The 258,461-nt window shown below is 47.9% G+C and overlaps 1 protein-coding gene, 3 long non-coding RNA genes and 1 pseudogene across 17 annotated transcripts; 3 read left to right on the top strand and 2 right to left on the bottom strand.

Moving 5' to 3' along the window:
- Nucleotides 1-17,943: 17,943 nt before the first annotated feature.
- On the bottom strand, nucleotides 17,944-215,259 carry PTK2 (protein tyrosine kinase 2). 14 transcript variants are annotated; one of them, XM_070476928.1, is made up of 37 exons: nucleotides 215,242-215,259; nucleotides 188,091-188,187; nucleotides 167,959-168,207; nucleotides 162,846-163,164; nucleotides 149,488-149,714; nucleotides 138,661-138,827; nucleotides 125,034-125,121; nucleotides 112,423-112,502; nucleotides 111,366-111,428; nucleotides 104,228-104,282; nucleotides 97,832-97,972; nucleotides 97,013-97,090; nucleotides 96,161-96,268; nucleotides 93,866-93,983; nucleotides 90,741-90,771; nucleotides 87,339-87,391; nucleotides 77,363-77,446; nucleotides 76,385-76,402; nucleotides 70,503-70,559; nucleotides 69,131-69,151; nucleotides 68,048-68,145; nucleotides 65,910-65,994; nucleotides 62,496-62,596; nucleotides 59,683-59,798; nucleotides 58,807-58,907; nucleotides 57,313-57,402; nucleotides 54,832-55,036; nucleotides 41,679-41,790; nucleotides 38,974-39,060; nucleotides 37,407-37,544; nucleotides 36,604-36,735; nucleotides 30,351-30,413; nucleotides 27,690-27,729; nucleotides 27,260-27,366; nucleotides 23,303-23,458; nucleotides 21,909-21,989; nucleotides 17,944-19,169 (listed from the first exon to the last, which is right to left on the bottom strand). In XM_070476928.1, the coding sequence occupies exons 4-37, from the start codon at nucleotides 162,943-162,945 to the stop codon at nucleotides 18,957-18,959; spliced, it is 3,414 nt and encodes a 1,137-aa protein (XP_070333029.1). In that variant the 5' UTR covers nucleotides 162,946-163,164; nucleotides 167,959-168,207; nucleotides 188,091-188,187; nucleotides 215,242-215,259; the 3' UTR covers nucleotides 17,944-18,956. The 14 variants fall into 14 exon arrangements, 13 of the variants coding, with proteins under 13 accessions (XP_070333029.1, XP_070333028.1, XP_070333039.1 ...); XM_070476927.1 differs by lacking the exon at nucleotides 215,242-215,259 and adding an exon at nucleotides 214,432-214,518; XM_070476938.1 differs by lacking the exons at nucleotides 37,407-37,544; nucleotides 215,242-215,259 and adding an exon at nucleotides 214,432-214,518.
- LOC139038431 (uncharacterized) lies at nucleotides 40,344-44,778 on the top strand. Its single transcript, XR_011491387.1, has 2 exons — nucleotides 40,344-40,431; nucleotides 44,304-44,778. It is a non-coding gene; the product is annotated as an uncharacterized lncRNA (long non-coding RNA).
- LOC139038430 (uncharacterized) lies at nucleotides 214,768-216,952 on the top strand. The gene is made up of 2 exons (XR_011491386.1): nucleotides 214,768-215,381; nucleotides 216,407-216,952. It is a non-coding gene; the product is annotated as an uncharacterized lncRNA (long non-coding RNA).
- Nucleotides 216,953-236,547: 19,595 nt separating this feature from the next.
- Nucleotides 236,548-237,145, bottom strand: LOC139038429 (cytochrome c oxidase subunit 7A2, mitochondrial pseudogene; annotated as a pseudogene).
- An 8,249-nt stretch (nucleotides 237,146-245,394) lies between these two features.
- LOC139038373 (uncharacterized) lies at nucleotides 245,395-250,179 on the top strand. Its single transcript, XR_011491341.1, has 3 exons — nucleotides 245,395-245,611; nucleotides 249,726-249,848; nucleotides 249,966-250,179. It is a non-coding gene; the product is annotated as an uncharacterized lncRNA (long non-coding RNA).
- Nucleotides 250,180-258,461: the final 8,282 nt, after the last annotated feature.

Below are 258,461 nucleotides of genomic sequence, written 5' to 3'. Positions count from 1 at the left end.
TGTTTTTGGTTTTCGGAGCCATTTCCAGGGAGGCCAGCCAGAGGTCAACACCTTTCTCCTCTACTTGATGAGGGGGTTAGAAACCGGAAGGTGAAATACAGTCCAAAATTGCTTGTCATCTTTTTAACATATTTGCCTGCTCCTTTCTTCCTCCGGTAAGCAAGTATTATCTGACACCGGGTGCTTGTGACTGTGTGTTCCACTGGCTTAGGGTGGTACAAAGAGGAACGGGAGTTCTGCCAGCAAGTGTCCAATAGGTTTGTTTCTCTCTCTGCAGTTCTCAAGGAATTCTTAAATAAAAGCAAGAGAATCCACCTGTCCTCCAGAAAGAAACATAAAAGGACTTCCATCTTCATCGAGTGATTGATATAAATGAGGGGGTCCCATGGCATCAGCCTCAGAGATGTCCATTCTTCCCCATCTAGTCCTCTACCCACCACCCCCACCCTCACAGGGGTCCAGACCACCTCTCCACCTGACCCTCATGCTGTGGAAACACAAATCCACAGGTGACCCTAGGCCGCTACTCAGCTGAAAGTGTGTTTAGGGGCCCAGGTATAGCCTGGGTAAGAAGGCATGCCAGGGTGGGACTGGGCACCACCCAGATGTGTGCCATCAGCCTTAGAACAGGTGATGAGAAGAATGTTTGCTCACCGGGTGGAATCTAGCAATGGAAATGAACACCCTTCATTGAAGTATGACAACGTGGATGAATCTCTCCAGGTTGAGTGAAAGAAGCCAGAAACCATACTGCATGAGTGCATTTATAAAAGTTCTAAAACTAGGCAAATCGAACTACATTGTTCCAGGAAGCCTCATTGAGCAGTAAAACGCTGAAGAAAGGAAAAGGTGGTTACCTAAGCATCAGGACGGGGCTCCTACTGGGGGTAGGGGTGCTGAGACCACCAGAGGCCTGGGGCTGTGGGCTGAGGCCGTCCTGCCCCTGACGGCACCAGTCATTATGCGAGTCTCTTAAGCTGCCCATTCACTTTTATATGCTTTTCTGTACCTTTGCTATATTTCACCATAAAGACATTTAAAGTCATAATCATAAATGCTGTCACTCTGGTTAGGAGCCCTCCACGCCCAGCGCTGCTCCGTCCTGCCTGGCTCCCTGGTGCTCCCGCCGCACTATTTTCACCGTTCATAGGCCGCCCACTCTGCTGCAATCGCCACCGCCCTTCCTTTCAGCCTCCGCTCCTTTGATTGCTTGTGTTGGGTAACTTTGTTGCAAGGGTTCCTCTGAAGGTCCGGCCAGACCAGGTCTCCTGAGCACTTCTCTGCAGAGAGCCCGCGCAAGCCTGCCCACGGCTCCTGCTCCCCCATGAGGGGACCCCCTCGCCCACCTCTCCCAGTGGTGGGAATCCGGCTGCTTTCTCTCCCTCGTCTCCCACTAGCTCCAGGCCTACCTCGTGAAGCCATGCTCCTCTCCTATCCCCTCCTCCCAGCTCTTTCTCCTGTGTCCCCAGTACGCCAATATTCACCATCCAGGGGAAAAAAAAAACCCAGGCCCCTCTGCCTTCTGCCTCTCCCCTGAGGAGTGAGTTCACTTAACCCATTTAGTCCAGTCCACTCATCTGTGTGTGAAATGCCTCTAGGCTCATCTCTGTTCCTCCAGGTCTGTTCCTCCAACACTTGGGTGTTGACCACATGGGGTGGATTCGCGGGTCTTCTGGAGCCCAATCTTTCTCCCTGATGTAATTCACTGCTCTGTACATACTTGAATCCCATATGGATCCCTCTGCCTGGCTAGACCTGCAGGGCTGTAGTCACAGCCAGGGATCCCCCAGGTCTGCACATGGGAGTCACTGGTTCTGGAGCAGTAACTCCGCAGGAAAGCAAAAGACACTCAGAAAACACCCAGCTTGCTGCTGTGGTCATCAGGCCCATAGGCGATCAATGCAGGGTTCCTTTGTCTCTTCAAGAATAAAGTGTGGGCACTGAAATAAAACAGTTTCCAAAAACATGTTCTGCATGTGATAAATGAGGTGTTAGGAAGTTACATAAACTGGGATGCACTGAGTTAAACAACACTGAATAGATGCATTGACTGCAGCCCTTCTCAGAGCATTTAACACAATACTGAGTTTTGATTCTAGGGATTTCCCTGGATCCTATCATTTCAGGAACAACTGAAACACATTTGTTTCATGTTGGGAAAAATGAACAAATGAAACATTTCAGGAACAAATGAAACACATTTTTTCATTTCAGGAAAAATGTGCTTACACTCCTAAGCAATTTCCTCATACTAATGCAACATTAAATGGAAACCAGTTAGTTTGAATACGTAAATCACTTTTGTCATTTATGCACCCAACAGAGGCTAAGTCAAGAATCCTGAATACACAAGCAGGGCCACCTCCTTGCAGCACCCACTGTCAGCTGTCATCCCCTGGAACCTGGAAGCCTGGGGTTCCTAATCTATGACCTAAATCTATGTACAGGAGACACAGCTTACTCTGGAGTGTGTCTGCTCCTCCATGTAATGAGGAAAGAGCAGCCAGGATGCCACTGACATGAAAAAACTCACTCAAAGTAAGAGGAAGGATTTAAATGTAAACATAAAGCTATAAAACTTTAAAAATAATGGAGAGAGAAAAATCTTTGGGTTCTATGGCTAGGCAAGCAGTTCTTAGGGACAATCCATAAAAATAAAAGTGTATACCCTAGACTTCATCAAAATTAAAGCTCTCTGAAAGCCTCTGTTAAAAGCATAAAAAGAGAAGCTATAGAGTAGGAGGGAATATTTGCATGGATCACATCTGACAAAGGACCAGGATCTAGAAATAGAAAGAACTCTCAAAATCCCACTGTAGAAGAGCAAACAGTCCTCGAACATGGGCAATAGAAACAGAGAGACGTTCACGACAGAGGAGATGCCCATGCAAACAGTCACGTGAAAAGAAGTTCAACATCACTGACCACTAGAAAAATTTGAATTCAAACCACAATAAGATAACATCATGCACCTATCAGAATGGCTGGAATTAAAAAACAGTGACGGCAACAAAGCTAAGGAGAACTTGGAGAAACTGGATCAGTCCTGCTTTGCTGGTGGGAACATCCAATGGTAGAGTCTTCAGGGAAAGCAGTTTGGCAGTTTCTCAAAAATCAAACGTACGGCTACCACATGACCCAGGAAGTCAAACTCCTGGGCATTTCTCCCAGAGATGTGACCACTCATGTTTACAACATAAACCTGTATATGAATATTTATAGCAGCTTTATTTGTATAACCTAAAACTGGAAACAACCCAAATGTCCTTCAATGGATGAATGGCTAAACTAACTGTGGTTGGTCCACACCATGGAACACTCTTGAGCAGTAAAAAGGAGCAAATGATACACAACCACTTGGATGAATCTCAAGAATTATGCAGAGGGAGAAAAAGCCAATTCCAAAAGCTTACATTTTGTATGATTGCTTTTATATGCCACTCCTGAAATGACAAAATAATAGAAAGGAAGAACAGATTAGTGGTTCCTAGGAGCTGAAAAGGGGCGGGTGGTAGGGAAGATGGTGGGTTATGATAGGGTGCCATGAAGGACCCTTCTGGTGGTCGAAAAGTTCTGTATCTTGACTTTGTCAAGGTTAATATGCTGACTGTGATATTGTATGGTAGTTTTGCAAGCTGTTACCCTTGGGGAGATGGATAAAGGGTACCTGGGATCTCTCCATTTTATTTCTTACTTAACTGCACATGAATCTACAATAATCTCAAAGCAAAAAGGTTAATAATAAAAAACACTCTGTGTGCTAGAAGCCCACCCCTGCAAACACACACAGATACCATAGGACAGAATTATTAGATTAATGCCAATGCATCTTGCAAGAAACATCTCTTTCCTGCCTGGAGAAGTCAGGTCCTAGACTTAAACCTCTAAAAAAACAGTTTCTAAGATGTCTGAAAGTACTTTCTGGGGAGTTACAATACAAGCCAAACTCCCAAGCAAGGTCATTTTCCCGAAGCTGTGTGAGTGAGTCACCTGCGTGGTCCCCCTCGGGTTCAAGGATGGGGGCTGTAGGCCAACTACCAACCCTGTAACGCCCTTTCTCTGTAACCCCCATTCCCCACTGCTCAAGTAGCCGGTTCCATCCCTACCATCAAGGACTGTCAAAAAAAAAAAAAAAATACCAGGAACATATGTGTACTGGCAGAGCTTTACCTGTTTATTTGTTGGTTTCCTCCATCTGTCATTGAAATACTAAACATACACATTGGGTGTCATGGGATTATCCATTGAGTGCAAATTATTGATCATCTCTAGAGTTGAAATGCCACAGAGATGCCATGCTGTCCTGGAAGAACTAAGTGAGTAGTTGAGTCGCTCAGCAATTCTGGTGATGTTTGGCACATGTCTTTATACGTGACATCCCAGAGTGTCGTGTGGCTACTCAGTATACTGTGCAGGCTGTATTGTCCTGACTGCCACCTTTACTGGGGGGGGGGGGGGGGGGGGGCGGGGGGTAACAGAAGCGGCCAAAAGACAGCCTCGTTGTCCAACCAGAGACAAGAGGGTTGGCGGTGGAACAGAAGCCTTCCAGACCCCTCAGCTCTGTCCACCCCACAGAGCCTGGAGGTGAGCCACCAGGAAGGCCATGGAGGTGACCACATGGTGTCGTGGTGACATGATGAGAGCCTCTTTCAGATCTGCCACCACCACCCTCTAGGGGTCTGATGGCCTGGCGCCTAGCGGGGCTTGCATGTCACGTTCTGCCATCTGTGAGCTCACATTCTGCTTCCCCAGACAGGATGAGTCCTTTTGGTTTTATGAACAGCCTCTCCTTAAGCTGCTGCATTTTTTACATGGGCACTGATCTTCGTTGATGTCCATTGACCTTCACCTTCCAGCGGGCACACTTACTTGATGCCCCTTCAACTTAACGCAAGATCCAGGTCCTCTTTGAAGGACCCCGGGTCCCACGTGCCAGGTGTGGGTGGCCTTGCCTCCCTTGGTCCCAGCCTGAGGACAGCCCAGGTGTCCGGAGAGGACCACCGCCTCCCCCACCAAGCCACTGACTCGTTCCTGCTGTAACTTCTCCTGCTGCACGTTCTCCAGAGACCTTGGGGGTGAATGCAGATGTGGTGTATACAACCTGTAGCGTTTCCTGGAGTCAAAAGAAACAAATACAAACTATTTTTCCCATAGGGAGAAACCATTAAGCAAACATTAAAGCATATAAAGTGCTAGCAAGTATTCATTTTTAACTCAACACAACGATAGCTTTATACTGTCATTCTTATCATTTAGTGTGATGTTTCTTTGAAATAATCTATTGATAAACTATCATTCACCAAGGTTTTTGGATGTAAGGTCAGTATTTTTAGATTAACCATAATTCTATGTACTGGGGACAATTTTTAAAATTAAATGTAAACAGAATGAAATATAAAAAAATCTAAGAATCCATGTAATAAAAGATGTGCAAAACACATCAGAAATCTATAAAACGTTACTGAGACATTTAGTAAGACCTAAATAGAGAAAGAGAGCATTTCCTAGACTCACTAATGTAAAGATGTCACTTGTCCACAAACTGATCTATACATTCAATCCCAATAGGTTGTTTCTGTTGCTGTTGTAGAGGTAGTGGCAGGGGACAGACCTTGATAAGCTTGTTTTGCAATTTGTATGGAAACACTAAGGGCAAAGCAGCCACATCACTCTTGAGAAGAAGAACCAGGTGGCAGGGTTTGCTCTCCCAGGTCAGGACTTCCTATGAAGTCTTCCTTCCTATGAAGGACTTCCTATGAAGTGATGAAGACAGAGTGGCACTGCCCTGTCAATAGACAGAGACAGGTGGGAGAAGATAGAGCCCAGAGAGCAACCACACATGTGCGGGCTTGACTGATGAGGACACGCACACACCAGAGCACTGGGCAGCGCTGGGACAGTCAGGGATCCACAAGGAAAAATGCATCTCAGTTCCAGGGAGATTCTAGACTCACATGAAATGTGAACCAGTAACAACTTTGTAAGACAGTACAGTGATGTTGGATGGCCTCACCGACTCGATGGATATGAGTCTGAGCAAACTCAGGACAGGGAAGCCTGGTGTGCTGCAGGCCATGGGGTTGCAAAGAGTCAGACATGACGCCAACACAGGAGGCTGTTTTCATGGGATAGATAAAGATTTTCTTTTTCTTTTTTTTTTTTTGGCCACACCGCATGGCTTGTGGGATCTGTTCCCAGACTAGGGATCGAATCCAGGTCCCCAGCAGTGACTGAGTTCTAACCACTAGACCGCTAGGGAATTCCCCTAATGTTTCATATTAGACATTCCTCTCCATCACCGGCCAACCCATCTCCATGACTGAGGGTCACCTCTTCAACACCAGAGAACTCCTGGCCTACCTGTTGACATCAGTCCCCGAGGCCCCTGGGCCTGCCCTCATCCAGTCACCATACTTTTGAAAGTGTGAAAAGCCTCACACGCCATCCCGTTGCTGGTGGGGGTAAAGACACAGTCGGGTGTGGCCTACCTCCTCAGGAACAGCCCTCAACCCTCCACCCTGCTCTGTGTGGGGCCATCCTGACCGCCTTCATCACTTGTCCTCATGCTGCTCTGAGCTGGGTTTGAGGGAGTTAGGAAAAGCAAGCCTAGAGATAAACCTGGGTGTTCACACTGGAGGAAGTCACAGGCCCACACACTTGCCTTCTGCCCACATCTAGAATCTCACCTCCGCTTCTGACTAGAACCAGGCTCTTTGTCAATGTAAAGAATTGGTAAAGAATCTGCCTGCCAATGTAAGAGACCCAGGTTTAATCCCTGTGTTGGGAAATTCCCCTGGAGAAGGGAATGGCAACCCACTCCAGTATCCTTGCCTGGAGAACTCCATGGACAGAGGAGCCTGGCGGGCCACAGTCCATGGGGTCGCAGAGAGTCAGACAGGACTGGGCGACTCACACCTTCACTTTCAAGCTGTGCTCAGGTTTCTCTCATGGAGTTCATCCTGGTGAAGCTAGGTGGCCTGTCTTCTCTGAAGCGGCCGTGGGTGGAGCCTCCTGGACCCTGAGCTGCTGGGATCAGCGTGGCATCCCCGCTGGGACCTCCTGGGGTGGTGTGGTCAGCGGCGAGAGGACACAGATCCTGTTCCTACTGCGGGGCCTGGAGTGCCAGTGGACGCTCTGTAATGGCCCCCAGCACCCGCCAGAGGGCCCCTGTGTCCTTCTCTCCACGGCCGGGCACACCAGAGACCAGAACTGGGACGCGTCTGGATGCAGTAGTCAGCAGAGGACGAGGGGACTCGATCCACCTTCTTGAGAAGAGTCTCGTTCTGCCTTTCCTGAGAAAGCAGAGCTGAGCGCGGCTGTTATTCACCTCCCGGCATTGCGAGCTTCCTCCGGCCCCAGGGTCTGTTCTTGGCACCACATGTATCTCCTCCTTCAGTCCTCAGGCCAGGCTTGAACGAAGCGGCTCCATCCGATCCTGACACCAGCTGCCTCCCGATCGGGCATAGAGGGGCTGTTCCGCCGAGGGGCCTGCAGCCCGTCTCCTAGTTTCCTCCGACGGTGAGGTTCACTGACGCACTGGCATCACTGGTCCCCAGTTTTGTTCACATACTCCCTAAAGTAATTTAAAATATGTTTTATCCCCCTCACACATTGAGTTGACACCTAAAAGATTGCGTAAGTTTAAACAGCTACAAAGAATACAATTTCTGGCATACTGTAAATATTGACACTTAAAAATAAAACTGTCATATCACTTTTAAATGTAACCAGATGGGATATGAATACCACATCGATTTGACATTCACCACAATACGTTACAAACAGCACACGAGGAACCTCTTCATCGCCGAGACCCGCCATGTCTTTGTTACCCGCAGAAACCATCTCTACCATTTGAGTCACATGGCTCACCCTATGACATACTTCTCTACAACACAAACATGTATATTAATTGAAATGTTGAATATTTTTTAGTTCCTGTGAGGCCGTGTTAAAAAAAAATTCTTCTGGATTTATTGATCATTACAATTATCAGTTCACAACTGATCAAAATACAAGTATATCATACATTTGGAGGAATAATTCTTAGCCATGAAAACTGCACTCTTGGTGGAAACACGTCTTTTAAAGCAAAGAATGGGGCTTTCCTTTGGGAATAGCTCAGGGACCCGGGAAGGACTGCTGGCCCAATTGAGACAAGGCTCGTTTCTGGAGAGATCAGTGACGGCCCTGTTCGTGTCAGCAGCATGGCAGCTCTGACCCCTCACGGGTGACATGCTGAAGTCGAGCAGTGACCTCCCTGTGACAGTTCTGCGTGACGGTCCACGGCTGGCCCTTCCATGAGCTCTGCTCTCAGGGTGAGGAAAGCCCCGGCCTGGAAAGCACCTGGCTTTCACAGGGGCCTTTACGACTCTGTCAGCAGGGGCTGCACGAAAGGCCTGGCGGGTCCGGACACCGACCGGAAGTCAGCACGCCTTGGCCTTCTCCCACGGGAACGGCGTGTTTCTCACTCCGGTGAGGCCAGGCTCAACCATGTGACTTGCCTGGGCCACCAGGATGTCAGCAGACCTGCCCTGAGAGGCCTGAGGTGCGGCTGTGGGGGTCGGCCGGCGGTCAGCCCCCGCCCCACCACACACCCAGGTCACTGAGAGCCTCGCTCCTCGTCCTGCCCCTGGGCGGCCGAGGCGCCTTCGGGCCCAGCGGAGCCAGGTCAGGGGCTGCCAGCTGGTGCGGAGATGTGAGCTGAGTGAGCGAGCGCGCGTCCACCGTGAAAGCTGACTCAGAACCCAGGGGGCTTTTCAGAAACGGGAAACTGACAATCGGAGTCCATTTTTTTTTTTTGACCACACCATGCAGCTTGCTGGATCCTAGTTCCCTGACCAGGGACTGAACCTGGGCTCTCAGCAGTGAAAGCCCAGAGTCCTAACCACTGCCCTCAGATTTTATATTTAACTGAAAATGAGTTAGAAGAGCCAGAAGGGAAATATCCTGAAAAAAGAAGGAGGTTGGATGACTCACGCTAGTAACGTCAACACTGGTTACAAAGTGACGGTCACTCAGCTGACATGGCCCGGGCAGGACAGGACTGTCCCCAGGAGAGGTCGGCTGTTCTTTCTCTTAGAGGCACCAACTTCGGCTCAAGGCTTGAGGGGCATAAAGTATTGTTCATTCACTTATACTTTTGACAATTTTTTTTTTAATGGAACAATTTTTGTCACTTCTTTAAACAAATTTTTTTTGTCAAACTCAGAGCTGGAGATTTAGTGTATTCAATTTATGCAAAAACATGGCATAGAATCTGATTCGTAGAGCCCATCCTCCTTGTTACATCCACTGGCCGAAGAGACAGGCTTCTGTCAGAAGGTGACTTCATTTCACAATTCAGTTGCTAATATGTATTTCCAGGAATATTACAGAACCCACTGAGAATGAAATTAAGGAATGCTTTTTGTAAGACAGATTACTAAAAGCAGTCAAAATTAAATTGATAAAGGTCTAATATAATTAATGTATTTATGTGTTTCCGAAGCAAGAAAATGGATCAATATGTTGTGTGCTAGAATGCTGGAGTGGGTTGCCATGCCTTTCTCCCGGCTCAGGGAGCAAACCTGTGTCTCTTACATCTCCTTCATTGGCTGTGGCTTCTTTACCACTAGCACCACGTGGGAAGCCCAATATGCTCTTTAGTAGTATTTATAATAATACCATGTGGCGTGTACCTAGTGCGAGAAGGCACTTATGAGGCAAGGAGCTTGACAGGAAGCATGGCATTCTTTAGGTAAATATGTGTGAATGTGTGTTTTTTTGGCTTTTGAGATTGAGGATAGAGTATAAAAACCAGAAATAAACCCATTTATTTTGTCAAACGTCACGAGCAGATTTTCTTATGAATGTAAGGAAAGAGAAAGGCATGTACTGCTTGAAAACAATCCGTCTAGCAGCTCACCTGCTGTTTTCTTTTTCCTGTTGGAACTGGGAAATAGGAAGGTTGGAGATAATGAAGCGAGATGAGGATTGATCAAAATTAGAGCAGTTCTTGAAACGATGTAATGAATTGGTTTCAGCTGCCTCACTGACTAATGCTTATTCACGATGAAAGGGACTGTGCAGACATCTTATGTGGGTTTTGTCCAGTGGATCTTGACAACTGGGATAGTTTCAGAAAACAGTCCAGCTTAATTCCACAGACTGTCCCAGTTCTGTGAAGGGGCTTCTCTTTTCCCCTAAGGACATGCCAACTTGGATAAACAATTGCTAACATACATGTGCAGAGGTATTTTTGGCATTTATACTCCTTATCAATGTCTTTCTTTGCTTTCATTAGATGCTCCTCATGGCATGTTGGGGACACTAGGGGAACAGTCCAGGTCACCCCTTCCCCAGCCCCACTCCACCACCACCCTGGATTCAGAGCACTTGGACATAGCAGAGCCTGGATCCCAGGGCCCCCAGTCCTGGCCTGGTGGTGAACGGTCTCCTGAGCTCAGGTCCGGGCCCGGAGTGGACCAGGGCTGGTGAGGGGCCTTCCTTCTTCACAGGCAGAAGCGTCTGGGGAAGTGGAGCCTCGGGAAGGGGCCCTCAGAGCGCTCCTCCCCAGCTCGGAGACCGTGGTTCATCCAGGTTCCAGAATACAGACTAATGATGCCCTGGAGACACTGGACGGGGCTCCCCGGGTCAGGAAACATGGGAGCCACATGCAGAAGACACAGGCTTCTGAGCCATTCCCGCGTCACTGATGGAAGGGACTGTGGTCCGTGTCTCCCACACAAGATGTGAAGAGGGCACTTCTGTTACGATGACCTGCACCCGGGAAATTTAACTGGTAGGTTTCTGCCTCCAACTTTATCCACAGGACCAGACAGGGCTGGGACAGCTGTGTCGAGTGCTTCCAAGATGGTAGTGGACAGAGAAGGGGCATGGTCTGGGCCACACAGATGGGTCAGTTCTCTGGTGAATCCCTATGGGACACCCGAGATCGTAAGCCTTAGTCCCCTGCACTTGCTCTCTTTTTCTTATTGTGATAAAGTGCACGGAACACACAAGGCACATAATATAAAAGCTACCGCTATTTTTTGTAGTTCAGTGGCATTAAGTACATTCATCACGTTGAGCTGCCATCTCTCTGTCCAGGTCCAGCACTCCGTCAGCGCCCCAGACGGGAACCTGTGCTCAGCAGCACCCGCTCCAGCCCTGCTGCCCTCTGGGTCTGGCCTCGCGGAGCAGGCGTACAGACGGAGTCTCGGAGCGTGTGGCCTTGTGTCTGCCTCCTTGCACAGACCGTAACTTGAACCTTGGCATCCTGAGGGTCCTTTATATCTCAGGGTGACGTGCCCATCGTGGGTTTCCAGGTGCGACTGTGACGGAGGTGAAGGTGGGTCCAGCACCTGGTGCCCCTCACCTGTCATGCACCCAGGACCTCCAGCAAGGGCACCATCCAGGGGCTGGTAGCAGCTTGGCCCCAGCTCTGGAGTCTCTGGCCTTCGTGAGGGAAAACGATATTGAATGAACCAGCCTGAGTGCTTGGGTCTCTTTCAGCCTAAGGAGCCAGGGATTCCCATCACTTCTTATTCAGGGTCTGTGACTAATAAGACCCGGTGTGGCAAGTGTCAAGAACATTCCTGCTTGTATGTGGGTCAAGCAGCTGCAAAGCAGAGCTTCCATCCCTGAGAGTGGAACCTGGGCCCGGTGAACTTGGGGGCAGGGCTCTCCCGGGTGCACAGCCTTGGTAAGGCCGGGCCTGGCTTGCTCTTGCCCGGAGGTACAGGGACCTAAGTCTGGTCGCGTCTGACCTGTGCTGGGGTCAGCAGGTGGCAAAGCCCCCCCACCTTTGAGCAGGGTGCACTGGATATGACACTGCCCTCTCCAGACCCACGCCCAACCCCAAGGGACCCCAACAACCAGGCTGGGATGGAGCCCCACAGGCTCTGGGATGGCCCTTGTCCCCCGAGACACCTGCCCCTGAGGGCTGTCTTAGAGAAAGACCCCTCAGAGCTGGGCAGCTGGGTCCATCAGGCAGAGGCAAGGCGGGCCAGGTAGAGGGGAGAGGGAGGCAGCGGCAGTCTCCCTGGTCTTGAAAGACAGCATCTCAGGACCACCAGAAGGGAAGGTCCTGGGAAGTCATTCATAGCAAGACAGGGAAAGACTTGACATGGAGTTCAAAAATCTAAGATTCCAAGTAGGAATTTTGAAGCTGAGTAATATCTGGAAGTAATGGAAGAATAAGTAAACAGAAAAATTACTGCTTTTTGACCTTAAAGAGCTTAAAAAAAAAAAAGATTTGGGACTTTGAATTCCAATAAAACGTTCCATCAGGAGCAGAGAAGAAAGCGCAGAAGACAGCACGGCAGAAGGAACAGGCACTGCTCACGTGTGCACGATGACCCGCCTGTGCCCTCACAGCTGGCACTGGGTTTGCAGTGACCCCCCAATTCCCCCCACCCTGTTTCCGGTGACTCATCCTGGCAGAAGACTTGCCATAATTTCCTGGGAAGTGACTCATTAGCTGTCTTCTCCAGATTACTTCCCAAGATTGGGAAACCGACGAGCCAGGGTCCAAGCGGGAAGCCGGACAGAAGAGGTGGTCTGGCTGAGACCCAGGGATGGTGACTTATTCTTCCATTACCGAGGCTTCCTGCAGGAGGGGCGACTTGTGGCTCTCCCTTGTCGGGGCAAGTGGTTGGAGAGCTGTGACTCCAGGTGCAACAGGAAGATGGACGGAAGTAAGGTCTCTTTTCAGAGTATCTGAGTGTCCCAGGGATCCCCGGACAGGTGAGGGCTTGTGGGTAGGGAGGTTTGGTCCTTTGGGGTCCGGGCCTGGAGAAGGCGCAATAGGCAGGGGCTGGGCTGCACTCTCCCCACCAAGGGTGAGGCTGGTCCAAGGGCAACTCTATTCATCACCTCCACTGTACAGTCATAAAGGATTTGATTTAGGTCATACCTGAATGGTCTAGTGTTTTTCCCTACTTTTTTCAATTTAAGCCTGAATTTTCCAAGAAGGAGCTTATGATCTGAGCCACAGTTAGCTCCAGATCTTGCTTTTGCTGACTGTATAGAGCTTCTTCATCTTCGGCTGCCAAGAATATAATCAATCTGATTTTGATATTGACCACCTAGTGATGTCCACGTGTAGAGTCTTGAGAGTCCCTTGAACTGCAAGGAGATCAAACCAGTCAATCCTAAAGGAAATCAACCCTGAACACTCATTGGAAGGACTGATGCTGAAGCTACCTGTTGGGAAGAGCCAACTCATTGGAAAAGACACTGATGCTGGGAAAGATTGAAGGCAGGAGGACAAGGGGATGACAGAGGATGAGATGGTTGGATGGCATCACTGACTCGATGGACATGAGTTTGAGCAAGCTCCAGGAGATAGTGAAGGACACGGAAGCCTGGCATGCTTCCCTGGTGTCCATGGGGTTGCAGACACAACCTAGTGACCGAACAACAGCCCATGTGTCTTAGACTCCAAGTGCCACTGGCTTAGATCACTACAAGCTTTCTCCAGCAGTGAACGCCAGCAGTCTGCGCTTGGTCCTGTGGGAACACAGGCCAGGCCAGCAGGGCCCCTTCGGGAGGCTCAGGGGAGAGTTAGCTCCTCAACTCCTCCAGCTCCCAGGGCTGCCCATATTCCTTGGCTTGTGGGTGCATCACTCCAGTTCCTGCTTTCACTGTCACACTGCCTTCGCTGCTTCTGTAGACAAACCCTCCCTCTTCTAAGGGCCCCTGAATTACACCAGGTCCAACCCCACAGTCCAAGGTAATAGACCTGTATCAATACCTTTAACTTAATCATAGCAGGAGTCCCAAATTTCTTCCTTACGAATCACAAAATCACATGGAATCTCTGTGGCCTCCTGCTGCCTGGCTTCTTTCACAACCTGATGTGTCCTAGGTCCGCCCATGTTGTGTTTCTTCTCTTTCTGTGGCTGAGTAACACTCCGCTGTGTGGATATGCCACATTTAGATTATCCATTTACTGAATTTACTGTTTTCAACAGTCCTTGTGGGCCTTTCAGGATGGTCTGTGTCTAAATCACCTGTGAGCAGAAGTGGCTTCCCCTCTCTCCAGCCTGGATGACTTTTATTTCTTTTCTTGCCCAACCACTCTGGCTGGAACTTTTAGCCCCAGGTTGACCACAGTCATGAAAGTGGTATTTTTGTTTTGTTCCTGACCTTGAGGCAACTAAACATTTTTTGATTTGGCTGAATTTTCTCACTTTCTTCAGTGTATATGCACTACTCATACACTTGTGTAATAAAAAAACAAAAAAGAGATGAATTTCTAAAAAGAAGTCAATGCCTAAAAATGTTTGGGTAAATTCAAAGACCGTTCTTCCCCCAGAGGGGAAAAGAACCCAAAAAATGACTGTCCGTTTTTGTCGTCAAATTCAGCAAAATAACAAATTAATGTCAAGTATGATTTAAAAGTTTTAACAGATATACAGCCCTCATCAGTGGTACACAAATCTGGTCAGACCTGGGCTCCCCGCCGAGGGGACCCTGAATAGAGAGGCAGAGCTGAGCCTGCCTCCTCTGAGGGTGCCCTGTTCTCTGGTGCTTGGGGGGCAGCACCATTCCAGGTGGGGGCAGGTGCATGGCATCAAGAAAGAGCTGGCCCACCAGGGATACAGGGTGAGTGACTGCGAATCTGTGAGCCGAGCCACCTACAACTGAAAGTCCCATCTTCCGCGACGTGGATGGAACTGGAAATGATCACACCAAGTGAGGTGAGTCAGACACGGGGAGACAAACACCCTGTGATGTCACTTACATGTGTGTTCCCAAAACGACACAAGCGGACTTGATTTACAAAGCAGAAACAGACTCACCGACTCAGAAGACAGATGCATGGTGACCAAAGGAGAGATGAACCAGGAGTTTGGGATCAATAGACACACACTACTGTATATAAAATAGACAGACAACAAGGACCCACTGTTACCTGTTAGTGTTAGCTCCCACTGCACAGGGGACTCAGTATCTTGTAATAACCTGTGATGAAAAAGAATCTGAAAAAGAACACATACATAGGATAAAGAATCTGCCTGCCAATGCAGGAGATGTGGGTTTGATCCCCGGGTCAGAAGGATCCCCTGGAGGAGGAAGTGGCAAACTTCTGCAGGATTCTTGCCTGGAAAATCCCATGGACAGAGAAGCCTGACAGCTCATGGGGTCAAAAAAGAGTCACATAACTTACTGACTAAACAATAACCACCTGTGTGCATATACTGAATTTGCTGTATACCTGAAACAATGTAAATCAACTATACTTCAATTTAAAAAGGTAGAAGAGAAAATACTATGTGTCACACCCATGTTAAATAAGAATATTTTAAAACAATAGCATCAGAAACATAGAACAGGAATACACTAACAAAAGATATATAAGACCATTATTCACACTGAAAACAGCAACACATTACTGAGACAAAAGATTTAAAGAAACAGAGATATATTAAGCTCACATTTTTGAAGACAAAATTTTCCTCAAACTGACCTATAAAGTCAATGAAGTTCCAATGACAACAATCCTTTCACCAAATTTTCAGGTAAGATGACACTGGGGTATAGTTAGGAAAGTAAACAGCCGTGCCCCAGACTGGGAGAAAATGTGTGGAAAACGAGGATCTAACAGAGGTGTGCATCCAGGACACCCATGAATCCCTACTGCCCAGGGTCAGAATGACAAATGACCTGATGGTAAATAGGGCAAAGTATCTGAGCAGAGACTTCCCAGGGAAGATATGTAAACGGGCAGTAAGTATAGGAAGAGACTGCTTGACGTCATCATACATGAACACAAATTAAAATGAGCTGGAACACATACTCACTAGAAAGTCTAACAGTGTAAAGGACTGACAACGCCAAATGCTGGTGAGGAGGTGGAGCAGCAAGAAGCCTTGCATGTATCTGGCTGGAGTATAAAATGGTTTCTACACGGGTAAACAGACTGGCAGTTCTTAACATTAAGTTCACACTTAGAATAAGTTCCAGAAATTTCACTCATAGTTGTCTGCCCATGAGAAGTGAAAACACGTGTGTTTGTACGTAAACATAGTAACCAGGGACTGGGACTTCCCTGGTGGTCCAGAGGTTAGGACTCCACGCTCCCGATGCAGGGGGCACGGGTTCCATCCTGGTTGGGGAACTCAGACCTCACATGCCGCCTGGTGCAGCCAAAACAAGAACTGGGAACTGAAAACAACTCAGATGTCTCCTCCACCAATAGGTGAACCGGTGAACTAGCTGTGAGGCTGTCAGAACATGAAGCATCATCAGAGACAGAACGGACCCTGATGAGCAGCAACAGGAGTGTCCTCCATCACTGTTCTGAGGAAAGAAGTGATCGAAGGGTGTGAGCAGCAGATCCAGAAGCGACGTGGAGGGCAAGACCAGCTCTTGGGTGCAAGAGACCCGGCCAGCCGCTGCCTCGGGAGCATGGGGGCCAGCTGCACTCGGGGCTGGACGTGCTCATCTGAAGACAGCGCCCCAGCCATCCCCTCAGTGGGCTGACAGTGCGTGGTTATGTCTCAGTAGAGTCGAGAAGGAAAACGGGGGGCTGTAACCACCCTGTAGAGGCAGTGGCTGGGGGGGGGGCCTGGGACTTCGGGGTGCTGTCCTGCTCCCAAGTCTGGGTGTCAGAGACCCCAGCATGCTCCTTTGTGAAGAATTCAATAACCTCAATGTATTTGTGCCTTTTTCTCCGTCTAAATTACTCTTTAATTAAAACTGTTAAAACACATGCATTTGGAGAAAGACAGAGGGTGAGGTTGTGAGTAGGCGTGTATTCACCTCCTTCACTGCTTCTCCTGCCCAGGGCGGACCAGCATCAAACTGACTGGTCAGGTAGCCGATGCCTGCAGCACACTGAGGCTGAGTCCCAGGACGGGCCTTCCGACCCCAGGGACCTGAGCCAGCGCCCAACACATCCACTCTGTCTCCACCCACTCTCACAAACAAGATGGATCTCCTTCTGACTGACAGGACCTCTCGAGACTCACCTGCAGCTCGTGGTACCGGAGGGACGGACAGTCAGGCCAGGAGGCGGAGGACACATGATGAAGCTGGGCCCACAGCCCCGCAGCCAAACCCGAGACACAGGCAGGGTAGCTCACCGACCACCCCAGCGTGTTGTATCCAACCTCACAATCACCAGCTTAAAGATGAGGACGCGGGGACTCAAGATCCCGAGAGAGACTCGGGCGGGCAACATCCCCACCCTTCCTTCCAGGTGCGGAGGACGCCCTGCAGCCCAGAGGGGCTGCGCCCCGGGGACCTGTGTCCGCCTGCCAGCCAAGCCCTCAACTCCCTGCACTGGGCGCTGGCTTCTCCCTTGGGGTCCCCAGCACTACAAACCCCAGTCTGGCGGCCCAGAGACTCCAGGAGATGAGGCTGGGCCTGGGGCCTGCCATGCTGATGGTCCCCTTAAGAGAACGAGACTCTAGACACTGCTGCTGCTGCTAAGTCGCTTCAGTCGTTTCCGACTCTGTGCGACCCCATAAACGGCAGCCCACCAGGCTCCGCTGTTCCTGAGATTCTCCAGGCAAGAACACTGGAGTGGGTTGCCATTTCCTTCGCCAATGCATGAAAGTGAAAAGTGAAAGTGAAGTTGCTCAGTCGTGTCTGACTCTTAGCGACCTCATGGACTGCAGCCTACCAGGCTCCTCCACCCATGGGGTTTTCCAGGCAAGAGTACTGGAGTGGGTCGCCAGTGCCTTCTCCGCCAGACATTGCTAGACAGGTGGCAATCACAGCAAGCGTGCAGAGCTTGGTTTCTTGTTTCACCATGAAGATGGAGGAAAAGGTTAACTTACGTTGGGCCGTTCTTCTGAGTGGTGTTCTTGACTTGTCAAAAAGACAGAGTAAAGGAAATGAATAACTTTTGGGAGCTTGCCTGTATATTACTTGATCTGACAAATTATCTGAGAAATGTCAAATGATCTGAAGGAACAGAGCCAGAAGAAAGGATATTACACCAAGAACTTTACTGGCAACACCTTTTTAATAGGTCAAAGTAACTGTACAGTTCATTATATTCTTCCTGAGAATAATTTATATCCCCCAACAAACTAAAGGGAGGGTGTATTTTTCAAAATTATTTAACAGAATGGATGGTAAAACTGGACATCAAAGGGAAACCAAATCTCCGTTTCGCCCAATTCTCTCCTGGGAAGACAGACACAATGAAGGGTTAGTGAACTCCAGTGGCTGTAAAATAGTCAACATGGCTTTAATTTTTCTTTATAAATTATATAAAAATGGAAAACAGGGATGGTTCCAGAACTTCTTCTCAATGCAGTTTGGAGGTGCTCTGGTACAAAGCATTTCTGCTTCCAAGAGAAATAACATCGCTACAAAAAACTGGCACATTATTCTGGTGAAAAAAGACAAAAGTTTTTAGTGTGTTCTACAGCTAGTTTCCAACCAAATGTTTCACACACCCACATGAAAGTAAAAGGCAGGAAGGAGGAGAGAGTTGTAGTTTTTTTTTTTTTTTCTGAAATGACTCAAGTCTTCAAAATATAGCTTTTATATTCTTCCTCTGTAAAGTGGTATTAGCATATTGCAACTGTAGAGTGTTCTGACGACAAAAATTCCAGTCTGGATCGCAAGTCCGCGGTTGGCAAAGGGCTTCTCAGCCCCATGGTTCCTGGAACCCTCTGCTTCCTCCTCTTCTTCCAAAGCGAGGTCTGGCCAGTTCAGGAATCAGCGTGTCACCACCTTGGCCGTTTCCACGAAAGCATATCCTGACACGAGCACAGCCTGTCCTTCATCATTCTTTAAGAGCTTCTCACATACAACTTTTACTCTCAGAAGAACGCCACGCTGTGGATCCCGGACTTTTCTGAACACCATGATTAAAGAGCCGAAACAAAAACAACCCAAATCAGAACACAGTTAAACTTATGTGAGATTTTCAAGCAGCCGTCAGTCAAATGCTGTCGGCGCCGGCCGGGCAGGGCCTCGCTGCTGGTGGGGGTGGGGCAGGCCCGCGCTCAGTGCGGCCTCGGCTGCCCCAGGCCCTTCAGTCTGGCCTGGTCGATGACATCAAGCAGGTTCTTGGCATCCACGGCCAGCGCGTGTGCGGCCGTCAGCATCTGCTTCTTGTACTCCTGCTGCAGGCTGGTCATGACGTACTGCTGGGCCAGTTTCATCTTGTTGATGAGCTCCCCCAGGTCAGAGTTCAGCAGCTTCTGGGCCATCTCGATCTGCAAGGACAAGAGGGTCAGGAGAGCTGCCTGTGGCCACTGCCCAGGGGGTCCTGGGCGCTCTTCTTAGGTGCCTCTGGGAGAAGAAACGCTCTTTCTTCCCTGGAAACAAGACGGAAGCGGGTCTCCCCTTCCAGGCCTGCACGCCTCTGGTGCACCTGCCGCGGGACCTTCCTTTGCTACATGGGAGGCAGTTCAAGGACGTCAGCAGGCCCCGCCCCAACTGGATGCCAACTCCAGACCCTTCCAAACAGATCAGAGGGCGAAGTGGGGGCCGCAGGGATGGAAGAGGCCCTGGGCGAGACAGTGATCTATCCACCTGCTCTTTAAACAGTCAGCAAGCACTTACTGTGTACAAGGCCCTTGGAGCTGTGGACACAAGAGATGATCAGAGAAATCGCCCCACACAGATGGACCCGGAGAAGAGCAGGTCACAGCTCTGAAGAGCAACAGAGACGCCACAGAGGGGCGCGCCCCCGCAGCTGGCCGAGACGGTACCCGCTTGCTGGCTTCCACCGTGAAGGGCCTCACGGCCCCCGGCTCATTATGCTCCTGTGGAACGCAGCAGCAGGGCTGCCCAAGGGATTTCAGGAAGGGGAATGACAACCCAGAGCGGGCACTGGTGCGTGAAGGGGCTGAACGGACAGTGGGGAGAGCCTGGAGGCAGCGACAACAGCTGAGAGGGGCTGTGGTCCTTCAGGGAAGAGGAGCGAGGCCGTGCGGATGGAGAAGCAAGGCCTGACCTGAGACATGTGGCCGACAGCAGGCTGCCGGTGTGTGTGCGTGCACGTGTGGTTCGTGCTGGGCAGGGTGGTGGGTACACACTGGTCCCACTGACGCCACAGGAAGAATGTGTGGTAGGGGCAGACTCCCACAGAGAGCCAGCGCCCAGGGCATAGAGGGAGGCCCACTGATAGCCTGGGGGGTGGCCCCCAAACATCGGGATCTGTGGGTGTCAGGAGGACTGCCACGGAGAAAAGGTGTCTATGAACACACACTGGGGGGCACCTTGGGATGGTCACACTCAGGGCAGCAGAGAAGAACTGGGGGGGCGGGTGGCGAGCAAAGTCGGAGGGAGGGAGGTTCTGAAATCTGGGGGTCTCACCAGGGAGTTAGGACTGAGGGCAGGAGGTGGGGGGTGGCCTCTGGAACTCCTGGCAGGAGAAGTAGAGAAATGCTAATACTGGGTCCAGAGGGACCTGGCCAGGTAAACAGGTGGGAAGGCAGGAGAGGAAGCAGGAGAGCCAGCGACAGGGAGGGGCCATGGCAGGCCCGGCAGCCACGGATGCAGTCAGACCTGGTCATGTGGGGCCTCCCCGGGGGCTCAGGCAGTAAAGAATCTGCCTGCAATGCAGGAGACCTGGGTTTGATCCCTGGGTGGGGAAGATCCCCAGGAGAAGGGAATGGCTACCCAGTCCAATATTCTTGCCTAGAGAATTCCCATGGACAGAGGAGTCTGGCGGGCTACTGTTTCCTCGCTTCTGGTACCTGGACTTTCCTCATTCTGGTGCAAAATTCTTGCTCATTGTAGAAAACCAACTAAAGGTCTAATAAAGCAGACAAAGGAGCTAATCTCCTAATTGGAGAGAAACATAAAGCTACATGGGGACAGCCGATCAGAGCCATTTTCCAAAATGATGTTAAGTGGTGTCATGCAGGGAAGTTGATGTCACGTACAGAAGACCCGCACAGGAGCTGCACCCCGCCGTCCCACACATCCCGACACTGGCTGGGCGGGCTGCCCGGGACACGGCCTCCCAAGGGGATGCAGCAGGGAGTGGGGATCTAGAGCCCCACGGCCTGGTCCCATCATGGGGAACAGCGAGCACCCGAGCAGCTGGCCCAGGAGAAGCACACAGACACGCTGGTGTCAGGGGCCCCGTGAGCCCCAGGCTGTCACCCACCAAAGGGAGAAGCTGGAACACGGACTGCTGAGCAGACGAGCCTGCCAGTCGGCGTGAAACCCTGGTCGTGGTGACCGTGCGGAGCAAGAAAACAGCCCCACTGTCAGCAAAGGTGAGCAGAAACACCACAGGTGGGGGGCGGGGGGCATGACAAGCGCAGCCCCTCCCAGGGGGCCCCAGAGACGCAGACGCCGAGTGAGCAGACACACAGAGACTGCAAACGTGGTCCAGCAGGGCAGGCGGCGGACTGGGGCGGGGGGACCTGAAAACTCGTGGTGCTATTCTGGAAACTTTCTCTAAGTCTGAAATCATTTCAAAATAAAAAGTAAAGAAACACAAAAAACTAAAAAAACCAAAACAAACAGGGCCCGCTGGGCTGAAGGACAGACCATGGGCCCCAAGAGAGAAAGCAGAAAAGTGAACGCAGGAGACAGGAGTGGCGAGGCGAGGGAAGTGAGCAGGGCCAGGTGCAGACCCCAGACGTTAAACTTATTTATTGGTCACAGGTTTTTATATCGCTGCTTTCAGTGGGAATCCAGGGTCACTCACAGAGGAACTCGAGGAAGCAGGCAGGAGGCCTCTCCCGGCCCAGCCTGCTGCTCCATCCGTGCTCCCGAGGACTCCACAGTGCCTGCGGTCCCGCACCCGCGCTCCCACCCGCCCTCAGGACGTCCTGTTCTTCACAGTACGGGCGCCAGTCACCCCACAGGGCCCTCAGGATGGACGGCTGGTCCTCAAGAGTCCCCATCTGGGGCACTGGCCGGAAGGTCATGCCCCGCAGAGCGGTCACCACAGCCCCGAGGGCCCACACACTGCCCCCTGGATGAGGCCCTACCTCTCGGTGGGTGCTGGCAGGCAGGACAGGGATGGTCTCATCCACCGTGGCCAACAGCGTCCTCAGGGCCAGGCCGACTTCCTAACAGACAAGAGACCACACCAGCATTAGGACGCACGCCAGGCAGCTCCATGCCAGCCGTGCTGGTGTCTCCTTCCAGTGACAGGACTTTCATTTCCTTTCCACTACTTTGGGGGAAATTTCTGTATTTCTTTTCCACAGTCCTGAGCCTGATCTCGTTATGAGGCAGATTCAGATCTCTGAACACTCACTGCTCTTCTGTCCGGGGAACAGGGGCTCAGGTAGGGAAAGTAGGCTGCCTGTGCAAAGAGACTCTTTCTCTCCCCGGTGCTCTCCGCAGCCTTGAGGGGTGGCCGGGAAGGGTGTGGCCACTGCCACACATGGGCGCAAAGGCCAGGTGGCACCAGCTCTGAGGGCCACGCTGACCCTGGGGCTTCATCCCCTATGCACATGGGGCACAACAGCCCTCCCCTGGCCACTTGGGGTTTAAGGGACCAAGGGTAGTTAAAAACGTTATGACGCCATAGGGATCAACTATGTAAGGACTCAAGTGCTAAGTTATGCCTGCAGCATGGATAAGACCAGTAAGGACAGGCTGGTTATTACCACTTGATCAATATAAAAAAGTATCATTTTGCCAGAATAATACAGTTAAAAAAGGAGCTTCTACAAAATCACCCCAACAAGTTTTATTATGTACAAAATCCTGATTGCTTTTGTATCTAGTTGCGTTTATTAGTATTTTTTAAAAAATGCCTGTGGTTCCTGCAAGTTGACCCTTAAGAACTTTGGTTACAACTGCCAAGGGAATAGGCTGCAAGCTCAATCAGAATGGAGTAACTGGGCCGTCCACAAAACAGCATGACTTCCAAGCAGCTGTTCCACAGTGGGGTTTAAAAACAGCTGTTCCAGAGATGGCTCATTGGTACACTAAAAAGGTTGTTCAATCCTGTAACTCTACACAAAAAGGAACAATCCTGTTAAAAAATGAGCAAAGGACTTGAACAGACATTTCTCCAAAGAAGATAAATTGGGAACAGAATGACCACAAGATCCAGCAATTCCACTTCTGGGTGAACGCCCTACAGAGCTGAAAGCAGGGTCTCCCTAGGTTACCTGTCTGGCCCTTTAACAACGTAACCACCTCTCCTGCCGTGGCGGCACCAAACCGTCTGCGTTCTCCTGCAGCTGTTCTCACCCAAGACCACCTGAACCAGCAGCCGCTGTTGACGACTCTTCTGCACAGGACACTCTGGGACCGAGGTCGGGAACGGCAGTGGTCACCGGGCAGTGCAGACCTTCTGAAGCGGTGGGGTGGATGGACTGAGGGGCACAGGGACCCGCTGCCATGCACGTGACAGGGCTCAGCTCACCTTCACCATAGGGACGTACTCCTCTGGCGGGGCGGGCTGGATCTTGCTGGACATCTCGATGACCGCTCTCACCAGGCCCGTCACGTTCTCGTACACCCTGTCATTGGACCGGTCCAGGTTGGCGGTGGGAGGGGGGCTGATCTCCTGGGGCTGAAGCTGCCAATACAGAAGCTGGTTATCTTTCCTTCGTCCAGCAGATGGCGCCATATCACCGCAACAAGGCTAGGAAGGGTCTTTAAGAGAGATCAGAGCCGATCACTTAAGAGGTCTTGTCTTAGGGGACACGCTTCAGTCTGAGGATGATGGAAAGCAGTTCATCCAAGTGACAAATGACTAAGGCACAACTTTTTCTAACTTTGAGCTCAGTTAAAGGAAATGACAGGGAATCGCACGCATTGCACTCGAAGCCCTGGTTCATTCAGAGAGGTGATTCACCGCCCTAACCCCCCCAGAATCATTCACCAGGAGAGGAAGAACCCGGGAACCCCACGCCTCTCTGAGGACTTAGGGTTATAACAAGTGGACAAGTGCAAGCCTTCTTTAAACGGACACCATCTGCGTGCTGAGCGCTGCTGCAGTGGAAGCCATGCGGGTGCTGCTCTGTGGGCCGGTGGGCCAGGGCAGGGGGGGCCCTGCTCCCTCACCCACAGTCGAGATGGGTGTGAAACAAGGCATAGACATGAAGGTGCCCGCCACAGGGCCTGGGCACACAGGCTTCAGCAAGGCTGTCCAAGAGAACCTGAGCCCTGAAGGCTGCGCCAAGGCCTCGGAGGAACCGCCAGTGCGTTAAAAGTCAAACTGGCCGCCCAGGCACGAAAGGACAGCACGTGTCTATCCTGACAAGACCGAGGGACAGCCGCAGCACTTGTCCTTTATGGCCAGTGCTCAGCCTCAAGCTCTGGGGGCCATGTCTGAGCCCCGGGACAGGAAGCGACAGGAGTGCTCCACCACTGCAGAGAGGCTCGTGGCTCACTCTGCGGCAAATACACGTGCTGCTTTGGGGAGAAACCAAGCGAACGCGTCCTCCCCAGGCTTTCTGCCTCCTGGTCCAGATTTGCATGAAGAGCAGGGTGTGACAGAGAGCTGGACAGACACACAGACACCATGTGCTTACCCTCCATGGCTATTGTCGAACGGAAGGTGAGGACAAGTTAAAGAAATTTGTCAGAGGAAGGGAAAAAAGAAAAACAGTATTAATAAAGGCAGCAGACAAAACCCCCGTAAAAACACATGAGCAGAACAAGAGAAGCAGGTTTCCACCTGTCGACTTGGCTCGCTGGTCAGTAAAGCGCAGCCACCAGGCAGTCTGTTCAGGGCACCCACGTATTCAGTAGGGGTCTGCCATGCACCATGCTTGTTTTCATGAATAAATGAAGAAAACCACATGCAAAGCCCGAGCGTGACAATCTGGCAGCCGTGCAAGGATCCACAGAATTGGGGGTCTTTTACAAAGCAGGGAGGCGTATCTATGCTGTGTTCACACAACACTGCCCCTTGGACTCCTGAGGTTCAGGAGCAGCAGCACACCCTCAGTCCCTGAGCTCCCTCCGACATCCGACATCCCCGGAAATGGGCTTCGACCCAGCCGTCCCGCTGGGGCAGAGATGCCTGGCTGGGGGCTGTGTTTAAAGACACCAGGAGCTTCATTTAAAAACAAACAAACAAAAAATACCCCTCATTTGAACCAATTCTAATGGTTGGGTTCTTCCTTTATTTTAAGCCTAGAAATTTTATTTAATGTTTTCTTTTCTCTATAGCTTTAAAACTATTCTACTGTAATATGACCGACAAAGTGGTAATTGAGAGAAATATGGTTTTCTTGACCTTTTTTTAGAGTTGTCTGAATTCTATTCCCTTTGGTATAGAAATTTAGCAGAATCCTAGATTCTGAGGTCCAACCCTCCACGCTGTGTGCACTGGAAAGAGGGAGGCTGCTCACAACAGCATCACTTCTGAGAGCCCGGGCGCTGGCACTGAGATGCCGAACGTGGCAGGAAAGCTGGCTCAAAGGGCATCAGTCAGTGTGCAGAGGGCAGGCTTCCTCAGGTGTGGCGACCGGGGCTCTGACAAGGAACCACGACTCTGGACTCTGGAGGAGAGGACGGTCCTACTCTGTTCAAAGCTTGTTCTTTTGTGTTTATCCTCTGCCCAGCTCTTGTGAGGGTAGCCTGGTCACCATGCTGCCAGGGGCCAGTCCTGAGGACCCTCCCAAAGCACCAGCTTGCTTTGCAGACATCTGCACTGGCCTCCTATTTTTTTGGAGCCTGATCACCTGGAGGCCCTCGGCAGAAGGTTAGGACACACCACCGATCCGCATAGACACAGGCAATCCAACCACTCGTGGTGAGAGGGGTCGTCCTGGAAGACTTTGGTAATTCAGAGCCAAAATGTAAACCCACCAAGCAGAAACCGACACTGGTTTCTGGCTATTATTTGGATGAATACCAGTTATACCAGGTAAAGGTAAACATTTCTGTATTATAATAAAGAGAGCACTTCTTTCAGACTGGATTTAATAATAGAGATAAATACTTCACACTTATCAGAGTGTATTTTAAGTAAGCACACTCTTTCCACAAAGACTTCTACTTGTTCAGTACCCTATATATATCCTGTAACAAGGGTATTTCCCCATTATATTCATTCATATGTTAGTCCACATGTTAAAAATGAACACAGGTCAGAGGTCTAAGCTGGTATCTGATCTACTTTTAAAGTTGGCTTTTCATCACAATACAAGCCATTTTGAAAATTTCTTTTGCTTATGAAAATGAAAAAATTTCACTAACCCTGTTTCTCTCTTCATTTTTAAAATTTATGTCAAGAAACCACATTAGGAAAGGGTTTGTCCTCTCTGCTCCTCTGTGTTGCTAGCAGAGTTACAGGCCTGGAGGCCTAGCAGCTGTGGAAGCCAAGCCCCGGGCTGTCCCCAGGACCAGCACTCTGGCTTCTGGTTGCTGGTGACCTGCCCTTGGACAAGGGTGCCTCTGGGCACGTGCTAACCTCCACACTGCCCCTGCAGGGGTCAGGCTCGTCCCAGAGCGTGGCCTCTGGGCTACAGGCTGACTCGCGCCTGGAGAGGATGTTTTCTCTGCCTGGGCAACCTCTCTGACTCTCCTGCTTCTGTGAGCAATCAGCCCCTTGGCTTCCGGTGTGAACCTGGAGTGGCAGCACACAGCGTGTGGACGGAAAGCCAGGCCTGCGGCTAAATGCTGGGTCAGCTGCAGGGAAGCGGTACCCTTGAAATGCCCTTTAGCCTCTGGGAACTGGAGCGCCGCACGTGAAAGGTGAAAGAAATGGTCAGGCCACCAGTCCTGTGAGGCTGATGTCAGGTTAACATACATGGGGCAGGCTCTGCCCCAGCAGCGGGCACTCAGTGAACGGTGGCTGCTGGTGAGACACAGCTTAGCAAGGCTGATCCCACAGCTACTGGGTTCTAACCTGTACCTTTTTCTAGGTGCCATGAAGAAGGAAAAAATGACAACCAAATCAACACACCCTCTTGATTTCAGAGATATATTCTGAGAGATAACTGACCTAACGGGGAGTGAAGGTGCCCCTACCCTCGAGTGGGCACACAGCGGGGGCAGCTGCAGCCCCAGCACATGCTGCTGGGCACACACAGTTGCAGCCTCCATCAAAACCACCCCCCCAGGCCACGCGGATGAACCTGGGGAGACTGTGCCGCTCAAGGTTGTGCATCCCCCAGGAGTTGGGCTCAACTCATCTGTACCATCAGAAGGTATCCTAGCACTTTACCTCAAAGCAACATCCTGTCTGGTAAGAAAACAACCTTTAGACAGGATCTGACTGAGGCCCTATCACGTGAGAGAACACAGGAAGAGCTTCCCAGCAAACCTGGTCCTGACTCCGAGCGGGGTCTGGAGCTGACGGAGGAGCCCACCCGCCCCGCCGCATAGCATTGCAGGGTCGTCACCGGGGATGGAAGGCGCTCACCTTGACGCCCTCGTTGTAACTGTCCCCGGGGCTGCCGAGGCTGGCCAGGCTGCCCAGGTGCCCAGGGGCTCCGGGACGCGGCGGCTTCTTTGGTGGCGCTGCAGGATCTGGTAAAGGAATGAGCCCCATTGAGTAATGTCCATTAATGGAAAGGATGGAAATGACTCCCAAATAAACGGAGTTATTACAACAGGTTCTAGTCTCAGAGAGGGCACCCTGCGGGGGTGGGGGAGGGCATTTCTGACGCATTAGATGGTAACTCCTGTTTTCCAGTACTCCAGGCGTGGGCTGGATTTGGTAAACATCACATGTGCAGCGGGTGAAGCATGAATACATCACGAGGCATTCCACAGCTAAGAAACTACACATAAAAACCCACTTCCTCCAAATTACACAAACTGTGTGACGCGCAATCCATTTCTTAACTTACCTGGTTTGCCCACAGGCTGATATATGTGCTGGTTGCCAGTCTGTGGGGAAAAAAAGATGCGGGGTCAGTGCAGTAGGGTGCACCACAAGGCAACGGCTGCCCCGCCCACCCTCTGCACGCCACCCTGGACACCTCTGCTGAACACTGCGGTCAAAGACCAATGAGACGGGGGAGGGGCCTGCCTGCACGGTGGGGGTGGGTGGTTAGGCTGATAAGCAGATAACAGCCACAGGGTGTGGGGTCAGGGCGGTCACAATTTCAGAATTTCTTTAAAGACATCATGTCCACAGACGTCTCCAGTGGGCCTACAGGAGTGTGAAATCTGTTCTGGATGCCCCCCCCATTACAAGAAGGGGTGCCACTGGGGACAACAGTGATGAGAAGAGGTTTCACAGCACTGGGACATCTATGTTTTCACGAACACCTGAAGGACCTGGGGTGACACCCCCATCTCCTCTGCACTAGCCACAGGCCAAGTCAGGAAGCCAGACCACCCCAGGGACAGGACAAACAGGCAGGCACACAGATGACCAGTCCTCATCCAGGCTGTCGTGCCCACAGCTGCGATCAGAGCCACCTATCCTAGGCTGACTGAATGAAAAGAAGTATGTTTAGAATCCTACCCTACTTTTGAAGAGACTTGCCTTGCTGACTCTAAAACAATAAACTGGTTAAAACACATGTATTTTAAGGTGATTTACTTTTTACTGAGCAGAGACCCACTTCTTTAAAACACAAGGAGCATGAGACAGCACATGCAGCCACAACTGCTCCTCACCCAGGACCACAGCAGCTTCCACCAGGTCACTGAACACTCCGTTTGAAGACTGCTTGATCATAGTGTGGGGGCTGATTTCAGGGTACTCTGCTCTGCCCCACTGACCTATGTGCCTGTTTTTGTGCCAAGACCTTGCTGTTTTGATTACTGCAGCTTTGCAGTATAGTCTGAAGCCAAGAAGGGTGGTTCCTTCAGCTCTGTTCTTTCCCAAGATTGTTTTGGCTATTCAGGGTCGTTTGTATTTCCATATATATTTTACATGTATTTGTCCTGGTTCTGTTAAAAATGTCATTAGTATTTTGATAGGGGTTGCACTGGTCATTTTAACAATGCTCCTTCTTCCAGTCCAAAAACCAGTTTATCTTCTCGGCCATTTGTGTTGTCCTCACTTTCTCCCACCAGCATCCTACAGTTCTCAAAGTACAGGTCTTTTGTCTCCTTACGTGAAGCTTATCCCTAGGTATCTTATTCTTTTTAATGTGGGGGTAAATGGGATTATTTCCCTAATTTCTCTTTCTGATAGTTCTTTCTTAGTGTATAGAAATGCAACAGATTTCTGTATGTTATTTGTATCCTATAACTTTACGGAATTCACTGATGAGTTCTAATAGTTTTCTGGTGGCATTTTTAGGATTTTCAATGTACAGTATCATGTCATCTGCAAACAGTGACAGTTTTACTAATTTGAATTCCTTTTATTCCTTTTTCCTGTCTGATTGCTGTGGCTAGGACTTCCAATACTATGTTGAATAAATGTGAGGAAAGTCAGCATCTTTGTTGTGTTCCTGATCTTAGAGGAAAATGCTTTCAGGTGTATGTTATCTTTTCAACATAAGGAAGGAGCACTGTGTGGAGATGTTAAATGGGGGACCGTGTGATTTTGCACATGTGGACTAAAGAACCCCAACACTGTGTCCGCAGAGCCCACTGTGTGTGTGTGCGCGCGCACGTGTGTGTCCGTGTGTGTGTGTGAACACCCAACACCCTGTAGAGCCGTGTGTGTGTGTGTGTGTGTGTGTGTGTGTGTGTGTGTGTGTGTGTGTGTGTGTGATGGGAAAGGCCAAACCTTCACGTGCTGGTGACTGGACACATCTTCCAGGGGCCAGGTCTTAGGAGAGCTGGATCTTATAGCACAGACTAGGGAAAACTATGCATCCTGAAGCTGGTTGACAACCTGGTTTCATGTATGTATGCTTTTACGTATGTCTGTACATATGTACGTATGTAGGCAGGCATGTGTGTCTAGAAATGAAGTGGTTTATATCTATCCGGAAGCCTTACCAGGGTGGAAATTTATCTCGTTAAGTCCATTACCCAGCAAGTGGCAGTCTCCTTTTTTTACTGGGAATTTCTTTAAGTTTTTCTTTTTTTCTATTATTTTTTTCTTAATTTATTTTAACCAGATATACGCTGATCGAAATCCTAATAAAATAATTTTAACTACTCTCCCCTAAAGAATAGGGAATATTTCTAGCAGGCTTTAAATATATTTAGAATAATAATAAGCTAGGTCTTCAAAGAGAATATCAGGCATTTTCTCCTACAACACCCAGGAGAAAAATCTCCTGCTTGAACAAATTTTCTGTGACTGTGGAAACTTTATAAAACGTGAAACAAGAGCATACAAATTTGGCCAGATGACAACTTGTTGTAGTAACAGTTAATGTGTGTACGTGTTTCAATATTTCAGCTTACTACTGAAAAGACCGTATTAGTAATGAGGGAGAAATTTTGTGTATAGTGTATTTTAATAACCTTGGCTGGAATGCCGGTTTCAGTTATGCAATGAGTTACTGTGTTCCGTATGACAAATACTAAAATGCGTGAACATCCCACGACACAAAGAGGTCCAGGTCCTGACGAGGATGCGGGCAGCTGCTTACCGGGCCCTGAGGACCTCCATCCTCTCTGTCAATGCTGCCTCGAGAGAGCCGCACGTCAGGTTTCTGGAGAAACAAAAGCAAAGTAAACAGTTTCATTCTTGGCTTGAAAACCGCTGATGTATTTCTGTACTAAGCATCTTGAAGGGTTGAAAGTCCCAGTTTCAGAAAAACTCTCAAAGCCCAGAGGTGACAAGTGCAGGTCAGCGGGCCCAGCAGAGCCCCTTCTCCGCATGCGTGCACAGCTAACAGAACTGGCCTGTGCCCTGCCCCACGTGGCACATGAAGATGTGGGCCTCACCTCTCTTCCTAGCAATGCGCTCTCTTTCCTGAGAAACCCCTGCCCTGGGAGCAGGCACCAATGCCGTCTTCCTGGCAGGTGGAGGCTTACTCCTACTTGGCTGTCTCGCCAAACCAGCAAATGGTCCAATGATGGTACCCCCCATGGTGCACCCAGAATTCAAAGTCAAACAGAGGAATCTCAACTTAATAGTAGGTGAATTTCACTAACAGAAGACTAAACAAAGTAGGCCACATGCTGTCAGGGCATGGCGCTTGGTGGGTTTCCTCCTCATAAAAACAACGCCGCTCAGTGGCCCCAGCCTGCCCCACAACGGTGCGGACTTCACGGAGCCCACAGGCAGCCACAGCGACACCTGCCCCTCCATGCCAGACACACTGGCCAAAGCCCATCTCAGGGTACGTTTCCCTTGCCCTCTCCAGGCTGACCACTCATTTCTTGGTCTCCACCAGTCCACCGTCTCTTTCAGAAACCCTGCATTTGGCAGAGACCACGCAGGAAAAACTATCCTTGTTAGGGAAAGAACGTCCTGATGAGGGTCTGGCACAGGACACTAGCCACAAGCACCTGTTAGAGGTGGTGACGGAGAAATGAGCTTTGTGTCTCGCTTTGCTTACATGTGCTTTCAAGTGAGACCATGTCATAATTCCGTAGCCTACATATGACATTACACAGTGGAAGCCGGCAAACATGGGATAATGTTGCACAGCACTGCAGAGTCTGAATGCTGTCACAGAACAAGGTGGAAGCAGCCTGGGTGCTGGTACCAGCCATCTGATGTACGAGTTCATTCTCAAAGGGATAAAAGCACTCAACCTCCACTGTTCGCAGAGTAGAAAATGCCACCAAAGCAGAGCAATGTATGTACGTAGGGTGTGGGACTCGGGTCAGGCCCCTGTCCTCTCGAGCTGTGTGGCCTGGGCCTCAACCTCTTCATCTGTAACACGGGTGGGAGGTGACACCACTCAGCAGGTACTACCCCAATCCTTGTCAGGATTAAGCGAGGTAATGCTGGCAAAGCACTGAGACCGCCATGTACGTGTGGAGCACAATAAACGGCTCACCTGCTGCCATCTGCTGAACATTTGGGCTATTTTCAAAATTTCACCTGCATGAACAGGCTCTGGGTGAACAGCTCTGTGTACAAACCTTTGACTAAATTCCTGAGCAGTTCCCCAAAAAGCTGAGCGCGTCAGCCGCCAGGCTGCCTCTGTCCCGTGTTTGCCTTTACCCGTGAGGCCCCGTGCCCCAGCACCGCTAACATCACTGAAAACCCGCGGCCAGCCAACAAGCGACGTGCCACCTGCTGGGCCTCTGCGCCCCTTCCCTAAGCGGCACGTCTGTTTCCTCCCACTGCACGGATGCTAAGCTGCCATGGACAAGGGGCTTCACCTCTCCTGATCCAGGGACTCACCCGAATGACTGTTGTAAGGATTAAGTAAGTGCCTGGCACAGAAATGGTTTCCCCAGTAGTCATGTATGGATGTGAGAGTTGGCCTATAATGAAAGTTGAGTGCTAAAGAATTGATGCTTTTGAACTGTGGTGTTGGAAAAGACTCTTGAGAGTCCCTTGGACTGCAAGGAGATCCAACCAGTCAATCTTAAAGGAAATCAGTTCTGAATATTCATTGAAGGACTAATGTTGAAGCTAAAACTCCAATACTTTAGCCACCTGATGTGAAGAACTGACCCCTTGGAAGAGACCCTGATGCTGTGAAAGACTGAAGGCGGGAGGAGAAGAGGATGAGATGGTTGGATGGCATCACCAACTTGATGGACATGAGTCTGAGCAAGCTCTGGGAGTTGGTGATGCACAGGGAAGCCTGGAGTGCTGCAGTCCATGGGGTGGCAAAGAGTTGGACACGACTGAACTGAACTGGCACAGAAATGGGCACATACGAGATGTTTAGCAAATATATGCTGAAGGAAGACTTCCAACTTGAAGTCCTCTTCCCGTACACCACCTTGTCTTCAGACCTGGACCATGGAGCAAACACGGCGGGCTGTGGCCTGGCTGGGAGCAGAGTCCCGTCTGGGACCCTCTGACCCGATCCTGACGCTCATCTTTCACTCCTGCTAGCTTGGCACTGCCACGAGGGGGAAAACAGCTCCAACGTTCATTTCCTTTCTCAGAACACAAAGCAGCCTTTGTATACTCAAAACATTCTCATTTTAAAGTTAAAACCCTGCCTTCAGCACAGCCCTGCATGAGAGAATGACTGTGCCCACAGCAACCAAAATAAACAAAGCTTCTCTCCTTGAAAGCAGCACCCAAGAGCAAAGCAGGTCTGCCCGGCGCACTGAGATTCTAGTCAAGCCTGCTGGCTCTCTCTGGCTGGTTTGCAGGACAGCTTTTGCCACCGTGGAGCCACCTCAGAAACTGCATGGGCTGCATGACATCAGAGAAGGAGGTGGGACATACCACCAAGATCCCACTGTAGGTCGCGGCCCTGTGCTCTAGGCAAGAGCCTGCCACCCTGACAAAGGTGTGCCAAAGAGGGGAGGGACCTGAGGGATGCGCGACTCTCCAAAATGCTCGATAGCAAGTCACCTCACACAACGAGGTAGGGCCTAAAACTGGGTGTTTCGCTAAATAGCTGCTGACTCTGATCTATTAGAAAAAAATCTGGGAATTACTACTGACAAAATAACGTTAAGTTTTCAAAGAAGAAGGTGACTCCTCCAGCAGGATGCAAGCTGACCAAGGGTGTGGCAGGTCTGTGCCCAAGCACAGCCTGAGGACCAGGGCAGGTCAGGAAGGACTTGTTGGTACCAGGGCATGATCAGACAGAAGCAGAGGACGAAATTTCTAGAGCAATCTAAATAGTAATTTTTAGGTCTGTTGGAGCTCATAATAAAAGTTTCTATATCTTTTAAAAAATTTTCCTTCTTTCTAGTAATTGCTTTTTATTTTACTAGAGTATCAGGTCTAAAATGGTTTAGGAAAAAGAAAAAGAAAAACGGCTGGGAGCGGCCCACAGGTACCCTGGCTGAGGCGCATGGTCTAAGAGTCCTAGACTCTCAGCTGCACCGCCTCCCGGCTGATAGAGAGACAGAAGCCCTTGGAGAAATTCACGGTGTGCTCCTTCCCCCTCCACTGTTCACAGGTTACACACTCAGTTCTCAACTCCACCCGACAGGGAGGTGCTCTCGCCCTTTACAGAGGACAGTATAGTTACTTCACAGATGAATACATGAAGCATAAAGCGACAGACAGTTATGTGGGTCACGACGACGAGGACTTTACACCCTCACCCAGCTGGCCCAGAGTCCAGGCTCGTGCACTTGCTGTGCCCTCGTCCTGGAATGCTCTTCGGCTGCTAGGCTGGCCTTGCACACCTCCCTGGGCTCTGTCTTCTCCACCACAATCAGGGGCTGACCTGGGGGGTGGGCCCAGAGGGCAGGATGGATGGAGAGCCCCAGGCGGTCACCTGGTGGTGGCCACTGGCAGATTCTGAGTCAGAGAAGGACAGGATCAGAGTCGAGTTTTAGAAATGTCACCATGGCTGGGGCAGGAGATGCAGCTGGGAGGAGACAGGGCTGCAGAAAGGCCAGGTGTGGCATTCACTCCCCCACCTCCTCGCCTTGCTCCCCGGTCGGTGGGGCTGCGCCTCGTCCACCAGTCACCCAGGCTGATGGCTCGCTTGCTCTCAGCTCCCCCGCCCCCACCTTGGCTACCTGACCCAGAGCTGATGTGGCGGCGGTTAGTCAACTTGTCTCATAGCACCAACACTGTTTTGATCTTGAAACTATAACAATGACAATGATAAACCATTCTTGCTTATGAAGATCAACAGGAATCTCTAATGAAACAGCACAAACAAGATAAACCAGGACCTTAAAAGGATGTCAACCATGACTTACTGGGGACTCCTCTCTGGAATGTGATTCCAGAATAAAACCAAGCAAAATGCTTCACACACTTCATCATGTTAAACCTTTTAAAAGGTTTTAAAAAGTTATTCTTTAAAATATAACGCCAACATTATACTTAATAAACTATTATAGACGTTAACTTTAAAAATTAAAGCAAGAAAAGCAGGCAAGAACTTATTTAATACAAAAGGTGGCAAGAGATGCTTCAGGGGCAATATGAGATACGTAACTGAGAATGAAGGGGAAAAATGTTTTTAAAAATGACAACAGATAGCCCAAGGAAATCAGTGAAAAAGATTTCATGTGATAAATACTGTTATATACAAGGTAATTTCCTAAAACTCAATGCACATTCATATACAAAAATAATAACTAAGAATGACTCAGATGGTAAAGAATCTGCCTGCAATGCGGGAAACCCAGGTTCGATCCCTGGGTCGGGAAGATCCCCTGGAAAAGGAAATGGAAGATCCCCCGGAAAAGGAAATGGCAACCACTCCAGTATTCTCACCTGGGGAATCCCACGGACAGAGGAGCCTGGCAGGCTACAGTCCACGGGGTCACAAGGAGCCGGACATGACTGAGTGACTGAGACAGCAACAGTCAATGGGAATGAGAGCCCGAGCAGTCAGTGAGGGAAGCTCTGAATGAACAGCAGAGACTTAAAGAGGGAAGAGGTGAACTTACAGGAGATCACAAAGCTCGGAACAAACGGCGGGAATGTCGTGAGCTCAGAGCACAGGGACACCACGCCTGTGACAGGACATGGCACGGCCTAGGACCCCGTGGCGTAGGTTACACGACTCATCAATGTATCTTGAATACGAGTTGGAGGCTACTGGAGTGACAGAAAAGTTCTATGTACAGAGAGTAGGTTATATGGACTTACACATTTATCAAAACTCATCAAACTCTACACCTAGGATCTGTGTGTCTGTGGTACGTAAGTTATCTCAGTTAGAAGGAACAAACCTAACAGCTGACAGCTGGCAGTCTCCAGACTTGATTCCAGACACCTGCCATCACCCAGACGGTGGAGATGGGCTTAGGCTGGTCAGCTCCCCCACAGACCAGCTCTTCCGGAGGCTGAGTGCGCCTCCTGGGCCTGTCCACCGTGAAACCCCAATCTGTGTGCACCTGGGCACCGCAGGCACCCCAGCTCCACAGAGCGCCCCCAGCTCCCCCCGCTCAGAACAGCTCACAGCCTTGGCCTTCCTCATCCCAGGAGCAACCACAGACCAGACACTGGCACTGCAATATAGTCAGCCTAATCTGGAGAGTCTGTGACACTCACTTTTAAAATACAAACCAATGAGGGAAAACAGGGTGTCTGTCTTATACACCACTGGCTGTTGGTTTAAGTGTTTCTGCGCCTGAAGGACTGCCAGAGTCATGGACACAGCTGTATCCCCCTCACCGACGGTGTCTGGTCCCTCAGCACAGAGGCTGAGGAGAGGCCCCAGGGACCAGCTCTGGACCCCCGGGTGTGGCGCTGTGTGAGGGCTCCCCGAGTCCTGGTTCCATCCAGCCATCCTTCTCTTCCACTACTTCAGGAAGGAGGGCTGACGGAGAGGGCTCGGGAGACTGAGGACCTCGTGACACGCAGAGACCGCTATCACCATTCCTCTGTCCCCAGGGACTTCTGAGGGGCTGTTGGCAAGAGCTGTCCCAAGAAGACGCTTCCTGCCAGGAACCCAGAGGCATATGGGGGGAGGGCTGTGCCCCTCAGACCGTGAACTCGAGGACCCAGGAAGGCAAGCCCGGGGCCTGCCTGTCTAGTCACCGGCCTGCAGAGGTGAGAGGCAGTGTCTTGTGTGCAAGCAGCCACTTGAGCGGGAGTCGTTTCTGCGTGAGCATGGTAGTCATGCGAAGCCACAGAAATGGTTCTACGTCTGAGCCCGCAATGCCACTGCTGACGTCCTAGAAATTTATCCAGAAAAAGTCAGTTGAGAAAAGCAAACCACCCACTGCTACAAGCCTGAGGGAGCAGACGCTCCTGCTCTGGATAAGGTGAACTCTGGCGGGACAGCGGGCGCCCCAGGGCTCGAGGAGCGAGAGCACCCAGCACGCCTCAGTTACCAGAAACCTCTCCTCCTTCTCCAGCCAGCGCTGGTCCTCCTCCATCTCCTGCTGCTGCCGCATCAGCCGCTCCTCCATCAGGTGTGTGGGCAGCGCCTGCCCGAGGCCACGCAGGTCCAGCGCCGCTGAGTCCTGGAGGGGAGTTAGAGAGTCACTCTCAGGCGTCCACATACAGTGCTCTTACTTGTTTCTGTGTGTCTTTCCAAGAAAAATTAAGCAGAGCAGCTTTTCCTTGGGCTTTAAGTTAACGTGGGTGACACAGCTTTAAGAGGTATACAACTGTTCTCTTGCAGGGATCTATTTTAAAGAAGTAATCCAAGATGTGTGCAAAGAATGCATCATTAAATAGAGCAAAAAAAAGTGGAAACAATCTGGAAGTAAAACAATGGGAGGAGGGTTAAATGTGACACATGCATGTTATGAAGTGTAAAGCATGTTTACCCCAAGGAAAAGAGCATGAATAGCAGACAACTACAGACGTTCTTGGATTGAAAGAAGTGTTTTTTAATATTACAGGAGTGGTTCTTGGTTTCACCAGGAAAACTTAGTAAAAATTAACATGGGCGGCTGAGCTGGAGGTTCTGTATGTCCACTGGCCTCATGTAGGGCTCTGTTTTTCAAATGAATGGACTAATGATGGTAGCATCTCTTCATCTTTTAGTTAAAAAGATTCACAGACCCAGAGAGCATCTGATCTTAGAATCAGGTCATCTAAACTGAGAAATCTTAGGATTCAGAATGAAAGGTGCCTTGGGTACAGCCTCATCAATTAACAAGGCAAAGCCCAAGGACATCCAATTTACCTCCATGCTGGGCTGCCACATGGGTATCTCCTGTGGTCTGTGATTCCACGAATCTGTTTGGTCCAAGAGAGATGCCTGACCTGGGTAGATGCTGCCAGCCATGGCTGTGACTCCATGCGGGCCAGGGTAGCCAGAGACCTGCGGATGAGCGAAGCGGCCAGGTCACGCTCTGACACAGTGGCTTCTGCACAGTCCTGCTTCCAGGTGATAGGAAGTGACTAAGACTGCAGAGGACGGAGTGGCAGCAGAGAAACGGCTCCCCAGAGAAGTCCAAGGCCTAAGCCCTGGGACCTGTGAGCACCTCACTCGGCAAAGGGGTCGCACAGACATGATTCTAAGTCAGACTCCTGGGACAGGGAGGTTGCTCTGGACTGTCCCAGTGGACCCAAGGAGATCGTAAGGTCCCTAAAATGCAACTGGGAAGCAGCAGGGGAAAGAAAAGGGGGTGTGACTACTGAAGAAGGCTCAGAGAGATACTGGGGTTTGGAAGATGGAAGAAGTGGGGTCAGGAGTGCAGGTACCTCTAGGAGCCAGTAAAGCGAGGAAATGGACTCTCAACTATGGCCTCGAGAAAGGTCATCTGTTAGCTTAGAGAGCCAACACAAATGTACACTAGGAAAGCACACATTCTCTACTCCGCACACTTATTACAATGCTGAGCCCAGACCATCCTCCGATGTAAAAGCAACAGGAGGCCAGACACACGGCTAAGCTGTCGCTCTATAGGTCCCTTCCTGCTGGCTCACCATGACGCCCCCAGCGAAGGAGAAACAGGGCCCCTGTAGGCGTGTCTGCTAATGAACTGGGGCAGGTGGTGGGAGAGGCATGGCTGCACAGTCTGACGGTGATGGCGCAGGCAGAGTAAGAGCGTTTAGGTGAATGTGGGAAAAAGTGGCAAGCAGAAGGGGAGTAGGAGGCGTTTCTCTGTACGGTTTGCGCTGAGTCAAAAGAAGGACAGAGTAAGGAATCAGAATTTGCTTCCCTAACTCATCAGGCTGCTGGATGGCAGGACTGTCAGCTACTTTTTAAGGAGATAAAGTGCAGTCAAGTCTGTATTTCCAAACATCAACACACCCTTCAGTGAAGATCTCTAGGCGCTGATTTATACCAAAATTCCATACTAATGACACACAGTAAACTTTTAAATAACTTATATAAACAGCTCTCACAGTTTATTTAAATATTTTAATCAAAAAATATTTTACTAAACATGAAATGCTATTATCAGTTACTATGTTTCAGTCAGAAGGGATATATTACTGCCAGATAACTTTTAGGAATTTTCACAACGAAGAGATTTCAAACCATCTAAGGCAGTTTTTTTCTATATAACTCCCAACCACGTGAAAGGATCAATTGAGCCTTTCAAGGCAAAAAGGCCTGCGGGAAATGCCCTATCGCTGTTCTTATCAAGGTGAGGAAACCTGGCGCTTGGGAAAGAATTGTTCATTTGTTTGATACAAAGATATATGTGTTAATTTATCAATATCAGTATGTTTAACGTTACTTCCCCACTCTGAATGTGAAGAACAAAAGAACACACCTTATACCTGGAATGGATGCATACCTGGTAGTGATTGGTCTGTACCATGTGCTGTGGGCTGGGATAAAATCCTTCACTGGACCTCGGACTGGGATAACCAGGTCTGCTGGGCTGTGGGCAGATCAAGAGAGCATCATGTGAATAGTGTTTTGACTGTTTTGGTGAATCTGCCTTTTGTTAAAAAGAACAGAAAAAAACAATTTTCTGTAAGAGCTTAGTTGGAAAGAATGATGTAGGGTGTGAAGACATTTCATTGGGGGTAACAGTCTTCTCAACAAATAATGCTGGACATCAGGATACCACATGTGAACATGAAGCCGGACCCTGTCCACACAACACACACAGAAATTCATTCTAATGGATCATATCTCTAAACCTAAGAGCTAAAACGGTAAAACTCTTCGAAGGTGGCGGCTCAGGAGTAAATCTTTGTGACGCTAAAGTGAAAGTCGCTTAATCATGTCCGACTCTTTGTGACCCCATGGACTAAGTAGTCCATGGAATTCTCCAGGCCAGAATACTGGAGTGAGTAGCCTTTCCCTTCCCCAGGGGATCTTCCCGACCCAGGAATTGAACCCAGGTCTCCTGTGTTGCAGGTGGATTCTTTACCAACTGAGTCACAAGGGAAGCCCTTTGTGATCCTGGGTTAGGCAATGATTTCTTCTACAGGATACCAAAAGCTAGTCAACAAATGAAAAAAAGATAAATTGAACTTGGTCAGAATTAAAACTTTCACATCATAAATAACGAGGTCAAGAAAGTGAAAAGACAACTCATGAATGGAAGAAAGCTGTGGGATCTTAGTTCTCTGACCAGGGATTGAACACACCAGGTCCTAACCACTGGACTGCCAGGGAATTCCCACAGAGTAAATTTTTTAATCTTTTTGAGCCACACAGTAACTGGACCACTTACGTTCAACTGTGTAGTGGGACGCAGCCATGAACAAACACAAGGGAACGGGTAAGCTCACACAATAAAATAAATGTTCATCAACAGAAAACAGGCAGTGGGGTAGTCTGCTGGCCCATATTAAAGACTAGAACAATCACTTTGAAAATGTCCTAGAGAAAGAAATGTGAAGCTATTTAAAATTTTAAGCTGGCTTCACCTTTATTCTGTAAAAAAGGAATCCCAACTACCTCCACCTCCGCCCAAGAACTTATTTAATAGCAGAGCTTTCAAAACTCAGTCACATGAAAATTATTAAAAATCATAGAGACTGAGATACAAAATCACATTTAGATGGAAAAGGTTCTTCAATTCTGTGAGTTTTAGGGGACTGCTGTATCATTTGTGTTCTTCACCAGCCACACAGAGGTCCTCACACTTCTGGAACCAAAACACATGCTGTGAACACACAATCTCATCTGGTCGTCACGACACCCCTAAGAGGCAGGGAACACTAGTACCCCCACTTCACAGACAAGGAGAGTGAGGCCGGGAACAAGCAGGGAACCTGCTCGGTCATCTGAGCCACTTGTGAGTATGTCCACTTGATTTCTGGACCTGAGAAATGAACTCCAAGGCTCTCCAGTGTCGAACCATTCCACAGTTGTGGCTGAGAAAACAGGCAAACCTGTATACACGAGGTGGAGATCGCAGGAGCTGGGGTTCATAGCTTTCTGGTGGGTACCTAGGGATTCGGTTGTTGCCAAAGGAGGAGAGATAGAGAAATATTCTGGTCTCATCACTAACTGGCTCAGAGTGACCCCTTGGAATCAAGCATGTGGCCCTCCTTCCCTGGGCCTCAGTTCTTCCGTTGGTGGAGGAAGCCAGACTACAGAACCCTTCACCTCTAAAGTTCTGAAAAACTTGGTCAATAACCTGTATTCACTCTAAATGTGTAACAATACTTCCTGTTACACATTTTAAAACAATGACCAAGAAAAAAATGGGTACAATATTTAATAGCACTTTGTGTTAAAACAGATTTCTGAACACTTTTCAAAACGGGAATGAACTATCAGGGTTCTTTAAATATATTTTTAGCTCATCAAACGTCAAATAGCAGTTAGCCATTAACTGCAAAATAGCCTTTTATGTATATTGTCCAGAAAATGATCTGAACTGGATTATTCTCTGCAAGCAAACTGGTGTGTGAAAACACCACCCTGTCCATGGCAAAAGGAGGACAAAGAATCCTGACCTGAGGGGAGTGATCAAGGGCCTTCCGGCCCCAGCATGGCTGTGCAGTGTGGAGGCCTGGTGACCGGCTGCAGGCCAGGAGGATGGAGGACAGGGCTGGGATGCTACCGACAGACCTCAACAAGCGGATACAATGCGCTGCCTGCTTCACAGACAACCCAGCTGCCGGCCACAGGCGAGAAAAGGGCAGAAAATGTGCTCCAGGTTCTCAGCAGAAGAGAACCAAACACCAAGGGACAGGGTCAGGTGGAAGCAGACTCCTCTCAAAACAAACTATGAAGCGTTAATGGCTTTGGTCCCCGACTTCTGCGGGGGGGGGGCAGGTGGTCAGGGAGTTGGGAAGTCATATCTAATCCAATCATCCATGGCTTCAAACAGCTGGAGGCTGCAACACAGATTAGGAAAATGAGTGCACAGGAGGGTGGTACACAGAGAAGCAAATAAGAAACCAAAGTTGCAGTGCTGATTCTTAGAATAACCTGCCATTTGGTTTTCTCTGCACAGATAGCATGCAGCTGCCTAAACCAAACCCTCGAGAGTCAGCAGGAGGAATGCCATGGTGGGGTGGGGGCCTCTGCTACCTTGGGCGGCGCTTCATCGGACCCTCCGGAGTCCCAGGATGCGGTGACCTGCCTTCTGGACTCCATCCTCATGCGCTCTTCTTGCTGGACCTTCTCTTCCTCCAGGATTGTGCTGGGGAGATAATACAGGGTGTGAGGGAGCTGCTGCCAGGAGCTGGAACACTCGGGACCCGCCCTGCCGCCAGGAGCCCCAATGAGAAAGGAAGAGGGGATCGGGTTTCCAGCTTCCCAGAAGGACTCCAGAGAAGCCTGGATGCAAAGGGCAGGTCCGCTTACAGCCACAGCCCAGGTAAGGAAGGACAGCTGGCCGGGAAGGGAGAAGCTGAAAAACCAGAGAGGAGCCAGGACGGACGGTCTGGACGCCCGGCTCCCTTCAGCAGGACCGTTTCCCCAAGCAAGCCCCACGGAGGCACCACATCAGCGCTGTAGGAGACACGCCCCAAACAGCCCAGACGACCTTCCTGCCAGCTTTCACTTTAACCAGCACTTTGTCTCATCAGGAAGAAAGGAAACTTCTGAAATTCCTGCTGCCTTCGCACACGCAGCTCAGCACCAGGTCTCACCGCTGCTCACCCGCCAGGTAGCTCAGGGCTCTGTTCCCAGGCGCCAGGCCGCCCACTACTTGGGCTGGCAGGGACCTCGGTCCTCCGGGCGCAGACAGCGGCCCCCACCCGCCGCCCCGCAGCTGCATACAGAGGCTGCTTCAGCCCCAGCCTCCCGGGGAGGCGTCCGTGAGAGAGTGAGGTCAGCTGCCCCAGAGCCTCCCTTTCTAATCTGGGAACCACTCGCCTGTTTGCAGAAGACACTCCGGCTGCCGGAGGCGAGGGCAGGCTGCTTCTCACGCAGCTACGGCAGGAGAAGATGCACAATCCATTTCACGACTGCCCTGAGTCAGCAAGCCCTCACTACACATGGGAGACCTTTTTTTTTTTTTTTTAAAGGGAAGGGAATGTTTTCTTCAATGGTCACATCAGCACTTAGAGAAAAGTGAAATTTAGTCAAAAGAGCCCATCCCCTCTTCAAAATACGATTTCAGTTTCCCTCCCACTCCATGTAGACGATTGTGGCTGAGAAAACAACACAAAACGTTTAAATGACAGGGCAGGACCGGTGGTGCCCTCGAGGCCGCTGTGCCCGAGAGCCAGCATCGTGGGGACATGGCTCAGATCCCACGATTCACAGGTCAAAATGCGCCATGTATGCCTGTCTGAGAGGCTGTGGCCCCTGCTGCACCGAGAACTGCCCATTCCCATGCGCCCAGCATGAGCATGGAACCTGGATCACACTGCTGCAGTGACCACGGGATGGTGGGCCCTGAAGCCGGCATGGGCCGAGCATCTGCTTGGCCTGCCGAGGAAGACGGCTCGCCTCAGGCCCCCGCCTCACAGGGGACATGGGCAGGCCAACGGGAGCAGGAGTCCACTGGCCTGAGAGAGGGGCCCCCTCTGATTACAAGCACCCTGCTCTCAATCACCTGACCCTCAAAATAAGTAACAGACTCCAAATCAGAATTTCCAAAATTTCTGTAGTTTTAAACAACTGAAAATTCCCAAAAACCAAGACAAAAAAAATCAAGCAAAAAACAAAAGTAAACCAAACTGTCCTTATTTCTAACTTCCTCAAATTGTTAAAATACAGGCAAGCTGTGAGAACGCCAAGTGTGACTTATTCTTAAAGGCAATGGGATACATGTAACTCCATGGCTGATTTATGTCAATGTATGACAAAACCCACTGCAATGTTGTGAAGTAATTACCCTCCAACTAAAATAAATGAAAAAAAAAAATGAAGGCAATGGGAACTCTACTTCAAACAGCCCCCATGAAGGCACTTTAACTCACATGGCCTGTCTTCTGAACTGGGTCACCCTGACCTGAAGGTGACTGCCCCCCACAAACACCTCCAAATGGATCACGGGAGGCCCTTGCCGTCGGGAGACCCCTCAGACTCCCCCTACCCCGACCCTTGCACCCACAGTCATGGACCCCTCTTCTCTGACCCACTGACTCCCTTCTGAATCCTCCTCCTCAATCCTTCATCATCTGCTACACTGAACACGAACACAGGGGTAGCCAGGTAGCGCCGTTCCTTCAGCCTCATACCCAAGATAACATGTCAAAATGTTTCTGAGAAAAAGTAATTTGTTGCTTAGAGCAGCTCAGAATATAAATAACTCATAAAGAATCTGGTTTTACAGGGGGAAGACTCTTCCATAGATGGAGTAAGAGTGCCCATGGAGACATTTCTGAGCTTTTCTTTTTACAGTCGCTGCGGAACCCAGAGCAAAAAACTGGAATGTGCAGAGTGTCAAGGAGGTCAAATTTAAACATATTTTCCCAAACTACAAATATTTTTAGTAGCAATACATTCCATTTGAGAGCTTTTAGCTGCCTAAATGTGAACTGGCAACGAGCCCGCATGCTTCTTCCTGGGACGGTCGTTTCTAAGTCTGAAACCCGCCGAGAGATGAAGCAATAGAAGATAGTAAGACTTCTCATTTAACAAACATCAGGGCATGTGGTAATCATTCTTTGTTTTATCCACGAGCCCTATCTAGGAAGAGGATTGAGAAGAGGGGGAAAAAACTGTTTAACGTGAGTTTTGTTTTTACTTTCCTCACTTTAGGAGAAAAAGTCAAACAAGTCGTCAGCTCGGAGTAAAAGGACATAAACATGTGAAAGCACATTCTGACTCCGGCGGCAGCACCCCTGTGAACCTGGCGTCCCAGGTTCTGCAAGCTGCCGGGGAGAGGTTTCACAGGATGTGACTTCACGTCTAAGGTATTTTCATGGAGAGCAAGAAAGAGGTCTGACAGCTTCTTCGTTTCCATCATAAAGCGGACATACTAAAGCAAATCTCCAGCGCAAGCTTTTGGGTGGACGGGGCGACCGGTCCTGAGGAGCTGACCAGCTGCTCCCACTGTCCCAGCAGAAGGGACAGAGCTGGGAGCTGGGTAACCACAGGCAGCCGGGCCGTCTCAACCTGTGTCCTTGTGCATAAGGCACAATGACACACTGCCCGTCCCGTTCACTGTTAGGACGGAGAAACAAAGTAGGGGAGGGAACCAGTAGGACATTTCAGTAAATGCTAACTAGTTCTGTACTTTTACATGTCTTGGGTTTTTTTTTTAATCTATTTCATTTCTGCAGCGTTTTTCCTGATAGCAATTATACTGCTATTCTTTCCTTTGAAACCATATTTCTTCTCTGCTTAAATAACTTAAAAAAAAAAAAGATTGGACTTTGATCACCTAACATAATGATTTTGTGATGACATCACAAAATTTGCTTTGGATAGAAAATCAGTCTGGATTCATAGCTACTTAGGCTAATCTGGAAAATACCCAGAGAAAGAGCAGCAAGAAAGAAACTGGATGAAGGAAAAAGAAAAAATAATAATAAAAGCCAAGAGGGAAATGGCTTGTTTTAGCAAGTTCATGGGAATACCAGTTTTGAAACATGATCTCTTATAATTACCCAACACTGCCTCACCACAAAGGAATGGAATTGACCTTTCAACAAGCACTCCCCCCCACCCCCGCCCAGGGATCTTTGCAGAAAACAAGTCTGGAGGCCTGAGATGAGGCTGGGATGGTGTCTCTGCAGCCGCAGTAACCTCGGTGCTGCAGCACGGGGTTCTCCCCTCCTCTTATAAACACACACAGCAGACCCGGCATCTCGTTTCACGGACACAAAATCTGCATTTCTCTCTACTTACTATGTGTCTCAAACTTCAGGAAGTTATGCACTTCTGCTGGGCTACGGTGTCACACATCTCAAAATTATTTTTAAAAGTTATTTCTACTAAAATCTTACTTTCAAAGGGTGACCTCTTTGGTATTTTGGGCAAGTTGGAGAAGCTCCTATGTGACCCCCCCTCTTGCAGAGACTAGGACAGAAGAGACAGCCTAGACAACAACGAGGACCTGAGGCAGCACTGAGCAGTCAGGCTCTGGGGGGGAGGGACGCTAGGATGAAAGAATGGCACTGGGCGAGGTCCCACTTTAATGGCCACTGGCCAAAAAGCTGGCCGCCATCCTACTGGTTTGAAGAACTAGAGGACTGAGTCTGGGTCACCACAGCTGGTGGAAAATGAACGGGGAAATGCCAGGAAGAAGAGAGCCAGGGAGGGGGTACTTCAAATTCTAAGAATAAATTCTGCCTGAATCACGTGCTGACCCCTGTATCATGCACATATAGGGCAGGCTCCAGGCGGCCCAGCTGAGACTGAACTCAGCTGAATCGAGACAGGAACTCATAGAATGGAGAGAGCTTGCAATTGAGACCTGCGTAGTTAGCTGCCTGCTAAGTCAACCAACCAAGCAGTCTTCAGAGGAATGACATTGAATCCAGAGTTGCCACAATTTGTCAGCCACAAGTCTAGGGCATAATCTAAAACCACCTGATACACAAACACTAAAATGTAATCCAGTCTCAAGAGGAAAAGAAATCTAAAGGAAGCTGACTCCAATGGTGACTCAGAAATTGGAATTAGCAAGCAAGGACTTCAAAGAGCTGTTATTTTCAAGGACATATAGGAAAATTCATTCATAGTTAATGAAAAGATAGGAAATGTCAACAGATAAATAGAACTATAAGAAAGAGTCAAATGAGAATTCCATAACTAAAACCAGAATATCTGAAATAAAATCTCCATGGGACTGGGTGATCAGTAGGATGGAGATGAGAGAATAGTCAGGGAGACTAAGGACAAAACTTCTCCAGTCTGAGGAACCTAGAGAAAAAAGATTGGGAAAGAGAGAAAGAACAGAGTCTCTGGACTCTGTTTTGAAGGACGCTATCAAAAGATTTAACATGCAGAGAATGGGAGTTTTAAAAGTAGAGAGAAAACAGAGCTGAAAAAAACAGCTGCAGAAATGACACACATTCACAGACTCAAGAGACTCAGTGAAGCTGAACACAGTGAACAAACCACAGCCAAGCACATCCCAGTTACACACTGCTGAAAGCCAAAGATAAACAGCAGGCCACGGAAGCAGCCAGAAAAAATGACACACGACACAAGATGAAGAATAATTTGAAAGGCCAGTGACTTCTCCTTGGAAGATAGTGAAAGAAAGCTTTAAGGTGCTGAAAGGAAAAAAAAAGGAAAAATGCCATTGATTCAGAGTTTTGTATACAGTGAAATGACGCTCAATTCATTTTCAGATTAAAAAAAAAAAAACAACACCCCAAACTAATCAACAGGTTCACACCACAAGAAATGCTAAAGAAGTTCTTTGATAGATAATTCAAGAAAGGTCTTTAGGAAAGAAGAAAGAGCACTGTTTGGGGTTAAATATAAGATCTCCCCCTTACTTTCCTTAAAATGCTATTTAAAACACAAAGTGGAATCTTATGAGATTACTAACATATATGAATATATATGACATCTAGAGCAGAAAGGATTGAGGTGGTAATTTAAAGTGAAATACAAAGATTAAGTCTAAGTAGACAGCATCACCAGCTCAACAGAGTTTGAGACAAGAGTTTGAGCAAGCTCCAGGAGATGGCGAAAGGCAGGGAAACCCGGCGTGCTGCAGACCATGAGGTCACAAAGAGTTGGACACGACTGAGCGACTGAACAACAAGACGTTGAAAAGTTAAAGATGTACAGTGTAATACTCAGAGCAATCACTAAAAGTATGACACAAAAGGTGTTTCTAAATTGCAAGTTTGGGGGGGGGAGGTTAAACAAGAGGAAGAGGTGCAGAAGGTAAGCCCATGGCTTCGCAGCACCAGCCCCCCTCACCGAGAACCGGCTGGGTGCCCCAGGGGCTGCTGCGTCCTCCAGTCTAGGTGAGGTGCCCAGGGACCCGGGACCCACACAGAGCCAGCGCTGCTCCCATCGGTTTCGGTGCTCCCGCACCCACCTCACCTGCCCACCCCCTTAACCTGCGGCCACTGGTCCTCCACGGTCCAGACGGGAGGACAGATGTTCATGCCTGCTCCACTCTTTCTCCACGTTTTCAGGGATAACCCTGAAGACGACATTCGGGGAAAGGGAATTAGGAACAGAGAGAAGGAGAACTGTGCCAGAGACAGGTGAAGGGAGGGGTGACGGCAGCTGCCCGGCGAGCCTGAGGATTTCGCTGTGGCTGCTAGGGGAGGCCTTCGGATGCTAACAGAAAAACGAGTGGATTCCAGCTGCAGGGGAGCTTCATCCAAAGTTCTCTTACAAACAAGACAAGGCAGGGAAGCCCAGAGAGTGAGGAGGAGTGTAGGGGTGGAGCAGCCAGCGACCCCCCCCCAAGTGGGGAGGGGCCACCCCAGGGTAGAAACCAGGACACTGGTCCTGGACTGGGGAGAAGAGGGCTGGGGTCCTGTACCCACCCTTTGTTGGGTGCAAAATCCAGGCAAGTCACAGGGTGTTCTGAGACTTGAGTGAAAAGGGCAATGGTATCTCATCCTTGAGAATTATTGTGAGATCAGCAAGGTAAATGGTCTGTGAAGCCACATAAGTACAAAGGGTTCAGTTCAGTTCAGTCGCTCAGTCATGTCTGACTCTGTGCAACCCCATGAACCGCAGCACGCCAGGCCTCTCTGTCCATCACCAACTCTAGGAATCTACCCAAACCCATGTCCATTGAGTCAGTGATGCCATCTAGCCATCTCATCCTCTGTTGTCCCCTTCTCCTCCTGCCCTCAATCTTTGCCAGCATCAGGGTCTTTTCAAATGAGTCAATTCTTCGCATCAGGTGGCCAAAGTATTGGAGTTTCAGCTTCAACATCAGTCCTTCCAATAAACACCCAGGACTGATCCCCTTTAGGATGGACTGGTTGGATCTCCTTGCAGTCCAAGGGACTCTCAAGAGTCTTCTCCAACACCACAGTTCTAAAGCATCAATTCTTTGGCGCTTGTACAAAGGGTTAACTTTTATGAAATTTAAGTTTAAATCTCCCCAGAAATTTGTTTACTTCACACAAAACCAAGCTGCGGATCTGAAGGTAAAGCAGAGCCGCACCTGTAAAGGTCTGAACATCATCAGGGTGTGGGGTCCCCACAGGGAAGGAACAGGTTTGATGTAATTTTTCATAGAAAACAGTTTAAATTGTACATTAAGTTTCTATTAAATTTACTATTTATTTTTTATTACTGGGAAGGCAAAGGCCCCAAACATTTTACACTGTAAATACAGGAATAATTGAAAAACAGGCTACTCTTCTAGATAAGATGGAGACCAGCAAGATGGCAACAAGAAGGAAGATGCTGATATGATGACTAAGGGGGAATTCAGACACCACCTTTGAGAGGAATTTGGGGAGCAGATTCAAAACCACCTGAAAAATACAGCAAAGAAGCACAAGTAATCTCACGTTATTAGTCAAACCTAGAGTTTTTAATCTAGAGTTCACATTTTAAGATAAATGAAGAATCAGAAAGGATTAAAAAAAAAAAAAGCCTGTAGAAGACATCCATAAGACATCTACAAAATGTCAAAAAGATGTGCCTTGCATTTTGGTATCTGAACAATAATAGCTACCACTTTTTTTTTTTCTTTTTTCCTCTTTGCAGAAGCCTTTATTGAAATATTCTTCTTTCGTAGTTTTAAGATTAGTGAGAGTTCCTATTTATTCTTTTTTTTTTAGCTACCACTTTTAAACGTGAATAATTAGCTTTTTTTAAAAACAGCAACTGATCATTTTCTGTGCCCAAGACTTCCAGGTCCCCTGTGGATCTTCAGATGAAACTTTGTTTTTGCTTTGTTTCAGATGAAACAAGTATGCCCACCAAGTATGTGCCTACCACAAGCATGAAAACTAAACGCATTTCAGATGACTTTACTTAGTTCTGGAGTATAGGTAGGACTCGTGACCCCGCTCTTCCAGGGAGGCTAGGTCACTCACCCAAGACCATGCATGTGTGCTCAGTCGCTTAGTCATGTCTGACTCTTTGTGACCCTATGGACTGTAGACATAGGGTCAGGCTCCTCTGTCCATGGGGATTCTCTAGGCAAGAATACTGGAGTGGGTTGCCATGCCCTCTTCCAGGTCAAATAGATTTCTCGAAGGCCAGTTTTGTATGATAAAGTCAAGAAGCAAACACGACAATATCAAGTTATAACAACGTACATGCAAAAAAAAAACACAACAACAACAAACACGCAACATTCAGCACTCCCCCTAGACCCAAGCTGAAGATAAGGCTATGCATTACGGACACAGGATGAGGACTTGGCAGGCAAGTACAGGCTCTGGCTAACGCACACTGGGTGGCCTGCCTCTAGCTGCCACCAAGTGCCCCTGGAGGGACTCGCGCTCATGGAAAACTGACAGAACTGCTCCCACGGACGCTGCGATCACAGAGGGCCACAGTGGCCAGACGCAGCACATTCCAGATGTAACAGCACAACAGTGATAAGCCATGGAAACTATGCCACCCTTCAAAGTCCTTGAGTGGGGGCCCCTGTGCCTAAGCCAGAGATGCTGCCTTTGTTCTGGGGGACTTTCTCTGCCTGACACTCAAGCAAATATAAGAAAACCGGCTGCGGGAATTCCATGTAACAGTGGTTTTCTTTCTTTCTTTCTTTTTCTTTTTAAACTAAACAGTGTTAAGAGTTTGCCCACCAGTCATAATCATAGCCTGGGAGCTTACTGACTTTCGCTGGGTCTCAGATCAAAGCGCAGAGCGTGACAACTGACAGCCTGTGCCCTGGACTCAGGCGGACTTGCCTTGAATCCCAGGTCGTGACCCGCGGTCACGTGACCTGGCCTGTTTCCATTTCCTCACCTGTAAACTGATGATGACAACATCACCTACGCCTCCAAGGACCGTGAGGGTTCAGGTGAGGTACTGTGTGCGGGTTCGGGGCACTCAGTCCACACTGGTTTTCAACGCGGTGATTTCTACAGGTGACTGCAGAGGATGGAGACCTGCTTCTGGTGAGCAGTGTCCATTTGCTGGGCTTCCTGAAGCGCCCAGGGCCGGGGGGCCTTCCAGGCAGACACTTACTAGGTCAGTGTTCTTTAGGATCGAAAAGATCAGGTCAACTGTGTGCATACCACTTATGTTTGTTTGTTTAACCTACCCTTCACATGTGAAAACGACAGCTTAGAAACAAGGATCAATTCCCAAAGGTTTAAAAAACCATGGCTGAAGCAACAGGAGCTTTCATCACTGCTGGGGATGCTGCACGGGCACATCCACGTAGAAAAACAGGCGCTGTCGGCAAATATAGCTACAGCCTGCACGCACGTAGATGCGTGAACATGCACCCACCAGGCGTTTGTGCACACATGCTCCCCAAAGACACATCTAGTATGCCCACACAGCAGCAGTCTTGATGCTGTCTGTGTCTCAAAGCCCCAAGATGGAGAGTAGTAGAAGAGATAAACTACGGTCGAGTCTTAAGTGGAGCACATACAGCAATGAGAATGAGGTACAACTAGCTGAGTAACACAGTGATCTCAAACTAAATCTTGGGCAAAAGTAAGTCATAAACAAAAAAGCAACACTGAATGGGGGCGTTTACGTAAAGCTCAAAAACAGGCAGAACCGACCTGTGGTGAGCGGTTACCCTTGCGGGGGAGCACTGACTGCAAAGAGGTCTCCAGTGAGTTTCTGGGGTACAGGCAATGCTGTTTTCTTGTTCTGGTTACTTTGCCCTTTATGAAAATTCAATGAGTTTACTTCTTGGCATGTCTTCAAGTTTACATCTTTGCATGTCAACAAAAAATTTTTTTAAATAACAAAAATTAAGGTACAAAATTTAAATGGATAACTTTATTTATTGCATTCGTCTAAAAGGGATTTAAGAAGCCACATGTTAAATGCTTTCCTGAGATAAAGCTGACAATTTCTTCCTATAAGGAAGCACAGATGTCTTAGTCACACAGAGCACTGCTCAGCAACACTAACTTTGAACATAACCTCCAAAGGGGACAATACACCTGTGGTTTATGTGGTCTCCTTGGCACAGTATCTGCCACACAATGAACTGAACCAGCAAGAGACTAAATGATTCCTTCACTCAAAGAATATTCAGTGCACTCTTGTAACTTGTCAGGAACACAGTACGAAATGCTAGGGCACACACTATGAGAAATTTCCTACTGAGGGGTTTCTTACACTTGCCAACAGGCTGCTGAGAGTTGGACCTCATTCTCCTCAGTGAGGCACACGTACGAACAAGGACCCGGGACAGGAGGAGGACCAGCCTTTCGGTCAGAGCTGATCCATCCCAGTAGGACGCTCTGCCAACGAGAGTCTCTGAGAGCCACTGTTCCTAACTTAGGACACAGTGAAAACAGGCGGTGGTCCCATCCCAGAGAGGAGCCCATGAGAACCTGAGTCTGTCTGCAGTGTTTCTCTTATGGCAGACAAGGAGAATGGGATTGGGGAACATTTTTAAGTGACCTGGGGTAAGGATTACCCAAAATTTATTATTTTCTTTGAATCTTGCATATAATAAAACTTTTGGAAAAGTCACTAAAAGATTCTACTTTCTTGTTTGTGATTCATTGTTACATATAGCTATCCAGGAAAGCTATTTTTTTTTCAGGTAAGCTATTATGTTGCAACGTTATATTTTATTTGGTTTATTTGGTAGCCATATTCTACATGTTCCAAATACAAAGTTAAGCTTCATTTCTGACTAATAGAAAACAAACAGGATAAACTAATACTTAATGACCTGTGCTACCTGTTCACAAGAAAACATCTATAAACTGGGACCTGATGTTTTTATACATGCGCGCGCGCGCGCGCGTGTGTGTGTGTGTATAAAATACTTGCACTTAGCCCTAAACCCTCGCCCGGGGACGCTCTGGGGAGCTACTCCACCTTCACGCCGCCATCCTCCAGCCACGTCAGCACTGCCGTGTGCCGAGCACGGGCTCGGCGGCTGTGTGGTCCTCACTGGGTCCCGGAGCCTGGCCTGAGGGTCGGGCGACACCGAGGTGAGTATGACGATCCCTGTCCTCAAGGAGCTCCAGTCTAGTAGGGGATGAGACGTACTAGACTGTGAGCTCCTCGAGGGCAGGAAAAGTGTCTGGTCCTCCTGCCCACTGACCAGCACCGGCCCAGCCACGCGGTGCCCAGTGCTGGGGCAGCCGACTGGACCGGGCCACGGCCGCCTGTGGCTGCGCAGGGTGAGCATGGCCAGAAGCAGCCAAAGCTCCGGGCAGCCTGCAGGCAGAGCAGGGAGGAGGCCGAGGAGGATGCCAGGGCCCATCTTGGCAGGCGCAGGCGGGCGCCTTCCAGGCCGAGGCGCAGGCTAGCGTGGCCACAGTGTGAGAAAGGGCAGGAGGGTCCCGGCCAAGACTGGAGAAGCCCCAGCTGCTACTCTGGAAGCCTCTACTTGACAGGGGGTGGCAGGAACCCACTGAAAGCTGCCCTGAGCAGGGAGTTCGGAGAAGACTGATGGGTGAGGAGTGCGGGGCGGGGGGAGCAGGTCTGCAGACACGGAGGTGAGGATTCCCTAGCTGGTCAGCTGGAGCGGGCAGGCAGGCAGGGAATTACTGACGGCTTCCTGATGTCGGTGGAGACAAAGGCCCCACCATGACCCACAGAAGGCGAGGGCAAGAGCCAGGCAGGAGAAGCCACAGCAGCTCTGCTCCAGGACACACAGTGTCCTGCAGCAGGGAGCGCAGGACAGAAAAGGGGCCGGTGAGAAAAGGCAGAACCGGAGCTAACGGCAGATGGAGCTGGGAGCAAAGCCACAGCGGGTTAGGAAACTGAACCCAGAAGGGGCTGAGGGGATAAGCACAAGTTGGTCGATACCCCGAGTGACAGGGAAGGACGCACGCGGAGCCCGGCATCAAAGCGGAGCGGTTCAGGGACAGAAGCTGTCAGACTCCGAGGAAAGGTCCACAAGGAGGCGAACCACGGAAGGAAGCGCGTCTGAGAGCGAGCCCGACAGAGGCAGCGGGCGCAGCTCAACTGTACGGAGGCCCTCAGCCCGCAGAGAGCCCTCTCAAGAGGCCCCAGGGGCCATCACAGAGAGGCCCTGCAGCAGGACGGAGGTGGGCGGGCTGCTGGGCGTCGCAGCAGTCACAGTGCGGCCAAGGACGTCAACCCCCGCCTCCTCCGCCAGACTTCAAGATCCGGGGTCAGGACTGTGCATGCTCCCTCTGGGCCCACAGAGCCTAACCTAGAACGAGGAGACGCAGCAAAACAACTGCTGACCAGACGACTGGCTCCCAGCTCGCACCCGGGCCCTGCTCCCTCCTGGCATCATTTTCTGTGCTAAGCCAGGCTGGAGAGGGTTCAAGCCCTGGGAGTGAGGGTGGGCTACAGGAGCTGCCTGGGGTTCTGCACCCACATTCACTGATTTTTATGAAAAAAGACTAAAACACAGCAAGTAAAGAAACTTACCTAAGATCAGGGAGTACCCCAAATAGGAGCCAGGTGATTTGGCACATTAAACCATGGTGCTGGCTGGCTGGGTTATGTATATTAAAGTGTCCTGCTGATTCAAGTATTAAGCCTCAATCTAGACTTAATGCAACAACTGCTTACTGAGCATGGATGAGGTACTGGTCCTAAGCTCTGCCCCAGGGCTACAGGAATGCGTAAGTGGCCGGTCAGCTCTGTGCAGCCCCTCTGGACACAGCACACTGAGGAGCCCCGTGTGCTCCCCCAGGGGATGTGGCTGCTGCAGGCTTGGGTCTAACGGCGCCTGGCACAGACAGAGCAGGAGTCACAGAAGGCAGCTGAGCGGGTAAGGTGGATGTCTGAACTGTGATAACATAAGCACTCAGAAGGTACCACAGGACTGGGTGTGTCTCTTTTGGGGTGGGTGGGATTAAGGTGGCGACACCTGAGCTGGGCTGTGAAGACTGAAGAGGGGCACCCTGGGGGCAAACGGGGGCAGGGGTGGAAGGAAAGGCAATGAGCAGTGCAGGTGGTCAGGGGCTGGGTGCAGCTGGAGCAGAAGGCGGAGTGTGTGCAGAGAGATGGAGAGCTGAGCCGGGACCAGGTCTGGAAGGACCTGGGAGCAGCGCCAAGCAATCAGGCCAGGGAGATCTGATCACCTTCTCAACTTTAGGAAGACTCTAAGACACATGCTTCTGAAGACTAACGGGGTGTAAAGAAACACCGTCAGTAAGGTGACTGTGCTTGCCCGAGATGTACTGACAGGAGGCTCTGCAGGGGGAAGGCGGCCGAGGCCCGTGCCCACCCCTGCCCGGCCCGGCCGCCCCCCCACTCCTACCTGAGCTGAGCCTTGAGCTCAGTGAAGCGGGGCCGCCGGCTGGGGTCGTACGCCCAGCACTTGGTCATGAGGCTGTAGAGGGTGGGGGGGCAGTTGGGAGGCATGGGCAGCCTCTCCCCATTCTCGATGCGCCCGATCACGTCATTGTTCTTCACGCCTTGAAAGGGCTTCACGCCATGCATCAGGATTTCCCACATACACACACCTGCGGGGTGGGAGCAAAAACACAGCCGTGAACTTCACAGGAGGAGGGCAGTTCCCACGTTTCAGGGGTGACTTCAGAGCTGGCACATGGGCCAAGTAAAGCAACGCTCAGTTAGCTCTGCTACCAAACAGAAACAGGACCGCTAGTTTAGTAGGATGGGAATAATGACACAGTATTATCAACAACAAAAAAACGTTTGTCTAAGAGGTTTATCTCATTAAAAAATCCACACTGGAAAACGCACTGCCCCCCAGCTATAGTGATACTTCACAGAATAGCTCAGTGAACTGATTTTAAAAACGCTGAATGCATTTCAGATTCCCCTTCCACTTTAGTCCAACCTGCTCACGATCACAGCAGCTGGCCTGAGGCCTGACAGAGAAAATCCTACAGTTCAAGTCTGACCATGCAGATGTGCCCAAGAACACGCTCCTTAGAGCTTCTGCTGGTGCTGAACTCTCTAGATTCAATACCGCTCATCATCTTCGTCACAGCTCTCCTCTTGCAGGTCCCTTTGTGAGTTCCTTGCCCTGCCCACCACCCCCGACCCTGGAAGCTCCCGTCTGCCCCATCGCAAGCGTGCCCCATACACATGGTGCCGGGGCAGGGGCAGAGGGGCTATGACTGTCTTTTGGCATCTTCAGCACCTAAGCTGGTGTGTGCCTCAGACAGGGAGGCACAACTTCACATCAATGTGAATTAGATCTGAAATTAGCCAAAAGCCAACGATTTTGAGGGGTGTATGACCATCTCCCCCCCCCCAAAATTGCCTTCTGTTTTTTTTTCTCACCAGTAATTATGACAATATCACTAGTAATGACAAAACCAGGTGTCATTTCTTGAAACTTCAATGTGTGTCTGGAACTCTTCCTTGAAATTTACATCATCCTTAATCCTCACACCTTACATCTTTTTAAAAACTGTTGTTTATGATATCTAAGATGCTATGGATTTTAAGATGCATTATTATTTTATATTACCAGAAAAGGAGGGAATATGCTGCCAACTAAATTAATAACCGGATCCTTTGTTACCTCTTACAATTATTTTATTCTTACCAAAGAGCTCTTTTAAACTCATTCAGACAAGAAAGAAGCACTGATATGAACAAAACAAAGTCTACACAAGGGCATGCAAGTAACCACATAAAACACCTGGAATGACACCAACTTTGAGATACCACTGATTTGTCACAAATCCTAGTTCTAGAAATGTGAAGAAAAAAACAAATAGGCATCTCAGACCCTGAAATGTGGAATTCCCTTGAGAGGTTAAGCAACCTGCTTAACCTGAGTCGCAAAGCAGACAGTGAGGTCTTAGGATCTGAAGCCAGCTGAACTGTAGCCCCTTCTCCAATCGTAGGGCACCGTTTCCTGTCTTACTGAATTCCTTCTTTCACCTAATATGGGTTAAGGCACTAAATGGCTGCTGAAAGTCAACAGCAAGGAAGCAGAAGAAAAAATGAGAACACATACTTGAGGAACATCAAGCTGCTTTTATTTACAGGAAGAAGGTGCATAAACATGACAGAGCATCTCCTGGGAAGCTGTCTGAAGTCCAGCAGAACAAATACGCACACAGGGCCACGCACAGGGTGGATGTGTGAGTGCTGTGACTGAGACAGCATGTGCAGGGGTGTGGCGGGGCGGCACACCTGCTGCACATGCGCCAAGGGGACATTTCAACAGGGGGAAAGGGTGTCAGGATGAGCTGTCTGGAAAGCAGGGCGGAGACGGAGCATCACCCACACCAAAAAGGTGAGTCATTTACAAGTGCGGGTGGGGAGAGGGAAGAGGCACTGCAGGATGAACGTCAGCCATGCGCACGCACACCTGGGGGCTCTGCGGGGACACAGAGGGCAAGAAGGAGACGGCGGGGGGACATCGGAGCAGCAGCGCTACACGACGCGACGGGACAAGCTTTCAAGCCTCGAGACAAGCTGGGAAGGAGGTCAGACTCCAGAGAGAGGTGAAAGGCAGTCAGTCTCAGACACACTGGATTTGGGGACCATCAAGTCACCCAATGTGCAGGTCGACCGCTGACATCACTCACATAAAAGTAAGGCCACACAGAAGACGGCAGAGAGGAAGGAAGGGAGCAAAAAGCTTACCCCGCAAAGGAGGAGGAGGCCTGCGTCAGAGGAGTGAGGATGGCGTGTGATGAGGGGGGTTGGGCAGGGGAGGGCAGACCAACTTCCAACTGACCAGACAGCGCCAAGTTTATTCTGGAGAACATACAAACTGTAACTTTAACCAAAGAAGTTCTCAAATACTCACCAAACATCCACACGTCACTAGCTGAGGTAAAACGTCGAAAATTGATTGACTCAGGAGCCATCCATTTAATAGGCAATTTTCCTTTGGAAGCTGGAAGATTAATTTTAGAAAGTAAAACCTCCCTGTTATCTGCTTAGGGACCTCACCGTTAGAACCAGCTGAGATTTCCACTATGGGGTCTTTGGGAGAACCACTTTTCCCTTCCTTTTGGTGCTGGTCACTTGGGGTGATGTGGGGAGGTGGGGAGCAGGGCAGGATGCGGCCATGAGCTCACAGCCAACAGACTTAACAGCCTAACCCTTAGCTCGAGTACTAAGAATATGAAAATTAATAATAACTTGAAGAACCAAGTCAATCTGATTCTGAGATTGGCAAAATTAAAGAAAAAAATCGCATCAGCTAGATTTCAGCTCCAAAACTAAAGGACAGAAGTCTCTGGAGTCAGCAGATTGGAGCTCTGAGGGAAGTTCGGGGGAGACTGTGTTCACTGATCCAGGGTGCCCACCCCTCCGCTGGGAGGTGGTGAGCTGTGTCTACCAGGTAGAGGGTCAGGGGCTGGACGTCTGAGTTGATCCCAGCAACTAGAGATAAAGCTGCAATGAACAAACACCAGTTTTGTGTAAATGTGAGCTTTCATTTCTCTGCGTGAGATGACTAGGTGTCTATTTCTAGGTCATAAGATAGTGCATGTTTAGTTTTTTAAGAATCTGCAAAACTCTTTTCCAGAGTGGCTTATCATTTTACATTTAATATCCTCACAAACAACTCACAAAGTAATTTGCCTTGCCTTCTGCATGTCTGCCAGCATTCCGTGCTATCACTGCTGTGACCATGGCCACCCCGACAGGTGTGCCCGACACCTCTCAGTGGCTCACTCTGCACTTCCCCAGGGGTAATGTGCCCTGTGCTGCCCGAACAGCCGGTGGAGGAATCTCTCTTCCTATCTTTTACCCCTTTTCTACCTGTGTACTTTCCCTTTTCACCTGTGAGTTTTGAGAGTTCCTTCTGTAGCCCAGATAAGAGTCTTGGTTGAGGATGTGATTAACAAATATCTCCTCCCACTCTGTAACTGGTCTTTCCATCCATCTGCCCAGGTCTTTTGCAGAACAAAAGGTTTTAACTTCTGATGAGGAACAAGTTATTACTTTTTCCCTTTTATGCATGTTTTTAGTGTCAAATCCAAGGACTCTTCCTCGCCTAGCCTTAGATTCAAAAGATTGGCCTCTATTTTTCTTCCTAAAAGTCTCACAGTCTTAGGTCTTGAAACTAAGTCTATGATGGGTCTGAGTTAACGGGGAGTGAGTGTAGGTTGCGGGCTGTTTCTTGCCCAGGGATGACCAATTGTTCTAGCGCCTTCACCGGGAAGGCTGTCCTTGCTCCATGGACCTGACTACACACCTACGTCAAAGCTCAGCCGAGCACATTAAAATGTACTTTTTTTAAGAGCTAAAAAATCACTGAGCTTATTTCCTACTTGTCGCTCTGATTTCTTACCTTTGTAGTAAGTACTATCTTCCATATATCGGGATAATCCAAAGTCTCCTAATTTTACGCAATCATTTGAGGACACCAGAACGTTCCGAGCAGCAATGTCCCTAATAAGGAAGAATGTGGAACAATAAATTTTAATACGAGGGAAAAACCCCACAAATTGATCTATATTATATAAAGACATACAAGTACTTTGAAAGACAGCTTATATACAAATAGGAACTTTATTATACACTGAAAAAGAGAGATGCTTTTATTGTTTTACTTCAAATACATTCCTTTTGGCAGATATTTACTCACTCAATAATATGGTGATTAGTATCCTGAATGATGGCAAAGAAAATTCTTAAATAATGAAATCACTTATTACTTTTCATACAATCACATTGCCCACTGCAATAACTGATGGACAGCACAGGGCCAGGGTGTGTAACCCTACTGTTACTAACAAATTTCATTAGATACAATTAAAACGATCTTCAGAACACTTGCAACACCAAATACTAGGCAAACGAACTGTAAGGGCTTTCACTTGTACTCAAAGTAGAGACCCAGATTAAGAACGGAAATTCTGCAGAAGGCCAACAGATGTTACTCATGATGCTATGGTGTCCTAGAAAGTTCCATGACAATATGTTTTAGGTCCACAGTGCCACATAGAGGCTGTCAACAGTATCTGTGGAAGGAACCAGTGATCTGCTTCAAACTCCATGTGAGGAAAACCCCTCAATTCCATGAGTTCCCATGCCATGGCACTACACAGCAGGACTTTCAGCACCGTCTGTATAGGAGTCAAGAGGGGCACTCAGGTACCATGAGAACCTCCTTCCATCCACCCCCCACTCAGAGGCAGCTCACCAGCTTCATGACCGGTCTCACCTGTGTACAAATCTTTTACTCTCCAGATATGCAAGGGCTGTACTAAGCTGATAGGCATATAGGATCAAAGACGCTAGATCCAAACTGTATTTCCTTACTTGCAGAAACGACCGCAGCTTTTTCAACAGTGACCAAAAGGAACAAGAAAAATAATTAGTGTCACAGACTAAAAATCAATAGCAGAAGAGTTACATTCAACAACGATCTGATCCTTTCCAAATGCATTTTTATGAGAATGCCTTCAATTCTATCCTAAAAAACAAAAAAACAAAACAGGCATAATGAAAGAGACACATCATCACAGAAGTCATGCTTAATTATTCTTCATTTGAGATCCAATTGCAAAAATTAGAGTCCTCATGATTATAGACACATTTCTGAAAAAATACAGAAAGATGGTTCCAGGGAATGAATAAAGGTGTGGTATAAAATACCACCAGATAATAAGAGCCAGAGAACAACAACAAAAAATCTAGTTACAAAGCAAGCCTCCTCCACAGCCACGGTCAGCCCACCTCCCCAGACCACCCTGTGCCCCAGGCCGACCTGAGCACAAGGGGATGAAGACAAAGCAGGGGCAAGAAGTCCCCCTCTGCCGCCAGGGAATCTTGGGTGAAGAAGGGTAAAATGGTTACGTGTTTACGGGTGTTTACGCCCTAGGCTTACTATGGTCCATACTATGACTATCAAGACTAATTCGGCAAAATGCTAATATAGCAAAGAAGGCAGATGAACTCCAATCCTACACAATCTCCCTACACATAAAGGAGAAGCATTATTAATGATCTAACCCAGAACAATTAACAAATTCTCCAAAAACAAAAGCAGAAAAATTATGTGAAGAAAACAATTTATGTAAACACTCCATTTTATTTGGAAAAGTGTGGGAGAGGAAGAAGAGAAATCCTGGAGGCCTTAAAATAATTCCTTCACCAGAAAGCTTTGTTAGGACTGGAAGTGGCCAGTGACCAAGTGGTTATTTTTTCCCCTCTCTCTTGCTGTTGCCTACAGAAAACGCCCAGTGACTTGAGAGTGAAAGAAGCAATGTCAGAGAGGTTTGGGTAAATGAATGCTGAATTTAAGTAAATCAGAACCATTGTTTCACCTCTGGGGGACTTCACTTTGCAGTGTCTTTTAGACCATCTAATATTACCCACGGTTTCTTAGAGCCTCACAGAGCTGTCATCAGAGCTGGGGAGGAGATCAGGGAGGCCACGGGCAGCGCCCTGTCCCCGGAAGGCAGGGCCAACACCATCGTGAGAGGACGACGGACCCAGGCCATCTTTGATTCCCAGAAACTAAAACCTCAATTCTCACTAAAAGCAAAACTGCTTGGTGTCCTTCCAGAAACAACTAATATGTATAATGTGTTAGACGGTTAAACTACTAGATTTCAGCACCAACGCCACATGCACACATCTGGAAGGTTTACCCCAAGCAGGGCGCAGGGAGCTGCCTGGAGACAGAAAGAGGGTGGGGCCCAGCCGGCCCGCCCTCCCATGACTCAGCGGCCTGGGTGGGGACTCGCCCAGGTGGTGGTGACACACCTACCTGGGAGCTTCTGGGAGAGTCAAATAAGGACATCGCCCACACTCTGCTAGCTTTAAGAGGAAACTGTGACTCACATTAGTTGGTCTGAAAGACACTGCAAAGTCAGTTCCCCCAAAGATGAAGCAGTAGTTCTGATGTACCTAAATTCAGCACATTTACCCAAACTCCACTAACATTGCTTCTTTCACACTCAAATCAGTGGGCAAGTTCTTTAGGCAACAGCAAGAAAGAGGGAAAGAAGAGAATCACTTAGTCACCTGCTGCTTCCAGTCCTGACAAAGCTTTGGGGTGGGAAGACCCTGCCACCTGCACTGAGCTAGGGGACTACTTGGGAATTTAATGAGGATGCTATACTACTATAGTATGTATATGTACATACATACACACTCTCCTATGTATACTATAAGAGCGTATGTCACACACTTCCCTGCGGGTGCAAGCGCAGTGGATGGGGGGCAGATACCTCTCTGAGTCTGCACTATATATATGCACACATATAGACACTCTCCTATGTATACTACAAGAGTGTATGTCACACACTTCCCTGCGGGTGCAGGTGCGGTGGATGGGGGGTGGGTACCTCTCTGAGTCTGCACTATACATGCACACATATAGACACCCTCCTATGTATACTACAAGAGTGTATGTCACACACTTCCCTGCAGGTGCAGGCGCAGTGGATGGGGGGCAGGTACCTCTCTGAGTGTGCACTATATATATGCACACAAATACACACTCTATGTATACTATGAGAGTGTATGTCACACACTTCTCTGCGGGTGCAGGGGTGGTGGATGGGGGGCGGGTACCTCTCTGAGTGTGCACTATGTATACGCACACATATACACACTCATATACTACGAGAGTGTATGTCATGCACTCCCCTGCGGGTGCAGGCATGGTGGATGGGGGGTGAGTACCTCTCTTAGTGTGTGCTATGTATATGCACACATATACACACTCTATGTATACTACGAGAGTGTATGTCACCCACTCCCCTGAGGGTGCAGGCGTGGCGGATGGGGGGTGAGTACCTCTCCGAGTGTGTGCTATGTATATGCACACATATACACACTCTATGTATACTATGAGAGTGTATGTCACGCACTTCCCTGCGGGTACAGCCACGTCAGATGGGGGGTGGGTACCTCTCTGAGTGTGCACTATGTATATGCACACATATACACACCCTATGTATACTATGAGAGTGTATGTCACCCACTCCCCTGCGGGTGCAGGTGCAGTAGGTGGGGGGTGGATACCTCTCCAAGTGTGCACAGCTCCATGATGATCCAGACGGGGTTCTCTGTGATGACTCCGATCAGCTTCACAATGTGAGGGTGGTCAAACTGACGCATCGTTACTGCGGAGAAACAGGTGTCCAAAACCATCATTCCTTTGAAGATCTTTCAGTTTCCTGAAGACAAGCTCAGTTAAGACTCGGGGCTAACGGGAGTTCCCCGGCGTTCCGGTGGTTAGGATTTAGTGCTTTTCACTGGCTGAGAAAACCTCCTCTTCTTTTTCAGGGACAAATCTGACCTGAGGCTAACTTTCCAGGTTTTCCTCTGGAAACCTGACCAAGCTGGAATGTGTGATTCATTGTCTAAGAAATACCCTTCATGGTAAAACCACCTGATTGGTAAATTGCTGGTGGGGCAGCAGGCACGTTCCTGAGTGTGAATGCAGCTGGGCGTTCCCTGCAGGGCCCCAGAGCCCATGCCGGTGGCTTTGAGAGGATTTCTCCTTGACCCAAGAGGCTCCGGCATCCACCACTGTGGCCGCATCACCTCCCAGCGCTATCAGGGCTAAGAAAGCAGTTCCTGGACCACTGTGAGGACTTCCCTATGGGGAAATGCCAGCATGTGGCTTCCAGGCCTGAACTCCTTTCAGAAAGTCTGACGCCAGATGTGGCCTGTGGCTGTCACTTGAGTGTGACTGCTTTGCTGAGCCTAAGATGACCAAGAGGGCCCTGCACATGTACACACATACCTAGATGTGGGGACCTATTTTTAAGCATGTACACATTTCTAATATCAGGCTAAGGAATCACTCGCACAGTACACTAGGATGACTGAGACGCAAGACAACATTCCTAGAACTGTCAAACCTCAAACCTGGAAGCAACTTTACAGGCAACCTAGCGCAGTGGTCCCCCCAAAGCACCTGGATTTCACAGACTACTGGTACGAAAAAAACATTTTTTTTAAATTTTGGGGACCAATTCAGGTTGATTTTATGCTGCCAAGCAAAGACACAAGCAACACAACAGGAGAAAATGCCTCATCATACCCACTTTAGTACGGAGCCCAATGTGGACTGCAGCTCAGTGCTGGGTCCATCTGGGGAGGACAGGCCTCTCTGCTTTCACTCTGGGCACCGCACAGCTGACCCTCCATATCCACAGGGGACGGGGCCCAGGACCCCCGGGGGGGAAACCAACATCTGTGGATGCTCAAGTGCTTCTGACAACAGCGGAGTGCTTGCATGGAGCACGTGCACAGCCTCCGTATACTTTGCTTGTCTCCTGTAATACCTAGTACAATGTAAAAGCCATGTACGCAGATGCCAGAGCATAGCAAAGTCAAGTTTTGCTTTCTGGGACTTTCTGGAACTCTTCTTCTCAGTATTTTCAACCCACAGTTGGCTGAACCTATGGATCTAAAGCTTGCAGATATGGAAGACTGTATATGCTACCATCGCACCCAAGGACCACACTGGCTCTTCTTGCAGACTGACTACACCCTCACTTGAGAGAACTCAAACCTTCAAGGTAGTCTCCCCTCAATTTTTCCCACACATTCCAAAAACAGGACCTGATAGTTTAAAGCAAAGAAACAAACAAAAAACACAACACACAACAATACCTGGAGCAAAATCCAAAAGGTACCACTGGGTGTCATCTGGTCAGTACAGTTCATCACTTCAGTACAGTGTGATGGCTTGGGACAGACATTCAGGAACCCAGTACATCTACTCTTATTTTCAATTGACTTACCATCACTTTCGGTTTTATGTCACCCTTAACATACAGTTAACAAGCTTTTACATCTCCTCTGGAGTAATTATTAAAAACACCACACAGCGGAGGGCTAAGAGACTCGTGCGGTCACTAGGAGAGTCCATCCTCACTGGGCTGAAGCCCATCAGCTGCAGCAGTTTGACTCATTCACCCAGGGCCAGAAGCACGGGCCAGGGTGGCTGCTGGCTTCCACAAATCAGTCACTGGAACACATCTTGCTGGCTCCTTTTTGAGCTGTCTGTGGCTCTTCCACACTCTGACAGCAGAGCTGAGCATCCGTGACAGGGACCACCTGGCCTTCAGAGCCCAGGATATTTACTACGTGGTCCTTCAGAGAAAGTTTAATGACCCCTGATCTAAGCCATACTGCCACTCTTACACATAGAGCCTGTCAAAGCCCTACAGGATTTTAGGTATACTGCCTGTAGCATGTTTCTCTGAAATAACAGCCTTTCAAAAAAGAAAACAAGGTTAGTTTGACCTGACTACTACAAAATGCTAAAATTGATTTTTGTAATGATGATTACAAAGTCTTACAAAAATTACAAGATAATACCTACTCGCAAAAATTTTAGAGAAAGGTAAGCAATTTTTAAAAATGTGCTTTTTTGAAAACATATAATGCATTTTACCACCAAAGGAAAAACACAGAGGCTGTTAGGTAATGCCGGCTGATTTTCAGCCTCTGTTTCCTCAGCCTCGACGCCCCGAAACAGCACACTAGTTCAGACGGAAGTCATCACCAGGCCCTGTCTCGTACTCCAGTTAAAGACCCGAGAACAGGATCAGGACTTGCTCTGACTCAACTGATGAACTGACCATCTGGTTTACTCCATGACTTATCACTTATTGGACTGCTGGGTGGTAAATATTTATTGAAATTCCATGTACATATAATGAAAGATACCAAGATTCATTCAGGCGACCAACGGCTACAACCACCTTCTGTGAGTTAAGCCCTGTGCTTGGCTCTGGGTCTGAGTCACAAGTAGAACAGACACGGTCCCTGTGCCCACCGGGACTTATACTCTAGAGGAAGAGAGAGGCATCGTGTATTTAATTACGGACACTTGGGAAGGGAAAGACGGGCTCCCGTGACAAAGCCTCTGAAGGAGAGATCCTTTAACTCTGCTGGTCGGGAGGGACAAGCTGAGTGGAAGCAGGATTAAGGACCCAGCCTGAGGCAGGCGGGAAGGAGCCGACATGTGCACACAGGCAGGACCAGGGCCTGCTCTTCGCGGGTCTGTCCTCAGGACAGGACCCGCCACACACGACTCTACAGCAGCACCTCGGGATGGTCTGGGCCCTGCTCCCCACTCATCCTAGGGTTCCATACTACAGGGACTGTGTCTGTCCTGCTCACCGCCCAACTCCATGGCCTGCGGGCATCACTACATCCACCCAAGCCTAGTGTGGAGATGGTTACGGTACAAAGTGCCAGGGGATAAAGGCAGTAAGTTAATCTGTCTTCACATCCCAAAAATGTGACAGTCGGCCTGGAGAACTCTGTACCCATGAGCCTCAACAAAAACAGATATTAACTGCATGGCAAGAGCATAAAAGTCAAAACATTGTTCTTCTTACTTCTTTAGAGACTGTTTGGATTTCACAGACAGAAAGTCAAAATGGAGTCCCACAGAAATGTCTAGAAACTTACAGGCTTCTTGAAGGAATTTCTCTCTCACGCTGTCCGAAGTACAGTTTTTACATGTTTTAATTGCAACTGCCAAAGCTGGATTCTCCTGTGATGGGGACACATGGAAAAAGAGGTCTCTGTGTTAATCAGTGGGCATGTTCAGGAAAAGCAGTTTATTCTGCAACCCTGTGGATTCTGGATCAGACAGAATCAGAACCATACAACCTTAACAGTGGGAGGAACACTTAAAGTCCTCTGTAGAAAATCCCCAGAAAGCAGACATGCAGGTAAAATGCTGCAGGTGACTCGTGTCCCACAAACACCTGGTGGGGGTGCCTCCAGGGCTCCTGCAGGGGCTCAGGCTGCACCAGGAACAAGGGCTGGCAGCCCTGAGCACCGCCAGCCGATGTCCCAGCAGAGGACACAGACAGACGCCGCGAACAAGACACTGAGACGTCACCTAACAGGTTAGAAGGTAAGCTCCCAGAGACAGGGGAGAGGGGACGAGAGCAAAGACCTGCAGGAGGGGAGGGGAGCCCTGTGGCTTCTACCCTGAGTGAGAGCCCCCGTCCCGGGACAGGGTCTGGGCAGAGGAGGGCCTTGCTGACCTTGGCCAGGAAGGAACGCTCCAGGGAGGTGAGGGGAGGTGCAGGAGCTGTGGAGGGCTGGGGGGTGACGGGGGAAAGGATGCCAGGCTGGGCGGGAGAGGGCAAGCTGGGGGTCTCTGAAGCTGACCAGAAGCCCAACTCTGAATGTGACGGGCTTGAGATGTTGGTGGGACAGCGAGTCACACTGGAGAGTGGACGTCAGCGCTGAATGGGGTGGGGAGGGGTCCTGGAAGCGGCCGCAGTTCAGACAGTGGTGGAAGCAGGGGCTAGACAAACCTCACAGGGAGATAGAGGTGTTAAGATGGAACCTCCCAGCCCCTCCACACCAAGAGGTCAGGGAGAGGGGCGACACGCCAACGTTGGGGGTGGCAAGAAACCACGAAAACATGTCACCCTGGGAGCCAAAGAAGCTGAACTTCCTAGTCCAAGTTCAAAAGAAAAGTAAGAAATAAGCAAATCAATTAAAAAAAACACCAGGGAAGATTTTAACTGGAAATGTATGTGCTTATCCTATCCTTGGCTTTGGGTGGTCCCTTCCAGAACCACCCATTTCTCTTACTTCGGGTGCCCTGTTCGCAAAAAAAAAACTCATTAGAACAGCACCTGATTCATAGATTGTGTTCAATAAATATTTGTGGAATTAATGAATGCTTTAAATATTGTTCTTTTAAATGGAAATGCTCACCTACAAGTCATGGTCATGGTGCATCTTTTTTTTGCATATCTTAAAAGTATCCTCAATTGCATTAATTTGTTTTAGATTTCATGCTAACTGTACACTGTGATTCTAAAGGAAATGCTCTCAAACAAGAGTGATACAACAGGCCACAAGACTGTAACACACACTCGTGGGACTGCAGTCCCTCTCCGACCCTGTGGGAGGTGTGCCCAGGTGGCAGGACCACTCAGGAGGGAGTGGTCACCAGGCCCCCGGAGGAGAGCAGCCGGCTGGTACAGAGGTCTGTCTGCTGAAAGTCTGAGCTCGGGGCCTTCTGAGAGTCACCAGCAACACAGCACAGTGCTCTGAACTGTAGAGAGCAAACTTCTAGGACTAGCACCATGACTTCTATCTCTGTGTGAACCTAAGGCTGACTGATATATTTTAGAAATGACACAAAATGCCCATTTTTACAAGAGAACTGAATAACAACAGAAACTTCCGTAAGACCATAAATCAGTCAATCCTGTCAGTTGGTGCTTTATGACAGTAAAAAAAAATGCAAAAGAAGCACTGCTCTCTAAAGATGCATGTCTTCAGATAGATGCTAAGCCTGAGATTTCGGGGCAGCACGTGGGCAAAGGGCTATAGGACTGTTACTGATGACAGAGGCTGAATGAAAGATTAGAACAAATAAAAGACAGAACCAGCTCTCAGGAGCTAATTTTGCCAGTTTGGGTTTCTGAACATAGCAAGTGAATGGACATATATGATAAGCCTTGCAGAGGACAACAGCAAATACCCTGAAGAAGCAGGGCCTCATGAGGACAGACAGGAGTGGGCCATGCGGGGGGCAGCGCAGGCACGGTGGGGGGCCGCCCGACAGGACCTACCGGGCTCGTGTAGGTGCCCTGGTGCACGTCTCCAAACTGGCCCTCTCCGATGCACCGGCCGAGTTCTATTCTTTCTCTCTGAATCTCATAGTCCCTGGCTGCAAAACACGATCCACACACCAGAAGACACTTCAGTGCAACATCCCCAGTGCAGAAAACACAGGACACATTTCATTTCATCATCATCGATGAGTAAGAATTTCATCGGTGGCACATCATTCTATGAAAATGCTTTAAACAGAGTGGAATTCTCTTAAACGAGTATTTTAAAAGGAATTTATGTAGCTGTTATGGCACTGCTTAAATTATCAAAATGATGAGTTTTATACAAGGTAGATTTTTTTTTTTCATATTTTTCAATGTCTGATTCAGTTGATTAATTCGATAGTCTGCTAAATAATTGCTCCAAGTTTATATATGTTTAATTAATACATACTATTAGTTCAGGTATTAATATATGAAGTCTAAAAAATGGTTATTTAAAGCAATTATTTCACAAGTAACTAAAGTCTGTAGACATGGAGAGAAAAAATTGTGGCATGAGTAATTTTGTGTTTTAAAAGTTCAAGAGTGTTCCACTTCATTATAATCCTATCTATATTATTCATGGAGCTAAACGAGTTTAAAGAGGTAGCTTCTAGGACCAGCTTTAAGTCAGAAGATTTGGGAACAAGGTTGAATGTAATCACATAATAGATTACGAGTATTTTATATTTTTGAGAGCATCAGCCTCAAATTAATGTATTCAATTGTCATGATTTATACAAACCCAATTATTTGGAGGCACATGGAAAGAAACTACCCACTGGGAACCTAGGAGATGATTCTAATCCAATGACCTGCTTGGTATTTTGATTTCTTCTAATCTGTCAAATTAGAAATCACATGGAAAATTCAACCCAAATTTTAGATGGTCATTTTCCTCTTTAAAATCACTTTAGCTGGTCGTTCCATTGATTTAACAGCATGAGTAAACCAATGAAAAAGTTTAAAAGTAAAAGTTAACTGGAAACTGAGACATCCCGTATCATTCCATGGGTTGCAATTGCAAGCAAACGCAGTTATTTTAAAGGATCCTGTTACCTTCATCTATTCCATAGCTTTCTGCATCGCAATTAAGAGAGAGAAAAAGTGAAGACCTTGCTTAGAAATGACTAACAGCAATCAGGTTAACAACAAACTCGGAGAGCACATTTCAATATTTACTTTGTTAAATATTTTGACTACAAATATGAGTCAAAAAAAGAGGACCAAACACAAGTAACAACACAATATCCTCAAGTTAACGCAATGTGATATACAATGCTTCACATTTCTATCCCATAAACTCCTTATATGATAACCCATTTTTCTTGGGTTTAGATAAAAGTTAGCATGTTGGACATTTACTACTCAACTATGAATAATATACAAGTAAAAATTTGGATAGTCTGCAAGAATGTACAAAAGACTAAGTGGCTAACCAAACCTTGAAACCAAAATTTAAACATTCTTCTGAATTGCTACCGCAAGTCAGAGTAAACCCATTTAATTCTCAACTCTTGCCTCTGTTTCAAATCACCAACCCAGGAGCCGTTAGAATGAAGTTCAGCCCCTCCACCCTCATCTTTTACCCCACAGAATAACGCACAGGGTTGAGCTGGACTGGGCTATTTCCCTTTATTTTGGTAAATCTACTCAACATGTATAGGAAATCTATTGAAAACAACTTTCAAAATATTTATACAACAGGGTAAAGCACCTGAAACATTTCACAAACACACAGAGCTTTACTGAAACCAGGATATTAGATGCTGAAATATTAGGCCTTGAAGGCTTAAGGTGGACTCCTAATCAGGCCTCTATAAGAGGTAGGGTTAACTTTTTTTAAATTGAGACACGCCCTTGAAATTTTCCAGAGCTGGGACTATATACACCCCACCTGGAGAGCTGGGGCTCCCAGGCTCTCCTCACCAGCAGAGGGTGACACTGCTGGGCTGCTGGGGTGCGGGGGACGGTGAGGAGTCCTGCTCTCCCCACACTTCCCACCCTAAGCTGGAAGGACCGGACACAGGAAGCTCTTTGTAACTGCTTAGTCAAGGGCAAAAAGAAATGAAACCTCAGAGGGGAAATGTGATTCATTAAAAGGTGTGCATTCAAAGAACTGTATGTGTGTGTGTGCGCGCGTGTGTTTAAATACTAATTTCCTACAGACAGGAAATGTTTTAATCATTAAAGGTTATATATTATCCCAGAGCAAGAGCACAAGATTACAAAATCCCCATAACTGAACTGACTTACAATAGATATTTGAGTTTCAGGTTTCCGAGCTGGCAGTGGGCATGGAAGGCTGCAGAGAGTATTCCTACTATGAACTCAATAAGGTATTAAATGGACAATAAACACCTAAAACATTTAAACACAAGATATTTAAACTCTGTCAAATCTGAACAGGAGCGAAACCAGAGCTACTCACTGGAGGGCATGGTGTAAGTGTCCTCTTCGTCGATGATCTCAGCATAATCATCCGTTTCTGCAGGAGAGGAAACATGTACGTTAGAAGAGGTTAAATCTCAGACCCCCTGGCTTTGAACTAATTTGAAAAGGCAAAATGATCTGCCTGCATCCCCTGCAATGCTGACATATTCTTAAAACACTATTACTCAATTTTTGTTCAGACATGAGTCATTTATGGAAATAAAGGTGACATCATGGTCCACCATGTCATAATACACAGACTTGTTCCTCAGAGAACACACAGACTGCCACAGAAAACTCTGTGGAATACAGAAGACAGCCATGGCTGTGTGCATGAGTCAAACGCACCAAGCAGTCGGGCTGACCGTGAAGCCCGCCTCACTACACCCAGCACACGCGTGAAGCCGCACCGCCATCCACTGGGGCTTCTCCAAGCACAGCTCAGACTTCATTTGCAGTCAGACCTCACAGCATATTCTGCATGTTCTTCAGAAAACAAAATGGCTAACTTATTTTATCTGTTCAGGGTGAAAGCAACCCAGGAATTGCCCTTGTAACTTTTCACTCAGATATTTGAACAGTGTATATTCATGTCAAAAGGGTAAAAGAAAAAAAAAAAAAGGGTAAAAGATGTGTCAAAAATAATAAAATCAGAATAGCATAGAAATCGAGTTCTTCTCTGGTGTAATGTCAAGGAGTTCCAATGCTTCCACTAATTCCTCTCAGTAATGCAGGAACTTAACGACCCACCTCCATATTAATGGGGGGAAACTCGTTTTGAGGAAGCCACGCACTCACTTGGATAATAATTACACTGAAAATCACTCAGGTCTTCTCTGTTTTTCTCATACTGGAAAGAGGAAAACTTTAAGTAGCTCTGTGCACAGGGTTTAAGCTCCTGGGCCAGCACAGGAGGCGATAAGTTCTAAAGAATTAAAAGTTGTCTCTTCTGTGCTGCCATTATTACTTCACTCAGATATTAAAATTATAGAAACCAAAGACAACAGAGACTATATACTGTTTACAGTCACTAGGATGTCAACTGTTCTGCATACTGCTATGCTAACAACTGAGATCAAATGGAAGAGTAGTTGGAAGAATTCATTTCTTAATTTGTCATCATTAAAAGTAATTCAAGTAACAACAAATTCAACTGGCAGAACATAAAGTCCATAAACAGGTATTCCTTTAGGCATTTAGGAAATGTAACCTAAGTCCTGTATGACAGGTGGATAATTTATGTTATTCTTACATGTTTATAAATATTACTACTTTCAGGATTAAAGAAAAAAATTATTTAATCTATCCCACACCTTACATTCCTACATTTCTCCCTCCCATCCTGTTCTCAGCGGATACCAGGAGTGGGTGGTGGTTTCCAGCCTTGCTTTTGTGTAAGGTGGCTGAGTGGAAACTGTGAGATGAAACTGGGGACAGAGTGTGCCGCTAAGGCCGCGGTGAGGAAGAGGACTAAGTGGGGGACTGTGTCAGGCTAAGGCCACACAGGCGGACCCTCAGCTGTCCACACTGTCTGCAGTGTGGCAACTCCATTTCCTGAAACCACAGGCCCACCCCCACAGTCCGCTTTCACATAAACCACACACCCCCTTAGAGGCAAAGCACACTGGCTGAGCCTGAGGAGGCCAGATCCTGCTGCAACACTGCCCAGAGCACTAGCTGTGCCTCCCTCTCCCAGCCGCCCTGGAGTCAGCATCGGCCCCTGACCTGGGCTCTCGGCTCCACTCAGATGGCAGGGGCCCAGGGCTCAGCGGGCTTCCCCGGGCCGCCAGGGTCACCGTCTGCCTGTCCTTCCGTCTCCCTGAGTAACAATGTCTGCCGCCTGGCTGCCACCTGCTGAGACCCCTCCTGGCCCCCAGTCACTCTCGATCATGCTGCCCGATGTGCTTTGCTCAGGGCCCGACACTACCAACTCTCTGAGGGTCCTCTGGTTCTTGGACAACTGTCTGCCCCATCGGGAGCAGCCCCCGGGGCAGCAGGCCCTGCTATATCTCATCTACTGCCATGTTCTCAGCCTGCAAACCAGAGCTGGCACAGGGGAGGCACCTGGTGAGCACTCACTGAACAGAAAGCAGGCATGCACTCCAGTCATGCGGGGGGGGGGGGGGGGGGGGGGCGCACGCGGGGCGCGCGACCCTGAGGCGGGGGAGCCAAGCCAGGCAGAGCTGCACGTGGGCGCCCACAGCCCCGTCTGGGCACCTGTCTGCGCTTCGGTGGCACCCTCACGTGTCCGATGAGAACACGTCCACCTGCGGGGGTTGTCACGAAGACTACAGAGGCGCACATCAAGCTGCGGTGGGCCCTGCAAACGACAGGTGACTGAGGGGGGCGGTCTCCCTGGTGCCCTCCACTTCTGAGGCCTCCCTGGCAGGAGCCCGCCGGGCGGGGCTGCAGCGGCTCCCAGGACTGCCTCTTTTTATGAAACCCTTGGCAGAGAGAACCTCTGAACTGGTTCTCAGGGAGAAAGAAGATGGCTCATACATGTCAGGCTGGCACGCAAAGCTGATGTGGGAAAAAACCAAGCTGCATACACTTTAGTTTACACCATCACAAGAGTCTGCAGTTCTTGTCTTTTGGTGCTATGTGAATGCTGCAAAAAAAAGCTTTGGGGATTATTCAAAACACCCAGGCATCACTCTGATGAATATGGGTGTGGATACTGTGACGCCAGGTGAACAGGGAGTTCTTGCTGCTGTGTTCTTCACAAGCTGGTTCTCATGTGGCAGGGTCAACACTGGTGAAGGCACGTGCACCTACAAAGGTTTACCGTGACCTTCTACATAGGGCTTTTGAAGTGAGAATACCTGGCGTATTTTTCCAAGAACTCTTGATACGGATTTGGTTCTATTTTCCATTTTTCTTTCCTGGTTTTTAGGATGATGGGCTAGTACGACTCTGATATGAGAGGTACTTTTACATAATCAACGGTCCCTGAACAACTGGAGTCCACCCTGAAACCTGGCCCCCAAATAAACTCATTGTAGGAGGAAAACCTAAGGGAAAAGGAGGCAGGTTGAAAGATCTCGGCACAAAATGAAGGGAAGAGCTGTGTGTGTTCCACTTAATCATGGGGTCACGACTAAAGAAGACCTGGGCACCTGCCAGACACCATCACAAACAACTGCACGCACCACTGCTTAACCTCAGGGAAATCATACATGGTGGGTCCCACTCTCATCATCCTGTTTCCCAGGCTGGAACCTGAGGCCCCTAGAGGCACTGGAGGGCCCTCCAGGAGGGCGCCCGGGCCACCGCGCTCCACTCTGCTCTTTGTCACCTTCCGTGTTTCTGGGCTTCAACTTGTGAGACCAGACCCCCTGTGCCTTGAGACCTCAGCACGCTCCCCTATGCGTGCTTGGGGCTTCACCCCCAGTGTGGGTGCAGCTTTGCTCCAGGGCTGTGCCCAGGTAGGATTTTGTGGGTCTGTGCACTTGGGAGACAATTTCAGACCATGAGCTGAACATTTCAAAATGAACACTCTGAAAAATGGAGGCCTCTGAAACCCTGGGTAACACTGCAATCGGAAAGGTTTTTTAGACCATGAGCTGAACATTTCGAAATGAACACTCTGGAAAATAGAGGCCTCTGAGACCATGGGTAACACTGCAATCGGAAAGGTTTTTCAGACCATGAGGTGGACATTTCAAAATGAACACTCTGGAGAATGGAGGCCTCTGAGACCACGGGTAACACTGCAATTTACAGTGTTTGGTGTCACAGAATGTGGTAAAATAAAAATGATGGGAAGACATGTTAAAAGGACAGAAACTGACAACTCAAATGAGGAGAGAAAAGTATCAAGTTCTCATTCTCAAAGAAAGTGAACGAGATCTAGTAAAGTCGCCCCGAAAACCATGGGTGTGCACGTCCCCCAAGGGCCTGACACCTCTGGAGGCCCTGTGAAGGGTCAGTCTGGAGAGCGGGAGGGACAGGGCAGCAGACGCTTGGCTGTAATGCCACCACTGGACCAGGATCTGCAGCCCAGCCACATCCTGGGTACCCTCAGTCCCCTCGTGGGGAAGGGGGCGGGCGGTGCGACCCTGTGCCCACCTCCACCGGCCAGGCCTGCTGCCCTCGGGGGGCCTGAGGACGCACTGCCCCCAGAGTAGTGTGTGTGCGGGGACTCCACTGCCCAGCAGAGCAGTGGGACCAAGCCGTCACAGCTCCTCACGCCACCTGGACAGAACCCGCCACCAGCCTTGGAGGCTGTGGGGACGGCAGGTGGAGGGGAAGGGGGCCTTCAGGAAGCCAGGAAGGGTGATGCTTTGCTCTGCGACCTGCACCAGGGTCAGCACACTTGTCCTGTACAAGGTCACAGGGTAGGTATTTGAGACTCGCTGCTCAAAGTCTCCACTGCAACCACTTAACTCTGCCGCTTAAATTGCAGGAGTGAGCAGACTGGTCATGACCAAAGGTATGACTGTGTTCCAATGAAACTTAATGATGGACACAGAAATCTGAATTTCACAGAGTTTTGTGCCACAGATACTATTCTTTGATTTTCCTCTCAACCATTTAAAAAAATCTAATAATCCTTCTTAGCTCAAGGATCAATACAAAAACAGGGGTGGGCTATAATTGGACTTTGGGCCTTAGTTTGTGGATCCCTGCCTTAGACTCGGGGATTAGACCTTTAGGGCTCAGCATATTCACCTGTAAAATGAGGATAATAACACTCACCCTGATTCATAGTACCAGGAAATCCAAATGTGGGGAAATTCACAAAAAAAAAGTTTTCTTTAGATAAACAACGTGGTAATAACCACTTGCTTGTACTCATCTGTTTAAATTTCTATGCTTTCACAGTAATCCTCACAACCACCACCAAGGCCTTCTTCACGTGCAGACTCCAGGGGGCGAGCGTGTCGCTGCAGGTCACCCAACGAGGCTGCAGCCTAGGCCCTGGCCACTCACCCAGCAGCCCAGGACAGTCAGGCTCTTGCCCCTCTGCTCACCAGTGAAGACAACACGCTCAGAGTCCCTGCTGGGGGCCTCGCAGACACACAGGGAGCCTGCCATGGAGGAGCTGCCCAGCAGCTGCCACCAAGCTGTCCCGGAGCCCAGAGCTTCTGGCTTCGCGTCCCGGGAGGCAGACACACTCAGTTCAGACCTTTCACCGCAGGCGCTTTGCTCATAAGGATCACGTCACCAACCCCACAGACAGGAGCACAGATGGAATCTTCAGGGAAAGTATTTTTCATTGAATAGTGAGGAAAAGTGTAACCCCTCTTAATTTTAGTTTATAAAATCTCACTCCTTATGATAAAAGAGTACAAAGCTTCATGCAGGTAGCACCCAAAGGAAATGGAAAACAAGACACTGCATGTGACTTTTAAATTTCTAGTTTATGAAGGGGTGTCCTCAACTGCCTGAAAAATAACAACTGCTGGCAGTTCCTTAATGCTTTAGTCTCTGTGACTCTTAGAAACCGCTTTTCCTTCTTTCCTTCCCGCCACGCCGCTGCCGACTAAACACCACCACACACACGAATGTGGGAAGGCATGTGATTCTCTCCCACCTACTGAGGAACGAAACAGTTTTGACAATTTCCCTTTACCTCTAGTTCTAATAATGAGATCTCTCAAATTCTCTATGAATATACATGACTCAAGTTTACCACTGAGACGTGGTAAAGAAACGGATGGTGACCCTTCTTGGGTTAAAGCCCTGAACAACTCTAAAGAGATCACCGGTTCACACCATCACTGTTTCATACTTGGATCACCGGTTCACACCACCATTTTTTCATACATATTCTGTTGGATCTAAGCCACATTTTGCCTTTCATTAAAAACTGAGTGGTATTTATATCTATATATAATCATCTCACATTAGTAACACAAACGTGAAAATAAATATTACCGTCCCCACTAATTTCATCTGTGGATCCGGGTGGCATGCAAAGAAAGGGAGAGGAAGGGAAAGGGGAGGGGAAGAGAGAGAGGAAGGGAGGGGGAGAGAAGGGAAAACACTATTAAAATGACAAGCAAATCAAAGTGTAAGGAAAACACAAAAACCACCCCCCCACCCCAGTCTAATTCAGAAGGTAAAAGAAAGACTGTAGGATGGAGGAGTAAGCATGTTTACTTGACTTGAAGGCATTAATGCAAGTTTGAAGCCTCCTCACGTTACCCCAGGTAAACAGCAGTTTAGGTGCATTTCTGCCACATTAAGCAAAGCTAGTCTGGTTGCTTCTCACCGTTAAATGTTAAAGACAAGTCTACTACTCTCACAAGGAACGTGCATCCTCCTGGACAGAAATGAGAACTGCAGGTCATTAGTGCGCACGCAGGGACAGCCCTCAGAAGGCCTCCTCAGGGAGCCCCCGGGCTCCCGCCGCTCCTCCTGGGGCTCTGCTGACTGATGCACTTTCACTCACATCCACACAGCATCTGCAGGAGGACCGTCCCGGTCGCTACACCCTCATCATCTCCCGCTCCTAGATAACGCTTCCGGAGCCTTGGCCCGTCCTCTGCAGCATCCCTGAGTATGTGCCCACGAAGCAGGCGAGGAGACCCCGGGGCTCACTGGGACCATCCTCTTCCATCACTCACATGCCGTGTTAGGAAACCCACGAGGCAGAGGTGTGGTACCTGCCGGCCCCTTTGGGAAAACACTGACATCACACAGGAAGAGACTTCTCGTCCTGTCATGCATGTAAACGCCAGCGAACAGGCAAACAAAGAGTCTTCCATCAGGAGGGCGGCCCACAGGCCCCTGCCAGGCAGCTCTGCGCTGACCCCGGGGCAGGCACCACCTACGAGCATCGTTAGACTGCTGCCTGGCCGCTGGGGTCAGCGGCGGTTAAGAGGAGAGCCTTGCAAAAGCTGAGTGCAGTACCCGCAGAAGGAGGTTCGTGGGCACAGAAGACCAAGGGGAGGAAGCGCCTAGCCTTCTTAACCTTAGGTTGGCAGTGACTGACTCCTTATACAGAGGCAGGAGGAGGGAAGAGAAAAACAGAAACACATTATTTCAATACCAGAGAAAACTTATGTTACATTGTAAGGCATAGCTATAAAGACAAGTACAAAGTTGCAATGCTTTTATGTGACTACTGGTACACTTAATTTCTTAATATAATTGACTTGAGAAATACATTAATATTTTAAAATGCAGCTTTCCCTCTTAGGAAAGAGTAGCACTAGATACTGAAACTTTAAGCAAGACATGATGAGGTCGGCCAGCTCCACAAAGCCAGCTGAGCAAGCAAAGGTACAGATGCCTTTACGAAGAACAAAACTGACACATAATGACACAAACAACAAAGACTGATAAACACAAGGTTCTTATGAACATCTAACATTCAACCACAAAGAAAATAAGTGCGGAAAACTAGCAGTTATTGATTTGTTAAAGAACTTTATCAGCAATTTCCCCCAAACCATCAACAAAGACACAGACCTTAAGTGTACACCTCAAATAAACTGCTTTCACATAAAAAACTGGAGGCCAGGGTATCTGAACACAAGGCTTCGAAGCCTCCATCTACAAGCATCCGCTCCTCATTCACTGCCATTCATGTACTGAAAACTCCCTTGAAAGTCAACTCTCTATTAGGCACTTTCTAGATGAACAAGACACACGCCAGCCCTCCCGGAGCAGCCAGGACAGTGGAACAGAGACGCGACGCCCGTAGTACAGTGACAGCAGCAGCAGGCACGTCACCATGGAGTCAGTACCAGGGCGGCACAAGCCTCTAATGTGCAGGGGCGACACCACATGAGAGGGAAGACGCCGCTGGCGCACACAGCTTAACTGCAGATGCACAGGGTCTCGTCAACAAAGGTGAGGACCCCAGGGGTGGGCCCAGGGGGGCAAGGGTCAGGATGAAGATGCCTGCAGCTTACTGCCATCAGTCCACCTTAGCAGTGGAAACAAGAAGAATGGAAACAATGTGGTCACATTTCCACTGGGTGTGCTGTGATCTCAACAACGTTAAGACATTGAGATCTGCCCACCTGCCTCTCTCAGCCCACACCCAACTCCCTGACCAAACTCCACTCAACCTTAACAACCAGCATACAGGAAATTCAGGAATACGGGGGCCAGAGGGGACCCACTCAGCACAGCGTCACGAAACTGCAATCGGCCAGACTCAGGGCGCGGGGTGCGGTGTAAGGGACGTGATTTCCTCCACAGATAAATACAGACAGTGCAGAGACTGGAGGGGCACATGCCCAAGCTCACCCAGCGCCGCTTGTCTGACCCGATTGGACGACACCAAGTATAACAACGCCTTAACCAAGGAATCTCAACACGGACTGCACAGCTGGCATTAATGAATTACTGCTAACTTTCTTATAGTATAATAAAATTGCTTTTAGAAAGTCTTCATCTTCTAGAAACATTTATACGTGGCTATGCCTGAGAGGTGCTTTAAGACAATCAGAGGTGGTGGTGTAGCCACTAAGTTGTGTCCAACTCTTTGCAAGCCCATGGACTATAGCCTGTCAGGCTCCTCTGTCCATGGGGCTCTCCAGGCAAGAATACTGGAGTGGGCTGCCATTTTCTTCTCCAGGGCATCTTCCTGTCCCAGGGATCAAACCCTGGTCTCCTGCGTTGTAGGCAGACTCTTTACAAACTGAGCTACGAGGGAAGACAATCAATGAGGAGTAAGTGGGTAGAGGCAGGGATGAAACGACTGGATTTTAGTTACTGAATCTGGGCGATAAGTATCTGGAGACTCACTACATAGTTCTACTCTCTCTACTTCTGTATTATATTTGGAAATTCCCAGGATAAAGAGTTAAAAGCTAAAAATTCAAAAGCACAACAATATCCATTCATTCACATGATCCCTTGCTTGTAAAAATATCAAATATATTCTTATGTCATTCAGTTTGATTTTTAATAAATTCCACAATTATAATGCAGCCATGACACGCGACTAGAAAGTCATAAGATCAAATTCCAGAATTTATATTTTAAAAGTTTCAAGCCTTCTGTTAAAATTTTTCTCTATGAAGGAAAAAAAACAAACAACTCCCAAAATTGGGTCTTTGGACAATATCTGTTTTTATATTTAATACAATGATACTTGGCTTCTTGTATTAATAATAATAAATTTTAAGATTATCAAAGTTTATTCATTCAGTTCAGTTCAGTTGTTCAGTCGTGCCTGACTCTTTGCAACCCAATGGCTTGCAGCAGGCCAGGCTTCCCTGTCCATCGCCAACTCCCAGAGTTTGCCCAAATTCAAATCCATCACATCGGTGATGCTATCCAACCATCTCATCCTCTGTTGTCCCCTTCTCCTCCTGCCTTCAATCCTTCCCAGCATCAGGATCTTTTCAAATGAGTTAGTTCTTCACCATCAGGTGGCCCAAGTACTGGAGTTTCAGCTTCAGCATCAGTCCTTCCAATGAATATTCAGGACTGATCTCCTTTAGAATGGACTGGTTGGATCTCCTTGCAGTCCAAGGACTCTCACAAGTCTTCTCCAACACCACAGTTCAAAAGCATCAATTCTTTGGTGCTCAGCTTTCTTTATAGTCTAACTCTCAACATCCATACAAGACTACTGGAAAAACCATAGCCTTGACTATATGGACCTTTGTTGTCAAAGTAATGTCTCTGTTTTTTAATATGCTGTCTAGGTTGGTCATAACTTTTCTTCCAAGGAGTAAATGTCTTTTAATTTCACGGCTGCAGTCACCATCTGCAGTGATTTTGGAGCCCCCAAAAATAAAGTCTCTCATTGTTTTAATTGTTTTCCCATCTATTTGCCATGAAGTGATGGGACTGGATGCCATGATCTTAGTTTTCTGAATGTTGAGTTTTAAGCCAACTTTTTCACTCTCCTCTTTTACTTTCATCAACAGGCTCTTTAGTCCTTCTTCACTTTCTGCCATAAAGGTGGTATCATCTGCGTATCTGAGGTTATTGATATTTCTCCCGGCAATCTTGATTCCAGCTTGTGCTTCATCCAGCCCAGCATTTCGCATGATGTACTCTGCATATAAGCAGGGTGACAATATACAGCCTTGACGTACTCCTTTCCCAATTTGGAACCAGTCTGTTATTCCATGTCCAGTTCTAACTGTTGCTTCTTGACCTGCATACAGATTTCTCAGGAGCAAGGGGAATAAGATGGCTCACCAGCCAAATACCCCCAAATCCCGGCCACCGTGAGGCACACTTTCCTACAGGCCAGAGCTTGGAACATACAGGTCAGAGTGCTCTTGAAGAAGAAGCACCGCACAGCCCCCTAATGAGTGGGGCCAACAAGGGGCAGCAGGGCACACTCTACTCTGGAAACTCCATCCACAGGGCCTCAGGACAGATCTGTGGCCTGGAAGGAGTTTACCTGAGTAAATATGCTCTGCAAATTCCTGTTGCACTCATGATTGCTCTGATCTCATTCGGGTTGTTTTTCATCCACAAGTGTCCCCGCTGGGGGTCCCACATGAGTCTGCTGGTCTCCAGCCTGCAGTTGAGGAGCAGGAAGCCAGCTTGGCTCTGGGTGTTTCTTCAGGGCATTAGCCTACAACACATGCTACGGACAGTTCAGGACCCATGGGACTCCTGTAGAAGCCAGAGAGGAGAGGGCCGCAATCAGGCAGCAGCCTCAATCTCAAAAGAGGCAAAAGGAGCCCAGATGCTGTACCGATGGTGTGAGGAGGGGTGCTGGGAGGAGGGAGACAGCACGGGGCGGGGGAAGGTATTCTGCCGCTCACGACTTCCTCATTCACGTACAATGCAATCAGTCACCCTGCCCCCACCCAGACAGAGACTGCTAAACATCTCTCCTAACCCCACAGTGATTGCAGGATTCTAGTTTTGATTGTTGGAATCAGAAGAATTTCCAGTAAGACAAGTACTATGAATAAGTCAAACCCCCAATACTTACCACATGAGTGAGTGAATGAAAGTCGCTCAGTTGTGTCCGACTCTTTGGGACGCCATGGACTATATAGTCCATGGAATTCTCCAGGACAGAATACTGGAGTGGGTAGCCTTTCCCTTCTCCAGGGGATTTTCCCAACCCAGGGACTGAACCCAGGTCTCCCGTACTGCAGGCAGATTCTTTACCAGTTGAGCCACCAGTGCACATAAAAACCATCAGTAGCATTAGTTTGATTAAATTATGTCATAAGGCACATAATTTACAAAAATTAGCTTCACATGTAATAGGCCAGCAATCCCCAACTTTTTTGGCAACAAGGACTAGATTATGGGAGATGGTATTTCTATGACTCAAAGGAGGGGTTGGGGTGACTCAGGCAGTCATCTGAGTGAAGGGGGGCAGTAAGTGAAGCCTGGCTCCCTCGCCGGCAGCCTGGTTCCTAACAAGCTGAGGACCCAAGGACCGGTACCGGTCCGCAGTCTGGGGGTTGGGCACCCCTGTACTAGGCGACAGTACTCTAGGGCACTTAAACAATTCCTAAAAGCTTTCACTTAAAATCAAGCTTTCAGTATAGATGGAGACCACCTTCTAAATCAGTGTTACCAAAAATGAAACTAGGATGTAAACCAGATGAAAGAGACTCATTCAAACTTGAGGGCAGGGCAGACATTTGGAATCCAACAGAAATGAGTCAACACTATGCTATTGCTATTCCTGATAAATGGAAGAAAAACCACCCTGAAATCGGACTCAGACTCTTCTAGGAAAATACTCCACCCTTCTCATACCGACACCTCCTCCATTCCAACAACTCAGTGTGGTTTGATGAGAAGACAGTGGGTTTCAGAGCTCAAATCCGGGTTTCCACCAGGCTCTCTGCTTTGGCTAGCTACGTGAGCCACACCTCACCACCCCAGTTCACCTGTAAAGTGGGAAAAGGAGGAAGACTGTCCTGAGGCTTAAACAAGATACTGCTTGTGAGTGTGCATAACCTCTGAGACTCACTCATAGGTAAGTAACTACTTATATTTACAAAGAGCAGCAGTGCAATGAATGAATAGCAGGCTTAGTGCTTCAGAGACCATGAGAAAAAAGGAGAAAAGACCGCAATTATTATAGATAGCATCACTGACTCAATGGACATGAATTTGAGCAAACTCTGCTGGCAGACAGCGGAGGACAGGGAAGCCAGGTGAGCTACAGTTCATGGGGTCGCAAAGAGTTGGACGTGACTTAGCGGCTGAACAAAAACACATATACCACCTAATATTTTACAGAACTTCACAAACTACTTCTACACATATTAAGTAGCTGCTTTAGAACTTGTAATGAAGCAGCTTAATACAAATGACATTTATTTTGTTAACTTTTAGTTTAGGATAATTTTTAGTCACTATATGTAATTTTAAATAGCTGGAATGATGCTGCAAGGTTAACAATTAAACCAGAAGAATCTGTTACAAAGCAAAAAAAAAATTTTTTTTTTAATTTGTAATAAACATCTCATCACAAAGTATCACTATAGAGTGATACATGTGTTCACCACCAAGGGCTCAGCAGAGACAATCAAACCAAACATTTCTAATGAAAGGAAAAGGTCATGGCCTTGGCTGTCATGACAGAAGCAGAAGAGAGAACACAGTCTTCTGACCTCCAGCCCCGTCACAACGACCCAGACATGCGACAGGAGCCATGGGCACAGGGCAGTGGTTGTCAGCTCACCAACATTTCTGTTACACTTGAGGTCCCACTGCTTCACTACAGGCCTGCTTATTTAAAACAGACAAACAGACCTTGAAACACAAAAACCAACCGAAAACCAAAGTTTATACCTTTGGAATACTTAAAATTCAGCTTCATTCACTGATTTCCCTTGGAAGCACCTGCATTCCGAGGAACCTTCATCCACACAAACGTTGCTCAACGCCCCACCCACTCCAGGTGCCCCTCTCTGACACACACAGGCCCCTCAGGACAAGCAAAGCCCTCTCACGTACTTCTAACTGCGCTCCAGAAGAAATGCGTTCCCTAAAATCACACACAGAGGCTAGAAAAGTTGACTCTAGGCCCTCAGAGAAAGTGCCCAGGGAAATGCTCTATTCTGCTGGATATTTCTGCAAACCAGCTCATCTCACACTTACGTTAGAGAGAAACTCTAGATCTCAGAGACAAGACTGCATATACTTGACATGGAGTGTAAACTGGCTCATCTCACACTTACGTTACAAACTCCAGATCTCAGAGACAAGACTGCATATACTTGACATGGACTGAAACTGGACCCTACTGAGGATGGTCTGAAACTTTACTTCCTCATAAAGAGATATGCAGGAGGGCCTGGAGCCAGTGATCATGAGCTGGGGACTGTTGCTGACATCCAGACTTCAGCCTTCCCACTGGCTGGCCTCCAGACCCCTTGCCCCAAACTACCTAGGGGTGCAAGCAGAAGGGTTCACTGTGACCAGCGCTTGGGGAGGTCTGAGCGCCCAGCGGCCCACGAGGTCACCACCTACTCTGAGGGTCCCTTCCTTTCTCCCTCTGAACAGAGCGCAGTCCTCCAAGCCCTAGCACCTCTCTGCACCTTGCCCGGGCAGCTGATTCACCTAAAAACAATAGAGCACTGTGTCCCAGACAGCAACAACAAATAGAACATGTCTTTGTCTATGATGGCATTGTGGTCTAGGGATAAGAAGGTTTCTAAACTCGTATCTATTTAAAGATTATCCACAATAGTGGCATGTATGGCAGACCAGACAACTCTGAGGAAGGAGAGTCCTGGAGTAGGCAGGGAGGGCTTCTAGGAGAGGGTGGCATCTGAAGCCAGCCTTAAAAGACTAGGGAAGAGCTTCTCAGTTGTGACTGTATAAAAAACAGGGGAATCAGGCCAGTCTCACTTTCTCCATCTTCCCAACTGATTATTCATCTGTACTTGGGGTCATCTCCCTTAAATTGTTACTGAAAGGCAACAAAGCCTAGGGGGCAATAATAACGTGAGTTCAGTCCTTGCTCCATCGTTTGCAAGCTGTGTGACACTGAACAAGCCCGTTTACTTCTCTGAATTTCTTTCCTCCTGTCTGTGAAATGGGGAGACGATAAAGACCTTGGGAGGTTGCCACAGGGATTAACAATGCCAAATGCAATGCACAGCACCTTGAGTACCTAATACAGAGAGAGCTGTCACCTCTTCGCTGGGTGTGCCCTCGCCTGCCCTGCCCCAGCCTCTCAGAGCTCTCTGGCTGGTGCTGAGTTTGCCAAGCTCCCACTGCAGGGCCTGGCGCTCGCTGTCCCACAACGTCTGCAGGCCCCAAGTCTCACTGTATTCAGTCAACTGCTCAGAGGGACGTCCCTGGACCCCCACCCTCACTCTCCAACTGCCTGCTTGATTTTAATTCAGTGTCTGTGTCTCCTGCACAGAATATCAGCTCCACACAGGAGCAACCTGGCTCTGCCCACCAGTGTCCCCCAGTATCTGGAACAACGCCTAGCACAGAGCAGGCACTCAGCAGCACCTGATCATGGAATTTCTAAGACTGGGTTAATAGCCACCTTGCAGGGTTTGTTGGGGTGGGACAGGATGGACTATGACAGAAAAGCAGGTCACGACTGCTGGCCACAGTCAGGCTGAGCCTCAGCCACCACGTCACCATCCTGGAGACAGACTGGCTTGTGGCATGGGGAACAGGCGTGGCACTCCACTGAGTCCGCAGGAGGCTGAGGTTAACACTGCACACCCACGTGGTTTCCAGGCTACCAGGTAAGAAAGAATCTGGAGGTTTGGCACAAGTCCTGGTCATCCAGGTGTCACCTTAACAGCTTATGAGCTAAGTGCAAGGTGCACTCTTGGCAAGAGTCTCTGCATGCTGTGAGTCCAACTCCACAGAAGGGAGCAAGTCATGAGCAGGGTGAAGAAGGAGTAACAGAACCTAAGAGGTAAGTTCTGGCACTAAATGTTCATGGGACATGGGATGTTCTTTGTGTCTGTGAATGAAGGTTTGACAGTTCCGTGAACCACCAAAGTGGTGCCCATGTGTGGAATAGCATCACTGACTCTGAAGAATGGACGTGTGATGATGAAAAGTATGTGCTGGCCGGTGGAGCCGTCCAAGCAGAACTACAGGGGGAAGGAGGTGGGCAGAGGGCCCGGATGCCCAACAGAACTGGGCGAAGACCCATGTGGAAGACGGGGGCGGGCTGGACAGACGGGCTGTGTAGAGATGTTGGGAAGCCTCGGGGCCGAGCTGAGGAAAGTTTCTGCCCAGGGAGTCACCTACTTACATTCAATAAAGGGAGGAGCACCCCGAGAGCTGCTGTAGATAAGGGGCTGCAGCGTGAACTCCAGTCCAGGGTGCCCGGGGAGGACAGTGAAGGCAGATCAGGACGGGGGAACTGAGAGAGGTGACTCCCACAGAGTCTTAATGGGCAGCTGTGGACATGAGGAAATGGAAGAAACGAGACCCAAAGCTTCCATGAGGCCTGTCGTGTTTTGTCGCTCCCGGAGCTGCGATGTGCCTGGCAGGGCATGTCAGCTCCCACCGCATGGAGCAGCTGCGGAGCGCGGGGGCACCCAGGGCGGTGAGGACCATCGGCGCCTCCCGGCCAGCATCTCAGGCCTGCTTCCAGTTCAGCGGGGGGACTAGCGCGCTCAGGAAGGACTCAGCACTGGCTCAGGAGCCCCTTTTCTGTGGAGCACAGCACAAAACACCCTCTGATGCCAGCAACTGACAGAGTGCTCCACCACCGGGCACCTCAGGCAGGTGGTGGCCTCTCTCTCCAACTGGATCACAACCCTGGAGAGCCTGTTCCCCACCTGCTGGATCTCCTGCGCCACCGCAGACTGGAGATGCCAAGCTACTCGGCCCCTGCACGTCACCCCGTACTGAGGGGAGGCCGCCGGCGTCCGGCACCGCCCAGCAGCACAAGCCCCGGCACTGAACAGACCTCTCCCCACATCAGGAAGGGGTTGGCTCCTGAGCGGCAGGGCTTCCCCCCACACCTGCCCCACGAGGTTCCTCACTAGAGCATCTTTGCTAAGCACGAAAGCATGAATACCAACACGAATATTTCTTGAGAAAGGGGTGGTGGGATGTTTGTGGATGATAAAAAAAAAAAACAAGCAATTATATTTGTATGCTGGAACATTAACAAATAATTCAGTCATCAACTAGGCAAATGCACAAAAGTCAATTTTAGGTAAAAATTCACTCAAGGTAAATTAAACTAACAAGAATTAGATTTCTTCTAAGTCAGACTGTCAGGCACTAGAGTTTTAAGAAACTATTACTTTAGAAATGTGACATAGATGAGAACATACTATATATGTGTGCATATGGGTATACATGTGTATGTATACATGTATAGCATATGTATTTTAAGATACCAAACCTGGGTCCATAGAAGATGCTTTTTCCCACCTTTCCTCTATTTTCTACATTTTTAAATGGGGGGAAAAGGCACATGTATCTTGAGAAACATATCAAAGAAAGCACACCATGCTCATCACACCAGTAAATAGTTAAGATAATGCTTACGTCAATATCTTAACTATATTTTTAAAAAAGCAATATTCAAACACCATTTTATGTTAATTGTTAACAAAAAAAGCTGTTTAAAAATACTTCACATCTCTTGAACTTCAAAAAATAATATACAAAGCATATTATGTTAATTTCTGAACTGCAAGCATAAATTATAATGGCAGCTTCGAAAGCAAACATTTTCACTCTAAATATAATTAACATGGCATTAAAACTGAAACATAACTTGGAATTCTAAGTAATTTGTGAGTATTCTACTACTGTAAAATTATACAAATTTTAAAGTTATTCTTTAAGTTTTAAAAATAAATAACTTTAATTCTTAACGTTCATAAGCTAGCCTAGAAAGAATGCTCATGAAAATGAGCTGAGGTCAAACACGCGGGGCTCCCTCCCACCGCTGTGGGCACCCCCTGCCGCCCGTGCGGCCTCTTACCTGACATGGAGACCGTATGGGTGCGCACGCCCTGCTTCTCACTGTTGGCCAGCCTGGAACAGAGGTGCAAAGCGTGAGCGCCCCACCACTCTCCAGACCACGCCACTGGCATCCACGCACACACCAGCTGCCCAGAACCAGGACGGCTGTGCCCTCTCCCAGGGAGACGGTGCAGTCCAGAGGGTGACTTTGTGAAACACCAGACTCTACCACCTGAGGCCCTCAAAGCCTGCTTTAACGTTTAAAGACTGGAAGTGCAGACCGACGAGGGCAGGAATGCTGAATCACAGCTCTGCTGAACATGGTGCTCATGGCTTGGGTCACTTTAGATGCTGGGCTGCAAGGGGAGACGCCCGGGACTGAGGAGGGCCCTGGACACAGCACTGGCCCTGTCACTGTTACAGTGTGCCCAAGAGCAGGCAGGACGGGGACACATGCTGTCATTATCTACAGACTGACACAGGCAAGGCTGACGCATCTGGTTACTTGTTTCCTGAAATGGCTCAGCAATGGTAGTGTTTTACACACACATCCACAAAAAATAACATTTTGGCCAAAGGTTTTAGCACATTAAAAAAAAAAATCCAAGTATAGTTCAATTCAAACTTTTTGAAAAAGCATAAAACACAGAGGAAAAAGGAACCCTACAGTCTTCAGGTGTCAAAATTATTTTGTTCTTTTCATAAAAGAAAACTTTTTCTCTGATACATAAACATTTACTCTATAAGTACTGAACAGGAATTTTCCTTAGTACACAGGATTTATATTGGAAATCTTGGAGCTTAACATATCCCTTTTGAGAACTAGAAATATTCAATGTCCAACTGCACAACCCCTAGGAAGTGTTAGTTGCTCAGTCATGTCTGACTCTTTGCGAGCCAATGGACAGTACCACCAGACTCCTCTGTCCATGGGATTCTCCAGGCAAGAACACTGGAGTGGGCAGCCATTCCCTTCTCCAGGGGATCTTCCTGACCCAGGGATTGAACCTGGGTCTTCTGCATTGCAGGTAGATTCTTTACCAACTGAGTGACTGGGGAAGGTTTATAGCACAAAGCCATACCCTTCAGTTCTTTTACTGAATTTGCTACAAGTTTGAAATGGTATCTCTATTATAAAAGTTTAACCAGAGTTTTCTAACAAATCACCAGCTCCTCTTCCACTGCAGCTACCTGACTGATCATAACTCCCTCTCAACTGCATTTATCGGAAGGTCACAGGTGCGCGTTCCTAACACACAGGCCACGTCCTATGCTTCTGTCCTGCAGACAGGATGCCAGGTCGTCCTCTGCTGTGGGCTGGGGCACTTCTCTGCTCACAAATGAAGGGATATCACCACCTCTCTGATCTGTGGCAACAACACATCTGCTGCTCTGTGATTTGTGGAAATTCTGCTCCTTTCTAGTATCTGTTAGCACTTCTAACCTACTCCCTTACTCCTCACGTTTACGTCTGTATTTACAATTCCTGTGTATTTAATCCACAAAGTCATCTCTCAAAGACTTTCTATAACTGAAGATACTATAAGCACTAATTCCTTGCATGATTTTTAATAATTAATAAGCATTAATAAATTTAATAAATTAATATCCATTAATTTATAACATTAATACATATCTATTAAATGTTGTTGGGTTTGTGAAACAGCCTAAAAGCTGAGAGAGTTGGTCTCACCCACCCCACCACTCACCCGCCCAGCTACCTACTGGGTGCCAGATACTGCCCAGTGTCAGGTCTACACACCCCCTGACCCCGGCCATCAGTGAGGCCTGAGGGTGAGAGCAGCAGAGAGGTGACTGTTACTCCAGATAAGTTACGGAAAAACACAGGGCTGCTTCTGGGACTGGGGTGATGGGGGGTTTTCAGATGAGGTGATGCGGGGTGAGACCTGAGCAGGGCCCCGCTGAGGGCAAGCTAGAGAGAAGGAGGGCCGTGGGCTCCAGGAGCCAAAGGGAGTTCAGTGTGGCTGAAGCGTGAGCGCGGGAGCAGAAGCGAGGCGGAGGGGGTGTGGGGACGGCGCACAGCATCTCCCCAGATGGCTGAAGGATGTGGGCGTTTATCTAGGAGCAGCAGCAGCCACACAGGGGCTTCGAGAGGAAAGCTCCCTCCCAACGCTGTAGCAAAGACCGACAGGCATGCAGAGGATGGGAGCCAGGGGGCTGAGATGCTGTCCTGACACTGGCCCCTGGCTGGTGTCGAGGAAGGTTCCCACCATCCCTACTGATCAGGACAGCTCCCCGTCCTGAGACCAATGGTACAAACAATACGGTCCATGCTGAACTCTTGCCTTCCTTTGGGGAGACTGGAATTTGGGCACATGCCAAGCACAATGTGCACACGTGACCAGGCCTGCATAAAGGTGGGGCGCCGAGTCTCTCACGAGCTTCCCTTGGAGACCACTCTCCACATGTCCTGCCTGCGGCCCTGAAAGAAAGCCCCCGGGGCTGCCCAGCCCCTCTGGACTCCATGCTGCTGTGCTCTCCCTGGACTGTCATGCAGCATAGCCACGAGAGCCTTTATGCGCCGAGTCCTGGGCATTCCTTCTAGAGAATCCCTGCACGGGGTGGTCCTGGGGATCCCAACACAGGAGTCTTGCTAGCAGAGCCCAGACAGGTGCTAACAGCTAACAACCGGGGAGGGCGATGGGCAGGTGAAGTGCATGGGCCTGACAGCTCGGAAGAAGAAAGGGAGAGACCGGCAGGGACTGGCCGTGGAGGAGAGGGAGCGACAGGTCAGAGGCGCCCAGGCTCTGCTCCCTTAGCCCCACGTGCAGCGCCCGGGGCATCTCCTCAAGTCCCTCCCTCTGAGCGCTCAGCACCCAGCTGCGTGTCTGACTGTGAGCATGGTGCCTTTCATCTGCTCCCCAATCCCTAGAATGCTGGCTGAGGACAGAGAAGCTCAGGCCTTCTTTACTTTTATAGATTAAAGTATCTACTATGAATTCTGTGACACAAACACATTTTAAAATTAACATAAGTTGCATATCTTTAATTTTCTCACTTGTAAAAGAGCCAGAATGGTACTGACGTTCAGGTCTCTATGTAGACTGTCGCCACCTATAAAGTAACCACCTGACAACAGACCTCTCTCCTGTTATCACCACTATTCTTGAGCTTCTTCCTGAACTTCAAGGGAAGATTCACTTTACACTCTTGGCTAAACATAAATACTTGTAAAGCAATTATCCTTCAAAAAAAAAATAAATGAATTAAAACAACAACAACAAAAAAAAACCTAAATACTTTAGATGACTTACAACTGATTTCTTTCTGGAAATACTTGTTTTCTGGTTTCCTAATCATACATGTAGAAATTTGATTACTCACGCAAATATTAAATAAAGCATGGAGAATTTCAGTCTCTCATGCCACGCAGTAACAAGGCACACAGGGCGGTACTTACTTTGGTATCGATGGCAAAGCCCGCTCACCTTCTGCGGAAAAAAATGGAGAGAGAGAGATGAGGCTCCTGTGGAAAAGACTGTATGTAGAAACCAGAGAAAGATGAGTCCTACCCCAGAATTTTAGCAATAACCCTTTAAACGAAGCTGGTATATGCCTGTGATGGGCTATCACAGCTTTATTTTCAGTATTTATGACAAACATGCTGTCTGCAGGTGCAGACTATAGGAAAGGCACTGCCTCTCAAAACCAGGCTAAGGTTTTGAGGAAACAGAGGAAAGCTGTTCTTCCCAGGAGACGTTAGAAGAGAAAGAATTTTTCATAATCAAAGCAAACATTCTTTATAAAGACTGAACACCCTGCATAGGTTTGGCAACTCCAAAACCTATACAGGGAACACAGAAATTCCAAACCCACCGGCTCTGTAGCTGCAGGAGGAACACAGCCCCCAGGCAGCCGAGGGGCCAGCCACCTCAGAGCCTGGGGACGCAGCTGGGGGAGGTGCTGGGGCCTCCACATGGTGGCCGGCCCCCTGCCATGACAGCTGGGCTCTGGCCGGGGCATCACAGGGGAGCTCAGGACTTGCTCAGAGGCTGAGGAGACGTGCTCCCCACCCATCCTTAGTGAACCAGGAAGCATGGAGCCCCTGGTTTAATCTCTCTTATCTGGATTGACCTGGTGGTAAAGCTGTCCCACCAGTCCCCTGGCTCCCTGGGAAAAGGGTTACTCTTGTCTTGGTAATGTGAAATTATGAGGAGAATGTAACTAAAAATTGAAAAAAACTGCCACTGAGTTTTCTCTAAGTCAAAGGAAAAGTTAGATAAGGCCCCATAAGAAGGCCCCAGGTCACATAGCAACTCCGGTGGAAGCTGGTTCAGGTACATGGCTTGTGACTCTTACAGTTTTCTGCCCCAGTGATACCACCTATAAAAGCACTTTCTAAACTGAAGCAATTATGGTGGATCACAGAGCTAACAAAATACACCTAGGCACATCAGCACTCATGTGTAGAACTTAGACATCACTTAGAACTGTTACACTCACAAACCCATGCATGTTGCTTACCATGAAGCAGTTCATAACCTAGAGAACAGATGGGTATGTATGCAACTGTTCCTTAAAGCATGTACCAGGAAAATGGTGGATTAGAGTTGTAGAAAGATGTTTTACATTTATTTGACGTTTTAAGAAACTAAATCAGAAAGTGTACATGTGTTCCTGTCCACATATTTCTAATTATAATCCATTAAAAACATTTGACTTTATTATATTCAATTAGGCAATATAACTTCACTTTAGGAATCTATTATAAAATAGTCACAAGTACATATGCTGTGATTTAGAATAAATTATCAGGCTTAATAATTAATTCTATAAAGACCACATAAAATTGATAAAAACCCTGGTCCTATTAGATTTTTATGAGAAGTGATTTCATTTATGCTGTCTTCATATGAATGAAGAATTTAACGTATCTCATTTCATGAGATTTGATATCAAAATGTTTCCTCCAACAGAAGAAAAAAGTCAACTAAAAACCAACTCAAGAAGATGTTAAAGCTTCAAACATTTAATGCCTAATGTCTGAATGTTATTTTTTCATATACCAGCAAATTGAACAATATTTTGGTAAATTAAAGTGAAATAAAACAATTACTTACCAAAAAGAAGACAGGCGATATAGTCCATTTAACATTTTTAACAAAATACTATCTTTATGTGAAACAACTTTCCCAAAACATTTAAACAATGTTTGCAAGGTATACTCCTTCATTTAAAGCACAAAATGAAAACTCAAGAGCTCATGAATGCAAAAATTTTCAATGAGAGGAGCCTTTAGATATTTCTAAAAGAAGCTTCATTACTGTATTTCACATAAAGGAAGCTATCATAACACACATTCCATTTTAGGGGGAAAATAAATAGGCTTTACTGGTTTGATCATAGTGGGAAAAACAGTTCTGCCCGATTATCCATGTCCTGGAATTCATGCACTTACTGGCCTTTTTGGCTGATGGCTTTAGATACTGTCCTCAGTATCTGACACTAACAAAGGTTTAAACAAAGGTCCCAGTGATGCCTCTGCTTCACTCCCCACCCCCATGCCCTCCACCTGCTGTCAGCACAGAGAACTGGGCCGCTGGGCAGCGGGACTCTCTGCAGTGTCTATACCAGGAGTGCGGGGCCTCATCTGTGTCCCTCACGTCTCCCCGACTCCTCCTCTGATCGTCCCTCCCACGGCGGGGGTAGGGGAGTGCTGGCAGGGATCTTGTGTCCGCCTGCCCAGAGCGGCAGTATGATGAGGGTGACTGTGGACCCGGACCCACCTCCCACGCTACAAAGCAGGTACTGCTCCTCCTTAAGGGCGAGCAATCCCCAAGCCAAGGCTCATCCAGTGCATCAAGATCACATGGAAACGAGCAGCAGCTCTGAAGTCTGTGACACTGTGTGTACGTGTCCCAAGCCACCTCCACACGGAAGGCTGTTCCCGCTCTGCTTCCCGCTGAGACCACAGAAGCAAGTACCACTCTTCTAGCCTTCCCAGACAGAACTGAGGCGCAGGAAGCTAAGTACTTAGCAGATGGCATGCACTCATGATGTGAACCCATCGGTCAATATAATTCCAAAGCTTGGTTTTTTCCTGTTTTGTTTCAGAAATCCAAACCCTCGGAAACACCGCATCTTACAGACTTTGCAAAAGGCTGCAGAGACTCAGCCCCATTCCGAGGATGCAATACATCATGCTTCGGACTGACTGCTCTAAGCTTTTGAGAGCTTTAAGAAAAAATACGAAAGAGACTTTATTTATATGAGTTACAAGGACTTTTAAAAAAAAGTCCTAGAATATAATCCCAAAAGTTTATTTAAAAAACACTAATGGTAACCGAGACAACATGTTAAGGCTGTTGCTCAAATCAAAAGGGTCTGAACACAAACCATGTGTGCTTAAGCTCTGTCCAAACCCAGTTCGTAGGCTGTGAGCTGAGTCGCTGCCCTAGAAAAGCAGGAATATGCTGGGCTGAACTATTTGTTTGCTCTTCATGTTCAGAGTGCCCTGAGGGAAGGGCTCAGGCTGCAGGTGAGCTTGGCGGCGGCGCGGAGGAGGGTGGGAAGGGGGTGGCTCACCTTTCTGGGGCCGGATGATGAAGGACTGTGTGGCCCCATGCACCAGGCGGCAGTACCCGTCGATCAGGTCGGCCATGTTCTCGGCGATGGTCAGGGACGGGGCCGTGACCGTCAGGGGCTGGACAGGGGAAAAGAGCCAGAGAGAGCGGTCATTGTTCCTTCCACTCCTCAAAGGGCCAGCTGTGCCGTGACATCAGATGGAGACGCACTTGAGCACAGAGAAGAGTGGGAGTGAGACGAGATCTGTCATCAGGCCTCAGTGAGAAGACAGCATGGTATTTAAGGATCTTATTCCTAGGATATGTGACAGAAGGCAAAGCCAGACAAAAAAAGAAAAAGACACTTAAATCGCTTAGAGTCACTTTCTAGAACAAAAAGAAGTGGGGAAAAAAAACGTTTCCTACAGAAGGTCTGGCCCCTTAGGCATACTCTAATTAAGAACTTAGAAAATTAGCTCAACTATGGCTTCTTTTAGAAACTAGACAAGTGTGGAGTAGAGTTTTATCAAGCATCCATCATAGTTTTTCTAACCTTGAAGAAAATTAGTGGAATTTCATTATTTTGAGCATGCAGAGCATGTTCTACCTAAGAGCTTAGAAATCACTTTTTTCAAGGCAAAACACACAATTATGATACATTTCCTAAAAGACCTGTCATTAAATGTTATCCAGAAGATAATCAGAGTGGTATTTTTCCTTTGAACACAATTATGTCCTAACTCACATAGTCTTCATAACTTCCTTCTAAAGGAACAACTCAGCTCGCCTGTGTCATCCTAAGTATTGTTTGGGGGCAGCAAACAGAAAGGAGGACATGGTGCAGACAGGAAATTACTGAGAGATTTTCAGGAAATTTCAAGGTTCCAATATTTCATGGCATCATTGGTTTAATTCTGAGAATCAAATGTACTGCCCGGAGCCTCAGAAATGCCAGGATTCCAAAGCAGGAGGAGCAAGAACGAGATGAGAGGAGCCTCGAGAACAAACCTGCCCCAGCAGGGGTGGCAGCAGCGTGAAGCCCAGGCAGCAGCGTGGAGTGGGGCCAGGGGAGTGCCCCAAATGGGCTTCATGCCGAAGTAGCCCTGTGTGTGCCGCTCCTAACACCCCCCAACACACACACACAGTGAACATCACATATAACACAGTCCAGGAAATAAAAGAGAGCAGTACAGTTTACAGAATTTACATAATTTTAAGAGGTTGATTTTCTTGGTAATTCATATATTCCAGTTTTTCCACAGAAAGACTACAATAGTTTTTAAGTGAATTGCCGCTTTTGGAACTACGGTGCTGGAACAGACTCTGAGTGCACACAAAGATGAGGTCATGTAAGCACATGGCAAGAAGGGCACCATGCTCAAGTCAGGAGGAGAGTCCTCTCCAGAAACCAATCTTGCTGAAACTCTGGTCTTGGACTTCTATTCTTTCAAACTGTGAGAAAATAAATATCTGCTGTTTAAGCCAAAAATAAAATAAAATAAAATAAAAGAGTCCCTTGGACAGCAAGGAGATCAAATCAATCAGTCAATTCTAAAGAAAATCAACCCTGAATATTCATTCAAAGGACTGATGCTGAAGCTCCAATACTTTGGCCAGCTGATGCAAAGAACTGACTCACTGGAAAAGACCCTGATGCTGGGAAAGATTAAGGCAAAAAAAGAAGAAGGCAGCAGAGGATGAGACGGTGGGATGGCGTCACCAACTCAATGGACATGGATTCAAGCAAACTCTGCGAGATAGTGAAGGAGAGAGAAGCCTGGCACGCTGCAGCCCATGGGGTCACAAAGAGTTGGACACAACTCAGTGACTAAACAACAACAATTTGTTATGCAGGGCTTCTAGGAGGCTCAGCAGTAAAGAATCTGCCTGCCAAGCAGCAAATGCAAATTTGAGCCCTCGGGAAGATCCCCTTGAGGAGGAAATGACAACCCACTCCAGTATTCTTGCCTGGAGAATCCCCATGGACAAAGGAGCCTGGCGGGCTACAGTCCATAGGGTTGCAGAGAGTCGGACGTGACTGAGCAGCTGAGCGCACACAAACACACTTGTCAGGTAATGCTCATTACGTGAGAGAAAGCTGTGATTCTGATGACCCATGAAAACTTCATCTGTATCCTCAAACAGTCATTTCAATAAAAGGCTAGTTTAGAAGTAATGATTGTTTCAGGATACACCCAGTATTCCTGCCTGGAGAATCCCATCGACAGAGCAGCCTGGCGGGCTGCGGGCCACAGGGTGGCACAGCTGGACACGGCTGAGTCGACAGCCTGAGCAGAGGCCATCTCCTACCCCCTACCTCGGGCGCCCCTGCGATCTTCAGCTGTAGCGTGCCTTTCCTGTCCTTGTCCTCACTGTTCGAGTACTGGATGGTCTGCACTTGGTTGAAGTCGGCCAGGTGTGTGGGCTTTGGGAAGAAAAGGCAAACACTTGACCACAGATGCCAGACACTCGTGCACTACCCGTGTAATCCCCGTGGTCCCCCTCCAACCCTGTTCTCCAGAGACACCTCCCAGACAGGGTGCCTGGGGAGCCTGACTGTCCACCTCGTCCAGGAGGAGTGGGCCTTTCTCCCTCTGAGGAGCTGGCGTGGACCTGCCGGGGCCGCCTGCTCACTTCACGGTCGGGGTGTGTCTGCCCTCTGTGCTCCTGGAGGCAGAGGGGTGCTCTACCTTCAGGGGCTGGAAGAGGGGTTGCCCATGCCCCGGAGCGAAGACATGCAGAGGAGGAGGGAGGGAGCCCCTGACCTGACTCTCCGGGTGACTCGGTCTCAGGGAGCATTCTGCCCTGCTTCTCTCAGAGAGAGGGACCCGTGCCCACTCCTAGCACACCATGAGCAAGGAATGTCTCTGACCCATTCTGGGGTTCTTCTGAAGGGTAATGGTGCTGGGGAGACGGCGGGCACATCTTAAGGACCCTTCCCACATGGACACGCCACCAGAGACTCTGCTCATTTCCCAAGAGGAATGGATTTTTCTTCTCATGTGGACACAACATGCCCATCAGTCCCCACCCTCCAGCATTTCACAACAGCCATCAGTATGCAGGTGACCAATCCCACGCATTTACTCGACTCTTGGCCTGCTCAGGGCCTCCTTCTCTCAGATACCAGAAGCACCAGCCCCTCCCTGGCAACCTGAAGCACACTTACATTGCAGCCTTTGTCTGTGAGGTAACTGATTCCTTCCTCAGGGCCAATCGCCAGCTCTACTGAAATAATCCAGCTTGACTTGAAGGTGAAACAGGTGACGGCAAAGGTACCAGGAGGAAAAAGAGGTATTTTAGACAAAGAACCACTTAAACATTAAAGGACCAAAGGGGAGGCTGGACAAACGTCTATTCATCAAACCAAAGAATACAACATGTGTGCAACTCCAGGCTTTCCTGGTGGCACCAGTGGGACAGAAACCACCTGCCAGTACAGCAGACACAGAGAGACTCAGGCTGGATCCCTGGGTCGGGAAGGTCCCCTGGAGGAGGGCATGGTAACCCACTCCAGGATTCTTGCCTGGAGAACCCCACGGACAGAGGAGCCTGGCAGGCTACAGTCCAGGCACAAACCGTCGGACACGACTGAGCGTGGAGACATGCATGGACAACTCCACGGTGCAGTGTCTGCTGAGCCTAAGCAGAGATGGACAGACTGAGCTCATTCCGGTGAGCCACAGCCAATGGTTTCTTTGGGAAGATTATGTGCATAGGTAAACGAGCCCTGAGAGAACTGTTAATCAATGAATCGCTGGGTTGGGATTAAAATAAATCTAAATATGAACACAGGCATGCTATTAAAAAAGGACTGTTTTAGTCTCACGTTGACACATTTTCTTTTTATATTGTTTTCCCACTGTACAGTGAAAAATATTCTCATGTTAAACACATGACAAATTAGATTCCAATCAGAAACTGAGGTATTCATGGAAAAGACAAAGAGATCCCACCGAGTCCCCTATTACGAAGTCCCCATACTTACACCAAGGGCACACTTGAAGCATTCTTTATCAAATCTGTACACTGGGGAGAGGATCTCAAAGAACTTCAAAATACTTTCTTCTCTGTTAAGGTTGGCAAACTGTCTAAATGTTTGTTGGATCAATTTTCTTAGTGTTTTGGCCTGTGTGATAAACATAATCATAAACACCTTTTCAGAGTCAACCGTAAGTGAAGACCACAGAAATAACCACCAACACCCAGGAACATCTCTTCCCCAGCACCACGTAATACCACCTGCACGCATCAAACATCATTATTTATCAGAGCTCTGTTTCTTTTTTAAAAAAATAATTATAGTAAAATACACACAACATATAATATACCATCTGGTGGCTCAGATGGTTAAAAAAAAAAAATCTGCCTGCAATGCAGGAGATCCAGGTTCAATCCCTGGGTTGGAAAGTTCCCTTGGAGAAGGGCATGGCAACCCACTGAAGATTCTTGCCTGGAGAATCCCATGGACACAGGAGCCTGGTGGGCTACAGTCCATGGGATTGCGAAGAGTCGGACACGAATGAGTGACTAACACATCATTTTCAACAGTTTTAAAGTATACAGTTCAGCTCTGGCTCATCGGAACAGGGGGCTCCTGTGGTCAGCAGAGGAGGAGGATGAAAGCCCTCACACACTCCACACTGCCCGGGGAGTCGACATGTCCTTTCTGAAGCAGTCTGGTAACAGAAATCAAACACCTTCAAACCACAACCTTTGAGAGGTTATTCTTTAGGAATAATGAGAGAACTAGGTGAAGACCCAGCAATGAGGAGGTTCCGTGCAGAAGTGTGCAGAGGACCCCACGTCAGGGCACACACACAGGCACATGAAAATAAGCCAGCCTGGTGTGGTGGAGATGCCGTCAGAGGAGAGCACAGGAGGCGGGCCTCACATGGAGGGGCACACACACCACGCGTGAGGGAGACAGGGAGGCTCGGCATGTCCGTCCCGGGTGCCGTAGTTACATCCCACAGGTAAAGCGGCCGCGGGAGAGCTGTGCGGGCAGAAGTCGGCACCGGAGGTTGACAGCGCTGTAGCCAGGGCTGGGGCTCGGTCAGGCAAGCCAGGGGTGGGATCTCAGGCAATCTGAAGAGGCCACAGACGCTAAACTGAGGAGAAGCAAAGTGAGTTCCAGGGCAGCAAGGACTGAATCTCAAATGTTGCCTAGAACATGAGTGGTCAGCTGTGGACACTCTGCAAAGAAAAATCTGGGGAGCACATTTTGCGGAAGACTCGTCCAAGCTCTGGCCACGAACCCAGGGCCTGCAAAGGGCTGCTCTCACCATGGCTGAGATGGCGTCTAACCACCGTTCTGACTCCAGACTGTGCAAACAGTCTCCAACTCTCCTCTGGAGCATAACACTCACCCACGTGAGATCTCCACGACACCTGAAACCTGATGGGCCACCAAGAGAACCTCCCTCCTCCGTGGCCGGGCCAACGAGACTGTCCTGATTGGCTATGCACCCTGAAGTCCCTCGAGGTGCCCAATCTCTCCAGCTCCACCCCCTCTAGTCACTCCTGCTGCGGTTTCCCCTGTATCAGAGACACAAAGGGCCGTGCGCTGCTCCCTGGGGGCAGGGGTGAAGTCATCTGCCCCACACCTAACAGAGTCCAGTTGATGGCCTATCCTCTTTTCCAAAACCCTCAGCCACGGACGTGCAAGGGATCAACTAACAGCACACCTGATCACTGAACCTGCTGGAAAACTTCTGAGTAACTGGGCAAAGATGTTTGAAAACAGTAACTATGCAGTGTTAGCAGACAGACAGTCTGAGCTACAGTTTTATGAATCTGTCTCACCCAGCTGTATCTGGGTGAAACGCGTCACGTTTACTGAATGTCCATCACAGTTTTCGCTTTGGCTCATTCCACATTTTACATGCCACCAGGCTAAGGTGCAGGAAGGCACAGTAACAAGCAGCAGCTGCAGGAGCTGCAGAAGCCAGTGTACCCGCGCTCAGGGCTAGCTCCCCGGGACACAGGGCCACGCCCTGGCTTGCCGCCAGCCAAGAGGGGTGCCTGGTCAGGAGTGAGTACCTAAGCTTTCTCGGGGTCTCTGCTTCAATGTGGCCACCCAAGAGGACCAAGATCTCACCTACAGCACCACTGCTGGGCAAGAACTAGAAAGTCCTTGCTGTCTGAGAGGAGCCCCAGATTCATTTCTAAGAAGGATGCCTTAGAAAGCATCAGTTCTTTCCTTCTTTCTCAGTAAGGAAAAGGTTCTACAAAAACTGACTCCCTAGAATTTCTTGATATTAATAAATATACCTCCCTATTTACAGGGTTTCAATATCCTCTCTGTGTTTGAAACAAGGCATCTATCAATGTCAGCTAGTTGGTTTTCAACCAGTTCATATACAGAGAGAATAAGGCAGTATTACTAGGATGAATCATCAGAAATTGTTGCTATTTAGCCTTCTGAACAGCAGAAATAACGCCATGTTAGTCAACCTAACATTTATCAGATGCTGCTCTTAGTAGAACAATGGCCTCCGAGGGCCTCCTGGATGAAAAGGTTAACACAATCCTAAAGGAAACATGCCAGAAAAGAAAAACACACTAAGAAAAAGGAATCGAGGGGTTACGTTATCTCCCCTCTACCAGATGCTAACTGTAGATCCGTTAACAGTATCAAGTGTGTTTTTCTAAACTGAACTGTAACTGACATACAAGGTTGTATTAGCTTCAGGTATACAACATAATAATTCATTATTTAGATACATCAATACTGTGAACTGACTGCCACAATGTCTGGTTAACACACCATCTCACACTGTCACACTTTTTTTTTTTCTTATAATGAGCACCTTTAAGACCTACTCTCCGAGCAACTTTTAGATATGCGACACTGCTAATAACTGCAGTCAGCGTGCGTCACGTCACATCCTCGGGACTTACTTGTAGCTGGAAGTCTGCACCTTGTGACCCCTGCACCCATTTCACTCACCCCCATGTCCCAACTCCTGTTCTCTGTATCTATGAGCTTGCTGCTTTTTTCATTTTCTTTTCATGTAAGTGAGGTCATACAGTATTTATCTTTCTCCGTCTGACTTCACTGAGTACAAAGTCCTCAAGACTCATCCATGTTGTTGCAAATGGAAAGATTTCCCTCTTTTTACAGCTGAGTCATATTCCAGTGTGTATGTGTGTGCGTGTGCCTAAAGCACGCCTCCTTTCCAGCCTCCTTGTGTTTGTGTGTCTAAAGCACGCCTCCTTTCCAGTCTGTGTGTGTGTGTGCGTGTGTGTCTAAAGCACGCCTCCTTTCCAGCCTCCTTGTGTGTGTGTGTGTGCGTGTGTGTCTAAAGCACGCCTCCTTTCCAGTCTGTGTGTGCGCGTGCGTGTGTGTCTAAAGCACGCCTCCTTTCCAGTCTGTGTGTGTGCGTGTGTGTCTAAAGCATGCCTCCTTTGCAGTCTGTGTGTGCCTAAAGCATGCCTCCTTTCCAGTCTGTGTGTGTGTGTGCGTGTGTCTAAAGCACACCTCCTTTCCAGTCTGTGTGTGCGTGTGCGTGTGTCTAAAGCACGCCTCCTTTCCAGTCTGTGTGTGCGTGTGTCTAAAGCATGCCTCCTTTCCAGTCTGTGTGTGCGTGCACGTGTGTGTCTAAAGCACGCCTCCTTTCTAGTCTGTGTGTGTGTGCGTGTGTCTAAAGCACGCCTCCTTTCCAGTCTGTGTGTGCATGTGTCTCTAAAGCACGCCTCCTTTCCAGTCTCTGTGTGTATGTGCGTGTGTGTCTGAAGCACGCCTCCTTTCCAGTCTGTGTGTGTGTGTGCATCTGTCTAAAGCACGCCTCCTCTCCAGTCTGTGTGTGCGTGCGCGTGTGTGTCTAAAACACGCCTCCTTTCCAGTCTGTGTGTGTGTGTGCGCGTCTAAAGCACGCCTCCTTTCCAGTCTCTGTGTGTGTGTGTGTGTGTGTCTAAAGCACGCCTCCTTTCCAGCCTCCTTGTGTGTGTGTGTCTAAAGCACGCCTCCTTTCCAGTCTCTGTGTGTGTGTGCGTGTGTGTCTAAAGCACGCCTCCTTTCCAGCCTCCTTACATGGGTCCAGACCAGGGGGATATCTCCATGCAGAGGCCAGGACTGAGAGGATGAGTGAGTGCTGAGCCAGGCATTTCTGTGCTCACCACGGGAACAGGAATGATGACTAAATTAAGTGCTCCTGGGAGGGGCCTAGGAAACCACTCTATTACTCTGAAGTAGCGATACTTAACTGTGGATCTCATAACATTTCTAGTCCTGAAATTAGATTTCTACTGTGAATTATACTCAAATAAGCTGAAATCTGGCTATTTTATTTGCGACATAAGCTTACATTTACAGAAGAGCTGTAAAGACAGTGCAGAATTCCCATCGACTGCCCCACCCCACCCCACGCCCTGAAGTTAACAATTCACATGACACTGGCACATCTGTTAAATAAGAAACCAGCGCTGCCAGGAGCCCTGAGACCCTCCTGTCTGCCCACCGCTGCCCCCGCTGCTCCAGGCCCCCATGCCACACTTACATCCCCCTACCCCCAGCTGCCACAGCTCCTTGAAACTTCTGGAGTAATAATCAGAATTTTGTAGACAGTTCCCTCATGTTGCACTGACTTAGTTTTACTGGTCTGGTGTTTTTTAAAATGTGCCTCTGGCACTAAGATCAAAGAGAGAGAAGTTTTAAATATCTTATAAATTATTCTTAATAATCAGGCACATACACCCCAATCATGTTTGCCATCAATCAATCATAGCTTAAGTTTCATCAAATATAAGGTAAACTTTTGGCACTTCAGTGTCAGCATTAACTACAAAGGATCTTCTGGAAACCCAGATATGTAGGGGACTGGCATATAACACAAAGAGGCTCTTGGAGAAGCAAATGTTAACTGACCAGGCCATTCTACAGGTAAGTCTGAGAGAAACGGGAAGCTGCAGCATGGGGCTTCTCACCTCAGCGACACTTACATCACAGCACCTGAGGCCTGCACCTGGGGGCCCTGCTTGGAGTATGAGGACCCGTTTTGAAAGCAGGATAACTTCTTGGACTCCCAAATGCCAGCAGTCATACCTCTTGGGGTAACTGCTTATCTGTACACAGCTCTGGGCAGACTCTGCACAATTCTGAGGCCGCCCCGGGACTCACACTTGACCACTGGAGGGACTAGCAATGTGACACAGCCACTTTCACACCCATTCCTGCTTTCCAAGGCTACACTGGGCATTGTGCTCTTCTGCCCAGTGACAGGGCAGATGCCCTGAAAAACGGTGTCTGACATTCGGGAGCATCTCCCCTCCAGTCCACCCAGCAAAGGGCAGACGGGCGCACAGGGCGGGCTTCTGTGCCCCACGCGACTCAAGGCCACTGGGTCAGAACCTTCACCAAGGCAGGCTGGCTCCAGAGCCAGCTTTCTGAACCACTGTGCTTGGGTCTCAGTGGACGGGACGGTGTCCACATGGCTGCTCCAGTGTGGAACGTGACCTCTGTGACACAAAGTCACATCAGCAACAGCCACAGCTCCACAGTTTATAAATTACACAGTGACAGGTACTTGTGTTATGTGTGTGTGACCCCTGGGCCAGGAAGATCCCCTGGAGGAGGAAATGGCAACCCACTCCAGTATCCTTGCCTGGGAAAGCCCATGGACAGAGGAGCCTGGCGGGCTACAGTCCACGGGGTTGCAAAGTCGGACACGACTGAGCAACTAACACACACACTGATGTGCACACACACCCTGAGGTGCTAAGTAGCCATACCAACCCTACAAAATACTATTTCCTTTGTTGTGGAAGTAAGAAACCAGATCCAAAACCATGAGGCTAGGAGACGGCAGAGCTCCTCTGAGCTGGACTCTAACTTGACACACAGCTGTATTCTCACAACGCACTCAACCATGTTCTGGAAGGGCTGGGGAGCCACACATCACGTCCCCGATGTCCCCTCCCCTGTGGTGGGAGCTGCAAACAGAGACAGGAGCTGGCACTCTGCAAGAAGTTACTAACAGGAAGGAACGTCCACCAGTCAAGAGAAGACAGACCTTCAGAGTGCATGTCTGTGCAAGCAAGCACACGCACACACACACCGAGTTGCACCTGTGGCTGCTTCACCTGCTGCTGCTTTACTTCTTTGAGTTGAACCTGACACTGTAAAGACTGAGGTGGTGCGTTCACCACTGTGAACACAACGCTCCTGGTTTTGTACTTAGCTGAGTGCACACACAATCAAGATACAAAACGGTTTTCTGGGAGAAAGCTACACCTTTAAAAGCCTACTTTCCATGAATATGACTAGAGTAACTGTCAGCTTCTTACATTAAGACTTTTACAGGTAAGAGGGAAAACCACGTGGCACGGAGGAGGTATCTGCCTAACATGGTCATCTGATGATGACAAAGAGGATGCCAATTACCTTGACTGAATCCAGTAAACTCCTAGGGAAAAACCGCTTCAAACCAACATCTTTCCTGAAATACAGAAAGAAGTGAATTAACAAATGATACCACCAAATCAGTATATATAATGACACTGTTGCAAGAACATAAAAGAAGTTTAAATTATTTATCCTTTCACACATTATTCAAGAAGGAAATATATATATTAAAGCTCCAAATGACTGGCATAGTCATGGAACAGTTGGGACAAGTAATTTTCTAAATGTGTGCAGAAAACATTGAGACAAGTTGGTTTAGGCAGAAAATCTTTTTGTAACCCTTAACTATTGCAAACCCTCTAAAATACTGCCTCTTTTACAATGTGTAAATAAACTGGTTTTTTTTTTTTAACACTCTTTGAAAGTTAGCCTTATAAACCTCAATTCCAGTTGGGTAATGCTATATTTGTATAGAAAGTAGGCTAGCCTGATTAGAAAAAGATTTGAGTTATACCAGGGATGCTTAAATACCTTAGATTAATCCTAAAATCTGATGATCCTTAAAAATAAACATTAGTCGATGTTTAAAATCTAAGTTTCACACAGAAAGCAAAACAAAGAGAAATTAAGTGATTGGCCTAAGATCAAAAAACTGAATGTGAAGACATGTTGGAAGTCCCAGTGATTTTCTTTAGATCAGGCTACAAAATCAACCATTAATAACAAGTGCCTCACGGCAGTCTGACTGAGAAAACAGGTGGAGAGAATGGCTACTTCTCATGGGAAAGACTGAAGGCTAAAGGAAAAGGGGATGACAGAGGATGAGATGATGGGACGGCATCACCGACTCAATGCACAGGAATCTGAGCAAGCTCCGGGAGACAGTGAAGGACAGAGGAGCCTGAAGTGCTGCAGTCCCATAGGGTCACAAAAAGTCTGACATGACTGAGCAACTGAACAACAAAGTTTCTACTTATTGATACTTTGGATACTAAATGAACCAGGCTTTTTGGCCACTAGGTGGCAATCATGCTAGTAAAATGAAGCAAAGCCTCTGGACGCAAAAGATTATCAGGAGACAGAAAATACAAAAGGATCATGGAGAAAAGTAAAATACAGGTATCTTTTACATTAAAAAAATAAAATGAATAAAAATATAACAAAACAAGGATGACTTTGCCCTTAACTGTAAGTGAGCAGGTACTACAAACAAAACGACAAAAAACAAGTCAGAGTTTATGTGGTTGACCCCATATCCAGACATTTAATCCCCTATTTCACACTTTACTAGTTAGGACCTAAACCAGCAAACTCCTTGCTAAGTCCTGGTGTTCTATGATGATGATGGTGATGACGATGTTTAGCACATCCTTAGAAAATCCCCACTCAGCTCCCATGATACACTGTTTACTGGTTTTACTGATCAGCAAACTCATATAACTCTTGGCGTGCCAAACATTCTTCTAATCACTCTTGCTTATAACTTCCCTTTCTTATCTTTTCAGATATGAACAAGGGGAAAGTGTCCACCCAAGTTCTTCCCTCTCTTGCTGCCTCCTAACAAGACACGAACTTTGCATCCTAAGGATTAGGGAGCTAATCACTATGGGAAGTGGCAAAATAAGCACATAAAAGGTAAACTAACACCCCAGAGCTACTCCTGAGCATTTTCTTCCCTGTTTCGCTTGTCAGGAACTTGCTTTATGCAGAGTTCTGCCCTGGAACTTCGACTCTGCAGAAGGATGGACCTTAATGCCTGAAGGACCTTAAAGGCGGTGACTTAATGCTGGTCGACCGGGTGAGACCTACGTGTGAAACGGGGACGCTAATTAATACCGACAACAGTGGTGCTGAGAGGGAATGAGGGAGTGTTAAGGACCTAGAACCCTATGGGGGCGGTTTCCCCTCCTCTGGAAATACCACGGCTGCCCCTGCTGGCTGGTGAGAGTCTAGTCTACGTGCTGACCAGCCATGGTCTTGAGCAGAAGCAGGTGTGACCTGATGCTGCCACGAGCAGAATGGGGAGGAAGGGGGGGACACAGGCAGGTGGGCAGGTGGATAGCAGACTCAGGAGGTGCTCTGAGAAAGGTGATAAGGGAAGGCTAATGCATGGAGACGGGGAAGGCCAGGGCCAGCTTCGGGAGGCCCAAGGCTGGAAAAACTTTATTCACACATGTTAAGTGAAAGTGAAAGTTGCTCAGTCGTATGCAACTCTTTGCAACCCCATGGACTCTACAGTCCACGGAATTCTTCAGGCCAGAACACTGGAGTGGGTAGCCTTTCCCTTCTCCAAGGGTTCTTCCCAACCGAGGGTCTCCTACATTGCAGGCGGATTCTTTACCAACTGAGCTATGAGGGAAGTCATTAAGTTTATTATAAATGAATTCTCATGTCAAGGATAAATTTGTTTCTCCTTTGGCATTACTTCTGAGAAGATTCAGACCTTGTCTGTTGCTTTAACTAATTAATACTTCGCGGACATCATTCCTCTCAGATTTAAAGCTCAGGCAAAAAAGCAAACCAAAATCAACTTTAAAATATAACTATAATGCATATTATCATACAGTATCCCTATCTTATCCTCACCCCCAAACTCTCAAGAATTGAGTATCATTAAGAATACCACTAAGGTCCCTTAACCTTTAAAATGATACCTTACCGTTTCTTACAAATGGATAAATGTTAAAATCCTCTAAGTTCAGGAGAAACTGCTGTTGCTTCCTAATACACCTCTCACTCGAGGCCATCCGGTGGCATCTACGGACGATGGATGGGTGGCAAGATTCAAGGGGCCTGGAGCCCTGGTGATGAGGAACACTGACTGCCTGGCACAAAGAGAAATAACCTTCTATCCCGGTTAAGCCACTGTCAATCAATTCATGCCAAATCTGTGAGCTTTCCCTGCATCAATATATTATCACAGGCAGCTAAAGAAAGTACCAGATCAAAAAAAAAGAAAGAAAGAAAGAAAGAAAGCACTAGATCACTACTGACAAGAAGGACAATTTAAAAAAGAAATGAAAACAATACACAATTAGAATTAACCTTGGCTAATTTTAAATCACAATTTACTGAGGAAATACCGATGGAATATCTAATAAGCAGGAGATACTGCTAAGTGCCAGAAATACCAGGAGCTCCCTACATCAACACAGCTTAGTCTAACAGAGAAGAAACAGTTACACAAACGACTACAGCAAGACACCTTTCTTTCAAAAGCAAACCACTTCATGAGGAAATGAGCAGAACTGAAAGTTACGTGACTTACTTAAAATACGTTCACAGTACAATTCTGTACTATGGAGAAGAATCATCGGTACCTAAGTCTTGCTTCTACAATGTCACATTAGGAACCATAATTCTAACACTGTATTGTTAGCTTATTTTGGTTTCATCTTCATTGTTAGCAATGCCATTTTTAAGTTGGGTAACAAAACATTTTTCTTAACACATCCCATCTGACTCCTGTCTCTGATTTATCAGAAACATAAGTAAAAGAACCGTCTGTGTGCACTCCAGAATGCGCCCTTGCACTGTGAGGCCCCAGGAGGCCAAGTTTTGGGGTTGGGGGCTGGGGTTCCCCTCTGCCTACAGAAAAGGCACCATGGTTCTTCCAGAGTGGGAAAGACATAGAAAGAAACACTGATTAACTCTTTAGTTGGTTTAAAGAAAAAGTACAAAAAGTTTTAGATTGTGTTTTTCCCACTCTCCAAAGTTGGGGCTGATTTTTTTTTTTCATAATTGAAAATAGCTATTTTGAAATGTGGTAAAGTTGAAGGTTCACTATGTTATAAATTACTGAGATTGTCCATAAATTTTCTGGCAGAAACTAAGAAGCTATATGGACTATTTCAGTTTTTCTCCTTATGGGCAAGGAAAAAGAGAACCCAGGATAAACTAATAAAGAACAAGTAACATTCTGCACTCGTGTATAATTCTTTTCCATACTGAGAAAAAATATTTACACTTCTAAGTGACTCTAGGCTACTAGCAAAACCAGTAGGAAGGGCGGTGCTGAGTCACCAGATGCCCTGGCTACCCATCCTCAGTGACCACTGCCTCAGTGAGCACAGAGCACCACCCCCGGCCACACCGTGACCCCAGCCCTGGAAGGGCCGATCAACAGCTGCAGTAGAAGATAGAACCCAGGAAACAGTACAGAGAAAAGACCACAATTAGACTAGAATTGTGAATAGAGTGATGACGCTGTGAAAGTGCTGCACTCAACATGCCAGCAAATTTGGAAAACTCAGCAGTGGCCACAGGACTGGAAAAGGTCAGTTTTCATTCCAATCCCAAAGAAAGGCAATGCCAAAGAATGCTCAAACTACTGCACAATAGTACTCATCTCACATGCTAGTAAGGTAATGCTCAAAATTCTCCAAGCCCGGCTTCAACAGTATGTGAACCGTGAACTTTCAGATGTTCAAGCTGGATTTAGAAAAGCCAGAGGAACCAGAGATCAAATTGCCAACATCCATTGGGTCATCCAAAAAGCAAAAGAGTTCTAGAAAAACATCTGCTTTACTGACTATGCCAAAGACTTTGACCCTGTGGCTCTGGAAAATTCTTCAAGAGACCACCTGACCTGCCTCCTGAGAAATCTGTATGAAGGTCAAAAAGCAACAGTTAGAACTGGACAGGGAACAGCAGACTGGTACCAAATTGGGAAAGGAGTACATCAAGTCTGTATATTGTCACCCTGCTTATTTAACTTATATGCAGAGTACATCATGAGAAATGCCGGGCTGGATGAAACACAGGCTGGAATCAAGATTGCCGGGAGAAGTATCAATAACCTCAGACATGCAGATGACACCACCCTTATGGCAGAAAGTGAAGTAGAACTAAAGAGCCTGTTGATGAAAGTAAAAGAGGAGAGTGAAAAAGTTGGCTTAAAACTCAACATTCAGAAAACTAAGATCATGGCATCTGGTCCCATCACCTCATGGCAAATAGATGGGGAAACAATGGAAACAGTGACAGACTTTATTTTTTTGGGCTCCAAATTCATTGCAGATGGTGACTACAGTCATGAAATTAAAAGACGCCTGCTCCTCGGAAGAAAAGTTATGACCCACCTAGAGAGCATATTAAAAAGCAGAGACATCACTTTGCCAACAAAGGGCCATCTAGTCAAAGCTGTGGTTTTTCCAGTAGTCATGTATGGATGTGAGAGTTGCACTATAAAGAAAGCTGAGTGCTGAAGAATTGATGCTTTTGAACTGTGGTGTTGGAGAAGACTCTTGAGAGTCCCTTGGACTGCAAGGAGATCAAACCAGTCCATCCTAAAGGTGTAAGTCGGTCCTGAATATTCATCAGAAGGACTGATGCTCAAGCTGAAACTCCAATACTTTGGCCACCTGATGCGAAGAACTGACTAATCTGAAAAGACCCTGATGCTGGGAAAGATTGAAGGGGGGAGGAGAAGGGGATGACAGAGGATGAGATGGTTGGATGACATCACCGACTCAATGGACATGAGTTTTAGCAAGCTGCAGGGGTTGGTGATGGACAGGGAAGCCTGGCATGCTGCAGTACATGGGGTTCCAAAGTTTGACACGACTTAGCGACTGAACTGTGAATATAGTAAAGCTACCTTCCAAGAATAATGCAAAATAAGGGAAATGACAAGATGACAAAAGCAGGATTTCACCACCAAAGACACATTAAAAAAGAAATTCTTAAACAATATGCTTAAGAAAAAGGGCCCTGCTATCAGAAGACAGGCTGAGCTCCAAGACAGTGTTCAGCCAACACAGTGATAAACAAGCAGGCCTGCAGGGCTCCTCCCGACACACCCACAGAGCTGGAGGCAGAAGACAGCCTACAGGTGGGGATGCGGTGCCTGGGCTGAGCAGGCACCCAGGGAGGTCCAGTCCTGCCGCTCACGCCCTGGCTCTCACCAGAAGCCCCCACCACCACCACTGCCGGAGCCCCCTGAGCAGCCACCTGGGGGCTTCAGGAAGCAGATGGAGACAGTCCAGCCCCCCAAAGTCACTGTCAGATACAGAACACAAAATGGCTGGCACGAAAAGCTTGAAGAAATAAATGGCACAATCCTTATCTGTCCTTAATTTGTTAAGAGGCACAACATATGGAACATGTGTATCCATAAACACACAACCACAAATATTTAGTACACCAATGAAATAGATTAGGTTCAAAAGTCAAGTGATGAATTCAAACTAAAACAAGACAGACCGCTCCAGGTGTTAACTCACTTGTCACAACTGACACACAAAAGGCTCCTGTAATTGCAAAAATAACTATCCCATCTACTACCACTAGCTATCATCTCAAACGGTTCTACCTGCTCAAGACTAATTCCCCCAAACATTCACCTCTAGTTTTATTTTAAATGAGCATACCTCTCCTGTAAAACCTTGTTTCCAAAATGATGGCAGATTACATTTTCACAGTGTGACACAGCTTGGCTGACCTGCCATGTCAAGTCTTATGGACAACCTTTCACTTCGCTGCAGTAACATCCTCCAAATAGCATAAGAATTTCAGTAATAATATGGCAGGAAAAGGTGCTAGCAAAAAGTTGCATCACTGCTAATGAAAATAAAACTGGAAATAACAAATACCAACAATTTTTGCTGAATTAATTATCCACAGACAATTTGCAGAACTTTCAGCCTCCCAAGACATAAGCCCCATTTTGTCTTTTATGCATTTTAAACAATCTAATAGTGTAATGCCCACTAATTTCACTACAAGGAAAACGTTCAGTTATCCTAAATACTCTGATACACGAGCAACAAATAACTCCCAGATTTTAACTAAGCAAAAAAAAAAAAATCACCTTAATAAACTTAGAGAAAACAAATAAAAACAATTCAGTATAAATTAGAAGTGAAACTCCATCCCAATAAGGTTAAATTTACAGAGACAGAAGTTTATTATTTATGTGTTAACAAGTCCAAGACCATTAGCCTTAAGACATTTATCAACAAATTTAAATGTTTGCTAACTCAATTAATGATTAATGTCATCAAGAATTCTTTTCTTAATAAAACCTTCCTCTTTCAGATATAAAAATTTTAGACACAGTACTGTTTAGATTCAATGATAGTTTTTTTTTTAAGTAAGGAGATAAACTAATAAAATCTAAGTCTGAAAAATGACTCGACTCTGAACATGCACAGGCAGACCTGAACGCCACACTTACTCCAGCACTTCGTAGTTAGACTTCTTCTCCAGGGCGTTGCCACGCATCTCCCAGTATGATCGCCTGAAGCAGAGAAGAGAGACACTCACAGATCTGCCTGGAGAGCATCTGCCATGTTAAATGACTAAAAACAACTGCACAGCTCAGTCACAAACATTCTGACAAACTACCAGTAAACAATAAACTTGATTCTCCGCATTACTCCTCCTTCATCAGGCAGCATATATCAATTAACACACTGAAGGAAAGGATCCAAGTTTGCTTTCCAAGAGAAAACTGTAAAGGAGGAGACCAGTGAGAGATCACTCCCCCCCCACCCCCCAACCCCTGAATATATAATTAAGGTTGAAAACAAATGTTAATGAAGTTGCTGAGAGTTATACTTAATGATCTGTGAGTCTTACAGGAACTGTTATTTCATAACCTTATACAATATAAAAAACAGGGATCTCCTGGGAAAATTATCACTGTTTTGAGTACACATAATCAACTTTTAGCTAATTTTACCAACTCATCTTAAACTGGCAGCCTGGGATAAATTTTAATTAAAATTATATCTGACAAAGGTAGAAATATTCTTTTATTCAAAGTTTAAAATGGTGGCACAGAATATATGACAAATGCTACCAGAAATAAGAAATGCATTCTCAGCTTCCCATTCCCCACAATGGCAGCCATTAGACACAGGTGATGGTTCACGTTCAAGTTTAAAGCAATAACACTGCACGTCTGAGTATTCGGTATCCGCCTCAGCTGGTGGCTGGCACGGGGATCTCACAGACACTTCCTTCATCACAGAAGCTTCTCCTGGGGAGCTCAGCCTTACACTTGCTTACACGCTTGTGTTCTTATCATTCCATTCTAACTACCATGAAATATCATCTTAAAAGATTCTAGAATTAGCAATTCAACATAACTTAGAGTATTCTTAAATTTTACTGAAGTTTTTATTCAGTATTTTACTGATAATCTTTATGAGGAAAAAGCAAATACCTAGAAAAAAATAAAGGAAAACATTGCTGAATAAAGACCTTGATGTCTATAGTTATCTTCTTACCGTATTTCTAGACAACCCAACTTAAGTGCAATGTCCTGGTCCACTTGGTCAGCGATCTCTAACATATAATCACTCTTCACCTACAATAGAAAGGAATGAGTAAAACAGTGTTGTTGTAAGAGTATGCTGTAGGCTTAGTAAATGTGTGCTGGGTGTCATCCCCATACTTCATACACACTGTGTCCATAATGACACCCAATGCTGGGTGTGAAATGAGCAATATCAGAAAACAGTGAGTCAGTCTTCTTTTATGAAGAACTTTTATCATCCGTGAGCACTTAAACATCATCCGAATCATGGAACCTCAAGTGGCTCTCTATACCCTCCCATGTTCTTGAAGGTCCCTTTCCAGACAAACTTGTGTTCAAATTTTCTGAACTCAGACCGCAACCCCAGAAGCATTTCTGGACCTAAACACAGGAGCAAGGAAAACTGACATTGTTTCAAAATCCATTTAATCCTGCAACTGATGTGCTTCCACCTAACCATCAACTGTAACTCATGAACCTGCAAAGTAACAACACGCTGAAGTGGGACGTAAAGAGAAGGCTCTAACAGAACGTGACAGGGGTCTTTCAAGCAATGACTGTGAGGGACTGAGGTCAGTATTTGAGGGTGCTTATCAGTGTGAAAGTATTTTCAAAGATGAGACACGTAAAATCTCAAAGACGAGCATCAAGAGACCAACATCTGCAGTTGACTTTGACGGCGGAGAGCACTCATTTTGAACCTCAGTTAGGTGAAATGTTACTTCTCCCCTCAAAAGGAACTCATTCTTCTCGTTAGTAGGCCTATCTTACAAAAAACTGCACTCCGTTATTAAGTTATGAATTTCACCAGTACAGAACTCAGTGTAAATCAGTCTTGTCTCATTACACAAGTATTTCAGGATACCCTCCACTTTGCCTCTTGATCCTCAATCCTAAAACATTCCCTCTCTGGCCCTTCCCAGGAAAAGAGTGCTGACCTCTGCTCTAGGAAAAATTCCAAAGAACCTCTTCTTGAATGACTGCTACCCAGCCTGTCAGTTCACCTACTCAAAAGATTTCTACTCCCCTGTTAACTACTCCGTCCACCTCGTACTGACAGCTCACCATGATAACTCCCCTTGAAAAGACCCCAACTCCCCAATCTCCCTTACCCCTTCATTTTAACTGCTTGGTAAATACAGCAAATACTGAAGCCCACCACCCCCTCCCTATCCACACTTACTGCTGAGTAACGAGAAACCCTGCTATGTGTTCTGCTTTAAATTCATGACGACAGACCTCAAGTGGTCACCAAAAACCGTCTGGAAACTCCTGATGCCTGCCCGCGAAGCTTGGCAACACACAGATTCATATTTTCTTCAGTCAACCTGCCACATCCCTTTCTTACAGAGAAAATGGAAGTCTTTTCTTTAAAGCTCCAGAACCTACAACCCGAGGGGCGCCTGTGCTCACCTCCTCACGAATTCTCGCAGGATGGGAGCCATGCCTGCCTCAGCCAGCAGCGGGCAGCCACCTGGCTCTGATCTAAACACAATTTCCTCTGAAACCTTTGCTCTGTTTTCTGCCTTAGCACCCACATCTAGGTAGTCAAGAAATACTGACTGACTGAAGAGAGAGCCCATGAATGAAAGAATAAAGTCATCAAACTGGGATGTGGATACCTCTGTGTGTGAATGCTATTTCCCATGTAAGAGTTACAAGCATTGATCATTTCTGTTCCTTACACATAGTAGGCATTTAATGATGCCTACTATGATTCAATGGAATGAATCAATGGAAATGAATTACTCAACATCTCATTAAATTAAGTAAAAAGCTTTGACGGCGGAGAGCACTCTATTTACACTTCAGCTGGCTTCTATACAGCAAAAAATAAGTCTAAATTTTAAAACTAACTTTTTGCATCATAAAGAGTTTTATTACTGAACACAGAAAAATGAAGAGATAAAAACGGTATCTATGTGAGCTAGAGAAACACCACAGTTGTTCTGACCGACAGGTTCACTGGGATCTGTTTACGGTTTGGTGCAGACCTGGAAGCAACCACAGCAGAGCACCGACTGCACGCTGAAGAAGACACATGGTCACAAAACCGCCTTAAGGTTAGTTACTAGGACTTCTTTTTCCCATTTATTTTTATTAGTTGGAGGCTAATTACTTTACAATATTGTAGTGGTTTCTGCCATACATTGACATGAATCAGACATGGATTTACATGTGTTCCCCATCCCAATCCCTCCTCCCACCTCCCTCCCCATCCCATCCCTCTGGGTCTTCCCAGTGCACCAGCCCTGAGCACTTGTCTCATGCATCCAACCTGGGCTGGTGGTCTATTTCACTCTTGATAGTGTACTTGTTTCAATGCTATTCTCTCAGAACATCCCACCCTCACCTTCTCCCACAGAGTCCAAGAGTCTGTTCTGTACATCTGTGTCTCTTTTTCTGTTTTGCATATAGGGTTATCGTTACCATCTTTTTAAATTCCATATATATGCATCAGTATACTGTATTGGTCTTTATCTTTCTGGCTTACTTCACTCAGTATAATGAGCTCCAGTTTCATCCATCTCATTAGAACTGATTCAAGTGAATTCTTTTTAATGGCTGAGTAATATTCCATGGTGTATATGTACCACATCTTCCTTATCCATTTGTCTGCTGATGGGCATCTAGGTTGCTTCCATGTCCTGGCTATTATAAACAGTGCTTCGATGAACATTGGGGTGCACGTGTCTCTTTCAGATCTGGTTTCCTCAGTGTGTATGCCCAGGAGTGGGATTGCGGGGTCATATGGCAGTTCTATTTCCAGCTTTTTAAGAAATCTCCACACTGTTTTCCATAGTGGCTGTACTAGTTTGCATTCCCACCAACAGTGTAAGAGGGTTCCCTTTTCTCCACACCCTCTCCAGCATTTATTGCTTGTAGACTTTTGGATAGCAGCCATCCTGACTGGCGTGTAATGGTACCTCATTGTGGTTTTGATTTGCATTTCTCTGATAATGAGTGATGTTGAGCATCTTTTCATGTGTTTGTTAGCCATCTGTATATCTTCTTTGGAGAAATGTCTGTTTAGTTTTTTGGCCCATTTTTTTTTTCCATTTATTTTTATTAGTTGGAGGCTAATTACTTTACAACATTGCAGTGGCTTTTGTCATACATTGAAATGAATTAGCCATGGATTTACATGTATTCCCCATCCCGGTCCCCCCTCCCACCTCCCTCTCCACCCCATCCCCCTGGGTCTTCCCAGTGCACCAGGCCCGAGCACTTGTCTCATGCATCCAACCTGTGGCCCATTTTTTAATTGGGTCTTTTATTTTTCTGGAATTGAGCTGCAGGAGTTGCTTGTATACAAATAGCCAAAGCAATCCTGAGAAAGAAGTGGAACTGGAGGAATCAACCCGCCTGACTTCAGGTTCTACTACAAAGCCACAGTCATCAAGACAGTATGGCACTGGTGCAAAGACAGAAATATAGATCAATGGAACAAAACAGAAAACCAGAGATAAATCCACAGACCTATGGACACCTTATTTTCATACAAAGGAGGCAAGGAAAAAAGGGAGGCGGGAGGGGGGATCAGGATGGGGAACACATGTAAATCCATGGCTGATTCATGTCAATGTATGGCAGAAACCACTACAATATTGTAAAGTAATTAGCCTCCAACTAATAAAAATAAATGGGAAAAAGAAGTCCTAGTCATTAACCTCAAGGCGGTTTTGTGACCATGTGTCTTCTTCAGCGTGCAGTCAGTGCTCTGCTGTGGTTGCTTCCAGGTCTGCACCAAACCGTAAACAGATCCCAGTGAACGTGCGGTCAGAACAACTGTGGTGTTTCTCTAGCTCACAATGGAAAAAAGACAACCTCTTTAACAAGTGGTGCTGGGAAAACTGGTCAACTACTTGTAAAAGAATGAAACTAGAACACTTTCTAACACCATACACAAAAATAAACTCAAAATAATTACTAGGACTTTTAAAAAACTATTCAAAGGTGGGAAAGTGTAATCACACATTCTATTCATTCATCAAAACCACGCTCATATTAGTTGCAAAAAAAAAAAAAACAGAGGGAAAATTACTTCAACCATCTTTATGGAAAACCCCTTTATGTATGAACATGACTTGGAACTTCCGAGAGTTGTTTTTCCTACAGCGACAATCTACTCCTCTTGACTGAGAGCTGCGTGCCCACGGCCTGAGGTCCGTTCACATCTGCGGTGACCCGCGTTCTCTGCAGGGTGTGCTGACCCGCGTGGCATGAGCTGTCTCAGCAGGGGCCCCCCCTCCCCCCGGCTGCAGAGGGCGTGCTCTCTGACCCGCTGTGCACATCACCTGATGCTGCGCTCATGGAATCTCCAAGACGCAGGACTCTAACACTCAGTGCTCATTTCTTTACAGAACACTTCCTGACTAACCTTCACCTCCTACTAACTCCCAGCAGAATTCATCGCTTTCTTTTGTGAAATAAGTGCAATTTATTAAACATTTACATGTGTGTGATATATAGTTGCTTCAAGTAAATATACTCATTGCCACGTCAGATAGATTTATGTATGACTCTCATTTAATTTTCACAGCATCACTGTGAGCAGGACAGTACTACAATCCCCAATTTAGAGCCTTGGAAAGGGCCTAAAAAGACTGACGGTGACAGCAGAGGTACTGCGTATTATTCAGGGGCTGGGTAGTACGCTGTTTTAGATACATTATTTGTAGTCTGAATAATGAATAAAGACAGGCTTCGGTCCGATTTTATACATGAAGACCAGAAAACTTAATTACTCAAAATTAATGTACTCAAGGTCACACAGCAAGCATTAACGTTAAAACTCAAAACCCATCCGCTGACCCTCACAACTCAAGCTGCAGTGTGTACCTACACCTTCCTGTGAACTCTGAGAAAGTACAGACGTTCTCCGCCAGCAGGAAGATTACTGACCATGGAGGATCACAGCGTAGCGCCCCGGTAGCCCACAGTCTAACACAGTGGCTTCACACGCATCTCCTACTCCATCTTACTCTCAGTTTCCATCATGTTCTCCTCTTATACCACGGATTACTACTGCTTACGAACTCCAAATCCAGCAAATTTGCAAGTTTTTTACAAGCAAAGACCTCTGAAAGTTGTTTACTGTATTAAATTGTTTCCATGTTAATGTCAATTTCCTACTTAAAAAATAGGATGAATTTGGACTTCCTTCTGTGGGCAAGTATTATATTTACATTTATGAACTTTTTCATCTTATTAAGCACATATTTTAATATAGAAACCTCTGACATCACTAATAAAAATTTCTGATCCTAAACTACTCCATAATTTATTCCATGTGCCACATCAATGCTTTGGCTACCTCATTAGATTTTTTTGGTCTTATTTTGGTCTCTTCTGAATGCTTTGTCAGCTACATAAATTTATCACACAGATCTGAAAGTCCTCAGTAGTGTGTGTAAAGAAGATGGGGCTGAGTGCAGACAAACATGTATACAAGCATTACTGCCTGCTGCACATAACCACTTATATGCTACGCCACCTGAGTGATCCCAGGTCGTCAGCTAACTTGGCTTGGCCGTCAAGCAATCCTCCCTGCGTTCTGCCAGTTCACAGAGTGGAGAGTCTGCGTACAAAAGGAACTCAAAGGCAGTTCTCAACTAAAACAACCTTTTTGATCTTTCTCTTCCATAAATAAGCTTTAAAAATATATAAAGAATTATGCTATCTTATAAGCCAAATGCTTTTTCAACAACTCACTAAGTCACTTCACATAGTGTTTATTAATAATAGGTATCCGTTCAACAAATGTTTATTAAATGCCTTGAGGTGGTCTAAAGGCAAGCTAAAAATATCATTAGGGAAGAGTCACTGACAGAATAACCATTTCTGCTTCCTATTTGTAAACTCTTATAGAGAAGATAAACAAAAAAATATGGGTTGGATAGGATTGGGTTGGCCAAAAAGTGCTTCAGTTTTAAAGTAAAAGTAAAGGACACATTTTCATTCTCACCAAGAACTTCATTGAAGAGCATATTCACCCTTTTATTTCACAAACTTCTGTTGTTTTTCAAGCAACTTCATAATTCCATCTTCCCAAAACTTTTTATCTTTTTGCACAAAGAACTGTTCCAGGTGCCTTTTACAGTCTTTCAGGGAATTAAAATTGTTTCCAATAAGCGAATTTTGTAAAGACTGACATAAATGGAAATCAATGTAAATGCAACGTCTGGTGAATACCGCAGGTGAATGACAACTTCCCAGCCAAGCTGTAACAGCTTTTGCCTGGTCATTAAGAAACACACCGTCTTGTGTTACCCTGATGGAAGATGATGCATTTTCTGTTGACTAATTCTGGTTGCTTTTTGTCCAATGCTGCTTTTAGCTGATCTAACTGGCAGTAATACTTGTTGGAATTAAATGTTTGGTTTTCTGGAGGAAGCTCAAAATAGAAGACTCCCTTCTAATTCCACCATATATAAAACATCACCTTCTTTAGATGAAGACTGGCCTTTAGTGTGGTTGGTGATGATTCATTGCGACTGCCCCACGATGTAGTCCATTCCACATTATCGTACAGTGTCTACTTTTCATCACCCATCACAATTTGTTTTAAAAATGGAACATTTTCGTTACATGGAGAGAACTGCACGTGGAAATACGGTCAAGGAGGTTATTTTTGCTTAATTTATGTGGAACCCGAACACAAAGTGATGAACATAACTGAGCTGGTACAACTGACTTTAAATACTTGATTTGGATATTTTGAGTATGCTAGCTAACTCCCATGTGGTATAATACTGAATGCTCTCAAATAATGTCTTGATTTAATCACTATCAACTTCAATTGGTCTACTCAACCATGGAGCATTGTCCAGCCAGAAACCTCTAGCAAGAAACTTCACAAGCCACTTGTGACACGTTCAATCAGCCACAGCACCTTCTCCAGACACTGAACAAATTTTTTTCTGCATTTCAGTTGCGTTTTTACCTTTCTTGAAATAATAAAGCATAACATGCTAAAAATGTTGCTTTTTTTCTTCCATATTCAATATTAAAATGGCTACACAAAAAGTCACCAACTTGGCTATCTTTTTTTAAATGCATGCTGATATGATAGCTGTCACATACAATATAACAAAATTTTTTTGAATGAAGTTAAAGACTACTAAGTGCTATTAGAGCCATCTTACGGAAAAAACCAAATGAACCTTTCGGCCAACCCAATATAAGGATGACAGAGTTTACCTAACAACAACAACAAAACTTTTTGAATCACCAGAAACACACAGGAGTGGAAAAACAGGGGGAAAAAATGTACATTATTAAACCTACTGAAAGACGTACAGAAAATACATCTTCTAATGAGTCAGACGTAGACGTCTATTTAATTTTAACTTCTTTCTGGAACAGGACGGCTGATAATTCCCACATTGAAAATTTCAGGTTTTAAACTAAAATTTCTCACTTGGAGCTGCCATTTCAAAACCTTTTAACTAACAGAAAGCTTTACAGCCAAGAAAATACAGTTAACGAACTCATTTCTGATAATTATCTGAATAAAAATGTGTAAAAGCTAAAAATTGGAGTAAAACTAACAGAAAGGTTGATCAACAAAAAAATAAGTGTGTCTTGGTCCCTCACACGTTTCTGCAGTTTAGGTTCTAAACCATAAAGTTACGGTTCTGGACTCAGTGTCTTCAGCTTCCCACTGCAACTCTTCTTGCCAAATAAGCCAGGAGTTCTGTTACATTTAATGTTTTCTAAGAACCACTAGATGGATACACTCATTTTAAATCTTAACACACTTGTAGGAAGAAACAGTAACAACAGATGCAGGCATCTCAGAAACTCAAAGTGTCAGTGGTGCCAAATGGGTCCCACAGGACTTCAGCACTGTTGATGCAAACCTAGCTAATTTAACAACTTCTTGACCGAACGGGGACAGGGCCCTTCAAACTAATGGCCACCACGATTTGCAAAAGGTTGCCAGTCAAATATACTTTTAACAAGTCAGAGAGATATAGAAGAATAAAATGTTATATGGCAAAAGAAAAACTCAAATTCAAGGCAAAACATACTTTTCGTGCTTTATAATAAGTGACTAGCTTTGGCATCAAAAATTATTTGTTTAGGAATAAAAAATAAAAAATCAGAGCATCTCTGGCGGGGTTAGGAGTCCACACTTCCAGTGCAGGGGCACGAGCTTGACCCCTGGTCAGGCAACTACAATCCCATACGCCACGCCGTGCAGCCAAAAAAACTTACTTTTTCAGACTACTGCTCTACAACGAATAGGGTTATAACAAGATTCTAGTTTATTTTTAGAGTGTGCTGATTAATATCTTTCAGAATGTTCTAAAATGGGTCAAAACACATAGTGGCTCATTTGTGACATATCTCACTTGTACTCACATTTAGGACACCTTTAAATGTAACCATGTGCATCCACAGACTTATCTCCCACCAGGAAAGCGGCACTCTACGCCCACTGACAAGTCGCTTTCCTCATGACTCCACCCAAAATAAGGTGGAGATGAGCAGGTGTGATGAGCAGGGGCTTGGGCAAGGCTTCAAAACAGGAATAATAAAATTACAGTAGTTTATTATAAGCTTTCTTTCTCTTTCATGGGATAGAACTGATACAGAGGAAATCTAAACATAATTCTTTTCTATCTATTCTGATAAAAGAGCCAAAACAATAAAAATAATAATAATAATAAAAAAACCAGACCACCTGACCTGTCTCTCAAGAAACCTGTATGCAAGTCAGGAAGCAACAGTTAGAAATGGACATGCAACAACAGACTGGTTCCAAATCAGGAAAGGAGTACATCAAGGCTGTATATTGTCACCCTGCTTATTTAACTTATATGCAGAGTACATCATGAGAAATGCTGGGCTGGATGAAACACAAGCTGGAATCAAGATTGCTGGGAGAAATATCAACAACCTCAGACATGCAGATGACACCACCCTTATGGCAGAAAGTGAAGAAGAACTAAAGAGCCTGTTGATGAAAGTGAAAGAGGAGAGTGAAAAAGTTGGCTTAAAACTCAACATTCAGAAAACTAAGATCATGGCATCTGGTCCCATCACCTCATGGCCAATAGATGGGGAAACAATGGAAACAGTGACAGACTATTTTTTTGGGCTCCAAATTCATTGCAGATGGTGACCACAGTCTTGAAATTAAAAGACGCTTGCTCCTCGGAAGAAAAGTTATGACCCAGCTAGAGAGCATATTAAAAAGCAGAGACATCACTTTGCCAACAAAGGGCCATCTAGTCAAAGCTGTGGTTTTTCCAGTAGTCATGTGTGGATGTGAGAGTTGGACTATAAAGAAAGCTGAGTGCTGAAGAATTGATGCTTTTGAACTGTGGTGTTGGAGAAAACTCTTGAGAGTCCCTTGGACTGCAAGGAGATCCAACCAGTCCATCCTAAAGGAGATCAGTCCTGAATATTCACTGGAAGGACTGATGTCGAAGCTGAAACTCCAATACTTTGGTCACCTGATATGAAGAACTGACTCACTGGAAAACAACCCTGATGCTGGGAAAGATTGAAGGTGGGAGGAGAAGGGGATGACAGAGGATGAGATGGTTGGATGGCATCACTGACTCAATGGATATGAGTTTGAGTAAACTCCGGGATGGAGAGGGAGGCCTGGTGTGCTGCAGTCCATGGGGTCAGAAAGAGTCAGGCACGACTGAGCGAATGAACTGAACTGAAATAAACTGAATTCTTTTAAAACAGAAATAACAAAAAACACTCAGAAGTGTTCGCTATTCCCCAGCGTAGACCCTCAAGATTCCCACACGTGAAGTTCAACAAAATACCAGGTTCACAAAACACATGCAAGAAAACATGCCCCTGTGAATAAGAGTCAGCACAGGTCACACAACGGTCCCAATTTCCTGTTTGTTACTGACATGTGCCCATGAGCACCCTTGCACATATGCACACAGGTGCATCTTATTTCTTTAGAATGAATCCCCCAAAGTGGAATTATTAGTTCCAATCTTCTGAAACTGCCAGTATGCAACTTAACTTACAGAACTGTCAATGTCAATGGTGTCACAGACAAATCTGAACCTATTTAAAACTCTTGGTACTCTCGACAATTCATTAGTTCTGACAAATCATAGCATTTTTCTTTTTCCTTCCCTCTTGGTAATTCTGGCATATCTACCTAGCTCCATGTAGCGTCAGTTAAGCCTGATACATGGGCCGAGTTGAGCAGTAACACCGGCCATCAACATAGGAAAGGGGCGTTACTATGACCACACTTCCATTTTCCTTTAAATCACAGGTACTTGGTAGGACATTATAAAAGCATACACGAAACAAAATAAATTCTCAGGATCTTCCTGACCCAGGGACTGAACCCAGGTCTCCTGCATTGCAGGCAGATTTTTTACCACCTGAGCCATCTAGGACTAGACTAATTATTAGGATGAAAGTGAAAGTTGTTCAGTCATTTCCGACTCTTTGTGATCCCATGGACTACACAGTCCATGGAATTCTCCAGGGCAGAATACTGGAGTGGATAGCCATTCCCGGCTCCAGGGAATCATCGCACCTGCGATGCAGGAGACCCCGGTTCTGATCCCTGGGTCGGCAAGATCAGCTGGAGAAGGCACAGGCTACCCACTCCAGTTATTCTTGGGCTTCTCTGTGGCTCAGCTGGTAAAGAATCCGCCCACAATGTAGAAGACCTGGGGTCAATCCCTGGGCTGGGAAGATCCCCTGGAGAAGGGAAAGGCTACCTACACTCCAGTATTCTGGCCTGGAGAATTCCATGGACTGTATTCCATGGGGTCGCAAAGAGTCGGACATGACTGAGTGACTTCACTTCAGGCTGAAGAAGAGAAACTCTAGGAATGGATGAAAGCAGAGGGGGGTGGCGGGGTGGGAAGGTGTGCACGCAGAGCACATGCGTAGGACGAGGTGTGTCCCATCCCACAGCAAGCTGTGCACACTCGCATCGGGACTCACAAGTGATGTGCTGAGTCCCCAAAGCTGGGTCCTGTCTACAGACTGGAATTCCAGGGTGGCAGATATGTGTCTCGTTTCATCAACATAAAGACTCTCTTTGGGAGGTGTTATATACCCCCTGTGAAGAAACTCATGGCGGCACCTGGCATCATGGAGCTGTGACACGTATGACCGGCACAGCACACCTCCAAGATGCCTCACACCCCTCGGACTTTACAGGGACCACTCACCTGAGTCACAGAGACAGCACTGAGACACGTCCCATCAGTAAGGGAAAAGCTGGGATAGGCCGGCGTGGGTGCTAGCTTTTAATCATATACACAGAAGCAAGGGCTTCCGAAAGGAAAAACTAGGACAACCTAGTAACAGTGTGAAAGGAATAAACTCGTTGCCGACTTTCAGGCTAGCCTAGAAATTATGAAAAGGAATAACTGAGAGCTATTTAGGCCCGTCTCAGGCATGCTGCAATCAATGTCTCTAAAGTAGTCACAGATGTCTTCAGTGGGTGGGTTTCTTTTTCAAAGAAATTACACCAGTGACTCAAACCATCTACAAGAGAGAAGAACAGAAATATGTTGCCTATCTAAACCCATCAGCCTCTTCCTTCCTCACTTTCCTGCTCCAGTTTGTTCAGTCTCTGAGTCCATCAAATCCACCCACTAAATCTGCTTACTACCACACCGTTCTACCTCCCAACTTTCCAACTTCTTGCCTAAATAGCTAAAGAGCCCCCAACTTGCTCACAGCCTTTTTAAGATCCAATCCACCCCAAGTACTGCCACCACATTAGGGTGGTCTTATTTTTTTTTTTTTAAATTCTGATCAAGACATTCCTTACTTAAATTCTTTAAATACTCCCAACAATCTGCAGGGGAGAACCTAAAACCTGCTCCTTACATGGTGTGGTCCCAACTCTCTCGCCTAGCACAGATTTCAATGTACTGTGTTTTATAAAGTTCATCTCTTCCTCAGCTACAAAGTTCCTCAGACGACATTTTGCAAGGAAGCCACCTGGACTCGACACCTCCCCTGTGTCAGCACCCCTCCATGGTACGTCACATCACTTGTGCTCGCAAACAGCACAGGACCAAACACAAAGGAACTGTTTACAGGAAGCCCACTAGATGGAGAATTCAGAATTTACGCCACATGCATTTACTGTCTAACTAACACCTTACAGAAAATTTAGAATTTATGCCACATGTATGTATTATCTACCCTTATGGGTAGTAAGAAAGCTACTTTTAGTTTAAAAACGTCACTTCTGGTTTTATACAAACTGCTACTGAAATTATATGGGAACAGTTGGCTATGGATAAACATCTGACAGGTTTGTTGATATTCAGGCACGATAATTATACTTGAATTAAAGACAGAGCAAAGGTTGTATCACTTAGGACTTACTGTTTCTACTTAAAGTAAGTCTTAAGATTTGCCCAAGTATATAAAAATTCACAACGTAACAAAAACTCCTAATTTCTTACAAGGTATAAGAATCTCACTGCCATACAGTGACAAATTTATATTCTCCCAAATATTAGGCTTAATCTAGTTCTAAAATAAAACCATGAAATAAACAGGATTCAAAGAAACAAAGGAAAAAAAATGTATTAAAGCACTCTTCTATACCTGTTGATAGAAGAAATTCAAAGTTGGCTTGTCTTCAGTAAACTGGTTTAGAAATCCTTTTGGCAAATAACGAATTCTCAATTCATATCTAAAAAATAATTAACAAAGGAAAACAATTAGAAATAAGTCATTTCTTCTTCATAGTCCAAACAATATTGAGTATGGCACTGCCAGTTACTGAAATATTATTCTGAAAAGAAGTTTAAATATAGTCTGTAAATATTTCCTTTTGCTGCAAAAAATAAAAAAATAAAATGTGCATGTGAGTGTGCTACAGCCCAAGGTTCCTGCTGGGGACAGAAGCTGACGAGATACTCAGAGGGCCCCAGAAGTCCCTCTAGCCCCACTGCCCGAGGGCAGCACCGCCTTCCTCGTCCGGAAGGCGAGCTCTGCCTGCCTGGAGTCACACAGGATGTGTCTGGCTCCCTTCAGGAGACTCCTGTCTCTCAGGTTTGCTCACAGCCCTGCCCTGTTTAACACACCCCAGTGACTCACCCCCACTACCCTGAAGGCTGCTGAGAGCTTTCCAGCCCAGGGCTGTGAGGAATATTGCTGTGAACACTTTTTATAGTCCTCTAAAAAAGCAATTTTGCTCAGGAAGCCAAACCTCAAGAATGACCAAAACAAGTTTCACCAGAACGCCCTCTCTGTGCCTCACGCATGTGTGTGCCCACCCGCATACACTCTGGCAGGCACATACGCATCTCTGCTGGGGGTGCTCCAGGGACACACCACTGGGTCACAACACGCACTCACACTGTCCAGAGCAGACATAAGCTACAGGCCGTAGCGCTGCCCGCTCCACTTCCACGAGCAGGCCGCACCGGGGCTCTGGGTCCACACTCCTCTTCTCTACTTGGCACTCTAACCTTTTCATGTGAGTCACCCTAACGTTTACTGCAAGAGCACACACTGGTTTTAATCAGCACTTCCCTGATGAATAACAATGGGCACTTTCTTGTTTGATAGCCAGCCATTCTGGTTATCTCCTTCAGTCTGTTAAACCTCTCCTCCTTTGTTTCTACTGAGCTGTCTGCCCCACCCCACCCCACTGATTCGTAGGCATTCTTCACAAATTTTGGATGCGAGACCTTTGTTAGACTTAGTGAAGATATATCCTCTCCCACTCTATGGCTTGCCTTTCACTATTTTAATCATACTTTAAAAAACTTATTTTTAAAATCTTCTAATTTTAATGGTATCTTTTGTTTTAATGCAGTCCTATTTATTTTTCTTTTTAGTAAATTCTTTTAGTTTTTTGTTTATAAAATATTTGCTTACACAAAAGTTATACAGATTTTTTTTTAAAAATTTCATAAATTGATCTTTTAAAATTGTATTAAGCTCATGAGGAAAAGAATCCAAAGGAGTCAATACAATTCTTTTGGTTCAGTTAAGGGTGGTTCAACGCAAGGTACACATACACAAGTTTTGCTGACATTTTCAAGAGTCTATCTTATTAAAATATTCAACTGTCAAACAATAAAGTTCCATTGTCCTTTGAATCTCAGAAGGAGTTCAATAACTTTCTGCAGACATTCTCATGGGACAACTGTTGATAGAAGCAGAATAATTTCATTTTGATTTTAGGATTTAGCAGGCACCTTTTAGGCACCATTTCTCTTAATCGACATAATAATCAGAGAACAAGAGCATACGTATTCATATTCAGCAGAGTGGGAGAACGACACTCAGCAAGAATAAGCAGTAAGCAGCCAGTTTCCAGGCTGGAAGCTCCAGGATCAACAGGCTGCAGGAGGCTTTGATATTAACATTGCCTCATTTTAATGATTAAAGAAAAAAAAAACAACAACAAAAACCTGGCAGCTTGTTTTGGCCTGCTAAACATTTGGCAGCCTGGCTACATGTCCAGGCTCTTAACATCATCCCGACAATGATGATGATGATATCAAATAACGTTCAGGGACTACTCGGGATGTCACAGAAATCATGACAAGCATTTTAACCAGATGACCTCTTTTCATCAGCAACGACCCCCAGAAGCAGCAGAAAGAATGCTCTGCATCAAGACCACCTGCGCCTGAGTTCTGGCTCTACCCCTTGTTCGCTGTCTGCCATCACTTCTCTGCGCCTCAATTTCCTCACCGGACTCTTTGAGACCCCAAGGACTATACACAGCCCGTGGAATTCTCCAGGACACTGGAGTGGGCAGCCGTTCCCTTCTCCAGAGGATCTGCCCAACCCAGGGATCGCACCAGGGTCTCCTGCCTTGCAGGCGGATGGATTCTTTACCAACTGAGCCATCAGGAAAGCCCTCATCAGGACGCTGGGAGAAGTGAAAGGGCTGTCACTGCACACATCACAGCCGTCTCGACGGCTGATCCACCATATTAGCCATTACTCGACAAATACTTCAGCACCGGTCACCTACAGACACAATTTCAGAGTCTGGGAAGACACTGGTGAATAAAACAGCAGGAAGCACCAGCCTGCAGAAAACTTCTATTTTTGTGGTGGCAGCCAGACAGCAGATACGTTAAGTATCTCTGAGGTGGTAATGTGATAAAGACACAACAAGCAAGGGAAGGGGAGGAACAGATGATGAAGCAACATTCTGTAACGGGAGCCAGGGAAGCAGGCTGACTCAGGACACCTGAGTAGATCTAAAGGCAGACAGGAAGGAATCAGGGCAGTAACCTGCAGGAAGAAAACAAGTAAACGCCCTATGGCCAGAGGGAGCCTGGAGGAATGCAGCCGCAGCCCCTGGGAGTAAAAGGGCTTTGGGGAAGCGGGGAACAGAGGTGGCAGGCCACACAGGACCCTGCTCGTCACAATGCGGGGCTCGTTCTGCTGGGAAAGGGGGCCCAGGGGCACTGTGGCCAGAGCAGTAACAGCACAGTCCTGGCGCCCAGCCAGGCAGGGCCGTGAAGAGCAGACAACAGGGCCACAAGGAGGCTGGGAAAGGACTGGTAACAGTGACCAGGTGCCCAGTTCACCCTATCTTCATAGAGGGGGGAGAACAGACTTTGAGGACATTCGGTAGTAGCCAAGGTCCCACGGCTGTTAACAGGCAGCCCTGGGATTCCACCACAGCAGAAACACCCCTGAAGGCCCAGGGGCAGCATGAACCTAAGAGAAGACACCTACGCTTAGAACAGAGAGGAGTGTACGTAGGTTGGGTCTTGCTTGTGGGGTTGGGCAAGGTCTCTAGATTGTGATGGCGTTTTGGTCTCTGCTTCAACCCACTACAATCTCGTATTTCCTCCCTCACAGCCCTAATGGAACACCGCTCAAGTCTCCGAGTTCAATTCCAATTCAGTCACCTTGCCCCACTCCTTAAACCCCACACCTGGCGTTCACAGCCTCCTGACCCACCTGCGCTGGCATCCTCTCTCCCTTCTCCTCCAGGAAACTTGCCATTTTCCTCATAGTGAAACTTCCGCTACTATTCTAAGAGCCTGGCTCTGTCCTGATAAACATTTCCACACCTCTGCTCTAGGCCACTCCATGATTTCTGAACAACAGCTAACTACAACATGCCCCAGATAAAACCATCCTTTCGCTTCTGCTTCTAAGTAATTGTTGTTGTTCAGTCACTTAAGTCGTGTCTGATTCTTTGCAACCCCATGAACTGCAGCACGCCAGGCTTCCCTGTCCTTCACTATCTCCCGTAGTTTGCTCAAACTCAAGTCCATTGAGTCGGTGATGCCATCCAACCATCTCATCCTCTGTCGCCTAAGTTAATACATTACCATTAACACTGTCAACACCTAACTTCTTCAGTCTTATCTCCAACTGTGAGCACCAAGATACCCACAAGTTCACCAAGATACCCATGAGTTCACTAATGAACTAATAATGATGGGGAGGAGTAGGAAATAGTTTTGCAAGTTGAGTTGGATGAATATTCAGATAACCCTGATACTCAGCTAGTCAGACTGTGTGTAGTGAAATAAACAAAGTACAATTTCAGGAAACTACACAGATGACCCTCGGAAACAGTGGGGTGTGGACAACTCTTCTTACACAGGCTTCCAATTTTAAAAGCCTACAAGGAAGGACAGAAATAGAAATTCACCATTTGGCAAAAATTACAGCAATAAATACTGCAAAAAAGAATCATCAATGATGTTGAGTGGGCGAAAATACAATGAGAGAGAAACTGCAGTCTCTGTATCTCCTTAGAAGATATTACTTAATTGCAAAGAGGAGGACAAACAACCTTATAGCAGAGAAACCTGGCCACCACCTTAAATCAAATGATCCAAGTTAAAGCCACCAGTAAAATGAATCATATCATCAGCAAAGACTTCCTGATAAAATGCTAAGTGAAAACGACAGCTTGACTGTGGTACTCTTCCCCAAGTGCTTAAGCTCAATATAATCATGGGGGAAGAAACACCAAACAAACCTGAACTGAAGAACACACAAGACCATCAGCCAGTGTACTTCAAAAGGGCCAAGGTCACGCAGACAAAGACAGCCTGAGGGCCTGCCACAGAGCAGGGAAGACCCGAGGCGACAGGACACGGAGGTGCACGATGCTCTGATCTGGATCCCAGGCTGGAAGACGGACACCCTGAACCCTGATGACATCTGTGCATCAGTCAATACTATGGTAGCAATGTTAAGGCCCTAGTTTCAATAACTGAACTGTACTTAAGTAAGGTTTTGACATTTAGGGGAGGAGGGCTGAAGGGTACACAGGATTTCTGTGTACTGTTTTTGCAACTTTTTGATAACACATTGAGAATAAAAATAAATTCTCACAAACCTAAGACTGACTGTCCTGTAGCTGTGTTAACAAAATACCCACCAGATCCAGTTTTAAACCAGTCTGGTCAACGAACATCAGTTTTTGTGGCCATAGACTGGCCAGAAAGCTGTTCATTCCTGTGCTGGGTCTGGTGCAGAGGTATCCAGGAAGCGTTTAATTAATCAATCAGCAAATTTGGAAGTCCATCCTGTTTTCTTAAAAGGTGTCACTTCCACACTTGTCAGAATGTTCCTCTATTTACTGTCTTACTGATTTAAATATTCTAAAGAACTCTTGTTGAATTCAGTGTCATAATGAAAGCCTAGCCTTTCAAATTAAGGTATACGCACAGATAATGTCATTTCAAGATAAAACAGAAAACCATCAAAACACAATCTAAAACTTCCTCAGCTATCACTAGTCGTTTTCTTTTGTCACCTATGAAAAAAGATACCTTTCCTCAAAATACAGGACTTTTTTTCCTCCTGCAAAGGTCTGAAAAAAGAATCATCTCTCTGCAGATTGAGGAAATGCTCAACGGCCTTGAACAGGAGAATGTGAACCACATCTGATAACAAAGAAAAGGACTTTCTTTTTCACTCGCTCTGCAGAAGCCCCACAGTTCTCTCTCAAAGGCCAACAGAGCCTCCTCTCAGGCCTGGCTCTCAAAGCCCTGAATCCCACACCAAAAGGACCAGGCCGTTTATATCTGATTAACCTGCTTACAACTCAGACCACTCCGTGTAGGTGCTTTCAGAACACCAAAATTTAGCTAGCTAGAATTTAATTATCTAGGTACAAAACTTTATAGTTTAAATCTGTTTGGGGTAAAGCTCTCAAAACTGCTTGGCACTTTCAGCTACATGATAAACTAGGAAGAGCATTGCAGTCGAACTTCTCTGGCTGACTCCATAGCCTAGCAAACACCGCCTACTCAACCGGGACCTCCCAGGACCCAGGGCACAGGTGGGCAGACTGGGAAGGAAGCAGGGTGCATGCGTCGCGGGGGCTGTGGGCTCTGCCACAGACCTGAGGCCCCGCACCGGCTCCTGAGGGCCCTCACGAGGCTGGAGGCTGGGCGCGCTCCCCACAGGAGCCCTGCACTGACCGTCTCCTCCTGACCCTGTATCTACATGTCCCATATTCTCTCACCCACCTCATGTGCTCCCAACAATATTCTTTAATGTTTATTTTGCTTTTTACTTGTATATGATGCTGTATGTCATCCTCTGGGGCTTACTTTTTGTCTTTTAACTGAGGTAAAATTCACATAAAAAGCAACCATTTCAGGGAATTCCCTGGTGGCCCAGTGGTTAGGACTCAGGGCTTTCACTGCCAGGGTCCAGGTTCAATCCCTGGTCGGAAACTAAGATCTCACAAGCCACATGGCATCCCTAACTCCCCCAAAAGCAGCCATTTTAAAGTGTGCAGTTCAACGGTATTTAGCTGCATACACATTGCCCTGGGCCTGCCTTTTGTCACACACTGTCACCTGGCTGTTTCATTAGTGTTCCAAATCTCCATGCTTCCCTCATTCTGACTCGCGCCACATTCCACTGCGAATATTCTGTCACTGGCTATTCTATGAACGTCCTCGGGTCTCCAGCCTAGTACAGAAACCCAAGTCTCTCGAGGACAGAACCTGAAGTGGAACAGCAGGATTGAGGCCATGTCATGCGGAGGCTAAGCTGCAGGCCAGATCTTGAACTGTAATAGAGTGCAGCCCTGAGCACGCAGCCGTGGTGCCTGATGCTACTCTGCACGCGCTTTCAGGCACCAGCTACTGGTCCTGCTCAGCCGGTCAGAGCTGCAGGGACCCCTCTCCAGGCGCTGTCAGCGAGCGGCCTTTACAGTCCAGCTGAGCCAGCGGTCAGGGCTGCAGGGACCCCTCCCCAGCTGACCAGCTGTCAGTGAGTGACTGTCAGCAGTCCCGCTCAGCCTTTGGTTGGTACCACGTGGCACCTTCCCAGGCGACCAACAGTCAGTGAGTGACCTCGAGAGATCTAGCTCAGTGCTAGTCAGTGCTTCAGTGGATCCCTGCCCAGGTGAGCAACCGTCAGTGAGCTACCGTTAGTGGTCCCACTCAGCCAGTGGCCAGTGCCAGATGGTGAGCTAGGGGGCCCAGGGGACAGGTCACGGGCTGAGTCCTGCAGAATTCCAGAGCCCTCGTCAAGGACACCCACTGGCCGGGCCCAGGCCTTGAGGTGGCAGCGACCCTCTCCCCCATCCCTGCCTCCGCGACCTGCATAGCATGTTGTCTGCAGGACCTGCCCCTCCCCAACTGTTTGGGTGGCCTGAGGAGCCTGAGGGCCCTTTGGGTCCTGGGCACCTGGCTCCCTCAGCGATGACAGCTGGGCAGGGTCTCGGGGCCTGGCCCTGAGGGAGCCGCCAGCTGGGCTCACCTCCTCTTAGCCAAAACTGGACCTGGGAGAGGGAAAGCTGTGCCTGGGGACCTGGCCCTTTCTTTTTTTTTCATTTATTTATATTAGCTGGAGGCTAATTACTTTACAATATTGTAGTGGTTTCTGCCATACATTGATAAGCATCAGCCCTTTCTTGTCAGAACAGAGAATAACATCAGTGTGGCGGAGATTCACAGGAGCATGTTACCTGGCCATGACCTGACCTTAAGAACAAAGGTTCTGACATCTAGAAACAGCTAGGCCCGCCCCTCCCTCACCTTTCCTAGAAAACAGCTTTGCTGAAAGCTCTGGTAGAGCTTGAGGTTTTAAAGGCTCGAGGCACCCATCTCCTTGCATCGACCTTAATATGCCTTCCTCTGCTCCAAACTCTGACGTTTCAGTTTGTTTGGCTTCACAATGCGTTGGGCACCCAGACTGCCGCTTCAGTATCATCATCAGATCCTTAACCTTTCCCGCTATTAATACTGCTGGACAACTTATTAATACTTTTTGTCAACCAGACAGTGCAGACGGAAAATCTACTGGTCCAGATTCATACCTCCCTGAGCACTAAGGAAGCGGACAGTGTCTTCCTGTGATTACAGATCAAACCTGTCTACCCTTTTATGAAAATGCCTTCATGCTCCGTGCCCATTTGCTGAGGAATTTACAATCCTTATATTGATCAGCAGAACTCCTGACAGTATCTTCGGTCAATTACACGAGTGGTAACTTGTTTCTGCATTTTTCCTTTCGGCCACAGCTCACAACTTGTGAGATCTTAGTTCCCCGACCAGGGATTGAATGCAGACCCTCAGCAGTAAAAGCAGCTAAACCACCGGACCACTGAGGAACTGTCCTTTCTGCACTTTCTAAAAATACATCTTTTGATATACAGAATGCTTTCATCTCATAAAAGGCAAATTTGGTATTCTCGTCTTTTAAGAGTGAACATTTTCAGGGTATTAAGAAAATCTTCCTGTGCCAAAAGACACATTCACTATATGTTCCATTAAAGACACATTCACTATATGTTTCGTTAAACGTTTTTTTAAAACTTGATCCACCTTAGGTGGATTTCTGTGTATTGTTCAAGGTAGGATCTAATTCTGCTATTCCTCTTCCTATGAGGACAGCCATGTGTGAAACCAGCCCTTCCCTTCCCCGATGACATGTCATGACAACTCTGTAGGGCCACCCTGCCTGAAACAGTTACTACCAAATGTGTGCTATAGGTGCTTACAGAGGTATTTGAAGAACTGAAGACTCAATTAAATAAGCTTAGATCTCAGGTTTATTTAAAAATATGAATAGATGCTATAGCAGATAGTGTGAAAAAGAAAAATCTATGCTCAAAAACCTCATAAGAGTAGAAACAAATATCATCATTCTGATGAGTCCTGGCACTTTGGTTTCAGTGTTGACATCCTACTCAGAACCAAAGCCAGAGCTGCAGCTGCCCTCATAGACTGAGAGAGATCATCTCCGTGTCCTATTTCCTGTAGTCACACACCTAACACAGGCAGGGAGAAGAGCGACTGGTGCCTGAAGCCGGTTTCCACTCTGCCACCCATTTAAGCTGTGTGATCGTGGGCAGGTTATCAAGCCTCTCACACAATGTCTGACACCAGATAAGCAGCATGCTAATATGAGAAGACTGTTCCTAAGTAGTACTATTTGGTTCCTAGTTGATAATTTCATTATAACTGATTCAACTTCCACTTAAACTGTATTTTACAGGGTGCCTACTTTATCCCAGGCGTGACCAGAACCCGGCAGGAGAGCAGTGAGTACGATGGCGGCCCTGAGGGAGAAGGGCTGTCCCTGGCAGGCAGTGGACCTGCAGAAAGAAGGCTGGAGACAGCCCCGGGGAGGAGTGGACGGTGGCGCACCCACCCTAACGAGGGGAGGGCCCGCCGTGCCAGCAACAGCGGAGGAGCACAGACTGAGCATCGAGTTCAAAGGCACTAGGGACAACCCGCTTGGCGTGTTCACAAGCCAGTGTGGCCAAGGTTGAGCAAGTGAAAAGTTGGAAAAGATAAAGGCAAAGAGAGAAATGAGACAAGAGCTATTCTGTTCAACAAGGCAGGCAACAGAGAAGAGACCATCAAATGAGATCCCAACCTGAGTACCTACGAAAACTGCAACTTCAAAGAGACCACAGCTGCTAGAGTGAAGGCAGGGGAACAGGAGGTGGAGAAAAGACCAAGAGGTGACCACAAACTTGCAGTGAGCTCCAGGTGAGTGGGGCCGGGGCAGGGGGTGGGGGGAGCTCCTGGAAGTTTCTGAGCGGGAATGGTTTACACATTTCTTTGGATGTTTACATTTTAAAAGATTTGTTCACAAATTCTGTGAGCTCAACCTTAGAACGTATCTCGGTATAGCTGCTTCTCGCTCCTCCAAGTACTACTCTCCTGGTCTGTCATCTTCGGTGACTTTTTCCTGGGTTATTGCAGTAATCTGTCCATTGGTTTCCCGAGTTTATCCAAGTAAAGTGTGAATTTAATGCCAAAGGCACAGGTCTAGGGAGGCTAGGACGAGGTCAGTGGAGCAGCCCCAAATATCAAGGTCAGCAGGAGAAGACAGTGATGGTCAGTGAAGAAGGAGAAAAACCTTTACCATAAGAGAGACTGGTATCCAGGAGGCTGAGTGAAGAAAGCACGCTTGGTATCCACACGGGCTTGGTTCCAGAACCCCACAAACACCGAGACCCCGAGACGCTAGTGTAAAATGGTACAGTCTGTGCACAAAAGCTGCACAACTTTGCACAAACTCTCATACACTGAGAGCATCAGGATTATTTACAATGCAATATACAATGTAAATGCTATGTAACCAGTTGCTGGCACAGTAAGTTCAAGTTTTGCTTTTTGGAACTCTCTGGAATCCACCCTCCCCCGCCCCTGCCACACCCAGAATTCTGAATCTGTAGTTGGTTGAAGCCTGGCTCCCCGGCTGCAGAACCAGGGAACCCACAGACCCCGAGGGGCAGCTGTGCTTAGACAGAAGTAAGTGACTGTTTGTAGCCAGCAGGTTCTGCAGAGGGCAGACTGGACGGTGAAGGGTCAAGAGCCCATCAAAGCCAGGCCATCAGGAGGCTGGGCCTTTTCCTTTGAACCATAAACTACTTAGAAACATGTTTTTAAGTTGCTTAATATACAGTTATGTGCAGGATCCTGTATTTCTACATTAGAGAAAACAGTTCAATACATAACTTAAAAACTACTGTTTACTTACTATTGTTTGTGGTCTTCCCTCTAATTATTAGAAAGGTATGTCTTATTCCTTTAAGACTAGTTCTGCTTTATATATTTTGAGGAATTTATAAGTTAAACAGCTACATCTATTTCTATACTTATTAAATTCTTGGTGAAATGAACCTTTTACTGTTATGTGGTTGCCCTCTACATTTATAATAAAGCTTGTTTGCCTGAAAATTTATTTCACAGGGTGTTAGCTGCACAATACTGATCTTTTTTTTTCCTGGTTATTATTTGCCTGGTATATTTATACTCAAGTTTTATGTGAGTTTTTCAAATTGAAAGTCCGAACTCATTAGAAGGCAGGAAAATTTTTTTCACTATTCATTTATTAATTTATTTTACTAACGTAGAACAAAACAGAACATTGAAGAGAAAACCTTTAGACCTTAGTGTAAATAATAATACTGAGTAGTTTGGTAAAATGTGTAGATTCGGGACATATAAACAGCTCTGAGATACACATACAGGTATATATGTGTGCTAGATCTCACAGTAAAATACATTATTTCCTGCAAGTAAAAGAAAAATGTTTGAATGTCACTGTTTTGGATATATCCTGTGAACAATAGATAGGCTTGATGTTATGTATTAATCCACTCTAGTAACCTCTGACAATCATTCACTGTTAGCATCTGTGCATCTCACTTGTGATTTCTATTCATCTTGCTTCCCCACGCTTCTTCTCTGTTTCTTTCCTTCTTTTTGATCCCTACATTTCTCTAATATCTACTTGCCCAATAACCATTTAGCTTGTACTTCTAATGTTGGAGCTGGTTACCCTCATATTTAGCTAACAAAGTTTTATTCTATAGCCCCTGTTCCAACCTGCACTGAGCTCTATTTTTTTTTAGTATAAAAAAAAAATCTGTTATCATTAGTTTTCTTTCATGAAGCCAATGCTCACTGACATCTGTTCTTGAGGTAATTTAACCATGCAAACAAATATAGGCTGCCAGTTACATTTTCTTACCACTTTGAACATATTATACCACCATTTTCTTGGCATCAGTGATGCTGTGAGAAGTCTAATTTTTCTCTGCTTGTTTTTAACATCCTTTCATTTTCTTCTGTACAACACTATTTTGCTATAATCTGCCAAAGTATGCATTTGGATTTACCCAATTTGAGATTTTTCTGTTAATCCTACATTTAAGGACTCATGTCACTAGAAAGTTCTCAGCTATTTTCCCTTCAGATTATTTCCTCTTCCTCATTCTTTTTATTCTCTTATTCAGAGTTCCTGTTAGAAAAGGGCTGACCTTCTCATTCTTCATGTCACATAAATCTGTTTTCATAATTTCCATCTGTTCATCTGTGTGCTATGTTTTGGGCAAATTTTCTGAGATCCATCTTCCTGTTTACTGATTTTTCAGCTATGTCTAATCTGCTGCTTTATCTATCCAATGACTTCCAGAACTTCTGTTTTGTTCTTTTTCAAGTCTGCTTGATTATTTTAACAGCCTCCTATTCCCACTAATATATTAGAACAGTTTGTATTAATTCTCATGCTCCTGAAGATACCACACATGTATCACCTGTATCTCTGATCACATTTTCTTCTTTCATCACCTCTACCGACAACCCATGCACCTTCACTCATCTCATAAGCCTAGCTACACTCTGTTTTGAAGATCACATTATTCCCATTGAGATGGGCATGTTGATTTTAAAAACCCATATGGTGAAGTCGGATAAAATCCAAATAGAAACTGTGCCACAAACTATGTGAATGCAACTTAAACCCATTTAGTTGTGCCTCTGTCTTCATCTACAAAATGAGGGTAACAAGTCATTACCTCCTAGGGTTTGGGTAAAGGAAATACAGAGTTTACAAATTATAAACAGCATATAGCTGGCACAGTGCATGGCTCCTAACAGCCACTCGATGGTGACAACACATCACTGTCATCATCTTCACCCCTCATTCGAGGAGGGTCAGTCACATTTTCCTTCCTTATGACGATCCAGGCTCCACTAAACAAAACAGTGCCTACATCCTTATTATTAAGGTTAAATAAGCTGGCTTAAAAGAATGTTTTCTTAAAAGAAAACAAAGCTTATATACCCCAGGATCTGCATTCAACAATTTACTGAGCACTAAGACTACTGCTATAATGAATGCTGCCTCTGAGATGTCTACATAAATTCAGAAGGTTAACAGAATTGTTTTAATTAAAAATACCTAGATATATTTTCAGGTAACTTTTAGATATTCTTAGTTTTTAAACACTTGTTTAATTAACTGACCAAATAGATGGAAGTCAAATCTTTTTCAGCCATTGTTGAAAAGCAACCAAACTATATTCTTACAGACTATTTTGTTAGGTCTCTTCCAGCTACTTGACAAATTTGAAAATTATATTTCTCTGATAAGCTGTAATTGGGACAGTATTTTTATTCAACTAAAGATTTATTCACCTAAACATGTTTGTTTTTCTTTTTAAATGTCTAATCTTATCTATTTAGATCCTTGAACTGAAAGTTACTGACATCTGAATGCCTTCTTTACGCTACAATCATCTTTATTTCTGCAGGATTATCTATAAAAACAGGGGCTCCTGTGGAAGAGCTCCCTTATACTTCTCTCAAATGTTAAGTGTTTTAGGTGTACAATTTCCTACAAACACCATGGTTTACTTAAAAGTGAAAAAAAATTATTAGGAGAGAATCAGGGAAAGGACAATTATAGGGACTTCTTTTATCTCACCTCGAATGATTTTAGTTTCATTAAAGTCAGTACGACTTCACTGAGATCACTTCCCAGCATCAATGCTGTATGTGAACATCACACAGACACCGACCCTTTAGGTGAGCTGCAATCACTGGGCATGACAGAGTGAGCTCTGTAGCACATTAATACGGTCATCAGGTGTGTGGTCTGGTCTCCAGGCGCGAAAGGATGCCAGCAGCATAGGAAGTAAAAGCACTAGGACTCGGAAGTGCTCAGAGCAGGGGCTGGACAGAGCAGCACTGGCAAGAGCAGGGTGAGGAGCAAAAGACCGTCACAAAAGAATGAAAGCAATCAGACGGCTCAAGCAAGTCCACGTCAGGGGTGCCCGAAGACAGGCTACACCCACGTGCATCAGAGAGTGCTGGTTAACAATTACCGGCCAACTCTATGTGTACAGGAGTCCCAGTGACCATCAGTGAGAAAATTAAACATAGATAATCAACCTCTCGTGTGTGTTTCTAATATGCAAAACAAATCACGTCCGAGTCACCCCAAAGTAGGTTTGTAATCTTACTTCCACTCCTCTGGTGGGTGGGCAAGTTCATACTTCTCCCTCACATTGGAGACACCCATATCCAAATGGAGCCAGTGAACCTCCTCTGACCGCAGGTGACTCAGGCGAAATCCATAGCAGGCCACGTGCTTTACTTTGTGACTGTCCACTATCTTCTGAATGATGCCCTAAAACATACCCCCCACAGAAATGACTGTTATAAACAAAAACTGCATGCTAGAAAATAATGCAATGTTCATTTCTTTCAGTTAATCAACAGAAATCTTTGGTAAAAAGAGTATCAATTTAAATAAATCACTTAATTCTACTTAGGAATCTTTTTTCACAAACAGTATTTTTATGAACAAAGAAAAATGTTTTTAAAACCACAAGAAAGAGGCACTGCCCCTTTTCTTTACTGATTTCTGCAGCTCCACCACTGCATCACCCCAACTCATCCACACACACGGGCCACCCCTTGGGGGGCTTCCTAAGAATGAGACCTGGGGAGGGTTATACTTTCCAAACCAACAGTATTGCTGAGAACAAGCTGCAACCTTAGTATCATTACACATTTAGGAATACATAATTAAAGTCACGTTTCTGATAATATTGATAACATATAAGAAGCTACCTCAAGTTGGGCCTAACCATCTGCTCTCTACTGGTTAATACACAGCAATCCACAAGAGCCCCCAACCTAATGCTTCCAACATGTGTGTCCATGAGTTCAGAGGAGATGAGGGCAACCTCTGAAGGAGGACATCAGGGAAGGTCCCCTAGAGAAGGTGGCATTTACCCCGAGCTGTGGCAAGGTGCCCTCAGAGGTGTGGCAGTCGTGTGCACACGTCTGTTAAGTGGGCAGCACACATGGGGAGACCCACTTGGAAATAAGAAGGAAACCACATGCCATCCTTCCAGGAGGGCGTGTGAGTCACAGTCCACTGCACTCTTCTCAACCTTTTAGGCCATTAATAAGTTTTCTTAAATAATGCAGATATTAACATGAAAATGTCTATTAAAAATCAGTACTGTCTACTAGAGAAAGCACTGGTTTCTAACAATTAGCAATTAACTGAAGTTATCATATAACTTACAATGTAAAAGTTCTGCACACACTAGTATTTCTTTTCTGTGACACAATGCTGTTGGTAAAACAATTAAGGGTGTTCCCAACCCTACCCCAAAGAAGAGATAAACAATAACGTGTACTGTATACAAAACTGTCAGGGACCCAGTGCGTCCACACCACGGGCAGGGTATGTGCCGTGCTCCTGCACCTGCCGACCACCCTCGCGGACTCCTCAGCCCCCAGAATGAGGCTGTGTATGCAGCCCAGGAGTGGTGGGGGCAAGACGGAGATGGGGCACATGTGGCACCACAGAGAAAGGACCCAGCTGGAAGAGCCATCAGCAGCTTTAGGAAGAAGATGAACTCTCACTGGATCTACAGCCTACAGAACTCAGGCAGGGGGACTGAACGTGAAAATCACGTCTGACTCTTTGCGACTCCATGGACTATATGTTCCAAGGAATTCTCCAGGCCAGAATACTGAAGTGGGCAGCCTATCCCTTCTCCAGGGGATGTTCCCAATCCAGGGATCAAACCCAGGTCTCCTGCATTGTGGGTGGATTCTTTACCAGTTGAGCTATGAGGGAAGGGGGACTGAGATGAGCACAAAGCGTCCCTCTGGCTTCTGGATTCAGGGCCGCTGTGATCGACGGTGCAGGCCGAGCACTACCAGAGAGCGTCCTGTGGGGTGCTGGGGGAACTGGGAGGACAGAACCCAGATCCAGCCCCGAGCTCGCCTGCAAACCTGTGCTCTGGGGTGTGAACTCTGCCTACAGGAAGGGACATCTTTTTCTGCTAATTCTCTGAAAGGCAACTTGTGCAGCTTCTCCCTGACAACATCCAAATCCCTGGGCTGCAAAGGACAGGAGCTGGCGCCTCTTTCAAGCTCCCACAAAAGCGCCTTTGTCTCCTGCTGCCGCTCTGCCAGCTCACTACCGAGAGCACACAGACTCCTTACCCGGCCATCCCCCCTTGACTCCATATCCCCCAGCAGCAACAGCTCCAGAGCAACCCAGCTCCTGTGAGGGCTCCACACCACACCTGCGTCTCTCATCCTGTTGCAGTGCTCCTGGTCAGGCGATCCCTCCACGCCCAGGTGCAGGGTGTAAGGCAGGGTGCTAACCATTCCCTACCCTCGTGCTTGCCATCAACACCCCAGGAGGAACCCCAGCTTCTCTGGGTGTCTGCCTTGGTGACCTCTCTCACAGGTTACCCTCGTGTCTCTGACTCGTGGGCACACACTGGAGCCCACCTGCAGAGAAGCGATGCAAATTACAGGGATTTGGTCCAAAATATGTGGTGCTGACTAGGGGGGAAAGTAGGTTCCTAGTCTTGAGGTCTTAATGGAACAGACAGTATTTCCATCAGTTCACTCGATCACACTGCCAGAAGACACCAGAATAGTATCAAGTCTGGGTTTGTGTAACCAGAGTCCCCAAACTGTAGGATCTGGTACCTAAACCTGATCCTACAGTTAGCAATTTCACTGTCCACTTAAAAAAAACAATAAACACAGACATTTCCTTTTATTTCGCTTTTCGCTTTCCCATTATGCTTCCATATTGATTTCGGTTCTAATTCTCATTCTCCAGGACTCTGAGAAATGTCACTTCTCATTCCACAGGGAGAGCAGCCAAGACTGTGAGTATAGGAGGCACTTGAACACTTGATGCTGAATGCACATAAGTCCTCAGTAACAAGCAATTCTGAGAGTCAACTATTCGGTCTGGATAACTGAACAAATAACTTGAGAACTAAATACTTAAACACTACCACATCCACAAAACACACACGTACGTCAGTATATGTGTGTATGATTTCTGGAATACCTATCTTTAGAAAAGGGACTGTCTTTAGAGCACTGACGGGATGAGGGCTTTTAATATGCCACTCATGGGATCCAAATTAAATTTCTCATCCTGGCTTTAAAGGCTCATGATAAACCAGTCCTACAATACACAAAACAATACTTAGCTACTTTGTAACCTCTGTTGACTCATTTATATCACAGCCCAGGCCTTGGAAATACATAAGTTTTCCTGACTGAATTCTCACATTAGCTATTCACAGGATAGGATTCTTCCCAAATTTGAAAATAAAAGAAGCCAGTGTCTGTATGATGCTCGCATCTCATCACAAACACAGCAATTCAGCCATTTCACTGCTGGGGGAGGGTTATTTTCTTTTTTAGCTGCCCTGTTTTGGGGCAAAATGGGGATGGAAGTGCAGGTAATCCTGCCACAAGCACCCTTCCAGCTGTCGTCACACACATGTACAAGTGCTGCTTAGAAACAGATGTGCAGAGTCAAGAGCTACTGACAATGTGACATTTCGATAAGTACAGACAAACTGCACATCAACAAAACTATACCAACTACAATGGACAACATTACAGACTGTCCTTCATCTCACGCCAACACTGGATCTGAAAATGTGTATCCATTCACCTGTCAGTGGACATCTAGGTTGCTTCCATGTTCTAGCTATTGTAAATGGTGCTGCAGTGAACAATGGGATACATGTGTCTTTTTCCATTTTGGTTTCCTCAGGATTATATGCCCAGGAGTGGGATTGCTGGGTCATATGGTGGTTTTATTCCTAGATTTTTAAGGAATCTCCATACCGTCTTCCATAGTGGCTGTATCAATTTACATTCCCACTGACAGTGCAAGAGCGTTCCCTTTTCCCCACACCCTCTCCAGCATTTATTGTTTGTAGACTTTTTGATGATGGCCATTCTGACCCGTGTGAGGTGATACCTCACTGTGGTTTTGGTTTGCCTTTCTCTAATAATGAGTGATACTGAGCATCTTTTCATGTGTTTGTTACCCATCTATATGTCTTCTTTGGAGAAATGTCTGTTTAGGTCTTTTTCCCACTTTTTGATAGGGTTGTTTTTCTATCGAGTTATATGAGCATTTTGGAAATTAATCCTTTGTCAGTTGTCTCATTTGCTATTATTTTCTCCCATTCTGAGGGTTGTCTTTTCACCTTGCTTATAGTTTCCTTTGTTGTGCAAAAGCTCTTAAGTTTAATCAGGTCCCATTTGTTTACTTTTGTTTTTATTTCCGTTACTCTAGAAAGTGGGTCATATAAAAAGGAATGCATTTGAGTCAGTTCTGGTGAGGTAGATGAACCTAGAACCTATTACACAGAGTGAAGTGAGTCAGAAACAGAAAGATAAATATCGTATTCTAACGCACATATACAGAATCTAGAAAAATGGTACTGAAGAATTTATTTACAGGGCAGCAATGGAGATACAGACAGAGAGAATAGACTTATGGACATGGAGAGAGAGGAGGAGAGGGTGAGATGTACGGAAAGAGGAACTCAGAAACTTACATTACTGTATGTAAAATAGACAGCCACCTGGAACTTGCTGTGTGGCTCGGGAAACTCAAACAGGCGCTCTATATCAACCTAGAGGGGTGGAAGGGGAGGGAGATGGGAGGGAGGTTCAAAAGGGAGGGGATATATGTGTACCGACGGCTGATTCATGTGGAGGTTTGACAGAAAACAACGAAATTCTGTAAAGCAATTATCCTTTGACAATAAAAAGAAAAAAGAAATTCAGGAAGGCAAGGGTGTAGTCTAAAGATGAGAGAAGAGATGGGTTGAAACAGCTAAAAAATAAAGTTAAGGACAACTAATAAAAGTAATTACAGTATTTTAAGGGGAAAAACTGGTGGTTTGAATAAGGGGACTAGACACAACAATGGACAGAAATAAATGTACTTTAAAAATATTTTGGAGGTAGAATAACCAAGACTTGGTGACCTTGAGAAGACAGCCAATATGAGGATAAAGGAAAGGAGATGAGTGCATTCTGCCTCAGACAGCTAAGTAGATGTTTATGTCACTCAGTGAAACAAAAACTCACGTGAAGACGGTGTGGAAACAGGACAGCAAAATGACCAGTACTTTCGATGGATTTTAGATTCAGCTTTTTAGAATATCCAAGTAGAAATGCCCAGTAAGCACTTGGTTATATGGGTTTGGAATTCAGGAAAGTATGTTAATCGATTAATCACAGGGTAGGATCAGTATACTCTTATTAAATAGATTAAATCAGGGCATTTCTAGTCACTCATTCATTTAATAAGTATTCATTGATAGCTACTTGGTCTGAACATTCTTGCAGATTTGGGGTCATGAGGAAGGTAGACACAGTATCCATCCTTACGAGGTTTGGAAACTGGAAACAGAAGGTAGGAACCAATGGCAGTGGTACCTGAAGCTATAACCATTTCAGTAAGTGGACTGAATTTGGTAGTGTACAATCAGCAAACAGTATTATTATTTAACCACCATTTCCTTCAAACATATCCTGTAAAATTTCCCTTATTTTTTTCTTTTACAACAGTGAACATGTTTGCTAGGTCCTGTGGCTTTTAATCATTTCCATTTATACGAGGAATTATACATATGGAGACTTTTTCTGTAACTCTTTAAGTGTGCTGTATTATGAATCTAACCTAAACAGTGTCTGCTTCTTACAGCAAATAACACAGAGACAGAGAAGAGAGAACACTGAAAACCTTAAAAAAAAAAAAAAAGTTTATCAATTTGATGGACCAAGATTGGGGGGGGGGGGGGTTGTTAAAATTTAAATTTCCATGGTTACTAACTAGTGAGATGACGCTGTCATTCTGTTTGTTTCTGGAAGTTCTTGTTATGATTTTGGTTGGTTCAGCTTGGCCAGTTATCATTCAGACAGCGCTCTGAAAGGAAGTGACCTTCCCCTTCCCTGGGTGGAGCGCTCATGCAGCTCTGTCCTCCATGTCCATCCACTTACTCTGATGTGAGCCCCTGCCCTATTCATTCAGTGATCGCCTAGAGAGCTAGGTGATCTGGTCTGGTGCCAGTGATCCAACGATGGCAGCATGTGAGCCTGACCCTTGAAAGTCAAGACCTGAGCAGGTGAAGGACGTGACAATGAACAATGCAGCAGAGAATTTGTCTGTGAAGAAGGTGAGGCAGGGGACAAGAGAAAAGTGATATCTGATACGCTCAGCTATCTCCTCACGGATAACTTGCAGCACTTCGCTGTTTACTAGAGGAGATATCTGAGGCCATGAGCATAACTCTCAACACTGCCCATCTCATCACGCCTATGAATGGCCAAGTACACTCATCAGGACTGACGTGTCTTTTACTATGTCTAGGGGTCACTGTTCTCAGTGCGCTCTCCTTCAGATGCTCTTCACATTCAGGAAACCAACAGGTTCCTATCATCTTCTCTGACCACACCTGTACAGATCGGAACCTGTCATCATTCAGTTACCAAAACAAGATGCAGAAATCCAGCCCTGCTCTGGAGAAGGCAGTGCATCTCCTGCCCTTGGTCCAGCAGCAGACGCGGGGCCCTCCTCATGGTCCTCAGGACAAAGCAGGCACTTCTGTCTTCATGATCTACAGTCACCCTCGGTTCCTCGCTGCTGCCATAACAAATGGCCACAAACTCAGGGGCCTAACTAACACAAGTGTGTGACCGTCCAGCTGTGCAGATCACGAGTCTGAAGTGGCTGTCACTGAACTAAGACAAGGCATCAGCAAAGACATGCCATGTTCTGGAAGGTCTGGGACAGGGGACAAGGAGCCAATCCCATAGGTCCCAGGGGGCCACTGAAGAACAGGGAGCTCCTGGGGGTTCTGAGCAGATTACTGACAAGAAGACCGGCTCCTGAGAGAGACAGGAAGCAGGAAGTAGAAAGGGGTAGTGCCCGGACAGGAGGCTACAGGGCACAGTGGGAGGGGAGCAGGCGGGGGCTCCTGCAGGGCTGGCGTGTTCACTCCAGAGAGGAAGGTGTGGAAGGCTCCGAGTGAAGAAGTAATGTGCTCTGGCTCTCGTGTGAACAGGACGGCTCAGGTGGCGGGCTGTGAATAGATGGGGCAGGGACAACGAGGAAGGCGGGCATCAGTCAGGAGATGGCAGGGCTCCAAGAAAGGTGTGCGGGGGAGGCCCTGGGAGGTGTGGGTTCCAGGTACATATAAAGACAACATGGACAGGACAAGCTGGGTGTGAGCAAAAGCAGTAAAAGATGCTGCAAGGGGCCTACTTACCTAAAAGAAGGGGAAAGCCCTCATCTAAAGCACTGGATGGCTCTTCTGGAGGAAGAAAAGTGAAGACAGAGAAGACAGGCAGAGATACAGCTGTGGGAGCATTAGGTCTTCAACTGAAGATGAGACCAACCAGAACGGGGTACCGTGTGGACTACGCAGAGCGCGGGATGGAACCATGGCCACAGCTCTAAGGACTTACAAAAACCTAAGAGGCCAGAAGGGGCTGGCAGGTGGGGCCAGGGCCAGCCTCTGGCATTCACCACAGGACTTCCTTCCGGGTCCACATCTCTTGGTGCTCCAATATGTCATTTACTGGAGTTTTCAAAGACAGCCTACAGAATGAACTTTCCACGTCCTCATTGCTCTTACAGACACTTTCATCCCACATGTTGGTGGCTGACAATGTATCTGGTTTAGACTTCAGAGACACAAGGTGTTTCCCCCAGGGCCTCTGAAGACCCTGTTTCAGGGCTACCCTGCATCTGGCATCGCTGATAACAGTCTGACGTAAATACCGCCCTTCATCCTAAGTAGGAGGCTTCTCTGGTAGAATCTGGATCTTCTCCATACACTAACCTTGGCTCTTCTGCAGTGACCCCAAACTTATCTCCAGGGCTGCCTGGGACATGGCGCTGACACTAGGCTATGGTCAAGAGAAGTGATGTTTGTGACCATGGGCTACTGATTACTCGGGCAGGACACAGGGGCCTGTACCCGTTTGGGAATCATGACTGGATTTACAACTTGCACCTGATGTTGGTGGCACGTGGCCACAGGGTGAGGCTGGTTACGGAGGTGGAGCGTGCCCGTGTGCCCATCTCACAGATCCCACCTCCTCACACCCAGGCGTTGCACACGTGGCAGGTGATGGCCAGGAGTGTCACGGCCACGAGGCCAGGCCTGCGATGCCCAGAGCCCTTCAATGAGCACGGCTCTCCTACTGCGGCTGCTCTGTACACGCCACCTACTCACAGTGGAGGCCTGTGAATCCTGTCAGCGACCACTATACTATTAGTGTGTAATTAGCACACATATGTAATAGGAGTAAACTTTGTTAATTAAAGAACTGAAAACATCTGTAATGAATTATGACAAGAATCCTGAGTTTTCCTGGTAAAAAGGAACCTGCAGAGGTTTTGGTTCTCCTGAGTCAGGCAGCCTCTCAGATAACTACTTTCTACAGAGCACAGCTATCCAGCAGGAACATAATGCAGGCCACGTACACCGTTTAAAAATTTCTAGTGGCCGCATTAAAAAACTGTAAAAAGGTACAAGTGAATTTAATTTTAATGATACATTTCCTTTAACCTAGTATGCCAAGAACAAAACTAACAGATTATTGATGAGATATTTTACATTCCTTTTTCATTACTAAATCTCTGAAACCTGGGGTTTATTTTTACTTTGTTGTTGTTGTTCAGCCGCTAAGTTGTGTCCAACTCTCTGTCACCCCATGGATGGCAGCACGCCAGGCTCCCCTGTCCTTCACTATCTCCCGGAGTTTGCACAAACTCATGTCCATTGAGTCAGTGAGGCTATCTAACCATCTCATCCTCTGTCGCCCCCTTCTCCTCCTGCCTTCAATCTTTCCCAGCATCATGGTCTTTTCCTACTGAGTCGGCTCTTCGCATCAGGTGGCCAAAGTATTGGAGTTTCAGCTTCAGTCCTTTCCAACACACTTAGAAAACATCAAGTCAGACTAGCTACACTCAAGTATTCAGCAGTGGCATACAGCTACCATATCGGGCAGTGCAGCAACAGGGTCTGAGACTCAATTTAATTACTAAGCAACTCTAGATAACAACAGGCTATCTCCTTTCAGAAAATGGTTGGCTTTTAGATCTATCTTAATTTACATGAAAATCCTGCATTTTCAGATGTTACAGCACTAGATGAAAGTGGGTTATGAGTAATTCCCACCTGCCATCACATTGATCCAGTATCATGTGGATTTCATGCTATTCCTGGGGAGGGCAGGGGTCAATCCATGCCAATCGAGGTTTCTCTGCCTCATGCTGAAAATCAATCACCAACTGCTAAGACTTGCTAAATTCTAAACAGTGATCAATTACTGTGAAGTAGAACAACTTGCTCTTTGGCCGCATAGATTTACTAATATTGATCTTCATAGAAGTCTGACAAATATGTTCTCAAAACTTATGTGTTTCTATTTGATTTAAATTTTTCTTCACAATACGAATGTTTTGATGCCTGGTAATGTTCTAACACTGGCTAAAGGCCGACACATGCCCAGTGATCACTGGTTCTTTCCACAGTAGGAATCCTCTCATGTGCAGCACATATGATGTTAAAACCACAGCACATCTGTCACAGAGCCTTCCCAAAGTGAAACTCCTGATGTAAGAAAGTCTAACATCTCCTAAATGTCTTGGGAAATTCATAATCTTTGAAAGGCTCCCCTCCTGCACAAATGCTCTGAAGTCTATTAAGGTTGATGCAACAGTTTAAAGAATTTCCTCTCTTGTATCTGAAATTTATAAAACTACATATGCCCTAACAGCCTTCCCATAAACATTACATTTACAAGGTTTCCTCTCCAGAGATTGCATTTATAAGGTTAAATATGAAACAGAGCTATAGATAAACTAGAAAAAGTCAGAAAGTGTCATAAAAATTTTGTGAAAAGAGACTATTTCAAGTACAGCACATGGATAGATACTAACACATATTTCAATCCTAAGTGAATGTCTCTCCTTTTAATAATCCATTTGAATAGTCAGTATTACAGTATCACAGAAGTAACAATATTACATATAATTTATATGTAACATATAGCCTTAAGTCTAAGTTCTACCACTCCCTTTTTTGTGCTTAAAAATAGTTAAGGCATATAAGTTAACAAGTAGCAAATTAATCTCGTTATAATAAAAGGGAAGGAGTATATCTGATGGTCCTCCTCACTGGACGTTTGTCTTCCTTAAAGATGAATATGAACGAAGCAGAGGAGCAGCAGGGAGGAGGGGCCTCCTCAACACTTGATCAAATAAACATCCTGACAGCTTACATTCTGAACTCGGTTTTCTGAGATTCTGGTGCTCACTCCTTCCTCTCAGCAACCTCTGCCCACGCGGTGCTGCCCCCACAACTCTTCACCACCCACTCTCACCAGCGCCCAGAGGAAGCCCATCCAGCGACTCCCACGTCCACATGCAGTGACGCCCTGCAGGCCCCAGCCACTGGGGCCCCGGGAAGTGCCGTCTGCACCATGCTGAGGTTAAGGCCCCCCGGGACCCCACCCACAACAGACTGGAGGCTATCTAAACAGGATCTTTCACATCCTCAGAACCTCATCAGGCGTGTGTATACAGGAGGCATTTGTTTTTTAAGAATCTGTCCTGTCTGAAATCATGAAAATAGATTCAAAATTACACTTTCTAAAAAACAATTTATTTCAACAGAATTAGAGGCTATTTTAATTGCTTTGTTCCTTATGTATTTCAAGAATGCTTTTCTAAAAAGCAGGTAAGAAAAACAAGTCAATGGCATTATATACGATGCAGTTATTTTTCTAAGAAATTTTACATAAATTAAAACTCTCGTCAGTCACATATTAACTCAGTAAATACTACAGAGAAAAGCTAGCATCACTGATATATTGGAATAACAATTATTACCCTGCCTTTATGGTGTGTGCCATTAACATTTAACCTAAACACACACTGAGGATGTATCCCAGGAAAACATACTCACCCTGACGTCGGTTGCATCTCCATGCCTGATAATACTGGCCCAAGTGGTTGGCTCACTGTTGCTTTCAAAATAATGAAAGACCTTTAATACTCGCTCCATAGCCCCAGGAGAACGCTCCACACCAGTACCCAGGTGAGTCTTGGTACTTGAACTCGGTGTGTGATTCAAGTTTGGGTCAAGGTAAGCAGCTGCCATTCTTTTGCTAGATGCTAGGTATCTGTCATATTCTGGAAAAGAAAATAAGTTTTTTCAGTGTACAATATTTGAAATCTACTGGTTAAAATGTATTTTACTGATACACTAACATAACAACACTGTTCTTTGTTCTCTCCCTATGATGTGTTGTATGCAGGTGAGCCTGAGGAGACCTGAGACCTATTCCCAGATAATCACTGTTTCCCACCACCAGCCCCCTCCCACCACCCCCACCACCTCCACTCAGAGCAGCACCTGATTCACAGCAACATAATAAATATTTGTTAAACAAACTACTAGAAGGCTGGGAACCCTATTTCACCTTTGTTCAAAACTGGCTGTTATCTATAAACAATGTAACTTACCACCACCACCCCCTTTAAATCAGGCTCTAAATCTGTCAGAAATATCTCATAGGAAAGCAAAATGTGTTAATTTTACTGCCTATTTTCAAAATCTTTTAGTGATCTCTTTTGCTCCCCAAATTAGACAGTAAGGAGAATAAATATAGTATAAACTGCTTCCTGAAAAGAAACATTCCATCTTTGGAGTGGTCAGAAGAAATGATACACTAGTGACAAAAAATCACTACAGTTGACCCTTTAATAAGGCAAGTTTGAACTGCCCAGGTCCACCTCTATGCAGATCTTTTTCAATAGTAAATAAACACTACAGTTCAGTCGTGTCCGACTCTTTGCGACCCCATGAATCGCAGCATGCCAGGCCTCCCTGTCCATCACCAACTCCTGGAGTTTACTCAAACTCATGTCCATAGAGTCAGTGATGCCATCCAGCCATCTCATCCTCTGTCTTCCCCTCTTCTCCTGCCCCCAATCCCTCCCAGCATCAGGGTCTTTTCCAATGAGTCCACTCTTCGCATGAGGTGGCCAAAGTATTGGAGCTTCAGCTTCAGCATCAGTCCGTCCAATGAACACCCAGGACTGACCTCCTTTACAGACCTACACGATCCCTGGTTGGCTGAATCCCCAGAAGCGGAACCACAGGTACAGCGGCGCCCTCATTCAGGGGGCTGAGCACAAGCTACATGTGGACTTTCCCTGCGAGGGCTGGCACCCTAACCCTACGCCGCTCCCGGGTCAGCAAGATGCGTGACAGGGAGTGTGTCAGGGAGGTGCTAAACCAGAAATAACACACAATCCTGATACCTCTCTGTGGCCAAAACTCAATGGCAAAATCCTTCATAAACCTCTAAAAAGTAGGCCTAAACTTTTTTAGAGGATAAACCGTTCCATGACAGAATGTGGTTCTGCTTTATTGATTCGAGCTTTCATTTGCTTGTCAAAATTCGATTTGTGCTATAAACTCTCAAATTGGCCAACACCTCCACCCCATCAAGCCTTCCTTGACCTTTCTGGACAGTTCCATGGGCAAGTCTGTTAACCACCACCCAACCCTAGAGGTGATGTTCCTATCTGTCTTTCTGCAGGACTGAGGATTCAGAGAGCCTGGCATGTGAGCTGGTCAGTCTGTGGGATGGTGTCCACTATGGAATGAGAAGTCCTAAGTGCTGCTCTCTGCTATACTGACTCCTCTGCTTCCAAACAATTAAGAGAATTCTCTGCTGTTTGTGCCGTTCTCTACTTGGTTTTGGCCCATGGCTGAAGATGTACAACTGGGGCTGCCAACTCTCTATCTCTAAGTGAGAAGAGCCTTTGCCCTCCTTCACCAGAGAGGTGGACTCCAACTGGAGTTTGTAGCTGCAGCCCTCTGCAATCTGTGGCTGGCTGCATTTTTTAGAACTTTTCAAGATTAACCAGTTACAGGCACCTGCTACTCACACACACTATAGAATATCTTTTTCAAAAAATTATCAAAGAAGAGGAAATGAAAAGGTTTTTAAAGTTGGCTTACTTGTATAATTTAGACCCCTGTTCTTCAAACCATCAGTGGTAAATGACCAGCTTTGTTTTCATTTCCAACCTGTCCCAGACCAATACTTTGTAAAATACAATGGGGAGGAATTTCTAGAAAAATGAAATTTTAAAATAGAAGACATACAAAAGCCAAGCACAAAACTTCTATCACTAGAGTCAAGGAACATAAAACTACCATCAAGTTGCTATGGTTTCCAGACACCTGTGCCAGATTCTGCCCTTACTTCGCCCTACACTGTGGACAGTCCCAGCACAGCCCCAGTCTGCGGGCCACTGCCAGTCAAGTCCCCGCTCAGGCACCAGGCTGCCTGGGGCAGCAAGAGGCCAGCGCCCGCTGGACTAGGAGATGGGAAAGCGGACGGCCTGTCAGTGGCGGCTGCTGACCTTCCAGCTTCAGGCCTTTCACTCACACACTAACTTCTTTCTTGGGAGAGCAAGGCAATCCCAAGGCAGGCAGGTGTGAGGACACAGGAGCTGACAAGCCTTGGCACTGACCCCGAGGCTCACTGCACAATCCAATATTAATGCTTCGTAAGACAGCACATAAGAAAAAGGAATAAAAATACGAGGACCACAACAAGAATCTTACTCCAGAGCTGCCTTGCTTGTATTCACTGTACATACTAAGATCCCACCAAGAGAGTAATCTCAGTAAGCTTGTGATAAGCTGGCCCTTTAATAAAACGAGATGATTGCCAAATTATGAGAAGCAAAGAACGCAAACTGATACAGCTAAATTTTTAAAAAATTAAAGACATCAACTAGTTTGAAGAGTTTTAAGAATTTGATAACCTTAAAGTAAATCCTTAAACAACCTAGACAACTGTGAAAGTTTTCTCCTTAATTTTGTTCTTTCACCCATGATTTCGGTTTATTTTCTCATAAAATGACTAACCTGAGTATCCTAAATGTCCCACAGTGATTTTACTAGACAGAGAAGCTAACATTATTTAAATGTTTGATATTCTAACATGGAAGGATATATATGAAACTCCAATACTTTGACCACCTGATGTGAAGAACTGACTCATGGGAAAAGACCCTGATGCTGGAAAAGACTGAAGGCAGGAGGAGAAGGGGACAACAGAGGATGAGATGGTTGGATGGCATCACCAACAAATGGACATGAGTTTGAGCAAGCTCCAGGAGTTGGTGATGGAAAGGGAAGCCTGGTGTGCTGCAGTCCATGGGGTCACAAAGAGTCAGACACGACTGAGCGACTGAATTGAACTTGGTATTATAATGTCAGTGTGTGACAGTTTATATTTTTTCAAATTCTCCCCTTTCCCAGTGCCCTTTTTCCAATGTGACCTTGACACCCTTTTCAAGAGGCATAGTCTATGTTCCTTCCCCTCGAATCTGGGTTGGCTTAAACTAGGCTTAGATACACCCTAAGCCAGGTCATTAAAGGCAACACCAAAAAAAAAGGAAAGCAGGAACCAAGGTTCCCATGGTGCCCTTGGGAGGCTCACTCAGGAAGTCCACCACCACACTGTACAGAAGTTCAAGCAACCCAAGATCACAGCTCCAAGAACCACAGCTTCAGCTGAGCTTCCCATTGATGGGCGGCATCACCTCTGGAAAACTGAGACAGAGTCACCTTGAAAGACCCACTGGCTCCCAGCTGTGCTGCCACAAGACAACACCACACAGAAGGGATGAGCCGGCCCTGCTAAGCCCTGTCCAGACTGCAGACATGAACAAAACAAATAACTCATGCCATCTGAAGCCATTACGTGTCAGATGTATTGTTTTCAGCAACAGACAAGTGATACAGTGTATGTTCAACTGACATACACAGCAGTGATTCTTCCTTCACCTGGAAGTATGGGACATAAAATGACAACCAAAAGCTGTGTGGACAATGCTTGCCCCCTTCTTTGCATTGTTAAATTAAAGATACAGAGCGAGATCTTTTCAGTGCCTGGACAAATGTCACACACCTTCCTAAGTTTGGGTCACTTTCCTTCTACATTTTATTCTTTGTAATTTCAATGTCATGAAACACCTGAGAGTTCCTCTAATGCAAACTTTTTGCCATGTCACTTCCTCAGTGACATCTGCTTCTGTCACAATTATTTTCTTCACTTATGTCAGTAAGACATAAAAGACACCTACCTTTACTAAGTTCTTTTGGCTGCAAATCCAGAATGTCTGGCTCAAAAGCAAAGTCAGAATTCCTAGAGTTGGCTATTCTTTTCTGTAACTTCATGTATATTCAATTAGAGTCATACAAAGTTATTTCCACCAGGTAGTAAAAGTTTTTGCCATACTGTGTACTTAATTTCTAAGATCCCTAATTAGTTAGAGACCTTAAAAGTAACTGAATATTGGAGACTTAAAAAAAAATCCTAAGGAAATCAAGAATGGCAAAATAAAACATGTATGTTCTTTATAAAACCCAAATTAATAAAGTGCTGATAAGATAAATGTATTTCAGGTTGAAAACTAAGAGCACTCAGAGTATGATAACCTATTTGTTTATATTTTAACTGTGACCTGTCGTGGTGATAGAAATCGACTCAGGTCTCCTTTCCAGGGGCACTGACTGCAAGGGGCCAGCAGGGAGGCTGCGGGGAGCTGATGACCTTGCAAACCCTGATTTGGAAGGGGGCAGAGAGCCTGGGCCCGGCTGTGTAGGGTTTACGCACTTCACTGTACGGATGCTGTAACTTCAGTTACACATCTTTATTCACAAATGTGAGAACAAAAAAGGTTTGTCAGAAGACTCTTATCCAACAAGTGACCAAAAGAAACATGCAGTGCCAAAGCACACTAGCTAAAATTAACACCCAAGCCACAGTCACAAACGCAGCACAGAAGCAGTTCACAGGGACACATTTTGTAGATGCCAGCTGTTCTTCACTGCTGCATTTCTGCCTCTGCCACTCTCTTAATGGCACAAGCATGTGCTATTTTGAAGAACAAGTAAAATGTGTGATGTTTGCAAATATGAAAATACTCATTTACCATCTTTTATGAAAGGAGTTTTTAACTGCATTTATGATATATGGCCATACATATGCACATGTACGCATACTCAAGACAGATGTCTTTAAGACTCTATTGAAAAATACGGGACATTATCGCCAAAAATTGCAAAGACACTAATAAGCACAAATTTTCACATGTGGCTGCAAAATTCATTTTTCCCTAAAACTGACACATGAAACCTAGCTCTAAGATTAACAGTCTAGCCAGCATCAACATTCATTACAAATAATTAAAATTGCCACTTACTGAGTGGCTCTACATGCAAGGCATAAACACACACTGGCTCATTTAATTTCATTTTCACCACAACTGTTAGAGGTGCACTGTCCTAGCTCCGAGAGCAGGTATAAAGTCTAAAATAAAACTCACCACATTCCAGGAACACAAAGCTACTCGGTGGCTGGGTTGTGACTGTGTGGGACTGAAGCTCTGAAAGACTCTTTCAGTTCAGGTACACTGTAGGGACCCATCAAGTCCGGCCTGACGACAATCCTCTGCCCCTAAAACCCTAAAGCTCAGTGACACAGTCCACTGCTCTCAGCATGCACGGACACACACAGCTCTTCACCACTGCATCCCAACAACACTGGCAAGCACGGAATGTATATGATGGATCACGAATGAAAGGAAGAATGTTGCCTAAAGCAGGTCCCCAGCCTGCACAGGGCCTGTCAGGGAGAAAGCCTGTGAGTTGCACATCCTGTCGCAGGTACACGTCTGCCACAACTTCTCTGGTGTTGACTGGCCATGGTGGAGTAACACGAAAGGAAGAGGGCCATCTCCCCAACATTGCTGGTGGCATTCAATAAGCAGCTACTGGGATGAAAAGAAAGGATGGCAGTGTGGCTGGCTGGAATGCTGGACAAATGGGTGGCTGGGAGAACCTGGGCCGCACGACACAACCCCCACAGGTCTCCTGGGAACAGCAACGCTGAGCCTGTCTCCCTGGAGCCAGACGACTCCCGACTACTACTGAACACATTAAGCATGACAGACTTTCTCAAACACTTCTTTGTCACTAACTGTAAATCTCCCAGATGAAAGAAACATGGTTAAAATATTTTTCTGTATTATTTTATAATTAAATACTTAACAATGTAAATTAAAATAGAATTCATCAAAGCAGATGATCAAAATCAATGTAGAAAACCTACATTAAATTATTCCTTCAGCACTTCTAAGTCTACGTCTAATACTCCACATACAGCATCAGAAAGCTTCGCCTCTTTAGGAAGAGACTGCCTCAGAGTCCTTCGCACAGCAGGCTTGCCACGGCTCGCGCGCTCCTCTCACACAGCTGACTTGTCTCTCTGGCACGGCAGCCTTACAGGGTGGCTCCCATCAGTCACCTCAGTTACACGCGTGGGCACTGAGGCTAGGCTACTGCCCCGGGTCACACAGCTGCGAGTGTGCACGCTCACTTCCACACCAGATCCCGGCTGGTCCAGGGGCGAGCCACAGAGCCTCAGCACACAGAGGCGTGCGAGCCCCTGCACAAAGGGACCCCGCGCCAACCAGCATCACCGTGTGATTCCTAGGCAAGTCCGGTCAGCTAGGTTACCTGCATCAAAAGCACTGAACCGCCTTCTAATTTTATTGAGTATATCAATATCACACTTTCCCCCTACTAACTCGGCCTTCCCCGGCCCTGCGTGGAGCGCACTCTCCCTGGCCATCAGGAGCCCTGGCGAGAGGCCCTCCTGAGAAAAGCCAGGCCAGGCAAGAGCACTGAGCGCACATCGCTGGGGAGAGGCCAGGGGAGGGGGGGAGGGTCCCGCTCGGACTGGACATGGTCAGGGTTCCCACACAAGGCGAGTTCCCAGCTGGGATCCTGAGAGCGGGCATCAAAACCTGAACCCGACCAAAGACAAGGTGGCTGGCGAGCTGAGAGCACCCCGGGGAGCCAACGGAGGCCTGCGTGGCTTTAAATTCAATCAGCAGGGAAGCAGGACAAGGCCCAGTTGCAGAGGCAGGCTCGGAGCCTGGCTGGTGTTAGGATTTGTACCTGGGCAGTCATTCAAGTCTGTGTGGACCAATCAGAAGGCTTCTGTTATAACCCAGACAGGACTGACTATAGCCTGAGACCAAAGATTTGAAAGCTATAAAAAAATCCAAGAGGACAGGATTGATCGAACTGCATCTGTAAGACTGAAGGAGACAGTCAGCAGCCATTTTTCTGGCTTGGGCAGCTAACTGGGAAAGTGATAGCATCCACTGAGATAAGGAACACAAGAGGGGCAGACCTGCTGGCGGAGGGGGCTGGGCAGGAAGGAGAAGATCAATCCCGCTTGGTATTTGTTACTGGGAACAACTCGGGTCTCAGTGCCTGAGCTCAAGCCAGATGAAGGAGGCACTTCATGCCTCCGGTTACAGGAGGGAAGCAGGGAGCCGGGACGTCTGGACATTTACTCCGGAAGGGGGATGAGGCTCGGGCTACCACAGCTGACTCTCAGGCTGGGGAAGGGGGGCCCTGACACACGTGACTCGGACATGATGATGAGGTTCTCTGAAGCCTTCTAAAACACACACAGGACTTCCCGGCTGTACTCCTAAGGAGGAGAAGTAACCCTGCGTTCGGGAAAACACTCCCACTGGTGCGCTCTCTCCTGAGGAAGGGGCGCTGGGCACAGTCAGAAGAGCATGAGGCAAGCACTGCCCATCTAGAGCTGACCTGCCGCTCACAAGGAAGAGGGACCGTCCTAACACGCAGAGATGGAGCTCGACTGTCTGGTGTGAAACACGCTGCTGTGAAGGCCACTCATCAGGCAGGGGCCAGGGCTCAGAGGTTTACTCCAGGGATTATTCATGCTGCATTCACCATGCCAGGACTGTTCCAGGCACTTAAAAAGGAAATCATTTAATCCTCATAACCACCTTCTTTTCCCCACTCTCTGGATGTGGGAAGAGAGAAGCAATCTGCCCGAGCCCACAGGCCTGGAGAGCAGGGCTCGGCTGGGCAGGGAGCTGCAGAGGCCAAGCCTTCGCTCAGCAAGCCCCGCCGTCCGGGGCGTGCTCAATCTGCAGCGTCGCTTGAACACTCGGCCGCCGGCGGGCCGCAGCGCTGCCTGCAACACAGCAACAGAGCTGAGTGGGCGTCCTCTCCCTCCGTGCGGGTCACCTCCACACCGCCTTGGGCTCTGCTGAGAGCCAGCCGCAAGGTGCTGCTGCTTCCGCCTACCCTCTCACGGCCAGCTGCCTTGTCCACTTGTTCCCACTGGTCCCCTGTGGGCAAACGCAGGGGACACGCCTCCCTGAGACTGACTGATTCTGCACAAACATTTACTCAGCCAACTACTAGTATGGATTAAAGAGGCTATAACCCTAACCTGAAGAGCGTTCAGCCTAGTTAGGAGAGCTGCACGCGCGTGCACACCCCCACACACACACTCTGTCTCACATGTGTGGCTAATGACAACTGTCACAGGTACTATTTAAAAACTGATTGTAAACACTATTTTAAAAAATCAGTATCACTAACCATAAAGTCACTAGAAAGAACTCAGTAGTTTTCTACCTTACAAAAACTGTACCACCCTGCTCACGGCTTCTGGCCACGCAGACCTCAGCTGCTCGGGAGGCGCTGACCCCCTGAGTGAGGAGGCTGTGAGCAGGACAGACCGGTTCCCTCCTGGGTGTACATCTCACCGCAGGGGAGCAGGGCAGCAGGGGAGCATACGCGCTGGTGAGGAGAGCCAGAGGGAAGGGGGGTGGCAGGAGGGCCCCATTTCACACAGGTGGTCAACTCATATCTTACTGTCAAACCAGAAGAACTGGCGGGGGTGGGGGTGGTGAGCGTTAAACGGATAAACCAGGGCACACATTTCCCCACCTTGCCAAGAAGGGCATATCTAAGCAAAAACGCCACGTCCTGCTAAAGCCCTAGAGCCATGTTTGGAGAAAACCCTGGGAAGAATGAGTGGCCCCTTCCCCAAAGACAACAAGGATGAGTGAAGGGTCTGAATCCCCACAGGACTGGCCCTGTGGGTGAGGGAACCAGCGCTGACAGGACTCAAACAGGAGTGAAGAGGGTTCACGGCGATAATCCGGTCACAACATCAGAATCCTGGACACGAACGCACCCCTACTCCTCACCGTCCCCTCTCTCCCTGCCCCCGCTGCGGCAGCAGAAACCTGTTACTGTCATGTTCTTGGTTTACCATAAACACACGTACCAGACACACCTGCTCCCTGCAGGGGACACAAACAATTGCACCAACATTTACACAGTGAAGTCCCTAGGATGTGAGGAAAGGGACCAGCACCAGGGAGACACGCAGGGAATCGGAGCCGGGTGGCTGGGGCCTCACAGAGGGAACTGTGAGCGGAGAGCTGTCCCGGGAGGGGGACACGCCTCCACAGCTGAGGAGTTCAAGGAACTGGCGGATGGCGCCCGAGGCAGGAAGACAGTGAAGAGCAGAGGTAAGGGGAGGACGGCGCCTGGGCACAGGGCGACAAGGCCCGAGGCCCGGCCGCGGAGCCCCGGTCTCCAGTGGTGGGCAGAGAATTAGCAAGAAGAGCCCTCAGAGAAACAGGGTGCAGGGCATGGCTTCCCTCCCCACCCCCTCCAGTGGCCTTGCGCAACTCAAACTACTATCAGTAGAGAAGCCCAGGTCCTCCAGGACACGCCCACATCATTCTCCCTGCCTCTCTGTATGCGAATCCCTACAGCACAGAGGACCCTCCCCACCCTCTCGGCCGGAATTGAAGATGCCCCAGACTCTACCAATTCAGCTTTCATTTTCACTCAGCAAACAACTGCTGAGCGCTGTTAATATGTCCCACCATGGAGCATCAAAAAATAATGAGACCCGAGCCTGGTTGCAAGAACCAGGTAACAGGAGACGAGCAACTAGGCAGAGCTGTGTGAGTCACCAGCTACGCCGGTGAGGGCAGGCGAGCCCTGGGGCCCGAGAGAGACAGAGGGCCACACGCGGAGCGAGGCCTGAGGCTTCACGGGTGAAGAAGGAAAGTTCCGGCAGGAGCAGCAACAGCGCAAGGGGCCAACAAGGAAGGCCAGCCAAGCAGGGTCCTCTCAGAAAGCTAAGTGCGCACAGGGCAGAGAGGCTGGGGCCTGCAGGAGCTGGGGAGGGGGACAGAGGGCGGGGGAGAGGCGGGCAGGGCCTCACGCAGGCGCAGGGTGGCCGGGACCCACTCAGGGCAGTGTGCACTGGGGGCCACCACACAGAGGCCCTGCTCCCTGAGCTGGGTGCTCAGAAACTCAGGTGTCCTCTGGAAAGCACCTGATTTCTTTGACTGTAAACATGCAGGCATCTAGATAGTTACACTGTAACTATAAAATGGTTTATACAGTTATATAAAAATATACTTTTAACCTGTCTCCCCACTAGTCAATTAGCTCCTCAAGCTGTCAGACCACGTGGCTGTGGTCTCACAGGCATGGCAGAGGAGCTGGAGGTAATTCCCAGCGCAGCCATCAGACCCTGGGAGCCGACCCAGACCCACCTGTTGCGAGAACTAGAATGCAGCACGTGTGCTGCTGCAAGAGGAAACACAGAGACCAGTTCACTGCTTTCGTTGAGCAACTTTTAAGGCAAGTGGATTAGCTAACTCTACATAGAATTTGCTCATTCATTTGGTAATATTTATTTATGCCAATTACTTGTCAAGCAGAAAGAAACTTGACACAACCCCTGACTTTGTTAAGTTTACCATCCAGCAAAGAAGAGATCAAACAAGTGTAATACACTATGATCTATAACAGTAAACACAAGACAGAAGCAAAGACTCAGGAGAGAACATCAGAAAGAAGCTGGTTTAACCAAGCAGAGACCTACGGGTAGGCTGGAGCTGGCTGGGCAGAGGAGGGAAGAGAAGAGGCAACGGCAGGTGCAGGAGACCTCCGGCCGTGCTGGGCGCTGAACAGCCAACAGGGACGAGAGGCCCACGGCCCAGGGCTGGAGAGGGCGGAGCCAGGCGAGGCAGCCTGCAGGCCAGGTGAAGGGGCTGCAGCCTCGCCTCGTTCTGGAGAGAAGTCACAGCAGTTCTAACACCACCACCAGATTTATGTTTCCACAAAATCCCTCTGCAGGTATGTGAAGGATGAACATGTGAGGACACAGGAAGACAAACAGGAAGCAACTCCCATGGCCCAGAGCGGGAGAAGGTGAGGAACCGTCAGAATAAAAAGATGGATCCCTTATACGTGGAGGAAAGCATCAGAGAGGCACCCTGGGTCTGTGGCTTGATCAACTGAGTGGACGGAGCTTTGACACGTTTACTAGACAGAGGATTTGGGGAAGAACGGATTTCAGCAGCAACAAATAAGAAGCTCCTCTCTGGCTGGTATCAGACGCTTGTGAGAAGTATACATGTAGATATCAAGAGACAGCTAACCGCTGGACTCTGAGACACAGAAGTGAAGAGGGGCTGTACCCAGAGATGGACGGATGGATGGATGTTTAAAATGCTGATCCAGAAAAAACATGATTTTAACCAGAGGATCCAGAATCACACAAAGGAACTATTAATAGTATATTCAATTTCAACCTACCACTGAAAGACAGAGCGGGGGAAAAAAAATCAACAGCACATTTGTTCCTGACAACCAAATCTGACACCTCTCAATCCTTCCCAGTCTTTCAAAAAGACAAAACAAACAATGCACACATTGACATAACCCAAGAACTTTCCAAGGAGGACTTTCTGCACTTAGTAGCCTTGCAGCCAATTACACAGCACTGTAAACATTTACACTTACTTCAATAGTCTGAATTTAAACTGTCTTCAAGCCTAGGAGATTATGATACAGTGGAACACAATTTATAGCAACATCTTCTTAAATATGTTAAAACATGTTAAAATACACTCTTCCTCGGGTGCAACCTAAGGCGGGTTCTTTAACATTAAATTCATTAGTACAATAATGTTATTATAGAAAAGTCTCCAGACTGTTTTAAGGATAAAGGTTTCAGTTCAAATACACAAATATGGGCTTATTATTTTTAGGCTGTCCTAGTAAGGATTTTACACATCTCCTTACATAGGGCCACGGCTGTTCTATGAAGTTAATGTGACTGATCAGAGCCAGGGTGAGATTTAGGACGTTCAAAGGCAGACCGAGCTTTGGATATAGTCTCTGGGTTTGAGGTGTGTCCCTATCTAAAAGTAGTGATTTTACACTTGAAAATAACCAATTCAGCCAATTCCTGGATAGGAACATTGCTGTCAGTATCACACAGCAAAAACTAATCAGGATGAACACCTCGGGGTGAGAGAGTAAGCCGAGAAGGCGGCGGGGCCTGTCCTGAGACCGTGCCCCACCCCTGCGGTTAGAACCTGCTCTGCAGTGGTCCACCTGAGAAGACGCCTGCTCCAGCCCTACAGGCAGGCGGACCTGACCTCAACACCCTCTCTAGCTTTTCCCTCCTGTATACAGGTGAGCTCTCTTCTCAGGCCCACAGCCCACCTCTATCAGAATGATATTCCAATAAAAACGCCTCTATTTACTCTGCAGTCAGCAAATATAATGGAAAAATAACTGGCTGCAATCAACTGCTTTGGGATGAGCAAAAACACTATAATCTCTTCCAAAGTTCATACTTCTAGTAAGATATTTAGTTTTTTTTCAATAATAAAATATTCACTACTAAAGTAAAGCAGCCTACCCATTTTGGTCTTATTCATATGTGAATTATATGCATTCTTAACTTCTAAAGGTGTTCCTCAAATATGTGTTACAATGAATGCTACAGTTTATATTTTTATATAACTGAAGCCTCTAACCACATTACAGGGGAAAGCTATTTATTCATAGCCCTGCGGACCCTTAGAGACAAGCCCACCTTGCAATAACAAGGAGTTTCCAAATAAATATACAATCTTTACAGTGAGTAAAGGAAACCAATTTTTGAAATATGAAAATCTATGTTATTCCTTTTCCTATAGTCCTGTTTAAACTAGAAATTAGTCTCTTTATCCTTTAAAAACTTCCACATGGCAGAATGAATAAGGACATCTTGATTAAAACTCAAAATAAAACATGAAACTTTAAGAGACAAAGGACAGGCTATAGAAAAAAATATTTTACTCACTTAAATGCATTTTCATAAAAACAATTTCATTTACTATTTGAAATGCTCTCTAAATGGTTTTATGCAATAGTTGCAAACCCATACCAAATAATTTCCATCTTTCCTTAAATTTAACTATAAATCTATTTGAAATAAGTCCTGACAAACTCTTATCCACCTTTTTAGTGCAAAAGCATGAATCTAAATAAAACTTAAACTGAACAGATTTTTAAGTTATTTATACCTTTAGCCCAACACACTGGAAATGGACTACAGCCGCTCTTCTCCATACAGACAGCACCTGCGGGTTCCAGGGCCCCTTGGCCCGCCACTTCCAACAACATAAACTCAGTCCTAGAAAGACCACGCCAGGAGTCCGAGCACCAAGTCCCCGGTCATCACTCCCACTGGACTTGCTTCGATCCACATTCAAGACTAAGCTTCCCCTCTGTGCTCCTTTTTTCAGAGCTTGAAGCAAAATTTGGGAGGTGTTCCTTCTGTAATATTTTCCAGCAGCTTGAAGAATGCCTCTCAGTTACAGAATCTTCTCAAGCTTCCGCAATCTGAAACACAGACCGTCCTGGCCGGATTAAGCTCCTGAACAGAAAGAAACCAGCAAGTAACGTGACCCCAAGGATCTGTGTTCCTAGATTCATTCAGGGAAGGAGGGCGAGAGGGCGGGGAGGAGGGGACAGAGGGAGGAGGGACAGAGGGAGGAGCCCCAGGCAGCCGGGAGCCTGCGCCTTATTAATATGCTAATCTCACCCTTCTGTTCAATTCATCTGGCTGACTTCTGTTTACAGAACTGACAGGCGACTCTAAAACTGGGTAAGCTGCAAATCAAGTCTGACCCAGATCAGGTCTGTAGGTGCCTGTGCAAACCATTTTTGTTTTCAAAGTCGTGCTTCTGGTGTTTTACCAGCCTAATTCTGACCTTACAGTTAAAAATAATTACCTTAATGAAATAAGAATAATTTTGAAAATAAAATGCTGATCAATACTAAAAACAAGTCTGTAAAAACTATGTCCATAGGAACCCAAATATATTTGAAGTTAAGGTATTTCTTCAGATGGATACTTGAAAAGTAAGTTTGTAAATTTATAAAAACTATCTAGAAAACACATAAAAACAAGAATGTGAGGTTGCCAGATACTTTCAAAATTAGTGTAATGGAATATTGAGAGATCCAAGATGCATTTCTTTTTTTAGCTTTAAAATATAATAATAAACTCATACTGAACAAGCAGGAGAGAAAAACACCCTAATAATCTGTAAGAGCAACTTTCTTTAAAAATGCGAAGCTACTTACTTTCTTCATTCAAACTGAGAGATAATCAAGGTCATCTAAAAAATTCAGCTATTTGAACACATTCCACACTTGGGATCTGAGCAGTGAGATAATATTATCTTAGCAGAAAGATAATAAGTATCTAGGCTCCTAGAGCCTTGCCTGAGCACAGTTGAGCCCTCCTAATATATGGGTAATTTTGTTAGGAGAAAATCCCACACGCTAATAAAAAGACAAGTACTCTACTTAACAGTGAACAGGATCTTATGACTTCACTAACTTCTTGGGGAAGGGGGGGGGGGCGGCGGGACTGAACAAAGCTGTGTCCAGGGATGCCTCAGGGCCGGGTGTTCCGCTTCAACAGCTGCTCTGTCTGCAGGCTTTACCTTCGGGCTCCTAACTGTAGGCCTAACTCAAGTGACTGCCCCTACGCCACAGTGAAAACTATCATTTACCACAGAAAACTCTGAAGTCAGGCAACAGTGGGAAGAAAGGGGGCTCCAGAAAACACAGGCAAGCTAGCCAGAAAGAGAGCAGAAGAAAGAGGCGGGCAGACCCAGTGGAACTCCTGAAAACCAGCCCAGCCTGCCCCACTACTGAGGCAAGCCGAGGACAGAAAGGCCCGCTGCCACCACGGATGCATCAAGGCACATCCCAGGTATCTGGGCGTCCGGTTCAGCCCCTCAAGCAGGGCTCAGGGCTTAATCTGAACCATCAACCAACAGACTACAAATGGCCCGAGCAAACTGGGAGTCTCTCTTGGAACCTAAGATTCCCAAAAATGTAGAACACAACTCAAAGCTACCTTTCCTTGTCACCAACCATATTCCACACAGCAGATAACTGATTACATCCAATTTTCACATCAAGGCAAAAACAGTACCACCACCACTTTGAAAGATGAGTAAAGACAGGACCTTTCAACCAGACAGAGGCACGGTCAACTAAGCCCACCCGCCATCCAGGAACAGGGTCTCCACCCACAGCCCAGAAGGCGCGGCAGCAGCTGTCCAGAGTGAGCAGCGGGTGGGGCCGGAGCGCACGAGGGGCAGTGGAGGCGGACACGGCGCCCAGGGAGAGCGGGCGTGAGGGGGGAAGCCTAGGGTTCAGATGAGGTAACCAGAGGGAGGCAGCTTTCTCTCCCTCCAACCAAGCTAACTGATACTTTATTTCAGTATCCGAATGTCACCTTCTGGTGTGCAAGGTCGAAAAGCTGTAAAGATACAGAGAAGCAACACTTCTCCAGGACAGGAGGACCAGAGGCAGCTACAAGGAAGTTCAGCACCTCTGGTGGCGGCGGGTCAGTCGCTAAGTCGTGTCCAACTCTGCGACCCCATGGACTTGTAGCCTGCCAGGCTCCTCTGTCCATGGGATTCTCTAGGCAAGAATACTGGAGTGGGTTGCCATTTCTTCCTCCAGGGGATTTTCCAAAGCCACAAATTGAACCAGGATCTCCTGTCTTGCAGGCAGATTCTTTACCAACTGAATTACAAGGGAAGCCCTCTGCACCGCTGCGGCTGCTGAAAAGAAAAAGCCACCAGTATGAGGGCAGAGAAGGATGCAGATGCTCTGGGAACAGCAGGACAGCACCTAGGAGTCAGCCCTGTGCCAGCTGCTTCAATCCTGAACACACCCCAGCAGAGCACTTTTTCCCCTGTGTCTACAGAAGAGGATCCTGAGGTTCCAGGTGGACCTGCCTCAGGCCAAAGACCTGAAAAAGGATGAGTCCTAGCCAGGTTGGTTATATCTCTACTCCTGTTTTCTTTTTGCTAAACATTAAAACAACTCCTGCTTTTAAACTCCCAATCCAGTGACATCTCGAAAAGAACAGGAAAGGCCTACAGTTCATGGCAACAGAAGTGAAAAAAGCAAGCAATCCCTTTAAGCTCTGATTTATGAAATTGTACATGTTAATACAGAAAGTTCTTTGATATTTGAAACAACTTTTTTGTAGTATCTGTCTAGCTAAGAACAACTAGTTAAGTGGTAAGTCCACTTCACAAGTAAACTCTTAATTAAAATTTACAAGAAAGATTACTATTTGCCCAGGTCCCAAGCCTTAGTTACCCCGACTCCTCTCAGTCTCTGAGGATCAAACCAATCCATCAGCAAAACCCATTATCCTTGCCTTCAAACTATACCTGAGAGGGCCGTGACCTCTCCCTGCCCACTGCCCTATGTCTACCGCCGTCCTGCACACGGGTCAAAGCCACATGCCAACCCCGCTCCCTCATCTCCGATCCAGCTGCCCCATACTCCACTCTCAACCCAGCAGCTGCAACTGACCCTTCCTTTCAAAACAATCAACCACACCATCTCACTCCTTTGCTAAAACTCACCAAAAGTTCTCCAGCTCCCCAAGCAGGTGACCTACACACACTGAGCATAGTCTGTAAGGCCCTGAAGGCTCCCCTCCCATCCACACGAGGGTCCTCAGCAAGCCCACCCCCGGGGTCTTCTCAGCTCCAACCACACTGACCTCCACTCTGCCTTGTGCCCACACCAGGCGTGCATGACCTCAGGGCCTTTACATGGCCTGTCCCTCTAGGTGGGACACTCCTGTCTCAGATAACCACAAGGCTCAAATGTTACTCACTCCACTCACCTTGTCTAACAGTGCAGAGCCATACCCTAATCCCAGTTCCACCTGCCCCAAAGCACAGGCACCTCCTACAACCCCCGTGACTTATCCCTGCCCTTACCCCCTGCCCCGCTGCCCCACCACAACACGCTCTCCACAGCGGGAAGGACACCTCTGGGTCTGTGCACTGTCCCCAGGGCCTCACCAATACGGTCACTACGGTGTACAGGCCGCACTCCACACCACCCTCTCGCCCCGTAGGAAGGAGGAGATGGCAGAGCGGCAGTCTAGGGCCTAGGGGTCAGAGCCCGACACTAAGCTCCGTGACAGCATGGCCAGCCTTGGTCTTGGCCACTGTGTCACCCCCAAGATCCAGCAAAGGGGTTTGAAAAATACCTACAGAATGAACACGTGCATCATACGTGTTGCAAACCTTGCTTTTCTCCCCAATGAGAACGGAAAAAGAAAAACTGATATGAATTCTAGGAAAACCATATGGAAATACCCTTCCCCATCTGACATAAAAAATAAACCACACGACTGAAGTATTCTGATACTCTGAACAGAACTTCCACTGCAGATGTTAATATAGCCAAATGATACTAGTGTGATAAGATAAAACCACTGGAGGGCTAGCAAAGAATGCTATGAACAAAGTTAGTGAGCAGAAGAACCCTTCACATACTGTGTAGGTCTGCCCACTCTGGCTTTCCTACAGAAACCTGAAATAAGAAAGTCACCAGGGGGGACTTCCCTGATGGCCCAGTGGTTAAGACTCTGCTCTTTTGATGCTGGGGGGAGTTGGGGGGTGGGCGGCGTTGTTGTCTGATCCTGGTCAGGGAACCAAGATTCCACATGTCCCAGGGTACAGCCAAAAAAACATTTTTTAAAAAAAATTTTAAGAAATAAACAATCTTTAAAATAAGAAAGAAAAGAAAGTCACTGGGAAAGAACTATCAAGAAACAAACTGCTTACAAATGTCACAACAGCAGCTCACAAAGGTTCAACCCTGATGTTAAGCTCTCATACGCTCCTCACGGTTTCCATAGTCCGCCTTAAGTTAGACCGAACTCCTTGGCAGCACTTCTTAGAAGAGTGAAGCACTGGTGAATGGTTTCATGTCAACCAACAAGAGGAATTTGTAAAACATATAATGTAATTCACATTATATACACAATTCAAAACTTATCTTCTCTTGCCTTTCTTTATGCCTCATTAATCAAAAGATACAGATTTAAATAAAATCAACACTTTCACAACATGCTACCTCCCTTAGCAACTGACAGGTACAATATACCCAACTTCTGTCAGGTGGGTGCCTGTTCTAAGCTTACTTCCATTCAGACTCAGAGAATTATCTGTTGAATATCACTGTGACTCACTGTCTCCATCACAAACACAGAAAAAAAATTTTCTGGAAGTTTTAGTATCAACAAAAATTATGACTTGGTAAGAACTAAAGAAACTTAACAACGGATATAATTACCTTCTGAAGACAGACAGACAATAGGTCTCGAAACACAACATACTCCAAAAGGTGACGGTACTGGTTATTACTTGTTTTCCCAGCCAAGCTTCGTGACAATTACCATACCTCCCTTCCGTCACTCTGGAGGAGCTCTGGGGAAGTTGAGGAAGGCACTGAATTTGCAACTGGAAGATGCAAAGGAGCCCCAGTTCTACCCATGGGACAAAGAAAGAGTCATTTCACCATTCTGAACCTCAGTCTGTTCACCTGAAAAACAAGGACAACGACTATCACTTATTGAACTGTGAAAATGTCAGTCACAAAACAGCAGAAGAGCAACACTAATAGTAATGAAAATGCGATAGTAATGATGCCAAGTTAAAGCCTACTATGCACCAAGCCCAGTTCCAAGTACTTTTAAAATACTGACTTATTCAGTTATTAAAAACCACTCCCACGAGGCAGACTCTATCACCTCCACTGCACAGATGAAGAAACTGGAGCACAGAGAGAGAACTTGTTCCAGGTCACAGAGCTTCTAGGAGCAGAGCTGGAAATCAAACTCGGCCAGCTAGGCCCACAGTCTGTGCTCCTTACCAATCTGCTCGGTGTGCATGAATGCTAAGTTGCTCAGTCACGTCCAACTCTTTGTGATCTCATGGACTGCAGTCCACCAGGCTCCTCTGTCCATGGAATTTTCCAGCCAAGAATACTGGAGTGGGTTGTCATTTCCTTCTCCAGGGGACCCTCCTGACCCAGGGACTGAACCTGCTTCTCTGGTGTCTCCTGTACTGGCAGGTGGACTCATTACCACCGTGCTGTCTGGGAAGCCCAACTGGCTAAGTGCCTTACACCTATTTTCTCAATTAACACAACCAATGATGTGCTGCTGCTGCTAAGTCACTCCAGTCGTGTCCGACTCTATGCAACCCCATAGACAGCAGCCCACTAGGCTCCCCCGTCCCTGGGATTCTCCAGGCAAGAACACTGGAGTGGGTTGCCATTTCCTTCTCCAATGCATGAAAGTGGAAAGTGAAAGTGAAGTCGCTCAGTCATGTCTGACTCTTAGCGACCCCATGGACTGCAGTCCACCAGGCTCTTCCATTCATGGGATTTTCCAGGCAAGAGTACTGGAGTGGGGTGCCATTGCCTTCTCCGACCAGTGATGTAGATGATGTTAAAATCCACAGGTGACACATGAACAAACCGAGGAGCAGAGAAATGATGTAGCATACCTAACATCAAGCTAGCACTGGCACTCAGGTACCAGCCAGACCATACCCTTCAACCACCACCCCAGTGATGCTACCTGCAGAGGCTGCAAAGCTTTCCAGAGAGGGGGGGAGGCAGGCCCCACCTGGCCTCCAGAGGATGACTACTGGGTCACGGTGAGGACCAAAGGGACAAAGAGGAAGAGATGTGCCTGAGGGCAGAACACGAGACAGACAGGCCACTCTCTCCCCTACACAGCACCCCGCGGTGGTCCCTGGTGTCTGCAATCCTGCCCAGAACACACTCAGACAAGATGCTGAGCCTGCAGCTGGTACCTGAAAGACGCATCCAAACCACCAGGAGACACCCATCTATCGTTAACGGATAAAGCCACACTCAAGAGATGAGACAGAGGGAAAATGTCTTCTAAAAAGGCAGAAAGCCCTGAACCTATTATTAATCTAAATAATTCTGAACTAGAGAGTTCTCAGAGACACTAGTTCATGGCCAGTTCTTATTTTGCCACATAAAAGATCAGCACTAAGTTCCAGGTTAAGAATCAACTGAGAGTTTAAGAGGGAAAACAGGACCGTGCATGCGTGAGAAGGCGCTGCTGCATTTTTTCAGAGCGCGGCGGCAACAGAGGAGCAGCGGCTCGGGCGAGGGGAGACCCCCCGAGCCAAGCCTCCAGCCCGAGCACACTCAACAGGCTGCGGGGGCAGGGTGGCCTGGTGTGCTGACCAGAGACGCAGGCGACCAAAGGCAACCACGCGGTTAATTAACATGCTGAGACTGTTCAACTTTGAAACTGTCATTGAACAGGCATTTACATATCCAACTGACCTCATCATTTCATCACCATATATTTTTTACCCTATAAATCCAATTTATCCATAGTTTGACCACTCACCTTATTTAGCAAACAGCGACAGTATCAAAGCACTGGCTCCCTGAATTAGGTAAGTGAAGCGGAGAGATCCCAAGGTTCAGAACCTCTGGTGTCTGGTTAAAAACCAGGCCGTGCGGCTGCAGGCTGAGCACAAGAGGGCTGTAGCTAAAAGGGGCGCTGGGGCCAGGGGGACCCCTGGTGGTAAATGAGCCTCTTCTACAACCTACATTCCTCAGCTATAAAGAGGGACACATCAACCACCTACATTTTAAATTATCCCTCACAGTGGCCTGGAAAAAGAATGTGTTTCTACAGTGTAACCCAACAGAAGCACCCAGCTTGGACCCAGTCCTGACTCCAGTTACACTCTAAGAGGCACCAATGAGGCCTCTCTCTCCAAACACAGCTGCACAGCTGGCTGGCTTCCTTTATCCACCTCCCTCCTCCGTGACCCTGGTCTTGTCACACTGGTGTCAACAGATGCTGTTCCAACTCAGCCAGAAGCACACAGAGTCACTTTTTCAATTCTACCTAAAATTTTTTATCATTAAAAAGTTATTAAACTCAGCCATAAAAAAAGAAAGAAACAAAGCCATTTGCAGCAACATGGATGCAACTAGAGATTACCATACTAACTGAAGTCAGAAAGAGAAAGACAAATGCCATATGATATCACTTATATATGGAATCTGACATATGGCACAAATGAACCTATCTATTAAAGACAAGACTGACAGAGAACAGACTTGTGGATGCCAGGGAGGAGGGGGAGAAGGGGAGGAGCAGCTGGGAGTCTGGGGTTGGTAGATGCAAACTGTTACATTCAGAGCGGATAAACAAGGTCCTACTGCACAGCACAGAGAACTACCTTCAATATCCTGTGTAAACCATAATGGAAGAGAATATTAAAAAAAAGAATGTATGTATGTGTATAACTGAATCACTTCTCTGCACAGCAGAGATTGGCACATTATGAATCAACCATACTTCAATTTTTTAAAAGTTATTAAAACCAACGCCACCCTTATCAGGATGATTATTACTATTTAAAAAAAAAGAAAATAACAAGTGTTGGCAGAGATGGGGAGAGACAGAAACTCTTGCATACCATTGGTGGGAACGTAAATGGTGAATCTGCTACAGAAAAGAGCAGAGGTTCTTCAAAGGAGTCAAAACTAGAACTACCACATGATCGAGCAGTTCCACTTGGGGAATCCTACATCAAAAAGAACTGAAGGCAGGGTCTTGAAGAGATCTGCACACCTCTGTTCATAGCAAGTATCCTCAACAGCCAAGAAGTGGAAGCAACCCAAGTGTTCACCAATGACTACAGTGGGATGTTATTCAGCCCTTGAGAGGAAGGAGACCCTGTGACCTGTTAAACGAGCACAGGCACTGTATGTGTGCTGTGTGACTCCCCTTATTCGAGCATCTAAGGCAGTAAAGCTCATAGGGACAGAAAGTAGAACAGTGACTACCAGAAGGCGGGGAGAGGGGAAAGGGGATACAGGCTTCAGATTTGCAAGATAAGCCTAGAGATCTGCTTCTCAATGACGTTCATACACTTAACACCACTGACCCACACACTTAAGAACAGCTAAGATGGCAAATTTTATGTTCTGTATTTTTTGCCTATCCCAATAAAAACCTTAAAATGTTAAAACCACTTTAAAAGAACGCATCTCACATTTTACAACAAATCTGCAAATATGACACAAATATGTCTACCTGTATGGACAAGGGGGAAAGCCTGGAGACATTAGAACAAGCCTGAAGTGCAACAAGGAAAAAGAGAGACAACAACCTATCCTGGACTAGGCTAGACACTGGCCCAGTGCTGCTGACGCTGGTCTGCCACTGGACAAGGGCTTTATCTGGCTTACAAAAATTAACCCCTTAATAAAATCTGAGATCATTACTAGTATCACCATTTTCAAGAAAAGAAACAGGCTTACAGAGGTACGGGACATAAGATCCGATGAGACTTTGTAAAAGTCAAGGCCACACGTAACTCCAAAGCCAAGACAGTCACCTTTCCATCTCCTTAAGCCTGAAAGCCTCAAGCTGTCCATTCAGTTTGTTTGAAATATTCCTTGAATTCTGACCTTGCCACACAGTAGATATGTGACCTAGGGCACTTTTTTTCTTTTTTAACTTCTCTTTGACTTGGTTTTCTCATCAGTTAAATGAACTTTAAAATTATATCTACCATTCACAGCTGTTAGGAGAATTAAATATCATAACATAAAGGGCTTTGACATCATCAGGGTATTACTTTGCATCTTCTGGGCTGGCACAGTGACTTAATAAGCACCAGGAATCCAAGAGCACCTAGCACAGACCCCGGGTCCCCAGGAAGCTGAGAGTTCACAGAGGACACACAAGTCCCAATAACCACGCTCCTGGCAGACTGGCTGAGGAAACCCCCAGTAAACCTCCTGCACTGTTCAAGGGTTAAATGATTCAGAGGTTTCTCTGAAACACTGAAAAAACTGGGAACTGCCTCCATGCTGAAAAGAAGGGGAATGAGCAAATAAAGCCTGGAATATAAAGATGAGTGACTACATACATGTGTAAAAAAAAACAGTGTTTGCTAAAAATTTTTCACTGATACTGGAAAATATTCATTAATTAAAAGAAAAAAAGGAACATGTTCTATAGAGAATTAAGGTAACTCCCAGTCCTAAACTGCAAGGATTTTCAATATATTATTTTAAGTAATAAAAATAATAAATGAACACAAGAAAATAACTTTTTAAAGAAATATCTGGTAAAGTTCCCATTATTTTTCTAAATAACACACAAACAACACATCAAAAGAGAAATTGAGAAAATGTTCAGCACAGGACTGACAATTAAAAACAGAAGATCAAAATCTTTAGGATGGAGTTGAAAGAGTACACAGAGGAAATTTTTAACTTTAAGCACTTATATTTAAAGGGCAGAAACATGAGTTGTCTGGTTTTTTTTTTTTAACCTTAAATGAGAAAAAGCATTAGCAAATTAAACCCAAAGTAAGTAGAAGTTAAGACAGAACAAGGAGCAGCGCTGGGGCAAAAGGAAAAATAAGTAATAATGACCCTGTCTTCATTAAAAGTTTGGTTCCATCCATCATGGACCTTTCGCATTGATTCTTGACTTCTAAAAATACTGCTCAAAAACCACTTATCTTGATGACCAAGTGTTTTGGGGTCCCTGAGAAACGCCTCGCCAGAGTCCTCCCACACCTTCCCATTCCCACACTCCACTTCCGCCCACTGGCCCACCCGCCACAACCCCAAGGCTCCCCACACCTAGCGCAATCACCTAGGGCTTTGTGAAACTAGAAACATTTCTGCCCAATGCGTGTTAAATACAGTCACTTGACTCTGAAAGTTCCCTCTGAGAACAATAAAGGGATTCAATACTTCTTTTTAAACACCAGAATCACAGTAACTAAACTGTAAAAGCCTATCTATTTTACTGGAAACAGTTGTGATGCATTTTTTACAATGAACCAACAAACTCCTGAATTCATTAACGTCTGATCTTAAAGGAAGGAGACAAGCCCTAAAAATGTGTAAGCAAAATCCATGCTTGCTTAAGGCTATTTGCACCTCCTATGAAACAGCAGAAACCCTTCTTATTTAGGTCCCAAGAGCTGGAATAAAAGCAGCAACTGCTCAAATTCACAAGCCACATGGGCAGGGCATGACGGCTTCACAGGAGAGGAGAGTCTGTAACAACTCACTTATTCAAAGATTCCTCCTTCCCCCTTTTTTTGAGATGTTTGAATCCAAGGGAGGTGTAACAGCATGTCCCCTAGAAAAACAGGAAAACTGCATAAAGTACAATAATCAGAGAGATGCTGGGGAGTGAGAACAAGAGGGGCTAAGACTTCAGAGGGCGAAGAACCACAAAGCCGAGCGGGTCTCCTGCAGCTACTTTGAACTTTGGTGTTTATTTGCCAATGCTGTGAACAAGGAGGAGGCTGAGAGCCCAGGCTCGGCATCCACAGAAAACTGCCGCCAGAGGTCAGAGAAGCATGAGAAGCTTTGGCAAGCTAACAACCTAAAAGCAAATGTAGTGTCTTTCCTGCCACACATTACTCAGCAATGAGAGGAAGGGTGCCGACGCAGGCTACAATGTGCAGGCTATAATGTGGACAAAATCAGAAAACATTATGCTCAGTGAAAGAAGCCCAACATAAAAGTGTTTAACATGCAGAGTAAACACTATATAAAATTTTCAACATACGTCCCATGAAAGTTTTAAATCTAAAAAATGATTTAAACATTTTACATTTACATACAGCTCTTCAATCCATTATAAGATAGTCTAGAGAACAACATTTAAAAAAAACTTCCTAAAAAAAAAAATAAATAAATAAAAATAAAAATAAAAATAAACTTCCTAGAAAGATAATCTTTTAGAGAAGAAATTTCTTCAGTTAAATAAAGCCATTACACAGCTTATTCTTCTTTGGGGATATGCTCTGTGCATGCATCTCTAACTAATAATTAAGTGGTTCATTCAAAAGCAGAAAACTAAACATCAGAAACAGACGAAAAGGTATCTAACAAGAACAATTGAAAACATTCGACTTCTGACTGTAGGGGAAAAAACAAGATCTAATAAAACATAGGAACATGGGTCTCCTATAATACAAGAGTTACTTAAAATATATATGCCAAATTTACATATTTTTTAAAAACCTATTTTGCTTCCCATTCTGTGATTGAGAGAATAAGGGCCAAGAATCTGCAAAAATACTTTAAATTTTCTTTTTATAATCATTACTGCACATTCATAATTATTTCCTGGGGAAATTTTAATTACTTCAGTTGTGCCTTTAAGTAACTCCAAATCTGATTTTGCTTAAAAAAAAAAAAAAAAAGGTTATGAAATAAATATATCTGTACAAAATGCACTTAAAGAATTTATGAGAGAACATGCATTTATTTTTTGCTCTACACACACAGTCTAGATATGATTACAGGTGGTTTAAAGCATGGTCCTCTCACTGGGATCCTTGAATTACCACCTAAGAACTCGGAGTACAGGTGTTTCCTAATGTATATTTCCCAAGCCTTAAATGGAAATCAAATATTATCTTTAAGTAAGAAATAGAAATATGAATTCATCTAAGAAGAACAAAAGAGAATACAAAAATAACAGCATCACCACCTGCAGGGTTTCCTGTAAAATGTAATTACACATTCCTAGTCCCAAGATTTCCAGGGCATTTACAACTCTTTCCATGTGACCTCAAAGTTACCACCTATACTTGCTACAATATGATCTCTACATACAGTTGCTGACTGAAATTCTTTCTTCTGCTGAAAACTACACTCAGGACAATCTCATTCCAACATCCACAAACTCAGTCATTCTCCACCTCATTCTCACAGTTGTCTAAGAAACCCAAGTCTCCTCTCTGTACATCTATCACAATCTACAGTGAACCCATTTTTGTCTCCCTTACAGAGTCAGGCACTGAAAAAGAAGGCACCCTTGGAGTCTGCTGCTCAGCCAAGGAAACCACTCTGCTCTGCCGTCCGGGAAAGCTCCCGACAGCAACCGCAACGTGTACTGGAGTAACACCACCATCACGATCACTGTGCAAATGCTGTGTAAACACCGTGCTTTCTACCCTCTTCCAGATAAAATCCACTTAAGAACTGACACCACTTTCACAATCTAGAACATCCTGCAAGAAAAGCTACACCCTGCCCCCTTTCCCATCTTCTCACCTGAACAAAAGTAGGGTCTGGGGAACCGGGGGGTTGGGGAGCAAAGAGAAAGGCAGGTACATTTTCTTCAGTCATCTAGAAGTGTGCGTCACACAGAAAACCCCTCAGTGCCTAACGAGTGCAAGTTTATGCTGAACTTCGCACCTAAGTCAGGTCAAGTCAGAGTCACTGAGTCCGACTCTTTGCGACCCATGGACTAGACAGTCCATGGAATTCTCCAGGCCAGAAAACTGGAGTGGGCAGCTGTCCCCTTCTCCAGGGGATCTTCCCAATCCAGGGACTGAACCCAGGTCTACCGCATTAGAGGCAGATTCTTTACCAGCTGAGCCACAAGGGAAGCCCAAACTAAGGATTTATTCTAAAGATGAAAAGTCACACTCAAGAGAACAAATATATTTTTAGTAACTTTTTAAATCTTTTATAAATTGTGACAAAATTAAGCACACAGGTGATCAGTTTTCTCAAATATGTTAAATACCCCTGTTACTGACATACAAGGCAGTGAAGTTCAGCTTTGAACAGTGAAAATGCAACTCCAAGACTGACCAAGTCTCACTTGCCCTCAGCTACCAAGAGGATCAATTTAGGATCAAGAGTTTCCACATAAAAGCAACAGGCAGCCTGTATCAATGCTGCAGGTCCAGAAGAAAACTACCACTTGAGGACACCCAAATCTTTCCCATTTAAATCTGAAGAATGAGTCTGATCTTGGTGCCTGAAAGTCACATTCACCCCTTGTTCCGGGGTATGTCTAATGTGATACAGAGGTTATGAGAAAATGTCATACATACACCCAAATACCACTATTCTACCAAGCTTTTATATTTCAAAAACACTGTCACTAGTAGGTAGAAACTACATAGCAGGTACACACTTTTTCATTTTATGATATGTCACTTCAAAAAGGCTTACATAATGAAAAATTAATATTTAAGCTGTACTAATCTGAATTTCATAAACTAACAAAGATATTGTTTTAAAGGGAGACATTGTTACTAAAATGTACATCAAAAACTACAAGAAGAGCCAAAAGTGATTTCAAATCTTCAACCAATCATCTGCAAGATTGGGGGAAAAACTCTCCTTCAGCAGTGCAGAGCACAGGGCTAGGGTCACGCAGGTGCTGGGCAGTCTGCTGACCAACGAAGATCTCAGGCGTCTCCCTTCTCACGCTCACTCACCAGGCCCAGCTACACTCACTGCTCACTACACTAACACATCACTGACAGATAGGCTAGTGGCTGGAAGAAAATGACCTTTGCTTGAAGGAGTTGGGATTAATGGTTACGGTCAGGACAAACAACAAAGCGTGTGGTAAGCCAGGTGAGAAAAACTATTTTGCATGAAACACAATGCAGAATAAACCAAACATCCCATATCAGTATAATAACAAAACAAAATGAAAATTTTGCCAAAAGAAAGAACAGGCTTCCCTCTGTCAAAATGGAAATTGCCTGAGATTCTGTAGATAGTAAAATCAGTAGCTAGGAGCACATCAATGCTGGTTACTGTCATCCTGCTTATTTAACTTATATGAAAAGAGTGTATCATGCAAGATGCTGGGCTACATGAAGCTCAAGCTGGAATCAAGACTGCCAGGAGAAATATCAGTAACCTCAGATATGCAGATGACACCATTCTTATGGAAGAAAGCGAAGAGGAACTAAAGAGCCTCTTAATGAAAGTGAAAGAGGAGAGTGAAAAAGTTGGCTTAAAACTCAACATTCAAAAAATGAAGATCATGACATCCGGTCCCATCACTTCATGGCAAATAGATGGGGAAACAATGGAAACAATGACAGACTTTTTTTTTGGCTCCAAAATCACTGCAGATGGTGACTACAGCCATGAAATTAAAAGACGCTTGCTCCTTGGAAGAAAAGTTATGACCAACCTAGACAGCACATTAAAAAGCAGAGACGTTACTTTGCCAACAAAGATCCATCTAGACAAAGCTATGGTTTTTCCAGTAGTCATGTATGGAAGTGAGAGTTGGACTATAAAGAAAGCTGAGCACCAAAGAACTGATGATTTTGAATTGTGGTGTTGGAGAAGACTCTTAAAAGAGTCCCTTGGACAGCAAGGAGATCCAACCAGTCCATCCTAAAGGAAACCAGTCCTGAATATTCATTGGAAGGACTGATGCTGAAGCTGAAACTCCAATACTTTGGTCACCTGATGTGAGGAACCGACTCATCTGAAAAGACCCTAAAAAAAATAATTAAAAAAAAAAAAAAAAAAGACCCTGATGCTGGGAAAGATTGAAGGCAGGAGGAGAAGGGGACGACAGGGGATGAGATGGTTGGATGGCATCACCAACTCAATGGACATGAATGTGAGTAAACTCCAGGAGTTGGTGATGGACAGGGAGGCCTGGTGCTGCAGTCTATGTGGTCACAAAGAGTCGGACACAACTGAGCGACTGAACTGAACTGATGAAGAAAGAATGGATAGACAAAACAGGATAGACTCTTGCAAGGAAACACTACTCAGCAATAGAAAGGAACCAACTACATAGCAATATAGATGAATTTCTACTATATCATGCTAAAAATCACCTTTCACAGTTATAAGCAGTGTACCATTCTGCTGACATGAACTCCCAGAACAGGCAAAAATGACCTGAAGTGGAAGCAACACAGTAGTTATGGGGGGAGGGGAGCAACGAGTGGTTGGGACAGGGACTGTGACCATGGAGGGGCATGAAGGAACTTTCTGGGGCCCTGGGGCCCTCCCAGGCACTAAAGCCTTGCTGTGTCCTCCATTTCTTGTTTGTAGGAAGAAGGTTTCAGCCTCCAAGACCTTTCCTGAGTTGCAAAGGGCAGATTCAAACAGTTACTAATTAGAGGGGTAAAGGAATGCAGAAAGAGAGGAGGAGCAGTAGAAACAACAGCCTGTGAATAAAGCAGGGTCCTTTCGTCCTCAAAGGGTAGATAAGGGTAGATAAGATCTGATACAGGTCTTCTACAGCAACTAAGGGCCCCACCTAGGTGGAGGACCGTAACTTCAGGCTGAGCAGAACCCAAACTGGATGGAAGCGCAAGACTGGTGATTGAGATTCCTTGAACACCACCTGTTACCTCTCACCAGCCAATGAGAGGAGGGTCACACACCCTGCAGTCGCCCTCTCCCCTGGAATTTTGCCCCAAGAACCAGCCAGGATTCAGGTCTTTTGAGCATGAGCTACTTATTCTCCTTGCTTGGCCCTGCAATAAACCTCTCTCCTTCAAATTCCAGCATTTTGGTTTGTTTGGCCTCCGTGCGGGACAGGCACACAAACTTGGATTCACAACAAAATGACAACGGTGTCTACATTGTGATAAGTGTGTGAGCTGCAAAGGCAATGTTAACTTTTGTAAATTTGATCATTACATGAATTACATCATGGTCATTCTATTCTTTCCACACTGTTCATGGGGTTCTCAAGGCAAGAAGGCTGAAGTGGTTTGCCATTCCCTTCTTCAGTGGACCACGTTTTGGCAGAACTCGCCATCATGATCCATCCATCTTGGGTGGCCCCACAAGGCATGGCTCACAATTTCACTGAGTTAGACAAGGCTGTGGTCCCTGTGATCAGGCTGGCTAGTTATCTGTGACTGTGGTTTTCACTGTGTCTGCCCTCTGATGGATGAGGATAAGAGGCTTGTGGAAGCTTCCGGACGGGAGGGACTAGCTGTGGGGAAAACTGGATCTTGCTCTGGAGGGTACGTCCATGCTCAGTACGTCTTTAATCTTCCGCTGACTGGTGGGGCCATGTCCCTTCCCTATAGTTGGCTTTGGCAGAGGTAATGGCGACCTCCTCCAGAAGGACCTATGCCCGCATGCTGCACCCCCCAGGACTGCGCAGTCAGCCCCTGGCCCCACGCCTCCACCGGAGACTCCCGAACACTCGCAGGCAAGGCTGGCTCAGCCTCTTCTGGGGTCACTGCTCCTCTCTCCTGGTGCACACAGGGTTTTGTTTGTGCCCTCCAAGAGTCTCTGTTTCCCCAGTGCTGACTCATTGCAGTATCTAAGTGGTAAAAGGCATGACCACTGCAACCCACTCTCACAGTAAATACACATCTGCATGTACATGGAAAGACAGAGAGAGGGTGGGGTGGGGAAAGAGGAAAACAGGGTTGGGGAGGGCATGCAGGCAAATGTAACAGAACATTAGTCTAACATCTGGTGAACCTAGGTGAAGTGCGATATTCAGGAGTTCCCTATTGTAAAGTTGTAAAAGTTCTTTACAACTTTTCTATAAAAGAAAAAAATTTTTTTCATCTAAAAAAAAAACAAAACACACTGTACACTTGAAACACTGTAAAGCTACTATACTTCAATTTTAAACAATTAAAAAACAAAAAACAAGGAGCAGCAAACTAGAAAGGGGGCTGGAGGGGCTTTCTAAGGCAGTCAACCCAAGGTAGACCACTGTCATTTTGCTGTTAAGCAAGTTCATGTGCCCAAAGCACAAGGAGGCCCAACAAACCAAAACACTGGGATGTAAAGGAGAGAGAAAGGTTCATCGCGGATAAAAAGGCAAAAGGCAAAAGCTGTGTTACTGCACACTAAAGGCGACAAGTGTTCATACTGCAGATCCCAAGTCACCCAGAAAGGCTAAAAGTGAGTTTGCTATCTTTCAGTACATTTTGTTTAAGAAGACCTGGTAAGTATCCTTTAAAATATATAGGAAAATAAACACGGTCACATATTTTTTAAGTGTATGATCCACTTCTTTTTTCCTGTTCTGCATATATAGTAACCTTAAGCAACTTGTACCAAGACCTCTCAGGAGACACTGCGTGGTGCACTCCACACGTGTGCAGCAGCAACACGAGCCGAATCAGAGCAAACACCCCGAGGACCGTCCCCGAGTTCACGCAACAGGACCCCGCAGCACCTGGGAATGCCGTCAGCTGAAGGACACACCCCAGCCTTCTCCTCAGCCTCTGCACCGGGACTGTCAATGCAGGGTCCAACGGGAAACACAGGGGTGGAGCCAGACAGCAGAACAAGCAGGACAACTTCACCCCCTCTTCTGTTCCTCAACACGCTGCCAAGAGGCCACTAGCGGATCTTGGCCGTGTGTTCACTGCACAGAGGGTGGCAGGCAGGAGCTGCGGCGAGCTGGGCTGGACACACACACGGCAGGAAGCTCTACGTGTCCAGGGGAGAGTAAGGAGGGCCGCAAACACAGAGGGGCACGTGCAGCAAAGGGGCAGACGCCAGCTTCGCTGAACCACCGACCCTGCTGTGGCCACACAGAGAGGTGTCCCCCATCAGGAAGTCGTTGAGCCGTCGTTTAAAGCAGTGGCCTTCTTACTTTCTGAAGCCAAACAAATTCTGACTTTTAAATAAAAATTAGAACCCTTATACACAACCTTCCACGTTAATTTCCCTCCCCACTCTATATATAAACAAGGGCCTACTGGGAAAAAACGCTAAATAACTGCTCTGGAGGACATCAAAAAGCACCACAGAGCAATAACAAGCAACTCTCCTGCATGCTTCTAAAAAACTGTACTTACAATTGCAATTAAGTCTTAAGCTCAGTGAAGCCAATGTGTATCATTTTCTGTGTGCATTCTTGATATTTCTAACAGTGTAAAATATACCTGTATCCTACAATTACAGCTGACTAAACAAAACAGCTGAAGACTACATAATTAAAGTTGTCTCATTAACCAGAGAAAACATTATTTATTAATTGTAAACACTGGTAAAACTATTTTTCTCCAGAGCTACAAGAACCTGAAATCCCCTAAAATAATTTAACTTTTAAAACATCTTTTACTTATGCTAATTACACAACATCTGTAATATACAATCATGTTATATGAAGATAAACTACATTATAAAGGCTTTAGAGATCATGAATAAATAAGCATACAAAAACCAGCCAAGGACTTCAAGGTTACATGTTTTCAGAAACTGTGTCTATGGCTAAAATCTACTTCATTTAAACTTCCAGGATACCTTGTCCAGAAAAATAAAGTTTAATCCAGCCTGAAAGAAAACCTGAGCTCAAGTGTGTGCAGTATCTGTGTGTACGCACACACCAAGTCACCTATCTTTGAAGCCTGGGGTACAATTTCCATACAGGAAGACCTCCAGCCCAGGAGCTCTGATGAACGTCCTCTGTGGCGTGGCCACTGCCACACAGAGGAACGGCTGCTTTCTGTCGCCCCAAGGAGTGTCCTCATGTCCCCGGAACACAGGTCTCTGTCCAGCAGCCCAGGCAGCCACTCACCTCACCTCTGCTCTCAGAGCTCTGCCTTTACCAGGATGTTACATCAATGGAACCCCAGCAACATGAGCGCTTCATGTTCTCAACAGGCAGAATGCTTTGGAGACGCACCACTTTACTGCCTATGTTGGTAGCTAACTCCTTCCTGTTGCTGCTGCTGAATAGGATTCCACTGCAGGGGTGGACCCCAATCTGCTCATCCGTTTTCCAGCTGATGGGCATTCGAGTTGTTTTCCATTTTAAATGATTATAAATAAAGTTGCTATAAACATTCATGCACACGGACATAAATTTTCATTTCTCTTGGATAAATACCTCAAAATAGGATTACTGGATTGTATGATAAGTATATATTCAACTTTATAAGAAACTACCAGATTGTTTTCCGAAGTGGTTATACTTTGTATTCCCACCAGCAAAGCAACAGAGTTCTGTTTCACATCTTTGTCACTGGACACTGTCACCTCGTGTTGTCTAGTTTTAACGTTAACCATTCTAACTGCATTGCAAAGGTACTTCAATGGAGTTGCTGTCTGCCCTTCCCCAATGATTAATGATGCTGAGCATCTTTCTGTGTGCTTATTCTTATCCACATGAAATGAACGAAATAGGAGCTCCAGTTGCACAACAGGTTAGCGCACGGTACTTATATGGCAGTGAAATGAACGACATACCTACTCAAACCTTTCGGCCGTATTTTCTTTCTTTTTTTTTTTATTTATTTTTATTAGTTGGAGGCTAATTACTTTACAATATTGTAGTGGTTTTTGTCATACATTGACATGAATCAGCCATGGATTTACATGTATTCTTGGCCGTATTTTCAATTGAAATTTTTACTGAGATCTTTTCTTTAAAACTGAAGTATAGGGACCGCCCTGGTTGTCCAGCAGTTAAGACTCGCGCTTGCCAAGCAGGGAGGGCAGGTTCAATCCCTGGTCAGGGAACAAAGAACCCACATGTCACATGGTCAAAAAATAGAACTTTTTAAAAAACTGAAGTATAGTTGCTGTACAATATTACCTAAGTTACAGGTACAATACAGCGATTCACAATTTTTAAAGGTTATGCTCCATTTATAGTTATTATAAAACACTGGCTATATTGCTCATTTTGCAACTTACTTTATACCTAATAGTTTGTACCTCTTACACCCCCACCCCTCTACTGTCCCTCTCTAACACTCTCTCTCCAGCGGTAACCACTAGTTTGTTCTCTGTAAGTCTGATTTTTTTTGTTGCTATATTCACTAGTTTGTTGTATTTTTAGGTTTCACATATAAGTAATAACACACAGCGCTTCCCTTTCTTTGACTTATTTCATTTAGCATAATTCCTCCCAAGTTCATCCACCTTGCTGCAAATGTTCTTTTAAGAGACATCTATCCTTTCTAATAGACAGTTAAAGAAGAAATGCTGAGGAGTTGGTGTATTCTGATTTCAGAATTCATCAGGAGTAGACAAAAGTCTATAAAAACCACAGGAAAAGAGACAGAAACGGACCCATTTCCCTAGTTTTCCCAGTATTTGGGGAAACCATCTCTCTGCTCAGTCTGAGCCGGGAACCCCGGACTGTGACCCACCGGCAGAGCTCTGCAGAAACAGCGGTGATGCAGGTCAGCACAGGTGACACAGACACGCCGAAAACAGGCACCGCGGTCAACGTGCGGCTGACAGCGCGGAAAAGAGGAGTGGTGCAGAGGGAACGACCTGCGACTCTCACTACGAAAGCAAGACCCACAGCAGGACCATCAGGGCAAAGATTTACGGTAAAGGAACCTGAAAACTTGATGACCACCAAATGAAATCTTGGGCAAGTTTCTTAACGTCTCTAAGTCCAGCTTCTCTATAAAATGGGAACAGTAAGTGTTACGTTACTGAGCTATTATAAAAAACTAAATAATAATCTGACACATGACTGACATACAAATGGCAGCTATTATGATTACGACTATTTCCTTCACCCAAATTCCTGAATCACAATGTAAGACTGGAAACATAAAGACGCGCTCTTCACAGAGCTATGAGCATGAGACTGAAGCCTCAGACAGCAGGTAATATGCACACAGAGGACCCACTGAACTCAACGCAGGGTCCTGACCACACAGAAGAGCTGCCCTGGAGCTGGCAATCACTGAGAGTCTTTGCGGACCTCATTTGTCAAGATTCTGCCTCAGCACTTCAAATGCAGTGACACGTCTTTCAAAAGGGTCCGATCTAACCACCCTGGGTCTTGCATGACCTCATCATGAATGCTTCCTTCCCTCTGGGATGCTACGACTATGCCACACAGGTGGGACTGGTGCTCACACACCTTGGTGACATTTCCAACCCCTCTGATGCCCACACCCCCTGGTGGAGCCAAACATGGAGCAGCTTCTTAAATGCCCTGTTCGTGCCTGACAACCAGAGCAGCTCGACAGCATAGTCTGGCTCCACTGACTGCTCTGCACAGCCAGATAGATGCCAACTGTATTGAGTTTTTGTGACGGGTGTTCTATAAGGATTTTTCCCCCATGAGTCAATACATGAAATCAACAGTTTCAGATTATCACTTGGGACTCAGGAGTTCTGTTATCTCCTAGGCTCAGATCTGGGGACATTAAAAATGTATAACAAATGTTAACAATCTGAATGCCCCATTTCCCATGAAGCCTGCTCACACCTCTGAAGGGTGCAGTCTCCGCACCATCCAGCTCCACCTCTGTGCACTTCCTTCCCTGCTGCCCACCCCTGCTACAGCCAGCCCCTCCCATCCTCCCACGGGCCCCTCTGGGAAGGCATTCTCCCGCCCTCCACACAGTGCCAACCAGGCTCAGTCACACACCCCACATCAGAAAACCAAAAATCACCTAAAGCTGAAACTGCGGATGACACGGTTCCACACGGAACGCGGCGTCTGGGAGGTAACCTGCAGAAAGTCCACGAGGGAAGACAGTTACAGATGGGGGTGATGTGGAGTGGAGCAGGGGGCTGGAGAGGCTAGGTAACCACTGCTTCCAGCAGGGTCTCACCCACTACCATCTACCCTGAATGGTAATTACAGGAATTAACAAAAATCCACCCTGGAGTCCTTCCCCATGGCCCTCAGGATAAAGGTCCGGCTCCTTACCTGGGTTCCGCACCCTCCTTCACAATCAGGCTGCTGACTACCCTCCAGCCTCACCTACGAACACTTCACCTATAAACACCTGCAATCACTGCTCTAAGTAAACTACACTCACACATCCGCAAAGACCAAGCTCTCTTGCCTGGGCCTTTGCATGTGATGTTTTCTCTCCTTGAACACTTGTGTGCCGGGCCACACACTCTCAGCCTCTGGGGTCCACGTGGGCACTGCAACCCCTGGGAGGCCTGTGCCGACCATGCTGGTCCTGGCCCTGCAAGCACTGACTCCCCAAGCTATCTGCATACTCTCTCCCCACGGCAGAGATCGGCTGTCTGGTGCTCTCTGCACCCCAACAAAACCTGTATCATACAAGAACATGAACCATGTCCATCCTGCTTAGCACCTAGGGAAGTCTCAGGACAACGTCTGGAATTCCAGACACTAAAAAACAGGTTTTCTGAGTAAACAGCCCCAAGACCTCAGAGTCCAATCTATCTCATTTGTACTGAGCTGTCCTGATGCTTAAGACACCTTTATTCACAAAATGGGGGTCTTCAGAGGGTCGTGAGGCAGACTTCCTTCCTGTCGACACCTTCCCACAGACGTTAACCCTGAAAATTATCTCCACACATATTTCAGTGACTCAACTCCTCCAGAACTTTTCTTCGCTTTCTTAGAATTAAAGTTGTAAAACACCTCCATCCCAAGTTCCTGCCCTCCAGCATAAACACACCAAATCAAACAAGAACCAAGAACCAACTCTGGCAAAGCAGCTCCAGAAGCAGAGTCGCTCTGCAGGGCCCAGGAGGACCAGGAGCTTATGACAACGCACTCAGGGGGACTGGGGGTCTGGCTCTCAGCGTCACAGCCCCAGGCTGGCTTTGGGGGTAGCCAGACTGACTCCTACGGTCTGACCATCTGTCTGGAGGAACACCAGTTAGACGGTTATCTTTCTGGGCTTATTTTCAAACAGTGGTGGGGAGGGGACAAGCCAGATCAGTAGATTGTCAGCAGACCTGGTGCTAAAAGCCCCACTGAGCTGGGGAGGCGGCTCCTGGCTCATCAGGGCTGGCCCGCCTGATGTCTCACCGCCCTCCCACCAGGCCTTTCTTCGGCTGCATCGTGTCAAGAAGAATTCTGAGTGCCTTCTACTAAATATTTCCCCTGTGCTGTACCAAGATGAGGTATTTTTAAGCGCTAATGTTGCTGAAAAGCTATACTTGATGTTCTGCCTTGTTTGGATCTACTAATAGAAGTTATTTTGTGGCAAGTATTAAACATTCCTTCATTCAGCATTTATTAAAAACCACCTATGAGGGGGGTTCAGGATGGGGAACACATGTAAATCCATGGCTGATTCATGTCGATGTATGGCAAAAACCATTACGATACTGTAATTAGCCTCCAACTAATAAAAATAAATTAAAAAATAAATAAAAATAAAAAATATATAAAAACCACCTATAAATCAAACAGAAAAGATGCAGAGGTGAAATAAAAATTTTTTTATTTCCAAGACTCTCAGAAACAGAATTGCACCCAAGTGGACGTTAAAGTCACAGGAAGAAAGGCATCATCTCGATGGAGGGGGATGCAAAGAGCTGGGCTGTGACCTCGTGACCTGCAACACCATCACAGCACGCAGCCCAGGCTCCTTACACAGCCAGTGAAGAGCAGGGTGAATTGGAAAAACAGGACTAAGACTTCCAGGCCTTGCTCGGAAATTGAAACTGCATGACATAATTTCCCTTCCCTAATACCTAGCCTCTGTAGAGACAGAAGCTGCTTGGGGGAAAAGAGAACAAAGCAGGAAAGTGAGTCGACCCTCAGAAGGAAGTGGAAAAACTTTAACCAGGGCCCTGCCACTTGGACATCCAAGACAAGGACACGGCCAAAGTCAAATTCAACACAGGTATAAACTGTCGTGAGGTCTGAATCCATCAAGTCCGAGTTCATGAGGCTTTTACCAACACAACATACTGATGCAACAGAGTGCTGACCAACGCCAGTGACCCAGGAGACACACATTCATCTTCTCCGCCCACCTGTCCTCAATTCACCACCAGACTCACCAGAGAGCAGTCTTCAGAAATCAGACAAACTGGGATAGAATCTCAACTCCACAACTTCCCCACTGTGGGGCACAAAGCAAACCCCACAGCTACTAATGGCCACATCACAAAGAGCCCAGTCTCTCGGGCCCAGCTTCCCTCCCAGGGAGTGACCGCTGCTGACATCTGTGAGCAAGCCACATACCTCTCACCGCCTACACCTGGGGAAGGGCTATCGTCACGCCCTGCTGGATGGGAAAGACAGGTGAAGGCAGTTAGTAAAGCCTAAGTAGCTAAGTTGCCATCTGAACCCAGAGCCCCTGAGAACCAGGTATCAGAGGAAAGGGTACAGGCTCTGAGCCAGACGCAGTCTGCATCCCAGCTCTGCACTGGGACCTGTAGCCTCGCTGTCCTTCAGTGACGCAAATGTGAGAGGAGAGAGGACCCATCAGCAGGCATACCCTGCTATTTATAAGGTACCAGACCCTATTCCAGGCTTCCCAGGTGATGCCAGTGGTAAAAAACTTGCAGGAGACGTGAGACACACGGGCTCGATCCCCAGGTCTGGAAGATCCCCTGGAGCCCTAGAGGAGTGCGTGGCAACCCATTCCAATAGTCTGCCTGTAGAATCTCATGGACAGAGGAGCCTGGCGGGCTACAGTTCATGGGTTTGCAAAGAGTTGGCCCTATTCTAAACCATGCGATGTTACTGTAGTTGTTAACCATATATACAAAAAGGGATATAAAGTATAAAAGGTACACATATAGGAAGGACTAAATAACTTCTATTTTTCCTCTCACCTTCTCTGCAAAATTCACTACCTCTTGTTTGTTTCCACTGTGTGTCAAAGAAACCCTAAGACAGGGGCAAGAAAAATCAAAACAAACAAAACGCCAAGCCACAACTGTGGCAAGAGAATCGGACTCACAGTTCAGAAGGCCACCGAGATCCCGTGAGGAAGTCACGCGAAGATTTACAAACACTCCTCCTTTCTCTTTCTTCTTTCCATAGCAGTCACAGAGAACCTGACAAGGAAAGACAACATGCATTTATAAAACCACCTCTCCACCACTTTTTCAAAGAGCCACTGTGTTCACTCCTCTCAGAGTCAGTCTCATTACCGACCACACAGGCGGTGCCAGACCTGGGATGAGGGTAAAAACATGCCATCAAGTCCCCGTCTTCAAACCTACATTTCGGTCAAGAAAACACATGTGAAAACCTGGAGACTACTAAAACATATCAACAAGCATACATTAATATGACACAGAGTTAGCTAGTAAGCTCAGGGAAAGATCACCAACAATATATACATCTACTTCACCCTCTCCCACTAAAATTATACTGGAGAGATATTAAAAAAAAAAATTGAAAAACAAAACACAGCTCAGGCAGAACTGACAGGGGAAAAAGAATTCTAGAACCTGTGAGAAAAATTTCTCATATGGAAGATAAAGACCAAAACAAATTTTTTAAAAGGGGGAAAAAAAAACTTGGAGGAAACAGAAACTATGAAAGATTGGAAGCATATTAACTGACTCAGCAGGCCAAGAAACCCAGGTCCTAAGCCAGCAGTGGAAAAACTAAAACCCGATTCCACTTCCACAGGGGTGTCCCGGAAGGCTCAGAACAGGCAGCACCAGTGCAGGCAGGATGGGGCCTGTCGACAGGGGGGCAGCGAGTCCGCTCAAGCTGCAGCCAGAACCTCAGCCCCAGGCGTCCGAGTGCTGCCCCATCCCTGATGGACACTCCCAGAGAAAGCAGAGTGGCTCTGGGCTGAAGACCCCTGCCCAGTGGGACTACACACAGGCGGACTTCATCACTGTACAAACTCAACAGAGGGTCCTCGCGCTCCCCACCCCTCACCCACCCACCCACTCAGCCCCCAGATGTCTGTAGTCAGAATTCTACATGAAAGAAACTAGAGAATATTCTTGGAGAATATAATCAACCCAAGAAGAAAGACCTGAAAATACACTGGGGATCCCCCAACAAACTGTCCACCCATAACACCCTAATGTAAAAGTCAAAAGGCACACCCCATGTCAGACAGAAGGAAGGGATTCTGGAGAGTTGGGAGATAAAGGAAATAACTTGAAACAGAAACTCTACAATCAAAAACCTAGAGATAAGAAGACGCTGCAATCAATAAACAAAAATAGGATGCTCCTGAATATTAAAGAACCTGAACATACAAGTAAAAACTAAAATGAAGGTTAAGTTAAATTCAAGACATCTCCCTGAAAGCAGGATAAAAAATGAAGGAAGAAAGGGAAGGACGGTAGGACAGAAGTATACTGGAGAGAAAGAATAAGAAAATTACGACAGCCAAGACACTTTCGTGGATAACAAGACTTCCAGAAAAAAAGAACAAGGAAACAGAAGGGAGAAAAACACAAGCACAATCACTTGAAAACATTTTCCCAGAACTGAGGAATGAAAGTTACCAGAATGAAGGTCCCCAATGAATAAGCAGAACAGTAGATGAAAAGAAACCCACACTTCATGACATTTTAAAAGAGTTGGACAAATTTTTAAATTCCTACAAGCTTCTAAAGATGGGAGGGGAAAAAGCTACGCTGAATAAGAAATTAGAATAAGCTTCTGAACTGAAAACCAGTAACACGGAGCACAGGAAGCGATGGATCAAAGCGATGCCAACAGAACTCCACACCAGCCACACAGTAATCACCCTCAATCACACTTACTCCCTAACCTCTGCCCCAAGCGTCCTACCGCAGGAGGCCACTGGAGAAGGTCCTCCACCGAAGTGCAAGCGTAACGAAGGAGAAGTAGGAGGCAGTCACGGGAGAACACGAGCCTCAACAAGGATGTGACAGTGGAGGGAGCTTCCAGAACAGGAGCTGTGGGCCAGGAGAGGACAGTCGGAGCAGAGAGGCTCAGGAGGAGGGACCGTGGGAGGCGGCCTGGCCCTGCCCAAGACCCCAATCATCCTTCTCAAGTGATTCACCTCTGGACACGGTGCTAGACCAAGACAAAGAAGTCAATCAAGGAAGACGAAGACAAGGGGCACCCCAAACACAAAATCCAACCCTGAAGAGAAGCCGAAGGGCAAGTGCAAGGAATGACCAGGGCAATACTGCAGGGAAGGCATGAGAACAGCCAGCTGAGAACATGGGAGGAACAGAGACCTCCAGGAAACCGAGCCCAGAAAGAGGATGTGAAGAGTCCATGTGCCTGACCCTGTGGAAGGCTTACTAAAAGGCTACCACAGAGGATGTGGAAATAGCAGCAGGTATAAAGAGAACTAAGAACCCGGGGACTGAGTACTCCAAGGGAGGCAACAATCCCTCGCACTCCCTGTGGTCTGTCCACAGCACTCACCCCGGTCTGTCATCACCCGCTCCTCTCTGCTCCTCACTCACCTGGACACCCTGCGAAAGGCCATCTCTCAGCAATCACCTTCCAGAACCCACCACAACGCTTGCTACAACAGTACACACGAAAGCCAAAGGTGCTTTTCGTTTATTCACATACTGATCATCTACTCAACACACCTGGCATTCTTCCAGAGAAACAGAAGTCAAAGACATAGAAACAGAAGACTCCTGTCCTTCAAGAGTTTAGACTATTTTTATTCCTGAGAAAACAATTATTTATCCTATATCCTCATCTTCCCCCAAAGATGAAAAGTTCACCAGTGGCTCACAGAATTTCAGCAGTCCAGCTACCACTATCAGAGTGGGACCCCAAGACACAGTGGAGCTTTTCTGACACGGGTGCACCGCGTAATATGAAGTGTCGACCTGAAGTCAGGGAACGTGCTTCCCGTACCTTAGGGCCTGAGGCCCTTCTTGATCAAGTCCAGTCTAACTCTCCAGAGTCTAACATCTTTCATTGGTGTCTCAGAAGAATCCGACATTCCGGTGAAGTTAAACTACTTCCAGTGCACATAGCACGCGCCCCTCCCTCACACCTCTTTGCCACTGGCAGTCCCTCCACCGCGTCTTCCTGCCCAGGCCAAACGGGTGCACGTCTGGAGGGGATCACGCCCCTCTCCTGTGCTCCCCCAGCCCCGTGACTCTCCGGAGGGGCCTCTGGAGTCACTGACATGTGCCGGCCCAGCACCAGGAACCGGAGCACACATCAGTCAACAGGAGAGACGCCACAAGAGACACCAAGCACCCTCGTGGTATGGCTTCTGGTTTAACATACGTGTGTGCGCGCACGCACTCATGTGTGTCAGTCACTCAGTTGTATCCGATTTCTCTGTGACCGCATGGGCTATAGCCAGCCAGGCTCCTCTGTCCATGGAACTGTCCAGGCAAGAATAATGGAGTGGGTTGCCATTCCCTTCTCCAGGGGATCTTCCTGACCCAGGCATTGAACCTGGGCCTCCTGCATTGCAGGCATTCTTTACCATCTGAGCTAGAAGGGTTCACCCACGAGGGTGGATATCAAATCCGACCCCACCTGTCGGCCTCTCCCTCCACTCAAACACAAGATTCTAGGAGCAACGACAGCCCCCTTCAACTCTGCAGCCTCAGGACCTACACACTATTAAATAAAGCCAGAGTGAAGTTCTGACTCCAGTTGATTGCAAGAGGTAAAAAAAAAAAACATGTGCTCTTTAGAAGTTCTCTTTTTTTTGTGGCCTCTTTTTTATTCAGTTCAGTTCAGTCCGACTCTGTAACCCCATGAATCACAGCACGCCAGGCCTCCTTGTCCATCACCAACTCCCGGAGTTTATTCAAACTCATGTCCATCGAGTCGGTGATGCCATCCAGCCATCTCATCCTCTGTCGTCCCCTTCTCCTCCTGCCCCCAATCCCTCCCAGCATCAGGGTCTTTTCCAATGCGTCAGCTCTTCACATGAGGTGGCCAATGTATTGGAGTTTCAGCTTCAGCATCAGTCCTTCCAGTGAACACTCAGGACTGATCTCCTTTAGGATGGACTGGTTGGATCTCCTTGCAGCCCAAGGGACTCTCAAGAGTCTTCTCCAACACCACAGTTCAAAAGCATCGATTTTTCAGCGCTCAGCTTTCTTCACAGTCCAACTCTCACATCCATACATGACCATTGGAAAAACCATAGCCTTGACTAGACGGACCTTTGTTGGCAAAGTAATGTCTCTGCTTTTTAATGTGCTGTCTAGGTTGGTCATAACTTTCCTTCCAAGGAGTAAGCATCTTTTAATTTCATGGCTGCAATCACCATCTGCAGTGATTTTGGAGCCCAAAAAAATAAAGTCTGACACTGTCTCCACTGTTTCCCCATCTATTTGCCATGAAGTGATGGGACCAGATGCCATGATCTTAGTTATCTGAATGTTGAGCTTTAAGCCAACTTTTTCACCCTCCTCTTTCACTTTCATCGTGAGGCTTTTTAGTTCCTCTTCACTTTCTGCCATGAGGGTGATGTCCAAACCTGAAAACATCATTCATTAAAATGCAAGTCTCTTGCAACTGTCTTTCTTCTCCTTGCTGTGAAAGGCAAAACATCCCAGTTACTCCCCAGGTCTGGTTTTTGTTCCCCACTGTATACCCCGGCTAATATACACTGTATCAAACACCTAGAGCACTTAATCAATAAACATATACTTGATGCCTGAGTGACAATGCATGAATAAATGAATGGATACACTGACTTCTGCATGCTTTACAACTGCTCTGTGCTTCACTGTAAGGAGCATTCAAGTACAGCAACATCCCATTTTATCAACAGGAGGGCTGCTCACTTGCCAGGTCAGCAGGGGCAACTCAGTGTCTGCTGTGTGCCGGCGCTCCTAATTATCCATGTGCTGATCTATCTTTACTAAGAATACGAAGCTCTGCATCTTAGCAAACATACAAAACTGATAGAATATAAGCATAAAAATTGAACTAGTTCAAAAAGAACAGAAAATCAGACACTTCCCAAGCTGTATAATTAAAATGCATAAATCAAATCTTTTGCTCCAGATAGATAAAGAGAATCTAAACTTGCCTCATTATATAATAAAATATACTACCAGGTCCCTGAAGATGGCTGTAAGGTGGATAAGCTCCACCTTTCTGGCATGAACAGCTGTGTTTTAAGATGGGTATAAACAGACACCCAGGCTACTCTGAACCCCTTTCCCTTTCTAACAATGTGAACTAAAATTTTCCGCCAGTCACACACACTAAACCTGTGTTTCATTAACAGGTAAAATATTTCCTTCTATCACCTTACTCATCTTATTCTCATTTCAATGCACAATCCAACTCGGCCAGCTTTCTGACACCCATCTCTCACTAAGTCTCAAAATCAACCCTGATCATCATACAGTTTCACCCTGTCTCCTGGGCACTTTGCAAGTACCAGCTCCTCACAGTCCTAACTGGTTACTCAGTGTCCCCCTTCTACAAATAAGAAAGCTAAGTCTTAACCAAATTAAATTCTCCAGATCACACAGCAAGCAAGGGAGCAATCAGGGATTCAAGTGTTAGCTAGCTCGAAGGTATTAGTCACTCAGTCGTGTCCGACTCTTTGCAACCCCATGGAACCCACCAGGTTCCTCTGTCCATGGGATTCTCCAGGCAAGAATACAGGAGTGGGTTGCCATTCCCTTCTCCAAGGGATCTTCCTGATCCAGGGATCAAACCTGGGTCTCCTACACTTCAGGCAGATTCTTTACCATTTGAGCCACAAGGGAAGCTCAAAACTAGCTTACCAGCACTCTTAAAATCATGGTGCTATTCTGCTTTCCCAAAGTAACCAGATAATGTTACTGTTAAAACAATGAACAAGATCTGGGCTTTCCAAAGCAACAATGACAGAAAAATTCTTCCTAAAGCTCAGTAACATTCAACACAACACACTGACAAATTCTAGTTGGCTTGAATTGAGCATATAGGCTGAACCCCTGGACAAGAATTGGTCTTTTTGATGCTAACTGTTAAATAAGGCCCAAATCCACGATTTCTTAACCCACAACACTGCAATAATGTAAGTTAACTGTGAAGGTCTCCAATGTCCAAAATACACAACCTTTTCATGTACAATGCCCTTCCTCTAAGCTCAGTCTACCAACAGTTTCGTACTTAGGCAAGCTGAAACCTGTATTCTTAAAAAAAAAAAAGGTCAGAAGTAACTTTCTAAAAAACCAAAAATATATAAAGAATGTGAATATATTATGAAAATCATCTGGGCAAACAAAAGCTTCTTTATGCTTCAAACTAATTTTCTAGCCAAAAATACTCTAATACTGCGCAGTGGCACTGCTCACGGGTGGGCATGCTGCGTCTCGGGCATCTGCGCCAGGGCTGGACACAGGGTTTGCCATCCATCTGTACTAAGCACTGACTAAGTGAACACAGTAATAGGAAAGAAGAGGGGAAGTTACTAAGTTCTGAAAAACCAGCACTCACAACACCACCACTAAAAGACTGCCCCACTTTCTTCTCAGCACTCAGATGGCCCCTGCTCTCTCTAACCAGTCCACACTAACGCCCCCAAGGCTCTGTCCTTTCTCCTCCTGGCCGAGCTTACCTCCCAGGCGAGCTCAACGGAAGTGCTGTCTCCTGCTAACGGCTCTACAATGTGTGTTTCTAGCTCAGAACTGCTGCCTGGCTGTCGTCCTGGACTGATGCTGTCTCACTCTGCATCCCAGCACCACAGAGAAGCCAGAACTGCTTTCTGCCCCAATTTAGGGCTGGAGAAAACTTGTGCAAGACCGATAAGATAAAGGAGAAAAGTACTCCCAAGAGGCAGCTGTGGGCAGGAGCATAACTGCAGGTTGCTGTGGCGGCCAAGACCTCAGGTACCTTCCAAGGAGAATTTAAGCTGCCCCACAGAGAGACCCCAGGAACCACCTGCTTCAAAGCAGTGAGATCAGCAGCAGCGCCAACTGCCCATATCGCCACTGAGCCCAGAGGAGCCCGGGTACACACCCAGTGTGAGGGCTGCTTCCCCGACCTTCAACCCTGACAGCCCTTCCAACACAAGTGATGGATTCTAATTCCTATGCGGAAAAAGCATCTAGAGTGGCTTCTGCGTTCCTGACCAAACCCTGACAGATATACCAGATCTGGGACCAGCTGCAAGCCTGCTCAGAGAAGCGAAAGATTGCCCAAGGGAACTGCACAAAATGCCCAACAGAGCTCAGGCCTGATCTTCCCTCACAAACCTCCCGTGCACGGTGCTCTCCATTCATGAGAGCCCCTCCTTCCAATGGCCGAGGCCACAAACAGTGGACATCACCCTGACTCTTCCTCCCACACTCCTCACCCAATCTTGTCGGCTTTTCCTGCAAAGCATGCCCAGAAACTGCCCTTATGTCACGGCCACCAGCACCATGCCGACCTGACCTGCGTCATCACTCACCCGCGCAGGAGCATCCACGGAACAGAGGAGCCCTGCACCTGCCCCGGCCACCCCAGCGCTTGTTCTCAACTCAGCAGGTGACTTGGCATCTCAGTCAGACACACCACGTCTCTGCTCACAATCCTAGACGGTCCCTCAGTTTACACCGATGTTTGCACGGCCAAAGAAATGTGTTGAGAAAAAACCTGCTCAGGACTATCAGTAAGAACAGATGCTCAGAGTTGAGGGTGCAGGGAACAGCATCAACAGTCAGTCAGAACAAGGCAAACGACTCTGGGGGGCTCTCCTTGGCTGCTTGTCAACAGATGTTATTCAAGGAGCCGATGGTCCTAAGGAACTGGCTTTCAAGAAAAATGTATGTGGACTACAGGTGAGAAAATTCTCAAAGAACTGGAGAAAACACTCAATGTAGTATTACCTGAAGCAGAATACAAATGCTGAATGAAAATACATGGGAAGCAGGAAAAGGGTTGGCTGGACAAATTTACAAAGATCGTGAAAACGTTAAGATGTTTAAAGCATTTAAACATGGTTATTTAAACTACAGTTATTCACTGGGTTCTTCATCAGCAGGTATTCTGTATAAAGTTTTCTAATCTCTTGCATGTTGCTGAACCAGCAGCATCAATAGCAAAGTTCACTGAAATATTCTGCCTTTCCTTCCACACAGCAGTTTAGCGGTTTGGGGTAGGTTTTGTTGTGACTTGTTGACCTCAGAAGCATGACTGAAATTGCTCTGAAAAAAAACCCTCCATCAACTACTACTATTACTGAACACTGTAGTCAATGAAATTAGCTTTAACTAAACAAACAGCTGTGAAAAGAAGACAAGCGAAAAGCAAAGGAGAAAAGAAAAGATATTCCCATTTGAATGCAGAGTTCCAAAGAACAGCAAGGAGAGATAAGAAAACCTTCCTCAGCGATCAATGCAGAGAAATAGAGGAAAACAACAGAATGGGAAAGACTAGAGACCTCTTCAAGAAAATTAGAGATACCAAGGGAACATTTCATGCAAAGATGGGTTCGATAAAGGACAGAAATGGTATGGACCTAACAGAAGCAGAAGATATAAGAAGAGGTGGCAAGAATACACAGAAGAACTGTACAAAAAAGATCTTCACAACCCAGATAATCACGATGGTGTGATCACTCATCTAGAGCCAGACATCCTGGAATGTGAAGTCAAGTGGGCCTTAGAAAGCATTACTACAAAGCTAGTGGAGGTGATGGAATTCCAGTTGAGCTATTTCAAATTCTGAAAGATGATGCTGTTAAAGTGCTTCACTCAATATGCCAGTAAATTTGGAAAACTCAGCAGTGGCCACAGGACTGGAAAAGGTCAGTTTTCATTCCAATCCCAAAGAAAGGCAATTCCAAAGAATGCTCAAACTACTGCACAATTGCACTCATCTCACATGCTAGTAAAGTAATGCTCAGAATTCTCCAAGCCAGGTTTCAGCAATACAAGAACCATGAACTTTCAGACGTTCAAGCTGGCTTTAGATAAGACAGAAGAACCAGAGATCAAATTGCCAACATCCACTGGATCATCGAAAAAGCAAGAGAGTTGCAGAAAAACATCTATTTCTGCTTTACTGACTATGCCAAAGCCTTTGACTATGTGGATCACAATAAACTGTGGAAAATTCTGAAAGAGATGGGCATACCAGACCATCTGACCTGCCTCTTGAGAAACCTATATGCAGGTCAGGAAGCAACAGTTAGAACTGGACATGGATAAATGGACTGGTTCCAAATAGGAAAAGGAGTATGCCAAGGCTGCATATTGTCACCCTGCTTGTTTAACTTATATGCAGAGTACATCATGAGAAACGCTGGGCTGGAAGAAGCACAAGCTGGAATCAAGATTGCTGGGAGAAATACCAATAACCTCAGATATGCAGATGATACCACCCTTATGGCAGAAAGTGAAGAGGAACTAAAAAAGCCTCATGATGAAAGTGAAAGAGGAGAGTGAAAAAGTTGGCTTAAAGCTCAACATTCAGAAAACTAAGATCATGGCATCTGGTCCCATCACTTCATGGCAAATAGATGGGGAAACAGTGGAAACAGTGTCAGACTTTATTTTTGGGGGCTCCAAATCACTACAGATGGTGATTGCAGCCATGAAATTAAAAGACGTTTACTCCTTGGAAGGAAAGTTATGACCAACCTAGATAACGTATTAAAAAGAAGAGACATTACTTTGCCAACAAAGGTCCGTCTAGTCAAGGCTATGGTTTTTCCAGTGGTCATGTATGGATGTGAGAGTTGGACTGTGAAGAAAGCTGAGCGCTGAAAAATCGATGCTTTTGAACTGTGGTGCTGGAGAAGACTCTTGAGAGTCCCTTGGGCTGCAAGGAGATCCAACCAGTCCATCCTAATGATCAGTCCTGAGTGTTCACTGGAAGGACTGATACTGAAGCTGAAACTCCAATACATTGGCCATCTCATGTGAAGAGCTGACACATTGGAAAAGACCCTGATGCTGGGAGGGATTGGGGGCAGGAGGAGAAGGGGACGACAGAGGATGAGATGGCTGGATGGCATCACCGACTCGATGGACATGAGTTTGAATAAACTCCGGGAGTTGGTGATGGACAAGGAGGCCTGGCGTGCTGCAATTCATGGGGCTGCAAAGAGTCAGACACGACTGAGCGACTGAACTGAACTGAAAGACTGGCTACGGGCTTCCAAGGTGGTGCTAGTGGTAAAGAACTCACCTGCTAATGCAGGAAACATAAGAGACATGTTATGTCTGCGTCAGGAAGATCCCCTGGAGGGCACGGCAATACACTCCAGTATTCTTGCCTGGAAAATCCCATGCACAGAGAAGCCTAGCGGGCTACGGGCCATGAAGTCACAGAGTTGGACACAACTGAAGCTACTTAGCATGCACAAAAGACTTGATAATATTTCTTAATGAACCCAACTTAAAATTCCAAGGCTGCTTATATGAGGCCCTTCTACTGCAGTAAAGTCATTTCAATGACAGCCAACGCCTGAATCACAAGGAACACCACGCTTCTTTACACACTCCCCAAGCTACCAAAAGTTATGAGAAGTGAGATTTCCATTCCCACACAAATTCACAGCAGATATATCTTCTAAGTTTAAGCTACAGTTCCAGCAGCATTTTTTGAACCTTGATGCAAGTATAATGAAAATTTACATATTTCAAAATCCATTTAACTATGCAGTTGAGGTCCCCCCCTCCAACCATCAACTGGAAGTGATTAATCTGCAATACGACAACACGCTAAAAGGAAAATATCAAGAAGAACCTAAGAGAATTCTATAAATGCCTTCCAAGCAATGAATATGTTCAATTAAAATGATATACTCCTGCACGGTATCAGGATCTGAGAGTAGCGATCAGCATAAAGACATTTTCAAAGATGAAATACCTCCTTGGTAGATCAGCATTAGGAAACAAACATGTGTGACTGACTCTGATGACAGGCAGCACTAGCTTTAAAACTCCAATTAAGAAAAGTGTTACCCCCTCCTCCTCCTTCCCCCGAAAGAGAATCCCATTCTCTCATCAGGGGACCGATATCATAAAAAATCATGCTCAGTTATAATCTGGATTTTGTCCAAGAAAAAAATTCTGTGTTCTCTCTTGTTATAGAAGTATTTACATAATATCCTTGATTTTGTCTATTAGTCTGAAAAACCTAAACTACTTCCCATGTGCCCATTCACATAAAAGCTTGACAATCCTGGTTTTAGTCAACCAACATCCCCCACCACCCTGTCTTCTGCACACAGAACAGTTAGGACATATTTCACCCACCCTCAACTTTCTCAGTTGATTTTCTTTTTGATTTAAGTCTATCATTTTACATTTATTCCTGATTTTAATTTTACCTTATTGATTTTAGCACTTCATTACAACCTGCCAAAATATTTTAAAATTCTGATTCTAAAAATGAGCTGTCTCCCAGCATGACTCCTGATCTTTATTCAAGTTCCGAAGGAAAACATTAGGACAGGTGTCAAGTGTGACACACTTCTGGAGACATCTTCACTTAGGGGTAGAAATTCTGATTTTTTTAGTTTTGCAGTAAATTATACTGCATGTGGTTGCAACATATATCATCTCCCCAAAAGCAGTAATTTCTTGAACTCCCTAGTCATGACAGAAATAATTAACTTGTCTAGGGATAATTAGGTTTCACCGAGTCATGGGTGAACTTTGCCCGAGGAAAGGCCCTGGCCACGCACAGCTCCCGGGAAGTCACCTCTGCACCCTGGCACCTCCTGCCTGATGAGGCCGCCCCAGTTTAGCTGGGCCTGAGGTCACACATTCCTAGGAAGAACTACCCTCAATTTTGGTAATGGCAAATCCTACTTAAAAGGGACATGTGCCCACCTCTCACAGGCATGTGACTATGAAGAGAAGCCTAACTGTAAACTTCAGCTCTGCCTACCTTACAATAGAGAGCTGAAAACATTCTGTGCCTGTCAGAGCCCCACACACCTGGTTGGCCTCCTATGCACCAAATGTATGCCTTGCTGTTTGTCTCTGGAAGGGAGGAGAGGCGGGGGAAACATTTTAAATAGCCAGTTGAGATGGCTCCATTTAGGTGGGACTGCATGCGTTTGGGGTTTACCTGGCAGTCTGGGATGTATTCCAGGGACAGTAAACCCATGATTCAAATGATCAGCCTCAACCTTTGCAGAGCACCAGACGTATACAATCTATTAAGGAGTGGCTCCCCTGGGTGCTGGGCTCCCTGCTAGCAATCCCACAAGAGCCCTGAAGTTCTCTCCACAGGGAAAAACACAATTCTGCCGACAACTTAATTTCTGGGCCTCAGGACCCAGGAAAGAATGTTTCCTCCTTAAAGCAACCATGGTTGCTTGTATTTCAGAGCAAACAGGGCTTCAGGAGCGGGTCACCTCAGAGGAGTTAGCTGGGACCCTCTCACTGCCAGGCCACATCATGTGCCTGGTCGGGACCCAGAGACTAACTCAGAAAACGGCTTCAAATCACCCCTTTCTCTCCAGCTCCTCGGCTGCACCCTGGATCGAGACTTTCCTCATTTATTTGTACAACATCATTATATGATTAAAGGAGCGCAGACTGTGAAACTGAACCCTGCGCTCCGCCGGATCCCTTCCGAGCCACCGGGCAGCCATCTCCTCCCATCCAAGTATTAACCAGGCCCGACCCTGCTTAGCTTCCGAGATCAGACGAGATCGGGCGCATTCAGGGTGGTATGGCTGTAGACGGGCAGCCATTTTCTGAGTGACAGGCGCGTTTTGCTTCCTGCCTCCCCTCCAGAGCACATCTCTGTAGGGCTGCTGCACTCATCCCGTCCCAGCCTCCTCCCGCCCCACACATCTGCTCTGGATCAGAGGCAAGTGCAAACATCCTGCCTACCACACCGAGCTCACCACGCTCCTCCCCAGCCCGTGCTGAGCTCCAGATCCAACAGAACAGCCCCACCACCACCCACCCTGGCCCTCACACCTCCACGCCTCTGCACAGGGCGCTCCTGCTTCCCACTTTCCACTGAACTCCTACAGATCCCTTCAGAACCTGCAGTCAGAACCTGCAGAGGCCACTGCATCTAGCCCACAGCCATGTTTTGTGAGGTCCCCTGTGCTAAAACTGTATTTTTTACCTTTGTAAAGGGCTAAAGAGGAAAATTCAAGAAATATGTGGCAGGCCATCTGTGGCCTGCAAAGCCTGAGGCATCTACCGCCTGGCCTTGAACAGAGAAAGTCCACCAACACCAGAGCCTGACCCGCACTAGGGCCGCATCCTCGGCCCTCGGAGCAAGAGCAGTGACCGTCGCTGACTGACCTGAGCCCACCCCACGCCCCCCCCACCCCCCACCTGCATCGCCAGTGCTGCATGAGGCGCAAGGCAGGGGTTCACAAATGCTAAACAAACAAATGAATTCACTTGACCAGTTCAAGAACAAGCCAGGGAAACATGTAAGTGGGAAAGGCTAGGCCTGTGGTAACCCAGCACCATGTAAGCCTGAAAAAGACCCTGATCCTGGCACTTGACAGTTGCCTACACTTTACAAGGTATGTACACATACCCTCAAAGGCAGAGATTATAAACACTAGACTTTATAGATAAGGGCCACCTGAAAATTGAGACTCTGAGAAACTAAACAACTTGTCAAAAGTCACAAGACAAAAGGCAGAGGGGTAACATTTGAACCCAGGCCTTCTGCTTCCCAGATGAGAGACTCCTGTTAAAAGAGCTGCCTCTCTACACAAACCATAATGCCTAAACCCCTCAAGTGGCAATACCTGAGATGTCAGGGGAGGAATAAAATTTAACTTCTGACCTATTATTTAATTTTGATACTTTTCAAGTCACTGCTACTTCTTGTAAACAAAAATGAAATGAATACCCAAAGCAAGCACTTGGCTAAAAGACCCTGCTATAACCACAAACTAAAATTTTCTTCCTTTTCTTTTTTTCAGTCAGTCTTGAGAAGGTAAAATTAAACAGCTTAATTAACAAATGCCACTGAAAGGAAGCAGCTGCAGGCATAGCAGGAACCCCTTGCCCGTCGGCTAAGCTGAAACAAACTGGCAGTCAAGGCAGTCACCTGTCCTCAAGCTTCCCAGTCCAAGAGCTGATAACATGCATTAACATCTCGACTTCAGGCTGGAAATAAAACAAGTGTTTCCAAAGGCAGAGGTGAGATGTACATAAGTGTCCACAAGTTTGAGAGTTAGGGTCAAGACACAGCCAAACTGAACTAGGAATTGGGGCTTCCCAGGTGTCACCAGTGGGAGACAGGAGACACAGGTTTGATCCCTGGGTGGGGAAGACCCCCCTGGAAGAGGACATGGCAACCACACAAGTGTTGGTGCCTGGAGAATCTCATGGACAGAGGAGCCTGGCGGGCTACAGTCCATGGGGTCGCAGAGTCAGACACGACTGAAGCAACTGAGCGTACACACGGGTCTACTAAAGATAACATTAATTTAAAGACATGGTTCCAGACAGAACACATTTTCTTACTACATTCCCATTTTAGAGATGTCACAACAAGGTATATCAAAGAATACTCATTCGTTTGGAGTTTATCAAACACTAAAATAAATTATGAGTCATCAAAGGAATCTTTATGGAAGTCAGAAAACACAGGGACTTCCCTGGTGGTCCAGTAGCTAGGACTTGGCACTTTCACTGCCAAGGGCCCAGGCTGCATCCTTGGTGGAGGAGCTAACATCCCACAAGCTGTGTGGCATGGCCAAAAAAAAAGAAAAAACACCTAAATATCAAACGTATTTACTGAATGGAACAATACATGCTTTATGAATAAATAATAAAAATATCTCATGTCAAACTGTAACCCTTCAGTAAAGAAATATTCCTTAAGACAAAAAAACTAATAAAGAAAAAGACTGATAAAGTCAACGATGTTAAAATTAAGAACTTTAGTTCCAAGACATCTCTAAAGTAAAAAGATAAACCACAAACTGGAAAAAAGTATTCACAGCTTACAATGACAAAGGATAGTAATCCACACATAGAAAACAGCTACTAGTCAATAAGAAAAACATAAGAAGAAAATCAGGCCAATGACTTCTCTTCATAAGAAAGAGATATAACCAATATATTAAAAGATTATTAACCTAATTAGTACTAAGAGAAATTCAATGTAAAGCCATAAACAGATACTATTACATAACCACCAGAATGGCAAAACTGAAGAAAACAGACAGAATCAACTACAGCACACTGGCAAGAACGCAGAGCAGCCAGGAGTCACTTCCCTGCATCAGTGGGATGCGAGTTGGCAGGGTACCCTGAGAACAATCTGGCAGGAAGCAGGCAAGCTGAAGGCTGGCCAGCCAGAACCGGCATCGCACCCCACGTGGGCAGGCGAGACATCCACGCACGTGGGCAGCAGCAAGGCTGGAAACAATCCAAATGCCCATCAACTGGAGACCAGATTACACAACAGAGAAAGTGAACCAACACTGACCACGTACAGCCCTCCAACAGGTCTCAGCCACAGTGCTGAGCGGAAAGAAGGCCAGTCGCAGACGAACAAATGTAGTGTGATTCCCTAGTAGAGTTCAACACAGACAAAACTAACAAAAAGAAATGATAAGTGCAGCATTCATTCAGTGACCACTGATTTAAATGTTGGGGATACAGTAGTGAACATTTTGCTCTCAGATTTTCTGTCACAGTCAAGTGACAAAGAAAATAAGGTGAGTAGAATAAAAGCGCTATCAGGGCTTGAAGAAGGAGGTGGCAGCTCGGGGGGGCTGAAGGACGATGGCTACACAGGCTTCACAAAGAGGAGGGCCGTGGTAGGGAAGAGGGGGGCTCCGGGCAGAAGGGGGCTCTCCACTGTTGCAGCTGGCCCACAGCTGCCAGGCTGGCTTTCTTCTCTAAACCAGGGTGGCCCCACTGTTTGTTTTTGTACAGCCCATGAGTTAAGAACCGTTTTTAACTGCATATGATTAAATAAATTATTAAAATAATAATAGGGGCTTCCAAGGTAGCTCAGTGGTAAAGAATCTGTCTGCCAATGCAGAAGACTGGGGTTCAATCCCTGATTCAGGAAGATCCCACATACTTCAGAGCAAATAAGCCCGGGAATCACACTACTGAGCCTGAGCCCTAGAGCCTGGGAGTCACACCACTGAGCCTGAGCCCTAGAGCCTGGGAGTCACACCACTGAGCCTGTTCCCTAGAGCCTGGGAGTCACACCACTGAGCCTGTTCCCTAGAGCCCATGAATCACACCACTGAGCCTACCCTAGAGCCCGGGAGTCACGCCATTGAGTCTGTGACCTAGAACCCTGGAGTCACACCACTGAGCCTGTTCCCTAGAGCCCATGAATCACACCACTGAGCCTACCCTAGAGCCCGGGAGTCACGCCATTGAGTCTGTGACCTAGAACCCTGGAGTCACACCACTGAGCCTGAGCCCTAGAGCCCGGGAATCACACCACTGAGCCTGTTCCCTAGAGCCCATGAGTCACACCACTGAGCCTACCCTAGAGCCCGGGAGTCACACCATTGAGTCTGTGACCTAGAACCCTGGAGTCACACCACTGAGCCTGAGCCCTAGAGCCCGGGAATCACACCACTGAGCCTGTTCCCTAGAGCCCATGAGTCATACCACTGAGCCTGAGCCCTAGAGCCTGGGAGTCACACCACTGAGCCTGAGACCTAGAGCCCGGGAGTCACACCACTGAGCCTGAGCCCTAGAGCCTGGGAATCACACCACTGAGCCTGTTCCCTAGAGCCCATGAGTCATACCACTGAGCCTGAGCCCTAGAGCCTGGGAGTCACACCACTGAGCCTGAGACCTAGAGCCCGGGAGTCACACCACTGAGCCTGAGACCTAGAGCCCGGGAGTCACACCACTGAGCCTGTTACCTAGAGCCCATGAGTCACACCACTGAGCCTACCCTAGAGCCCGGGAGTCACGCCATTGAGTCTGTGACCTAGAACCCTGGAGTCACACCACTGAGCCTGAGCCCTAGAGCCCGGGAATCACGCCACTGAGCCTGAGCCCTAGAGCCCAGGAATCACACCACTGAGCCTGAGCCCTAGAGCCTGAGAGTCACACCACTGAGCCTGTTCCCTAGAGCCCAAGAGTCACACCACGGAGCCTGTTCTCTAGAGCCCAGGAGTCACACCACGGAGCCTGTTCTCTAGAGCCCATGCTCCACAACAGAAAAACCTGCACAGCAACAAAAACCCAGCACAGCCAAAAGTAAACTTAAATTTTAAAAAAAGAGTAATAACATTTTCTTGCATGTGAAATTACATGAAATTCAAATTTTAGAGTCCAGAAATCAAACTGTATTGAAACACAGACAACTCATCCCTTTGCCCAGAGTTCATGGCTGCTTTCACACCGCAACAGCAGGGCCGAGTTCTGGGCACAGACAGAAGCCCTAGGTGCCCTCAAAGCCTACATGTTCCCTGCCTCAGGCTCTTATGCCGGAGCTGGCCGGCACCTCTGTGGCCTCGGGCACCTTTCTCTGGGACGTCAGAACACTCTTGGTCTACAACTTACTCACATCTCACACATGTTCTTCTGTATCTCTTCAATGTTTAACAAAATCATCTCCCAAAAAGGACTAACATACTAAGCGCATTTCTCTGATGAGTTTTATTCTATTAAAGCTTCATGCTGCTTCTCCATCCTAATGACTAAGTTTAAAAAAAAAAAGACATACTGCTATCAGGAGCATTAAACAAACACTGCAAAGCAAGCGACATTTATTTTGACTCAAGTACAAGAAAAACAGAGACAGAGAAAGGGAGGGAGGGAAGAAAGAAGGAAGGGCCTTTCCGCCCCAGGTTCTGAGGCTGTGGAGAGATCCATGGCCTTGCTTAACACCCAGCTGGTTAGGACTATCAGATGCCTCTGTGCATCACCGACTTTAAAAAGCTGTACAGTAACACCTAGTCCCTTCCCATCCCAAAAGAAATGTGTCATAAGCGAAATATGTGAAATAATGTGAAATATGTCACATTTCAGCAAGAGCCATGATATCTGGCCAATATAAGCATATATGTTCAAAGCAAGTTCCTTCATGCCTTTTAAATGTAAACCAGTACCACTCATTGAGTTAACAATCTTAATGAAGACCATTGTTAAAGGTGGTAATGAACACGGAGAGTTCATTACAACATTGCTTTTGCATGTGTCTGAAAACTTCCACAAAGTTTTTAAAATTAAACTGAAGACCCCTACTTTATCACTGGGAATTAAGTATAATTCCCAGTAATAAACTGAACCACATTAAACTGAAGAATGTCTCAGGACTTTCCCAGCAGTCCAGTAGTTAGCACTCTGCGATTTCAATGCCAAGGGTCGGGGTTCAAGTCCTGGTCGGGGAACTAAGATTTCACAAGTCATGTGGTGCGGCCAAAAAATAAAAGTAAAAAGAACTTCTCTTCATTCAAAAGACAAAAAGAAAGAAAATCCACTGTGTCAGTAAAACTGCATGACAAAGTGGGAAAAGAAAGTGGCAAAATATATAACCAACAAAGGACCTGTGTCCTGAACATATAAAGAAGTCTATGAATAAATTTTTAAAAACTAATATAAAAATACCAGCACTTCACAAAACAGTGAATCCAAATGGCCGGTAAATGTATAGAAAAATGTGTAACCTCATTATAACAGGAAAGGCTGTTCAAAACCACAAGGCGGCAATCCTGCGGAAACCACCAGGAGAGGTGGGCAGGGGAGCCTGCAGGAGCCCACACTGTCATCCCAGGGGAGGCTGCCCAAGGGCCCAGGAGGGCCATCCACGGACACCCACTGAGAAGCTGCTCTCGGCCAGGCATGCGTGAGGGCAGTCAGCCCTCCACAACCTCAGGTCCTCCACGTGAGACTGAAAACACTGGGGAAAAGCCCAGAAAGTTCCAAATGGGGAAACCTGAACTTGCCGCACTGGCAGCAATTTACACAGCATCCCATTGTACCAGGTACTGTAAGTCATCTAGAGATGTTTACAAAGTACACAGGACGGTGTGCACAGTTGTATGTAAGGGACTTGAGCACCCAAGGGACCTGGTAATCCGAGGAAGGTCCTGGTCCCAGCCCCTCGGACACCCAGGAGGGGGCAGCTGTACATTTAACTGGAGTCACATTAATGGGAGACTAATAACGAGAACTTTAACTTCACTTGGCCAATTTTAAGGAGACAGAGATTGTTCCAAAGAGCTCTCTTCACCAGCTCATTTCTATTATTTTTGCCTTCATGGAGCTGCACAGCGGACTGAAAGATCGGGGACGGGGGCAGAACAGACATGCAAACAACCTTCTCAGTGTTCTGAGATTACATTTAATTCCATCTGCCTTTGACAACTGCTTCCTACCTTTGTAACAACTTTCACAGTTACAGACCCCATTCCCACAAAGCCCCCACAACAGAGCTACTTGGTTTAGTCTAGGTGACTGACTCATTCCAGGACCCCAGCAGGAGGGACCCTCCTTCCATCATTACACAATTACTGACCGACCACGCAGCACGAGGAAAAGACAACACAGAACCCTTCTTCCCAAGCTGACAATATGCTGTTTGCCAACACATGCATCTAACTCTGCACAAGGCCCATGGTCGATCCCACCATGGTACACTAACTTTTACTCAGTCTGCCTCTCAAGAAAAAAGAGAGGCAAAACCAAATTTATGAAACTCAGGTACGAATGTAATGCTAAGCACAGAATCAATTCACACAATACCGCTTCATCAGTCACCGCAAGACTTGGCAATCACCCTGACTCTAGTATAAGCTAGCCAATTCTTCAGCACCAAAAGAAAACCACCAGTGAATGTGTGCCTTCACACTCACATGCACACACTCTCCTGCTATTTGCCAAAAGGCACAAGTCCGGGAGCCATACAAACTGCTACTGCAACATGAGATTGTTCATTTAAAATCCACACCAGGATTCCAAAGAACTGAGTAGGCTCAGCGGAAAACCTTCAAAATCTCTGCAAAGAAGGAACTGTGAGGTCTTCTCAAGGCTCCAAAAACATATTTAAGAGTACTATCGGAAGACAATCTTGTTAGCAAATCTGAAGAGGTCAAAGAGACCATACACATACATACCTCTGCCATTTATGACTTATGTTTGCCTGCTACAACTTGTGTTCCTCTTAAGCCCTCTAAGGCAGTGCTTCACAAAGAGCATGCACCAGAAGCATAGCAAGTTGGAGCTGACAGCCAGCCCCGCCCCAAGGGCCAGAGTCAGTGGGTCAGAAGTCAGGCTGGACCCTCTGCACTTCTAACCTGGGATGACCCTGAGAACCACTGCCAACAACCTGGAGCTCCCCAGACTGTGCAAGTGTGTGTTTCCCACACGGTACAGCAAGACTAAGGGGGAACTCGATGAAGCAGAACAATGTTGACACCCCAAATGACTGAAAGGTAAGGGACCCGTCATGGCAAGGAAAAGCTGGCATACAGTATAACTGGCATGCAGCAACAGGAAATGGGTTTTTAAAAATGGTTTCAGGGCATAATGTAAAACTCTTGTACGGCAGCCAATGAATCCAGCTGATTAGTAAAAGACACACTAGAGCTTCTGGACCAGTAATCAAGAAGCTTCTATAAACCCCACTCATTTTGTGTCACCTTGAGTAGTCTTCTGTGTCTGCTGAACTTAGGATGCCTCCTAATGAACACGAGATCAATTAATACAGGATCAGTTTCTATAAAAGAACACTTCAAAATCATAAAGGGGAAGAGCAGTATGTTTTCCCTAGTCCAAGTATGATGACAGCAGTAATCTAAAATAAAGCAGACAGAAGTGAAAACAAAGATAATCCAATTCTTCCCTAGTATCAAGTTTTACATGGTTTTAAAGAGGGGTCCTTCACCAAGGCAAGCAAAGCCACAGACGACTGGCTGATGTAATAGCTATCCTCCAACCCGGGTGGCTCAGGGGTAAAGAATCCGCCTGCAATGTGGAAGACCCAGGTTTGATCCCTAGGATGGGAAGATCCCCTGAAGAACCAAAAGGCAACCCACTCCAGCATTCTTGCCTGGAGAATTCCATGGACAGAGAAGCCTGGCAAGGTATAGTCCACGGGGTCGCAAAGAGTCAGACACAACTGAGTGACTAACACAAACACACAACCATTAACAAGTTTCAGTTCTACTCAGTAAGTATTGTGCTAGGCACTGGTGACCCAACAGTGTGTAAAACCAAGTCTCTGCCTTCGCGGTGCTTAAATTCTCATGAGAAGACACACAAGCCACTAAATATAACGTGTAAAACTGTAAGCTCTTCCTTCAGGCCAGCAGAGACAAATACATGGTGCTTTGGTCACCAGTAGACACGAGCACCATTGTTCACAGCAGAATCCAAGCTACAGGACTTCCAGCATAGACAATGGAGGCAGAAGAGAGATTCCAGGCACAGAGAGCCCACAGACATGGCAGCTTAGGTTCTTCCAAGCCTTGGTTTTGGTTCACAGGCCCCAAATAAAGGAGCAGAATATGTGCAGACTCTTAAAAGAAGAATGGAAAATTCTAAGTTGGTGAGAATGAGCACATTCATTTCAGAAACATTTATAGAGCAGCAATGTGTCAGAGATTATAAATACTAGGATTACCACAAGGGGCTCATACCTGTGTGAGAAGCATGCAATTTGTTTTTCCCTTACATACCCCCTGCTTCCCACAAAACTGTTTTCAAACAATACCCACCCTCCCAAAAACGTCACCAATGAAAAAAACTGTAAACGTGGAGGTTACTAACACACATCCTTTGACAAATGAGAAGGATCAGTCACTGTATCGTGTATTATACATTTTATCTTCCTGATTCTAAACAGATGTCAAATAATGAAACAATCTTGGTATATTCATCAAAATGGTTACCAACACTATGCTGACCAGATGAGAACTTCATAATCTAAAATGTCAGGTTCGAGTGAAAATATAATTACCTGGACTTTCCCAGACATGGTCATTACCCTAGCACACTGTTTACTCCCACCGCGGGAGCCCGGGTTAGGGTTTCACTGGCTGCTGCTTTCCCCGCGAGGGAGGCTGCAGGCAGGCTGTCGGGAGCTCACACTGCACAGTCCCCCAGGTCCAGCCCAGCTGGGTCCACCCATGTGGGCCGAAGACCCAAGGTGAGCAACTGAAACTCTAGGCTTCCAGCGTTTCATCTGCAAAAAGGAGGATGCAGACCAAAGTACTGCTCTAGTTTTCACAAGGAATAATGCAGATGGAGCACTACAGCACTCAGCTCAGCCATGGCACACGGCGTCTAACACGTGCAGCTTACAGGGTAGAGCTTCTCCAGTACTTAACTCATCTGTAAAAAGGCAGTAACACCCACCAACAACACGTGGCACCCGCACAGGTGCCCAGCGATGTTCTTCCCCTCACTGGATAATATTCAAATATATAGCTTAAGTCATCCTTCTTGATCTGCAAAATGAGTTTACAGTACATGGCAAGACATACAAGTAAGATTTAGGTAGGGCCACTTCAGTGAAATGCAAAGTTTGTAAGCAAAAACCTGCATGTCCTTCATGTCCTTGTGGTGATGCCACTAGCGTTTCCCTCTGAGGTTTCCAACTGCTGCAGAGTGGTGATGGTGCCACTTGGGGAAACATTTCCTACTTCTGTCTATAAATCATTTCATTCGTGTTTACACAAATCACACTACAATTAACAGTTTTGCTAAAATATTCCTTTTTTTTTTTTTTTTGGCCACACCATGTAGCTCTCAGTATCTTAGTTCTCTGACCAGGGAGTGAACCCAAGTATTCTGCAGTGAAAGCATGGAGTCCTACCACTAGACCACTAGGCAACTCCCTAAAAATTCTATTTAAACTGAAATTTTAACTTTATTTGTGCATCTGAATTTTATTTCCATCGAGCCTAGTCAAAAAAAAAAAAATGCAACTGTTACAGATATGAAGAGAGGGGGTTCCTCTACTGATTTCCAATCAGAAACACACGTGTGCAATTCTGAATGCTAAGATTTGGCGGAATTCCTAGAAATTAATACCAGAAACCGGTAGACATGAATTTCATTTCCGAGTTGTCTTTTGGTAATCATGAAATGAAGAAGGGGAAAAAAAAAAAAATCTGCCAAAATGTCAGTAGAGAGAAAAAGCAATAAAGGGCTCAAATAATCCACTAGTAAACACTGAAAAAAAGGGGCAAAACCCTAACTCCCGAATGTGGCTGGGTGAGCGAGAAAAACACAGGTGCGCCCGAGAGGAGCCACACCTGCTCTCCCTCCTCTCCCTTGCCCAGGGTCCTTCTGAGGATGGGTGAGCAACTGAGCATCTGAAGCCTCATGTGCATTCATAAACTTCTTAGAGCTTAATACTATCAATTTAAATAAGGTCATTTCCTTTGCCCAAACATTCTCAAGCAAACATTTTAAATAATCTATACAGACAGCATTGAAAATTCTCAAAGATTCCTATAGTAATTTCTTGCTAATTAATTAAGGGATTTTAGTAAGGTGAAAACTAATGAAAATATGTTCTTAAACTAGAGCATTAAGGCAAAGTAAAGTACCTCAGAAACTAAATTTTTCTGGTTTACTAGCCAAAAAAAAACCTCATTTCACAAATATGATAAAAATAACAGAACTTTCTACTAATGGCATTTTTTGCAGATCTAGAACAACAACAAAAAATTCTAAAAATCTGTGAAGAAATACAAAAGACTGCAAATAGCCAAAGCTATCTTGAGAAAGAAAAACAGACTTGGAGCAATCAGGTTTCCTGACTTCAAACTATATTATAAAGCTACAGTAATAAAAAATAATAGAACTTTTCATGCCACTGAAATTTAAAACCAGATTTATTCTAGATGAAAATATAGCTAAACTGAAAATGTTTTATTTCAAAGTTAAAGATTTATATATTGTATTAACTGTTTGAATTGCATCTTTTGTTATCCTTAAAACATTAATTTTTTGAAAATTAAGACACCTCAAAGTACATGAAGAAAGGCTTCCATAAAATCTTTAGATATGAGCTAAGATCCCACCTCACTAACTCAACATAACATGCAAAGATGGCAATTTTCAAAGTTTTCTTTTACTATCCATACCACTTTATTACATCACAGACTATATATGTATACACAAAATACAACAGAGTAATTTCTTCTGAGGGAGCTCACCACTATTTCTCTTAAAGCAGTGGGCTTTAACAATACAATTTTGTTATTTAGACAGTTTTTCCAACCTTCTAGTGAGAAAAGTTATCTAGCTGAAGAACCTAGTTTTGAGAATTGGAACATTAATGTCTGTACTTTCACAAAGGACACAGCGTTACAGAAATGAGTTTCGTTAAAAACTAAACTAAACTGGGCTTCCCTGATAGCTCAGCTGGTAAAAAATCCTCTTGGGCTTCCCTTGTGGCTCAGCTGGTAAAGAATCCACCCACAATGCAGAAGACCAGGGTTCGATCCCTGGGTAGGGAAAATCCCCTAGAGAAGGAAAAGGCTACCCACTCCAGCGTTCTGGCCTGGAGAATTCCGTGGGCTGTATAGCCCATGGGGTCGCAAAGAGTCGGACAGGACTGAGCAATTTTCAGTACTCACTAAAAACATTTTCATGATCCTTACTGCTACTCTTAACTCCCACCTTCCCCAGACACTTTATGACCATTACACTAGTGGAACATCACCCCCGACCTAACATTTAACTACTCACTTGCAGGGACCCACAGCCTCAGAAGAGCTCCTGTAAGAGTGCCAGCATTCTTTGCCTCGCTTCATAAATACTAAGTTTTGGATTCAGGGTCTTTATTTAGCCAAGCACTTGCTCCTCAATGCATCACCTCTGAATGATGTATAAGTCCTTTTGTTCAGTCCTTGCCTAAAGTCTTATGTGTGGGCGCCTCTAAAAGGGAACATGTGTTTTAAACAGTATTTTCCGGTGCTCATCATTAAACTGGATTATTTGATAATGACCTGAAAAATTCTCCAGAAAAGAATCTATAATATTTATCTTTAGTACATGAGTGTTCAGAAGATGCTAATGGTAAACTTGACTAGCTTTTCGCCTCCAAAGATGGCCAAAAATATGAAACCATATATTCATAAAGATACTGTCTCAGTATTTTTATGAATTGAAAGTTGAAACACAAACTTCCTTTCAAAGTTTCATTTGTTTAAATACTACAGGGTTTTAAAAATTAACTGAACAGCACAATTGGACCAAAATATTATTCAGACTGCAGCCCAAACAAAGTAAGCTGAATGCTAACTTACTGTGAATCTTAAATCACGTCATCCATATACTTTCCTCCCACTTTTCAGAGGTTGTCAAAAGACAGTACGACTAACCTGAGGGCTTGGCTGCGTCATTTCAAAGAAAAGACTTATTTTCATTACACGTTTGACAAAAAGTTTTAAGGGTAAGGCTCTGGTATTTCATCTTGAACACTGATGGCCTGTTTTTCCAACCACGAAGAAGTTTACATCCTAAGTAAGAATCCCAATGATGGTCGTGCAGATTCAGATAAATGCAGATTCTCAAACTCTGACAGAGCCTTCAACTTGACCGTATTTCAAGCGGTTCCCATATTACCACAATATTACTATTATGTTAGTCTCACTGCCAAAAACCCAGCTGCAGGCTAACTGAACAAGAATAAGACACTGTTGAAATGGCTCAAAAAACAACATCAACAACAGGAAAAAACGTTTACCCTTAGTGCATCAAGCTACAAAATGCTGCAGTCAAATAAAACCAAGTATTAATAGCAGCGTACACGTACACGTACACACACACATCCATCCTCCTCTGAGGAAGAAAGGGGTGCCAGGGAAGGACCCGGAGAGAGAGAGAGAGAGAGAGAGAGAGAGAGAGAGAGCGAGCGAGCCAGCTCGCAGCGGAGTTGGGGGTTGGGGCGGGAAGAGGAGGAAACTTGGGAAGCGCAGCGAGCCCGGCCAGGTCTACGGCGGCCGCCGGAAAAGCTCCGGGCGGCAGAAAACTTGAGCGCGGGCCGCGGGGCCGGGCCGGCCGCCCCGCACGCGGGCTCCAGGCCCGCCCGGCCCGGCCCCGGCCGAGTCCTCTCCCGGTCCTTTTGTTGTGGAGGCCCTCGGCCCGCTCCGGCAGAGGCCGACCGGCCTCCCCGCGCTCCCGGCCTCCAGACCCTCAGACTCTCGAGCCCCCTGACCCCCGGCATCCTCGCGCCCCCCCACCCCGAGAGCCCCTGCTTCCCGGAGCCCCCGGCCTCCCCCACCAGCCCCCGGCCTGGAGACCCTCAGACTCTCCGGGCCCCGCACCCCTCGGCCCGCCGGAATGCCCCAGCTTCCCTCACGCCCCTGCCTCCGGGGCCTCGGCCGGCTCGGGAGGGGCCGGTCTCCGCCGCACCCGCCGCCGGGACAGGGCGGTCCGGCCCCGCTCGGCCCCTCAGCCCTTGGGCCGCCGCCCTGCCAACCAGCAGCTCCGCGAGTCGGCCCCGCGCCCCGGCCCCCGCCCGGGCCCCTCACTCACTCCGACCGCGGCGGCGCCTGCAGACGAAAGCGGACGACGACCGGGCGGCGCCGCGGCTGACGGGCCGCGCTCCCTCCCACGCCTCACGCCGCGGGCGCACAGCGGTCCCGGCCCGGCGGCGGCGGCGGCGGCGGCGGGCTCGCGCCCTCGGGGCCGTGCTGCGTCGGCGCGGGCCGCGCGTGCGCGGCGGCCGGCTGAGGCGCGCCCCCGCCCCACCCCCGCCGCTGCGCGCGCTCGACCGTGTCTCTGCCCCGAGTTTCCGCCTCCCGGGAATACCGCGCATGCGCGCCGCGGCCCGCGCATGCTCAGCGCACGGCTGGGCTCGGTCCACCGGGCTCGCGCTGGGGCGACGCCGGAGCTGGGCTGCGGGCGGGCGCGGGCGTGGCTGCGGCCCTGAACCGCGGCCCCGGGGGAAACCCTGGCTGGGGGTGGGAGCGGCGCCCGGCCAAGTAGACGCCCCGAGGCCGGTGCTCTGGGCCGGCGGAGTTGAGCGGACTACGGGGGAGCCCTCGCACCCCTTCCCTGCCCGGAGCCCCAGACGCGGCCTTTCTGGAAGCAACGCCCCCCCCCCCCCCCGGGTCGGCAGCCCCACAGCCGGGCCCCAGGGGCCGAGGCACGGGTGTGGAGCCCCTATGTGTGCCCGCGCGGGCCCGGGTCCCCTCCAGGCTTCACGCCCACCCTAATGGGTTCGGTGTCCAGGACCCTTTGAAGAGAGGGAGCGGGTTCAGGGGCGTCAGAGCTAGTGCTGGGCGGTACCCAGGTTTGATCTTGGAAGGTGGACCTCGGCTTGAGCATCCGCGGGACGCTGACCTGGGCCCCGGAACTCCCAACGCGCGGGTCCCCGAGGGGCTGAGGCTTGAGACTCACGAGGGGATGACAGGCAGGCAGCTGCGACGAGAGCAAGTTTTGCCTGGAGCACGGTGGGGGAGTGGAGGTGGCGGGGAGCCTGGGTAAGAAATACAGATGGCTAGGGGCCTCGCAGTCTTGCTCAGGTGCCTGGATCTTCTATATTTTAGGCAGCAGGGGATCCTTTGGAGGGTTTTAAGCGGAAGTGATATCTGATTTGTGTTCTTTAAAAAAAAAAAAATCACGGGCAACCTTGCGGTAGGAAGTGAAACCAGAAGCAGAGCAACTTTCATTTTTCATAGTGTCACTTTGGTCCTCGCCACAAGGCGAGAGGCAGGATAGGCACACAGTTCTCCTTTTTTAAGGTGAACTCCCTGAAGCTCAGAGAGGTGACCCTGTGTTCCCTTCTGAGAAGCTGTAATCCGGTTATAACTAAATCAGGTAGAATAAAATGCTTTCGGTTAGCAAGAGTTCTGCGATTTTTAAAAGTTTCCTTTTATCGTTCTTTCGTGAATATGTAAAGTGGTTTTTTTAAAACTACATTTAAGATCTTAAGAAATGGTGTCTCTCGATGTTAGCCCCAGGGCCTTTGCACTGGCTGTTTGTTCTACCTGGAAATCTTCCTCTCTGCTTGGATCTTCTTACACCCTCACTTTCTTCAGGCTCAGATGTCACCTCATGTCAACCTCATGTCAAAGGTCACTCTATGTAATAGGAACCACCCATTACCCTCCACCCTTTCACACACAAGCCCCACCCCCTCATCTGCTGTTGTCCAAAGCACCTATTGTCCATCACAGCCCTACACTGTGTGCTTGTTTATTTCTGCCTTGTCTCCTCCCTCCACTAGAATATTAGATTCTCTCGAGCGGATTTGTCTTGTTCACTTCTGGAACCCTGGCACATAATAAAATATTTGTTGAGTGAGTGAATGAAGCTTTGCATGGTGTGAAGTAAGGAATTATTTTCAGAAGTATAAGGATGGAGTGAGAATAAAAGGACTGAAGGACAAAAGGGAGTTATATTAACGATATCTTTGGGGGAGAGGATTGTGCTTAGTGTGTAGACTAAAAATGGGCACCAAATTTTTTATACTTCTCCCTAAAAGAGGTAGAATCTACTTTTTCAGGTGGTACTAGTGGTAAAGAACCCGCCTACCAATACAGGAGACATAAGAGACATGGGTTCGATCCCTGGGTTTGAAAGATCCACTGGAGGAGGGCATGGCAACCCGTTCCAGTATCCTTGCCTAGAGAATACCGTGGACAGAGGAGCCTGGCGGGCTACAGTCCATAAGGTCTCAAAGAGTCGGACACGACTAAAGCGACTGAGCATGCACGCATTTGGACCGATCTTGTTAACTTGCTTTGACCACTGAAATGTGTCACAGGTGATGCATGATTTCTGAGCTGAAGCCTCAAGGGGCCGTGCAGTTTTCACTGTCTTAAACAAGCCCAGGTGAGCCTAGCAAGTGGTCACTGAGGCACCCTGGCCAACAAGCTGCCAACCACCAGGAAGATGAGTGACGCTGCACTGGGCCACCCAGCCCCAGAGAAGCTGTCTGCCAACTGCAACCACTTGAGACCCAGAGAGACCTAGAACTGTCCAGCTGCACCCAGCCCATACTGCCTAGCCAGACAGTTACAAGCAAATAAAATAAAAACTTGTGGTGTAAGTCTCTCATTTTGTTACATAGCCATAGACTTTGTTTCCTCAACTTTACCATAATATGTTTGAACTTGATGCTTCATTGTTTCACTTAACAAAGAAGAAAATAGGGAACGGGTGAGAGGAAGAAGCAATGCAAATGAGAAGGGCAAACAGGTACAAAAGGAGGAAGGTAAACAGTGAGGAGTGCACTGTCTAACAGACCCTGCTTATCCCTGGAGCACACCTGCAGTGCCTAAGTGCTCAACCTCTGGAGATGGAGGAGCAACAGAGCTGAACCAGGCTCAAGTTCACCAGCATCTGATGCTGTAGGTTGCATAGCATCTCTGAGCCTCACTCCTCTGTAAACAGGGCTTACAAAGGATGGGGAGCAAATGGACCATCCCGTAAAACATTCAGCAAAGTGCTTGGCATTGTATACCCTCGGCAAGTGTTCTTGCTTAGCTGCAGCATCAATGTACAGATTACCAGTCTTGGTCACAGACAGGATGCCCAAAGGACCCCCCAGAGCATAGTGTTGCCAAAGGTCAACTGTACTTGGGCTCTGTGAGTCAGATCCTGTAGACACTCTCCAAACCTCCTAGCAACTCTGCCCCATGGATGCTATGATCATCATCCCCATTTTATTGACGTGAAAACTGTGGCTCAGAAAAAAAAGCAAAGCCATCAGACAAACAGCATGGCTGGAATTGAAAGCCCCAGCCTGTCCAAGTGTGAAGTCTGTGCTCCTCCCTCTCCCTGCGAGCCTCTGCTGCACTCAGGCCCAGGACAAAAAACAAAACACACAACGCCATTTGGCTTCTCCCTTCCTGCGCTGCGCCAGATGGGCCGAGCACTGACCTTGTGTGGGAAGCTTTCAGGAAGGGCTTCCTGTGTGGTGGCAGAGCAGCTGCACCGACCCTGGGAGCAGGTCCCCCTGGAGAAGCCCCTTGGCTCTCTTATCTGGAGGGGGCTTGCCCCCAGGAGGGGCTCGCTTACCACAGGGAAGCAGAAACACAGATTTAAAGTCAGAAGGTGGATGCACAGTAACAAGGGCACGCAAGCTGATGAGCGAGTCCCAGGTTACGGCCCACTTCATGGCACTGACCAGCCTGCCATCTGCCTAAAGAGGCTGCAGTGACAAAAAGTGGGACCCAGGAGACAGGTGCCTGGCCCCCCACTAGGCCCATTAAGATGTGCCCCTGGGAGCTGTGGGCCTGGTCCTAGAGTGTCAAGGATCAACGACTACTCAGGGACCAGGCAGCAGGAAGCAAGGGAAGAAGAGACGAGGCCAGGAAACCTGGATCCAAATTCCAGCTCCCCCACATGACTACCCAGTGGTCCTAAATTAGCCACTCAACCTCTGAACCTCAACCTCTTCATCTGTAAAGTGGGGAGGGGAGGTGACTGCAAGAGCAGAAGGAAAGGGCCAGGGGATGTCCCTAGGGAAGATGCCCCAAAGGGAAGCAGGCCAAAGGAGAGGCAGCATGAGTGATCAGAAAGCAGAGTTCCTCCTTCACGCTCTGACCCAAGTATAGACAAGATGGGCCCCGACCACAGGGTGCGGCTCTCCCACGAGGAACCTTCTGGGCTCACAGGACGCCTAGACAGTGTATGCATGTTTCACTACATGTTTGAGGTTTCACTTTCCTAGGGAATTGAATGTAGGAAGTAGGGATGTGGGGTTCTTTTCGCCTACCAGGGTGGGGAGAAAGGGTCACACCCCCCAGCAGTGCCTGCAGTGGGCACATCTCTCCTGTGAGCATCTGGGAGCAATTCATCCCAGATGGGAGGAGTGTCCCCAGCTGAAGTTAGGGGCGCCCCAGCCCCCCTGCTCATACAGATCACCCTCCCCACCCCACCCCCAGGCTGTTCCTGGTCCCTCTGATACAAGGAGCCCTAGCAGGACCTCTTCCAGGCCCTGCCTCCACTCCACGTCCTCGGCCTCCCCCGTTAGTGAACGTGAAGGGACCCTGCTTCCAGCAGCGGAGACAGGTACAGTGCTGCGTGCCAGGGGTTCTGCTCTCAGGCCTGGGCCCCCTGCTCACTTCCCAACCCCCACCCCCACTGCGCGCGCACACACACACGCACAGAGGGGACACCCTTCCCCTGTACAGTGCTGAACAGTTCCAGGCCAGGGACAGCCCCTTGCCCCTCCTGACCTGAGATAGCCCTTTGGCCCAGAATTTGCAGCTAGAGCTCAAATCAGAGTGTCCAGGGCTCCCATGCACCGGCTACTGCCCCTTCACCAGCCTCCACGGAAGAAAGGGGGCCGTATTTCCTGGGAAATTCTGCCCCCAGACTATCTATTATCTCACAACCACCTTAGATACATCCCAGTAAGTGCATTTTATAGATGGGTAAACTGAGGCTAGACGGGGATGGCTGCCCAGCTCAAATCAAGTCTACATGGCAAGTAAGCGACAGATGCAGGATCCAAGCCAGCTCATGTGGCTCTGAAGCTGCTCTCAGGCACTGGGCTCCCAGCTCCTTTCTCATATTTTCCATTTCCATGCTAATTCTTAGTGATCCAGAGCAGTAGTTTGGGAAAGCTACCTGAAGTAAAAGATCAGTTTTTTTTTTCTTCCAATCCATATGAACTGATACTTTTGTAAAATGCAACAAAAATAAATTATTAGAAATAAGTGATTAACAGATAAATGTGTGTGCATGCTCAGTCGTGTCTGGCTCTTTGCAACCCCATGGACTGTAGCCCACCAGGCTCCTCTGTCCATGGGATTCTTCAGGCAAGAATACTGGAGTGGACTGCCATTTCTTACTCCAGGGGATCATCCTGACCAAGGGATTGAACCCGCATCTCTTATGTCTTCTGCATTGGCAGGCAAATTCTTTTCTACTGTGCCACCTAGGAAGCCCAATTAATAGATATATACTACTGTACATAAAATAAACAACAAGACCTACTGTATAGCACCAAGAACTATATTCAACATCTTGTAATAATGTGTAATGGCAAAGAATCCAAGAAAGAATATGTACATTTTTCCTGTTCTTCCAGTCACCAGTATAAACAATTGGTATCTCTTTTGATATGTAGTGCTTCTGCATCCGTACAACATGTGTGATATCTGCATATACTCACATCTACACATTTAGGGTAACAGAAATGATGGAATATGGCAAAATATTCTTCAACCTCTCTGTGAACCATTGTGAATACCACGCTGAGATGGGGAGATGATCACACAACTCTGAAGGCACTAAAAGACATTGAATTATACTTTTTCAGGGAAAAAAGAGGGACCCGACTCACTTCAGGTCCTGAAACTGAAGATTCAGGCTGACGAGGCCTGACTCCGCCTTGCAGCTCCAGGTTCTGGCCTCACATAGTTTTTCCGTTGTAATAGCAAATGGCCCCCTCCTGTCCCCTCAGCAAACTCTGGAGAAGATTCAGCCCCTTTTCCTGTAGTTTCAACCCAAGTCTCAATGGCTCTGGCTGGCCAGGCTTTGCCAGGTCCCATGCCCACCACAGAACTGAGAGCAAGCAGCCTTGCTCAAACCAGACCTAGAGGTGGTGCGAAGGGAGGGGCTGTGAGCTGGCAGAACAGCGACCGTGTCCTCCTCTCCCCTCTCCTCCGGTTACAGGACCCCGCTTGCCCCCCAGGACGTGCACTGCCCACATTTCCCATGGTCCGGGGACTGTGGTCCCCCCTTCCCGGGCGGGTGTCTGTCTCCCAGGATATAGCCCTGGCGTCCAACAGAGAGGGAAGTAGGCCCAGCCTTGGAGACAGCTCACTGCTGACCAGCCTGCTGCTCCTCTTTCAGTTTTGTGGATGTGCTGCTCACGCCTCCCTGATGTGAGCCAGAGTCAGCATGTAAAATTACAGACACACAGCAAGCCCTCGATTAAAAATAAATACTAACACTACTGTCTCTTCCCAAAATGTCTTTTGACGTTTCTTCTTTGGGTCTGATTTTTAGAACAGTTTTAGATTTACAGAACAATAGTACAGAGTTCCCATATGCCCTGCACCCAGTTTCCCCTGTTATTAGCACCTTACATTAGTATATTTGTCATAAATCATTAATCAACATTGATGCACTGTTATTAACTGAAGTCCATAATTCATTCAGATTTCCTTTATTTTCTCTATTTTTCTGTTCCAGGGTCCCCTGTGGGAACCCACGTTGCATTTAGTTATCATCTCCTGACACTACACTGGAAACTTGAATTCGGCCGTGGTGGGAATAGTTCAGTTCAGTGGCTCAGTCCTGTCCGACTCTTTGCGACCCCATGAATCGCAGCACGCCAGGCCTCCCTGTCCATCACCAACTCCCAGAGTTTACTCAAACTCATGCCCATCGAGTTGGTGATGCCATCCAGCCATCTCATCCTCTGTCGTCCCCTTCTCCTCCTGCCCCCAATCTCTCCCAGCATCAGGGTCTTTTCCAACGAGTCAACTCTCCACATGAGGTGGCCAAAGTATTGGAGTTTCAGCTTCAGTGTCAGTCCTTCCAATGAACACCCAGGACTGATCTCCTTTAGGATGGACTGGCACCGTGAAAATTGGCAAATCCTACCAGTCAGGGTTCTCCCCTTCCCAAGAGCCTGTAATTGAACACTTAGAAGCACACCACTCTCTGTGTATATGCTGTTTCATTTGATGAGATGATATTGTCAGGATTTGGAAACAAATAAGACAAGGATGTAAAAAACAAAGCTTCTTTTTAGTCCAACAAAGCAAAATTCATTCTAAGAACCTATACCACTTTTTGCTTGCTCTTAGTGAGCCTCTTAACAATCATGCTACAATTTTGAGCATCTGTTAGATACTAGACATATGAATCCATTTCTCTTATCATCACTTTCAAGTTAGATGTTATTATCATCCCAGTTTATGGATGAGAGAACAGGCACAGAGAGGTTACAAGACTGCCCAAGGTCAAATCTGCTCCCTGCCACAGGGCCTCCCACCTGGCTTGGCGAGTACCTGCCTCTTTCTAACCTGAAACCACCTAAAAGTCGGCAATGAAGTCATCGGACATGTTGACGCTCTGAATTACAATGGATCTTCATATCTACCTCTTCTGCTTTTCCTGAAATGTCATTTATCCTTTGGTTGGGGCTCTTTTCCTTTTTGTCAGCTCCAGCTTTGTGCTCTTGCATTTAACTGTGACGGCGATAACGGCCTTTTCTGTAAAGTTATCAAGCCAAAAAGTCAGTGGTATTCTCTAACCTTCAATGGATAATGAATGTGTGTGACAATTCACAGGCCCTGCACACACTTCAGCAGCGGGGTTGGAAGGCATTCACAAGCATCAGAGCGAAAACTAAGTAACAGGATAAAGGCCTGGCCCCACCCTCGGAAGACGTTCTCCACAGACGGCATCCCCTGGTTCTTACAGCCTCCTTGTCAACAGTACAGGTAGATAGTGAGGTCACTCTGAGCAGAGGCCAAAGGCTGGGCAAGGTCCCGGCTCCCTGAGGGCATCAGCACATTAGCACCAGAGACACGAGGGGGATGAGAGAAATGGGCAAAACCCAACCAAGAACGGGGATCACCTCATGCTGAACCCAGTCTTTCCTGAATGACTGAATGAAGACTTCCCTAACTTCTCCCTTCTCCCGTGATTATGGACACGGTTGTTGCCTTTGATGCTCTTTGTATTTCTCAACTTGCCTAAGCTGTAAACTCCTTAGCAGAAGAAACAAAGTGACTTGAGCTTCCTAAAAAGAAAATAGAGTTCCTCTGTCTTCACAATGCAGACCATTGTCCCAGCTGCCTCCGAGGGCTGTTGTAACGAGTGGACCACATGTGCACAGGAAAGAACTCCTGGCTTCCTCATGGTACCTCTCGCTTGCATGACATCCTCTGATAGGTGGTGGTTTAGTTGCTAAGTCGTGTCCGACTCTTGCGACCCCATGGACTGTAGCCCACCAGGCTTCTCTGTCCATGGGATTTTCCAGGCAAGGATACTGGAGTGGGTTGCCATTTCCTTCTCCAGGGGATCTTCCCCCTGGGTTGATCTTCCCAACCCAAGAATTGAACCCGGGGCTCCTGAATTGTAGGCAGACTCTTTACCTACTGAGCTATGAGGGAAGCCCTCTGATAGGAGGCACCTAAAATACCTGCTGGATGGACACAGGATTGCTCAGTGTTAGCAATCATCATTTTTGCTTTACTGTGTCCATAGTTTGCAATTCATCCACAGCACCCAGGACTCTGACCACCTTCTACAAATGGGCTCTGAGGATACGTTTTGACATGGAGAGACTCATTTGGCAACCCAGAGATGCTTCCACTAGAGGCTGAGGAAATCCAGGCTCACCCAGGGTTGGTAATTACCATCTCCACCTGGAAAAAACCCTGGTGACTCAGCTGGGTGGAGATGCCACCTATGCCTCGGGGACAGGAAGAGAGCTGGGACCTTGGCCAGCTCCAGGTCGAGGAGGCAGCACCCTGGGGATGTCAACGAGGGCTCCCCGTGCCTTGCAGGAAAGAGCACAGCATGAGAGCTGCCAGCTGCTTCTCCCACTTGGTGGTCTCTCAGCCCCCGTCTGTCCATGAACTTCCGTGAGCTCCAGGGCACTGGGGGGAGGGGCGGGGGGGGGGGGTTGAGCTCTGCAATCCTGTGAATTCACAAAAGGGTGACATTTAGTCTGTGACAGGCATTAGCAGTCCCCCACAGGGAGCTCTCCGGGGGCAAGGACAGCCTTGTTCTCACACAAATCACAAAGGCGGCAGTGAGTGCTCCATAAATAAGCCATTTTGCCTGCTTGAAAACAATGCTCTAAGAAAATTCCCACACCTCCAGTGGACTGACTTGTGGCAGCGGGCAGATTTCGAGGACAAACAAATCACGAGGCACTTGATGTTACAAACCAGCTGAGGTCTTATGTAGATTAGACCAGAGCCCCAAATCAGTCAACGAGAAGGCAGCTTGACACGGGCACCTGGAACAAAGGATGCTGAATTAGGACTATGGCAAGCCAGCGAGGCCGTGAATGAGGGATTGTGGGAAGGACTTTGATGTAAACCCAGGCAGAACTGTGTGTACTTATCTCCCAGGGGATCCACCCACTTTGATGCAAGTGGGTAGCCTGTATTTAAATATGGGGATTTGTTTGTATTTCTCAAGAGAGAGAGCTTTGAGAGCTGGAGGGATGTATCATCCAGTATCTCCTCTCTGGGCGCCGATATGCCAGGTTGAGGGTTCCCGTTCACATCAGCTTGGTTGTTTGCCTTGAAGGGTTGGGACGCAGAAACTGTGACCTCGGAAGACCCCAGTCACCACTGAGACATCGCCTTCTGTGTCATACTTGAGGCCTGTCAAACCTGGAGCAACTTCTGCTTCCAGCTCTCCTTCCAACTGTTAAATCAAGCCACAAACATTCATTGAGCACCTGCTAGGTGTGAAACGCTAGTCTGAGTGCCGTGGAAGGACAAGGAAGTCAGCTGCCAGCAGTGCCCAAGGCCTGTGCGGACCACAGAGGTACCAGCTGGTGGGATGGGGGCAGGCAGGAGCTGCTTCTAGCAGTGTGGTCCTAGGCCAGCCCCTCCCCCTTCATTCTGTCGTCCCTTGTGGATTCTCACTCAGCTTCCATGGTCACCCTGGATGGATGAACCTCATGTCGACACCTTGGACTAGGCTTTTGCCCAGAATGCCTAGGTGGGGGTCCAAGGGGCATATCAAACTCGACATACCCCAAAAGGAAGCCCTCCTCTTGCACCAGGTGGTCCTTGCTCCTGGAACAGCCTCTCTTCACAGCCTCTGTGCCGCATCCCCACCTCCTCCCTCCACCCCAGTTCCCTCCACCCAGCCCATTACCAGTCTCTTTCTCTTTTGCCCCCCAAATCTCTTCTCATCCATCCTGCTGTTTTCATCCCTAGGTGGTCAGCCACCTGGGTCCCCAGGGCCAGTGTGGTTCCTGGCCTGCGTGTTTGCATCTTCCCCTGACATGAGGGCTAATCTGTATCCATCCACTACATTCCTTTTGCACTAAAATCACCCAGAGTCCCTTTCTGTTGCCTGTGCCCAGATGCCCAGAATCGGCTCCCTCTCAGGCCCCCTGCACAGCAAGCCCTCCCCAAGCCTGGCCACCCGGCAAGTCGCCGTGTCTCCTGGCAGACTCAGGGTTCCCACTCTTTGCCTCACTCTTCCTCCTGCTTCCTTAGGACAGCAACAGTCACTCCGTGTCCAGGTCTCAAAGGCAGAAAGGCTCCTGGGACTCAGTCTGATCGACTCAGTGGGGGACTCTGCCTCCCAGGAGCCCCGCAGGGCCCTACAAGGACCTCTCCCGTCTGTGCGCAGACATGCCGAAGGCACGATGGCAGCAGATAAACACCGTCACCTGCATCCACCTCGTGCCTCACAGAGCATCAGTGCCCAGGCAGATTCTCCCAAGGAAACGGGCAGTCCTTGCTGCTGGGTACCAGTTACTGAGGCCACTGCCTCCCCCAGAACCATAGCTAACCGGCCCTGTGCAACTATCCATGGAGCAAGAGTCAGCCTGGCAAAGGGGAAGAGTGCATCTTGACTCCGTTGCTTCTTAACCGTGTGACCTTGAACAGTCACCTAAGGTTTCTGAGTCCCATGAAAAATTAGTGGCACTTCCTTGTAAGGCAGTTATGAGGAGGGAGCAAGGAAAGTCATATGAGGTGCGCAATAGGTGTTTGATAAATGACAGCCGTGAGTGGTCCTTGGCAGATGGGAAAATTTCCCTATCATCTGCCTCCTACCCCTTGCCCTTCATCTGGGCATTTGAAAGAAGGACTGGGGCAACTCTGGCCTCTCTGCAGCCTTTTCCATTGAGTGGGGAGCGAGGAGACTGGCCGCTGCATTGAGCAGGCTTGGTTCCCACTCCCCTTCTCGGCCTGGCCCACCCTGCTCTCTGGTCACAGGAGACGGAGGAGTGGACAACGCAGGGTTACAGGACAGGTCCTGGCAAGCCTGGGGAGTGGCCAAGTGTAATTCGTACCAGGGTTTATGATGGTGGCTGTGAGTCAAGCCTTCTTCTTAATGTTCAGTCTTATTCACAATAAACCTGCTATTTGAATCTCCAGTGTCTTTCTCACTTGGTCTTGAACTCAGGAGGGAAAGAGGAAAGTGTCCCTGATTTAGCAACTACTTGGATATTGTTAATGTGTACCAGGCCCTATTCTAAACACTTTAGAAATTTTAACCCATTTTTGGCCTATGAGGTATTAATGCTGCTGCTGCTGCTGCTAAGTCGCTTCAGTCGTGTCCAACTCTGTGCGACCTCATAGACGGAAGCCCACCAGGTTCCCCCGTCCCTGGGATTCTCTAGGCAAGAACACTGGAGTGGGTTGCCATTTCCTTCTCCAGTGCATGAAAGTGAAAAGTGAAAGTGAAGTCGCTCAGTCATGTCCGACTATTAGCGACCCCATGGACTGCAGCCCACCAGGCTCCTCCATCCATAGGATTTTCCAGGCAAGAGTACTGGAGTGGGGTGCCATTGCCTTCTCCAATGAGGTATTAATAGTACTATAACCCCCATTTCACAGATGAGGATGCTGAGGACCAGAGAGGGCAGCTGGCTGCAGGGCCCAGAGCTCATAAGTGCCTGAGCCAGGGTTTGAACCCAGACAGTTGTGAAATGGAATTATTTCCTGTCATATCAGTAAACAAGGATGTCACAAACATCAGTGATTCCAAATGTGAATTCCTGAGCCCGGAGGGCACTCTGGAAGAATACCTGCACTGACAGCCAGCCCTCGGGCTGCAGCCACTTCCTATGGCTCCTCTGCCCATGGAATTCTCCAGGCAAGAATACTGGAGAGGGTTGCCATTTCCTCCTCCAGGGGATGTTCCCAACCCAGGGATCGAACCTGGGTCTCCTGCATTATAGGCAGATTCTTTACCTCCTGAGACATCAGAGAAGATGCATATGAGATGACCAATTTCACTAAGTCTAGTCTCTTGCATCTTCCCATACATAGAAAAGCACTAAATTCCTCAACTTGAGATATCTGGTTTTCTTTAATTCACAAAATACTTTTGACGTTCAGACTACCTGCCCTTTGTTGCAAACTTCGAGGAAAACTGACTCCTCCCCCGCCTCCTCTGAGCAGTTCTCTCAGGGTCACTTGAGCTGCTGTCTCCCGGCTTGAAGTCCTAAAAATTCTCACCAAATAAAACATAACTCTCAACTTTTGTTAGCTGCTCAATCATGTCTGACTCTTTGTGACCCCATGGACTGTATGTAGCCCACCATGCTCCTCTGTCCTTGGGATCTCCAGAAAAGAGTACTGGAGTGGGTTGCCATTTTTTTCTCCAGGGGATCTTCCCGACCTAGGGATCAAACCTGGGTCTCCTGCATTGCAGGCAGATTCTTTACGTTCTGAGCCATGAAGGAAGCCTATGACTTTTAGTTTGTGACTATTTTTTTAGTTGCCAGGCCCAGCTCCCAAGTCCACTCTCTTTGCCACTGCTTCTTTAACATTGATTCAATCCACCAAGCATTTTGACCTGTAGAATACATTAGTCTTATATATATCCCTCCTTTAAGACAAAGCAGAGCCTGGGAGGAAAGAGATAAGGAACACGTGTTTCCTGGAGCTCTGGGTCTGGCAGACTCTGCCATCAGCGAGGATCGGGGTAACTCTGAGCAGGAGACGGTGGGCCTTGAGACAGGGGTCACAGGAGCATGCAGGGGTCCTCCCTTGTCTGCACCCCTGGAGGCGGAAATGACCAACCGGACATCAAAATACAAGCGCCACTGTGAACAAATTTAATAAACACGTGGAAGTACAGCAGAATAGGAAAGGGGGGGAAACGTCACCGCAAGCCAAAGGCGGGCAGCAGTGTGAGCAGGGGCCCGGGACCCCACGGTCCTGGGAGGAAGCACCTCGGAAATCCTGATGCCGCGGAGACAGGTGCGCGATTCAGAAGTGTGTGCTCCTTTTCCTCTCAATTAACGTAGATCGAGCGGCCAGGTGCACAGGCCCAGGGGGGACTAGCAGCAGCCTCTGCAGAGAGAGGAAGCTGTGCTGTGACCTCACCAGCCCGGAGTGGGTGGGCCTGGAGCGCAGAGCTAGGCAGGTCTGACGGCTTTGCCGCTCCCGGCTTCATGACCGGGAACCTCCAGTGTCTCCATCTGGGGGGAAGGGCCCTCTAGAGTGTGGTCCGCATCGGCTGTCACTGTGGCCTCACTGTTCCTGCAGGTCTGGAGGGTGTGGTTCGTGGGGCAGGGTGGAATCGGGTCAGACTGGGTGGGGATAGGAGAAGTGTTTCCAGCAGGACCTCAGACTGCCTGGTTGCTCCCCTGGAGCCAGAGAGGCCCAAGCAAACAGTGACCATGTTGAGCGTGTGGACGAGCCCTCACAGGGCGCTGCGGGGGCCTGGCCACCGGCCTGCCGCTGCCACCCTGACCGACGGGCAGGGCCATGGCCCCGGGGGGCGGGCGGCCCGGCCCAGGCCCACCCTGTCTGGGCAGAAGGCTGGTTGGAGGGCTGGCTTCCCGGGCGTGGGACCGGAGCGGTCCCAGAGGGCCTCACTGAAGGGGGACCCACGCCTGGGGTTCAAAGCTCTGCAGTCACTGTGCTGAAATTCTTAGTAATTTTATGTTTGAACCTGTGTTTTATGAATGATGTCCAGGGATAACGAAGCAGGCCCCAGGGGAGAGGCTCACACAGCCCACCCCCCGCCCACTCCCCCCGCCCCGGGCCCCACGCTTCCCCAGTCACCTCCCTGCCTCTTAGTACCCAGGGCCCAGTCCAGCCGCATCCTTCCTGCCTGCCACCCCCCCTCCCCGAGTATGGGGCACCGTGGTGGCTGTCTCTGCCCTCAGCTGGCAGTACCACAGCGTCCCCCTCTGCTCCAAGTACCAAACGTGTCCCCGTGCTGAGGGTACCTCCTGTGAGGGTTGGGGTGATGGTCCATGGGAAGGGCAGAGAGGTTTCCTGCCTTCATTTTGCCCTGGGCCCTGCAAATTACTTAGCCGGCCCAGTGTGGCTGAGGCAAGACAGAGGAGCCACCACCTTAAAGGCGGCTCGGTGCTCTGCGGAGGGAGGGTTCACCCTCTGCCCCTCCACAGGGCAACAGCGTGGCTCATCCCATAAAATTCTCAGCCTCCTCTTGGAGCCACCATTGGCTGACGTCTACATGCAGAAGGACGCTTCCTAGGGCCTATGCAGACTACGTTACAGCTTCCAGGAGGAGTGCCTGGCTGGGCTGAGAAAGGTGCTCTCCAGGCTGAAGAAGCACTTGCTTTGATTCCTAAGCTTGGCACCTTCCTGGTGTTTAGGGGATCTGGTGCTGGGCTGGACCAGACTGAGGCTACATGACAGGGGAAACTGCTGACGGGGCGGAGGAGGACAGGCCCAGACTGCGTGGCCTTATACAAGAGGCACAGAAGTTTGGATTTTATCTTTTTGGCCAGTTCTCAAACTTCATCAGCCGCCAGGAGCAGAGGCCAAAGTGGCTTTATTGAAACAAGACATTTCCTTGAAGTTTCATAACGTTTCCTGACAAATATGTGAGTGGTATTGCATAAGAGCACCAAGCTTTGTTTTATTATAAAAATATCTGGAGGGACAGAGTGATGCAGGTGCTCCAAAGGAGAAAAACCTTCCTCTCCTCTAGGAAACACTTCCTCTGTTGGGGGAAGCCCAGGGAAGGGTAGAGAGAGGATGATGGATGGATGATCGGCATGGTCAAGAAATGGTGGATCAGTGCAGTCATAAATAGGTGTTTTAAAATAAGTCTGTGGATGTGCAAAGATGTATAAGACACAGTCTCTCCATAAGATGCTGACATTCTAGTAAAGGAACAATCCCACGTGTGCTAATTATATTCTTTTCTTACAGCTGCCGTAACAAAGGACCACACATTTAGTGGCTGAGAGCATCACAAATTTATTCTCTTACAGGCCTGGAGGTCAGATGTCTGATATGAGTCCCATGGGGTTAAAATCAAGATGCTCGTTTCTTCTAAAGATGCTGGTTCATTCCAAAGGCTGCAGAGGAGACTCTGATTCCTTGGCTTTCTGGCTTCCAGGGGCTTCCTGCAGTCCTTGACACGTGGACCCTTCTTCCATCTTCCAAATGCATCCTCCAGACTCTGCTTCTGATCACATCTCCTTTGCTGACTGACCCTCTCACCGCCCTCTTATAAAGACCCTTGTGACAACACTGGGCCACCTGGATAATCCAGGGTGATCTTCCCTTCTCATGGTCTGTAGCTTACTCTAATCAGCAGAGGCACTTCGTTCATGTAAGGCCACATCTCCGCATGCCCAGGGATTAGGACATGGACCTCTTTGGAGGATTATCACTGTCTGCTGCACTCAGGATGACAAACAAGTCAAAGTATCAACGTGGGACAAAGGGATTTAGTGGTCCAAAACGGGAGCCATGACATTTGGCTGTGGCGATCTGGGAGGACTCCATGGAGAAGGTGGTCTCCAAGCTGAGATGACAGAGTGGCGAGCATTCTGGGTAGGAGGCAGCCCACGAGCCGAGGTGCGTGCGGAGGCGGGGAGGGCGAGGCCGCAGTGGGAGAGCGAGGCACTGACTGTGCGTCGGGAGAGTAGAGAGGATTCGCAGGCATGCCCATCACGGAGCCTGTCAAAGCCCCAGCTGGCGAGAGCAGGACAGGGTGGGCAGTTCACGTCTGGGGACAAGCCTGTGGGCTGGCCATGCCGCCAGCCTGCTGTACCTAGAGCTGTCCAAGCAGGCCGGCTGATCTGTCCCAGGAGCTTAGGCTGGAGACATGGAAACAATGCTGGCGCTGGTGGTGGGAGCAGAGTTCAAAGGCTCCACAGTGAGCAACCCTGAGGCGGGAAGGGCGGATAAACCATGAAGAAGGAGCAGGTGTAGGAAACCTGGGGTGAGAAGGCCAAAGCTCCTGCTGCTTTTGGCAGCAGGAGCCCTGGAAGGAGACAGAGGGACCCTGAGTGCCCCTGAGAGGGTGGGTGGTCAATGGAGGGCCTGCTGACTGCTCTGGAGAAGCCAGACCCAAAGGCTCTGTGCTCTCCTCAGCCTCCTGGCGTTCCTGTGTCCCGTCCTAGCCCCAGTCTCTTGTCAGCCAGAGTAGGGCGCTCATCCTGGCGACCTGAGACACCCAGTGAGCAGACCAGGCCAGGAGGGAGAGCAGGGGACCCGCCAGGCAGGCTCGTCCTGACGGCCTTCCCACTCCCCCGGCAGACAAGGCCGTCGCTGCTACCCGCAGGGACCACCAAGTCCCTCCTTGCTCATGCCCTTGGCTCCACGCTCTGCTCCATCCCTGGGCGTGTGCATAGTACCTCTGGAGCTGAGCCATGCTGGGGCCCATTCCTCCAGACAGGACGAGGGGGCTGGTGAGCGCTGTGTGGGAGCCTCCATGGGTGCTTTAGAGCTGCCTTACTGAGTAGTTACACTGTCCCCAGTTTACGGGCTAGGAAATCAGCTAGGTGACTCTCCCAGGGCCACGTGACCATAGGGAAATCTCTTTCTAGGACCTGCCCAGAAACCTGCTAACTGTGATTTCAGAACATGCCAGTTCACTTCTCTCTATTGATCCAATGTTATTAGTGCCTATGACGAGCTAGTCATGGAGATAGCTACACACATGCTACACAGGAGCTTACGTAGATGGTTTCAGATACTACAAAGTGCTATAAGAAATGGCAAAGGACCCTGGTGGGGACTGACAGGTGGTCAGGAGAGCCTTCTCTCAAATGATAAGTCTTTTGAGCAAAGTCTAAAATATTGAGAACAAGCCAGCCATGTAAAACTCAGAGACAGGAGCATCACAGGCAGCTCGTTAAATGTTTATTCATTTATTTATTAGGGGCACATGTTAAATCAGTGGTATTTAATTCCTGGGCTGCATTTACAGTGACTTTGGGACAATAGTCGGAAGTGGCTGTCGAGGGAAGGGCCGCAGAGAACCACAGAAGCCAGAGAGGGGACCTGGGCCTGGCTCCCCGGCCCCACCGGCCTGTGTGGCAGAAGCTCCCAGCATGCCTTGCAGCTCCCCCTGCCCAGGGCACCCTCCGCCTCCATGCATCTCTCCTGGTTCAGAGGCATCGCCCCTCCTTCTACAGCTCTGGTAACACAGGTGCAGGGCCCAGATCGACTCCCTCCCACACTGCACGCCTCCTTCTTTCTCTCTGCACACAGACTTCCCACCACCTGATTCAAGGCTCAGGATGAGTGTTCCAGAAGCTGGCGGGTACGGAGTTGTCTCCCGCACACACAGACGCCATGGCAACCGCAACTCCGTGACAACAGCAGGGGAAGCCAGGCTGGAATTTGCCAGCCCAGAGAGCGGACCATCTGGGAGGCCGAGCCCTCCACATGCTGCCCCATCTCGGTGCTCACGTCCAGGGAACTTCTGCACAAAGCAGAGGTGACATTTCAGCGACATAAGAATAAACAGCGGGCGCCTGTGAAATCCCTTGAAAGTGCATTTACTGTCTCAGAGTGACAGAAGAGGAAGCAACAGGGACAAGATTTGCACTGATAGGCAAGGTAGGTTTTAGTGATGGGATTTTGTGTCATCTACAAGGGGAGGGATTCGCCGTACAAAAATATCGGTCCAGTTCGTTTATCTCCAAGATTCCATTTTCAAGCCCATCAATCCCCTACTTTCATCTACTTTCCACAGAGGCGAAAAAAATCTGTGTATATTTGAATCAAAGGCCCCAATATATTCAAACTTCTGGGGCTCCATAGGCCTGCTCTTCATTCTAACAATGAGAATCATTTTCCTACAGAATATATAGCATGTTCTGGAAACTCCAAGAGGCCCTTCACATGTATTATCTCACTCTTTGCAATGGACTTATGAGGAGGAACCACAATTATTTTCTTTTTAAAGATGAGAAAGGGTGCTGCTGCTAAGCTGCTAAGAGATGTTAAATCCCCAGGCTCATCCAGCTGGAAGGAAAGGGAAGAAGGAGCTGAGGCAAGCCCACCCTGCTCTAGAGCGTGAGCCCTTGACCGACACTAAGAGGTCAAAGCAATCTGACTGATGTACTGGTACAAACGCACCTCTGAAGTTCTCTTGTGCGTTGGGAGGACTTCCTGAACCACGTGCTGCTAGGGGGCCCTGCTGCAGATGGGAGTGCTGAAGTCCAGCCTGCAGACCCCGAGGCTGTAGCACGCACTGTAGGGGGATGGAGAGAGAACACTAGGGTGGGAGTTGGCTGGACGGCACTGTGGATGCGATGCCCCGCAGCAATGACTTGCTCTCCATCAGGTTGCCTGCCCCTTCACACGTGGCTCTCCTGGAGCCCACGGGCCAGCCCAGGCCCTACTTGGCAGTCTCCCCCTTCACCCTTCTCCAAGCCTTAGTCCTGCTTGAGCTGCCAGAGCAAGATGAGACAGAGGCTGGGGGAAGGTGCAGGCTCCCAGGGCTCAGTCAGCTCCTTGTGCAAAAACGGGTGAGTGAACATGGGAAAAGAGAACCCTGCTCCTGTGTGCGTGACCTGTGACCCCATCTGCTGGGAAATGTGGCCCCCAAGCAGATGCAACCCAAACCTGAGAAGCACCCCACAGGCCCCTTCCACAGCACCTGGAGACTGATCGGATAGCAAGGTCTGGAGCAGGGGGTTGAGCAGTGACCCTGAAGTTGGAGCCCAAGGGCCTGCACGTGTCCACATCCCTCCCCTTGGCTGCCCCACCTGACCCAGAGACAGACCAGGGGCAAGGGTGGGGAAGGGTCTTGGGAGGAATTGGAAGAGGGTCTGGTGAGGACCACCTCCGGGCACCAAGAGTGGGTGGGGCAGCCAGCCGGAGCCTCCTGGACTCCAGGACCCAGCAGCAGGGAGTCCACGGCCAAGTCCAAGCCCAGGGATTGAAAGGTTCTCACTCAGCACTCAGAACTTGCTGGAAGCAGGACAGAGGGAAACACCCAGCAAGGACTGTCTTCTCTTTGTGCGTGTTCAGTCGCTTCAGTCGTGTCCAACTCTTTGCAACCCTATGAAACTGTAGCCCACCGGGCTCCTCTGTCCATGGGAACCTGCTCCGAACACCCTCGCCTTGGAGATGACACTGGGACCAGTCATGGTGAGCCCCGGGGGCAAGGCAGCAAGTTCCCCTCTGTTGGCAGAAGCTTAATTGTGGGTTTAGGTGCAAAGAGACACTCCCTGCAGGGCTGCGAGGCCCAGGTCATCTCCCCACTTCCTCCTGGCTCTGACCGCGACCGCAGACAGCACTTTCACCAAGATTGCTTCCCTTCAGGGTGGGCAGGTCTGCAGAGGCGAGGAAGCTGGGGCAGTCCAGCTCAAGGCTTGCTTGGCTGCAGCTGCACCAGCCTGGGCCAGCTTCTGTTCCGTGCAAGGAAGGGAGCTGAAAGCAGGGTCAGGAACCTGCATTCTGTCACTTGTTCGCAGCCTGGTGTCACAGGAGTATCCATTCCCAAAGCTGCTGTAACAAACCCTGAGAACTGTGTCCTGCCACTGACCTGGAGGCCAGAATCCGAGACCAAGTGTGGGCAGCATGCTCGGGCTTGGGACTCAGGCTCCAGGGTGGGCTCCTGGCCTGCGTCGCCTCAGCCGCTTCCCCGTCTTCACAGCTCTTCCTCTGGGTCTGCATCCTGCCTCTTCCCACAGGGACACCCATCGCTGGATTGAAGTTTCACCCTAAATCCAGGACCGTCTCAAGATCCTTAACGGACACAGGCTTTTTCCTGCACAGGCTTTTTCCATGTTCATGGGGACTGGGGGCTGGTTAGGACTTGAACGTATCTGTGGGGAGATGCACTTCAGCCCACTGCACGTGGGGACAATGATCTGATGCCTGGAGAATCCCAGGGACAGAGGAGCCTGGCAGGCTACAGACACGACTTAGTGACTAAACCACCACCACCACCACGGATGGGGAGGAGGCAGGGCGGGAGGGGTGAGGCCGAGAAGCAAGAGGCCTGCTTTGTACCTACAGGAGGGAGGGGTTCAGCGTCTCCCTCCCCCAACAGCAACTCCCGCCACCCCCACCCCAGGGTCGTGCACGGATCTGCCTGCCCTGCTTCTCTTCTGCCTGTCTCTCTGCACAGAAGGCGAGCTCCTGGGGGGTGGGGGGTGAGGGTGCATCTCCAGGCAGGTCTGTGCAGGGGCTCCAGCCCCACGTCTCCCTGCTCCACGCTGTCCGCCTTCCTTTGTAAATTCCCGGCTGTTTCCCTCCTCCCTTCCTCGCCCCTCCCCCGCTCATCTCCCCTTCCTGGCCTCTCCCCTTTTTCTTCCTCCAGGCCGAAGGTGAAGGCTGTCCGCTGGGCGCACTCTTGGGAGGACCCCAGTGGTAGTGAAGGGCGGAGGGAAGGTCACCCTGTCCTAAGCTTCCAGCCACAGCCACCCACGGTCCCCAGGATGCTGCGGGCTGGGCCGGCCTCGACCTCACCGAGGCGCCTCCTCCCTCTGTCGGTGCACGTCTCCTGACCCCCCCCAGCACCCCCAGCAGCTCCTTGCCAGTTCAGTGACCCCCTCCTTCTGCCTCAGCCCCCACTCCAGACCTCAGCCCCCGCCAAACACCCCTGCTCCTTCCTTGCACCTGTTACCCAAGCAGCCTCTCCCCTCCGAGCGGTCTGTGGAGGCCAGTGACTCCACTCTTGGGTTGTGACTCCACCCCGCTTCTGCCCCTCCTGGCAGCAGGACCCATGGCTCCTTCCCAGGGGGCTACCTGGAACGCAGGGACCCATCTGGTTCTGAGTCAGAACTTCCACTTTCCAACAATAGAGTCAGTCCCTCTCTGCCTCCTGACTCAGGCTCTCAATTGAGTCAGAACGCTGAGGGGAGGCGGGGGGAGTATTCACCTCCGTCAGCCACCCCACCTTGGGGTTCACGGCTGTTTCTTTTTCTGTCTCTGTTTATTTTCGTCTGTTTTCGGCGTGGAGAAGGAAGAGGTGCAAGAGGGTAGGCCCGGATCTGGGCGATTTGGGGTGGCAGCGCCTAGATGCACAGTGATCACAGGGTGACGCCTGTCCCCTTCAAGGGGAGGTAGGGTGCAGCCAGGGCCGCGGGGCCACACAGCCCTCAACAGGGGACTGTGCATGTCCCCCACCCTCCTGTGCTGACTCTGACCTCCAGGCTCAAAAGAGTCAACGCTCCACAGGACAAGGGTGTCCTTAGAGCCCTGGGGAGGGGGCCGCCCGCCGTGGCCTTTGGTGCTCAGCGCCAGGGGTAGTGGGCATCCAGGATTCCCCACCCTTCTGCCTGTCCTTCCTGGCCCCTCTCCAGCTCGCTCCAGCGGAAGCCCGCGCTCCCCTCCCCCGGGTATCACTTCCTACGAGGAAGCCTGCTTTGTCCGTGGAGGTGCACATCCGGCTGGCTGTAGGGAGGCCTCTTGGGGGCTATTGTTTGGCACTTCCTTTTCGGCAGGGGGCCTGGCTTGCAGAGCTGCCCAGGGTCTGGACTCTCCCAGAGGCGCCCAGGCGGGGAGTGCACTGTGGAACTAGCCAGTCGGTTAGTCAGTCAACACACAGGCTGGGCACCCTGAGATAACTCTGACTCAGTTCCTGCCCCCATGGAGATAAGGCTGTGATGGAAGACCCCGGAGCTAGATCACTTGGAACCGTCCAGAAATACTCAGGGGCCTCTTCCCAGGTCCACACCCACAGACCCTCCACACCCACAGAGACCACCAGGGCTGTTGTTGCTTTAATTGTGATAAAATACAAATGACATAGAATTTGCCACTTAACCATTTTATTTTATTTTTTATTTTTTTCATGGTAAAGGCTGCTTTATTGGTGGCAGCTAGTTCAAGTCAATAAATATTGATCCCCAAAGAACTCAGTTATGTATCAGATTACTGGTCCACAGGGAGCTGAATGGAATTGAACCAACTGATTGCTGGGAGGATAAACTGAAGTCAGTCCTGCTTCCTGGGAAATGAAGCCACAGCCAGTTCATACATGGCATATGCTGTCCCACCGACTGTAAGAATTATGGTGGCTCTATACAGGAGGGCATCAGCTATCCCACCCTTCAGAAGCACTGGATTCCATCATCCTCCTGAAACAGCTTTTGTTCCTCCGGAACCTTATTTTCAAACTGTCTGCATGAAGTAGTACTTATGGTCCTCTTAGCAATCTGATGGAGAGCCAGAAGATTCCATAGCATCTTGGCTCAGTTACTGCCCACCAACCGCGACAACTGACCGCCAGCAATGAGAACTCCACACGCCGGACCCGGAACTACCCATTTTAACCATTTTGAGTGCGCAGCTCCGCGGCACTGAGTGGGCTCACCTCGTGCAGTGTCACCAGCCTCCACCTCCAGAACTCTTCCATTTTCCCAAACCGAAACTCTGTCTCCGTTAAACACTGGCTCCCCACCTCCCACCAACGCCCAGTACCCCCATCCCCTTTCCTGATTCCACGAATTTGTCTGCTCTAGGCACCTCACAAAAGTGGGATCACAAGTATCAGTCCTTGGGTGACTGACTTATCTCACTGAGCATAATGACCTCAGGGTTCGTCCATTGTTATAGCAGGCATCAGAATTTCCCTCCTTTTAAAGGCTGAGTAACATTCCTTTGTATAGACCACCTCTGTTGAGCCCTGGGCACGTGTGTTGTTTCTACCTTTTAGTTATTGTGGATAATGCTGCTGTGAACGAAGGGGTGCTTGTAGCTTTGAGACTCTGCTTTCACTTCTCTTAAATCTGTACTGAGAAGTGGGATTTTTGGAATGGATTGGGAGACAATGACAGAGACAAAGATGGAGAAAGACAGACAGACAGATAGACAGACAGACAGATGATGGCCTTTCTGTTGGTCTGGGAGGTGCTGGTGAGAGAATAATTTGAATATTAAAAATAGCTTTGTTTTTACCTTAAGCTGGTAGATTTGGTGGAACCTATTTAAGTAAGTAAATACCTCTTGGGCTTCCCTGCTGGCTCAGATGGTATAGAATCTGCCTGCAATGCACGAGACCTGGGTTCGATCCCTGGGTTGGGAAGAATTCCCTAGAGAAGGGAATGGCAACTCACTCCAATATTCTTGCCTGGAGAATTCCAAGGACAGAGGAGCTTGGCAGGCCACAGTCTTGGCAGCTCACAAAGAGTTGGACATGACTGAGCAACTAACACTCTACCTCTCTACTTTTAAATACCTCACAGGCTGGTGCAGGAATTAAGTCAAATGTTGACGGCAACATCACAGTGCCTGGCCCGAGAGGGCACCCAACACACTTTTTCTCTTTAATGTTTATTTATTTGGTTGTTGTTGGGTCTTAGGATCTAGTTCCCTGACCAGGGATCGAACCTGAGCCCCCTGCATGGGAGCAAGGAGTCCCAGCCACTGGATCACCAGGGGAGTCCCCACATGTGTTTTTTTTCCCATTTCTTTCTCAGGCTTCCACTACCTTGAGCATCCAGTCTGTGCCCCCAGGGCTGAGCCAGGGCTGACACACAGTAGGTGCTCAGGCAGTGTCTGTTAAATGAACAGCCAGCCTGGGTACTGACCAGCTCTGCTCACGAGGGAGAACGGCGGGGCCCTGGCTGATCACCTGGAGCGGCCCTGAGCCGGGCCTGGCTTTCCAGCTCTTGCAGGTGCGGCTGCAGAGAGAGAGGAGAGACAGACAGATGGAGAGAGACAGAGATGGACAGAACGGGAAGGAGACGAGTGAGAAGGGAGGGAAGGAAGGAGGGAGGGAGAGACAGACAGAGGGTGCCCCGTCCCTCCGGACTGCAGGCAGCGGACCAGAGCGTGTCCTTCCAAGCCCCCCTTAGGCAGCCTCGGTGGAAGGTTCCTTGTTTTCCACTCCCTCACCTGTTGAGCCCTGTAAAGGCCTCCTTTAAGTCTTGGGGTGGAAGCAAGCGCCAAATGCTGACATACAAGGTGATGATAACCACCTTTGGTTCAAAGAAAACAACCTAGAGGAGCCTGGCTAGTCCTCAAACCAGCACCAAGTCACTGGGTGTGGACTGGCTTGTGCTTCAAGTTGGTTTGGGCAGCTTCCAAGGGCAGTTCAAGTTGCTTTGGCTTAAGAGACCTGCTCATGCCTCTGTGCGTGTGCATATGTGTATGTGTGTGTGTACCACGTGTATATACACGAGGGTGCATCGTGTGCATGTGTGCTGTGTGCATGTATGTGACGTGTGTGTTGTGTGTGTGCTGTGTGAGTGTGTGTGGGTTGTGTGTGTGTGTGTGTGTGTACTACGTGTATATACATGCGACGGGTGCATCGTGTGCATGTGTGCTGTGTGCATGTATGTGACGTGTGTGTTGTGTGTGTGCTGTGTGAGTGTGTGTGGGTTGTGTGTGTATGTGTGTGTGTACTACGTGTATATACACGTGACAGCTGCATCGTGTGCATGTGTACTGTGTGCATGTATGTGACGTGTGTGTTGTGTGTGTATGCTGTGTGAGTGTGTGTGGGTTGTGTGTGTATGTGTGTGTACCACGTGTATATACACGCGACGGGTGCATTGTGTGCATGTGTGCTGTGTGCATGTATGTGACGTGTGTGTTGTGTGTGTGTGCTGTGTGAATGTGTGTGGGTGGTGTATGTATATGTGATGTGTGTATGTTGCTGTTTGTTTTTTCAGAATAATCGACAAGACTCTGGCCCCACAGCCCTTACGGGGACACTAACAATTGCCATGTATCCAGCAGCTTTTTGTCGTCAAACCTTTCCATATTGATTACCACATCTGAGCCTCAAAACCCCCCCGAGATACTTTGTAGACGGAGAAACAACTGCTTCTCAGTTGTTTCTCAGGGAATTCAAGGTCACAGCCCTGGGACAGGGAGGCCGGGACTAGAACGCCGGCTCTAGGAGTCCAAGTCCTTGGCTTCTTCTTCCTCACCCATGCAAACATCCTGCCAGGCACTCAGCTAAGAAATAAGGGGGCTACCCAGGCCGGCAGGATGGGCCTGCCCCTGGAGGGTGGTGGGTAGTGTGCACCAGATTCTCTGAGAGGCAATGTACGTTAACTGTGATGGGGTCAGAGGCAACTCCGTGTGAGAAGGACACAGAACACAGGATGGGATCTACCAGGGGAGTCCAGGAAGACTTGTTGGAGGAGGTGTCCCATGAACTGTCTTTGTGCCAATTAAGCGCTTCATCAGCTACACGTACCAGCAACTGACCATAGTGGCTTAAATCAGCAGGGGTTTATCTTTCCTCACAAAACAAGCAGCCTGGAAGGAGGCAGTTCTGGACTGGAACCACCTCCCCCAGATGGTCAGGGACGAGGGGCCCCTTGCTTCACACCCTGCCATCTTTATAGCGTAGCGCTTGTCCAGACAACTGCAAGGCAGCAGCTCAGGCTTTGGGTTTGCAGTCCAGGAAGGAAGAAGGGGAGAGGTGAAGGTCAAAAAGCAAAAGGTCAACCAAGTCAGCGCTTCCTATGGGTAAGGAACGGTGTGCTCAGGAGCCCACAAAGCCCCACCGAGCGGTGGCAAGGAGTTTTCCCCCAGGAGGTGGTCCCCAGGAGAGTGTCACTGCTCTCAGTGAGATGGTCAGACGGGGCAGGGGCAGGGGAGTCTGCAGCCTCCGCTGGTCACTGGCCGAGGAGGGCAGGTGCAGGTGGGACAGGTCCCCTGTGGTCGGGGGAGTGAGCATTGCTGTGTAGGCAAGTGCACATGCATGTGTGTCTGGACACACAGTCACACTTGAGTGTGTGAGTGTGAACACGGTTGCCCGCCTGTGAGGATGCGGTGACCGTGACAGGGTGAAAAATGAGCTCCGTCGTGGAGTCCTTGTGGGGTTCAGATCCATGTCTTTGGGAGAGCCTCTGACCTCTGTGGGGGTGACTGGTCGGGGTCTCAGCAGAGACTGGATGAGAGAGAGGAGCCTGAGAGAGACAGAGCGGAGACACTGGGGCGGGGCTGTTAGGATGGGCAGGCAGGAGCCACAGGCCCCAGGAGGGAGGACCAGGAGCCTTCTCTGCAGGTGGGCTGGGACAGGGAGGCCAACCTGGGGCCATCACTGCCTCCTCTGTGCCTGGTTCTCCTCGTGTGTAGAGCACATGCAGAGAAGAAAAAAGACAGAACGAGGAATGAAGGAAGGATGGGAAGGAAGGAAAGGAGGGAGGGAGGAAAAGTGGTTAAATAATATCAAACAGGGGCTCTCCTGGTGGTCCACGGTTAAGACTCCTCACTGACAACGCAGGGGACTTAAGTTTGATCCCTGGTCCGGGAACTAAGATCCCACATGCTGTGTGGTGTGGCCAAAAGATTAAATAATAATAATAATATCAGACAAAGTTTGTGCAGACTTGATTATGTTATCAATATTGGTCTTAAGAGATAAAGAGGGGCATTTCAAAATAATACTGGGGTTATTCCATGGCCCAAGATTAAGATGGAAAATCTTACATTTTCACTCACCTGATAACATAGCCTCAAGAGACATAAAGGAAAAACTGGCACCCTAAGCTTAAGGATTAGGATATAGGATTAGAGGAGCCAGCAACTAATTGCCAGGAGGTTCACAGAGGCTTCACTGAGGAGGAGGGGTTTCAGCGGGGTCCTCAAGGCTGAGCAGGAGTTTTCTAGGTGGACTTACAGCAAGAATAATAAGGACAATTTCCCGAATCCTTTACTTACACAACTTCACTCAGCTCCTACGACAATCCTGTGATGTGGGCTTGTTAAATTCCCAGCATTTAAATGAGGATGCTGAGGCCAAAAGAGCTGAGGGAGTTTGCCTAAGATGATGAAGCCAGTGAGTGATGAATCCAGGGTTTGGACTGAGATCCGTCAGCTTCCAGAGCTGGGTGCTTTACCTGGAGGCTACCCTCTGTCATGCGTAAGAAGCGGCATGTTTGCTTGTTTTAATCACTTGTTTGACTTGTGTCTGAAGTATTTATTTGAGGAAGACAATTGAGCAGCCTCGATTGGGTTATCAACTGTAAAGAAATTCTCAAAAAATTCGAGCTGTAATAGATAACTTCTTACCTGAGACGGGGGCAAAACACACCTCCCAGAATACGGATATGCCTAACGCCTAACGCCAACTAGTGGCAGCATATATAATTGCAAGGAAAGCGCGTGAGAACAGTTTTTCCCCGTGTAGCAGCCACAAACCTCAATAGAGAGACTGTAGACGTTGGAACCTGGCATCAAGTTGTTCAGTAAATATGAAGAGGTCATTGACAAGTTGTCTGCCACTGGTCTTGTTTCACAGTCCCCATGATTTCTTTTTTCCTTATTTTAAAAGTTGTTTTCCTCTAGAAATTAAAGGGGGGGGGGGGAGAAATAGCAATCATCCATCATCTCAGTACTCAGTTTCCACTATTAATTCTGGTTGACAAGTTTGACAAGTTTCCTTCCCATCTCTCTTTTTAAGGAAAAAAAAGTCACATTAAAAAATAAGTGACATCTGTTCATTATAAAGAATTTAAAACACACTGTAAATCCCAAAGACAGAAATAAAAAACCAACCCAAATCCAACCAGCTGAAAGTAACCATTAGAAGGGACTTCCCTGGGGGTCCAGTGCCTAAGACTCCTTGTTCCCACTGCAAGGGGCGCGGCTTTGACCCCTTGTCAAGGAACTAGTACCCTGAGTGCTGCGTGGCATGGGCAAAAAAAAACCCCATTAACATTAGATGAACATCATTTTGAACAACTCCACAAATACACAAAAACCAGAAGGATGAGTAAGGGACAGATGGGTGGAAATGACTTTATAAAACCAGAAGACTCATATCTTGGATTCTATTTTTAGTCTAATTTTACTTGACTTGAACAGAAGAAAAAGAAAAGGGAGTTCATAGAATTGCTGAATTCATATAAATATTCCTTCTATAGAAGAGATATTTTCCCTTAAACATCCCTCTGAATTTAAGAAAGGAAACGGTGGAGTTATTAAAAGGTTGAAGTCCTTTATGACATCTTTCAAGGTCATATTTCTATTTCTATTTGTATAGACTCACTGCTCACTGTAAAAGATGAGCTAACTGGGCCAGGGACATGGGTACCAGCACGCAGTTCTGAAGATCCTGAAGTCCTTGTGTGTGCCAGTTGGGAGACGTGGGTGGTGGACTCTCTCCCCAGCACTCTCCCTCTGTCCTGGCCACCCTGATCCCACCCCCAGGACCGGTCCCAACCCCCGTCTGCCCAGGATCCAGAGCTACAGAGCAAGTGGGCCTCTGGATCCTTCTCCCAGAGCCCCTTCCACACTCCTACCCCAACCCAAATAGCTTGGTTTTCATCGGTTTCATCTGTATCAAGGGGGTTGAAAGCAGTTGGAAAACCACTCCTCTGGCCTAGCACACAGGCCTTGCAGCTTTGCATGGTCCCTGAGTTTCAGACAGCAGAGACCTTTCTGCCTAAGCCCACGTAGCTCATTAAGAAGTGGAAGAGTATGTCCGTAATCACGTAATTACCTTGCCTCCTAATTGGTAGCAGACACAGGCCTGCGGGTATGGAAACTCCCCAGTGAGCTGGCTCCAAGCAGATGAGGCAGAAGGGGCAGGTGGCCAGGAGTGTGCGGAGGCTGAAGGAAGGGGGCGAGCTTTGCTGGGGCTCTGCTCAAGGTCTGGAGTGGGACATGTCCCTCCGCTCAAGGTCTTGAGCCCAGGTCCTCATGCTCAAGATCTCTGTGAGAGGTGTCTGCTCAAAGCTGTCTCCTCTGTGAAGCCCTCTCTGACTACCCCACAGGCACATCCTGCACCTCGTTCTTCGTCAGAACCAGTTGCCTTATTTTGTGGTGTGTGGTCCTCGTGCTTGTCTCTCCATTAGACCAGTGACTTTGGCGGGGCGGAGGCCTAACACAGAATCGTGAAAGAATGAATGGTGGAAGGAAGGAATGCATGGTCACCTTTGGGTCTGGGGCCTAGCTTGTGGGATGCACTTCCATGGGAGGTGGAGGGCGGGGGGAAGGCAGCCTCTCTGGGGCTTTGTCATGACTGTCTCAAGGCGCAGAAGCTTTCAGGAGAGGCAGACACCTTGGGGTCATCGGATGTTCATTTTCTTCTCATCCCTGGTGCCTCAGATGGTAAAGAATCTGCCTGCAATGCAGGAGACGGGGTTCAATCCCTGGGTGGGGAAGATCCCCTGGAGAAGGGAATAGCAACCCACTTCAGTATTCTTGCCCAGAGAATCCCATCGACATAGAAGCCTGGCGGGCTACAGTCCATGAGGTCGCAAAGGGTCGGACATGACTGAGCGACTAACACTTTCACTTTTTCTTTTCGATAATAATAGTAATCATGATACATTCTTGGTAAAATTCAGATGGTCACAGAACTGTGCAAAGTAAGTACTATACACTGTCCTTTCCTCCCGACCCTGGTTCCAGTTCTGTCTTCAGAGGCAACCTCTGCTGGACCTAGCTGTCTTCAGTGGAAAGTCTGGGGAGACTTACGGGTCTGGCCAGTTCTGCTCCCCACTTGAGATGGGCCCAGCTTGCAAGAGGGGCTCCGAGGTGCACGCATAACACTGCTTGCCTTGGCCCACGTGTCCCTCTCAGCGCTGGCTGGCGCCACAGCCAAGGGCTTCTGCACATAACCTGCTCCTCCTCTCCAGGTGGCTGGCGCAGTCTGCTCGTGGCCAGGGACCTTGCCTCCCTGACCCTTGGTCTCGTCATCTGTAACTCCTCAAACTAACTGCCAGGGTGGTCGTGGGGGCTGAGAGGCACTGGGTATTAACACTCAGCTCAGACCTTGATAAATATCCATCTTTTACTCCCTTTGTCCACCTCAAAGCCCGCCTGCGACCTGTGATGGGCTTGGGAGTAGCAGGCCCGCTTGTGCTTCAAGTCTCGAGTATTGACGAATGCATGACTTTACAGAAGCCTCCCGAACCCAGCAACGGTCTCAGTTCAGTTCAGTTCAGTGGTTCAGTCCTGTCAGGCTCTTTGCGACCCCACGGACTGCAGCACACCAGGCCTCCCTGTCCATCACCAACTCCCGGAGCTTGCTCAGACTTGGGTCCATCGAGTCGGTGATGCCATCCAACCATGGCAAGTCTATCACCTGTTGATTCCACCCTGGACCTTCAGGGAACAGAGCCCAGTGAGCTGGGACCAGGGAGGAAGCTGTCGTCGGACACAGAGGGGTGAGATCTGTGCTAGGAAGTGTGAGTGGCAAAGGTGAGCAGAAGCAGCCTGCCTGGGTGAGCCCGTGTGAATGTGGGAGGGTGACCTGATGGACTTACACCTCCCTGTCTCCCCTGCCTCTTTGCTGCCTCCCTCCCTCCCTCCCTCCCTCCTTTCCCAGCTTGTGCCTTCACTGAGCATCTGCTTGGCCCAGCGGCTGGAGGTTCAGGAAAAGGCCAACATGGAAGTTTGTATCCCTAAGACCTCCCAGCCGCAGGGGAGCGTCAGGTCCATGTGCAACAGGGAAATGGCTGTGATGAAGGCAGCTGTGGCAGACAGGAGCCCCGAGACCCAGGGAAGCCAGGATGAGGAAGGGCGTTGCAGGTGGAGGGAACTGCAGGCACAGAGGCTGGATCAAGCCCGCCTGGCCTGCAAACTGCCCACGGCTCTTCCCTGTGAGCGGGGGTGGGGAGTCCGGCCAGTCTGGTGGGGGCGGTTAGGGGGCTTGTCTGGAGCCCTTGGTCCGGGAAGGGCTGGGCCGGAGTCCGTGACTCACGTCCGGGACCCTCTGCCTCCTTGACCTCCGGTGCTCCCTGGCTGCTTGGGGAGGAAGTAGCCAGGCCTCAGCTGACAGAAGGAGGCTTTGATGTTGGAGAAGGGAATGAGGAAGGAGGGGCTGGGGTGAAGTTCTGGATGCGTTTCAGGAATCTGCTCCTCCTCTGACACCATGGCAACCAGTCGCAGCTGGGGGAGCTGCCTTCGGGGCTGGGAGCTTTGGAGCTGCTTGGATGGGGGTGAGTTGGGCTGGGGGGGGGGCGGGCGGCGAAGACCTCTTGCTCTCACTCCTGGCCCACCCAGCCCAGGGAGAGGGAGAAGGCAGCTCTGGGGGCTGGGCATGGCGCTCCCCTTGTCTGAGCCTCAGTTTTGGGGTCTGTAATATGGGGGTAACAATGCAGTATCCAGCCCAGGTCCTCTGGGAAGCAGACAGCCAGGTTAATTAGGGGAGCACCCCGAGCGGCCCTTCCCCTCCCTGAATCTCAATGTTCGGGGGGGGGGCATTGCCATCGGGGAGACGTGGTCACACAGAGGTGGCCAGGGCTGCCTGGTCTCCACACCCCCTGGGCTCATCTCTGAGGCCCAGGAGCCCAGGAGAGACGGGACCGTGGTTTGAATGGAGCGCTGGCGTTCAGAGAGGGCAGGCGGGTCCCGGTCATCCACCCACAGTTGGAGGTCTGAGTGGGGGTCTCCTGGCTGCCCCACTGCCCAGATCCGGCCCCCTGGCCAGAGTACCAGGGCTTGCTGTTTCCAGAACTCAGGCAAAGTGGCTGAGGACATGGGAGAGGGGAGAGCCCTGTGTCTTTCCTGGGGCTGCTGAACGAATGCCCGAGACTGACTTGAAAACCCAGAAACTCCTCCTTTGGAGGCTGGAATCTGAAATCAAGGTGCCAGCAGGACCCAGTTCTCTCCAGAAGCTCCCAGGGGATGGTCCTTCCCGCCCCTCCCTGCTCTGGGGGCTCCCCAGGTCCCTGTGGCTGAGGCTGTCGCGGCCTCTGTCCTCACGTGGCCTCCTCCTGCGTCTCTGTCCCTCCCCTTCTTACAAGGACACCGGTCCCTGCAGCCGGCTCCCGCCCGGCCCCATCTGACCTCACCTTAACCACTGACATCTGCCAAGGCTGTTTCCAAGTACAATCACATGCTGGGGTTCTGGGTGATCATGAATTGTGGGGGCACACTCTTCAACCCACTACAAGCCTCATTTGGGCAGCATGGATGGGAGCCCCAGGCCAGTGTGAAGCCGGGGTCCTGAGGAGGGGCCCTTGGGGTGATGATCAGGGGTCCCAGAAGGTGGGCTGTAGTCTGCTTTTTCAGGTGGCAGGGAGTCAATGTGTTTGTGAGTGGAAAGAACTGGCAGACAGAAGGTGGGACTGAGCCAGGAGGGTCCCTGTCCCCACCTCTCCCCACCCTGCCACACACACTCGCACACACCCAAGCACACACGCACACACATACACATGCACACACATGTGCACACGTATACACACGCACACATGTACACACACGAGGCACACAGGGCAGTGTCATTTCCCATTCTGCCCTCTGCGGCCTGGGGCTTCCCTCCTGCTGTCCCTGGAGGCTCCTCCCAGGCCCCAGTGAGTGACCCTGAGGCCCAGCGTGACTCTGGGCCCCAGAAATGCGGGTGCCTCCCCTGGACAGGGGGTGGGTGATAAGGGGTGTGTCCCCCAGCTTACACTCCTGGAGCCGCAGTTGCCTGCTCAGTGAGAAAGGGTAACACTGAGAGGGGTTGGAGGCTCCGCAGGGGCACTGGGGGCGACTCCAGTCCCAGAGCAGCGCTGCTCCAGGAGGGATGAGGGACGCATGAAGAAGCTGGGCCCCCTGAAGGCTGAGCAGGCAGAGCCCCAGGTGCAGCCCCTCGCCCTGGGGTGTCCCGGGGTCCCTCTGTGAGCCTGGCTCCCGGGAATCTGGCTTCCTGGTCCCCACCAGCTCTGCACACACACTCACTCACACACTCACCTGCACATGTAGATGCCCTCTTACACTTATGCTCACATGGAATGCTTACACATGCAACCACACACATTCACACTGACCACTCCCTGGGGTCATTCAGCTAGACCTGCCGGCAGCAAGTACAGAAACAGCCCCTTCTCAGAGGCCCAGCCTCCCCTCCACTGCCCCCCCAGTCCCTCCCCGCCCCGCCCCAGTCCCTCCCCAGCCCTACCCCTAACCCCTCCCCTCCCCAGCCCCTCCCCAGCCCCTCCCCAGCCCCTCCCCCAGCCCCTCCCCCAGCCCCTCCCCCAGCCCCTCCCCCAGCCCCTCCCCCAGCCCCTCCTGCTCTCCTCCCCTTCTTCTGCATCCGGGCCTCTCCTGCCCTCCCGCCCTCCTCCTGCCCCAGTTTCCGGGTCTTCCCAGTGGAACTCAGAACAGGCAGCTCCCGGCCCACCCCACTGCCTCCTTTCCTCCTCCTTTTCCAGGAAGGTCTGGGAAGGAGGCGGAATGAGGCAGGCAGGGCCCCCGTGAAGCCGGGCGGACGTGGGCTGCACACAGCAGGACCACAGGAGCCCAGCTCCCGGCTACCAGGCCCCTCCCAGGCCAAGTTCATTTGGGGGGGCCCGGGGCACCCCAGGTTCTCACCTGGCTTCCCACAGCCTCCCCACATCCAGTGCCCCCTGTACAGCCGGCCCGCCCCTGGCCCCGGGCCCCCATCCCCGTCAGCGCTAACCTGACAGCACCCCCTACCAGGGCCCACCACTCAGCCCCCGGCGCACCGTCTGGGTCCTGAGACGCTCTCCTTGGTTCCTGTGCAGGAAGGCGGTGGCCAGGGCTGGGCGGCCTATGAAATCCAGACCAGGGTACCGCTCCCCACCCACCTGGAGCTGCACTGTCCTAGCAAACAAGTATTCAGCCCCCTGACCGCCGAGCAGGGGGCCTGTGTGTAGGCCTAACCATTGACAGTTCGGCGATATTGGGGTGCTGGGTCAGAGCAGGCCTCGGCCTGGGCCCAGCAAGCGGAGCCCCTCCCTCATCCTGGCACCTAGGAGTCTGCTCTATGTCCCGCCCTGTCCCCCAGCTGGTGGCCTTTGTGGGGCCAAACTCTGGTGAGGTGGGGGCCTCGCGTGGAGACCGCCCCCCTTCCCTCTCCATCTGTGGCTCAGATGAGGAAGGACCATTATTTATTCTTTGGCTTCCGCTTGCCTGCTGCTCTGGCAGATTTTTTTTTTTTTTTACCTTGAAAAGATCGATGCTGGATCCTGCACAAACCACCCAGCTGACGTCCTGCACTAACTGAGGAGAGATGGCGTGCGGTGGGGCTGACAGCCAGCTCCCTGGAGGAGCCACAGCTCCCGCGGGGAAGGAGAGGGCGGGATCCGCAGATGAGAGGGTCCCCATGCCTTCTGTTCCCCGATCTCATTCCCAGGGCCAGCTGCCTCCTTCCCCTGGAGGTCCCCCTGCGGCCTCTCACTACGTTGCCCTTGGCCGACCTCTGTCTCTGGTCACCAACAGAGGCCTGACCAAGGAGCCTGCCAATGGCAGCTGGAGGGTCCAGAGGCTTCTCTGTCCCCACCTGGACGGCACTGGCCTTTTCACTGGTCCTCCTGTCTTCTCTCTGGCCCCCTCCAGTCCCTCTCTACCCCGAGGCCACAGGGAAGGTTCCAAGCCCAGCCCTGACCTCTTCACCCCTCTGTTCAGCCCTCCAGTGGTTCTCTGTGACTGGCAGCCTCTGCATGCCCCCTCCGGAGCCTCCCCCTGGGGCAGCAATTCTGAATGACGTGCCCCTCTGCCCACCCTCTCATGCCTCTGCGCCTCCGTTCATGTGGTTCCCTCTGATGGAACACCTTTCCAGTCCTCCTCACCTCCTTGCCTATCATCAGCACCTGTCCAAGAAGCCGGGGTCACTCCTACGGGGTATAAGGCAGGACGGTGAGCGTGTGGGTGTCGCCACACCACCTGTGTGCTCACCCCAGCTCTGTCCCTTACTGCGTGATCACAGGCAAGCTCCTACACCCGTGTCTTGGTTCCTCATGGATACATGCGAGGATGACTGCTCCCACGGGCTGCCGGGCGGCTGCAGTGAGAGGCGTGTGCCTGCACGTGGGCAGCTCTGCAGAGCACCAAGTGTTGTTACTGTCAGAGCCTGTGGCCTGATGCCCCTGGGAGATGATGGCCCCGACAGAGACCCCCTGGAGGCAGACCCTTGCCTCCCCCAGCCCTGTACTCAGAGCCTGGTCCTGAGGCCAGGGCACCCCAGAGCTCAACTGGGACCTGTCCACACGTGGCAAGGCGGGACGGGCCTCCCAGGGCAGCGCAGTGACGACCTGACTCCAAACCAGTTTTCAGCCTCCCATCCCCTCCCCACCCCCAACGGTAACGTGGTTTCCACCCCAACAGCCCACCCGGCTCCAGTTTCTCCTGCTGCAGCAGGGACTGGCGCCCCCTGGTGGTCAGTGCTCCTTACTGCAGAAGGTTTTCACCAATGAATAAGGACCTCGGCCAGATACCCTCATTTCATAGGTAAGAACCAGGCCTTAGAGCGGCCAGCTCACTCAGTTGGAAAGTGGCAGAGCCTGGGTTTGGAATCAGGACTGATGCCCCAGTTGATATGCAGGGTTCCTGTTTTTGCTTCTCCAGGAGGCTCTGAGTCCCTCTGCCTTCCCTGTGTGCTAACTTTCTCCAGTCGTGTCTGACTCTTTGCGACCTATTGGACTGTAGCCCACCAGGCTCCTCTGTCCATGGGATTCTCCAGGCAAGAATACTGGAGATCACTGCCATTTCTTCCTTTAGGTATCTTCCTGACCCAGGGATTGAAGCTGCCTCTCTTACATCTCCTGCATTGGCAGGCAGATTCTTTACCACTAGTGCCACCTGGGAAACCCTCTGGCCTCCCTTCCTCTTGCCAAATGTGCCCATCCCCAAGGCCCCACCTGAGTCACACCCCTGGGCTGGGCACACACTCAGGCCGATCCAGGGCTGCTAGGAGCTCCTGGGGAGTGGGGGTCAGTGCAGCCAGAGATAAATGAGGTGCTGTCCTGCCTCCGGGGCCACACTCTGGTGAACAAGTTGGTGCAAAAGTCACTCAATATGCTGGTTGAATGAATACATGGCTAAGTAAGTGTACTCAGCGACTGGCACACAGCTGTTGTTTTTTCAATTAGTAAACTCTTACTCATCTGTCAAATCCCTGTTCAGGGTTAGCTCTTCCAGGAAGGAAGCCTCTTCTGAAACCCTTCATGTAGGTCACCGATGTGACCTACTAGGGAAAGACACTGCAAACAAAGTGCTGTGGGGGGCAGTCACTTGCAGAAACAGCAGTGGAGGAGGAGGGGTGAGGATGCTCAGGGGAGGCTTCTTGGAGGAGGAGGTGGGTTTTGGAACTAACCTGGAAGGGGGAGTACTGGGAAGGGGGACATATTGGAGGGTGGAGATGCTGTGGAGGGGACTGGGTAAGGGTACCGCTCACCTCGGGTTGCCCTCAAAATGCCGCAAACCAGGTGGCTTAGGACAACAGCAATAGTGAGTCTGAAACCAAGGTGTTGGCTGTTTTCTCTCTGAAGGCTCTGGGAGAGGATCCTTCCTTGCCTCCTCTCAGCTCCTGCCCGCTGCCAGCGACCCTTGGTGTTCCTGCCTTGGAGCCATCACTCTACCTTCTCTCTCCTCCGTGCATGCCTGTGTCCAAATCCCCCTTACAAGGACAAATCCACCTCCTAGGGTCCACCTAATTCCAGTCTGTGTGTGTGCTCAGTCACTCCATCATGTCAGACTCTCTGTGGCCCCATGGACTGTAACCCACCATCTGCAAAGACCCTACTTCCAAAGAAGGTCACATTCAAGGTACCGGGGGTAGGACTTGAATGTATCTTTTGGGGGGAGGGGACACAATTGGACCCGTTACAGTAAGTGAAGGTGTGGAGGTTGGGGAGACTAGTTCACATGTGAGAAGAGTGGGGGTCAGATTGGGGAGTAGGTGAGTGAAGATGCTGGAGATGTTTGGGGGTCATCACAGAGGGCCTGATGCCCTGGGGGGATGGGGTCAGCTAGGAGCCTGGAGAGGTCAGACGTGGTCAGAGCAGCCCCAGGGCTTAAGCCCTGACTCAGGGGTGGGCTTCAAGCTCATCGGTCACTTGTGTCTCTCATTTAACCTTCATGACGGCCCCCTAGGTGGCTGCTGTTAGGCTCCAGTTTACAGAGAATGGGGCTTCTCCTGTGGCGCAGTGGTAAAGAATGCAGTTGCAATGCAGGAACCACAGGAGACCTGGGTTCGATCTCTGGGTCGGGAAGATCCTCTGGAGAAGGAAATGGCAACCAATGCCAGTCTTCTTGCCAGGAAAATCCCATGGACAGAGGAGCCTGGAAGGCTACATACAGTCCATAGGGCCGCAAAGAATAGGACACGACTGAAGTGACTTGGCATGCACGCATGTACAGAGGAGAAAAGCTCAAGGGCCCGCACCTAGAAGTGCTAAACTAGGTTTGAACGCGCCACAACTCCAGGCCAGTGTGCTGTGTCATGCAACTGCCTGCAAAAGGTTAGGATTTCACATTTGATTTGAGGACCTGTATCCTTCCCCAGCCTTTGTTTCTCCTTGGTTCACAGACCTGGAGATGTCGCTGGAGACAATGGCCTCTTTGAGTTCATATCCCATGACTTGGTTTATATGCCTCAGAGGTGTCCCACGTGGTTGGTTTATTGTAAGCCTGCTTTGTGGGCATTGGTTTTGTCTGGCTGACTGAATTTTGAAGGAGATTCAACAAAATCAGCAACAGCTCTGGTCCTTGGCAGTGAGGGAGCCGGCTGGGCCCCTGCACACACCAGCTCATTTAAACCTCCCAGAGCTGCCCAAGGGCGGAGAACCAGCTCCTGGTCCCAGGTGGCAGAGCTGTGAGCCAATGCCTGTGTGAAGCCAAGTCCATGCTCATCATTCTCATCCCTACAGACGACTTCTGACCAGCTGAGGCCGGCCGGGCAGAGGACAGTCCCTCTCCCCTCCTGCGAGGATCCAGGAGAGCTGCTCTGTCTGTGAAGCCCTCCATATCCCTCGACTTCACCGTGGAAAGCAGTATGGGAATTCTTCAAAAATTTAAATGTAGATCTACAGACACCCTTCTGAGTATACACCCAAAATCATTAAAAGTGGGGACTCAATCAGATGCCTATACACCTGTTCATAGCATCATTATTCACAATGGCCCACAGGTGGAGACAACCTGTGTATCCATGGAGCAATGAATGGATGAACACAGGGATCCACACACACTAGGAGATGTTACTAATATTCAGTCTTTAAAAGAGAAGTTCTGGCACATGCTACAGCCTGGATGAACCTTGAGGGCAGTATGCTCAGTGAGATAAGCCGGTCACAAAAGGCCAAATGCTGCAGGATCCCACTCACATGAGGGACCTAGTGTGGTTGTTCACGGAGACAGAAAGCAGGCTGGTGGGGGCCAGGGGTGGGACGCGGTGGGGCTGGGGAGTTAGTGCTTCACGGGGACAGAGTTCCAGTTTGGGAAGAGGGAAAGTTTCTGGAGCAGGATATGGTGCGGGTTGCACAGCATGTAGATATCCTTTTTAAGGTAACAATATGAATATACTTAATGCCATTGAGATGGATACTTAGACATGGTTAAAATAGTACAGTTTGCATTATGTGGGCTTCCCTTGTGGCTCAGCTGGTAAAGAATCCACCTGCAATGAAGGAGACCTGGGTTCGATCCCTGGGTTGGGAAGATCCCCTGGAGAAGCGAAAGGCTACCCACTCCAGTATTCTGGCCTAGAGAATTCCATGGGCTGTATAGTCCATGGGGTTGCTAAGAGTTGGACGCGACTGAGCGACTCTCATTTTTTTGTGTTATGTATATTTTGCTGCAATAATAATGAAAAAAAGATCCATGGGTTTCAAAACCCCATCTTAGGCTGACTTCCTGAGGCTGGCAACTGTGAACCAAGCCTCTCACCTGCAGAGTGGGAAGATCCCCAGGGCTGCCCTGGGCCGTCACTTGGAGCCCTGAACTGGGCCATTACTTGGAGCCCTGACCTTGGGGTAATGAGAGGTAAGGGAGATCAAAGCCCTCCTCCCGGGCCTTGGTGGGGGGCGGGGGTGGATGTAACTCACCCCCAGGGTTGTGAGCATCACTCACCTTCCAGAGTCCCCTCCTGGGACCTCCCCTGAGAGCACTCCGCCTGCCCCCACCCCCTGGCTGTTGGCCCCCACGTCTGCATCCAGGGGGCACTGCTGGGGACAGGAGCCAAGACCCCCAGCGCAGCTGCGTGGCATGACGTTATTTCCATTGTGCTGACCTGACTCTGCTTATTCATTTGATGAGAACCGTGCACACATGTCGTCTCCATCATGCGGCCCGTGTGCCTGTGTACATGCTTTCCTAGAAGCGGGATGGCAGGGTCAGCGGGGACTGAAAGTTGGGCTGTGGAGCTCAGAGCTGAACGACCCCCAGATTCAAGCAGCCGGGCTCTCCTCCCCAAGCCCACCAGGGGGCGCAGCCTCCCACCGTAGGAACGGCAGGCGGGGGCGGGTGGGGGGCGGGCCGGGCTTCTCAGAGCTGGAGAGACGCCCTTGGTCCCATTCCTTTGCGCGGCCCGTCTCGGGGCGACAGGTCTCGGTACAAGGTTCGAGTCCAAGAGCTGTCCCTCCTCAACACCTTCCGACCTGGACCCTCACCTGGTCTCCCGGGCAAGATGGGGGCCGGGTCCTCCCGCCGCCCCCGGAAGGCCAAACCCAGGGTCCCGGCTCTCTGGGTAGTCCTCATCCCACCCCTTTTATTCCTCCTGACTTGTCGGGGTGTTTTAAATTTGCTATTTAGTGCTGTTCTAAGTAAAGAAAAGTTAAAACCTTACATCGTTGGCATTTTGAATAAATACCAATAAAACCAATGATGCCAGTAAAACAAATTTTCCAATTTTTGGCTGTTCGTCTGTGGTGTGCTGTGCGCACTGTGTTGGGCAAAGTGTTTGCCTTGTACATGGGCTCGTCAGAGTCTCGCCGTTTGTGCTGGTCTGTGTGTGCAGATGTACTTCATTTTCACCAGAAGTGCGCAGAACTCACTCCACTGCTTCTCTTGGCAGGTACAGGTTCTACTCCCAGGTGGACGGATGGAAGGTGGTCAGGTGGGTGCATGGATGGATGGATGCTGGAGACGAGCGGATGGATGGGCAGATGGTGAGTGCACCAGAACTCTGCTCAGACACCAAACGCACGCAGGGCACGAGGGACCGGAAATAAGCGTCCTGCCGGGGCTCCTCCTGCGCCCCTTCCCTCGTCCCATCAGGCCTCACTCATGAAACACAAGCTTAAAGGAAAAATGATCAGTGATTTCATGATGGTGACAGCAGACCAGGTGCGGGGTGTGGGGCCAGTGTGACTGGGCACACTGCATCTCCATGAGACTGGTCCTGTCCCGAAATGTCCAGGAAGAGAAACTAAACATATCCTTATACAGAGGGTGCTGGGACTCAGTGGAGGGGTCCACACAGGGATAAACATGTGGGAGTTGATGACGTAGATTCAGTGACAGACTCCAGAGAAGTAGGAAGGGTCTGCGCTTGAAGTCAGACTCTTGCCAGCTCTGCCACTGACAAGCTCATAGAGGCAGCTCTCAGCTGTCCACTCATCTACCCTCCATCCACCAAGTTACCCTTTCCTACCCATCCGTCTACCGACTCATCCATCACCCTTCCATCCACCTGTCTATCTACCTTTGCGTCCATCTTCTCTCCACCCACCTGTTCACCCACCCATCCACCCATCTGCCCACTTATCTATCCACGCATCCATTCATCACCCATCCATCCACCTGAATATCCACTCATCCATCCCCCCACCTATTCACCACCCATCTAGCCACTCATCCACTCACCTTTCATCCACTCATCTATCCATCCATCCACATTTCTGTCCATCCATCATCCATCATTCATCCATCTACCAATTCAACAAATATTTTTCAAAGTCTATCAGGAGCCAGACACTGTGCTGACCATGTGATAAACCTGGTCTCTTCTGTAAGGTGAGAACGGCTTACCTAAAATGATATCACAGCAAGGTCATGCTGTAGGATATCTGCCACAGAAAAGGCTCAGAGCGGGAGTTTAACATGTAGATGGGCCCTGACTCTCCAGGGTACTGCCTCACAGTTACTCTTTTCTCCTAAATCGCTAAGCAGTAACACAGATGCTCCCATGATTCAAGCCTTTGATTTCAGCTTTGAGGGGAGAGCACAGCCCCAGCCTCGCTCCAGGCCAGCCCAGGGCCTTCTGGAAAGGGGTGGGGGACAGGTGGGCAGGGCTGCAGAGGCAGAGGTTGGAGGCAGAGCTGCTGGCTCTGCGTGGGAGGGAAGGACTGGGACAGAGGGTCCTCTGGGCACGGCCACGTGTCGGAAGAGTGAGCCCTGTCAAAGCCCTGGGAGGCAGGCCCTGCTGCGGCCACTTTCAGAGGGTGCAGTGCCCACTGCTAAGTGACAGAGCTGAGACCCGGCCCCAGGCTGAGGGATGAGCCCTGTTCCTGGCCGAGGGCCCTCGCTCCCTGGGATGCCCCTCTCCTCTGCTCATAGGGCCAGCTTCAGCGCTGGCCTGTTTCAGGTGCCATCTTGCAGCCGGTAAACAAGCACCAGTAAGTCTTGCTCAACCCTGTGAGCAGCGGGGCAGGAAAAAGGGAAGGAAACACGGCCGGCCTGAAGACACGGTGAGTACTAAGCCCAGGAGGGGAGCCATCACTTCTCATAAAAGCCAGAGGTCTGTGCCTTCACCCCATTCTACAGGTGGGAAAACTGAGGAGGCTCCTGGAGTTAAAATGAGCTGCCTGGACCCCTGCATCTCTTGCACCCCCATAGCCCAACACCACTGTGACCAGCTGCACCACCATCCTGTTCTCCTTCCTGAGTTGAACTGATTGCCCAGCAATGAAATGAGAGGAAATGAGAGAGAGAGACGAGAGAAGAGAAGCTCCACCCCAGTTCCCCGCTGCTTGGTTCTTTCCGGGCCCTGTCCACATCCAAGCCACGTGTGGAGGTCACATTAGTCATTGTGACCCTAGGTTGCAGGACTGCTTTCAGCCAAAAGCCCCTTCATTTCCCTGTGGCCTCACCAGCTGTGTAGGTTTTGCAATAACTGCATTTTTCTCACATTAGAAATTCTATATAATTTTTGCAAAAAAATACTCTAAAGCAAAAATAGTAATAATAATAATTGCGTATAACCCCACTGCCACCCAGTGGTAAAAATCCTTTGTTCATTTACTTATCCATTTAGAGTTTATCCACATTTATTGAGGACCTACTATGTGCCGGGCATTGTCAAGTCTGGAGGGGACGGCAATAGAAAAAACAAACATTCATTTACAGAGAGGAGCTCTGGGATGAAATCACCTCATCCAACAGCATGTCGTGGTGTGCTGCCTGTGTGCGTGCGTGCTCAGTCGTGTCTGACTCTTTGTGACCCCACAGACTGTGGCCTGCCAGGTTCCTCTGTCCGTGGGATTTCCCAGGCAAGAATTCTGGAGTGGGTTGCCATTTTCTCCTCTAGGGGAATCTTCCTGACCCAGGGATCGAACCCGCGTCTCCTGCATCTCCTGCATTGGCACATGGATTCTTTACTGTTAAGATACCTAGGAAGCCTGTGGTTGCCTTGCCTGCTGCTGCTGCTAAGTGGCTTCAGTCGTGTCCGACTCTGTGCGATCCCATGGACGGCAGCCCGCCAGGCTCCCCCGTCCCTGGGGTTCTCCAGGCGAGAACACTGGCGTGGGTTGCCGTTTCCTAGGGTATCTCAAAGTGGAAGGCCTCCAGGCACCTCCCTGGTGGATGTTGTTTAGACAGGGGTCAGGAGGGGCTCCCACGTGGCAGATTTCCCGGCACAGTACACCGAGGCGCAGTCCCATCTGCTCCGGAGCGAAGCCCAGCTGTCAGGGTGAGTCTGGGGTGTGGGGGTGACACTGCCCTCCTCTGGACTCTGGTTCCCCATTCTGAGACCCTCCCAACTTTGCCCGTCCGAGGGCACCTGCTTCTGCAGTCAGGCATCTCATCCTCAGAGGCGGTGGGCTGCCAGCCCCCTGCTCAGGCCTGCAGGGAGTGAGGGGTGGCCCAAGACTCCCCTGCAGACCCAGGACAGGAGGGAGGGGTCAAGGCCTTTGCCCAGGCTGTGAAAGGTGGCCAGCTGGGGGCTGTGTGGTTATGATCGCTCCAGGGGAAGGGGAGGACCTGGTGCAGCCCCAACCCCTGGGGCAGCTTTCCCAGGGGGCGTTCTGGGCTCGCGGTCACAGATGCAGAAGCAGGCCTGGGGTCCGACTGTGTCCTGGTGATACTGTCTGCTCCCTCTGGGCTCAGGGTGCGCCCCTCAGGAGAATGAATGAGTGAATAAATGAAGGAGCGGGCTCCCTGCGGGCCTGGCTCTTGTGCCACAGCAGGAAGGTGGCCGGGTGCCAGGTCTGCATGCCCAGGTCTGGGAGCGGTGGCCGCTGAGCGGAAGCCTGCTCTCTGCAACCTCGGTCACGTTACCCCACTTCCCCATCTGGCAGGCCGCCGGGTTCTTAGGGTGATTGAATGAGACGCCCCCAAGGCCCCAGGCACAGCGTTCCTGAGCGGCGGGTGCCCTACAGATAGCTCATCTGCACCATGTCGGGGGCCGTCCACGCAGCCCCTCCAGCACGAGGCTGATGGAGAGCTTGTGCAATGCCCTCGTCAGGCATGGAGGAGCCCAGAGTGAGCAAGGTGCAGACCAGGGGCACAAGGGAGCGTCCCCGGAGGGCCAGTGCCAGCCCTGAGATCAAGTTCCTGAATCCCGCAACCAAGCTTGCCAACACATCTGTGAAAATGCATGCGCACGCACACACACATGTGCACACAGGCAGCCACATATGTACACACATACACAAGAAATAAACGCACACACATAGACACACATGCATACACACTGCCAGATACACACAGGTGTACACACAGGCACACACACAGGCAGACACATACATGTACACACAGATACAGATATGTACACACTTACATGTGCACACACAGATACACTCCTCTCTCCTGCTTTACTTTTCTGTTCTGCACGTGTCACCATCTAACACGCTGTTATTTTACGTATTTTTCACAGACTGGTTCACACCTCCTGGGTTCATAGGC

This window comes from Odocoileus virginianus, chromosome 15, assembly GCF_023699985.2.
Source record: "Odocoileus virginianus isolate 20LAN1187 ecotype Illinois chromosome 15, Ovbor_1.2, whole genome shotgun sequence".
NCBI classification, from domain to species: Eukaryota; Metazoa; Chordata; class Mammalia; order Artiodactyla; family Cervidae; genus Odocoileus; species Odocoileus virginianus.
This window is presented reverse-complemented; position numbering and strand designations above follow the sequence as displayed.

Coding starts and splice junctions, on each gene's coding strand:
- PTK2 (XM_070476928.1), bottom strand. CDS start 162,945: ATGTTGTTGGAAGTGGCGGGCCAAGGGGCCCTGGAACCCGCAGGTGCT. Junction 104,283..111,365: donor TCTAACTACGAAGTGCTGGA/GTAAGTGTGGCG, acceptor TCTGTATTTCAG/GAAAGATGTTGGTTTGAAGC. Junction 36,736..37,406: donor TGTGGCAGCCCAGCATGGAG/GTAAATTGGATG, acceptor ACTCCCCTCCAG/GACTCAGCGGCGCTGGACCT.